Genomic DNA, 285,611 nt, shown 5'->3' on the forward strand with positions numbered 1-285,611 from the left:
CGTTTTTAACAACGGAACGTCCGTTGTCGACTATATGATTGCCTCGTCAGAGTTGTTTAAAAATGTATGTAACGTCAGTGTATTTGATCGAACTGAATCGGACCATTTTCCATTGCATTGTTGTTAAAATTATATGGTTTTAAATGATAGTAAAAGTAATACAAAAGTTGTATTATAGGAACTAAAAATGTACAAATGGCGGGATCACCATTTAGACAATTTCCGTGAGCAAATGAATGCTCTACTTTTATAGAATGACCATCGAATTACAAGTCTTGTAAATGTTGATATTGACCGAGCTATCGAAACTATTCAGTCATTTTATCCTAATGCTGGACGTTATATGTTTGGCTTCTAATTCATCAAGCAGGTTACAACCATATTTGGCGGGATGAACGTTATGAAATGCTTAAAACACAGAAATACTCGTTTCTTAAGACGGTTCGAACATTCAAACCTTCCATCAAATTTAAGAATTTATTTAAACAAAGGAAGAAAATTTAAAAAAATTTTCCGTAAAGCGAATAAGCTTTATTCAAGTACCCATTCTCCCCAAATATCGGGACAAAAAATTTCATTTAATAATTAAAAACGATCCATATGCTATTTATGTTGGGAAACGACCCTTGAACAAACGTAAAAGCAAAAAACAATTTTATTGATTCAAGTTCGAAGCAGCATGATTTGTATACTATTTTTCCGTAGTTTATAATTGTTTTTATAATGCTATATCAACTTTTTTATGACGATGATTTGATGAACGTCATTCGTTGATAGTAAAATGGATATATCAAACTTAAAAACGGAACCATTTATTTAACGGGAGTCGAGTTTAGCTATTTCGGAAAGTGAGGCAAACGGCAAATGCTTGCGGTTGATGGAATACCGTCTAAGTTTCATTTAAGAATAGGGTTTAAACAAATATTGGCACCTTATTAAGTATTAGTTTTAATTTGAATTATTGAAACGGTGAATTCCCTCAATCTTGGGTTTAGGCATAATGAAAATATGTTTGACGAATCTTAGGAGGTTTAAGGGCTGGGGTATTCTTTCAAAGCTTATGGTGCAAAAATATCCCTTTCCATAAAAGGGGGTAGATTTTAACTGCTTTGCACATTGATTTCCGTAAGACGTTTGATTTAAAATTAACCATTCAGGATACTTTTTCCCAAGCTTTACAAAAAAAAAAAAGGGAATGGGTGAACGGAAATAATTTTTTTGTTTTTATTTAAAAAATGAATAATTTTCTTCTTATTCATGTGTAAAGGTTCGAATACTTTTCTGTTTGTTGATTTGAATGCCGAAATAGTTCTAGAAATAGGCCTATGATAACTGAGTATGTCAAATTTTAACATAAGAAACCCGACAGGGGGACGAAATCCAGTTCGGACAATTTTTTGCTCCCCTATATTGAATGGAATTTAGACATATGCTTCGCGTAAATGGTTTAACTCTGGGATTTTTTTTACACAGAAATTCAGGATTATTGGGTTTGCCTCTTGGGTTTGCTTGTTGTTTATGCCCAAGTTTGCTTAAAAAATTAAAACAAAAATTAAATGTTGTTTTTAATTTTTAAAAAATTTACTGGGATTAAGGAAATTAAATAAAACTGAAATTTATGGTTTTTAGAAATGGGGGCCGCTCCGACAATATGTCAATTGGGCATTTTCGAACATAATACTATCAAGGTTACTAGCGTAACTTCCAATTCTTTCGATTTTTGTAAACATTTTTCAAGTTATTTGGAGGTACATCCACAAAAACTCCGCAGTACAAAACAGATTGGTTGATAGTGGTAACACTACAAGTTTCCAGGCAACGCACGATAACTTTATAGACTCTTCTTCATTGGTATCCAATTCATATTGTCGGGAACAACCGGGAAGCCCATTTTAGGGCAGTAATATAGAGACGGATTATACTTTCTAATCAGACCCTATCGCAAATGTTTTGTACAATTAATTTTGGTGATGCCTACAACAGGGATACCTCTTCTTATTAAGACTTATTTAATCTTCAAACATTTCAAACTTAGCGGGTACAATATAAACTTTCTGTGGTAACGGAAGCTATCCATGAAGTTTAAAGGGGGGTTACATTCTGTATATCTTAGGTAAAATAACCTTTTAAATTAATAAAAATCAAAAACACATTTATTTCATTCACCCAATTTCAATTTTTCAACCGCCCTTTTTTTTTATTTTTTTGTTTTCAGTGAGGTATTTTGGAACCAAGGTTAAACCAATAGATCAGATTTCATGGGCCTTTGGCTGTTTAGTTTTGTAAGGAGGCCTTTATTGCAACCGTGTAAAACACGTTTGTTGTCAAAGAAATCTGTAGACCATTGGTCTAGTGATTTACCCAAAGGGCATCATAAGATTGGGGCCATCTGATTTATTGTTAAAAATCACCAGGGGATAAAAATCAGTTACTGGGCAGTAGAACAAAATGTTATTGTCCCCGCCTTTTCGATATGTTAAAAAGTGGGGGGGGATATGTAAAAGGCCTCCGTCCGTTCGTCCGTCTGTTCGTCACACTTTCGTGTCCGGTCCATAACTTTGTCATTTATCAAAGGAATCTGAAATAACTTGGCACAAATGTTTGTTATGATAAGAAGATGTGTCATGCGCAACAACCATGCCTCTACCACCAGGGTCAAGGTCGCACTTGCTCATTCAAGGTCAACATTGCCTACTAGTATTTGATGGTATATGTCGTGTCCGGTCCATAACTTTCTTATCTTTGAAGGGATTTTGTAAATACTTGCCACTATTGTTCACAATAATGAGACGATGTGTCATGCGCAACAACCGGTCACCTACCTCCAAGGTCCAGGTCACACTTGGAGGTCAAAGACTAACATAGTCTGTTACAGGGTATATTTTGTGTCCGGTCCATAATTTTTTCATAGATCAAAGGATTTTGTAAATACTTGCCACAAATAGTCACTATAAAAAGACAATGTGTCATGCGCAACACCTCATCCCTACCTCCAAGTTCAAAGTCACACTTAAAGGTCAAAAGTTAACTTAGTCTGTATTAGGTGTATGATCTAGAACTTCTTCGGTTTTTGAAATTACTAAGCACAAATAGTCACAATAATAAGACAATTTGTCAGGTACAACACCTGCACCCCTACCTCCATGGCCAAGATCACACTTAGAGGTTAAAGGTTAACAGAGTCTGTTATATGATATTTTTTGTGTCCCGTCCATAACTTCTTCATATATCAAGGGATTTTGAAAATACTTGGCACAAATAGTCACAATGATAAGATGATATGTCATGCGTAACACATGTGTCCCTACCTCCAAGGGCAAGGTCACACATAGAGGTCAAAGATTTATATAGTCTTTTATAGGGTATATTTTGTGTTCAGTCCAATACCTTTTCATAGATCAAGGGATTTAAAAAAAAACTTTACACAGATAATCACAATAATAAGATGATATGTCAGGCGCAACACATCGGTCCCTACCTCCAAGGTCACACTTAGAGGTCAAGGATTGACATAGTTTGTTATAGGGTATATTTCGTGTCCGATCTATAACTTTTTCATAATTCAGGGGATTTTGAAAATACTTGGCACAAATAGGAATATTAATAAGACGATATTTCATGCACAACACCTGCACCCCTACCTCCAAGGTCAAGGTCACACTTAGAAGTCAAAGGTTAACATGATAGATTTTTAAATTCCGTGTTTCATTTTACTAGTATTTCTTTGATAAATTTATTGTTGCATTTGCAGATCTAGCATTGATCATTATTTGGGACTGAAAGTCCTGGGATCCATACCTCAAAGTTATGGACAATTGCACAAATGATATGAGTGATGATATACATCATATATTTGAAGTTTTAAGTAAATATCTAATGAAATAAAGACTTAATTGTAAAAATACCATTTTTAAGGATTTTAAGTTAAATTAAAATTGAATATAGAGCTGACATTGCGATACATGACTATGCTTTATTTGATCTTTTATTTATTTATTCATTTTTAATAGTTGTCTGTTTCTAGAAATATTTTAATTATTGATATCTGGATTGTTGAATTTTGTAAATTGAAAACAAATTTTATGGTTACAGTTATATTTGACTACATGTTCATGTTATATCTAGTTGTTTTAAAGACCATGTAACGCATTTTTATGGTTTTATATAAGAAATCTGATGCTCATTTATCAATATAGTAAGTTTCAAAATTCATTCCTTGTAAAGATATTACCGAATTCTACATTTCATGTAAATATAAGGCAGGTTATTAGAATCATTTCCGATAAAGTCGCAGCCAGTTTTTTTTTCTCAGCCAGTTTTTTTTTTTTTGCTTTTTTTTCCAATAAATAATGAATGCAAAAATGAATTGATTTGAACGTTTAATAATGCATATAAACATTTGCTGAACATATTTAACATACTCTTAGTCGTTTGGATATTGTTTTAGAAGAATCATTATACACATATATAAAACTTCATCTGTAACTATTGGTTACCTCAATAGGTAGAGCGTTGGGCAGTGAATAGGGCGAACTGGATTCGATTCTCGGACGGTGCAGGTCACTTTCGTTGTAATTGATCATGAAATCCTTCCTACGTTCATTCGCACTGTATCTCTGCTCTAGCACGTACAGAGTTATAGTTCCTTGCTAAAGTGAAGGCAACAAGTACTGGTAAACTGCTTGACAGCCTGCCCAGGAACGATGCTGTGGCTGAACCGTGCTCTGGTAAATTCGATGTGGCTTACTGTCGTAATCCGGAGTGAAAAATACCAATACCACCACCACTATATAACATCCTGTATTACAAAATACAGAATCTTTAACTGTTACGTTAATTTCATATGTTTGTATTTATGTTTTTTGTATACATTGAAGGTAATAAAGTATCTATTTGCATGTATCTGTAAAACAATTTTATCTTTATGATATATAAACCAATGTTACATGTTTTATTTGTATTGCTGCAACAAGACAATAGCATGCATAAGTATTTTAACAAAAATATTGAAACGTCACAAGGTTCTAATGAGCATTTGGCAGAACGTGTCATAAATTTACAAATGCTTGGCGGTTCCATACATGTTCACTTTTTTATTGTAGATGGACCGAATGATTGTGAAATAAGTGTCAAGTCGCCTGTCACAGTTAAAGTAGGAAGTATTTTACCATTAATCAAGTGCAAATCTGATTGTTCTCCCTCTTGTACGTATAAATGGACGAATGCATCTTCTGGTAGCATTATTTCAGCAAATGGAGACTTTGAGATAGATTCAATTACTAGATACCATACTGGTAATTACACATATGAGTGCGGAAATTCAGCGACTGAAATAAGAGCAACGCATACGGAAAGCTTACAAATAATCGTTTGGTGTAAGTTTATTTGTCTTTCACTGTATTATGCTCGAAACAAAATTTAACTTTTACGAAACAGGTATTGAAATAAGTGCAAATTATTTTTGTACGTAACAAACAGCTTAACAACGCTGACTACGAGACTACAGCAGGTTTGACAAGACTCTTCTTAGTAATTATATCAATTTATTTTTATGCTTTTCAGTGGATAACTGATTTATCCTTGAAAATATATTTGATAATTTCACAGTGAAAATTATCAAAATATAATTTTACACTTTTCAATGACGAAACTACTTTTTAAAGTTTTTCCCAATGTGGTACCTCAATTTTATTTTGCTGACAATTCTGACATTGCCAGGACTGTTAAGAGAAACATTAGGCTGTTTAGAGAAACGCAAAGCTAAACTTGATAAATAACTTGAATTTCAAAGTAATAAAAAGAAGAAAACTACGTTCAATTCATTCAAGTTACCAATCACCTAATATCGTCTCTAAATGTTTTGTTTCATTTAACAGTCTGAAAAATACAATTCATTCCATATGCAAAAATGCTCTTGATGACATTTGGGCATATTTAAGTATCCTTCGAGCAATAACTGCCTTATGCAATATGAAAACTTGAAAAGCAATGACAGCCATCAGCCCGAAGAATAAGTAATCAACCCAGCGTTCGTAAGGCAGCCTTTCAACAATTCCATGTTTTCAAATTTCCTAGCCGCTTTTTTAATACATCTGCCAACACTTATTTATTGTCTGTAACAATCCTAAAATAAATTTTCTTTCTTCATATAAAAAATGTATGACTAACAAATCCTATCCAAATGGTATCCCTCTGAATCAAACAATTATTTTCGTCCCGTGAAATATACAACTTTTAAAAATGGTGGCCGCTTACATTTCACAAAGCCAGGCCTAATATGAATTCGCAGTAAGTAACGGAAATAAGGTCGGATGGTGTGACTCTTTTGTCTTCTAGAATTGTTTGTTTTTATTATTAAAACAAGCGAATATTCATATCTTTTTATAAAATGAAAATCTCATTTAATGTTGATTGTCGAACTTATTTTTGAGCCCAAGACTTTTTGTATTTTATGACTAATAGAGGCTACCAGTGGGGAAAACAAATTTAAATATCAAAGTTAATATTAAAGAAATTTCGTTTTAACATGTTTTTAAGCATAAAATAAAAAGAAACTTCATTTTTTTGTTGTGTAAAATGTAATTTTATTTCATCTCGTGAGAATACTGTTTTTAAAGCCCACTCGATGAAATTAAATTTCATCTTGCACACAAGCAAACAAATATCCTCTACAGTATGTTTACAAGCCTCGGTATTTCATTTTTACAATTTTTGTTTCTCTGCATGGATTTATGCATCGTTATTTACGTTTTGTTGTACTTAAACGCTAGAGAAAATCATTTGAATAATTGAAAAGGTATTATTCGGATTGATAATGAAAACAAGCAAGTTTAGCTTAGTCTTTAGTAGCATTTTTGAGGATCAAGAAATTGGTTTTGATTAAAAACTTCTTGTACTATCAATGTATTTAGCTTAGCTTTTTATTGCAGTTCATACGATAACTTTCATGTACGACAATACAGCCTTTAACTTAAAAATAAAACAATAGGCATTACCTGTTTATGATTAGATTCACTTCTCTTACACTATTGTAAAGTTATATGATAAGTTGTCACGCTTTATTCTTTTTCTGTAATATTTTCATTTTTATGCGCCGAAAAGTATTTCAAGTGTATAATGTGTTCCCCTATAAATATCGCGCCCACTTTGTATAAATTTGAACTGAAGAAAAGAAAATTAAAATTACTTCTTGAATAAGCGAGCGATATGTAGAGAGCTTGTGTAAGCTTCCCCGGATGGATAGAAGTCTAAAATAGAAAAATACAGAATCCCTAAATACAGCCCAACACGACAAAATTGAAAATTTTGCAGGCTCTGTTTAATTGACCCTGTTTATGGACGGTATTTGAAAGTGCAAGTTACTGTCCACGCCCCATAGCACTGGCTTAAGCAGAATTCAACATTTAAACACGAAAGCTGGTGAAATTTTGAATTTAGAGACATTAGCAGATGTGTTCATACGGCGATTATCATGGAACTTTCAATGTGACACAGTAGTGCCATTCCATGAAAAGCGGCGTCTGGTCCCCAAGTAAAAGAATGTGTGTGCCCTAAACGAAAAAACAATGGGCGGAACTAAATTAAATGTATTTTTGAAAGGGGATCTGAGGTTATGAAGCCCGCGTGTCACAGATAAGACGTCAAAAGACTAATTTAAAAAGCAGGCAACATATCCTAAGGGTGATTATACAGTATTCAAGTAGGAATTCTGGAACCACCCACGTTGAAAAAAGGCCAAATGGAAGAAACTAAAAGTACCACTTAGTCACACTTAGTTATTCAAAATGCATCAAAGTGAAAATCCTTTTTAATAACTGTGTTTTGCTACATCTGACAATATATATCAAAAAATTAGAGAAAGTGTATAATACGAACCTTTTTCATTCTTATTGGATGCTTTGTTAGTTTACCAGCAATGTTGTTTTTCAATGGTACATATTTGTTTGTAATGCTATTTCAATATTTACAATATTCCAGATACAGAGTTCCGTATTAAGGGATATGCTAACACAACGGATGTAACTGTGAGTGAAGACGACACAAATATACGATTTATTTGTAAATTGATAAATTACAAAAGCCCATCAATACAGATTATGTTCAACAATTTTAGTCTAAACGAGCAGCACAATTCTAGCGTTCTAAACTTTACACGTAAGAGTGTAACATGTTTCGACGCTGATGTATGTACACACGTGCAAAGACAACAGTAAACAAGAAGCCTGGCTAGGATCATCAATTCGTTTATTTGTCAAATGTAAGTACCTATTTTTGCATATTCTCAACTTGGTCACAATTTCCATGGTCAGTTAATATGTCATATAACTAAATGGACCTATATCTACTCGGAATTATGAGTGAGAAACGCAATCTGATCATAGGGACCGGTAATTACGCTATTATCAGTTCCTTTGCAATTTTTAAAAAAAATAATATTTGTCTCAGGGTTGGTCAATTTTTTAAGCTAACGGATGTCGGGTTAGAACACCTTGCTGAAGGATGTAAAGCCTGGTAAGATAACGGATGTCTGGTTGAGATTATCTTACAGAAAGATGTCAAGACTGAAAAGAGAATACTTTAACGACAGTACAAGATTGATTCTGCATTAATTGATTTTGAATTGATTTTCACTATGCAAAAGATAGCAAATACATATTCACATCAAATGTAATGTTTTCAATTTTAGCTAATGCAGTTATAAACTATAAATGATAAACATTTAAATGAGGAGAATAACTCAATTAATACTCAGATTGCCTTTCATGATAGGTGGTTTCCTTGAATTTTAATTGATAACTGAAATACCAGATGTAAAAAGGACAAACCTGTTCCCATGTCTCGAGTTCTTTTAAAGTATTATACATATATTAACATTTCAAAGTGTTTCTGTAAATTCATGATGCATCTATGATTTTATAGGTGCACCTCGTCCTCTGCAGAAGGTAACAAGTCCAATGTATGTTCCCGTAACACTTAGCTTCACAACACTAGCGTACCCTGAACCTGGTCCTAAAGGATTCCTGTGGTACAAGGAAAATGGGACCGATTGGATACCTTTGTTAAGTAATTCAGATGTTCAGATATCTTCTTCAGGCCTTCAGTCAAACATTACTATATTTAACGTGTCGCTGTCGGATTATGGAACATATCGATTAACTGTTACAAATGAAGTTGGAATTAACAAGCAAATGATACGCCTTGTTAAGAAAGGTAAGTTGATGTCACATAAAAAAAATATTTTAATTTTTAATGTTTGGTGCTATAAATACGACAGTAAATATATCCGAAACTGTTCTTTTTCGTTTTGGTCTTAATCACACCAACTCAAACTTAATATTCTTCATGTATTTATAATATTAACCTGTGAAATAGTGAAAAACACATTAACAAGTATTTCTTATTTTCATAAAATGAAATGTCAGTGATTTACAATCTATATAATCTTAATAATTTATGAAGAAATATAAATTGTATGTGGCCATCTCCTCCGAATCGAGATTTAAAATGACGACACATACCACATGGTTTTGGCCACAATGGTTTATGTAGCTACTTAACGTGTCTGTAGAATAATCAAACTTGTAGGTTGCCCTTTGATCATGCCCATCTAATCCGTTTATTTAATGTTATATCTACCTTTACTATATTCTCTGAAGCCAATACATGACATAAACATGTATAATTGACAAAACCATTAGTCCAATGATAGATATATAACATAAATTCTCATTCATCAAAATATTTTAATCGTTTAAGACTCTACACAGAAAGAACTTAGAGAAAGTGGTACCGAAGGTGATGCATACAGCAGCTGGATGATAGTTGGTATTGTTTGGGTTTTCCTCACTATAGCCATCGGATTCTACGCAACCGTATAACCTTTTTGTGGAGAAAAGCTGTATCGAAAGGTATAATCGCTATGTTTTTGGCTTGCAGCCACGGCTGCAAGCCATTTATTTTGGATAAGTTGTTCCGGTTAGGTGGTTGCCTGCTTACATTTGTTAGTGCATGAATAAACGGGAAACCAGCTGCAATCGTGCCAATTATAACTTTTCGGCCCTTTCCGTCACTCTTCGGATTAATGATAAAAGCCGAGGTAGTTCCGATTGCAATCGTGACAATTCGGGCGATTCCGTCATACTGCGGAATCAGGCGGAAATCTAAGCTATTTTAGTTACTTCGGTAATCCCAGCTTGTTTATATAAATAGGATTTCTTTTTTTACTTGATTCCGTTTCAATTCTTTTTCAAGACGCAAAAGTTAGTTTCTTTTATACATTGTAATTGGTTTTTGTCTTTATTAGTTTTAAACAATAGAGAATGGTTACTGTAGTAGTATTCCGTCTCCAAAGGGCGGTCCTGCTTACCAAAAGATCGTGACCGGATCACGCAGAATATTAGTGCATGATCAAGTTATATTTAGATCTACTGACAGAGTTTTAACGTCTTAGTGAGGTAATCTACAAAAAGCCCATGCATATCATTAACCTTACCACGTGCTGATCTCCTGTGTTGTCGGTATATCTGTGATCGGAGTAACATAGTTGATACATGCTTAAAAATTGGTACCACGTAACGAAGTCTTTTAGTGCATTTACTTGTCTCTAAAGCTGCTATATAAATGAAATTAGCAACTGCCAAAACGAAGGACTCCCTCTGCGAAAAAAGTGGAAATGACATGTGCATACTTGTTTCCCCTCAGTATGATCTCCACGTGAGAGCCAATGTTAGTATTTTTACGATTGATTATTTTCTTTATTAGTTTTATACAAAAGAGAATAGATTTCGAAACGTTTTTGACAAAAAAACATTCGTTTTTACAAAAAAAATTGCTACTGTTATCGTCAACATGTTCCCGTTCAGTTACAATCAGTGGACTTCTGGTCCCTATTTGGTCCAAATTTGCACGCATAACACTGGTTCTCAAACAAATGGGCACAGGTGCTCGTCCAGTCTTGGGCTTACCCTACCTATCCCTTTAAAAGTGAGTTCTTTTTTTTTTTTCGAGAAAAAAAACAAACTAAATTAACCCTTTATGATATACAAATACTGTAATTCCAAAAAATTGTGATAATAAATTGAAACAAAAAAAATGTAAAGGGAAGGGATGATGGCACAACTGAGCATGCCTTTCCTTTTAAAAGGAAACTTTATTTAGTTTGATGACAGAAATCATTTCATAACAAAAGCTTCATAATAAATTTATTTTTATTTATTTTATTTATTAAAGCAAAGAAGAGAAAATAAACTACAAGTTTATTAAAGTATATTAGTTTATATAAGTTCACTTCTTTATAAAGGTGCGAGGGAGCCAACGGGAGAATCAACAGCACAAACGTAAGTATACATAATTTCGTTTTAAGTTGTTTTATTCATATACATGTATACATATGAAATATCAAAAGTTTATCATACCTGTTTTTCATGTATTGAAGTGTCCAAATATTACAGTTCTTCAGTGACGATGGAAGCTTTAATATTGTAAAAATGTGTTTTCCTGTAAATTACTAATTTCCTAGTGCTGAAGGCTTATCCTACTAACATCTATTTTTTGTGTCGCCTTGAAAAGGTGACATATAGGGGTTACTTTTGTCGGCGGCGTCGGCGGCGTCTGTGTCGGCGTCGTTGTCGGCGTCGGCGTCCCCTAAAGCTTGTCCGGAGCATAACTCACTCACTATAAGTCTGATTGACTTCAATCTTGGTATGCATGCTTCTTTTAACCACCCGAAGTGCAGTGCACAAGGACCGGTACTCTGCAGTTCTTATATTTTTGAGTTATTGCCCTTTGTTAATTTTCATACTTTAATTCTGTCCAGGCCATTTTTCTTCAACTAAAATAGTTATGGACTTGAAACTTCATAGGATGATAAATCTCATTAAGAGAAAGTGCAGTGCACAAGAACCGGTACTCTGCACTTCCTATTTTTTGAGTAATGGCCCTTTGTTAATTTTCATACTTTATTTTTGTCCGGGCCATTTCTCCTAATGTATAAAAGCCATGGACTTGAAACTTCATAGGATGATAGGTCTCATTAAGAAGAAGTGCAGTGCACAAGCACATGTACTCTGCATTTCTTATTTTTTGAGTTATTGCCCTTTGTTTATTTTCATACTTTAATTTTGTTCGGGCCATTTCTCCTTAAGTATAACAGCTATGGACTTGAAACTTCATAGGATGATAGGTCTCATTAAGAAAAAGTGCAGTGTACAAGAATCGGTACTCTGCATTTCTTAATTTTTGAGTTATGGCCCTTTGATAATTTTCATACTTAATTTTTGTCCAGGCCATTTCTCCGAGTATTAAAGTTATGGACTTGAAACTTCATAGGATGATAGATCTCATTAAGAAAAAGTGCAGTGCATAAGAACTGATACTCTGCATTTCTTATTTTTTGAGTTATTGCCCTTTTTTGATTTTCTTACTTTATTTTTGTCCTGGTCATTTCTCCTCAAGTATAAAAGCTATGGACTTGAAACATCATAGAATGTTAGTTCTTATTGATAAGAAGTGCAGTGCACATAAACTGCTGCTCTGCACTTATTATTTTTTTAGTTATTGCCCTTTGTTATTTTTCATATTTCATTTTTGTTCTGGCCATTTCTCCTAAACTACATTGTTCACAAGGCGACACATCCGACTCGCAGACTTCTAGTCATTTCATATAAATGGAATACGATGTATAATACATCGCCTATATAACTTTTTCAGCACGTTCAATAAACAAAACACTTATAACTATGTATTTGTTTCAGAACGTATGTGAACACAGATGTTGCCGCAGCGCATGTAGAGGTTGACAGCACACATGATCAACACATCACTAAAGCTGAGTCTGTAAATCTATCCACAGACCTAGCTCATTATTCTAAGGATGATAAATCGACATATGAAGTCCTTAAAGGAAACTGATAGAACAGCTAATAACAAACTCGTGATCTGAATTGTACAAAATTCAAGATAATATATTTGTTATAAACAATACTTTTGAGAATGAAAATGTGTTGGGACAATGGTCCTTTATTAGATTGACTGGTGAAATTTTAGGCTATTTTCATAGAAATCAGAACAGGTAGACCCCATGTGGTCTCTTAAGACAGATCGGACTGTACTATTAACTGTAAAGCAAATTCTAATTTTAATTGTAATTTACTGTTTGTGTATCATTTCCAGCATTTCCGGACTGATATAGTGGCAAAGTCCACATTAAGTAAAATGTAGGGATGTCATTCGGAGTCCGGATATCTGAACGTTCGGATCAGGATTTGGTGTCCGGAGCCGATTTTCGGATCCGGATGTTCGTTTTAAATATTTCAGAATATTGAGAAAATGTGATAAATGCATGCGTTAAGATAATCGACCTGGACATGGTGTTGACACCATATTGTATATTGTACTAAAATGCATCAAGCACAAGAAAAAAATTTGTATGTGTCCTTTAACCCTAAAGCTTGTGAAATGGGCCATTGCGTTTGCTTATCTTGGAATTTCAAACATTCCACTCAAAGTTTAACAAGATATATCAAAAGTGCGCAGCCAACATTATAAAACCTCGTCGCTCTTTTTTTTTTTTTCTTTTTTTGTTTTTTTTTTTTTTTTTTTTTTTTTTTTTTTTTTTTTTTTTTTTTTTTTGCTTGCTTTTCATACTATGCATAAATAGTTGTTTGTTTGTTCAATTGGGTTTTAAGTGCAGCTCTATATCTATTTATTGATGTTGCTTTAACATTTAGCTTTATTTCATTCTGTAAATCCGGTATTTTTCGCGATGTTTTAATTTTCGCTATTATTCGCGAATCGACCGCGTCGCGAATTCATGATGCCGCGTAAATTTTATAACGAAACATACATTATAAAAATTTAATCTGATCACAATTCAATTTTTTTTAATTGTTATTAAGTTTTATAATGAATATAATAACTGAATGTTAATAGTTAATATGTGCAATGTTTTATTAACATCATAACAAAGATATGAAGGTTGAAGATTTTCCCCATTCCTTTTTCATCATGAATACCTGACGTGAAACATAAAAAGAGACAAATTTTGAACTTTACAGTACAGACAAATGTCAAAATCTGGAAACAAAGTGATCCCTCGGAAGCATTAATCACAACAAAATAACATAAGAATTGCAGACTCGGTTTGATTGAGTCTGTACATGAAGGATAATGAATAAGTGCAACATCCCTCACGCCCCCTAGCACCGGCTTGAGCGGTACTCAATTCTCAACACTTAATAATGCTTGCATCCCGAAGGACCAGAAAAAATATAACAACACTGAAGTGAAGTACGGGGCAACATTTTACGGCTGCCACACAACACTTGACACTTCTGTTGTGAAGTATAAAAATCTGGAAACAAAGTGATCCCTCGGAAGCATTAATCAAAACAAAATTAAATAAGAATTGCAAACTCGGTTTGATTGAGTCTGTACATGAAGGATAATGAATTAGTGCAAAATCCCTCATATCCCCTAGCATATATTGTTTATTACGGTAAAACAGTGATCAACGGACAATTTTCTTACGGTAGATGAAGTATTATAAACAAGTATATAACACCTTCTTACAAACATTTAACGATATGTCAAACACGCTATTTAAAAACAAAAACAAAAAATTTGACAAATGATTAGAAAAACCGTTCATAATAAGTCAATTGCATATGCAGTATGTAGGTACATTTTGTATATAAAATAAATAAATAAAAACCGTCTCTTATTAACACCAGTAACATTTACCTTGCAAAGGAGCGACACAGTATAGGAACTAACTTCAACGTACCCTGTTATATTGCTGAAATAAAATTCAAATAATCGCGAATATAAATTGCTGACCCTTCCATCGCGAATTCATGAATACGCGAAATAATCCGGGGGTAGGGTTTTCGCGAAATAAAGATCACGCGAATATAAAGTGATTTACAGTAGTAAAGTAAGTGCAGCGTTATATCTATTTATTGATGTTGTTTTAACATTTGTCTTTATATCATTTTGTTAGTAAAGTAAGTGCATTTTTATATATATTTATAGATGCTGCTTTAACATTTGTCTTTAAATGATTTTGTTAGAAAAGTAAGTACAGCTTTACATCTATTTAATGATGTTGCTTTAACCTTTGTCTTTGTACCCTTTTGTTAGTTGGGTAAGTACTGCTTTATATCCATTTATTGATGTTGTTTTAATATTTGTCTTTATAGCATTTTGTTAGCTGAGTAAGTGCAGCTTTATATCTTTTTAATGATGTTGCTTTAACATTCGTCTTCATATAATTTTGTTAGTTGAGTAAGTGAAGCTTGATATCTATTTGTTGATGTTGCTTTAAAATCTGTATTTATGTCATTTTAATAGTAATGTAAGTGCAGCTTGACATCTATTTAATGATGTTGCTTTAATATTTGCCTTTATTTTTGTAAAGTAATTGCAGCTTTATATCTATTTATTATACCCCCAACACAAAATGTGTGTGTGTGTGTGTGGGAGGGGGGGCTATAATGGATTCGTTTTGTCGCGTCGATCAGTCCGTCCGTCTCCATTTTCGTGTCCGCTCAATAGATCCTATACCAATTGAAGGATTTTCTTCAAACTTGGCTCAAATGTTCACCTCAACAAGGAAATGTGCAGAACTCATGTTGCCCATGTGTCAGCTCAAGGTCAATGTCACAATTGAAGGTCAAATATCAAACAATCAAATATTAGACAGTATATCGTGTCCGCTCTGTAAGTCCTTCATTATATGAAAGATTTTTTTTAAACATGGCTCAAATGCTCACCACAATAAAGGGATGTGCAGAACCCATGTTGCCCATTTGTCAGCTCAAGGCAAGGTCACAATTGAAGGTCAAATATCAACAAATCAAATATTAGACAATATGTCGTGTCCGCTCTGTAAGTCCTACAATAATTGAAGGGTTTTCTTCAAACTTTGCTCAAATGTTCACCTCAACAAGGGGATGTGCAGAACCCATGTTGCCAATGTGTCAGCTCAAGGTCAAGGTCACAATTGAAGGTAAAATATCAAACAAACAAATATAAGACAGTATGTCGTGTCCTCTCTGTAAGTCCTACAATAATTGAAGGGTTTTCGTCAAACTTTGCTCAAATGTTCACCTCAACAAGGGGATGTACAGAACCAATGTTGCCCATGTGTCAGCTCAAGGTCGATCACAATTGAAGGTCAAATATCAAACAATCAAATATTACACAGTATGTCTTGTCCGCTCTTTAATTAAGTCCTTCACTAATTGAAAGATTTTCTTCAAACTTGGCTCAAATGTTCACCTCAACAAGGGGACGTGCAGAACCCATGTTGCCAATGTGTCAGCTCAAGGTTAAGGTCACAATTAAAGGTCAAATATTTAAAAAATCATGCCCATGTGTCAGCTCAAGGTCAAGGTCACAATTGAAGGTCAAATATCAAACAATCAAATATTAGACATTATGTCTTGTCCGCTTTGTAAATCCTACACTAATTAAAAGTTTTTCTTCAATCTTGGCTCAAATTCTCACCTCAACAAGGGGATGTGCAGAACCCATGTCACCCATTTGCCGGATTAAGGTCATGGTCACACTTGAAGGTCAAAAATTGACTTAGAAAATATTCTTAAATTTTAACTGGTATTTGAATATTTCTGAAACTAGAAAAGGTATTTGCTTGAAACTTAAAATATGTATGTAGTGTCACAATTTAGATATGCTGGTCAAATTTCAAAACTCTGTATTGCATTTTAATAAAATTATGCCCCTTTTTAAGTCTTCAAATTTACATACAATCAAATATTAGACAATATGTCGTGTCCGCTCTATAAATCCTATAATAATGGAAGAATTTTCTTCAAACTTTACTCAAATGTTCACCCCTACAGGGCAATGTGCAGAACCCATCTTACCCTTGTGCCAGCTTAAATTATTTTGTTGAATGTAACATTATGTCAGAATATATCTGAACTTTTAAATGGTTGATATGTAAATTATTATGTTTAAATAAAACATTATGTGTATAGAGCATTGAAATTTTCAAAATATGAACATATTTTTATTTAAAGAGTTTTTTTAATGTTTTTAGCCCGTAGCGAGTGTTCAATTTTGTATAATTGTGTAACGATGTGCCTTTGTTTTACAATTTTTGCTCATTACAATGAATGTTCCATTTTTGCAAGAGAAATAATGTGTTTTAAATATTTAAAAAATTGTAATAGATCTGTATATTTAAGTTTTTCATATTTTGTACAAAGGTTTGCATGAATCTGTTGAAGCAGACGACATTTTTCTAGGATAGCTTATAATTACAGGTGTACGAGTATTTTAAACTTTCATATTTAAGTTTGATTAATATCAGAAATTTACAGGTGGTACTTTCTAATAGATGAAATATAGAAATAGGGAGATGAACGAAACCTACATACGTTCAGTTAGATGAAAGAATTATGTATCTTTATACTTTATCATTCTTTGAAAACCAATATAAGCAAAACAAACTTTCAGATGTCATATTTTGATCCTATGTACAAAAAATTGCACTTCCAATCCACGTAAATCGCCAAAAAGAGGTCAAAAATAGCCCTAAATGCTTTAATCACGCAGTAGAAATATGGTGATGAATAGTGCAAAAACAGACATAATATTCACATGACATATGAATAATTACTTGAATTTCTTAAAATCTTAGTATGTTTCCCCAAGTTTGATTTTATCAAAATAGTTTGGCATGAAGCTCTAAAACTAGAATATGCAATCACTTCACGTGTCGTAGGTCTTTGACAAAGGTTTAGATGTCAATGGTATTGAAATACATGTCATACCTCCATCCTCACAGTTAAATTAAATGACCCGATGTCAGTGAATCGATGAGAAAATTCGGTACCGTAACTATATTCCCTCATTGAACCATCTGGCTATCTACGATACTAAACATTTTTTTCGTTTGTTATTTTGAGAACTTTTTCGGGAAAATATTTGAATATCGACCCGATGGCTTTTAGTATGGGTTCAATGTTGGGATGCTGGATGGTATTCCAGTTTTCCACAATAGATAAAGTTATAATATTAGGACATATAATTTTGCGAATTTCACATGTAGATCATACCTTTTGTCATATATTATGAATAATGGCCAAACTCATGAGTAGCAAATAGGTGTTCAGTATTTTAGGTACACAGGTGATCAGTATTTTTGGTAATGCTACATTAATTCTGTTAATCTGAAAATATTTACACACATTGTTAAAATTGAGTTTGTTTTCTTTTTGATTAACCTTAGTGTAACAAGTAAACCGTGTGGCGACATAACCGAATGGTTAACACGTCGGACTAGTAATCTAATGATCGCTAACCGCATGGGTTCAAACCCCGTCAAGAGCAAGTCGTTGTTTCCTTGAGTAAGAAACCTTACACTCATTGCTTAGTACTGGTTGGTCCCAGCAACGGATTTGAAAGTGTGTCTATAAGCTTATATCTTCATACACAATCGAACTAAATAAATTATGTTTAAACCAAACCGTTCTTAGTTTTAAAAGTGACTCAAAATATTTGTTTCTGAGATAACTGGATGGAAAACAAAAATCCCGATGACGGGTGGTGAAAGTGACACCACTATTGCAGACAAGTTTGCTGACTATTTTACGGATAGAATAAGTAAAATACAAGATTCGCTTAAATCATGTGACAACCAAACAAAAAATGTAGAATCATTTGAATTTAACTGACGATGAAATACGAAAGCTGATCAATTAAATGGAATCAAAATCATGTGGGAACCAATATCTTGAAAATGTTCCTGAATGAACTTTGACATTCTTCAAAACAATATCTTGAATATGTTCCCAAATGAACTATGACATTCTTCCAACCAATATCTTGAAAATGTTCCTGAATGAATTATTACCTTTAATAACCAAGCTTGTTAATCTTTCATTCACTCAGTCAGGGCATCTTCCCTGATAAATGTTCGATATTTAAGAAGTTTGCATGGTCTTGAATTAATATACTTGAACTATCGACCAGTTTGCAATCTCTCTTTTCTCTCCCAAGTAATCGAAAAAGCTGTGATTGAATTCCCATGTCAGAGACTATAGCTTGTTACTAAAACAAAAACAAACAAGCAAACAGACAAAGTCCTAACAAAAGTTTTCGCTCATGCTAATCTGCGCTTTTGCGTCTGGTAAATGCCATACTTGGTGGCATGGAAAGACAGGAAGTCAAAGTCTAAATAGCGATTGATCTGAATGCGGCTTTTGATACAGTCGATCACAACTTCTAACGAAGATACTGAACAAAAGTATGGAATCTGTTCTACAGAGCTAACTCCAGACTGGTTCGACTCCTAGTTGCGTTCTCGAAGTTGTAGAGTTAACGTCAATGCAGACTATTACATGTCACGTGCACTTAAATGTATTGTCCCACACGGAAGCTGTGTCGGTCCTTGGCTGTATCTTGCATATGCTGGGACAATATTTGACGTCATACCGGCATCTATCACAGTGCATGGTTTTGCAGATGATCATACTGCCGATAAACAATTCTGCCCGAGCGATCTTGGCACCGAAGAGAATGCTAAACACGAACTAGAAACAGAACAAAAAAAATGATCGCTTCTAAAAACAGAGTTTATGTATCAAGTTTGGTAGTCAACCTCAACTAAATGAATGTGAAACAAACTCAATCAGAGTTGTTGGTGATAGCATAAAAGCAGAAAACTGTGTGAGATACCTTTAGCGGCGTTTCTTGACGAAACATTGAAACTCAAAGAACACGTGAAAACATTATATGTTATTTTGGTTTTGGAGTGATATATGTGGATACAGTCAACTATCGTTATCTCGACATCGCTTTTCTCGATATTTCGTTATCTCGATGAAATTTTGAAAGTCCCGATTTTCTTCCCTATTTATCTATATTGGAAATATTTGTTTATCTAGATATTTCTATTTCGATATTTTCAGTATCTCGATATAAAATTTCAGCCCCAACAGTTATTTTCACACTATCATCCTTTGTTTATCTCGACTAATAGTTTTCTTTTGTCTGTTCCCGTCAGACGTGTGAAAAACACAATCTAGACGACAATTGATCAATTAACAGCGCGTGTCATAATGCCGATTATGTTTGTAACAAGTTTAGCTGTTTTTATAAAAGTTAATCTATATAGCGTGTTGATTGACTTATGTCCAAAATGAGTGTATTTTACATTCTTTTTAAATATTCGAACACTGTATCAATTCATTAATGAACTTTAATGTAAATGAAAAAGTAAAAGTATAGAAACGCTATCGTTGCAATATTTTTTCACAACATCACCACCAAATCAATCAGCGGTCGAACAATCTGCGAGAAAGACCCGATAAATAACCCGGGAGGATATCCGAATCAACCATATCCGATATCCGATTCACTATATTGGTGTATTACTGAGTAAACCTCACTATGTGTTTTTATCACAGACACCCGTTTTTCCGCTGGTAAACATCCGCTAATGTTACTTTGTCAAATATTGACTAGTGCTATGAAAACAAGACATAGGGATATTATAGTTTATTTGACATAAGGTATGCACATGTCTTTTGTAAAAATTAGTTTCGCTTTATTCTAACCCTAATATGTTTATCTCGACATTTCGTTATCTCGATATTTTTTGGACGGTCCCAATGACTTCGAGATAACGAGAGTCGACTGTATATTACCTGCTAAGATTTTATAATAATAATAATAATAATAATAATAATAATAATAATAATACTATCTTTATTTAAAGAAGGTTACACATTAAGAACATACAATAACAATCATATATATCTTATTTCCAATGTGGCCTTCTGAAATAGAAAACAACAACAACAACAGGACATACATAGGTAGAAAAATGAATGTATAATATGTAATTTTTAGAATAATACAACTCATATACTTTCGACAGACACTCAACAATTTGTTTAAACATATACGTATATTGCATCATTCGTTCGTTCGTTCATTCGTTCGTTCATATATTTATTCATTCATTCATTCACTCACACATTCATTCATATGAACATCAAGATATGCTTTGTATTTTTCTTTAAAACATTTAAGGTTATTAACATTACGAATATTTAAAGGTATATTGTTCCAAATGTTCATGCCATAATAAGAAAATGTGTCTTTAATATAATTTGTTTTAGGTCTTGTCCATAATACAATATCTTTTCGTGACCTAGATCTTAAGTTATATATTTTGTTGTCGGATAAAGTCATCAGTTCTGTCATATAAGTCGGTGCCATGTTATTTAAAGTTTTAAAAACAAGCACCGCCGTGTGGTATTTACATGTTTCGAATAGATTTATTGACGGAGATCTTTGAGGATGCTGTAAAATGATTTTAGCAATTCGTTTTGTAACTTACAAACATTATTTATGTAGTTTGTGTTTCCTTTATCCCATATAATACAACAATAGTCCATAATGGGCAATATATATGCATTGTAAAACAATAATTTCATATCAAAGTGCAAAAAATACGATTTTTTTTTTCAATAAGGCAATTTTTCCATTAAGTTTTTTACAAACATTGTCAATTTGCAAGTGCCATTTTAAGTTGTTATCTATGCAAATACCCAACACTTTTTGATCAGTTACATTTTCAAGAGCTATTTAATTTATCTTAAGAATTAATTTTCTCATAATATTTACTTTTTGTCTTGTTCCTATTACCATACATTTTGATTTATTTGGATTTAAGGCCATATTATTTATTTTGCACCATTTGTCAATGTTATTTAAATGATCTTGAAGTTTTATTTCTACTTTTGATATATTTTCTTCGGACTCATAAAGAGTAGAATCGTCTGCGTATGAATCAATTTTTATATCATTACCAATGACAGGCGAGGGTGATATTTTATCTTGGCAGGTAATATATCCACATATATCACTCCAAAACCAAAATAATAATTTTATTACCCTTCCCCTGCCACTTACGAGCTTTCGCTATACGTATATGCAGTATTTCGATAGAGCGGAAGTCAGTGCGCGAGCATGCGCTTTGTCATATCTCGTTCAGTTACCGCTCACGTTTTAAACTCGGTTTCTATGAAGCGATACTAAGTGTACATGGCTTTTACAACTAAAATATCAGACAAACACATTAAAACAATACACATAAACTACACAAAGTTGTTTTCCATATTAGTATTTTGCATTTGAAACTGAAGATAGTCAAACAAATATCTCAATATTCTTACTAATTTAATGTATTGTTTACATGTGATTGACAGCAACGCTGTGTGTTAGATTACTTTCGGTTCAGAAAATTCATTTGTTTACCATCAAAACTCATATGTTTACCAAAGGAACCATATATAGATAGAAAGCAAATTAAACAAAGATAAAGAAAAAATTGTCCGTTTCTGAACAAAAAATCGAATAAATAAATACAAAGTCTTTTTAAAAGGTCCCTTCTTTGAATTCATTTGAAAGGGGAATAATTTGGTGGAATTATAGACAGGGAAACAGGGAGTTATCTTTCATGGCTAGGAAATATGGCCGACTGAAATCATGCAAGCAAGTTTGTAAGTGCCTGCCGAGTTTAGACGATTTTTTAAAAAATCATTGCTGTTTCAAATGAAACGTCGAAATAAGATTCCCTTTAGGGTACCTCTTCATCACAACATGACGTCACATAATTACATGACGTATTTTTCCCGTACCTAACGAATGTAAACAAAAGAAAAGGAGTAGTCTATTGAAAGCACTTTTTTGTAATTAATATCAAGCTTTCACAAGGTCATTTTTGTTTTCAATACTGATGGGAATTTGTATCATTACTCTACTTTGGTAAATATTTATCATTTGACAGTTAAAAAGTGCTTGTAAATCGGAATTTACACCGCGTAAAATCGAACCGTACGCGCATCACCTCAGCGCATGTTTTTTACAACGTTGGGTACCCAACGGGGAAATTTAATGTGTATATTACCCGTCTGGCTCGGTTATATCAATATCTTTCGGGTGATCAATATCCAATCAAAAAGGCGGAAAAAATCTGGATTATAATACAGAGGGATAAGAAGCTCCGAAAATAGACAATATAGCTCTGGTGAAAAAACGCCGCACTGCTATTTTGCAATACACGAGAATAATGAGCATTATATAGTATTTGACGCAAGAAGCAACAGAAATTCTGGTGTTATCCCTAGTCATGTTCCACCTTCACTATTGTAACGTTATTCTCTGTGGGATTACCCAGTGCGACATACAAAAAGTGCTGCGAATACAAAATATCTGCGCAAAACTCGTCAGAACTCACTCTTTATACGATGGTTCCAAAACATTCATACGATCTTGACTGGTCAAAGCTAGTATCACGTTCAAAATTTTAACTTTCATGTACAGCTGTTCAGTTAGAAACGCTCCGAACTTCTTGAAGAAGAACAACTACCAAAACGCGATCTACACTCAACACATACTTAAGAAGGGTGTTTTAAAATACATTATAATAAAACAAAAATTTTGCCGAAAGAATTTTTAGTATCGTTTGTCCGAAACTCTGGAAGGAGCTTCAGGAACTCTATATATTCAGACAGTTGTAAGAACTTGACTACTCATTACTTCAGGGACTACCATTTATGCATTGTTCTAAATAAACAGTGTATTGGTAAACGAAATGTTATAATTCAAATCATTTTCTGCTGTTGTTTATTTATGCAACATTCATGTCAATGCTATTTACAGTTTTTTTGTAATCCCTTTATAAGTATTTTAACGAAATAATTCTAAGATAATCCTAAAACACATTACTCGCAGAGTGGTATACGACGCTTTTGGGAATTGCTCTCCAAGAGGAAATGATACTTGAAATTCTCCGGAGGGTCTATGAATTTTCAAGATGCACTATTCCATATTGTTTTCAGCAGTGTAAATTTGTGTATTCCTACAATTTCTTTTTGTGGTAGGGAGGACACCAAGTATTTTATCTTGAGTTAGCGACACCAATCTTCTAGATTTTTATGTTTGATAGTAGCAATTAAACAAATTATTTTCACTTTCACATAATTGCATTTTATTTGTTAAATATGGCAGAATTATATATGTCTTAAGAATATATCGTTTCTTTTATGGAATTCAAATGCTGTTAATTTTATATTACAATGCGTACTTTCTATTACTGTGTACAACGTCATTGAGTATATCTTGAGAATTAGGCGTTTAACCAAATACTCAAATAAACAAGTTTCAAGTTGTAAGTAAAACTGTCGAAAACTTATTCTATTTTGTTCCAAAGACTTAAAGTCACAAAAATCGTTGAACTTACAGTAAAAAATAAATATGAAAAACAAGATCAACAAGGAAGGGCGACGTTCAATGAACGAAACCCCCACAAGACCCAGCAACGCTGGACCAATGGCAAGAAACCAAGCAGGACCACAAACAAAAAAGGACAGGGTACAAGGTAAAGCACGGACGGGATAATTGATTTCATGGTACATAATAGGAAATAATAGCAACAGGCAAGGAAATTAAGAAAGACAATATAATGGTTGACCAAAAGGCCTTTAAGGCAAAGGCGCGCAGGGGAAGGGGACTCGTGGGTCGGAGAGGGGGTGCAAAGTAAAAAAGATAGGAGCACAAGGGCAGATACTTACGGTAGGTGAAAACATTAAGAAGGGACACAAAAGTGTCACCATAATAGTATAAAACAATAAACAAGACATACTGAGGAACAAAGAGGGGCGCCGCCTTGGAACGGTCAGCAGCCTCAGCACTGCTGTGGAATTTTAACCGGTAAATGGTGCACCAAACCTCACTCTTAGCCTCCACACGTTCCTTTTACACGAAACGAGACAATGTTAATTTGTTAATGAAATTCTAACAGTTGTTATTGTTACAAAATGTTAAATAATTAAAACACAAATATGATTATGCATATACATTTAAAAGATAACCCAATGGCCATAACAAAAGTACTCTTAAAGGAAGCAAGAGCAGCAAGAAAATCACCTACAAGGATCCGACGAAACAAGGCAGAAGACGAAAATTAAGACATTTCAGTCCCAAAGGGCTTTAAAAACTGTCCATCAAAGGGTCTGCCACTTGGTCCATCAGATGTAATAAAAAGAGGAAAGTGTAGTGTCCAACTGAAAAAGGGTTGAACACTAAGCATACGGTAAGTTTCGAAAAGAAATACCAAGAGCTTCGTGCACTTCATTTGTTTTGTTACATATATATCCGTTGTCATTTGATGTAAACGTTTATGAAACAGGAATGTCATTCAAGGAGTCTCTTTTACGTCACATCAGTAAATTTCAATGTTTACAATTTTGTTCTAATTAATAAGCAGACGCTTAACACAAAACCGTTTTATTACATAGAAAACAATGGAAGACCTGTAATGAACAAACAAGTAAGATTGCTGTATCCCGTTACTCAATGGGAGGTAACTCATTACCAAAATAAATATACTTTATCAAGAGTTTTATCCCTTATACACTTTGTAAACTTAAGCGCGCATTTTTTAAATAAGGAAAGACAAGAAAATATTCAAGAGATCATAATAATTAGATTATTCTATAATTTGATTATTCTATATGTATGAATAGTGTACATTTGAAAATATCAATTTATATAAGGGAAAGTTTTGCGTTATACATATTTTAATATAGGCCCAAAAGCAACAGTTCAGTATGAATATATTTGGAATTCAGCAACAGGGCAACATTTTTTTTTGTTCTTTTAGAAAATACAGGTATACGAACGGGATATGTAAAGCGGGAGAATGTCTAAAAAATCGGCGGTAGCGTTTCAAATGTTTTTCAGGGTGTAATTTGTATCGAATCTGGAATCAGAAATGTCATTATGTACAGCATGTCTTTTTCGTTGCTATAGTTCCATGAATAAGAATGTTTCCCAATTTCATCAACTCGTTCGCTGAGGTTAGAGGCCTCAAACAATTCGTTTCTATTCCTTAGTGGAACGTAACACGAAAACATTTGTCAGAATAGGCGCTTGTTTAGTTGATCGATTTTTTTTTTTCGGTTTTATAATAGCAATTCTGTTTTCCTAGTTTTATTTTCTCCTGTAACTTGAATTCACATTGTTTCATTCTCTTTCGTAGGCGGTTTTCCGACTAATATTTTCCGTCTTTATCTATATTTTTACGTACTGTATTCTTGTCTTTCGTACGCAGTTTCTTGACTGGGGATTTAAAATAACAATGTCAATGATAAATAGAATTAAAATCTATAAAAACATATTTTGAAGCAGTTTTGTAAACACAAAATGTAATAATTTTTTACAGTTAATAAAAGCCGGGCTACTGACCTTTGATTTATTCAACTACCTAAAGTTATGGACACCTGTAAAATATGATAGGTGTAAATCTATTTATAGCAACGGTCATATCTAGACCACGTGGTTTATGCTATTTGGAGTACACTAAATTTTGTCACATACTATAAGTTTAATCCGTGACATAATAAATATCGGCAATGCTTGGATTTATATAAAGTGTTTTTTATCATGTACTAGTGTATTTTTTCGCTGGGAATTATCATTATTAAGGTTGGAATTATATAATAGAAATGATATAAAATGCGATTGGAGTAAATTAAAATATCGTCTGCAAACATGGTGAATTTGTTTTGGAAGTTTATATTCGCAAGTGGATTTTTATGTCACCTGGGGAAAATAGTACATTGTGAAGGTAAGAAACAAAATAGTCCAAGTTAAGTTAATTATATAAGGTTTTTAAATAATATTATTTAAGCACGTATATATAATATAGTTTATTAATTTTAACGCGCAAAATTGCGTATAAAATACCCCCCTATTCTGTGCCCCTTTTATCTATAGAAATAGAGTGACATTTTGACTTTTTTTGCGTCTTAGGTAATCTGAAGTAAATGATATGCATGGATGTCCAAGGTCGTTTAAAGTAATATAAACGCCGGATTAGATAGCTCAAATTTAATATATTTTTCCAGAAAGATCTTTGAATGTCAATAGTTGGTAAAATTGATATAAAAATTCTAAAGATTTAATAGCTCTTAATATATCTTACATTATTACCTTCAATAATGTAAGAGTACAAATGATTTTATGTTTATATTATTCTCAAACTAGATTAATTACAATATTCTATTATTCATGACCTTATTAAGCGTCTGTCTGTCTGTCTGTCTGTCTTGAATATATTATTGCCAATTGTGTGAAACAATTGTTTTGTAAATGCTAAAGTTTGGACTTAAAATATCAATATTTTAAGTTCCAGGCCAAAGATATAAGAATATGATGTTATAATTGTGTTGTATAAAAACTATATCTAATGCAAAAATATACACGCTATATTTCTATGTTTTAAATTTTTGAAACATGTGATTCAGTTAGTTAAATATTGAATTGAATTGAACAGATCAGAGACACTATATGTATATGAACAGATGAAGGGATACTTATAATTAATTCTTCAATCACTCAGTTGATTTTTTGATTCCTAATATAATATCAATGATGAACATCTGTGAATATTTTATATAGACCTCATACAAATTCTTTTAACAGACCTTGTCAATCTTTCATGATTTAAAAAAAAAATGTAACTAATTTCAATTGCTGTTTTATATGATTATTTTGATAATTCCAAAAATATATTATTATTTATGATTTTAATGATAATTTTATAAGTTGTTATACGATTCAATATAAAAAATTGAAGTCCTAGTTTAATTAAATGATTTTATGTTGTTTTAATAAGATCTGTAATTGTTTCAGCAATGTTATGTCAGGTCCCATTGGCAAGCCAGCATGTCAATTAAGGGTTTTCATATTATATATAAAGCAAAATTCCTTGTTTATGTACCATAAAGTTATCATTGAGATATTTGCAAGGTTGTTTTTTTTTCAATATGTTATCATTACATTCAGTGCAAGTTTTAACATATTTATATCATTTATTTACTTAGCTATCACTTTAATTCTTTAGATATCAATGGGAACATAACAAAAAAAATAAGACTTATAAAACTGCATGGGGTTTGAAATGTGATTCACAAATGTGCGTACACAAAGTTTATTAAATCGATATACTTCGTAGATATTGTTCTCGTAAAAAGCGATAAGAAATTTGAAGTGACCGTTTCAATGAAGATGTTCGTCTGACATTGAATGAAAAGTTTAAAACATGTTTAAACGAATATATTGTAAAAACAACAACATTAAACATTATGACTTTAATTCAGTTTATATACGATCTATGTAAAACACTCCACATATAGCTTGTATACACCTGTATTTCACCTGTTTACACACTGTTATGCGGAATACTTTAAAAGGATGATTACAATCTTAAGATACAAGAGGTCTCCAAAGGGAATTTGTTACTACACTAAGTTATATAAACATTTTTTTTCTTCTCCATTTTAATGTTTTTTTTCTTCTCCATTTTAATTTTTTTTTTTTAATTCAGCAAGGTGATTCAGTGAGGGGGTGGGGATAGAGATTTATGGCATGACAATGCCACATATGTATGTATTTTATGAATTCATTTAGAGCTTTTTAAATTGACTTTAAAAATGAAATTCCAAAGATATTATGTTACAGTTCTAACTGCATTTAAATTCCAATTCTACAATAACTCAGTGTAATTTTACTACAGACCTGTTGTGTTTGATTTTTTTCAATTATGTTTTAATGCCTTAAAGTCTTAACCTTTTTAGCTATGTAAGTAACAACTGGATAAAAATAGACTACAAAACAGCTTTTTTGATATTAAAATGACGATTTACTGATAATTTAAGCCGGTACTGAATTAAATACCTATTATAATAAAGCTATAATATACCTGAATATAATATTGCAGAATCCTCTCAAAATTATTAAAGCAGACGCTGCTTAGTTCATTGTAAATTAACCTGATATATTTGCTGTTGTCATTAAAAAAAAACAAAAAAACTATATATAATTAATAAACAAAGATCTTGAGCAGCTGACACTGGATTTTTCTTACAGGGCTTATTAGTCCCCTACCGGTTTACCGGAGGGGACTTTAGGTTTACCCTCCGTCCGTCTGTCCGTCTGTCCGTCCGTCTGTCCGTCCGTCTGTCTGTCAGTCCGTCAGTCCGTCCGTCCACAAAACTGGATCCCGCGATAACTTGAAAAGTACTGAAAATATTTTTATGAAACTTGGTATGTGGATAGATGGCAGTATGGAGATTATGCACGTCATTTTCTTTTCTTCCTATGTTGAAAATTCTGGTTGCTATGGCAACAAATAGGCTGAAAATATGGCAAATTTTTACACATAAACTGGATCCAGTGATAACACAAAAAGTGCTGGAAATATTTTTTTATGAAAACTTGACATATGGGTAGATGGCAGTCTTGAGATTATGCACGTCTTTTTCTTTTCTTCCTATGTTGAGAATTCTGGTTGCTATGGCAACAAATAGGCTGAAAATATGGCAAATTTTACACATAAACTGGATCCAGTGATAACGCAAAAAGTACTGGAAATATTTTTATGAAACTTGACATATGGGTAGATGGCAGTCTTGGAATTATGCACGTCTTTTTCTTTCTTCCTCTGTTGAAAATTCTGGTTGCTATGGCAACAAATAGGCTGAAAATATGGCAAATTTTACACATAAACTGGATCCAGTGATAAAGCAAAAAGTACTGGAAATATTTTTATGAAACTTGACATATGGGTAGATGGCAGTCTTGAGATTATGCACGTCTTTTTCTTTTCTTCCTATATTGAAAATTCTGGTTGCCATGGCTACAAATAGACTGAAAATATGGCAAATTTTACACATAAACTGAATCCAGTGATAACTCAAAAAGTACTATAAATATTTTTTTCGAAACTTGACATATGGGTAGATGGCAGTCTAGAGTTTATGCACGTTTTTTTTCTTCCTTTTTTGAAAAAAATTGGTTGCCATGTCAACAAATAGGCTTAAAACATGGCAAATATAACAATATTTGTGATAAGTCAAAAAGAGCTGAATTTTTTTATGAAATTGCATCTTTATTTCAAGAGTTATCTCCTCTTTAAGAATTTTGCTTTTTAAAATGTTATATTTTGGTAACAGGGATGTTTCAAATATTAACTTTAGAGTGTCCTTCAGTCCGTCTGTTCATAAAAACTGTTTCCTGTGATCACTTTTAAAGAACTTTTCCAACTTTACTTAAAATAGAGAAAAATTGAAACATTAGTGAATGACCAATGGCCCTTCAGAATGTTGATGGGGTTCTAACCGGTAGGGGACTTATGGATTGCTTGCAATACTATGATAATTGCTTGTTTTAGTTGTTTTTTTTTGTTTTTTTCGCAAAAAATTACATGTGGGAAGATCTAATTAAACACAAGCTTTTAGTACATTTGTTTAATTTTCCAATACAATGAAAATTCATTATCTAAACTTTTATCATATTATCTGTTAAGTAACTAACATGAAGATGGCTTAACAAAACTATCAAGGTAATTATTTTATTGGTGCAAAAAAAATAAAAAAAGCCGACTAGACATATAGAATATTGAGTTTTAGTACAGAATTTAGATTATTTTGCTGAGTGGTTAGTTTAGTTTATACAAATTTATTTTAGTGTACTTGTGTTGGTGGAAGCTATAAGCTTATTGAAACACTCTCGAAATCTGTTCATTGATCCAAGCATGCAGTACTAAGCAACAAGTGTAGAGTTTCCTACTGAAGGAGAAAATGGCTTGCCCCTGACGGGGTTTGAACCCATGCAGCCAGCAATCCTTAGATCGATAGTCAGACCTGTTCACCAATTGGCCACTCTGCCACACACACTGTGGGTTTGAATCCCACCAGGGACTTTGGATTTTTTTATGTGAGGAAGCTATCCAGCTAACTTATGCTCTGTCAGTGGTTCTACTTAGGTGCTGTTTGTGCCTTAAATAATGCACAAAGGGGCACCTGAGGTCTTCCTCAACCAGTAAAGCTGGAACACCGCCATATGACCTATACTGTGTTGGTCCCACATAAAATATATTTATATATTGATCTTAAATTATAAATGGACTCAGCCTGGACGAGAAACACTGAAAGTTTTTGGCCTTATAAACAAATAAAGTTATATGAATATCAATTATTAAACTTACACAATTTAATGCATTTTAACAATTACTGATATTCAAAATAATCTAAAGATGAAACTATAACCAACTTTTTGTGACTTAAAATTGAAGTTGTTTTATTGTATACCTTTATAAAAAAGTTTACTTAATTTGAAATAATTTATAATTCTAATCTATCATTTCCTAAATCATTTAAAACCTTGTCAATGACTGTTTGTGCAGTCTAAACTTATTCATGTTTTTTTTTTCAAAGGAAAAAATATGAGGCCAAACAATTTGTTTCATTATTTGTCCAAAAATACTATTTATGATATTTAATTGACTTTCCAAAGCAAAAAAAAAAAAAAAAAAAAAATAATCCCAAACTGGTTTTAACTGCAGTGCAAATGTCAATCATTAAAGAAGCTGAAAATTTGCCTAATATTTATAGAGAATTAAGGTTTAGAATACTTAAGATTTATCTAAAACAGAATTTAGAATTTTTTTTATAAGCCCATATATGCTTGTGCAGTTATGCAGTTATTATTTGGTTTTCAATGCTGTGAATGTTTAGTTGACATTTTGATTGTTAATAAAATTTCAAAACCGTTTTAAAAATGCACCAGACAGGAACATGGCATAAGCTATTATATAAATACGTTTTATTTTTTAAAAATATATATTCATGAAAATTCTTTCCACTACAGTGCATTTTATGTGTTCATGTTAAACAAGAGCACCAAATTGCTTTTGAAAGACTTTTAATTTGAATTTGAAAACAGTATACCACTGAGGATAAAAGGATGTCCTTTTGGTCTATTTACATGCTGTATATTACATATAAGCATGCTGTTATTGTAATCAAAATTAAACTAAGTCAGATTGAGCTTCCTTTCATAAAATTGAAAGATGTTCCTCCTACATCCATGATTGTAAGCTCCCCTTTGTGGCAGAGGTGTTGCCCTTTAAGGGATAAGGCATTTTCGTTTATCCCTGTGTAATCATAAGAGGAGTCTAAATGGGTTTGAGTTACTGGAGTCTATATGCATCTTTTAGCTCGAGCAGGTGAAGTGGTTTTGACCCCTGGTATTGCTTTAAGTTTACTTTAAACGCCCAAAGTTAACCAAAATCATCTTTCCTGTTTTGACGACATATGACCAAAATTGTGTTGGTGTGTCGTAAAACCAAACCATTAACAAAAATATCCTCCTAAGCTGAATAGTGTAATCTGAATATGATTTCTTCTAAAGATGTTGATAGGGGCATTATAAATAAATATGGCTGAATAGTTATAATGTTTGCAACTTTAAATAATTTGCCTATCACCACTGTGGGTTTGAATCCTGCCAGGGACTTTGAATTCTTTTATGTGAGCTAGGGAAGTCTTACTTAGCTTACTAGCCTACTGAATCTAAGTGGTCCTACTTGGGTGCGCACTCATCATGCGCCTGAAATAATGCACGAAGGGGCAACATGAGATCTTCTTCCACCAGTAATGATTGAAAGTCACCATTTCCATGATTTCATCATCATCATCTTCAGTAAATCGCCTCACTCTTCATAGAGCATAATCGTGATAAAATTTTTACAACAAACAAGCAACAGACAATAAATTACTGATTTAGTGTTTAAGGAATTTTTTTTTCCCTTGAAATGAATATAGTTATATAGCTGGAAGTTTTTGTTTTTATTTCTGTATAGACATTTTAGATCAATACCTGATTCTGAGACTGTATTCTGGGTGTTCTATTTTGATTTCGAATTATCACGAGACATTGAACCAAGCATTTCATTTCATTGGTCTGGAATGAAATATTGTGCAATACATTAGTACTATCCTTTAACCATGGGTGACAATTGCGTAACATTTCATCACTTGATGCGATACAGATCTTTTTGTTGTTATTGACAGTTACAGATCAAAGGGTCTTATGATAATAATATTGGAAAACCCTGAGGGTGTTGGTCAATAGTTAGATAATACATTGTGCAGCATGTCTTGCACCTACTGTAGTGCCATTGTAACAATTTAATTGGAATATTAAGCTTCCATTAGGTATCCATTAACTACCTGGGAGCAGTGTGGAGATGAGAAAAAAATTATTTTGATACATAATCTTCTTTTTTCTTCTATTTTTAACTTGGATAAAATGTTTAAGTATTAAGTAAGGGCCAAACATTTAATATCTTCTTTGTTTTTGTCATCAGCTTTCTTCTAATGAATAAGAATCAGGCTTTTTTTTACCCCTTATACAGTAACTACCTGAAAAGTTTAAACAATGCCATATTGTATGTCCCCCCCCAACCCAATTAAGAAGCAAACAAATTCCAAGTCATCAGGGTTGATTTTCTTTAAAAAGTATTTTTATTTAAAAGGGAAACCTTTGAATTAAATAATGAACATAAAGACTATTCTTTTATAATTTTTATTCATCATGTGTCCAGATGGTTCTATTAGTAAGTGTAAAATTCCTAATAAAAACTTTTTCAGGACTATTTTTTCATTCCCAGAATGTTGAAAACATGTTCAAATAAGAGTAACCTTAGTATGCCATAGTGTATCAAAATGTAAAGGTATTTAGATAGTTTAACAGTACATTTGGTCTGTTAAATGGATGGCGACCTCACTTAGTCAGCCACGTATATTGCCGTAAATTGACTAGAGACGGCCCTAAATGGACAGGTTTCAAGCCGAGGGCACTTGACCTTGTTAAGACTACAGTACTGAACACAGTACATATGTCACTTAAATTTGTCGCCTTCTTATTTATGTTGTCCAAAATTTGCTGAACTTTAAAGAAAATGGTTGTAAAAGGTCAACAAAAACAAATTTCACATTGAAATAGTGACTGCTGCCCATGAATGTATACTTTACATTTAAAATGAAATTGAGAGCATTTTCCCAACAAACAGACAAATAAATTTAAAGTGACATTTCTAGCTTAAATGACCTACCGCAATTCACCTAATTTATGTATGTTTGATATTAATGTATAGTACTTTTAAGCTACTAAAAAATAATGTGAAAGTTTGTTTTTTGCTTATTCAGAACAGTTTGATAAAGACTTTGTTAAATTAAAGGTTAATTTAAGCAAAATAACTTAAAAGAATGCAAAATGAATTTGTAATTTGAAATACATGTTATTAATACTTATATCAATATACATACATTAATGATATAGAGCAGTTTGTGTTAAGTGTGTTGGGGGAGGTGGCTTTTGGGGTGGGGCAGGACCTTGAAAGGGCCATTGTTCTTATAATATAGATGTTTAATAGGGGAAAATTAAAATTGTGTTGAAAAATACCTTGACCTTTGTAAACAATGTGTGATCATAGTTCGATTTATCTGTTTATGTATCATGTTTTAAGTCATTGACAATATAGTCAGCAGGGCTCACACTGGCTCAAATAAAATAATAGCCAATAATTTCAACTTAAAAAAATAATAGCCAAAAGTTCAGCGGACTATTCACGAATTAGCGATTAACAACATAAGCAGTTGATTAAATAAACATTACATTTATATCTTTCAGTTTTATAAGGATTCTCAAATAAACTGGTACATTTGTGTATATGGATAACTACCTTTTTTTAAATAGAACCACAACTTTAATTGTTATTATAGAACAGAATAAAAATGTTGTAAATAGTATAATTACTGTATAACAATAATATTAAAAATTCATCATTACTTTACATAATGCTGTTATCAGACAATTTTTTTAGTTTGTTCTAATAAAATTTTGTCAGCTATAACCACTGTCAATTTCCACATTTCACACAGAACTAGAGTAGATCTAGGTCATATTAGCCTATAGAAATAACACAAGTTTGCAAACTCATTCACAGAATGCAGCCTTTTTTCTGAATAATTTACTGAAAAATATCATCATCACCAATGTAATACAAATTTTCTGCCATAGTAGTAAAGATTTTTAAACAGAACATAGCTTATTTCACCTTTAAATAAATATCAAAATTATCGGTGTCGCGAAAATATGTGACAATCGGATTTTTCCTGTTTTCTGAAGAAATATTCACAATTTTGGTTGTTGTGCAAATATTTGTTTGGAATTTAATACTTTTTAAATATTTTACCATTGTTTTCCACTGGCAATTTAGTCAAGTAGCTTAAAACAAAAAAAAATAGAAATTTGCAATTACTGGAATTCACGGTAAATTTTGGGTAAGTCAATATCCAGTTTATCAATTTTAAAACGATTGTTGTGGCTAATTGACGGATATTTGATGGCTAATATAAATGCTGGACAATATCTTTAAAGTACTTATACAGTTATACACCTCGCATGTATTTTATCACCTCGGGCAATATAGTTAGCAGCACGTGACCAGTAAAAAGTTGACACTCAATTAAATGCACCCCGCTGGTGTTAATTGGGTCTACTGCATTCATTATCGATTTTTACACCTTATATAAACACTGTTGGAAGTAAAAAATAATCGCCAGATTTTGTAGCCAAAATGCAAAAATAATCGCCAATCTTATAAAATAATCGCAAATGGCGACAATGGCGACCGACAGCGTGAGCCCTGAGTCAGTAATTAAAATTTAATGATTGTTAATTTTCATTGAAAAATTATGAAAAAAAAGGTATGTTTTTTGGATTTGTCACATGACAGTGAAGTCACTATAATGTGGGTGGTATAAGTTTATAATGAGATTGTGATTGTAAAATTTATATTTGTATTTGATTTTATAATATAAATTATATTGTAGTGATATAATGAAATAATTTTTTATACACGATCACTCAGGCAAAAATAATACAGTAGATATTACCTGTGACTTTCTTAACTACTGATGATACAGGATAAACTGTCAGAACAATTTGAGGATGCTTTAAAGTGAATTGGTCCGTAATGTAAGGTCTGTAATACAATAAATAATTATGTTGATAATATTTAGTAACAATTAGTGTTGGGTATCGAACTCAAAAATTACTATCGATAATCGGACCACCCAAATCGATTGTGTGCCGATAGTATTATAGCATTTTTTTATGGTCCTTTTTTTCTTTTAAGGTACCAATCCTTGTATGTATTTTTTATACCATAGTGACCATATTTTGAGAATAAACTCTTGTCTCCAAGATTAAAGTAAGATTAACTCTTTGAATTAAATACAAACAACACAAATACCTAATACAACTTTGTGACAGGCAATTTTTGTATATTAAACAATGTACCACTTTATGGCAGTCAATATTAGTACTCTGACTCAACATGTCAAAATATTGTAGATCAGTAATTTAACTACAGTAGATATGTATTATATCATTATTATTATTTATAATATTATGTTATTACACACTATAATTTTCTAAAGTACATGTAGTATTAACAATATAGTATAGGCTATTCAGCAGTGGTAGAACACTGAAAATAATCGATTTTTAAAAAGGACTATCGATTGTGGCCGATTTTGGGTTGGTCTGATTACTTATCGATTTTCAGAGACAATCGGGAGAACACTAGTAACAATAAACCATTTATTTATTAAGATTTATTATACATGTAATGCATTGATAAGTGTGAGATACATGACCCAATATATTACTTAATTAACATTATGTAGTAGATAATATTATACAGTCATTCATATGTGTTTTGGGAACAGTCAGACTGTTGGCCCGAGGTGGACGGGATAGGTTTTTGAACTGTTGCCCAAGGCCAAAACACTATCCCCAACACTAAGGGTGTAACGGTTTACCGGTATACCGATATATTGCAATATGAAAAAATAAATTTCGTACCGCGGTACGATTTTTGGAAAACCGATATTTTATAAAAATGATAATTTTCAATTAATTGCCTTATAATTTTGTACAAATTTCACATAAAATCTTTAATTGGCGAATTTTTTTGACGCCAACGTAAGATAAAAGTATCCGACAACTAGTACACTTAAAAGTCAGTAAGCGGCCGCATAATTTACATAAGCGGCCCAGATGTAAAAGGTCACACGCGACTAGTTTTGTTTATCAAATTGTGTGACACTTAACTTTCTATTTATTCCTTACATTGTTATTAAGTTTCTACTAAAAAAATATATATTTAATAATGATATATAAATGTTACTCCATCTTTACATCAAAACTTATACACGACAATACGTATTGCAATATATTGCAATACGCTTCAGCAAAATGGCAATATATTGCAATACGGTTTTTGCTGTATTGTTACACCCCTACCCAACACCGAGGGACAACTGTTTGACTGTTCCCAAATCACAGATGAAATAACTGTTTTATTACCTGATTAATCACTGTGTTAGAAGAAAAAAGGGACTAGAAAATATTTTTGCAAATATGTTAATAAAACTTTCCCAATTAACAATCTTTTAACTATGTCACGGCACGTCTGGTTTATGATCTGTTAATATCAAAATTTACCCATAACATTCAATTTATAGAAAGTGTGTGACAGTCCCTCTTTATATTTTATGCTGCTTTAAATCTTATCCTAAACATTTCCAATATCAACTGTTGGTCATTCACCATTATATATCAGTCAATATTTTGAAATTATATAGTCATTTCAGCTTAAATTCATGGCAATGAAAAAACGAGCATATTGTAATTTCATTATATACCAATATTAGCAATATATAGATGGCCATTTTAAAAACAACCAAAAGTTACCTTAAGCACATTTTTATATTTAGTATGGCATACTAAATGGCATACTATGGCAGAGTCTTGTTTTTAATTTCATTCCACTGACACTTTATCCTGGATGGTATGTAGAACAATTGTACTGATCACATAAAGATTTCATGTTATGATTAAAGATTTTATGATATTCTCATAACACAATATTGACAGCTTTGATATAGGTATTGTTAGGACCTGAAGGCAAATATTGAAATATTTAAGTATCCATAATTTAAATAAAGTTAGTATATGATTATTTAAAAGGGCAACTAAACATGAGAATATGATAATATTATCTTGACAGAATGTCAATGTCATTTAATATTGCCAAGTAAGTTATTTCATGGAGAATTTTAAGTCTGGCTGTCAAATTTATCATCCCAATCATTATGCAGACTGGGAGTTGGAATCCTTCAGTTCTTTTTGGGACTTGAGTAAATGACTCTCAGTGCCATGTCAGAAAGCTATCCAATTGTCCAGGGCACTTGAGGTATAACATTTTTCTGCAAATAAAACTGAGTTTTTTTTAACACCACAGGACTGGATTGGATATTGGTCTAGATATGCAAAATTTCAGATTATTGGCTTCTCCATATTTCCAAAACAATTATTCTTAAATACTGTGAAAAATGACACAAAATTGAAATCTATATAAGAAAATTGAAATATAAATAAGAATTTTTTTTTTATTTATTTAATAGATACTCTACATATATATATATATATATTATATATACAGAGAAAAATCACAACATTCTTCGAATTTAAGTGATTATTCATCCTTATTTCAGTTTTATGAATTACAACTATGGCTAATGAACAACGCGCTAATTAAATACAATGAATACATGCAACTGAGAGTGGGGGAAATAAAATCTTTTACTTACTTAAGTATGTGGTTTAATAAAATATAAGGAAGATTTATGCTAATGATTTATGATTCATGTTTCTATTGTTTTAATTAAGGACATTTATAATGATTATGATTTCCTATAATTAAGATTTATCACACACTCGTGCCGATTTTGCGACTCCGTAAATATGGTATGGCACGGCCGTGCATATATTTTGACGTGACGTCATTAGCGTTATGCTAACATAGTGAAAAGACGCGCTAAATGTTAGCGTTATACTATAGGCGCGTCAATGAAAAATGACTCTTATTTCACTTTAAACGGTCTCTATTTTGGGTATGTGATAAATAGAATATTAAATTCGTGTAAGTTCATTACTGAATTTATTGCACTCGTTGAATAAATTAATATTATGCTCGCCAGAGGCTCGCATAATATAATTTTATTCAACTCGTGCAATAAATTCAGTATTGAACTTACACTTATTCAATATCCTCTATATATTATGCTGCATGGTTTCCCCCTTATTTTTTTTTCAAACATAAAACAAAACTTAAGTAATACAGTATGACTGTTTAGTATTTTTGAAACTGTTATAAATGCCAAAATTTATAATGTATTGATTGTTTCATAATGAGTTAATTAGGCCAATTAAGCTGTTAGCTATAAAAGATATATTTATTATTATAATATTTGTCTTTAATCAGGATCAAAGTACTGAAGTTACAATCAAGTTTATTGAATTTACCAGTTTTCAGCCCACAATGATGCCCAGTTACTGGTTTTCCGTGGGTTGTTCTGGTCAAAATAATTATTTTTAATTCCCAATCCCATCTGAGCATGAAAATCTAAAACTAAAATTATATTTAAGGAGATGCATTTTGTGTTATTGTACAATAACATATATATTTGACAATCACTTACACAGTATTGCTATCCTATTGTCAATCTTTAAATGCTGACTTAAATATTTAGAGATATATTTTAATAAATATTCAGCTTTTCCCAAAAATTTTCACAGTACATTGTACCTTTTTTTTTTTTGGTGGGGGGGGGGGGGTGGGAATAGTAATGCATCACAAGAGAGAGAGACTTTGAGAGAATACAAATAAAGATTGGTCACTCCAAGGTCATTAGGGTCCTAAGTATTTCTTAATTTTAAAAGATATTTTTATATAAGCTATATTATAATAATCAGATGATAAATTCAGACCAGACATCTTGAATTAACGTTTCAATAGGGATGGGGTATTAATGTATTGGACAGTTTTTTTAATAAAAATATTCTAATGATGAGAAAATACATTTTTATATAAAAATTTTCATTGCCTGTTTTATTATGGATGCTTTAATGGATGTTGACCACTGGATTATGAATGATTGACTTTGCAGTGGACAGTAACAATTATGTATTGACAGGCAAATATCTGACCGCTGGTCAGTCGAGATCAAGGTGACATTTTGTTCCTGGCAGATATTGATTATAATTATTTAGTAATCATTTGGATCTACATTTGTTTTGTTACATTGTTTACATTGGATTGATATTGACTAAGTGAATCATACTATATTATTATCATAGTTTAATTAAAGCCTGAATGTAAAAGGGTATTCCTCATAGATTTGTCAGCTAAGTTACATGTATGTTATCATAATTATATTTGTATATAATTTTATCAGAAAATGAAAACAAGTTGTAGTTGCAGATCTATGTAAAAAGTGTAGTCAAACTTGTTTATATTGTACATTATATTGTCTGAGTCTGTCAAACACAATTTATGGTGAAGAATGATGCTGTTGTTATTATTTACGATTTATTTAAGGATTATTTACGATCGCCAATCAAATGAATACTATAATAATAAAGAACATCAAATTTTGCAATATTCTTAATTTATCCAATTTTATAAGAAAATTAGTGGATACAAGCAAAAATCGAAGAGATTGTTATGAGAAGCAAATTCCTGTTAGGCAATAAAAACTATCAAAAGTTAAATATGAATTATGAAAATTGCATTTATTCGAATGGAAACATCTGTAGGGCATCAGGCAAGCCCTTGTTGTAATAAAAGTTTTTCTTATTCTATTAATTTAAGTCATTGTTTATGCACAGATAGACATTTTCATGTACAGGTACATGAAACTGCAACTGGACAGTTTCATGTTCTTAACCTGACTAAGGTGCATTGAATCTTAGTTAATGTCAGAAATGTACGCAAATAAAACAGAGAAAAATCTGGGGGTGTCATCGATTCAACCGATATCGTGTATCAACGATCTTTGTTATCTGATTCGATATCGATTCCCTTTTTTAAATATCAGATATCGAATGCACATATATTTCTAGTTAAAGAGACTTCAGCTTACAGGTTTTATAGAACTGATAGACCTGTTTACTGTCGCAAAACGTCAAAAAAAAAAAGCGACATATAAAGTTATGGAAGCCAGAAACATTTTTTTTTCTAAAATAAAAATGGAAATCAATGCCAAAGTTACCTCCCAGTGTCTCTAACGAATGCTGCCTAGTTTCGTTGTAATCTCACATGTCTGCTAAGTGGATGTCAAGACCCCTCAATTCAGATTTTAAAAAGGGAAAATGCCAAGAAAAATTTGTCAGTGTTTCTTTGTAAAAATTATGATTACAAAATGTTAAACTTTAATAATTTTTCAGGTTCTAAACACTCTAATTTGCCAATTAAACCCTGCTTAATTGGAACGGCAAGGACTGATCAGTAACTGCGTAATAGCAACAACAACAACTAAAGTAAAATTGAAAAGGCTTTAAACTTTATAGTTACTAGTCATTAGTTTTCATTTATAGCTATATGAAAAAATAAGAAACAAATTGTTCAGTTTTCATAGTTTATCTTTTTTGCATTTATCTAAATATAACTGCTTTGTCAGTGTCCTTAGGAAACATTTAAAAAGACTTGAAAGCTAAAATTTAGCCTGGCAATCGATATATCGCTGTATCGCCGATAATTCATTACCGATACAAAAATCCTTATCGATGACACCTCTAGAAAAATCTTTGGTATTTGAATTATATATAATTATATATGTTTTAATATTTGACATACATGAAGAACAAATTAATAATTCATCAAATTTAGAATGAAAATGAATTTTCTTGTACCTCTAAGATATTTTGCTTATATCAGCTGATTTTCTTATGAAATTGGGTAAATTCAGTGTCTCAGCCACAGCACTTAGTGTGCCATAAGAACTCTGTCAGACTATGTAGCTAGTATCTATAATGATAAAATGATGCAATGATCTCTAAAGATGTATGTTTGATAAAAACAGAACTTAATTATTTTACCATACATTGTATGCTTGCATATTCTTTCATTCCAGTTTGATAAATGCATTCTTTCTATATGTAAGAAAACTTTAAAGGTTATTTGAAAGCCACCTGCTGATGTATTTATAATGTTATCTGCATTCCATCTAGGCCAAACAATATTAAACTGGATGCTAATTGATAGATACAATGTTTAGTGACATTTTTGTGAATGTGTAGTACAGTACAGTCAAACATGTGTTAAAGACAACCACATGCTCCACCAGAAAAAGACTCAAAGTTTCAAGGTGTGACATTAAAGCCAGCAAATTCAATTAATTAATCATATTCATATAAAAGTGGATGCTTATAGATAGGCAAACTTCCTCAGTTTGTCTATCTATAAGCATCCACTTTTATATGAATATGATAATAGATTAATTTATTGAGAATTAAGAATATTTGGGGTTTTCCCAGCTAATCCATATTCACAAACAAACACACAGTTACAGCTTCAAAAATAAGTGCAACAGGTTGACTTGTCTATTGTGACAGGTAGAGAACCATGAAGCTATAATGTATACAGTCAAACCTGTGACAACCCTTACTAAAGACCACCCTGTGAATAAATGCCACTTGTCAACAACCATTCATTGAAAAAATAGAACAGAGTAACCTCCAAATAAAGACCACAATTGTCTATAAATGCCATGTTTGGTCTTGCTTTTGGATGTGGCCTTCAATTACATGTTTGACTGTATTTTTATCATTGATTATCACAGCATGCAGGATGATTATGTTGAATGATGATGGTAATTGTTAAATATTCTAATCTTTCTAGTGCTATTACCACTCACCATTTTTTTTCAAATGCTCTCAGGGACTTTGGATTTTAATTTGTTTGAGCTTTAGGTTGCAATGCAGCTAGAGGTTGTAGCTTCCCTTCACTCACTTATCCCATACTGCTGTGGGATTTGGATGTTGTCAGGGACTTTTTTCATGTCAGGAAGCTTTCCAGCTAGCTTATGGAGGGTCTGTGGTTGAAGACGACTCAGGCCTTAAATAATGCATGGAGGGGAACCTGAGGTAGTCTTCCACCAGTTAAGCTGCAGTGTAGACACTATTTAGACCTTTACTTGTTGGTTTGACTTAAAATCTAATGAAACAAACAAACAATTAGTATCCCTTTTATTTCTATCATAATCATCATCCCTATCATCATTATCATCATCATTGTCAACATCATCACCATCATCATCATCACTGTCAACATCATCATCATCATCATCACTGTCAACATCATCATCATCATCATCATCACTGTCAACGTCATCACCATCATAATCATCACCATCATCATCATCACTGTCAACATCATTGCCATCATCATCATCACTGTCAACATCATTGCCATCATCATCATCATCATCACTGTCAGCATCATCATCATCATCACTTTCAATGTCATAACCATCATCATCATCATCATCACCATCATCATCATCATCATCACATTCAACATCATCACCATCATCATCACTGTCAATGGTATCACCAACATCATCATCATCATTCATTAACAAAAGCAACACTGTCTGTGTAAATATAGCTAATTATCCTATTAGTATCATCTTAAGTACAAATTGTATTTAACAGTCTTGTTTTAAATGATTGACAAAAGTATGTGTAACATGGGGTAATGTTTATGATATGGCTTTTGAATTTGATTCAATTTAAAAGTGTTTATATAAATATTGTTGAAATATTGGCATTAAACTAATGACTAAAGTTTCAAAGAATAAAAATGTAAAAATTCCCCCAATGTGACAGGTCAAAGTGCCTCTGGGATAATTTGTGCATGCAATTCTTTCATCTTAACTTATCAACTTTATCTTGACCTGTGAGTGGTTTTTCTTGATTTATCTACAAGAATTTACCATTTTTTCAGCACTACCCCATTGTTGGAATCTGTGTTGGAGATAAGGTGTGACAGAAGTAATTGGTTTCTTATAGAAGAATTGAGGAGATTACCTTCTTAAGGCCAAGCAAAATAAATATTACGTTGAACAAGTAATTCTTGGGCAGTGCAGCTAATCAAATTCTGTAGGAAATAAAATCTTAGGAGGCCTAATAATGCTGCTACAAGGTTTTCTAGTATGCTTAATTGTTTTCTGCGTTCTGCTCAATTTTGATCCCAGGACTGGCGAGAAAAGAAAGACACTAAAAAACATTACCATTTTTATTTTTCATTTTTCCATTAATATTTAGTATATGTATATGTTAATTTTTGTAAAAGCTCAAATCAGTATTAAAGAAGGACTTTTTCTGTTCAAGATTCCCAGTAACAATCTCCACAGGTTTTAAATAACAACTTAATTGATTTGAGTTGCTGAAAATTATGTTTTGATATAGGGACCTCTTAAAAACTACAATAGATTATCCCCAAATCTCAGGATTCATGGTGGGGTCCAATAGACCACCCCCTTTCTAAAATTCCTAGGGAAAACTATATTATTGCTTCCAAAGGATTTTTAGGTAATAGGTTATATAAGTAAAAGAGATATATATATCAAAATTCTAGAAAAATTGGAGTAACTTTTTAAGAAATATTGTGAGATTTGTTGATATATTTTGGAAACATTTGAATGAGAATCGTTAACCGAGTTTAAGCTGGAATGCTTAGTACACAAAATGGTTCTGTATCTCTGCATTGAATCATAAAATAGTGTTTCAATTTATTCTAAAATGAAAAGTTGATTTCTATAACGGTGGCTAACACTGTTAATTCATTAACCAAAAAATGATTTCATTTATAATTGAATTCCACCCAATGTGAATGATGAAATAATTATACCTGGAATAAAACATTAAATAAATCGCTGAATTTGCTTATTTCACTATAATATTGAAGGCAATGAAGGTTATAATTAAGACACATTTTCATGAGTATCCTTCATAACTTAGGTAGTTTTAATTTAAGGGTAGATTTTTAGATTCAAAATTTTTAATTTTATGGGGCCCATAACTCAAAAATTTTTGTATTTTAAAATTACTTTCTGAGAAAGAATTTGAACAATTCTGGAACTATTCTTTCTATTATTTGTTTATAAGTTTTATAATTTTAATATTTTTTTTATAATTTTGTTAATTTTGTTTTTCAGAATCAAGCTGAATGTAAAATTTTTATTGATTTTTTTTTCAGGTTACTATTTTTGTTCTGTGGTTGAAGCTCCTTAAAATGTTGATGCTAGTTTAATCAAATGATCATTTAATTAGGCTTTTTCTTATTAGATTTGGGATTTGTGATTTCTCTAAAGAAGATGCTTAATTAGGTTACCATATATTACATGATGTTAATATCCTCAAAAAGGTCAAAATGTTAACAAAAGGTCATCTATATATTGTTCATGAGAAAACAATTTTATGTTTCAGTATAAGCATAGCTAAATCACATTTCTTGAAGAGTTCTTGAACATTGTTCTTAATTGAATAGTTCATCAACTATTCTGACAAGAAAAAGAGAACTATTCAAGAAATACTGTACTTAAACTGTTCAAGAACAGTTTTTAAAAACTCTTGAAGAATTATTGAAGAGTTCTTGAACATTTTAAGAGAAATTCTTGAACAATGTTCTTGAGCAGTGCAAGAACTTTTCCTGAACACTCTTGTTATTTTCATTGGGGCCTGAGAATACTGCACTGTAACCTGTTTGGTGAAAAAGACATGACCATTCAAGTGACCAGCTCTGCTCCCATTTAGCCAATTAAAAGTTGCCAAATAAGTCCATCACCACAATCAGGTAAAACTGGCGTCACTTTATAAGTACATGTACAGCAATAATACTGTGTAATGTCAATGTATCACATTGCTAAGAATCAATGTCATGTTAGTGAAGGCAAGGCCAAGTGGCTAAAGAATCAGACTAGTAATCAAATGATTGCTAGCTGCATGGGTTTAAACCCCATCAGGGGTAAGTCGTTGTTTCCTTGAGTAAGAAACTTTACATTTATAATTCATTGCTCAGACAGGTTGGTTGCAGCAGCGGTTTCATAAATGTGTCTGTAAGCTTATAAAACTTCCTATACACAGTCAAACTAATATAAATTCTGTATAAACCAGGAAAAAAATTCATGCCATTGAAAGGGTTAATATTAAACATTTTATTCACATTTATCTCTAGAAAACCTTCACATACGAACCCAATAAATACTAATGTACCAGTATAATTATCAGAGTGGTAAAAATCATATAAACATTTTCCCTGTTGAAATATAAGTATATAATCATAAACATGTACATACATTTGCATTTTGAAAATGTATTTCAAAAACAATTTCTAGAACAATTGCTGAATAAAAAAGATTTATAATCGTAATGGCATTTGGGTCTCAGAAAATGAATTATCTTTTTGCATGTGACAAATAATTTAATTTTTGTTTAAAAAACACTAGATAATTGTCAAAATGTACTTTCTCATCAAATTCTGAAATTATTTTGAAACACTATTGGCTTTCTATGTTATAAATTTGCCCAGATTTTCCATTTGCTACTCTGAAAGTTTTATTTTGTATGAATTGTAAGATGAAACTTCCACTGATCAAGAAGAGAATGGTGTTCTATATTAGAGAGATAATTTAGCTCAAACTATTTTAATATTGGCGGAAAACATACTTAATTGAATTTTTTCTAACAAACATATGAATATTTTTCCGTTATTTTCCTCTGGAAAAGGAATAATGTTTGTTTTTTCTTTTCTCACTCTTGTTACAATAAACTTCTAACTTCTAACTTGTAATTAACTATACATAAGGGTTTCTGGTTTGAATGTGTAATCTCCTTTTTTTGTTATTTCCTTAAATACCACCCTCAGACTGTCTCACATTTAAATGTCATCTTTGGAATTTGTCACACTTTAATACAACCCTCGGACTGTGTCACACTTAAATACCACCCTCGGACTGTGTCACACTTCAATACCATCTTTAGACTGTGTCACACTTAAATACCATCTTTAGACTGTGTCACACTTAAATACCATCTTTGGACTGTGTCACACTTAAATACCATCTTTAGACTGTGTCACACTTAAATACCATCTTTGGACTGTGTCACACTTAATACCACTCTTGGACTGTGTCACACTTAAATACCACTCTTGGATTGTGTCACACTTAAATTCGATCTTTGGACTGTGTCACACTTAATACCACTCTTGGATTGTGTCACACTTAAATACCATCTTTGGACTGTGTCACACTTAAATACCATCTTTAGACTGTGTCACACATAAATACCACCCTTGGATTGTGTCACACTTAAATGCCATCTTGAGACTGTGTCACACTTAAATACCACCCTCAGACTGTGTCACACTTAAATACCATCTTTAGACTGTGTCACACTTAAATATTGACCACCCTCAGACTGTGTCACACTTAAAGTAACCACCCTCGGATTGTGTCACACTTCAATACCATCTTTAGACTGTGTCACACTTAAAAACCACCCTCAGACTGTGTCACACTTAATACCACTCTTGGATTGTGTCACACTTAAAACCACTGTCAGACACTGTCACAGATTTAGTTTCTTATACTATACAGCTTGTAAGCAATGCTTTTATTGTGTCAGTTGCCTGGCCACACAACAATGTTCTTTTCTTCTGAGACTTATCTCACCAATATTCTTGGCCTGTACAAGTCTTAAATATTAATTGGGCTTTCTATGTTGCAACATCATGTTTTGAACTAATCTTAATATCTTTTCTTTTCAGGGTCATAATCTGGCCAATCGCCTTTAATTTTCTCTGGCTAAAAGTTGATGGATTTTAGCAAAAAGGGTTAAGCTAAATCAAATTTTGTATATATAAATAGGAAAATTTAATAGTTCATTGTTTTCTTTTCATTTGAATGTTACAATTCTTTAAGTGTCTGATCGAGTTTGTAATCATATTTTAGAGGGTTAATCAGTGCTGGGGAAAATGAACATTTTTTTTTCCTGAGCTTAAACATCTGCAGAAGCACAAGGTAGCATTTAAAGTGTGAGCCACAGGGAGAGGGTCCATTCCCTTGACTGCAGATGTTGATACACGAAAGTTTTATGTATCAAACTTTATATAATTACTTGTTGGAATGCAAATTTCAAATATTTTATCAAAATGATAAGACCTAGATTAATGAATCATTGAATTAAAAACACTTGAAGACTCAATTAATATAAAATATTATTTTTTATCTGAAAAAAAAAAATCATAATGAGAATTAAAACAGATTGTTACCCAAACCATGTGATAATTGGTAGAATTTTTGTGTTTTTATGGCACATCTGACACAATTTAGATCATATGGCACCGAAACAGGAAAGATGTTACAAAATTAAAGCAAAACCAGGGGTCAAAACCACTTCACCAACTGGAGCTAAGAGATACAATTTTTAAGGCTCCAGTAAATTTTTGACTTGACTTAACTTGAATAAAAACCCATTTAGTCACCTCTTACGATCAAGCAGAGCTGTAATTCTGAAACCCTAAATAACGGCAGCATCTCAGCCACAAGGGGGAGAATTTCATGTAATCAATTGTTTTTTTAATAAACATCATTTGTTTCACTCAAGGCAACAATAATTCCCTATATCATCAAGATCAGCCTCCATTTAAACAATAACAAAAAAATTAAATTAATTTAAAGGATTCCAGATAAAATTTATCATTGATTTGGGAAATTTTCTTGATCTGAGATAATAATTTTCCTGAAATTCCAATAAATGTTTTTTTTCTTTCCATAACAATAATGATAAAAGATTTTTGTATTATCAGAAATTTTTCTGCTGGGGGTTTAATTTATGTCGCACCTACAGAGTAAAGGTCATATGGTGACTGTGGGGTGCCCCCAGGTCAGTGTGCATTATTTTAGCAGGTTTAGAGTTATTGAAAGTTATTTCTTTCTTATGGGAGAATAATGTTGATCTATTTAGTTTGAATTTATTTTATTTTGATTGTGTTGGGAGCTATTAATCTTATTGAAACACTCTTAGGAACCAACCAGTACTAATTAAGCAATGAATGAAAAGTTTCTTGCTCATATTATACCGGGGGGGGGGGGGGGGGGTGGGGGGGGGTTGCAAGTGTAACAACTGCTTGCCCCTTTAAACAGGGTTTCAACCCATACAGACATACAGACAGCAATCCTTATGCATTAACCACTCGGCCACGCCGCCACTCTTATTCATTTCTATGATCGGATTTGCAAGATTCAGAAGTTTAGGTAAATTGCATTTTCTGCTTAACTGTTGAAAACAGGTGTTTATTATATCTATTCGCCAAAACCTATATACATGTATATTAAAAAATTTAACCAAAAAAATATCATGTTGGATCAAACTGTATTAATTGAAGGTTTTGTTGCTCATTGAACATTTAAGTAAATTCTTTCTATCACAGGAACATCAATGTTGGTTTGGGAGTTTTCCGCCAATTTGCACTCGGTTCTTTTTTTTGTCAGACAAGGTTTGTTTCTAAATGATAATTCATCTGATTGCGTGTATCAAATTAAACTTGAAAGAATGTGTTCAGTTTGATTGGGATTATAGAGATTTTTACCCCCCCCCCCCTGTTTGTATTTGTATTGATGAATCTAAAGTTAAGCATGAAAATGTTTCATGGCCTTTATTTAGGTGTGCAAGTCTGTAAATTATAAAGAAAAAATGTACATGTATATTAAATGATTAATTACTTACAACAACATGCACTTGTTTAGGAGAAGAACTGCATAATACACTTAAGTCTGCTATTCAAGTAAATTTTATAATTGTATAAACATGTTTGTTTGATTAGGTTTTACGTCACACCGACACACTATAGGTCATATGGCGACGCTCCAGCTTTACTGGAGGAGCCCTTCTGTGCATTATTTCGGGCACAAACGGGCACCTGAGTAGAACCACCGACGTTCCGTAAGCTAGCTTGATAGCTTCTTCACATGAAAAAATCCAAAGTTCCTGTCGGGATTCGAACCCAAGGCGATGAGGGTCAAGTGGTTTGAAGTCAATGACCGTAACCACTCGGCCACCACATCCGCCCCGTATAATCAAGTATATTAAAACTGGATATAATTTCTAGAAAGATAATATATATTGTATTTTTGAGGGAAAGGAAAATGAAGAAAATAAATCTTAAATGTGAAAAGTTTACTGTTGTATTAAGCGTGACTCAAGTCATGGTGAACAGGTGTCGTAAAATTGTATAAAAATAAAAGTAAACTGATTAAAATCATTTTGAAGTTTTGCTGAATGAAGTATAGACATTGAAACCAGTGTTTTACTAATTGATTTCTTAATTGACTTTGTTTGAATGCAATGCATTATGAATGGCTAGGCTGTATGCTGGTGACTTTAATTAAAGCAGCATGCCTCCAGATTCGTGCGAATTATTCAAGAAAATTTTTCAAAATGTATTTAAAAGAAAAATATTTGTCAATTGAATAAAGAAAATAATTAACATATTGCAAACAGCACTTAAAATCTGTGAATTTTACCAAAAAGTTCAGAATATGCAAAAACAGCTCTTACTGCAGTAATTCATGCAGTAGAAATATGGTGATAAATACTGCAAAATCAGTCATTTTACAACATTGTTATATCATTTCTTTAATTATGAGTATTTTTACTTTTTTCAAAATTTCATTACATTTTTCTCAAGATTGATTTTCTTGAAATATTTTGGCTCATCTGGAGGCATGCAGCTTTAAATCTTAAGTAAATCATAATATACAATGTATTATAAATATAGATCTGTGTACTCATGAACTTTTTATTCCTGAACTTTTTTATTCACAAACTGCTTATGAACTGAATATTCATGAACTGGTTATTCATGAACTTATTCCTGACATGTTCATTCATGAACTGTTAATTCATGAACTACTTATTCATGAATTATTTATTTATTAACTGCTTATTCATTAACTGTTTATTCACAAATTGTGTATTCATGACATGTTGTTATGCACAACATACTGCCAGGTAGGTGACTCATGAACTTTTATGTTGTTTTTATGAAAAATTTAACATTCATGGACGTTGAATGTAAGTTTCTTAGAGCTGTCATTGATTCAGCCAAAGGCATATCGTCGATATATCGATATCGGATTACAAATATCGACGATTCACCGATGTATCAATATATCATTTATCTGTATTTCATTTTCATACATATCTGTATGTTTTTAGTAAATAACACCTTATGTACATGAACTTATATTGTGTTTTGTTTATAAATGTTTTTCTCTGATCACATTTTGCATATAAGTGCTATGAAATATGTAAATTATCAAATAAATACAAAACTGTGTATAAAATGTGGTTATTTATTTACTGGCCGCTATAATCCACATACACCATTACACCAAGCAAAACTCTTCAGTGACTAAAGTTACAATATGCATTATGCAATCACTAGTTCACTTGACTAAACTGAGTTCAAACTTAACTGAATATTAATAAGAATGACTAGTTCACTTGACTAGAGTAGAAAAAAAACACATAAATTTTACAGAAATAACATCAAACTGGTTCATGCATGAGTTTTGTTTACAGTCAAGATGGGCTCTCAGATTTGTTGTATTGCCGCTAAATGGCATTGTCATACGGCAAATCTTACATGCGACTAGTTTTGGGTTTACCACCCCTTTGTCTTCAACGAATCCAAAATGTTCCCATACGGGACTTTACTTGGCATTTTTTGCTTTCTTTTTGTCTACAATTTTTATGTTGTCGGCCATTTTTACCGGTTGCTAAGATATGGGCACAGACTAGATTCTAGACATTCATGAATGATGACCTTCAAATCAAAGGACAGTTGATTTAGTACTATCGGGTTTTTATTTTAAAATATAATATAAAAATTTTGATTGTCTTGTTTATATAAATTATAATGATTTCATTTTTAACACAAACAAATTTGTTTGATTCCGAAGTTCGAGTACAGCCACCATATAGTAGTTGTCCATTAATTTGGGCATTGAATTAGCGACGGCATAGTTATAGACATGTCCTTTTGACAGGGCACCTGTTTCTGTTTATGTTTCGAGTAAATTTTCGTGATTCCTAGACCTTTTAATACTTAATGAAAGTATCGATTTTTTAAATTTTAAATCGATAATCGATCGACAAAAAAATATCAATGATACATCGATATCGCTTCTATCGATGACAGCTCTAAAGTTTCTGCTTTGCTTGTTATTTATAAATCAATTAAACAATTACATTTCTTTGATACAATGATATCTGCAAAATTGTCCATCTGTGGCATTAATGCATGCATTTTTCAAAGGAATGTTTGAAGATTGATGATTGATGACCTATGTGTTAATTGATATACATTTGTACTAGTGAAATTAATATAGCGAAAATGCAGTGATATTTGATGTTCATGGGCGTTTTTAAAAAACTCTCAAAGGTTGTAGGTCAAGGTCATGAAAGGGACTCTTATGGCATCAATTCTAGTTTATTTGATGCATAAAACCAGTAAGTCTTGTATTTTGTATAACTGCATTATCTGCATTAATAGAATACTTAATATTGTAAATGCAATTTGTAATTGAATTTCTATTGGAGACAAATTTATGTAATTGTTATTGCTTACGTTAAAGTCTTAAGTCTGAAGCCAGGTGTATCTTAAGACATCAAAAAGATGAGTGACAGGGGGCCTCCATGGCTGAAAGGTTTAGGTTACTATCTTAAGAACCACTGATCCTTCACTGCTTTGGGTTCAAACCCTGCGGGGGACTGCTAGGTTCACAGCTGTCATATGTGAGGAAACTATCCAGCTTCCTTTTATACATGGAAGGTTGGTGATCTGCTTGAAATATGGAACAATGGGGGCACCTGTCACCTGTGTCCCTCCACCAGTCATGCTAGAAAGTCTGAGTGACAATTTGGCACCATAGTGCAGTAACAAGTTAACTCCTATTAAATTATATAAGGAGTTTATCTGTTGCACTAATATGACCCATTGTTACCCTTACAGTGTTGATTTATCACTTAAAATATTTATAACTTTAAATACAAGGAAATGGGGAAAAAAATGATAATATTCTTCTGAAATTGTAAATTTCAGTATTGTTTGTTAATTGATAATTAAAACAAGATTTTGGAATGAAAACATGAGTGCAACTTCTTGATTCAGGTAAATTTATAATATTATAGCAGAGGTGATTTTTTTTTAGACTTTAATTAATTTGTGAAATTATTATTATGGGTCATCATTGAGAACTTTTTTTATAACTGGTTAAAATATATTAATCTATTACTAACCAGGGACCCCCTGTGTCAATATATGTGTTTTTTGACAAGGGGAAATTTTTTGACAAATGATACAATTTTAAATTTGTTGTATGGACATAATATTATGTAAATAAAAAGGAAGTATCTGTTGCAAAATTTGTTAATTGTGCAGGATGTCATGTTACCTAGAGTGGTTTTATTTGACAGGTGATCTGTAATTAAATATGAAATATGACCAAAATTAAAATTCTTGAAATGAAAATGTCGAAAAAAAATTATGAGTCATACGGTGTCAGAAATTGTATAATTATAATCATGATTAACTGAAATAATAAATTTGTCTTTAGTTGTTTGTTATTTCCTGAAACATATTGTTATAAATATAAATATATAGATTTTCTGACTTTGATATTGTCCTTCCTGGCATGCAGAAGAAATAAAAGTTAAATTTTAAATTGCCTCCAGAAAAACTTGTTTTAAAAATTTTGTAATTTTAATATTATGTTGCTGTTGTGTAATTGTTTAAATTTGTATGAATATTTCATATTAGTTGACATTTAATTGCCTGCAATTATTATCTTATTTTCTTTATTTTGTGTCACATTTTGATTTCAGTTTAATTTTGATACATTTTGTTATTTTTACTTAGATGTTATTGCATATATGTATTATTTGACAATGTTTGAATTAGTAATATGTGACTATATTGATTTTAATCTTTGGCAAATAAATTTTAAGCAATGATATATGAAATTGTTTTAAAGATGAAACAGTAATGACTTTTTAAGATATAAAGCAGGATTGCGAAATATGTTCCTGCAAATGATAGTAATATTTTTTAAGTCCGCCTTCTGGAACTATAACCTGAGTACCAATGTCATACCAGCAAACATTGTTTTAACCTAAAAGCAAAATCTGCATGAAACGCACAATTTCTAGTTCAAGAGGCAGGAGCCGTTGTCAACCACCATGCCACAGTGTGTCCCCCTTCATTATAATCCATATTTAGCCTTCAAAGATGTCCCATCAATTCTATTGTGATGTCCCCAAATATCTAATTGACCTTTCTGAATGAATTATGTCCCTAGCATTTTGACCCACATGAATTATTTGTAGCCGAGGATCAGCAATAATCTGTTGGGATTGCGGGACCATCTGGGCACCGAAAAAGAAGACAATCGGGCAATTTTGGCAGCTAATTATTGGCTTTATTTCCTAGATTACAGGCAAGATTTATGCTAATGAAGTTTGTTTGTGGATGATTTGTCCGGATATGTCAAGAAATATAAAAATAATCAGTGATTTATAGTAACTATTAAGCCAAGAAAATAGGGAAGAAACCTCTTTTTCAGAAATTTGTTTTAGAAGTCAAACAAATAACTGTCAATGTCAGGGGAAAAGAATTTGCTTTACATCCGTTCATGACGTTGTAGTATAGTAGTGTGTAATGTTGACAAATAACTTTAAAAAGTGAAAATATTAATGATATAATATTAGCATTACTTCAATCAGACACCTCCTAGACACATTTTAGAACTAATAACATAAATGTAGCAAATATGAGTCTGATGACATAAATCTATAAAATATATGTCTGATAATATATCTAGCAAACATGAGTCTGATGATATAAATGTAGCAAATATAAGTCTGATGACATAAATGTAGCAAACATAAGTCTGATGACATAAATCTAGCAAATATAAGTCTGATGGCATAAATGTAGCAAACATGAGTCTGATGTCATAAATCTAGCAAATATAAGTCTGATGACATAAATGTAGCAAACATAAATATAGTGACATAAAACTAGCAAACATGAGTCTGATATATTAAATCTAGTAAACTTAAGTCTAATAACATAAATCTAGCAAATATAAGTCTAATGACATAAATCTAGCAAACATAAGTCTGATGTCATAAATCTAGTAAACGTGAGTCTGATGACATAAATATTGTAGCAAACATGAATTATAAAGATATAATTTTTAAAAGGAAACTTTTTCATGTGTACTGCATTTCACTGTTTCATATCATGATCAAGTTTTGTTTACTCTGTGTAACATGATCTATTATTTACAGTAAGTAAGACATTTAGAAAAGACTGATGTCAGTTTATTTGGATAGTTCGCTTACAAGTCAAACAACTTCTTGACTTTTGAAAAAGAAACCCCCTGTCTCTTTTAAACTAACAATGTTTAAGGACTTTAAAGTTGACAGACCCCAGGACAAAACTTGATATCTATAAAGACTGAAGGTTTTATCTTTTTATATGTGTTATTTTAGGGGGGAGAGGGGGTCATTAACCCAGTGACAGATGAGTAAATCTACCCATGATGTGAAAATGTTGTATCTTTATACCAAAGTGATTTCAATAGGTCACAATTTTTGTATAGGTAGATAAGTACATGATGGATAATGCTGTCACAGTCAACTGAGATATTTTTTGTAAAAAAAAGATTTTTGAAAAAGTGGCACAGAAATGATACGAGTATAATAATTGGCATAACTGAGGTAGAAAATAATATAGAATATTAGTAGAACTCATTTTTAAGTAAATATGGTGACTTGAGTGAAAGAGTCATCATACTCTTGAGTGTTTTGAACTTTTCACATGACATCAAGTGCCATTAATACAGCAGTTGCCATGAGTTTCATAGGGAAGGGTAACCCTGTTTTTTAGTTCGATCCTCGGGAGAAGCTTTGGTAGTTTAGCGCGGAGGAAGGTAGTCTAGTACTGGTGTAACTCTCCAGGAACGATAGTTAGGAAATTACCCGCCTATATGACTGAAATACTGTTGGGAAAAGGGCGTAAAATGAAACAAACAAACAAACAAACAGGTTTAATATGGAACTCCAGTATTTAATATTCATTATGGTTGTTTTATTTATTTTCAGAATAAATAATTTATTCACATTTTGTGTTTGGGATATACTAGAATAAATATTGTTGAAAATGTTTTGGGTTTTGACTCTGTCTCAACCTGTGAACCTACTTGTAACTAAATTCCTGTGTATACTATAATGATAAAGACTGCAGTTTTAAACTAAATATATAACTTTTAATGAGGAAATTATCAGTCTTCAATTTATTATAACAATTTTTTTTGTTTTAATAAAATTTGATTTTTGATAATTTATGAATCAATGAATTAAATAACAATTAAATGACTGTCCTGTATGATGACGTTAAACAGTTCTGTCTTAAAGGAACTCCACTGAGGTCCAAAAGCTTGAAAACATAAAATTTAAATTTCTTACAAAGCTAGATCAATTGGGGCACTTCAAACTGAAAGATCTGCAAAAGATAGAAATATACTCAGAATAGATTGAAAATCATATTTTTGTGCTATTTAAACCTGATTTGAGTGAAGAGGGTTGCAACGCTTTTCAATTTGAATCATTTTCACAATTAGAATAATCTGGAAAAGGGAGTGAGCAATTGATCTGAAATTTTGCATGCAAGCTACATACTAAAGAATAATATTAAATCTTGAAAAATTATTTCCATGGCAGTCCTGTGATGTCTAAAAATCCTCAGTGGAGTCCCTTTAAAAAACCCAATTTATTTACAACTATGAAGTATCATTAAGTGTATTAAAATTGCCTCCCTTTAAATCAATATTTGCAAATTTTTGAAGTAAGAAGAAAATGAGAAGAAATTTTTCAAGTGCTTTGTTATTATAAAAATGTTATGCAAAATCTTGAGCGTGTAAAAATATTTATATAATGTAACGTGAACACCCATAAAACATAATTGTATATGATTTGGATACATCATTGTAATTTATGCATTATCACGGCTCACCGAATGTTAGTGCATAATATTTCGCATTTTACGGGTTTTATACAAGGTATTTATACTGCTGAATACAATTTTTATCACCCAAGACTTGATCCAGGTACGAAATGATACTTGCAATGTAAAAACAGAATAATTTAAAGAAATTTGAGAAATTGAGATCGTCATGATTCGTAATGTTTTATTATTTTATAATCAGCATAAAAAAATAGCATAAATTTTAGAAAGGAAGTATATATAAAACATAATAATTGAGCCGAGTCATGACAAAACCAACATAGTGCATTTGCGACCAGCATGGATCCAGACCAGCCTATGCGGATGTGCAGGCTAGTCTGGATCCATGCTGGTCGCAAACCCATTACGTTGGATTTGTCATGACGCGGCTCATATCTTGATATGATTGCTCGTTCCAGTGGTCATGGACAAATATTATGTAAAGCATTATATTTTCATGTTTTTGACCTACTTTATTTAAAAGTTTTCATAAATAAACAGTGCTATGATATAAGTCTTTGAGAGGCTGTCTCAAAACCACTTGCCCCTCACCCCTGTGGGTTCAAATCCTGACAGGTACATTGGATTCTTTAATGTGAGGAAGCTATCCAAGCTAGCTTATCAGGAACGTTGGTACTTCTACTCAACTGAAATATTGCAGGGAAGGGCATCTGAGGTCTTCCTCCAACAGAAAAGCTGACAAGTCGCCATATGACCTATACTGTGTTGGTGTGATGTAAGACCCAATCAAACAAAATTCTCAAAATTTTTTTGGTATTGATTTTGTTAAATTAATAGTTTCCAAAAATAATACGCCATTTGCCGAGTAGGTCCATGCAGTCTGACCAGCCTTATTACTGTTTAAGTTGCTCGAAATCCTTTAAACCTTGAATTGACTGTTACAAATTCAAAGCAGGGTTCAATTCCATTAAAGGTATACTCAGCAGATTAATGATTTAGGCTCAAGACCGTTTTTCCTATGTCAGTTTGACTTTATACAAAACTATGATGATTACATTCCTTAAATAAGTTTAAATATAGCACATTTTTTGTGACGAAAGACTTACTCCGGAATTAAAGATATTTTGGGTTTTCCCAAGCTAATCCATAGCTGCTAACAAACTTTTACAGTTACAGGTTCGAAAATAAGCGCAACAGGTTGACTTATCTGTTGTGATGGGTAGTCCACCGTAAAAAACTACGGATTTAAGCTGAGGAAGTTAACCACATTTCTGGAGTTTGGGATAACATCTTTTCTTTTAAAATAACTTTGTATTAAGATGCAGTATCATGTAGGTAAGCTCTTGGTGAATGAAATAATCTGCAGGAATGTGCATTTGCCATTCTTATTTTCTCTTTATCAATGGTAGTATTACCCAACCCATGGGAACTTAGGTCTGATTGTAATGTAGGAGACTGGTTATCTTGTTAAATGAGTAATAGTGAGACAATTAATCTGTAAATGGTGTCACAGTCTATTGTTTTTGACTGGTTATCTTGTCAAATGTGAAATAGCTAGACAATTAATTACAGAATGGTGTCACAGTCTGTTGTTTTTACATCATTAAAGCAGGTGTAACAGTAAACAGTAATGAGCCAGTATAATTATGTAATATGTCTTTAAATGCGTCAATTCTTTGAATTCCGATAAGTAAAGAGTGGAACTCAGAGTCCTGGGAAGAATGCTCAATAAAATTGATATCTGTGGGAGTTTAAACAGGTACATCACTGTGTGTAAATTTGCTCCTCCAGCTCAATATTATAACAGTGCAAAAAGAGTAATTACAACTACCTGATTTCAGAGGATTTTAATGTATGCAACAGAGATAATTTTTTATAAGTTATCACTTATCAAAGAGTGTATAATGATTGTTACTCAGAGAAATAACTTTAATATGAGATACAATTAATGTAAATATAATTATATATTATAGATAATGATAAAGAAATTGACCTTTATTTATGATAACTGCATGATAAATCACTAAATACTGTATATATCCAACAAAATCATAACTCTGAAGGTTTTTTTTCACTGGTTATGAAAGCGTTTTTTTGTTTTTTTTTTTTTAAAGATTCTTTACCAATGGATACATGAAACCTTACACCATACTTCAGTTGACTTCCTACCTAATGCACCATAAAATTTACTGTAACAATACTGACAGTAACAGTGGGACAGTATGAACCCAATAATCTTTGACATAAACATTGTTTTTTATTGTTTCAAGGCCCTATTACTTTAATGTTGGTTATTTTGCTAAAATAATTTTATCAACTGTTCCTTTGCACTTCCATTTTCTGGAAATGTTGAATCTTTGTGTTAATTTACTTATAATAAAATTTGCATGAAAGTTACATTGTCCTATAGTTTACAAAATCAAATTTTTGTAATCTTGGAACAGATTTTTTTTCTAATTTTTTTATCATGACCGATTTTTTTGTCTTTGTATTTCTAAGATTATATCTTAAGCACATTACAGAGTGATTTAGTTGCACCAAAATTACAGCCCTTTAGCTCCTGAGTTACAGCCCTTTAGCACCAGAGTAACAGCCCTTTAGCATCAGAGTAACAGCCCTTTAGCACCAGAGTTACAGCTCTTTAGCACCAAAGTTACAGCTCTTTAGCACCAGAGTAACAGCCCTTTAGCACCAGAGTAACAGCTCTTTAGCACCAGAGTTACAGCTCTTCAGCACCAGAGTTACAGCTCTTTAGCACTAGAGTAACAGCTCTTTAGCAACAAAGTTACAGCTCTAGAGCACCAGAGTTACAGCTCTTTAGCACCATAGTTACAACCCTTTAGCACCAGAATAACAGCCCTTTAGTGCCAGAGTAACAGCCCTTTAGCACCAGAGCTACAGCTCTTTAGCACGATAGTTACAGCCCTTTAGCACCAGAGTTACAGCCCTTTAGCACCAGAGTTACAGCCTTTTAGCACCAGAGTTACAGCCCTTTAGCACCAGAGTTACAGCTCTTTAGCACCAGAGTTTCAGCTCTTTAGCACCAGAGTTACAGCTCTTTAGCACCATAGTTACAGCTCTTTAGCACCATAGTTACAGCCCTTAAGCACCATAGTTACAGCCCTTTAGTACCATAGTTACAGCCCTTAAGCACCAGAGTTACAGCTCTTTAGCACTATAGTTACAGCTCTTTAGCACATAGTTACAGCTTTTTAGCACCAGAGTTACAGCTCTTTAGCACCATAGTTACAACCCTTTAGCACCAGAGTAACAGCCCTTTAGTGCCAGAGTTACAGCCCTTTAGCACCAGAGCTACAGCTCTTTAGCACAAGAGTTACAGCCCTTTAGCACAAGAGTTACAGCCCTTAAGCACCATAGTAACAGCCCTTTAGCACCAGAGTTACAGCCCTTTAGCACCAGAGTTACAGCTCTTTAGCACCAGAGTTACAGCTCTTTAGCAACAGAGTTACAGCCCTTTAGCATCAGAGTTACAGCCCTTTAGCACCAGAGTTAAAACACTACCACTAGAGTTACAACACTTTAGCACCAGAGTTACAGCTTTTTAGCACCAGAGTTACAGCCCTTTAGCACCAGAGTTACAGCTCTTTAGCACCAGAGTTACAGCTCTTAAGCATCAGAGTTAAAGCCTTTTAGCACCAGAGTTACAGCTCTTTAGTGTAATATTGAAAATGTTGAGAAAAAAATGGGTTATTATTTAATTTTACCCATGAAATATGGTGCTATATCAGTCAAATATATTTCATATTTTTTAAAAATAAATATGAAATATAAATATGAAAGAGGGCGGAGTCAAAACTCCGTACTGGCTCGTGAAAATATGTGGCATTTTATCATGTTTCGTGAAAATATATTCCATATTTCACGCAAACGAAAAAATATCCTCTTATTATTCTTCTTACCCTGAATGTGTTAAATTTGTGTAATGGATTATGCCCTGCATTGAATTAAGAATAATTCATTCAATGTTTCATGGATTTCAACATAAAATTTTTAATTTTTTTTTAAAAATTGAGCTTCCAACATAAATTTTAAAAGTACAGAGCCTCAGAAGACTCAAATATCAGTTAAAACAGTTAAACTTCATTATCTTCAACAATAAAAGTACATAATTTTAAATGACTCAAGTTTCTCCTTAGCTAAGTTGAGTACCATGCAAACAAAATCATATGGATCATCGGTCAGGTTCTACTCAGGTGCGTTTGTGCCTGACATAATGCATGTAAGGGCACCTAAGGTCTTCCTCCACTAGTAAAGCTGGAACGTTGCCATATGATTTATACTGTGTCGGATTGACGTAAAACCCAATCAAACAATCAAACAATTATATTGAGTACCATGCAAATATATACAAGAAACAAAACAAAAATTTTGTTGGCCTGATATAACCTTTACAAGGTGTATCCATTCTTTAAATAGATATCCTTTTACGGCTTTTGTTATGTAATTGATTTGGGAGGATATAAATCAAGGGGAATAATAAAGATACTTGTGTAAACGTCAACTTTCATTAATTTTACATGTCAAAGTAGAAAATACAAAACTTGATTTATAGGAATTACTACAGTGTTTTGATTTGATCAGGCATGAGTCGGGAAATGAAAATTATTTTTTAACAGGCTTTATAATTGAAAGATTTTGGTGCAGTTTTTTTTTTAAAAGTTTTTATTTGTATTCATACAATAGGCACCCCCTCCCTCTCTCTATATATACTTTATATACCCTCGTCCCCCCTCAATTTAAGATTTCAAATGTTGACTTTGTTACTTTTTGTCCTTGAATTTATTTTCAGCTTTTAAATAGTTTTGGCTTATATATAAACTATCATATCTGTGTATCTTGCAGAGTTGGATTATTTATCATATTATAATTATAAATTCAATTTTTATATACACCATTGTTTTTTTATTTCAATTTTAAGATTAATCATTTAATTATCAAGAATACACACTATTATAACACACCCTGTTATATATTGTTTTGAAGGACAAATTTAAAACACTCATTTTGTTGTCAACAATTCTGTTTATAGGGGGGGAATTAGGCAGCATGTAAAAAAAAAGCATGTGAAATTTATGTTGACATGTAAAAAAGTTTAATGAATGTAACATTCAATATGAAATAATAAAATATATAATACATTGAAATATTTTTGGTTGACATTTAAAGTAAGTCTGTCTGAGTAATTGTGATTTCTAATATTTTTTTTACAAATATATATGCCTACTGCAACAGGTTAAAATTCAGGCCAACATGAAGTTTGAATAGATGTTATCCAGAATTCAGCTAATATGGTTTTTTTCCTTATCTGTGCAGCCTTTAAGCCGTGTCAAACCACTGGGCCTTTGCACCTCTCATACTTGTGGCAAGGCTGGCTTAAATACTGGTCATTAAATGCTCAAAAATGTATTACTGTAATCACAGACAAACAAGTGCTGGTAGAAAATCCCATAAAAAACACCAAGTTATTATCTGACACCTCATTAAGATTGTACCATTAATGATACATTCCACAATATTGTACAGTGATAACTAGAGGTTAGCCACATCTTATATGTTTTTATTACATTCATGTGGTTTATAGGTATACCAAATACTTTTTCAAGTATAGGTTATAATTTTTTATGCTATCAAAGAGAACTGATTGCATGGTATCATGGTTGGGTTACCTTTTGCTGTGTGAATTCACATAATAATAAGAATTGTGATAAATAAAATTTGTTCAGTTCTGTTTTCAACAAGTGCAATAAAGAAATTAACAAAGAAATGTAAAAAAATTATGAAAAAAAAAAATTGTAATATATCAGTTTGTATGAAATTGTTGTTGTAAAAAGGCAGTTTCTTTACGGATGACCCCACTGCGTCGAGGTTATACTATACAGTCATGTGTATCAGGTGTTGTTATTTAGTTGTGTTTAGTCCTGTTATTTGGTTGATTTTAGATTTTTTCATATTGCATGATGTTGAGCGACAAAAAATGGCAGTTTAAAATTCAAAGTGCGGAAAGTGGTAGCTGCGAATTTGTTACACAATTTCTATTGGGTAAAATCTTAACTTCAGGAAATTTTTTTTATGTGATTTCTTAGTTAAAATCATACAAGTGGAAGGAGTCTCACCAATTGTGTTTCATTAATATTAAAAAAGACAGAGAAAAAATGTTATGCTTAAAATATCGTCCTGAAATAGTAATGTAACATTTCACAACATTTTTTTCTTTGAATTATTCTCTTTTAAATTTTAACATCTTTGTATTTTTTTCGCATTTATTTTGCATGACAAGACAAATGGTATTTGATCAGGCAAAGTCCTCAATGTAATCGGATAGTCTTGAAATTTAAGGATTGTTAGTGATCCTGGCTCCCTGTGCATGCTATAGTCATATGCTGATGATATTTAGTCCTCTGATAAAAAAGGTAATAAATACAGGTAATAAACATGATATAGCCATGTTAAATGCATGATTAGATTATCATTGTGAAGTTCTGTCATTGTTGGGTGTTTTTTTTTCTGGTAATCTAAAACCATGTGACAGGTTGCACACACAAATTACTGTCATTCACACAAATTTTGTTTACAAAACTTTTTTCATAATGGGGGATAATAGGCCAAACAATTTTTACATTGTTAAACTTTAGAATTGCTAGACTAAGTATAAATGATTGCGTTTTGGCAGTAAATTATGTTTCATTATGTGTTTTTGAATAAATTTTGCATAACCTGATAATATCTCATCTATGTAAATCTTTAACCACCCAAAAAACAACAAAAACATCATTATGGTTGATTACCAACTGTTTGTCAGTTGTCTGTCACAAGTTTAATCTTTTAGAATGGCTGTGTACTTTTATAATTGTATTCATATTTTAATATTATAATATTGTATGTTATAATAATACAGGACAAAAATGATGATATTCACTAATCAATCTGCAAAACCATTCTTTATTTTTAGGGAAAATTTCAATGTATTTTTTTTGTACTGACTGAATATCAAACAGTGCAGACCATGTTGAGACAAGATCAGAGCAGTAACCTCGATCTGGACTGGTTCCATGCTTCCAGTAGTTTAAGGCAGGGCTGGCAAAATCTGATTTTTAATTACCGGTACTTGTCCATTTTACCTGAAGCATTTCTTTACTTGTCCATATGATATTTAAAGAGATGATTCTGAAAAAAAACAACACTTGTCCGTACAGACTATGGGACAACCTGGGCAAGACGGACAATTGATTTTGCCGCCCCTTTAAGGGTTTTAACTTGTGCTGATCTGATCATGGTCTGCAGTGTTCACTATTTTGTCAGCACATTTTTTTGAAATTTTCCTCTCATGGTTTGATTAAATCCAAAGATGGACAAGTCCTTATAAGAACGTATGTGTGAAAGGGTTAAAGAATAAAAGTCAAAATAGCAACGTGATACCTTCTTAACCAGTCAAGAACTTAACATTACTAGGTAACCTTTTGCCTGCTGTGGCTACAACTGATTCTACCCATTTAACCAGTACCGACCTAGCATCAGCATATCTATGGTCGCAGCACTCGGTTCGCTATCAATACAGCTTGTACTAATTTTGAAGTGGCTCCTTTAAAATGGCGAATGGTTTTGTTAAGAATAAAAGATACATGAGTCTTGAAATTAAAGATATTTAGCGTGTGAAGGGTTACACTATTATCATTATTGGAAGCAGATTGCAATCAGCTATTACATCATCGTTGCATGCTATAAAGCATAAAATGATATTTTATTGTTGCGATATCGTCATGTTATTTCCTAAGATTAAGAATCGGCAATTGTTCCGGTAAATGGAAATTGTATTGAATTAAGAATACAAATTAATAGAGTTGATGTTGGTGAAAGTTTTTTTTAATGATTTTAGCTTATATTCAGAGGTTAAGTACACTACATTGTACAGGACGAGTAAAATGTTTAAGAATTGATTTATCTATATACTATCTGATTGTGCCACAGGTTAACACATGGGAACAAGCCCTACCCCCGCAGGCCCATCCCCCAGGACCCTCTATCCTTCCCAAATATCCTTCAACCCATTTAAAATATATGTCAATACAAAATCAAACAATTCTAAGAAAAAATATATCACTGGGATCCTATAATTAACTATGAAGCTTGGTTTTGTATTGATAGGTTGAATTGTATAGAGGATCCTGGGTGGTAGGCATCTATGCTTCAGTGCCATCTTCAGATATTTACTCTATGACCTTGACCTGAGTGGGACTAGAGATACATACACCCCTGAGGTGGCCTTCTTTGATACGGAACAGTTTATCTGCCACTAAATTTTCTTCCTTTTTTTTGTAGATTATGCATGACTGGTAATTTAAGTTTGTTTCTGATACAAATTTATTTAAGGAAGTTTTCTCATGAAATAATTTCCGATATTTAAGTTGATTGTCATGATATCATGATCATCATTAGCATAGGTTAGTGTTTATTTATTCCAGTAAAATTATCTGACTCAACAGATTTAATGGAAATAATGCAGACTTAACAAACAAGAATGTACTTGGTGATTGATATTTTGAATCATTTACACCATGTGGGCATGATGCATTGTATATGCAAATAAGTAATTTAACATAATAGTATACTGTATTTTAAATGACATGTTGGTTCTAAATGTACCAAATAATTTGAAAAATGGAACATTTCATTGGACAAAATTTAATTTGGAAGGGTAACAAAAAATTGGTATCAATGAGACGTGTAAAATGATTTGCATGTTTAGAGAGTCAATATTCAGCCAGCAATTACCCACGTAGGGCAACAAATGTCACAGGGTGAGAAAAATGTGCTGCCTAACCCAAGACCCTTTGAATACTGTACTGTGGCTCTACCAACTGAGCCATCCGGCCGCTTACCACATCCTCGACTCCCCTAAATAGTGAACAGTTCAGAACGGTGGCCGGATTGACTAAAACAATGAGAGCTTTTGTGACATTACCCATGCTAGACTTGTAAGTTCATAACTAAATGTATTGAACTTGTTGAATTAAATAATATTATGCACACCAGAGGCTCGCATAATACATTTTTATTCAACTCATTCAATAAATTCAGTATTAAACTTACTCTCATTCAATATCCTCAATGGATGCCATGGAAGGTTACGAATGATCAGATGATATTATGTTACAGAAAATTACTCGCTCCTTTAGTTTTGATGTAAAAGGCTATTTAGTTCAGGTAGGACCAACTTCAGTATGAAAAGTTAAAGAGAGAGTAAACATTGTTATGGATTTTAATGATCGTAGTCTCCGATAAAGTAATGGAGACAATTTGACGAGATCTAATATTGATGGAAAGATAGACTGCTACTTGAACTGTATTGTAGTAATTTGTATCGAGGACAGATTGGTCGTCTGTTTTTATCAGATTACAAACAAAAAGAAAATATTGACAGGTGCTCTTTTGTAAATAAAGAATTTATGATAAAATGTGATAAATTTGCAAGAGAATTGAAGGGGTTTAGATTAGAAGTGTTATTGTTAGTGGCTACTTTGTTGTAACATAAGAATTCATTGAACTTTTGAAGTGGAAATAAGTCTGAAATATTTTTAAAAAAAAATCATATTAAAGGGACTCCACTGAGGTTTTTTGACATGACAGGACTAGAAATGACCTAGTCTACAGTCCTTTAATACAATGTACATCAAAATGAATGTTCTGTATATAATACAGCAGAATGATGAATGCTCCATTTTAGTAAACTCATAGCCACAAAATAATTGTATAATACTGTTGATCAAATAATTTTATTTTAAGTCATGGTTGATACAGTTATTGAAATTTCTAACTATAGCACTTTGGTAATATATATACACTGATAAATAATGAATTATGGGATTGTGAAGTTAATATAATTGAACATATTCATGGTAGTTCAGCTTAACACTACGGCATAAAAATTTGGGTCTGTGAATTGAAAGATAAGTTTTAATGACCATTGATATACAGGTTTTTCAGAACTTTTCAGAACTTAGCATACTGCTTACAATAAACTTTGCATAACTTACAATAGTTGAGACTGCTTCATTTCACAGAAGTTATGTTGTCACATAAACATTAAAGGATGTCAATGTAATTCTTTGACACAGTTACTAACAGAGTTAAAAGTCTGTGATTGCTATCTGTAACTAAATGATTTGCTGCATAATCAGACTTTTAGGTATAGAAGTCACAGCACACAGCAGATTGTGTATGGTTATAAAATGATTTCGTCCAGAGGGTGCTTATTTAAATCTTGAAGACTTCCCTATTAAGACCAGAAAAATCCTCTTCAAATTACACACAGTAGCCAATTTGCTAATTCTGTGCCGAAGAAATGTGAGGCGACTTCCATTTTCTTGATAATGGCTATAATTTGGTTTCTAAGGTTACCGTAATGTCCAGTAGCATTGGTTGTTAAGATAAAATTTAATGGCCAACCTTTCTCAGGGGACATTAACATGCAATTACTTTTGTCAGTATTATCTTCAGAGCTTATTATTTTCCTAGTGATATATGGGAGAAAATCTGATAATAATATCTATTGAATTGCCAATTAAGTATTGTTTATTTAATTGACCATTAGAGGTTTTTTTTTGTAAAGACTTACATTTGATAAATAAACAATGAACTGTATTTAGAACAAATCAGCTTTGTAGAATTGGATCAATGATAAATAGAATAAATTAAATAAGAATTAACTTTACAATAAGATGATTATGTTCTTGTTGTTTTTCTTTTCTATTTGTATACAGTGCTTAAATTCACATTGAAATTGAAATTCTGTATTGATTCAAAAGTCAAAAATAAATTAACTTGTTTTTTTTCTCAGTTAAAAAGCATGTCTGGAATTGCATCAGTTATGAAGGAATTTGAATGTTTCCTCAATTTATGTAAATTGTTTTATATAATCAAAATTTAGAAATTTATTGTTTCTGCATATTATCAAACATGATTTTTTTCTACTGTATTTTCTCTAAAAAAATCCCCTCCCCTTATATCCCCTCCTATATAAAAAGAAAATAAAGATACCGGTAGATCTACCAACTAAGGCAGTTTATTAGAAATCCAACTAAGGGAATTTAAACACAAATTTTAATGCTGCTGATACTTTTTGTATATATAATTTAGCAATAAAAAGTTTCTACATTTTTTTTTCAAAATAAACATTCATTTATTTTATTGATATTCCAGGGGCGTTTATTAGAAAATATGCGGTTTCTTATAAATATTTATGAATTTATTTTGAACATAAGTAACATATACTACATTAAGAATAATAGGAATATGTATTGTATCATGAATGATAAATTTGTCCAAACTTGACAGAAACTATAAATTATCATGCAATGGAAGGAAAAGGATGAATTTGGAAAATTGAAGAAAAATTGAAATTGGATCTCCGAGAATTGAGATTTATCTGTCTGAATTGTTGTTATAAATATTGTTGTTCTGAAAGGAAAATTAGAGCCAGATCCATATTCTACCATGCACTTTAGTATTCCAATAATAATAGTGCAATATGGTACACTGAAGTGTTTTGTTTTGTAAAATCAAACACTACAATTAAATTAACTAGGACTTTTTTTTTCACAATTAATAAAAAAAAAAAAACAAAAAAAAACTGTCAAAGACATACATTTATACTGAACATCATTTCACATGATGACGGGTATGCCATGTTAATAATTATGTTAATTAATTATAATACTAATGTATATTAGTATACAATGTTAATACAGGTAAATATCATTTTCCTATTTGATGTTTTTATGGTCATTAATAACCCACAGTGGTTAGGTGCAAGTAGCAAGAAGTGGTTTAAACTCATTGACCGGGGCGTGATCACTCGGCCACGGACAATTGTATAATGAGAACAGAACAGAACATATACTTTATTTCTGACTTGAGCTCAACACATACATATGCGTGTATATTTATTATCAACATTATAAAAATTTTAAACATGGCCCCAATATTGAGATTTTTTTTTTCTTGGGAATAAATATGTGTTGTTATTTTTTTTTATTTTGAGAAACAAATATTTTCTCCAAGGCAACTAATTTATCTTTGTTCTACTTTATCATGTGAATATATTTGTAATGATACCTCAGTAGACTATATGTCCAGACTAATCCACTTGGATAGATGCTATTATTTCAGCAATGATGGATTGTCTCCCTATAAACACAATTCTGTATATCAATTCTGCATCAATATAAGCCTATTATTAATCCTTCCTGCAAGATAATCTATCACTTTCCCATGATGCTTTGTAATATTAGCACTGTATCAATTCTTATATAAATTTGACATTTACATACTCATTTTGAAGGCACATTATGCCTCAGAAATGTAAAAAAAAAAACATATGTTTTTTAAAGGCACATTATGCCTCTGGCTCAGAAATGAAAAAAAAAACCTTTTTCGTAAGAAAGGGCAAACTTTTAGTTTTTGAACATTTAGATATTATGATTTTAGGGCCTGTTAGATGCTTGATCAGCATCAGTCTCAGGAAAGTAGCACTGAATGTAGAATTTCTTGTCATAAAAGAAACAAAATGAAAATGTAAACATTATAGAATTCTGACTTTCATACAAAATAAACTTTAAATCACTATAAAGGCAACAAAAGCAAATGATAAATCAGGTAATTGGCCAATGAGTAGCTTTTTAAAGACTTCAACAGGATACCAAAAATAAGAAGCTTTTGAGAAACAAAAATAAAGGCATTTCTGCGGCATAATGGGCCTTTAAGTATAAAAAAGCAAGTGTTATCAGGACTCTTTTCCCTGAATTCATGATCAGGGTTGCCAGCGGACTTGAAAAGTCAGGGAAATTGGGTATTTTTTCAAGGTCAGGGAATTGTCAGGGAATTTTGAAATTTGGTCAGTGAAAAATGAAAATCCTGAAAAGTCAGTGAAAAGTCAGGGAAAAATTATTTCAAAGGTCGAAAAATATGCGCATTGAAGGTCTTTCTTGGCTATGGCAGTCTTTAGGCATTTAATATTTGACTTTATCACTCTCACAGTTAGCATTAAATTCAAATAACAGTAAACTATGATATTAAGAAGCATTATATGTCAACTTAGTGATTATAATACCCATTATTTACCTTAGAACATCATTCAGCCTAAAGACTGAAAGGCTTTGCAACCCTTGTCTCCAGAGCTGACTAATACGTAATTTCTGTTGCATAATTTAACCAGTTTCCATCATGTTTGCAAGACAAATATTCTTGTACAATTTCTTAGTGTCAAAGCAAAAATCAAAGCAGGTTATATGCCAATATGGTAGTTTGGTATACATGTACTGACTAGATTTTGTTAGTAATTAAAAGCCCTTCTTTGCTTTTTGCTTTGACACTAAGAAATTGTACAAGAGGATTTGTCTTGCAAACATGATGAAACTGGTTAAATTATGCAATGCTATGTTTTTCACTCTAACTTTTTTTCAAACTAACTTACTTCACTCATTCAAAGTCTTTAATTTTATACTGATTATTTCATGATATGCCAAAATGAGCCCTATGTTCTTGTTTTCACAATCAGTGGAGTTTATCATGATGCCTTATACAAGTAACTGTGTTAAATGTTTATTGTTCTTATAGTTTAGAGATGTTTGAATTTTAAGTTTTGTCATACAAGTATTACTCTTATAGTCTTGGTGTTTTATGTGTTACTACTGGGAAGGAAAGAGTGACTTATGTGATTTCTAATACAGATGCTTATATTATGATTCTTCTGATTTTCATGTCATATGTTTCACTGACCAACAGTCACACTGTATTTGAATAGAAATAGTTAAGAATAGTAGAACACAATGTTTGAATCATTACTTTGATGTAAATGTTTTATATTTTGGAAAATAAATACAAGTTTACATGCAAAAATATAATGGGAGGATTGGACGGCTAAAAGGGGAGGTCAGGAGGACGTTTATGTGTTTGACGATTTTGGTCAGTGAAAAACATGAATTGGTCAGTGAAAAGTCAGGGAAAAGTCAGGGAATTTTATTTCACCAAAGTGCTGGCAACCCTGATTATTGATTATTTTCAGAAAGTCAATTTAAAAGCTTTATTTTTTTCAGTACATTAAAACAATAAAAGGACTACTGATTAACAAAAAAAGATTTTTTGTAGTTCTTGACTTTCGAACATTTACACAATGTAATGGAGTGAAATCTTTGAAAAGAATTCTCAGTTGAACTCAGTTGAATTGAATCATGTTTTTTTTCATGAAAAATAACATTAACTTGCATCAGCTGGTCACAGGCCATGATAAACCTTGTTTTGTTTAAATGACCACTTACATGGTCAGATTCCATGGTCTGCCAATGTGGTATTGACCATATTAGTCAGCCTTAAAATAGCAGTATCAGAATGTTTGGTCTAATTGATTTTAGCACCATAATATTTAAGAAGTTAAAAAAAGTTATAAAAGAAATAAATAAATAAACATTTTGCAGAATGAATTTGCAATAACTAGCTGTCTCAAGAAAAAACAAATATTCAACTGAAATTATTCCTTTAGTTGAAGCTATTTTGTCCCTGTGACTTTATTTTTGTGATGTGATAATTCCCCCAGTCAAATAAGAGTATTGATAGAGTATATGGCTTCTTCAATAAATGTGAAATCCTTTTTTTTTCGTAAACTATATTCTTCAGCAAACTCCTGAATTTGCCGGCTGGCAAAATCTACCAAATGCAACCAGTGCAGACCAAGATCAGCTGGCACATCTAGCTGTGCCATCTGATAATAAATTGTCTGCACTGTTCACTTTTCTGTCAGTACATATTCTAAAATTATAAATATTTTTTGCTAAAATTGAAGGATAGAGATTTTTAGTCCATATGAAATATATTTTTTTTGTGGTATAATGGTTAATTAATTTTGACTAAGTGTACATAATTTTTGACATGTTACTAGGACCATATTGAAAAGATCATAAGATCATGTTACTAGGACCATATTGAAAAGATCATAAGATCATAAGATTATAAGATTATAAGAATATTGCATATATAATAATATTCACCAGTTTGCTGAAGAATAGTTTAAGAACCATATTTGGAAGGAGACTCTCTTTAAAATTTCTGTAAATGTTCAAGACCTGTTCTAAAACCATGTTCTTATACAGAATGTTCTTGAACAGTCATTGAACTGTTTTTGATGATACTGAAACATTACATGAACTGTTCAGTTGTTCCTGAACATAAGATATAATTCAATTGAGAGTTTGACACTAACCAGTCAAGATCTGGCTCTGTATAAACTAATGTCATTTTGATAATCACATTTTGAATTGATCGATGAAATGGTTTCACTAAACCTAAGTGTGATAATCAGAAAATGTAGTCTAGCAAACCAGCTAGTCCATTTATATAATATAAATACCTTTTACAACCAACTCCAGTCCTGAATATCATGTCATATTAACAATAAGATAGACTGGTTTGTTATATATATCAATAACATTAAATTTGTAATTTTCAATACAATACAGTGGTCTTCAGGAAAAAAAGAGCACTTTAGAAACTGAAATTACATTGGCACTGCAAGATTATCATTCATTGTCTTGTGTTCTTGAAATATAGCAGCTAATATGATGCCTATCAACACAGGAAGTCAACTTTTCACAAATTTTCCTCCCTCCATTTTGAAGAGGGGCATTTAGAGGTCATGAACATTTTGCCAAAGATGTTCCTGAGGATTTCTTCAGCCAATGATCTTGACAATCCATCTCCTGTCAACTCAAGTGGTAATGAATGATTGAGTAAGGGCCAATGATTTGTTCCCTTGTCAATGACACGCTTCCCATTCTGTGTCCTTCCCTGACCAATTATTTCTATCCATAAACTGTACAATTTTAGAAAGACACTCATTGTTATTGAAATTTCTCAAGACTTCCTCATCTGCTTTCTTATTCTCATAACAGTTTGTCAAAATTCTATTTCAGAAAAGATTTTGAGTTTTATATAATAGGGGTGATGTAAAGTGTGCTAGAAAAGTGTCCACAAGATATAGAAGCCGACACACACGCTGACTGTTCTAAATGTTGTCAGGACATGGACAAAAATCTATATATTCCCCAACCCCCAGCTGCCTCTTTTGTAGAAGCAAAAAAATAATAAAAAAGCTAAATGCTTGAACCTGTTTTTCAGATACCTAAATTATAACATACATTTTCAACATATTGCTTTATTTACACCATTACTAACTGACAATGTGCTGACAGTGTATTGTCAGTGAATTTTCCCTTGCCATTCCAGTTACTGACCAGCATGTTTCCAGTTCTGACACTCACTAATTCAAATCACTTTTATGCCAGTGAGGCAAAAGTGTTAAATGTGTTTAACTATAATTTTTACCCTTCATATTGAAAGCTATTCAGGATTAATAAGAATGATGTGCCTATAGTAATAGCAACAAATGAATCTTAGTTTTATGGAGGACACAGAATTTATTCTGTTATAATTGTGTTAATTGTATTAGGTTTTAAGTGTTCTGTTTTTTCTTTAGAAGACCAAAAAATTGTTTCTGTCACGACAGAACCACATATATCTGAAAATAGGTCAAAACAGAGTCGGATTTCCAATGTTTCAAAGAACTGTCATGCATAGCTATGTTACAACCCGTTTTGTAATAAAGTTGCAAATTGTAATAATTATTACAAAACGGGTTGAAAAGTTTATTACAATTTGAAATTTTCCGCACAACCTGTTTTGTAATAAAGTTGCAAATTGTAATAAACAATCAATAGAAGACAAAAAACAATTTTCCCCAATTTTAAGTAACTTATACAGTAACCTACTTTATTGCAAAAGTTACTATCATTAATATTTCATGAAAATAAGCATCATTTCATTAAATAATGACAAACATATCATTTCTAAGGCAAATTGTAACATTTATTACAAAATGGGTTTGAAAGCTTATTACAATTTGAAATTTTCCGCAAAACCCATTTTGTAATAAAGTTGCAAATTCAATGTAATAAACTATCAAGAAAAGTCAAAAGTCATTTTACCCACAAATATAAGTTCATCTTCAGAAATATCATTCAATTTTAAGTAACTTATAAATGTGACCTACTTTATTGCAAAAGTTACTATCATTAATATTTCATGAAAATAAGCATCATTTCATTATATAATGACAAACATATCATTTCTGATGCAAATTGAAACATTTATTACAAAACGGGTTGAAAAATTTATTACAATTTGAAGTTTTCCGCACAACCTGTTTTGTAATAAAATTGCAAATTGTAATAAACTATCAATTGAAGTCAAAAGTCAATTTTTCCCACTTAATAATAAATAATATATAAGTTCATCTTTAGAAATAGCATTCAATTTTAAGTAACTTATAAAGGTGACTTACTTTATTTCCAAAAGTGACCATCATTAATATTTCATGAAAATACTGAGCATCATTTCATTAAATAATAACAAAAATATCATTTCTAAGCCAAATTGTAACATTTATTACAAAACGGGTTGAAAAGTTTTTTACAATTTAAAATTTTCCACACAACCCGTTTTGTAATAAAGTTGCAAATTGTAATAAACTATCAATAAAAGTCAAAAGTCAATTTTTCCCACTAATATAAGATCATCTTCAGAAATATCATTCAAATTTAAGTAACTTATAAATAAATAATCGATAACTTAAGACAAAACCAAATGATATTAAGTCCTGTAGCACCGCCATCTCATTCAGGCCCAATCGAATGAAATAGTCCTTTAGCACCGCTTCTTTTACAAATGGTAACTTATGGAGATATTATAACGAAAAAAACGGGGGGGGGGGGGGGGGGGAATTATGGGTAAAAATGAGGGTATGGGGGTAAATATGGGAATAATATTTTGGTTAAAAATTTAAACATCAAAATGCAAAATGTTGGTTGGAATGGCGAAAGGGAGTTTTTAGAAAGCAGTGCATAAAGAATGAATTATCATATAATTTATACAGAACCCCTAAAGTCAGCCCTAAGCGGCGAAATTGAAAATGTTGTAGGCTATTTTTGATTGAGCCATGGGCGGCAGTGGAATTTGCAAGCTTCTATCTACATCCACTAATACCGGCTTAAGCAGAATTCAACATTTTAACATGATGATTGTGAAGATTGTATTATTGAACAGTTATCAATGCCCATCTTTGCCCCACTCTTGTCCTTTCATTTGTTTTGTGCCCTCCTAGGTGTTTTTTCAACGGTATTTTCCGGGTTTTAATTAGAAGCTTAAGATGTTTGCAAGTAAACAGAAATATCTTCATACTAAACGACCCCAGTGGAACAGGAGATTGCCAATTTATTTCAGTTTCAACCAACTGAAAAAGGTTGGAATCCAAAGAAGTGGACATCATAATTGATGACCCCAGGGAATTAGGAGATTGCCAATTTATATCGGTTTCATACCAACTGAAAAACGTTAGAATCCAAAGGAGTGGACATCATACTTGACAACCCTAAGGGCAATAGGAGATTGCCAATTTATTTCAGTTTCAAACCAACTGAGAAAGGTTGGAATCCAAAGGAATGGACTACTTGCTTGCAAACATACAGCAAAACATTTGTATTTAGACTTACTTAAGAAAATGTCTCAAAGAACACTGATTGTATTTGCAAAAGATTTTAGTTTTTTAGTTCTTTGTCATCAGCTCGTAGGGTGCATTATACAACCGAGTGATTTCAATCAAGGGTGATTTTGACCCTGAAATGAAAGGTTTTACCATGAGACACATTGTGCTGTAAATATAAACACTTAAATCTAATATTCAAATTAAAAAAACATCGTGCAAAGAAAAATGATTTTCATTTTTGTATTCTATTGATGGATTATTACAGTTTGCAACATTATTACAAAACGGGTCGTGCGGAAAATTTCAATTTGTGATAGACCTTAAACAACCCGTTTTATGATAAATTTTACAATTTGCCTATGATATGCTTGTCATTATATACACTGATATATTTATGAAATGATGCTTATTTTGATGAAATATTAATAATAGTAACTTTTGCAATAAAATAGGTCACTTGTATAAGTTACTTAAAATTGAATGATATTTCTGAAGGTGGGAAAATTTATTTATGACTTCTATTGATACTTTATTACAGTTTGTAACTTTATTACAAAACGGGTTGTGCGGAAAATTTCAAATTGTAATAAATTTTTCAACCCGTTTTGTAATAAATGTTACAATTTGCATCAGAAATGATATGTTTGTCATTATTTAATGAAATAATGCTTATTTTTTATGAAATAAATGATAGTAACTTTTGCAATAAAGTAGGTCATATGTATAAGTTACTTAAAATTGAATATTTCTGAAGGTGACTTACATACATGTATTAGTGGGTAAAATGACTTGTGACTTCTATTGAAAGTTTATTACAAAACGGGTTGTGTGGAAAATTTCAAATTGTAATAAACTTTTCAACCCGTTTTGTAATAAATGTTACATTTTGCGTTTGTTATTATTTAATGAAATAATGCTTATTTTCATGAAATATTAATGATAGTAACTTTTGCAATAAAGTAGGTCACATGTATAAGTTACTTAAAATTGAATGATATTTCTGAAGATACACTTATATTAGTGGGAAAATTTGACTTTTGACTTCTATTGATAGTTTATTACAATTTGCAACTTTATTACAAAACGGATTGTGCGGAAAATATCAAATTTTAATAAACTTTTCAACCCGTTTTGTAAGTTTAATTTTCCAGAGCTTAGGCACTTTTCAATTTGTTTGAAATTAACATCAGGAGTGGTTTGATGTTCATATATGGCATCTTAATGTTTAAAAAAATAAATACAAAAAAACAAGATGTGCATGTACAGATTTTATTGCTGATTTTGTAGGGAAAATTTCTCGATTTTATTACGGAAATCATTTCGAAACGTCTCTCCTGAAGTAAATCACCATTTTATGTATATCGTGCAGACGATTTTTGTGCCGTAATTTAGGCATCGGAATGATATCTAGTGTTTCATTCAGGACTAATGTTTTTCCTTATAATGATCGAGAATAGTCGAAATCGTTGCTCTTGTATTTCATTAGATCATTTAATAACAGATGACAGACACTGATCATGGCGTCCAGTCAGACTACTTTGGAATGCTTCGAAATGTATTGATTTGTCTCCGGACTGCAACGTATCAATGAAACCAAAGTGTCCGAACTTTATCCAGATTTTTTTTCCCCTAGCTGTAACATAAAATTTTTTATATATGGTAGTTCTATACAATATTAATAAAGTGGAGCAAACAAATCAACCCAGGTCAAGTTTAATGGTTTCTTTATTGATGTTAACCAATGGTTCTGATTTCCTGATTCCTCAAGACTATATCAGGGCATGAAATACCCAAATCTGGTTAACAAAAAGTTAGTATGTATATATATAGTCAGGGGAAAAAGTATTGTTTTTTTTTTCATATTATCCAAAATGAATAAATTATCTAATTTATTATTATTTGTTTTTTAGGTGTTACAAATAAAAAAGTTGCACATTTTTTTAACAATTAGGAGGTGATCTTGAAGAATTGAAGAATTGAATCATGTCACCTGTTTTGTATTAAAATTAAATCAAGTTAAGAATTTAAAAATCTTAAAACTTGTGAAATGGAAATTCTAAATTAGAAAATTCTAAAATATAACATGAATTTCACACAAAAATAATAAAATACCATAATTATAAAGCATAAAAGTTTGTCTTACTTAAAATCGTATATCACCAGAATTTTGAGTGATTCATAAGCAGGACAAATTATCAGCTTATTAGATTTTTCTTGACATTTGAAGTGTTGCATGAACATCAGGGACCTGAAAATCTAAGGATTTGTTCTCTGATTTTGAATTCAAACCCTGGAGACTTTTGCTATAAAATTGTCTCCTTAAATTAAATGAAATAAAACTTGACACAAAACATGATGTGTTTCTCTTATAAAACTCAAATTGTGTCTCTCTAACACTGATTAAGTATTATCGATTGTCACAGATCTTGTTAAACATGCTCAGTGTTTTATATAAAACTGCCATACAGCTACATTTGGCTATAGCATGGCAATGTTAAATTTAGATTTTCATTTTATTAGGAAGTTCAAACCGAAAAGAGCTTCAATATGCCTGGCTCCATTATAAGTATGCAAGTGCAACATTAAGATTGATTAAATTATATAGAAAGTTGTCAGTATTTGAAATATTATGCAAATTTCTGTCCAAAGATGAAGACACTTATCTGAGTTGCACAAAAGCTTTATCATTTATCTTGGTGAAACATGATTTCTTTGTGCAGATGAAATTTTACTCTTTTTAAAACTTTTTTTTAAAATTTCTAAATCTCATTTTTGTGTCGCCTTGAAAAGGTGACATATAGGGGTTACTTTTGTCGGCGGTGTCGGCGGCGGCGGCGTCTGTGTCGGCGTCGTTGTCGTTGTCGGCGTCCGCTAAAGCTTGTCCGGAGCATAACTCAGTCACTATAAGTCTGATTGACTTCAAACTTGGTATGCATGCTTCTTTCAATAACCCGAAGTGCAGTGCACAAGGACCGGTACTCTGCAGTTCTTATTTTTTGAGTTATTGCCCTTTGTTAATTTTCATACTTTAATTTTGTCTGGGCTATTTCTCTTCAACTAAAAAAGCTATAGACTTGAAAACTTCATAGGATGATAGATCTCATTAAGAAGAAATGCAGTGCACAAGAACCAGTACTCTGCACTTCCTAATTTTTGAGTTATTGCCCTTTGTTAATTTTCATACTTTATTTTTGTCCGGGCCATTTCTCCTAATGTATAAAAGCCATGGACTTGAAACTTCATAGGATGATAGGTCTCATTAAGAAGAAGTGCAGTGCACAAGAACTGTACTCTGCATTTCTTATTTTTTGAAATTATTGCCCTTTTTAATTTTCATACTTTATTTTTGTCCGGGCCATTTCTCCTAATGTATAAAAGCCATGGACTTGAAACTTCATAGGATGATAGGTCTCATTAAGAAGAAGTGCAGTGCACAAGAACTGGTACTCTGCATTTCTTATTTTTTGAGTTATTGCCCTTTGTTTATTTTCATTTTTTAATTTTGTCCGGGCCATTTCTCCTTAAGTATAAAAGCTATGGACTTGAAACTTCATAGGATGATAGATCTCATTATTAAGAAGTGCAGTGCACAAGAATCGGTACTTTGTATTTCTTAATTTTTGAGTTATGGCCCTTTGGTAATTTTCATACTTAATTTTTGTCCAGGCCATTTCTCCGAAAGTATAAAAGTTATGGCCTTGAAACTTCATAGGATGATAGATCTCATTAAAAAGAAGTGCAGTGCATAAAAACTGATACTCTGCATTTCTTATTTTTGAGTAATTGCCCTTTGTTGATTTTCTTACTTTATTTTTGTCCTGGTCATTTCTCCTCAAGTATGAAAGCTATGGACTTGAAACATTATAGAATGATAGATCTTATTGATAAGAAGTGCAGTATACAGAAATGCTGCTCTGCACATATTATTTTTTTAGTTATTGCCCTTTGTTATTTTTCATATTTCATTTTTGTCCTGGCCATTTCCCCTAAACTACATTGTTCACAAGGCGACACATCCGACTCGCGGAGTTCTAGTATTTTGTATTAATTTATAACACTTGGCTTTTTTGGGGCGTCTGTCAGGCCAAATGGTTGAGGTTGTTGATTTCAAAACACTTGCCCTGCACCACTGTGGGTGCAAATCCCACCTGGGACTTTGGCGTCTTTTATGTGTGGAAGTTTAATTACTCCAGTTGAGGCTTACAGAGCATCAGTTGGTTTACTTCTGTCTGTCTGTCTGTCTGTCTGTCTGTCTGTCTGTCGATCATGCCTGAAATAATTATAATGGAGGGGCACCTGAGAACTTTTCCTCTGCCAGTAAAGCTGAAAAGTCATAATATGATGTTTACAGTGGTGGTACAACATATCTCTTTAACAAAAGAGAGATCTTGATTTTACTTTTAAATAATATTATATAATTATTACAACTTTGCATGGTTCAGTAGCACTGTGATTCCTCCAGAAAATGAAATTATTAGTAGTCTCATCTGGTATGAGTTGCCTGTACGAGGTTCCAGTCACGACTATTACATTATACAGTGACCATCCTTAAATTACATATGCTTAATGTATTACATAATTGTCATATCTGTATACATCAATATATTAAGGTGTTAACATATTCCTAAATAGACAAAGCTGATGATTTTGACCGAAGACGCTCATACATTCGTCTGGTCTGGTCTTAAAAATAATACCCATTGATTTTGTCTGAGGAATTGTTATTGTTTGTTTGTGGGACTTATATTCTATAGCCAGTTTGATTGTTTTTTGGTCACTTTTTACAGGCAATTATTATACATGTAGTTATATTAGTTTGTTGCTTAACATAATATGTTACTTGTGCATGTATACTGTGATTGTCCCTGAAATCCCTGTTCTCGGATCTTTCATATTCACGACTATATTTAACATGGTGCCGAGATTTTAAATTGTAAAAAGCAAATGAAAAAGCAACTGAATTCAGATAAACCAAATGAAATACAGGAAGAAAAATTACATACATATTGTTATGAATTTATATATTTGACTTGACTTATATTTGATGCAAGTTGTTGCCTGAGCCAGCTTTGTGACAAATATTTTTTTCATACAATTTTATGAAATCATGATTGGGATAGGGATATCTAAGATGGTGATTCAGTTATCCGAGTTAATCGGAATTCCATTTAGGACACATTGTATTGGAAAACTGCTCTGGCATTTCATTAGGTCATTTAATAAGAGATGACAGACGATGATCTTTGTCCAGTGACTTGTCAAGAAACTTGAAGTAGTATTGATTGCATGTGCTGGTACAATTTCAACAATACCACATGGTCACAATAGTTAAAAGAATTCATTTTGCTGGACAATGGTCAGCTGGACAATTAATGTTGTGAGGATATTCTTGTTTCGTCTTTGATTATAAATAGATGGTTGCTGAAAGTGTTGCTCAGGCCATAAAAAGCTGAAGTTCTGAAGTACTTTGAAGTCCTCCCTCGCCATGACTTTTTTATTATACACAAGTACAGCAATTACTTCTTTAGGTCATCATTATGCCTATTTTATATTTCAAGTCTCGAAAAAATATTTCCAGTCCTCAGAGTGTCAAGTTAAAAAAATTCAGACAAGTCCCTTTAAATGTTACTCCTAGACTTAGCACTACACTTCTTTAAAAATGTCCTGAATGTAAAATGGGAAATAATTGTGTTATGCTGTTTATTTGATACTTGACAGATTCCATAAAGCAGGGGTGCTCTATTATTAAGATCCAATAAATGTAAGACAAGGATTCCATTATTTGAATTGTATGCAAATTTCTTTAGAACTGACAGTGAACAGACACTTCTATTTGATCAGATTGTCCATAAAACAAGCATCAAGTTCCTTAAAACTTTCAAGGCCTCTCACTTGAATAAAAAATCCACATGCCCCTTCCCCTACCCATATTCCCTCTCTAATTTCCACTCACATTATTAAAAAAAACACACACCCCTACCCCTATTCCCCCCTCTCTAATTTCCACTCACAATAATAAAAAATCCACATCCCCCTACCCCTATTCCCCCCTCTCAAATTTCCACTCACAATAATAAAAAATCCACATCCCCCTACCCCTATTCCCCCTGTCTAATTTTGATCACTTTTAAAATGTCAGTGTACATTGCATTGGTATAAAAAAGTTTTTGAATCTGAATATTGGGGGCTATTTTTTTGGTGCCAAAAGAGAGGGTGGGGGGTGAACAAAACTAGGTAAATGTCTATTTTCATGATTCATAATTTGATTTCAGACAAGAGAAACTGAGCTTTTCTTATCTTTTATCAGAAAAAAATCATTTACATGTCTAAATATGCTATGAATATTAATTACATCATTTCTTTTTCCTACCAATATTTATTCTTTGACATTATTTTAAGTATTCCAGGAGTGTAGGACAATATTTTTGGCAATAGCATTTCTGGCATTTGTTTTAATGGTATTAAATTAAAGATGACAAACTTGATCTTTGTCCAGCCAACTGTCAAGAAACTTCTAAATGTATTGATTTGTCTTTGCTAAGATTTAACAATAGCAAATGCCACACCAATAAAAAAGAAATCATTTCGGAGCCGTGTGCCAAGTTATTTTTTCTCTCAATCTCGACACAGCAATAAAAGAATGGCTGAAAGAATTGTCATAAAAAGGTTGAGATTAAAGGAATTCTTTGAGAACTTCTTTTAAGGATATTGTTTGAAGTGATTCTTGACCAATTTCTTTAAAGTCTTTTATACAGAAATTTTGTTCTTTAATGTGTTTATATCTAAATCCTTATTTTGTATATTGCAGTCTGATATATATACTGCAAGGTTTTCATTATCAACAGATTTGCCATCCAGTATAATCATCGGTTGAAATTCTGTAAAAACCGGTTGTATTTTCAGCTTGTATAGATTAAAATATGATCCTATGACCCTTGCTCAGATAAATATGAAAACGCAGATACTATGTATTATATAATACTGCATGTTTGTAACATTGCTTATTATTTGGTTATTGTTATGTTAATATACAATTCATGAAGAAATCTCAAATTTTCCTCTAAAAAAGGAAGTTTTCTGTTGTATACTGAGTTTGTATATTCCTGACAGGTTATAGGGCCATATATGAATGGTTGTTTACAATATAACCCGAGCCACTATATTTCTTACACAACCATTTATATAGGGGCCATATAACCTGTCAAAAAATCTTCATCACTAATAATGTTATGATGATGATACACACCATAATTCTATTATTACTAAAATCTTATCTGATACAAGGCGAAGCAATTGGTCTCATCTGTTAAATTGAAAACTGAGATGGTTTGACTTTCATTTTTAACAACGCACACACATAACAAAATAACCAAGACATTCTATTCTAAATTCCAATATTGAAAATAAGGCAGGAATATATTGTAAAGTATTAAGTTTACAAGATATTGGCTCCATAAATTATGCATTTGCTCCCTTTAGATCAATGTAGGAGATAAAAGAATGTTTCACATTTTGAAAATTTATGTAAATTTCTGTCTGAAGGATAAAGACGTGAATCAGCACTGCTCAGTCTGTAAAAGGTAAAAGGTTTCGTTTTGAGTATTAGAGGCCCATTTAAAGCCCCAGAAATGCTTTTATCATATTTCTCAAAAATCTATTTAATTTATATTTTATGTCCTGTTATAGTTTCCAGAAAGTTACTAATTTATTATGTGAACTGTCTTTTACTTCAGTTGCCTTTTGGTAATTTGTACAATTATAGTGATTTAGTATGGAAGTTAAAATTCTTTGTTTACATTTTGCTACTTTTGTGACAAATAATTTCACGCTTAGCACTCCTTTCTTCGGGTGAAAAACAACTAACATACTATTAAATAATTCTTTAAAAGTAATAAAACTCATATTTGCCCTTTCTAAAAAGGAAAGAAATATCCATTTCTGAGAAATAATGCGTATTTAAATGCAATACTTGAAGACGTTATTGTTAAACTGTCATTGAAATTGGAAAATGTCCAATACTGAATATTTAATTGGATTATTTGTCCTCAGTGGTTATAATTGAATTTAAACATATTCCACTTCTTGATATTGTTGAGTTATTTTATTGCAGACTCACTCAGACTCTGTATTGAACAATTTCAGGTTTTCTTGACTAAGGGATGTCAAACTTATCTTATTGTCTTTTTTGGGTTTTAAACTCTTTCCACTATCAAGTACTATATATAGATAGCCATCTTTTAATCTGGACCGTAACCCATTTAAAATTCTAAGGAAAAATTTCAAATTATAATTAATTTTTTGTGTCAAGATATGGACCCCCGTCTTATAAGAGGTCCGTCATATAGGCGAGTAAATTCGACAGTCATTGTACTAACTGAATAGCAGACAGTACAGACCATGATGTTTCCTAGTGATGACCTTGATCTTTGTCTGTACTGATCACTATAACTTTTACCTTTATTCTTACATAACAAAATAACAGCTTGCAGATATACAATGAATGTTTTCATTTTCCATGAAAAACAAAAAATCCTACAAAACAACAGTATTTCTGAATTTCCAAGTGTTTATCACAACACAGCTTGAAGTCTCGGGAGAGTTTAATTAAAGCAAAGTCTCACATTATACATTGACCCAGCCTATAATGATATCCTTGTGAGGAATTTCTTCTTGCCATAGATTGTAACCCTGTACTTATATAATTGCTTTTAAAGGCACATATGTTTTTAGATTTTTTTTTTCACTCTCTATGAAGGGCTTAAGTCATCAGAGTTTATTTCATTGAAATTGTGAATTTAAAGCATTATACTTGTTTACTTCTTTCAAAACAGACAAAACCATGGATCCCAATTTGGGAAAATTTCAAAAAAATATTCTGACTGAATTAGGGAACTGTAAATGCAGACTATGATAGGACCACACGGATGCTGGGGCTCAGATCTTGGTCTGCACTCAGGTCCCGTGGGTAGAATCTGATGCTGCCAGCAGGCTAAGATTTAAGCGGTAAAAATGGTAATTCTCAGAGAGCTTTATTTAACAGCCTTTAATTTTTAGTTCTTTGAGTTTTCAGAGAAAAAGGTATAAAAATTGGAAGAGGAAAATTGCAATAAAATTGTGTGACAAGAATAAAAAACACTTTACTGGAGCAAAAAACAAACAAAATAAATCATAAAAAACACTATCATGAGCATCTCCTCATGTTTGCTAGCTTTGACAGGAAATTGCAAAGTTTGCATTATTCTTGATGAGAATAAATAATACACTCACATCACTAGAGAAATGCAATATTTTATATGGTTATATCAAACACTCCATATGACACGCTGCTGACACCCTGTCAAATGCCATCACTAGTTCTAAAAGTTAATTTACAAAATAGGATAGGAGATATAAATCCAGAAGAATTATTTTTTGAAGGATTGGTTTTCATGGTCTTTTGTACAATTTTTGTAGTTTTAGCATTTTTTGCGTTGCCTTAGTGTGATACAGAGTAGGGGCGGGTTATATGAATCACTTCTCCGTTGTCTGTTCGTCAGTCTGTTCATCCGTCTGTGCTACAGAGTAGGGACAAGTTAAAGGGATCACTTCTCCATTGTCTGTCCGTCAGTCTGTTCATCCGTCGGACTTCTCCTCAATGTCGGTCCTTCTGTTCCTCCTTCAAAAACTACTGGTCCAATTTCATCCAAGCATTACAGGAACCATCAGTTATTCTTCTAGTACTTGAGCATATTTAACAGGTTTTCTGGTTGAATGATTTTTGGCTGAGTTATGGCCCTTGAATAAAAAAGTGTATAGGCCTTCATTCAAAATTCTGAAGCATACTGTGCCTTTCTATATATTTAAAAGCAAAATCTTCTATAATGAGCTAACTGTGAAATGATTTCAATGTAGTATTATTTTGTCAATTAATTGAAACCTGACCAAATAGATATTTAATGCCAAAGTTACAAACTTTCTGTAGCCTGTTTTTATAATTCCCTGACTGAAACAAATAAAACAAGAAGTAAATTGTTCCTGCAAATAATACAAATCCATTTAAAGAGACTATTTTGATTTGATGAAGAAATTGCTTCTTCGTAATCCCAGCCTTTCCCCGGTTATTGTCATTTTAATGCGCTTGAAAATTGTTTATATGCATTGTTTAGTTTTAAATCACATAGAATTAATGATCAACTTTCAGTAACGTGAGCTTAGGAAATACCATAAGCAGCTTATGTTATAGACAAATTATTTTTCTCTGGCAAATACTGACACTGTTTATATTGTTCATTTGATACAAAAGTATGTTATATGTTTTAACTGTACAACAACCATAATTCTGAAAGCTATAATTTTGGAATAATGCCTCTTTTTGAAATAGATTTTTTTTCAAAATTTGTTGTTGATAGTTGTTGCCCCTAACAGACGTGCGTTAACACCACATATGGTGCTCTTGTTATTTATAGCATATGACTCGAAATTCATTATTTTATCACATTTCAATCCTGACTAGTCTGTAAAGAAGGAATTATGGGTTATTTCTGTATATATTTTGACACTTTGTTCATAATTCTGAAAGCAATATAGTTTTGGAGTTATGGCCCTTTTTAACTTAAAATTTTTAACAGACCCGTACTGACATCATATGCGGTACTCTTGTACAGTACATGTATGGAAAGCTGAATGATATATGTAAATTCAATTAATAGAGTATAATTTGATACCTCCAGATAATTTCCAATTATTTACAAGACAATATGTTGTGTTATTCAAGACAAAAGGGCAGACTTTTTACAGAGAGTTGCTGGGTATTGATTTCCAATCTACATTCTATTGTTTTATGATTGCATTGCCCCCTCTTTCAGTGTATAATTCGGTGTTAAATTAAGTTTTATGAAATACAGTAAATATAATGATAAAGGATAGTCATGTTTCACACTGGTAGACCGGTAATCATCAGTTGCGGATAGGTCACTTAATGATCAACTGTACCGGAAGTTTGATGAATTTTGGTGAAAAGACTTTATATCACATAATTATTTAAAGTTGTATAAGATTTTATTTTGTGCACAATAAGGCGCTCTTTTGTTTACAGTCCTAATTTGATAAAACTATTATGTGATAACAGCTCCCTTATCATTCCAAAGCATCTTTTTTACATCTGCAATACAATGTATGAATATACTAGACAATGAAGTATTCAGAGTACCTGTCTACAAGGGTGGATGTCATTTGCACTAAAAGCTTGTGTCTTTAATGGAGAAAACTTATGCTAAATTAAGTACTGTTTCTGTAAATTAAGAGAAATGTGTGTTTTTAAGGCAATAAAACAGGCAGGGGTTTTATTGGTTTGGCTGTAAGATTACACACATCAGTTGTATATTTGCTGTTAAAGCTTTTAAAATTGATGTTTTATCTGTAAATAGGCATTCAACGTTGACATTTTGTTTATTGGTTATTTTACATAAATGAAATTAAACTGTTTACTTTGAGACTGTTTTAAGGTTGTTTTTCAAGAAAACTTGTCTAATATTTAGGAGCTTAGAAGTAATAGAGGTATTAAAATGTGTCGATACATTAGTTTTATTGAGGTGCGTTTCTGAAATGTTTTTGGCTAAAAAGATGAATGTGATGTTTTATAGCGTTGTTATTGACATGTTTTCTGTATAATTGAGCCGCGTCATGACAAAACCAACATAATGGGTTTGCGACCAGCATGGATTCAGACCAGCCTGCGCATCTGCGCAGTCTGATCAGGATCCATGCTGTTTGCTATCTGAGTTTCTTTACTTGTTATAGGGTCTGTAAGGGAACAGCATGGATCCTGATCAGACTGGGCGGATGCCCAGGCTGGTCTTGATCCATGCTGGTCACAAACGCATTACGTTGGTTTTGTCATGGCACGGCTCATATATATCCATCCCACCAAATTTAATATAACAACAAAATTAATAATCATTCATAAAGAAAGCAAAAAGTTGTTTTTAGGTTTTAATCTGTAGAATTTGACTAGGTGTACATTTGTAAATTCTAAATGATATTGCATCACACTTAAAACAATAGAAATATTTGCCAAAAAAAAAAAGAAAGCAGAAAACCAATTTATGAAATTGCAGTGAAAAATAATTTTTTCCAGTGAAAATATGGAAAATGAAAATATTCTTTTTATTTCATCAATATTTTTCAATTTTTCATTTATAAGTATACTGTATAATATAAAGCATCATTTGGGATATTATATCATGTTGTTTTACATCTTCCAAACTGAATGAAATTCAAATTAATATAAGTGTATTTAATAAATTTAGAAACAAAAATGTGAATTGTTCAAGTTAAATGAGGTAGATATTTCTACAACTTTAAGAATTTAATCTTGATATACAATTGATATATAAGAAACTGTTTTTGAAAAAAATAAAAAATAATAATGTACGTTACTGTACTGTTTTTGAAAAGAATTTTATTTTTATTTACGCGTACAATATCTATTTATGGTATTATTTTTTAAAAGAATTTAAATTTAATGAAAAATTGATGTACAAGGTATTATATTGAAAACAAATTGTTTATAATAATATATCATTTTGATTTATATCTGGTAAACACATTACAAGTTATTTTTAGGCATTAACTTTCCAAAAAAATGTGAACAAATTGTTGTAGTAACATTTCATTGACAATTACTTGAATGTTGAACGCACCTTTATCCTTTGATAGAAGCACCTGTTAACAAAGTTGTGAAGGAAAAAAAATGAAATGAACTTGGCAGCTAATAAACCACCAAGAGCATTGCTGATGAATGATAATTGATAAAAGTGCAGTATCTTCTTGTAAGAGTTCTTTCCCTTGTTCAGTTAGATCGCCCAAGACCCGAAGAGTGACCTCCCTTGATATTACTTTTTATATGGAAAATTGAAAGTTCTAAACTTAGTTGACGTACATTTTCATGTCATTATGTGTACATAAATGTTAATTTTTTGTCAAAATTTTTGAAATGAGAAAAAAGTGGAATGTTAGTTTTCATTTGTTCAAGAAAGTGAAAAACTTTAAGAATCATAAATATGAGTGTTGTCAACCTCTTTAACAATGTCTTAGAACACTTGACTGCACAGTATGTTATATTTTAGAATGTATTTGAGTAAGATTATTTGTATCAGTTTTTGTGACAATTTTAGTGTATATGTATTAACCTTTGGTACCAATAGAATTATAGCTGCTATCAAATTAATACCTTGTAGAACTGCCATCGATAGAAACAATATGGATGTTTTGTCAATATTTTTCTGTCAATCAATAATTGATACACATTTGAAAAAAAAGAGATAATTTTGGCAAATTAATTAAGTGTCTAGAAATTATGAAAATTCACCCAAAATATATTACAAAAAGCCGGTGCCCAAAGCACTGTCCCAAACATATATTTATCACATATCCAAAATTAGAGCTATTTACAGTAAAAAAGAATTACTTTTTTGATTGATGCGAGCATATAGTGAAATGTTTTCGTTTAAGCCTCGGTCTCACTTACTCCCGGCAGAGCCCAGGACCATCCCGGTAAGTTACCGGGATGATCCGGGATGAAATTATTGTTGCGGTCACACTTACCCCGGCAGCACTACGGTAGTTCCCTACTAACCACCCAGGATGCGCTCCGGATCATCCAGGCAGAGCCCAGGTGAAGCTACGGTTCATGCCGGTGCTTCCCCGGTCGTTCCCGGATGACGCCGGAAGAGCCCCGGTTGACCCAGGCAGAGCCCCGGCAGAGCCCAGGACGATCCAGGCAGAGCCCCGGTAGAACCCCGGTGGATTGAAAACGCCCGAAAATGATAACTTTGATACATAATTTTTATTTAATATAATATCTATTGTTCCAGAATAGTAATTCATGATGATTTTCTGAAAAATCCTTATGCCATACTGGATAGAAGGGAAATGGGAAGGCTTTTAATACAAACAAGTTCAATCATCACAAATTGTCCTTATTTTTTTTTTATTAAATGATACCGGGTTTTTGCCGGGGCCTCTACCGGGGCTCTACCGGGATCAACCGTAGCTCTACCTTTATCCTCCGGGGCTCTGCCTGTAGTTACCGGGCTCTGCCGGCATATACCGGGCTCTACCGTAGCTCTACCGTAGCTGTACCGGCTATATCATACCCCGGATCATCCCCGGTTTGTGCCGGCAGAGCTACGGTGCTTTCCCGGTATCACCCCGGTCATTCCCGGCAGAGCTAAGGATGATGCCGGCAAAGCTATACCTTCCCGGATCATCCCGGACCACCCCGGTGATATTAAATATTTTATTCCATCCGGGGTCGAATGCCGGATGTTCCCGGATCATCCCGGATCATCCAGGACGTTGCCGGCAGAGTTACGGATGTACCCCGGTTGTTCCCGGTCGTACCCCGGTCGTTCCCGGATCACCCCGGACGTCTACCGGGGCTCTGCCGGGGCTCTGCCGGGATGTAAGTGAGACTGAAGCTTTACTGCGACTTTATACACTATGCTGTATAACATCATTTTTTTACATCAAAATATATTCATAGTTACGCAATTACGTTTTTATGGGTGTGATAAATCCGTTTAATCCTATATTGATATATTATTGTCAAAATGCTTTGCACCGAATTTTGACGGCTCTAATCCCTATTATTTTTTCTATTCTGCAGATATAATCATTGCACCTGAACAAGTAGATGATCGTTACAAATGTCCAATAAAATATGACTTTAATTATGCATGTCCAAGTACCAAACAGCCTGGGCGTAAATTAGTTTGTATACACGAGTCGTGGTTGTGTGACCAGGATCTGGACTGTCCCGAAGGTGAAGATGAAGGGACGGGAGAAGGCATGCCATGCCATAACAGAAATGGTAAGTAGTTAAACATAATAACTCAGTCTATTACAAATTTCATATTGAAACAACAAGTCTTTGATGCCCAAAACCTTCCACAGCTCAATGCCATAACAGAAATTGTAAGTGGTTATACATATAACCCAGTCTATAACAAATTTCTCATTTAACCAACAAATCTATGATGCCCAAAATCTTCCACAGCTCAATAGGGTTTAAAACATTAGAATTAGAATCAAAGGGCCACTGGTTCAATCCTCGGGAAAGGCAAAATATGTCATTTAAACAACAAATCTATGATCCACAAGTCCTTCCACATAGCTCAATAGGGTTTGAAGCATCAAATTTAGTATCAGAGGGTTGCTCAGGTTCAATCCTTGGGTTAGGCAGAATTTCTATGTGACAATTGATGTCGGCTCTTTGAAAATCAATCTTAGACATACAGTCTTATAGTTGTTATATATCTGTCACTGCTGATTCAAAAATCAAGTGTGATTAGTAGTCGGTCACTTGCGGAGAATTTGTCAATTACTGGTTACAGTTTATTCAAGAAAGCCTGTTTGGTTGAAGTCCACTGGCATGACCAAAAACTGTGTTAAAATCTGTGGTATAAGAATTGAAACAAACAAAATAGATATGATATTAGCCAAACATTCTATAAAGCCGTACATCATTGATGATAATATCTAATAAGAGGCTAGTAGACAAGATATATAATATAGTATTAATCAATTACGAAACAAGATCTTGTAAAGGATATTGTCAAGATAAATATATATGTCTGAGGTTAATTGATAGTTTTTGTTACATCTGAATTAATTGTATGCCTCTCTTCATCTGACCTGTCACAAGGAGAGAGAAAAAAAGTAGTACTCTAGGTCAATGACCTCTAAAAATATATTTAGGGTCATGTATTACTTTGAGATATACCCCATGATTTGCATATATAATTAGATGATCAGATAAATGATAAATGAGGTACTGTTAATAAAAGGTCAAGTGCTATTTGATATAACATTTACAAGTGGTATTTCGTCTGAAAATTGATGAAATTAAAATGATATAAATTAAAATGAGCAAAAGTATAATAAAAATTGAGACCAATTTAAAAATTAGCTGAAGTCCATTAAATGTGAAATGAATCTCAATGCTATATGATAATTAGATTTGGCAAGAGGGTCATTTGTGGCTGAGTGGTTATAATAAGGTCTTTGGCTTCTAACCACTTGCCCGTCATTGCTGTAGGTTTGAATCCCATCAAAGACTATGGATTCTTTCATGTTAGGAAGCTATCCAGCTAGCTTACAGAATGTTAGTGGTTCTACTTTGGTGCCTGCTTGGGCCTGAAATAATGCATGTTGAGGCACCAGAGGTCTTCCTCCACCAGAAAAGCTGGAAAGTCGCCATTATGAACTCTTCTTTGTTTGTGCAATGTGAAAACCATCTAAAAAAAGGGTGAAAACAACAGATTTGGCAAAATTTAAAGGTCAAAATCTATCAAATGCTTAGTGTTGAGGAATCTGGTGTTAGGGAATGTTGGTCTATACTTGTGGTGTAATAGGCAATTATTTATAGATTTTGTTGAGTCTTTAAGTCATGGCATCATTTTTAAGATAATAATTAAGGTAACTTCACTGGTTGAGAAATACTTCAGATACACCTTTGTGTATTTTTTTCAGTTACAAGAGGTCACCTTTAACCTTTTAGTAGAACATCTGGCCTTTTAGTACCTCTGGCCTTCGGTTATCTGCCTGGATAGCTTCCTCACATGAAAGAATTCTTACTGTACTTAGTAGTGTTTGAATCGGCATAATGACTCAGATGATCATCTTTGAATGTATGACTACTGTGCAGTGGTCTTGATTTCTGCTTATAATTTGACCTCATATTAATTTGATGTATCATTTATATAAAGAACTGTTTGAGATATTATATTGCTGATTTCTTTATTATCAAATATTTTCAGCTGATTTCTGTATGAAAGACGCACAATTCCAGTGTGGAGATGACGCTACTCTTTGCATTCCAAAGAACTGGATGTGTGACGGGGACCTTGATTGTGACGATGGTTCTGATGAGGCGAGGCCTAATTGTAAGTAGAAAAGGAATACTGATACATCCCTTCTACTTAATGAACTAGTCAGCTAGTCATTTGTAACTCCAACACCCCAAAGCCCCAGTGGTAATTTAGAGATTGTTGTGGGGGAAGGTATGAAATGAGCTGTTACCCCCTGTATGGCATGGTGAATACATTGTCTCAGCCTTGGGACAATGTCAAATTTACTGTAGTGTGGGGCTGGGGGAATAATTAAGATCAGATTTTATATCATATGACTGTCTTCACATCCAGGGATTTAAGAAAATTCAATAGCTCTTCACAAGGGCTGGGAGTGGGGCTGGGAGTAGTTGGGAGGCTGTGGTTGCAACTTACTAGTTTTATTTATGATAGAAAAGCTGACTGGGGCACTTAAGCTGAAAGGGAAACTACTCTCTATCTCATATTTATGTGGGTTTAAATTTAGATTTAAATTGTACCTGCTTTTTTTTGAGATATTTAACTTTGCTAGCAAGATGTTTCAAGGTTGAGCAAGGTGCAGTATTTTTGTAAAGTTTTACAGAATGATTTCCAGAGATTGGGCCAGTTTCACGTACATCAAAATTTCGTTCTACAGAATTTTTGTTACTGCTAACTAATAATTGGTCATATCACAATGTTGCAGTGCTATTAATTCACTAAGACTTCAGTATCAAGACCTTGGTATAAAAGAAGTAAAACTGATATTGTAGTTTTATAAAGTATAGAGAAGAATTGAGATTTTTATATATCAGTTTGTATTAATCATATTTATATTTTAACAGTTTGTTACTGAGTTTAGGCTTTAGTAATAATAATTTTGTGTTTATTCTCTTGAGTAAATGATTTTATTCTTTTGCTGTTTTGTATGTGCTTTCATATATAACTTAAGTATTGCTTGAATATCTTTAATGAAAGCAATGTGTAATTATTCACAGCAATGTATATATACAATTATTCACAATTTACTTTATTTTTTTAAAGGTTTAAAAATGGGAATAGAACGAAAAGGTTAGATACGAAGCACGTCTTGTCTCTGTGTTTTTCTCGTGCATTTTTGACACATGATCGTTTAACATTGTAAGAGTGGACATTTCATACTGCCTGACTTAATTCATTGCTTTTTTTCTGCTCTTGTCATGAGCACAAAGTGCTTAAGGCAAGCTGTTGTGATACCCCATTGTTCGTCATCCATTACCATTTTTACTTTAACAACATCTCCCATACTTCTAGACCAATAGTGATTAAATTATACACCACTTGGTAGATTTTGATGAAACTGCGCAACAATGATCAGTCGAAAGTTCTCAAAAAAATTTCTCAAGTTGTTCCAGTATGCTGATCATGGAAAACCCTCTTAATGAAATCTTTTCCCTGCAGACCATATTCTCCGGTGAGCGATTAGGGCCAGCATGGCTCTCTTGTTTAATTAACTGTAAAAGATACTGGAAATGGGTTACAAATACATAATGCTTTGAATGACTTTGTAACATGAACATGTGTCTGGATTATTATCTAACTTTGGTATATTTTACTCTAGGATTTTCTTCATTCAACTTTATTTTCTTTCTAATGAATGGCCTTGTACTCGTAAAGGGATTACTAGAATTAAAAAAGAATTTTTTTTTATCTGTCTCTCAAAAAATTGGTCATCAACAAACCAAGTGTGTAGGTTACATCTTTAGATATTCACCATTCAAGATTTTATTTATTAAAACAATTACCCTAAGTAATGAGATGAATTTTTAAAAATCACAATCTCAGATCCACTTTCAAGATGGTAAAAGCTCAAGGGCACTGAAAGGTCACAGTTTTAGATGACCTCTTATTGATGAAATAAAGAAAAATCTTTGATTATTTTCATGTGTACCATTATTGTTGAATGTTCATTGTTGGAATGCTTCTCAAGCACCTTCATTCTGATGAGCCTATTAGGGTATTTATGACCTTCTTGCCCACTGAAGAGAAATCTGATCATTCAAAATTGTCCTAGATATCATTTGCATAAATTTGTAAATGAAAAGTAAAATTAGTTACATATTAATAATTTTTGTAATGCTGAATTGTCTGTTTATTTTCTTAAAGGGACTCCACTGAAGTGATTTGACATGACGTGACTGGAAATATTTTTTTGACATAAAATTCCATTTCCATCTAGACCAGTGACTAATGTGCAAATTTCATATTGTTCACTCACTCTGTTTTTCCATAATAATTATTCAAATTGTGAAAAATGACCAAAAATGAAAAAGCGTTGCAACAATTTTCACTCAAATCTGACTTAAAGAATAGCACAAAAAATATATGATTTTCATCATATTTCTGAGTATATTTCTTACACATTTATCTGTTTTAAGTGCCCAAACTGATCTTGGTAAGAAATTAGAATTTTTATGTTTTGGGCTTTTGGACCTCAGTGGAGTTCCTTTAATATTTTCATAACATTGTATGAAAGGTTATTTGATTTTCATTTAAAGAGTTAATATAGCATAATTGATTGATGCTATGATGAATGTATAATACTGTAAATTCATTTGTTTTCGTGGGTGTAAAGTTTTGTGGGTTTTTTTTACAAAAGACATTTTGTGGCTTCTTAAATTTGTGGATTGTCTTTTTTTCCCAACAGAAATGCAAATAATGTAATGATTTTATAGCAAATGATATGAAATTTGTAAGATATGAAATTCGTGGGTTGACTTACCCATGAAATCCACAAAAATTAGTACCCCATGAATAATAATGATTTTACAGTAACTTTACCTGTTTAACATGATATTTTATGTCTGAATATTTGTCATGCATCAAACAAATCGAACAAATATAACACAAGTCTTTTTCTTCTTCAAATCCCACAGCACTTAAATGCATGCTTTATTTAACTAAGTGTAGCTTAAAAGATGACTGTTAACATTACTTTAACGTTTGGCTGGAACCAAAACACTGTGAAAGCCATGCATGTCAGTGTAGAGCCAGGCCAGCCTATACACCAGTGCTTACTCACAGAGCCTGTCTGACTTCCTAATATTACTTCCTAAGTTTTACTTCCTTAACTACTAAATGGACAGTATCAAAATCGGGACATTGGATAAAAATTGGACAAGTCCATTTGAGAAATTCAGTAGTTTACTGGTTAAATTGAATTCAGTTGAATTTTAATTTGTTTTCATTGAGATGCAATTTTGCCATTATAATCCCTTCCACCACAATCACCATTATAAAAGTGCTCTCTGCAGCATTGCATACAGCATTGTCACAAATATTATAATCATCATCATCACACAGTCTCAGTTACTACCATATGTAGTCATTTTCACTCTCATCAGTCTTCATCATCATCATCATAATCAATAACAACATCAGCAGCAGCATCATCATCATCATACTAGACTCATCATCATCATCATCATCATCATACTAGACTCATCATCATCGTCATCATCATCATCATCATCATCATCGTCATCATCATCATCATACTAGACTCATCATCATCATCATCATCATCATCATCATCATCGTCATCATCATCCTCATACTAGACTCATCATCATCATCATCATCATCATCATACTAGACTCATCATCATCATCATCATCGTCATCACCATCATCATCATCATTATCATTATCACTAGAATCATTATCATCATATTTGATCACTGATCATGAGTTCAAGTTTAATCATTCATTGTCATCACCATTCATATCATATCATTATACTAGACTCGATCATTATCATCATCACTAGAATCATTTTCACCATATTTATCATTATGATGATCAAGTTTAAATCTTCATTGTCATCACCATCATCATTATCATCATCAGGTCATCATCATCATCATCATCATCAGGTCATCATCATTATCATCACTTCACCATCATTATCATCATCCGTGTCATCATCATCATCATTTTCTAACATTACTTTATTTTAACTCACCAACATTAGAAGCATCTAAATTATTTTTAATTGATATAAAGAATACAAACTATAGGTTTATATATAGTATGATATATATATCAGCATTTATGTTATAGCATCAGATATGTATGTTATAGGTATTGTTTAACATAGTCAATGATAAAATTGATAAGGGGATGCTAATGTTATAGTCTTGTTAAGCTATTTGATATTTCTCACGGTTTTCTTAAGTGTCACTAATGCTTTTTGATATTTCCATATTTGGCATGAATTACAGTTATGAAGAAATGTAAGGGTATTTTATATTGATATTGACAACAACTTTTTCCCTTGAGAAACACAATATTATACAATTATTCCATTTCCTAGCACAGTCCTTAGGTCCATGATGCAATATTTAGAAAAAGGATGTTAAAAGATCAAAAGTAATTAAACTTACAAAAAGTCAATGTCACGGCATTTTAAAGCATGATAAAAGTGGTGTGACACAGAAATAGATCATTTCTTCCCTTTGAAATACTTTATTTATGGTATTTGCCTATGGATATTATGGCAAAAGAAATCTATTTTGACTGCACTGTAAGGTTATTATGATATCTAAATATATTCAAATGATAGTAATTGGCTCAAAGACAAAGGAATTTAAAAGTCATAGAATTGAAAATGTTATATTTTGACTGACGTATTTCTACACATTGTTTATGTGTATTGTTTTGTATTTGGACAACTTTTAAAGTTTTTAAACAATATTTTAAGTAAAAATGATGCTAAAAATACATTTTGACTGAAGTATTTCCATACATACAGTTTTTGTTATTTGGCCAAATATTTAAGTTCTCGAATGATATTTTAAGTAAAAATGATGCAGTAATTATCATGGAGGAAGTGACTGAAAAAAAACAATAACAAAAAAACTTGGGTTAAGCTTTAATTACAATTGTGTAAAACATTCAGGATGCAACACATCAATAGGACATATCACTTGCTAATAATATGAAATTTTAAAAAAAAATAAAAATGCAAATGGCAATATTTTATCAAAGGGAAGCAACTTTGATGATTTAAGCTGCACTATCACAATACCTCATTACTCTGCATCCTATATGTATAATCATAATCTTTCCAAAGAGCATAATCTGCCCAATTAAGCACCAAGCACAGTATGTAATATCATGATTATTACCCCCTGTAATAACGTCAAATAAATATTACAATTTTGTTAATTGTTAAATTAAAAAGAAAAATAGATAAAAATAAATTGAGTGTAAAATTTTTAGTGACAAAAAATGGTGAATTTCTATATTTTTGTTTTAAGACCTACATATACATGTACATACTTTTGTTGCTATCAGTATTAATTTATAGAATTTTAAATTCAATGTAAAAATAATAAGCTTGTGTAGAAAAACAAATGAAGTTTTAAGACTTGTTGCATAAGTTTATGAATAAGTTTACCTTTATTACATATGATATATACAACCATAGTTTTTTGTATAACATACTGTATAAATATCTATTTTAAAATTCCAATTAAAGATTCAAAGAATACTAGAAAGGCATTGGTTCTTGGTAAGTCTGATTTTTATAATCTGCAGGTCAAGATGGTAAAGAAATTTTTTATGACAGTTGATTATTATTTTCAAATAGACAAAGAAAATAATGCATAGTTAAAATAGCTTTAACGAAGACAATCTTTATATTACAGGTCCCCATGTTAAAAATTTAATTCCATGTACACCAAATCAACTACAATGCGGTGGATCTCATAAATGCATTCCATTGAGCAAAGCCTGTGATAATATATATGACTGTGATTCAGGGGAGGATGAGTTTGGCTGTTCTAATGATAAATGTAAGTAATTTTTGTATTGGGGAGGATGAGTTTGGCTGCTCTAATGATAAATGTAAGTAATTTTTGTATTGGGGAGGATGAGTTTGGCTGTTCTAATGATAAATGTAAGTAATTTTTGTATTGGGGAGGATGAGTTTGGCTGTTCTAATGATAAATGTAAGTTATTCTTGTACTGGGGAGGATGAGTTTGGCTGTTCTAATGATAAATGTAAGTTATAGTAGTATGGGTATATCAACAACAATCATTTGTGTATTACGATGTTTTGTGATACCAGTCAACCCTGGATAATGATATTTAAAAACTGACAAACATGATTTATTGTGATATATGTCAATTCATAATGCAACACAGAGATAGTTTTTGTGGGTGTATTTGAGTTTTTTTATACTCACCACCTGTTGCCCATATGGGCGAGTCCTCCAGGACAGTATTGGTCATTTAAAATTTTTTGAGGATTACAGAAAAATGTCCCAGTTCCAGAAGCTTCTTCTGGTTCTTTAGCGTGTCAAGTGTTTAAGCACTCATACACAGGACCTCAATTTAAAGTCTCATAGGAAAGACTGATCAGTTATTGAAGTTCGCCAGCCCGGGAATCAAACCCATCTTGTCAAGATTACAAGTTCTCGCTTTTACCAACTGAGCTATGCTGGCTGGTGAGATTGTTTTGAATAACAAGCAACAATATAAAGCCACTGTTCATGTCCGCGGCATAGTGGTTAAGGTCGTTGACTTTATTTTCACACATTGCAGTTCTTGAAATAGTCAAATTATTTATTGTTTGATAACGGTCTAATATTAAAGAAAATATTATGGCACATCATGAGTCTGTACCTTTAGTGAATACCTCTATACAAATATATTGCCGCACGGTTGATTAAGAATAAACATTCAATACCCGTGACTTACTTCCACGTATCATTATGCATATAAAAACAAAAAACATGTTATTATTTTATGTTAATGTTTTAATCATAAACAAATATATTTGTTTACCTATGTAAACTTGCCCCTTTACCTTGGAATACAAAAAATATGTTTGTTTTTTGCAAATCAGCATGTTTATATACCATTATTATATTAGCCTAATATGGTCAATGTTAGTTTCATTAGGCAATTAAAATAAAATCAGGCCTTGAGGTTATAAAACTTATTTCTGAGTTCGGTCTCAAATCTTCATTGGTCAGTGTACATTTTGTGATAGTTCCTAACGAATCAAATACCTGAGAAGTGAGTTAGAGCTTGGAGGATTTCTTTAAAACCTTAGGGTCAGGATCATTTGATCCTAATGCGGATAATTGAGCCACGTCATGACAAAACCAACATAATGAGTTTGCGACCACCATGGATCCAGACCAGCCTGCGCATCCGTGCCATGCTGTTCGCTTACAAACCCTGTAACAAGTAGAGAAACTGATAGCGCACACATGGATCCTGATCAGACTGCGCGGATGCGCAGGCTGGTCTGGATCCATGCTAGTCGCAAATGCACTACGTTGGTATTGTCATGACGCGGCTCATATTTTCTTTGCAAACATGGGGCCAAGACTTGAACTCAGGACCTGTATGTATTCCTTTATGAACTATTTGGGCTGGCAGTATTGACTTAGCATATTCTTTGTGATTTATTTTTGTATTATCATAGGTCAAAATGAAGAGTGTGAGAAGTGTGCGGAGGTGCCGGTTGAAGGGGCCAAATGTTACTGTGACGACGGGTTTTATTGGAACACAACACTTCAAAATTGTACAGGTTTGTAGTGACTACAAATTTAAGTAGCATGTTTCAATTATAAGTCAAAGCTTGATTCAGGGTAATAACCTTCAGATTTCAAATTTATATGACAAAAAAATTTTTTTGTTAAGACATAGTTATGCATCTTAAATGGTAACGAGACTTTTTCTGTATTAGAACTGGCAACCTAGAAAAAAAAACGGTGTGTCCAGCTTAAATTTATGATTCAAAATTTTATTTTAGAAGATTTATATGGCAATATATTTCCTTGAATTTTCTTGTTAAATTTTTGTGTCAACTTTCAGATCTGAATGAGTGTGAATATGAACAATTTTGTGACCAACCAAGTCAATGCATCAATTCTAACGGAAGTTATACGTGTGGTTGTGTGAGCGGGTATGAAATAGAGGATGGTTCAACATGTACAGCTGTGAATAGTGAGTTTTCCACTTTATTGTCGCAAATGAAAAGCATATTTTTAACAAGTCAAGCAATCTCTTTAGGAAAATGACATCTTAAAGATTACTGGATCGGTGGTTCTACTCAGGTGCCTGTTAGTGCCTGAAATAATGCACAGAAGGGCTCCGGAGGTCTTCTTCCATCAGTTAAGCTAGAACATTGCAGTATGACCTTTACTGTGTTGGTGTGATGTAAAAATCCAATCAAACATACAATCAAACTTGGATCCATTAATGTATAAAACCACATGTTTTACTATTTATACAGTCCCTGTGGAAGGGAATCTTAACTGTTACCAAGCTAGCATTGACTGGATCTACCCAAGTGATTGAGTGCAGACCAAGATCATTATGGTCCAAACTATCTGCTATTCATTCATTACATATTCTCAAATTTTCCCTAAAAGTGATGAATGGTTTTGTCCAGATTGAAAGATGGACAAGTTCATTTTAAGATCTTTAGTGACAGGTATGGGTTAAAGTACAGTACTAGAAAGTTCTAACTGTGATGAAATGACCCTTGGTGTATGATGTGCTGTCTTCTGTCTGGCACAAGAGTGTCTGCCTCTAAACACAGGGAACATGGATTCAAGCCATACTAGGTTCATGACTCTCATCATATGACATCAGTACTGATTAGTCTGAGGAGGCGGACAAGAGTGGGCCATATAAGCTTAAAGCCTTTCTCACAATGGAACATAAATGAACAATGTTTAAACTAAGTGAAATGTTATTCAAACAAAAAAAAAGAATAACTTCATATTTTTCTTTTCTATTGACTAGCATTGATTTAAATCATTTTCAAATCTTATAATACTGACGTATACTGCCCTTACAGGACTGGTACTCTTTCCGTCTGGAATAAGGGAAGCAACGAAGGATAAACATTCAAATTTTTGGGACCCAGTCTGTCATATTATACATATACATGAGTGTAATCTTTACTGTATACACATGCAATATTATGATTTAATCTCATTTTAGAGCCAGACAGAGCAGTAAACCCAACTATACTGGTATCAAACCAATGGGATGTACGGCAACTGACGATACTGGGAAAGAACTTGTTATCTCCTTTTGTAAGGGTTGGACAAAGGGTGACAACTCTTGCGTTTGACCATAAGAAGCAGCAAGTTTGTTGGGTATGTAGAAATGAGCCGCGTCACAACAAAACCAACATAGTGCGTTTGCGACCAGCATGGATCCAGACCAGCCTGCGCATCCTCTCAGTCTGATCAGGATCCATACCTCGCATAATATGATTTTATTCAACTGGTTCAATAAATTTAGTATTAATTCTACACTCATTCAATATCCTCTATATATTTATTGATACATGTATATAAAAAGAACTCCATTGAGGCCTAAAAGCCTAAGCACTTAGAATTTGAATATCTAAAATCTACTTGCTGTACTTAAAATGGAAAATATATAACTTGTAATTTAATTGAAAATCTTATTTTTGTGCCATTTGAGTTTTAATTGCTTAAAGTGTTTAAATGCTTTACATATTTGGGTCATTTTTCAGAATTAAAATATTTTTTTCTTCGAAACAACTGAGCAAGCAAATGATTTAAAGCTTTGCACACTCCCTATTGGGTTCAGACCTATATATTGAAAAAAAAAATTTTTAGTCATGACAAAAACCGTGAGGAAAGTACCTGTTTAACACATAATTTATTACTATATAAATTTTGTATATTTTTTTGTTTCTTCAGATAACCTATGCTGGTAATGAGGGGAAATCTTCATTGATGTGTTCATCTGTTATATCACCCACAGAACAACTTCATCTGATTCCTGTGCAGAACCATTTAACCAGTAAGTGTCCAGTTGATCTGGTTAATTAACCGGTTGATCTGGTTAATTAACCGTAATAGTTCAGAGTGGCGACATGGCCGAGTGGTTAACACATCAGACTATAGTAATCTAAGGATAACAATGTATTATAATGTATAAATCAAGTTGAAAAGCATTTCCACCGGAAAAGAAAGATGTCATGTATAAATTTTGATTTTTTTTTATCATGCTTTTTCTTAAGAGACAGTTTTTCTTAAGCGACTGTTTTGAGTGTTTCCCTTGCATGGTCGCTTGATACATGTTTGACTGTAATTTATTGTATTTTTTTTGTATTTTTTCAAATCTCAAGTAAAAGTATCATCTTTATTTTTTCAGATGTAGAAAGTTTTGCCAAAGACTGGATTCGTGGAAATTGGTATTTTGTTGACCCAGTTTTGTTACGTGTCTCAGTATGTTCGGAAAACGGGCTGTTTTGCCAAGTTCTTGCCAATAAAGACAGTCAGATTGTCGGACCACGGAGCTTAGTGCTTGATCCTTTAGATGGGTAGGTTAATTTATTTAATGGAGATTTTAAAGGAACTCAACCGTGGTCAAATAGCTTAAAACATTAAATTTGAAGTTATTACATCAGGTGAAGAACTTAAAAAAGGGAAAAATCTGCAAAGGATAATATGGAAATAAACTCGGATTTTAATTGAATTTTGATATTGAGTGCGATTTTTAGCCCAATTTGGGTGAAAAGCATTTCAACACTTTTCATTTTTGAATCATTTTGCACGAAAAAAAAGATGGTTCTGGAAAAAGTGGAGAGGAAATGATCAGAAAATGTGCACACAAGTTATTAGTTGTAAGTATTATTGAGGAATTCATATATTGAGAGGTTTGTATGTGCCAGATGCATTAAATTGAAATTATCCTTGGTCGAGGGGCTAGAGTTGATGACTTCTAATCCAGTTACCTCTCTGGTGTGGGTTTGATCCCCGGGGTTGCTTTGGTAATTTAGTGCGGAGGAAGGTAGTCTAGTACTGGTGTAACTCTCCAGGAACGATGGTTAGGAAACTACCCGCCTTTATGACTGAAATATTGTTGGAAAAAGGCTTAAAATGAAACAAACAAACATGAATCTGTTCTGCTTTGCTTTTCAGAACATGAATGATTAATTATGATAACACTTTTGAGCCGCGTCATGACAAAACCAACATAGTGGGCTTGAGACCAGCCTGGATCGAGACCAGCCTGCGCATCTGCGCAGTCTGATCAGGATCCATGCTGTTCGCTATCAGTTTCTCTACTTGTAATAGGGTTTGTAAGCGAACAGCATGGATCCTGATCAGACTGTGCGGATGCGCAGGCTGGTCTGGATCCATGCTGGTCGCAAAGGCATTACGTTGGTTTTGTCATGACGCGGCTCATTTATGAATGATGTACCTGATTGTTCCTTTTGAATTGTTATTAAGTATATGCTAGGTCATTTTATCAAGGTAATGCAATATCACAGCCTTAAGAATAAATATCATTAAAAAAGCATTATACTATACATATTTGAGCTGCGTCACGACAAAACCAACATAATGCACTTGCGACCAGCATGGATCCAGACCAGCCTGTGCAGTCTGATCAGGATCCATGCTGTTAGCTATCAGTTTCTCACCTTGTTAAAGAGTTGGTAAGCGAACAGTATGGATCCTGATCAGCCTGCGCGGATTGTCTGGATCCATGCTGGTCGTAAACGCATTACGTTGGTTTTGTCATGACCCGGCTCATTTCATTTTTAGAATCATGACATATATAAGTTTACAGCTATAAGTACATATTACAAGTGGGTTTCTTTTTAATTTAATACATAAAAATTTAATTTTCAGATTTCTGTACTGTGCCGACTGGGATGAAAACAACCAAACAATATACAAGATGAGCCTCCGAGGTCACGGACTAACCCGTTTTGTAACAGACAAACTAATCAAGCCAATTGGTCTGAATATTGACTACGCAAACAAGCATCTTTACTGGGCAGACATGGACCTCAATGTCATCGAGAGGATTGATTTGACTGGCGATCCAAGTTCCCGTAGAGTTATAGCAGTTGGTTCTAAGGTTAGTTATCTTAAGTTATTTTGCGAGGGAGTTTAACAGCTTTCATAATGGCAAAAAGAAATTTTTAAAAAAAACTCTAGGGAAGAACGTTATGAAACCTCTGTTTAGTGATTGTGTTAACAGTAATTGAACATTTCAAAAAGTGTGCTATTTGCTTGTTTATGCTACATTATTTGTATATATTTTATCTATGCATACATTTACTTATTTTAAAGTAAACATTTTGTCCATGGTTCTATGCTAAATCTATAGATATCTGCATTTATATCTTAAGATGCTCGTGTAAATAATTGGAACATTTTACATCACAGAGAAATTGAAATGTATATACCTAACTGTTTAAAAAAAATTTTAAAAGTTGAAATAATTTAATTTTGTTTCTAAGGTTAAGTACATCCACAGTATATGAGCCGCGTCACGCACAGATCAGACTGCGAGGATGCGCAAGCTGGTCTGGATCCATGCTGGTCGGCAAACGCACTATGTTGGTTTTGTCAAGATGTGGCTCATATGTTATTATACTAAACAGCTTAAAAAAAACCTCTTAAGAATCCTAAAAATTAAAATCGTTCAATTTTGTTTCCAAGGTCGAGTATATCCACAGTATAGCAGTGTTTGAGAACTACCTGTATCTTAGTGACCGTCATGAGAACCAGCTGATTCGTATGCATCGCTACAAGTACGGGGAACCGTTAGTGACGCTCAACGGCAACATGTCACGTCCAGGACAGATTCACGTCTACCACAGTCAGACACAACCAGATGGTGAGTTTTTTCTGTTTTTTTTTTTAAAATTTACAAACTACCAAATGTGATCCATTAAAGAAAAAATTTTTGCAAACCAAATAATGATTACAGTGCATACTTTTGAGGCAGAGTAACTGACATTGAACCAGCTAAATATTTTAAATGGACTTGACAATTTTTTATTTTATACAAAACAATTTATTTATAATTTTTATCAAATAAGTTGAAAATGTATAATTACAGAAAAGCTAACTGTGCAGACTATGGGCAGACAGCACAGATGTTGTGAATCAAACTTGGTCTGCACTGGTCCCATATATAAGTTAAAGCAGTTGCTACCAGTAACATAACAAAGGTGTATAAATAATGGCAAGTCTGGTAGAAATAAACACCACACATGACAAGTTTTGTAAAATTAAACATCACACATGACAAGCTTTGTGAAATCAAACACCACACATGACAAGCTTTGTAAAATTAAACATCACTTATGACAAGCTTTGTAAAATTAAACACCACACATGACATGTTTTTGTAAAATTAAACACCATACATGACAAGTTGTGTAAAAATTAAACACCACACATGACAAGTTTTGTAAAATAAAAACACCACACATGGCAAGTTTTGTAAATTTAAACATCACACATGACAAGTTTTGTAAAATTAAACACCACACATGACAACTTTTGTAAAATTAAACTACACACATGACAAGTTTGGTAAAATTAAACATCACACATGACAAGTTTTGTAAAATTAAACACCACACATGACAAGTTTTGTTAAATTAAACACCACACATGACAAGTTTTGTAAAATTAAACATCACACATGACAAGCTTTGTGAAATCAAACACCACACATGACAAGCTTTGTAAAATTAAACATCACATATGACAAGCTTTGTAAAATTAAACACCACACATGACATGTTTTTGTAAAATTAAACACCATACATGGCAATATTTTGTAAAATTTAACACCACACATGACAAGTTTTGTAAAATTAAACATCACACATGACAAGCTTTGTAAAATTAAACACCACACCACACATTACAAGTTTTGTTAAATTAAACAACACCACACATGACAAGTTTTGTAAAATTAAACACCACACATGACAAGGTTTGTAAAATCAAACACCACACATGACAAGTTTTGTTTGTTGTATAATTGTAGCATTAGAAGAGGACCCATGTGCTTCAGCTGGCTGTGACCAGATATGTACTGTATATAGAGAAGGTGGCATGCTTTTACACGAGTGTCTCTGTGCTGCTGGATTCAGAAAAGAAAACAACAAATGTATTGGTAAGTTACTACAAAAACTGTAAAATATTTTCATTTATATGATATTGTTATCTATACTTGAATTTTACACGAGTGTCTCTGTGCTGCTGTGTCCAATAAAGTTAACAACAAATGTATTGGTAAGTTGCTACAAAAACTGTAAAATATTTTTATTTGTATGATATAGGTATTTATACTTAAATTCACACGAGTGCCTCTATGCTGCTGGGTTCAGAAAAGTTAACAACAAATGTATTAGTAAGTTACTACAAAAACTGTAAAATATTTTTCATTTATATGATATTGGTATCTATACTTGAATTTTACACGAGTGTCTCTATGCTGCTGGGTTCAGAAAAGATAACAACAAATGTATTAGTAAGTTACTACAAAAACTGTAAAATATTTTTCATTTATATGATATTGGTATCTATACTTGAATTTTACAAGAGTGTCTCTATGCTGCTGGGTTCAGAAAAGTTAACAACAAATGTATTAGTAAGTTACTACAAAAACTGTAAAAATATTTTTCATTTATATGATATTGGTATTTATATATGAATTGACAAGAGTGCCTTTGTGCTGCTGGGTTCAGAAAAGTTAACAACAAATGTGTTAGTAAGTTGCAGACAAAATCTGTGTAATAGTTTCATATTAATAGTTATACTAAAAATCTTTTACACTTATAGCTGACTCTGGTTTGACTCATATTTAGTATGCTTGATAAATTATGGTCTAACACAATTTTGTTACAAGACCCCTGAATGGTTAAAATAAAACCCCTGGTGTACCCACAAAGTTAGTTTACTTTTGTATGTTTTAAATTGTACTGTTACATACAATGTTCATGGATTTTTTTGCGGAACCAGTACCAACCAGTGTTCACCATACATGTACACATGTCAATATATCCTAATAACAAGTGGTGGAGAATTGACTACAAACATTTTTATCAGAGTGTAAAAATAGATGAAAAACTTTTCACTATCATTGGCATGATAATGATTTTTAAGATTGTAATTATAATGATATAATAATGAATTTGTATTTAATTAGAATGATATAATAATGTATTTATTTTACAGCTAAAGAAGGGTGTGATGATATTTGTGAGGGAGCTGTATGTAATAAACCAGTCGAGTCTCATTACCCAGAAACCTGTTCTTTACGTAAGTCTTTCCATTTTATAGGATTAGAAAAAAACAAAAAGTTCCTGACGCCCATTTTACTAACATTTCATAATTGTGTTTCGTAGGTAAAACGAAACTTTATGCTTGTGTTGAAACTTACGTAAGTTGTAAGTGTGATTCACAAAATGTTCCTAAGTTATGTACAGGAAGCTACATTTCATATAAAGTTAATATATTAACCTTTAGCATACTAGAGGCAAATGATTTACCCATGCGACCAGTGCAGACCTTGATCGGCTGGCGCATCCATGACATCTTCATGGTTTACACTGTTTGCTATTCAGTCTGTACATATTTTAAAATTTCCCCCTAACAACGATAAATGAATTTTTTAAGGTTGAAATATGTACAAGTGCATTTAAGATTATATACATGTACAATGTAATTTGGTATGAGTTAGAAACAGATCTAGAAATGTGTTGAAAAGCTGGCATGTGACATCATCTGTGGGAGGAGTTTAATGTAAATCCATAAATTAATTAGATATGAAATGACAAGAAAGGTAAGATTCTTTTTATCATGATTATTGATATCATAAAGCCAAAAAAAATGTTAAGAGACCACAAAGTTATCATGTGGCATGCCAGTTTCATTCACTTAATTTTCATTAAATTAACATGTAGAATCATGGTTGTGATTTGGTACAGGTCAAACCCACAAACTATTGGTTGAGAGCAGATGCCTTAACCACAAGACTACTGCCCCCCTCCCATTGTTTTGGTTTAAACAGGCAGTTTCAATTTCAACTTTTCTTAACCAAGAGATATTTTAGTTGTTGGGTTGATTTCCAGGTCTTTGTCCACAAAAGATGTCTTACTGTTCAGCATTGGAGAAATGTATACCACAACAATGGTGGTGTGACGGTAAAGTCGACTGCCCGAACGGAGATGACGAGGGTCTATATTGTAAATATCAGGATTGCCTGCCGACAGAGTTTCAGTGTGCGTCAGGAAAGTGTATAGACATGGCATATAAGTGTGACAGAAACGATGACTGTGGACCAAATGATAATAGTGATGAGGTGGGCTGTAACATGACGTGTGATGCGGAGAACTTGTTTCAGTGTGATAATAAGGAATGTATTATGCAAGTGTTTGTATGTGATGGACATGAGGATTGTAGTGGGGGAAACGATGAGGACCCTAAAATATGTGGTATGCCTTTCTCCGCAAATGTTTTGAAGATTTAGTGTGAAATTTGTCGATGTCCATATTTTTTATTTATCATTAAAGGGACTTCCTTACTGTTTTTTGACGTGACAGGATTGGAAAGGATTTATTCATGATTTATGTTCCATTTGATGCAGATCTAGACCAAAAACTTGTGTGCAAAATTTCAAATTTTTCGTTTACTCTGTTTTTCCAGAATTATTATATTTTTTGTGAAAAGCGACCCAAAATTGATATTTACACAATTTTCTCGCCAGAGGCTTGAGTAATATAATCTTATTCACTTGTTCAAAAAATTCAGTTTTGAACCTACACTTATTAAATTTCCTCTATTTAATTTCTCCCTTAACTTACAGATGAGAGACCATTGCAGTTTGAATGTAACAAGGAAATAGAGTTTCAATGTCGTAACGGAGAATGCATAGCGTTGTCATGGAAATGTGACAGTGACCCAGATTGTGGTGACGGCTCTGATGAAATTGATTGCACTGGTATGTGAAAATAAATAGCAACTACTAAGTTTGCCCTCAATGGTCCATTTATTTATCTAAAATGGTTTTTGAAATAATTCTCCCTTACTGTTATGGGTGCACATGTTGCAAAAAGATTATTGATTCTTCAAATTAATATTTGTATCAAGCTAATCTTCAGAATTTTCAGTCATTTATTCTAAACATAAGTCTTTGTGCCGCTTTAAAACTATTATATGGCATACACACATTAATGTTGTTTAAATTAAAAAGACACACAAAATTTTTGGAATTTTTTCCATTTTATCTTTAATAAAATGGGATTAAAAGATGGGTAAATTACTACTATGCTTGTGAACTAATACATGAACTAATACATGTTTGAACTATAAATAATTACAAAACCTTTGCTTCCAGTCTAAGACCTGTGAGGCCGCCCTGCATATAATTGTAACCTATCCAGACTCTTTGTTATGCTGCTATGGTAGCTCAATTCATACTGAAATTAGAACTTTGATGACTGCTCTTAATTTAAATTGCACAAATTCAGCTTGTTAAACATTAAAGTTTTAAAATTTATAGTATGTCATTATGTTATGATTGTTTTAGAAGGAAAGGTGTGTAAGGATTTAGAGAAGGCGTGCGACTCTGGTGACCGGTGTATACCTCAACGATGGTTCTGTGACGGGGAACCAGACTGTATAGACCTATCTGACGAGTCCGATGATAATTGTCCAAGTGAGATTTTACGTTGTTTTTTTTTCTTAACAGTTTGAATAGTTTACAAAATAAATGCATATTAGAGATTGGTAAAGGTTTTTATTCTATTGAAAGTTGAGAGGGAAAATGAGAATTTTTCAAAGCTGTTAATTGTATTTTTCCTTCCAATTTAGAAATGAAAACCTTGTTACTGATTCTTGTTTTTAGCTTGTCTGTTTTGAAGAAAAACTTGCTGCCTCGTCATTTTCATCATCATGCAAAAATGTATGCATTCTTTTTAACTTAGAATTTTTTGTCAAAATTAACAGATATTATGATTGTTTGACATATTACAGTTATAGTTTAGTTAACTTGTAATAAAAAGATGTTTGTCACTTTTTGTAAAAATTGATATTAGATACAGACTCAGGAATCTTTGGATGTTATATGTTTTCATCAGAAACATGTTAAATTGATATCACATTACACTTTAATTTTGTTAGCAAAATCATCTTTCCTGTTTTGGCGCCATAAATTACCTATATTGTGTTGGTGAGTCATGAAACCGAACAAACAATTGAATAAATACTGTCTTGTTGAATAGTTGCAAATCTTATTTAAAAGCTCATGTTTCACTAAGAAAGAGTAAAAGTCACTATTCCCTACTATTAAAAGTGTAAAAAAACAGAAAAAAAATAAAATAAAAATACCATATAAATTTGATTGTGTCAGCGCCATGATTTTATCTCTAATATCAAATAAGTTTTAACATAAATTATTGTTTGACATGTTACAGATGCCAATTACACATGTCTACATCCAAGGAGGAAATGTGAAAAGAATGGTACACATGTGTGTCTCAAACCAGAACAACTGTGTAATGGAGTGAATGACTGTGACGATGAACACTTGGACGAAGGTGGAAGATGTGGTGGTAAGCATTAAAACATCCTTTTTCTTTCTTGATAATATGTATCAGTTGTCAGTGCTGAGAGTTTTTATTTTGATTGTCTAAGAAATTAAATGTTTTAGAAAATCAAGAACCCTTTCCATGCTGATACTGAAAGTGAGCAGCCCAAGCCTTGCCAACAGGAAAGGGCCAGACTAGCATGCACTTACATACATTTTGACAAGGCTTTTTACTGTCGGTCAAGCTCAATTTTTAGCTAGTTTAATTATACGAAGAATAGGGAGAGCTTCTGTACTCACTTTGATGTAGGTGTCACACTTTGGTTAAATTTTGCTTGCAAGTTGGTATCTCCAAAACTACTGAACAGTTTACGTTTTAAAAAAGTCTTTTTTCATTGACATGCCTATAGTGTAATGCTAACAATTGTTTGCTTTGACGCTATGATTGTATGTAACACAAATGATGTCACATTATTAAAATGTTACTACACTACTGTAATATCTTTTTTGTCGTGCTGTGATTTATGTGATAAACAAATATAGCAGTTTGAAGGTTAATATTCCCTGTTGTTTTTTTTTTCATTGTAGCGGAGATGTGTCAGCTAGATACTGATGATATATGTGAAGATATATGCTACAACACACCAGACGATCCAGGCTATATGTGTCACTGTAAGACCGGGGAGAAGCTCGACTCCGACAACAAGACCTGTATCGCAGCCGTAGCTGCCGATAAACTGTGCCACCAGTGGGGAATCTGCGGTCAGGATTGTGAACTTGACATGACGGCACCACATGGATACAGGTGTACATGTTTCGATGGATTTTTCTTGGAGCCAGATGATTTTACCTGCAAGCCTTTAGGTGAGTTGGATTTTATTTATAGAAGTTTCAAGCCACATTTCTCTTTTTTGTATAGAAATGGATGTGAAAGCAGTTTTATATTGAAACTAGGTTGATATATATGTGATGAGTATTGGAGAAAGGTTTGTTTGTGTGCAAAATGTAGTTCAGCCATCTTATTTGTCACTGAAAAAATACTACAGTCCTTCCTAAAAACAATATGAAAAGTCTAGGTTATGCTGATAGTAATGGATTTTGGAGTTTACCATCTGCACCACAGCAGTAAGCCACTTCGAATTCACACGAGCACATTTCAGCCACGGCATTGAATCGAGCACATTTCAGCCACCGCATTGCATCGTTTCTTGACAGGCTGTCAAGCAGTTTACCAGTATTACATATCTTGTCTCTTGCAAGGAACTGCTAGTTACTAATCTGCACATACCAGAGCAGAGGTTCAGTGCAAATCACCATAGAAAGGATTACACAATCACAATAAAAGTGTCCTGCATCATCTGGGAATCTGACCCAGGTCCCCTGATTTACAGTCCAACCCTCCAAAAAATGAGCTAACTGGGCAGTATTAGATTCTACTGATACTCATTATTGATCTATATAGGATAAATTATAGAACAAGTTTTCGGTATATTAGTATTGTTGTAATAAAGCACTTAGTCCATTTTATGTTCTATTTTTTAAATTTTTTTAACAGACTGGTTTCAATATATATTTTTGAATGATTATCAGAACTGATATTCTCATTTTCAGAAAGTGACCCAGTCTATGTGGTGTTCTCCAATCGTCATGAGCTGCGAAGAGTTGATGTGGCTACCAGTAATGCTGTGTCATTGATCTCCGGCTTGAGGAACACTATTGCCTTGGATTTCTACTACAAGGATGGGGTACCAGTCTTGTTTTGGACTGATGTCATGGAGGATAAAATATACAGGGGAATAATGGCGGGAAATGGTGAGTTATTTACCTCTGTGGTATATATTTGTGTTAATTTTTTTGAATTCTTATTATTTCAGCTGCTTTCATAGAAAATCTATGTATCAATTAATTGATATTGTTATGATGTTGTGTACCTTGATTAAATGACAAAAAGTTTATTTGAACTTTTGAAAACTTTTTGATGTACCCAGAGGTTTGATATTCAAACACTCATGATACAGTAAGAGTCAAAGATATTTTATTGAAGTTATTACCAAATAATACTCATATTAATAACCAGGTCATTTCTTAATCTTTGTTTTTGATAATAAGATGAAATAATAGTTTGCCTTTAGAATTTTAATTTTTATGACACTAATTTACTTGCAATTGTTGTGATTTAAAGACTTAGCCCTTAATTATTTAGAAAATATAAGAAATTAATGAATTAGATTTAATTTTGATATTTGATGTTTGTTTCAAATTTAACTTCAACTGTAGGTGTAAAATTTGTTGCATCAAACTGCTTTTTGTTACAGGTTTGAAGAATGTTGAAGCTATTATCAAGTCAGGTTTAGCTACAACAGAAGGTGTGGCTATAGACTGGGTGGGAGAAAACATATACTGGGTGGAGAGCAGTCTTGACCAGATTGAAGTGGCAAAGCTTGACGGTTCCAACAGGACTACACTGATAGCTGGGGAAATGACCAGTCCTAGAGCCATTGTTGTTGATCCTAGAGAAGGGTATGTTGCCATTCTTCTTACCTTGAATGATAATACAGATATGATATAAGAACATGTCACTGAATTCTAGTTGCAATAGACTTACTTTGGAATTAAGAATATTTGGCTTTTTCCCTGCTAATAACGTAGGTATAAACAAACTTTTACAGTAACAGCTTTGAAAATAAGTGAAACAGGTTGACTTATCTATTGTGACAGGTAGTGTACCGTGAAGCTATAATAGTGAAAGTTAGTTTGTACTTACAGATTAGCTGGGTTAAGCCACATTGCCAAATTCCGGATAATGTCTTTTATTACAGGCTTAGGTGACTTAAATATAGAGCAATGTCAAGCTATAATGCCTGTAACCTGACCCCAGGCATTATACTGTCAAATTTCTATGCAGTGTGAACAGGCTCTATACTGACAAATTTAGCTCTTTTATTATAGAACCCCTATATTTACAAATGGATGGTTCCAAATTTAAAATGGGACAAATTCATATACAAAAAAATTGTATTATTAAGCTTAAGCTAGATATTCACAGATGGACTCATTTTGTTTTTATAATTTTAACATAACCTGTTTGTCCAAGAAAATACATTTAGTTTAAACAATATTTTATTTATAATCCATACATTTATATAATGAAGTACATAAAATAAAATTTACAGATTGAGTAGGAAGCTTGTAAAGCTTTTTTGAAACTCTCTATACATTTGTATTCTGATTACTTATAGATGTCTTAAAGATAAGACCCTGCTTTTTATAACTGTGAAGCCACAATAATATAATAATCAGGGTAAAGAAGTAATATTATGTAAGACATGTTACTCAAGCAGGAATTTTATTGAATTATTCCCCTTCGTTCACTTAAAGATTTTTTTGTTGTTTTTAAGTTTTTGCTTGGAAGTTATATACAAAGCGTCAAATAGTATTCTTTTGAGACTTAACATTAACCATGAAGCTTTTAAGTTAACCATAATTCAATACAAAGATACCTGCCAATGTGATTTATGTTGTTTTTTTTATTATGTACAGGGCTTTATTCTGGACAGATTGGGATGGACATGACCCTCGTATAGAGAAATGTTCGATGAGTGGGGAAGGTCGGTCAGTCATACACAATATAAGTCCTTCTGAGGGCGGAGGCTGGCCTAATGGTCTGACAGTGGATTTTGACTTTAAACAGTTATATTGGATAGATGCTAGGTACTTGCTTCATTTTATTATTAGCTCCAAAGAAAAAAAAGTGGTGCTATTGTCATGACCATCCTCCTTTTGTTGACCTTTTTCATTAAGTTCTATTTTCTCAGAAACTATGAAAGCTTTTCACTTCTATCTTGGTATACATGTTTATTATGATAAAAGGATGCCATTTCAAAAGGGCAGATTATCTTAACATTACTTTTTGCAAAGTTATGCCCCCTTTTTAATGTTGCTTAAGGGCAGATAATCTTAAAATATGTTTTTGGCAAGTTATTCCCCCTTTCCAGTGTTCCTTTTATTTAACTATCTTTTGAGTGAGTGAGCACTGAGAAAAAGGAGTGTGATGTCCGGACAGATCTGTTGTTGTTTTCTTTTCTTTTTTTTTAAAAGAATTAAACACTTTACATCATAATTTTGAGCATAATGGATTATTATATTTTTTAAATGTTTATTATTCATAATATAATTGTTTTAAATCTTTATTAGACCATTTGCCCCTTACCGCTGTGGGATTGAATCCCGACAGGGACTTTGGATTCTTTCATGTGAGGAAGCTTTCCAGCTAGCTTACGGAACATCGGTGGTTCTACTCAGGTGCCCGTTTGTGCCTGAAATAATGCACGGAAGGGCACCTGAGGTCTTCCTCCACCAGTAAAGCTGGAACGTCGCGATATGACCTATACTGTGTAGATGTGATGTAAAACCTAAACAAACAAACAAATCTTTATTATAATATAATTGTTTTCCATTCAGATCCGAGTCTATTCATACAGTGGACTATTTCGGCAACAATCATCGTCTCATTCTGAAAGGTCACAAGGACATGACCCATCCATTTGCCATGTCATTATTTGGTAACCATGTTTATTGGACAGACTGGAGTACTAATTCTGTTGTCAGGGTAAGTAATGAACAGCTTTTAGTTCCTAATACATTTCCCCTTGCAGCAGCTGAGGGGTTGTCTTTGAGGGTTGAAGCATCAGAATTACAGCAACTGTTTATCCCTGTGTAGTCATACTAAGTGACTAAATGAGTTCAAATAACTGAAGTCTATGCAACCCATAGCTCCATCAGGCGAGCTGGTTTTGACCCCTGGTGTTGCTTTAAGTTTGTAACACCTGAGGTTAGCCAAAATCATCTTTTATTTGACCTGAATTGTGTTTGTCACCATAAAACCAAACAAAAATCCTGATAAGTTTACTTGGTTGCCATTTATAAAAGAATCTGTAACTGGCAATAAAAATGAAAAAAAAAATCCCAAACAATTTGAGTGCTAGAAGGGAATTACAAACTTGTCACAAGTGCATTGACAGAAAAACTTGTAATTATGTGTATGTACCATCTGACTTGACTTTATATTATAGAAAGCTTAATTCTAAAATTTTACAATCAAAACTACTTGGATCTATGACATACAGTTCCAGGTTCAAAGAAGACAAGTGACGGACACAAATAATTAATGTATTGAACTGTAAAATGGCATGTCCGTTGAGTTTGTTTATATACGTAGCTTTGATTAAATTTATGGGATTACTCTGCAAATACATTGTATATATACATAATTATAGTCTTTTGACGATTTTAGGCAAATAAATTCAATGGCTCGAACGTGCACGTTGTTCAGAAGACCATCACCCAGCCATTTGACCTACAAGTGATCCATCCCAAACGACAACCGGCCATGCCGAACCCATGTGCTGAAAACAATGGCGGTTGCTCAGACCTGTGCCTCCTCAACTATAACCAAACTGTTGGATGTCGTTGTCCACACAGAAAACGTCTTGATAAAGATAACAGAACATGTGTTGGTAAGTATAAAATGAGCCGCGTCACGACAAAACCAACATAATGGGTTTGCGACCAGCATGGATCCAGACCAGCCTGCCCATCCGCGCAGTCTGATCAGGATCCATGCTGTTCGCTTACAGACCCTATAACAAGTAAAGAATCTTATAGCGAACAGCACGGATCCTGAACAGACTGTGCGGATGCACAGGCTGGTCTGGATCCATGCTGGTCGCAAACCCATTATGTTTGGTTTGGTCGTAACGCGGCTCAAATGTATATACATTGTACTGAATATTCATATTTCTCAAAAATATTCTCAAAGTTTGTAATTTCTGTCCACACGTTTCTCAGGTTCAAAAGGATAGTGCAGTAATAGAAGGGAATATTTTATTTTGGCATGTAGTGGCTATTTTAGTAGTTATTTATCCATCTGATCATTATTATTATCAGACTTTATCAGTTGGCGATGAAAGAAAGTCAAAGTCTTCTGTTCCTTGGATGGAAGCTTTGAGAGGGAGGAAGTGATAAGCAAAGTAAATCATAAGGGTGAATAATGACTCATAAAGCTTTTGTTTCCAAAAAGTGAATTTGAAATGTTATAAGCAGCAAATAAGAGCCCTGTTTAAGTTATCCATATTAAATTTTAGATATTTTACATGAACACACTTGTTTTTTCAGATGATATTAAGTTCCTACTATTTGTGAAGAACCACGAGATCCGAGGTGTAGACATTAAAAGGGCGCACTTCAACGTGTTGCCCGTTATAACCATCCCACACGTAGACACGCCCACCGCCATTGACTACGATATCAACTCGGACACACTGTACTGGGCAGATAAAGGTTTAAACGTCATCAAGAAAGCTAGCTTAAATGCTGAGGTGGAAACACTTATAGACAAAGGTAAACTTTTCCTTGTTTTTTAAAATTTTTGTGATTTAAATTTTTTTCAAAATTTCTTTGATTTAAATTTTCAAAATTTCTTTGATTTAAATTTTCAAATTTTCAGTGATCACGATTTGATAAATTTAAACATTATGCTTCAGGGCCATGTGTTACTTTTATTCTTTAGCCAGCTGATGGTGGCTGAATCTACTCATGCGACCAGTGCAGACCTAGATCAGCTAGTTCATCTGTACCATCTAATACATGGTCTGCACTGTTCCCTATTCAGTCACAAAATATTTTGAAATTTTACCTAAAAATTAGGAATGGTTAAGTCCAGTTTGAAAAATGGACAAACCCATTTATAGTGAGACTAAAAATAGGATCTGAGCACCACACTAAATACCGTCCTCTGGTATATACGGGACAAGGTGCTTGAATGATTAAATGCTTAAATCTTGTCTTTTCACACAATGGAATGAACTTTAAAACATCTAATTCATCTTTTCACGCCAATTTATATATGATAATGAATGAAAAGTGTCAAAGTGGGCGAAAAAAAAAAGGATATGTGTTTATTTTATGATCAAGATTTCTGCAAGCGTTTTTACTACTCAAACACTGTGTTGAGTTAAATTATAATTATTTTTTTCATACAACTTGACTGGTTTTCTGAATTTTCAGGGCTGAACAACCCGGAAGGTTTTGCTATAGACTGGTTATCTAGAAACATGTATTTCTCATCATATGATCTGACTGCCCAGACTGCTTCCATCTCCGTGGCAACGTTGACTGGTTCTTTTAGAACAGAGCTGATCAGTCAGAATATAGTGCAGCCTAAATCTATAGCACTTCATCCATTACTGGGGTTTGTACTTTGTTTTTGAATTTTAGTTTTTTCAAAGCTGATTGGTTTGGATAAGTAAATAATGAATTTAGTTAAGGCCATTTAGCTGCTCTTAGTTTAGATTGCAAACATTAAATTTGTTAATAATATATTTAAAAATTGGAATGCGAGTATTTACCATTTAGTCTTCATAAATTGAGCGATTTCACAATGTAAATGTTCAATTTTATTGGAATGAGCATTTGTGATTGGCATATTATCTGATAATGGCACTCTTGGTTTAGAGTGACATTCTTCACACATCATTATGTTGTCATTTTAGATAAAGCTTATCATCTAATTGTGTTTTTATTTAAGGGTCATGTTCTTCACTTAATTGTGTTAATATTATAGAGTTATGTTCTTCACTTAATTGTGTTGATATTTCAGAGTTATGTTCTTCACTTAATTGTGTTGATATTTCAGAGTTATGTTCTTCACTTAATTGTGTTGATATTTTCAGATTTATGTTCTTCACTTAATTGTGTTGATATTTCAGAATTATGTTCTTCACTTAATTGTGTTGATATTTCAGAGTTATGTTCTTCACTTAATTGTGTTGTTATTATTATAGAATTATGTTCTTCACTGATGTTAATGGTGCAGATGGTTCACACAAGATATACAAAGCTAAAATGGATGGCAGTGAGTTTGGAGAATTTATGAACGGTCTTACCAACCCAACAAGTATGTGTAGCTGCTTTTGATTGTAACAAGTGCTAAATCTGACAACTTGAAATATCTTACAATGGGACATGTAGTTAATGCCCTTCAAAATTTGTTTTAAAAAATGATTCTTCTGATTGTTCACAAGAAAGATGCAAGAGCCTAATGAAATGTAAAGATGGACTGACTTCTAGCTTTATTAAGGGCCATCTCTTGACCAATATTACTCAGTGCCAATTGTTAAAACAGATCTGAGATACTATGTAAACGAAAACAAATGTGAGAAAAACAAAAAAACTGTTACCGCATTTAATTCTTTTACTTATATTATTTATTATGTTGTCTTTTTTTGTGTTTTTAAAACTTAAAATCTAACCTGTATGTGATATATAATCAGTTTCAATGATTGGTTCCAGGTCTTGCCATTGATTTTCAAGATAATCAGGTATTCTTTATCAACTCTGGGAACCAGACCATCATATCATGTGACCTTGATGGGAAGAACGTTAAACACATTGTCAACAAGAACATAAAAACACCGGAAGCCTTGACCGTGTACAAGGGTTTACTTTACGTGTCTACAGAAGAAATGATCGTGTCTATTAACAAAGATGGTAGTGGTTATCTGGAGCTAAGAGATGCAACACCAAATGTGAATGCCCTATTGTTGTTTGATAAAGCAGCAAGACAGCATGGTTAGTTTGTTATTTATTATACACTTATGATAAGTAAATGAAATATTGATGAAATAGAATATTTTCATTTTCAGTATTTCCACTGTAAAAAAATATTTTTCACTGCAGTGAAACATATTTTCTGTTATGATTTTCACCACCAGTCATTAATTATTTATTTTTAAATCACTTGATGAAAATAAATCACATACTTATACTTACACATAGGAAAAGAAACATGTGAACTGTAAAAACATTAAGAATAACCTGTGCAAATTTGTTCAAGAGATCAGAATTTGAAGCCAACCAAGGTTGAACAATTATCATGTATTATATCATATTTTACGTAGGACATGCATAGACCTGAAGGTTTTCTAGCTAACATCGGTTGAATGATAAATACGTCAAGGGAGGTATTTGAGCAATCTGAGTTGGAGCAAACGTAGTTCACTGTGTAGATCTTCATATGTGTATATTCTAATGGTTTCTCATATTTATCGTTTGGATTCCTAACTATGACCCTGTCCTAAAGACAAAGCCATTTCTAATGAAATCCTAAACTCTTAAGACAATTCTAACTATCCTCTAGTAGTTTAATATAAATAACATTTAAGGCAGTTTTAGTGCACAAAATTTTGAATCAGCATAAACATATTAAAAAAAGACAATGTCAATAAAAAAAAGTATACCAAATTTAAAAATATCATCACAGTCTGTCCGTCTCCTATATAAAATGTACTAGGATACCATGTGCTTGAAAGTTGAAAAACCAAGATAAAACAAATAATAATTAACTAAGTGTCAGGGTTATCTGTGTGTTTGAGTTATCTTTCCAACCAGAATATTGGGATTATTAATTTCTGACCTGTACCTTTACATGCAATATTCAAAATTTGAGCAAAAAAGGGCCATATATATCTTTAATTGCCATATAAGAAATTAATTTTACAGCAATATAAGAAACTTAGCTAGCTCTAAGAAATTTTTCCAACCAAATAGTTACTTTCCATTTAAATTAACCTATTTCCTATTTTGCCAGTGATTTATAATTAAGAAACAATGGATTTTTTTTATGTTCTGAAGAAATGTTTGCCTGCTTTCAGCTTGCAAGGCTTGTTGGTCAACAAGCTATGTGATCACTTTGTGGTCGACAAAATGGGCTATGTAGTTGATAAAATATGCATTTTCTAAAACCTTTTTTTTTCAGTTGGTACCAATCCTAATGACTGTCACCTACCAAAGACAAGATGCTCCCAGCTGTGTCTCCCCTCAGATGCTCTCTTATCACATTGTAAATGTACTGCAGGATTTGACCTTGACTCGGACAATGCTTCATGTGTTGGTAGGACATCTTTTCATTAGCTGTTGATTGAACTTTTTACTTAAAGACAAGCATGTTTCTCAATTTGAAGAATTTATGTGTAGAATTTGTGAAATAACATATTTTGAGTGACTACTTGAAAAAAAAAATCATTTTTCTCAGTCCCCAGAACTGCTGATTGTAAATATACCATTGTATTTAACTGTGTACAGTTTACTTTATGTTAGCATTTTTTTTTATTTGCTTTACAGGTATCAAGTCATTCTTGTTATATGCTAAGGAGAATGAGATACGTGGACAAAAGTTTGAACCCCTCTCCACCCAGGAGGCACTACCTCCAATATCACAAATACAGTCAGCCTCAGCTGTGGACTTTCTCGCCTGTAAGTTTATAAATGAATACATTGTGTTGTATCACAAACATAGTGTTAAGTCACAAGAAAAAGAGAAAAAAATGTTACCTTAGAAAATTTGTAAAAAATTATTTGTTCAAAATATTCTTCAGAACAAAATATTACGATTTGTGTTGAAAACTGTCCATTAAACATGTAGATGCACATATTTCATAAAAATATTCAGCCAATAAAATTAAGTCAATGAATTATGCCCTATTTTAAGAAAATGACAATGGTTTTTGAAAACCTGAAATGATATTATTATGTAAATGAAAATAAATAATCCTTTACAAAAAGAACTAACTGTCTGTATGCTAAATATTGTACAAAAGTTTGATTTCTTTTTACTGATCAGTTTCAGCTATTTAATAGTGAAACCTCAAAAATGACAGTTCTAAATTCAAAAACAGTGCAAGTACATTATAAATGTACAGAACTGTAAAAACATTAATGAATTTGAGCAGTTGTAAAATCTTACAATAAGTTGATAACATAGGTAAAGAACATAAGTAAATGTAAGCTATGTACATGTATTGTTTACTTAGTGCAGTAATAGGTTAAGTCAGTCTAAATGCAGTAATGAGTTAAGTCTGTCTAAATTTAATAGCAGTTAACCAGTTATTGTACTAAGGTGACAGTATGCATCTTTTTACTGAGACCTATATATTTTATTATTTGTTCAGCTGAGGATACTATATTTTGGGTGGACACGAAGGCCAACACCATATCACGAATCAAGCGTGACTTGACAGGTAGAGAAGTGATCATTCAAGATGGTATAAACAGTGTAGAGGGATTGGCTGTGGACTGGATTGCTAGTATGTATCTTTTTCTCTCTATTGTACAACCTCCCTCTGCATAGCAACACCCCTTAGGGGAGACCAAAGATTTTGCGTGTTGCTCCAGAGAGGTGAAATGTATAATTGTGAATGGTAACTTTCGGCCATAATGTTACCATTGTTTAATATTATTATGTATTAGCTTGTCTGTTTTGAAGAAAAAGTTTAGCTAGTATGATATTTGTGCTGTTGTTGCAACCGTGCAAAAATTTTAATGTAGCCCATTTTACAAAAATTGTAAAAGTTATCAACATGAAACTCAGAATACTTGTTTATCAGGTGCATTTGTTTTACAAGGGGTATAATTCTGAAAGCTATAATTTTTGGATTTATGTCCCTTTTTAGTGTAGAATTTTTGTCAAAATTGGTTATTGATAGTTATTGCCCTTAACAGATGGAGTGGTGCTCTTGTTAAAGAGGTAGGACCACTCTGCAGGTGTTATACTAATTTTTAGCTTTAAACAACAACATGGCAGATCTGTGTCATTCATATAGTGCAAGGTCAGCCAGAACTATCCACGTTGTCTGACAAAAACTCTTTAATCTTGAAATTCTCAAAATTATTTGAACTAACAATAGAAATATAAATCAAATAATTATAAAAAATTCATTACCAAAAAATCAGCAGTGTTGTTATGTTTGTTTTCTTGCCTCTTACTGTTGTGTGGTCATATCAATTAAAGGACACAAACATTTCTGCTAGCTAGGCTATGAAAGGTTGGTGGTTCTAATAAGGTACTTGCTCACTCCTGGAAAAAGAGTGTATTTTCCTTTATCAGTAAAGCTTTTATATTCCCTGGAAAAAGACAGTGGAGTGTTTTTGCTCAGTTTTGAGAAATGAATTGCCAAGGTATTTGAATCTTAAATGCAAGCAAGGAATAAATGAAATTTTATATATCAAAACAAGAATGTAGTTGCTTAACATGGGAAGTAAAGATGTTTTCTTCATTTTCAGAGAACATTTACTGGACAGATGCCGGTCATAGCACTATTGAGGTGGCAAAGATTGATGGCTCTAGCCGTTATGTTATAACCAGTGGAGATATGGAGAAACCTAGATCTATTGTAGTTAATCCTGTATTAGGGTAGGTGCATGATTGTATTGTACAGTCAAACCTGTGTATAACAGCAATGATTTTTATTGGAAATAGCTTGATATCATTCATACTCATTTCTTGTGATGAAAAAGCGGGTGAGAAACATGTGCTGCCTGACTGGGACTCGAACTTGAGACCTCGGAATATATTGTATCACGGTTCTAACAACTGAGCTGTCTAGTCGCTTACACACTTTTTCCTCTAATTAGTGAACAGTTCAATACCTTGACATGTGCTATGAGCTGCAAAATAAAATTGTCAAACCTCTCATCCCCCCATCACACCCCACAAACATGATATTTGAGCAACTTATCATTAAACTTTTAGTTCCAAGTGCATAGTAGTATGGAGACACTGCTTAAACCTAAATGGCCTTTGTACTAGAATAAATTGCATTACATATCAAAATGATAACAATTTTGGACTTAAGAAAATTGGGAAAAATATACTTTGTGATGGCCATCTTGAATGCCATCTTGGATTTCTCAGCTGGAACCTCACCAAAAGGAAACTGCTGGTATTTTCCGTTACTACAGACCTTGGCAAGAATTTAAGTGTTCTAATGCAAAATCCTTAATTTCCACAATTAAGGTACTTTTGAGCACATTGTCAATTAACTATAATATCATATGTCTGTGTATACTTTCACTTAATATGCTTTATTTATTTATTTATTTATTTGTTGTTTCAGATATTTATACTGGAGTGACTGGGGACTAGAAGCACGTATAGAGAGAGCCAAGTTGGACGGTTCGGAGCGAGTACATTACGTATACAACAATATAACCACACCATGGGGTCTGACGATCGATTATGAGACACACAATTTATATTGGTGCGATACTGCTAATGATATGCAGGTATGTGTTTTTGTGATGTGTTTCCTGTAAAAAAAATTTAAAAATTTCCCTATTAATTTTAATTTAATTTTTTTTGAAATTTTGAGGGAAGGGTAATTTAAATAATTTATTACATAATATAATAACTTTGCATGAAGTAAGATACCTCAAGTCTCAGAATTAAACAATAATGTAGATATATCATCCTTTCATTATCTAATTAAATGAGCCGTGTCTTGACAAAACCAACATAATGGGTTTGTGACCAGCATGGATCCCGACCAGCCGCGCAGTCTGATCAGGAACCATGCTGTTTGTTTATCAACTCTATTACAAGTGGAGAAACTGACAGCGAACAGCATGGATCCTGATCAGACTGCGCGAATGGGCAGGCTGGTCTGGATCCATGCTGGTTGCAAACCCACTATGTTGGTTTTGTCATGACGCGGCTCAAATGCATGTACATGATATTTATCTTAATTTAACCTTTAATGTTGAGTCAGACAAAATAAAAAATCCACCGGGTACAGTAATTTGGTATATTTTCATTGATGTAATTTGTATTGTAAGCTTCATGAACTTTTCTGTTACCTTTTCTGAATGCCAAAGGTGAGTTAATTATGGTATGAAATAACTTGAAGAGTTTTTATGTGAAAGTCTAGTAATTATTGTTATGCCCCCACAATGTGGGAGCATATAGCGTTGCACTTGTCCGTCAGTCCGTATGTCCCGAAATTTTGTGAACGCAACTCCTCTTAAACCGGATGGCAGATTTTGCTTAAACTTACAGGGATGAACAACCTTAATGTGTAGATGGTAGTAAAGGAAGGAATTTTTGCTGCGGCCAAATTTAACAGAATTATGGCCCTTTGTTGATTTTTTCACTATATACTATGTAGAAATTTTGTGAACGCAACTCCTCTTAAACCGGATGGCAGATTTTGCTTAAATTCCAGGGATGAACAACCTTAATATGTAGATGGTAGTTAAGGAAGGAATTTTTTGCTGCGACCAAATTTAACAGAATTATGGCCCTTTGTTGATTTTTAGTTTTCAACTTGAGGCACATGTAGTCCAAAAAATATTTGACCAAGACTCATAAGATTAACAGAACAGTGGCGTGTGGGAGCATCCGTGTCCTATGGACACATTTCTTGTTTTTTTATGTCATATATTTAACACTTTATTATAATAAGATTTATGGAGCAGACATTATTTTTGTTATAATTTCAGACGATAGCAGCCATAGATTTATTGACCAATCAGAGACATGTGCTGCTCAGACAAACTGATGATTTCAAGATGAAACCTATATCACTGACCATATATAAAGATAAAATTTTCTGGATTGATGGGTAAGAGTTACTTCCCTTTAATATTTTAATTTTGGGATCATTATTCTTTAACCTGCAGAAGTTTTGTAATGGATCTGACCTGCTTAGACTGTGGAACAGTTCATTTGAAGTTTAAGGGGTTTCAGTATCAATATACAAAATGTACAAGAATGCATTGAGCCCCCAACAGTTATTTGATAGAGTCTGGTGATATGGCATGCAAGTACAGATTGGCCTGGCTCTATATTGGTAGCAGAAGCTTACCACTGAGTTGCAACAGGTTTAGAGATTTTTTAAAGGTTTTTGCATTTTTGCTTAAAATTTGTAGCTAGCATGGATTTTTGCTGAATTTATATTCCGTTCCTTCCTCCGTGGTTGAGGGGCTACAGTTGATGACTTCTAATCCAGTTACCTCTCTGGCGTGGGTTCGATCCCCAGGAGATGCTTTGGTAGTTTAGCCCGGAGGAAGGTAGTCTAGTACTGGTGTAACTCACCAGGAACAATGGTTAGGAAACTACCCGTGGAACATCAGTGGTTCTGCTCAGGTGCTGTTTTTGCCTGAAATAATGTACAGAGGGGCATCTGAGGTCTTTCTCCACCATTTAAGCTGGAAAGATGCCATATGATCTATACTGTGCTTGTGTGAAGTGTCTCTTAATAGAATTAATCATTACTGGAGTTTAATGAGGAGGTTGTGAGCTTAATTGGGCTTGAACCCAAGCTCGAAGGGTCAGGAAGAAGAGCCCTTGTCTAATAGGCTACCACTACAAAAGTTAATAAAAAGATAAAAGAAAGTGTTTATAACTATTTATCAATTGGTTTTTAATTGATTTAATTATAATTTTGTATATTATAGAAATTTGAATGGTCCATCTATTTCATCCATTTACTCTGCCTCGAGGGTGGACGGTAGTAATCCAACTTTAATACGGGCTGACCTTGGAGATAAGTTGAAGGACATTAAAGCTTATGACAGAAGTAGACAGATAGGTATGATTGTTATATATTACAAATGTCATAATAATGTAAATGATAAAATTATAGTCAAATCTTGTGTTTCTAATCTTTATTTAAAGTTGTCTGTAATAGATGATCTGTAATACCATAAGTATGTAAAGGGACACCATTTCAAAAGGGCAAATAATTTTAAATTTACTTTTAGCAAAGTTATCCCCCTTTTTTCTATGATTTTTTTATTTAACTACATGTATCTAGCACTGAGAAAAAAGAACTGTGCCGTCCTGGGACGGGTTTTGTTATATTTTGCTCCTTTTTTTAGTGTCACCTGCTACAGAGCAGTGGCAACATACAGGGATCACTTCCCCATCGTCTGTCTGTCCGTCTGTCTGCTCAACCAAAAAGGGCTGTATTTTTGGCCCTTGAACAAAAAAAAGCATTTCAGTCTGTTAATGATTTTTGTGTCTCCTGCTACACAGTAGCTGCAACATGCATTTGACTATCATCATGCGACACATGTGATCACTGATTGCTCTTGTTTTTGTTTTTTTTACATACTAATTATGATGTTTAATGATACAGATAGTAACTTGTGTGCAGAAGATAATGGAGGCTGTAAGGAGCTGTGTTTATATGTTGGTAGTAACAAGGTGAATTGTGCTTGCTCCTACAGCAAGCTTGCAGCAGACGGCAAAAGTTGTGAAGGTATAAAACCACTTATGTTTTCAAGATATATTATGCGAAAACTTGGCATTTGAAAAAATATTGATAATTATTGTACAGTCTCTTTTTAAATGTAAAAAAACCCATCTTTTGAATAAACACTGAGAATAATTTATAATTTTATGCTTTTTAACCATACACAATATAGGTAAACACAATATGAATATATCATTAAAAAACATTCTTTTTTTTTAAGAAAGATCTAAATTGACCTATATAGGCATGAGTAAAACAGTTGACAGTATATTAATATAGCAAAAAGCAGGGAGAAGCATTAAAATTGCATTATATTAATATATATTTGTTATGTTTTCCGTACATTTTTCAGATCACAACGGTTTCCTCATGTTCTCGAAGGTCACACAGATGTCAAGTATTCATCTCGATGATGAGAACGACAAAAATCCTCCGCTCAATCCAATAACTAACGACACGTTTTTACGTAACGTTATCGGCCTGTCGTTCGACTACGCCAACAACATGATTTTCTACAGTGATATACAACGTGGCGATATTCAGGCAGTGTACTTTAATGGATCCAATATAAGAGTGGTTGTCGAAGGTAAGGTTTGATCCTTCAAGTACATGTAGTAATTAAGAACAGTTTATATTGTATATCTAGAAATTATTCCACGCTTTTTAAGTTAGCACTTTTCCGCGGTGGGGACATTTCTGCGAATGTTTATTTCTGCAAAAAAATTGCATGGGACAAATGAGTGAACATTTAAAGCTTTAACCATATAGACTACCATTATGATGTACCACCGTAAAAGCGCCGTCCTTATTAAAAATGTGAAATATTGCTTTCGTGAAAGTTTCTAGGAGTACATTATCAAACATTATTTGATTCCTTGAAAGAATTATGCAAGACTTATTTGTAGATAAAATACAAAGTATGAACTCTTTGAAATCTGTGTAATGTGCAAAATGCGACATATGCACTGCCAAAATATGTTAATATTTAAAGATTTACAAGTGTAGCAGAATCAAAATTATCTATTGCAAATCTTGTATGCTTACACATTTGATTAAGATACCTGTATTATTAGCCTTAAATTAAATACATCCAAAAACCTTGTTTAAATATCCAATAATTTGAAGAAAACAATTGGGGACTAAAAGATCATCTTTGAAACCTTGGATTGTTGTTGTTATTATAAATTTGTAGTTTGCTTTTGTTTATTTGAAGTTTGTTATTGTTAATTTGAAGTTTGTTCATTGTAGGCATAGGATCTGCAGAGGGATTGGCATATGAAAAATTTAATGGTGACATCTACTGGACAAGTTATACAAACTCGTGTATCAGCAAGATCAACGTGAATGACGCGTTAAATAATAAAACTCGTAAACCGGAAGTTGTTATACAGATGTCAAAACTAGATCATCCGAGGGCCATTGTTGTAGACAGTTGTTGGGAGTAAGTTTTGTATATTGATAGAATATCGGCATGCTTGATAAGTGCAGGAGAAATGAATTTTAAGCCCCTTGTGGCTGAGGGGTTGCCTTTAATGGTTGAGGCATAAGAATTGCAGCCATTGTTTATTGCTGCATGACTAAATGGGTTTTTTTCATAACTGGAGTCTATGCAACTCTTAGCTTCAGTAGGTAAGATGGTTTTGACCCCTGGTGTTGCTTTGAAATATGTAACAGCTGCTATCAGTTTCTCTACTTGTAATAGGATTTGTAAGCGAACAGCATGGATCCTGATCAGACAGCGCGGATGCGCAGGCTGGTCTGGATCCATGCTGGTCGCAAACCCATTATGTCGGTTTTGTCATAACACGGCTCATATATGCAAAATTTCAGATCGTTCACTCACACCATTTTCTAAGAATGATTATCATAATTTTAAAGTGTTGCAATGCCTTTCACTTAAACTGAGGTGAGAATAGCATTAAAATATGATTTCTAATCTATTTCTAGTTTATTTCTTAATTATCTTCTGCATATCTTTTTGTTTTAACTGCCTCACTTGATTTATCTTAGAAATTCAAATTCTAAATTTGTTACGCTTTTGGACCAAGATTGAGTTCCTTTAATGATGTATTGTTATTCTTTAGGTTGATTTACTGGACAAATTGGAACAATGAGAAGCCTAGGATTCAACGTTCAAACCTGACTGGTGAACACCCGGAGGACGTTATCATCAAGGATATTCTCACACCAAATGGTCTTACGATTGACCATAAAGCCAAGAAGTTGTACTGGTCCGATGCCAGGTTAGACAAGATAGAGAGATGTGATATGGATGGTTCAAACAGATATGTAAGTTTCGCAGGTTAAAAATTATTTAATACAAATTCATGTAAATTATTGAATACAAATTCACGTAAATTTCTCTGGTTATAAATTATTGAATACAAATTCATGTAAATTTCTCTGGTTATAAATTATTGAATACAAATTCATGTAATTTTCTCAGGTTATAGATTATTGAATACAAATTAACGTAAGTTTCTTGGGTTATAAATTATTGAATACAAATTCATGTAATTTTCTCAGGTTATAAATTATTGAATACAAATTCATGTAATTTTCTTAGGTTGTAGATTATTGAATACAAATTAACATAAGTTTCTTGGGTTATAAATTGTTGAATACAAATTCACGTAATTATACCCCCGCACAACAAAGTTGTAAGGGGGGTATACTGGAATCAGCTTGTCCGTCTGTCCGGCTGTCCGTCCGGCCGTCCGGCTGTCGGTTTTTTCTTGTCCGCCCAATAACTTAAGATTCCTTTGACCCTTAGTCTTCATATATGGCATGGAGGTTAGTCATGATTAGTAGATGACCCCTATTGATTTTGAGGTCACTAGGTCAAAGGTCAAGGTCACAGGGGCCTTGACTTCAAAAAGCTTGTCCGCCCAATAACTTAAGATTCCTTTGACCCTTAGTCTTCATATTTGGCATGGAGGTTAGTCATGATTAGTAGATGACCCCTATTGATCTTGAGGTCACTAGGTCAAAGGTCAAGGTCACAGGGGCCTTGACTTCAAAAAGCTTGTCCGCCCAATAACTTAAGATTCCTTTGACCCTTAGTCTTCATATTTGGCATGGAGGTTAGTCATGATTAGTAGATGACCCCTATTGATTTTGAGGTCACTAGGTCAAAGGTCAAGGTCACAGGGCCTTGACTTCAAAAAAGCTTGTCCGCCCAATAACTTAAGATTCCTTTGACCCTTAGTCTTCATATTTGGCATGGATGTTAGTCATGATTAGTAGATGACCCCTATTGATTTTGAGGTCAAAGGTCAAGGTCACAGGGGCCTTGACTTCAAAAAGCTTGTCCGCCCAATAACTTAAGATTCCTTTGACCCTTAGACTTCATATTTGGCATGGATGTTAGTCATGATTAGTAGATGACCCCTATTGATTTTGAGGTCACTAGGTCAAAGGTCAAGGTCACAGGGGCCTTGACTTCAAAAAGCTTGTCCGCCCAATAACTTAAGATTCCTTTGACCCTTAGTCTTCATATTTGGCATGGAGGTTAGTCATGATTAGTAGATGACCCCTATTGATTTTGAGGTCACCAGGTCAAAGGTCAAGGTCACAGGGGCCTTGACTTCAAAAAGCTTGTCCGCCAAATAACTTAAGATTCCTTTGACCTACAGTTGTCATATTTGGCATGGAGGTTAGTCATGATTAGTAGATGACCCCTATTGATTTTGAGGTCAAAGGTCAAGGTCACAGGGACTTTGACTTCAAAAACTTTGTCTGCCCAATAACTTTAGATTCCTTTGACCCACAGTCTTCATATTTGACATGGATGTTGATCATGATTAGTAGATGACCCCTTTTGATTTTGAGGTCACTGGGATCAAAGGTCAAGGTCATAGGGACTTTGACTTCAAAAAGTTTGTCCACCCATTAACTTAAGATTCCTTTGACCCACAGTCTTCATATTTGGTATGGATGTTGATCATGACTATAGGGTGACCCCTATTGATTTTGAGGTCACTGGGTCAAAGGTCAAGGTCACAGGGAGCTTGACAAACAAAAGCTTTTCTTCTCAATTGCTAAAGAATGTCCTGTCCGCAATGTATTGATTTTGACATTTTCACATTTGAAGCATGTAGAATACATAACTTAGCAATGCACTGGGTTAGTAACCTCAGATTTGGCAGGGAGGTTGTCCTTGAGCTCTAAATGGCCACTGTTGATTCTGACAAAGTGGTATGCGGGGGTATTCACGCCATGATAGTGGCAGTTCTAGTTTTCTCAGGTTATAAATTATTGAATACAAATTCATGTAATTTTCTCAGGTTATAGATTATTGAATACAAATTAACATAAGTTTCTTGGTTATAAATTGTTGAATACAAATTCACGTAAGTTGCTCAGTTTATAAATTATTAGATATAAATTCTACTGATTAGATATTTAAATGTTCCATGTGAAGATGATGACAATATAAGAAAATATCTCAGCAATAGGTAATACTGAAGCCAGTATCATATTGTCTCTTGAATAAATAAAGATACTTTCAAACAATTTAACTGCCGGTAGCAACAGGTTCTCATCATGCAATCAGGGCATACCAAGATCAGTCTGCAGATCCTGACTGAGCTTGGTCTGCTCTATCAGTACATATTTTGAAATTTTACCTAAAATTTATAAATGGTCCGACCCAGATTGAAAGATGGATTTGTCCATTTAAGATATTTAGGGTTAATTTTTGTGTGTTTTATCTGTATTATTTAGGTAATCATCACATCTATACCTCAACATTCCTTCGGTCTCGCTGTTTACGATAACTATCTATTCTGGACAGACTGGATGCTACGCGCTGTCATACGTGCTAACAAATACGATGGCACTGGTATCGTTTGGCTACGTAAAAATCTGGAACGTCAACCAATGGGTATCATCGCAGTAGCGGAAGATAGTGAAAATTGTGAGATAAATAAATGTCATGGAGATAATTATGGTTGCCAAGATAAATGTTACACTGATGTAACGGGCCAGGCATTCTGTCAATGTACCTATGGCAGATTGAAAGCTGACGGCAAAAGTTGTGCATGTAAGTTCATTTACTTTTTCTCTGCTTCCCTTTTTATAAGATAGGTTATAGTGGTCACCGCATCTCCTTGGTTGCTGTGGAAGTCCAAACATGTGCTAATTTGCATACATCATGCCATCTACAAACTAGACTAGATATAACTGTCATTATATTGTTGACTCAAGCTTTGATAGCCATGTGTACAATGTAATGTACTGAAAAGTAAAGATGAAACAATTGATTAATACCAGTAAAAAAAAGTCATGAAAGTAAGTCGCAATTACGAAATGCCAGAAAATGGAATACCACATACTCAGACGGACTATCTGGTCACGCTTGAAAAACTGATTACTACAGGAAAAGATGTTTAAGCGGCAGGATAGCTCAGTCGGTAGAGCCACATAATGGTATTCCCAGGGTTCCAGGTTTGAATCCCAGTCAGACTGCACTTTTATCTCACCCTGTGACAATCCTCTGTATTATTTATAGATGTTGATTTGTTGACCTTGAACTAACCAATTTTTAAATGAAGTGTTTGCCCACCCATATGGTTCATTCAAGTTGTGAGGGTTAAAAAAAACATACATACATTTTTGATCTGTCTGTCACTGAACCATATTGTTTCCTTGGAGTATGATCATAGCAAGTCATGTTATTCTTATGTCTCATATTTTTGCATTCTTCCAAAATTTTGTGAGAAATGTATACTTACCATATAAACAATAATACATTATATACCTATAATATAAAGTATAATACATCTTGAAGGCAATATGACTAAATATTCTAAATTGCTTCTTGAAAATAACGGAGAAGACAAATCAAAATTTGCATAAAATTAAGCTCCCCCCCCACCCCCCTGAAGATGGGTTTTTTGTATTTCTAAATTATTGTCAACTTGATGTGCAGCTATCTTTTAATGGCACACTCATTTAAAGGAACTCCAGTGAAGTGTTTTGACATGACAGGACGGGAAATAATGTTTCGAGATTAATGTCCCATTTAATGGTGGTCTAACTTGTGTGCAAAATTTCAGATAATTTGCTTCCAGAATGATAATAAATGAATAATCTAAAACTGAAAAGCTTGCAACGTTCTTCACTTAAATCAGGCTTAAATAGCATAAAAATACAATTTTTAATTTCTATTTGGAGTATATTTCTTAAATACCTTTTGCATATCTTTCTGTTTTATGTGTGCAAGTTGATCTGTGTAAAGAATTCAAATTTTATGATTTTAGGCTTTTGGGCCGGAGACATTTGAGTTCCTATAAATGGTTTTTTTCTCTCGAATAACAATTTCTGATCAATACAAATTTTAAAAGAAATTGGTGTCTCATAAAATCTTAGCTGCTAAGCTTGATTTTAATTGTTATTATTTTCATATGATGAGTTGAATATAGTTAAATTATCATCACACCAATGTTTAGAATGATACAAAACAATTTCTTACCCGAAGCCAGTAGTTATAATTAATATGTAAACCAACCAATGTTCCCCCTCCAAATCTTTTAAAACAATTTTTTGTTTGTTTTAGTTTTAGATTGAAATAATGTTTGTACAAAATTAATGCATGTTTCTTGAGAACTTCATGCATCTGCTTAATAAGAAGTTTTCAAGAAACATGCATTAATTTTGTGTTCCCTTACCAAACATTTATTTATTTCTGTTAAAATTTGAAATCCGAAGAAATTACCGAATTTCACAAAGGATAAACTTTGGTCTGCATCTAATACTCAAAGAGTTAAATAAAGTTAGAATTTGTAACTTTATAGCAGTCAGTGTAAAAGAAAATTGTTTCATGATTACAACATTTAATTTCTTCTCTTAAGAAAGTTTACGAGCTTCTGTATCATAAAAAAATATGTCTGTGGACAGTTTAATTGTCAAGGAAACATTGCTAAATATTGTTCTGTAAACAGTTCTGTGCAAAATGAGAAAGCTAAAATGAGATGATGAATAACAGCTTAAAAGCTTGCCTGCAAAGTTTCTACATCAAGAATTCCTGGCAGACTGTAAGCCTTGTTATGAATATAAATGAAACATATAATTACCATTTCTATGATACAATATCGTATATGTAAAAAGGTGATCAATTTACAGTGAAGACTGAGAGAAATGACATTAGGGGGAAATGAAATGTTTGAATAAGATAAGACACTAGAGGGTAGGCCTCAATGACTGATTGATTAATATAGCTGGCCGACCTCAAATCATTTACTCTTATAACATTGTGGGGTGAATTTCCCACTAGAGACATTTAGATCTTCCATCTGGACAAGATGATCAAATAGTTCAGAAGCGTTAATGGTTCTACCATTTAACCTTCTGTTCCCCTGGAGTGGGGATGTTGAGGGGGTGGGGGCAAGACGGAGACTCTTTTGCTCAGTGCTGCTGAGTTCAAATCCCCTCTTAGACTTTGGATTTTTTTCATGTGAGGAAGCTTAAGCCAACTAGCTTATGGAACATCGGCAGTTCTACTTAGGTACCCATCTGTGCCTAAAATAATGCACAGAGGGGCACCCGAGATCTTCCCCCACCAGTAAAGCTAACCTTAAAGTAAAACTAAACCCAACCAATAGAACAGAAAAAAAACCAACCCTGAATGATCACAATAAAAAAGTACATTGTTATGGAACAGAATTAGTGCATTTATTCCACCTTGCTTAATGATATCGGAACTTACATTATGCTCTCACTATACTTCTTTATGACAATGAAAACCTGCGTTTTGCTGAATTCAATCATGCCTTATGATTACTGAATGCACTTTCATGTAATTGCAACCTTATGTGTTCCCTACTAAACCATCAAACTCACATATTTTAACATGCTATATGTTTAATTGCATCTTTTATAAAGGTCAACGTATTATGTTTGGTGTTTAAGATAACATTCTTTGCTTGTTCTTGATATTACTATATGTAACATGGTAAGTTTATGTCAGTACCTTTAATTTGCTTTAAATCTGCCACTTATATTGTCGACATTATGTCACAATAAATTATTAATTTTGATCAATAATTGGCGAATTTGATGTGTCTTAGCATTCATATGCTTCAATATATTCACTAATTACAAATATAATGCAATACATGATCACTGCGCAACGACAACGAAGATGACAACGATAGCGATATTATAGTCGCATGTGACAGTACGCACTAAGCAGTTGGCAGTAAGCATAATGCGAGTTGCGATAATTTGTGTTCATATTATGACAGCAGGTGTCGCTTTGTCGGTACATCCCGTTATTTTCCGGATGATCCCGTATTTTGGCACGTGGAGTAAACAAAGTTACGTCCCCTTTATACAGTGGCATATACAGAACAGTGTTAGTTGGAGCCTGACATGTAAAGGGAAAATTTACTGAAAAACAAGAGAACACGATGCGACAGACGAAAAGTGCGTGTTTTTGAAGATTCCGCCAGTATGTGGAAAAAAATGTTATAGATTTCTCTAATAACTCACCCTACAAGTGGCAACTCACCTCTTATACAATTGTTTACACTTCTTTTTGAGCGTGTGTGATAGTCGTATGAGCAATAGTGAGATATACTATGCTCAAACTTACGGTGGCACAAAGGTGACATGTGTGTGTTTTTATTTATCTCGTGCGCACGAGATACTGTGTCGTGGCCACGAGTTACTAAGTCGTGGCCACGAGATAGTTAAGTCGTGGGAACGAGATACTATGTTGTGGCCACGAGTTACTAAGTCATGGCCACGAGATAATTAAGTCGTTGGAACAAGTTACTATGTCGTGGCCACGATAAAGTTTAGTCGTGGCCACGATAAAGTTTAGTCGTGGCTACGAGAAAGTTAAGTCGTGCGAACGAGTTAATAACCAATCAAATTACACTATTTATATGAATTTTCCTAACAAGGATGCCCCCACTTTTCCTGTCCGTAAAAGTGCCATTTATACAAGTTATTGAATGGTCCAAGATTTAGCGTCATTGTGACCCTGATTTCTGACCAAATTGCCTAAAAATATTAGGTGTCATCTACTGATCTTTTTCTAAATCATTCATCAGACAAGGATTTTACATGAAGTATCAAGTTTATCTGACCCGTGACCTCAAACATCCTTATAGGATATCTACTGTCCATAGGCAATGTCCCTACCCAATAAAACAAACCAGGACTAAGTCCCTCTCAAGTTAAGGTATAAACAATGTTAACAGGCCGTTGTACGTACAAAATGACCAATTCTATCATATAATTGTCCCAACAAAGGGCTATAACTTAGTCAAAATTTATGTCTGATTTATGGGCCTCAAGTTCAAAGTGAACACTTCAGTATTTTCAAAGATTAATGTTGCACGTAAATCTTTAAACAGAAATTTTCTAAGTTAATGATGGTGTAATCTGATTTAATTATCTCGTCTGCAAGACATAGTTATCTCGTTCCCACAACTTAAACGACTTAGTAACTCGTGGCCACGACTTAGTACAGTACAAACTTGATTTTTTTTTCTGTAAAATAAAATAAATATAATTTGGCTTCACACAAATATTGTGCTTTAAATCCTTTACACGGTAAGTGGGCAATATGAATATACATGTATAGTATTATTACAAAAAATACATGTATATGGAAGTTTCTTTTGAAGACAGACACAACTTTACTTGACCCGTAATAAGGAAAGCAGATTCCTATACATTATGTGTATGTGTTTTTATTTAAATAAAACATATTTAGTAAGAATTTTATAGATTTCAATAAATTTCTGTGATAAAAATATGTTACTGAAAGATGTGCATAGTATATCATTAAGCACAAATGTATGTTAATGTGGTGGTTTGTGCGAGATGTCTGATCTATAATCAGACACACATATGCCCAACATTTGAGCCGCGTCACGACAAAGCAAACATAATGGGTTTGCGACCAGCATCGATCCAGACCAGCCTGCGCGTCCACACAGTCTGATCAGGATCCATGCTGTTCGCTTCAAGTAGAGAAACCGATAGCGAACAGTATGGATCCTGATCAGACTGCGCGGACGCGCAGGCTGGTTGGATCCATGCTGGTCGCAAACCCATTATGTTGGTTTTGTCGTGACGCGGCTCATTTGTAATTGACTATGCACATATTACAAAAATAAACAACTTCCTTCTTTCCTCATTATACATGTATGTCTTAATGTGTTACATACCTATTCGCCACTATTAGTGACTCTGAGACATTTATTAAGTTAAAAGGCCAATAACTTTTGCTTTTAAATGTCCAAGTCATTCGATTAAGACCTTCGCTGTACCTAGGCAGGTGCTTAACAACTGGATGACAGCATAATATGTTTTGGTAAGGGAGTACACTAAGAAAGACTATTGCATGAAACTGACACGTATATATTCCATCCCAGCTCATGAACGTATATTTGGGGGTAGGTGCAGCCCTTATGCCAGGGCCTGAATGCGCCATTTAAAGTGTAACTGCCCCATTGAATAACTGTTTACGAGCATATTTTTTCTATAAGACTGTATACATATATAAAATTGTATTGCATAATTATACTACTTGTATTTATATTCTTTCAACTGCAATTTACATGTATTAAGCGCTTAGTACGTATTTATATATACATGTACGCAGTATCTATACGGAAAATTCCGATGATAGGCGAATCGTGGAAAAATTCCGTTGATATCGATAACAGAGATCTCGCCCCTTAACAGTTCACAAATCGCTAGACATAGTTTAAATTGTTTATCATAATGTAAGATGATCAAACATAATCCACAAAACATCTGACACCGAGCTTTATTAAGCATAAACACTGAATAATGGATATAAGAGAAAGCAAATTGTAATCACGCAATGCGAGCTATAAATCAAATAAGTCAAATTTTAACATTAAATCTATCAGGGAACTTTAAATGACTTCTACATAAAAGTAATACAAAAAAACTAAACCGTAAATGGTTTGTATAGAGCATGAAGAAAGGTAGCTTATACATAAAGGTATATGACGTTAACATTTTAGTATTCCAAATGGCTTGTTCCAGTTTAATAGTTATCACTCAATGAAAGAATTGGTCACTACGAAATGTTTGAATGAAATAATGAAAAATGGAATCAAGCATAATGCAAAGTTTAAATATCATAAAGCAAGATGTAATCAAGCATAATGCAAGTTCTAATGTCATGTAGCAAGATAGAATTAAGCATAATGCAAGTTCCAATGTCATCAAGCAAGATGGAATCAAGCATTATGCAAGTTCCAATGTCATCAAGCAAGATGGAATTAAGCATAATGCAAGTTCCAATGTCATCAAGCAAGATAGAATAAATGCATTAATTCTGTTCCATACATTGTCAAGCCTCATTTGCCTTAAATTAAAATGTTGTGACTCATTTTAAATGCTGTTTAAGAATTCCCATATATAAACATCCAGTATAAATTTGTTTTTCATTCAAATCTGTTTATTTTTGAAAGACCCAGTTTATTTTAACAAGAATTATCAGTTAAGTTCATCATTAAATATGAGAAAATTGATACTGTAAATTGACATATTTTTAAGTCAGGTGACAGATTTTATATTGACCAGGTATCAGGTTGTGCTATCGGTCATGAATTGCTTGTTTTCTTTGTTATTTTTTCATTCACTGTCCATGATTTTGTGTTAGTTTAATAAAATTAACCACAACACTCAAAAAAACATGCGACAGATTTTAACCAGCTTTTTCACTTTTAATTATTTATGGGCTACTGCTCACTGAAGAGGAAATTGATATTGCTCAGTTGAAATAAACAGAAATTTTGCTCTGTGCCTTGTGATATGAAAATCAATATTTTGAAATTATTCAAAGATTCAGCAGCTGGTGTGGGATGAAGGGAGACAATTCATATCAACTTATTTTTTTAACTTTTCCTTTATGTTGTAAGCGACATGATTTTTCATCCTTTAATTTGAAGTCATTATTTAGAAATTTATGTGAGAAATGCATCGTGAATTTGATTTTATATTTATAAAGACAATTTTGATAATGGTAATGGATAATTTGTTTATGTATTTAAAATTAAAACCAATTTTGTATTTTTTAGTTTTTTTTTCAATGATTTAAGCGACATTGCTAAATTTAGCATGACAGTTTTGTAGTTCACATGTGGGATTTTGTTGACAAAATGCATTCAAAGTAAAAGCGGCATGGACTTTAAATCAAGTTGGACAGTTGTTGGAAAAATTGTATGAATTATTAACACATACTCTAAATTTGTTAAACTTTGTTTTTATATTTGTTATCTGTTATATTCATATGGAATTTAATTGAAAACAAATTCGCAATTATGATCGGATATTTATTCCTAATATCTTTCCTTACCTTGATGGTAAGGTCATCTCTGGCAGACTCGAAAAATGAAACAGAATCAGACACCTCAAACCTAGGTAATATCTCGATTTTTTGTAGTAGAAAATTCATAATCTACATTCTTTCAGTTTGTTACAGAACAATATTTTATAACTCATTTTTTTGTAAAGATTATTATATTTAAAGATGCACTAAAACAAAGAAAGATGCTGTATTGCAAAGGCACTCTCCTGGATTAGACTCCTATGTATTTTTCAGGAGTAAAACTTGTATATTACACTAAAGAAAACAGTATGAACCTAATAATATATACTCCTGGTTTAGACCCCTGGGTCTAATCAATTGAATCTGGTAAGAGCTATAGTATACATGTACCTTGGTATTAATTCTGATTGGTACAAGACAAGAATGTTCCAGAATGAAGAAAGAATTTTTTTTAACCTTTAATGTTTAAAATGTATATAAGAATTTTAAACAATGGTTTAGACCCTGGGACTATTCCAGGATATATAGCCAAAGAGGCGAGAGTACTCCATTTCAAAGTTCTAACTGTTCCAGCAGGACCATCACTATATTAATAGTAATTTGATTTCAGATATTTTAATAAATAATTCAGCATAAATTGTTTTAATGCTGTGCTTATATTTGTGATGCAGTTTTAAATTTTCTGGCGTCTGTGTTGCTTCTGATGGCAATCTGGAATAGACCATTATGTTTTTTAGTTTGATATTTAACCAATATGGTATAAGGCTATTGTAATTATATACTACTGGCTTAGAACATGGGTTCTTATCCAGGATTAGACACAATATTATGGTGTGCCAAAGCAAAATTCTGAAATATTTTTATTCTGAGTTAGAATCTTGCTTCTTAAGAGGGGTGATTTAGGTGGCCAATTATGAAAAGCTCAGTTGATTAGACCTCTGACTGTCACTCCTGAGGTCCCAGTTTCAATCCTGGGTAGGTCCAGGGTTCGATCCAGTAATACAATGAATAAATTTAGGATAAATCATCATATCAGAAAGTTCTCTGAAAAAAAACAACAAAAACAACAAAAACAAAAAAACATTTATTTTCGGGATGGAGAAGTGTGATCACATTTTCTCAACATGTTCTTTCTTAGGTTTAAGATATTGAATACATATTGTATACAAGAAATATACCTATGAATTGATTTTAGGAAATTCCAAGTTGAATTTTTTTTAATTATTTTATTTGCAATTTTTCTTTGACATATGATCATGAGGATTACCCAATTGACCTAACCCACTACAAGAATTTGTAATATAAATGTCAGTAATAACCCTTTCCCTGCTGAAACCTTTGTCACCAACAGTCTAGCTCTATACTGGTGACCAGCACTAAACATCTACATGTACAAAGCCAGTATCAAAAGAGTTTTTTTTTGTATTTTATATATACATGTACTAGTATTAAAAAAATGGTAAATATTCCTTGTGCAGTGACAGCAGTGTTGAAATTGATAAAATAATACTGTTTGAAAAATAACAAACTCCATATTTTCACTATTTTCGGTAACCCTTAAAAATGCTTTGTTAACATAGCTGAAATTACTAGTATTACATGTACTAGTAAATATAATGGCTTCACTTTAAATGGTACATGTAACATATAATGTACATTAGCAAAATGTGACAAGAAGCAGATAACGAAATAAATGAATAGCCCAAAACATTATGACAATTTTCACGCATACACATTTCAAATCATATTATTGATACTAGAAATATTTTAAGATATCCTGTTTCACTTAACACTGTTAATTATCATGTAAGCATTTTGTAAGTGTTTTTCTAGTGGCAATGGCCCATCCAATAACATTTATAGTTTCCTCATAATTATTGAAATGTGATCTATATGTCTTTTTTATAACTGAAAATAAAAGTTGAAAAAATTTTGACCAACTATACTATATACTAAAGCATGGAGATATTCTTTATGAAAAGAAAGCTGTGCTTAAATTTTTTAACTGTAATAGCATTTAAAGATGGATTCGTGTTTTTTATAACTAACTTGCTTCCTGTTGGTTATTTACAATTTCAAACTTGTTAAAATCAGATGAAAAATGGTAAATTTGTAGTATTTTCTGATGACTTAAGGTGACAACGGAGTCAATTATCACTGAAAATACCTAAAATGAGATTTTTTGCTAAGAAGATTTATCAACCTTTTCTGAACACATTCGTGATTTAATTTTGGAAGCAGTTAGTCCAAAAAATGTGTTTTTAAACGTTTTAAAACGGTACCTATACTATTTGTATCTGCTATTCGCCTAACCTGTCGATTATCGATAACGCTCCGCCCCCTGTTGAGGCATCAATGAGGGAAATCGGTAGTTCCATATATCCGTGAATTACAGGTCCATACTGGTCCATACTTCTCGTAATACATGTATTGTACAACTACCGTACATCTTTTATGAATATCTAAACATTTAGCCTTTTTTATAAATTAAGAAAGTGTCGGCCAATGTACGTAACATAATGTATTGAACTTAAATAATTAAGCATAGCGGCAAATCGCACGACCGCGGGGTCGATTAAAAATGTAGTTGCTAAAATATCCATAATGTGTGAAAATAATTTGCCTGTCCCATTAATCTGATATATATTACATTGAGCTGATAGACTTTTGTACAGATTCAAGGGCTTACTTTACATTCAACCTCGTTTTCTAACAATGTGAAGTAAAACAACAACAAAAACAGACAACATTTTTTATGTGAACGCCTATATATGACTTGTGGTAAGGTGTCCAAATTTCTTAACCATTTTAAATTGTCTAAGGATGATTATTTCTCTATAAAAAAAGATGTTAAAGTATATTCTCAGTGAAAATAAATTGTTCGCCAGTAAATCGGACACAGTACTAATAAATCTGGGACAAAGTATGAAATTTATTGTCTATCCCGGTAGAAACTGGATCTCTATGCCGTGCATAGATGATATTCAAAATAGAAGTCAAGAAGGCCAGATCATAATGATCGAGTAATACCTTTTATTTCTATTAAAATATGTGAAGCATCATCAATTTGGTGCAAAAAATATATAATATCCCGTTCTTATTTGTACATTTACCATGGACTTTTTTAGACTGTCAGAAGCTCAGTTTTTTGTTATTTTATTTTATATTTTAACAGAATTTCATACACGAATACACAGGCAGAGTGACACTGGTATAATACAATAATAATGCTGATGATAATAATAATAAACTTCAAAAAGGAAACAATTTAATTAATACCCCCCTAGCGGTGCGCAAATGCGTTCCATTTCCCCCCACTGAGTGCCTCAAATTTTACCGATAGTCACGTGACATGTGCGACAGATACCAGACGGATCGTAAATCACGTTAAGAATTGAAGAAATTTCGGCTATAAACTGATATTAATCAGCAGCTTTTTAATTGGTCAGATGTCACTGGTCATAAAATGTTGTTAAAGTATGTTACCACAACTTGTGACCCTCTCTGGTGCGATATTTTGTGTATTATGCAATTATTTAGCGTGAAACGTAGGGGTCCGAGAGAGAACAGCCGATTTATGACACTTCGTTTGATGCGGGTCGGACTAACTTTGAATCGGCATAACTTTTTTAATAATCAAGCAATTAACATGCGGTTTAAAGCACATGAAAGGAAATTCATTTACGGAGGGAACCGTGTCAGGGATTTTTGTTTGCTTAATCAGCGACTTAATTATCTTTAATTACGTAATATGTATGGTGAAAAAAGCCGCATAAAATGTTTGACCTTACGTAATATTTTTTTGAGAAAAGATAGAAAAAATTTGAGACACGGTTCCCCAGATAATATAAGTATGGTTATTTTCCAAAAGTTTGATGACAAAAAAATAAAAAATGACTTTGATATGACGTTTTAAAATTTTAGGATTTTTATTCAAAATCAATCATTTACAAAGGCATTTTTTTCAAATATGTTATTTTTTATGATGATCAACGACATTTAATGCACAAAGATTAAATAGATAACAATTATTACTAAAATAACTTGGTTTAAATGACATATTTGTGAGTACCACGGAAAGTGTCTGTTGTCACCTTAATCAAAGTTTGTCAGATTAAAACAAGATGCAAGGTGGAAATAGAACAGCTCCCAGAGGATGGTCATTTATAGGAAACTGTTTAATTTCTAGAACTTCTTATCTTCCTATAATGTAATATTAATGTTTTCCATGTAGCATTTAAGGAAATTTTACATTTTATAGAAACTTAAAATGTGAAAATTTCCTTTCCACAAAATACTTGAAAAGAGCATAAAGTAAGGGAATTTGTATAATTCACTTTATTTTTCTAGACATCCAATTTTAAATGATTCTCCCTCAGTAATGATCTTAAACTGATGAACATCTTAGATTAAGTGGGTTTAATGGCCTCAACTGTGGTCAATTGATGGTTACCAGGGAGACCAATAAGCATGTGATGTAAACACTGTCTCCAAGGAGACCAATAAAATGAAATCCTTTGAAAAAACACAATTCAATTAGTTTTCCAACATTTCCAGGCTGGCTGTGTCTGGATGTGATCATGTCTCAGACTGTTTTAGTAGTTTTGTGGAGTGCATTCAGACACTTTAAACGAGCCATTTCCTGTCTCATATAATAGAAGATTACCTGATATAAACATGGAATTAGATACAGGGGTATTCCTTTATTTCCTATCACCATCATGATCAGGCCAATTTCTTTTTAACATTTGTTGGATTTTTAGTTACCAACATGACCAGGCCCCTTTTTTAAAACATTTTTGGAATGCATAGTTAATATAGTGTATTGAATGTATTTGATTGGAGAAAATATTGTCAAAGGTGACATTTTTTCTATAGCAGAAAATTTGTCTTGGGTCATTAACCCTAAGCCTCCTGACTGCAATTGATTCTTCATAAGTGACCAGTTCAGACACATTTAATTATGGTCTGCACTGCTCACTATTCTGTCAGTATATCCTTAAAATGATAAATGGTTTTGTCAAGATTAAAAGATGGACAAGTCCATTTAAGATATTAAGCATGATAAGTGTTAATGTAATTTTTAAGGGTTGAAAAAGCAATGTACATGACATTGTGGCATTCATAGTATTTCTTCCAGATGTAATATTGTGTTATGTATTTTTGTTATTCATGCACAAATTGCTGCATAGTAATGAAACTTAGCTACCATGTACATTATGTTACTATAAATAATATGACCAAAGAGAATATAAATTAGCATCTTTAAAGCAGCACGCCTCCAGATTCTCGTTAATTTTCATGAAAATTTTGAAAATGTTTTTGAATGAATAACATTGTGAATTAACCAACAGGAAGCAATTTACATATTATCAATGACACTTATAACCAACGTAAATGACCAAAAAGTAGTCAAAATATGCATAAATAACCCTTACTGCGTTAGTAACGCAGTAGAAATAAAGTTATAAATATTAAAAAATCAGTCATTAACCGTACATAACATGTAAAATATTACTTGAATCTTGAATCATTTTACTTTTCTTAAATTCGTAGTACATATTTCTTAAGCTTGATTTAATTGAAATATTTTGACTCATCTGGAGGCATGCAGCTTTAAGGCTTATAGTTATAAATGTATTTTTTCATAGAAAAAAATGGTTAAGCGATCTCCTTCCAAATGCCATAGTCCATACCATACCATTTAATGCTTCCAAGATAACAAAAGGGATTTATAATACTGATATGGGAATAGAATGGTCAATAAAATCACTGAGCCTTTTATCATGTAGAGATTTAACTTTCCTTTTGATTAAATAACTAGCAACAGCTGCACTCTCTATCAGTTCTTTATTCTCTAACATGGAAAATGCAAATTTATATACATGTATTAATTCCTCAGTAAATTTCTGAATCATAGATTTCAATTTTTCATTTATAAAGATTTTTTTTTCCCAGTTGAATCAACCCCCTCCCCCCGCCCCCCCCCCCCCTGCCTAAAAACTCAAAATACAAAAACAAATCAAACAAACAAAAAACTTTGGTCAATCAATGATAATATTCTGCAGAATTTTTCCATTGCATGACTGTTCTTAAATGATAAAGTGGTTATTCAAATGAGAATTCAAGTACAATATATTGGTTTTTGAATTAAATGGCATTGCTTTGCACGCAAAACAGTAAAATTGCATTACCAAGTTTTAAGGATCATCAAAAAATTGTTGAAAGATTTTTTTTACAAGATTGGAAAAAATAGATTGTCTGCAGATGCCAGAGATAAAGGAAACAAAAGTAATTTTACAAGAAACTTTTTATAAACTTTTGAAAAAAAAAACAGTCAGAAATTTAGAAGAACCACTGTGTAAATTATGATATTTAATTGGAACCTCACTGTGCCGGTTACGAAACCTGGAATGATGCCACATGATGTCTGTTAACTGTGTCAGTACATACTACATGGCACTAGGAACAGTCTGAATTATTAATTAATACCAAACCTAAATCTAGCAAAAAGAAAATCAACATCTCCTTTAGATTGTCCGATTGTTTGTCTGGGTTTAACAGCACATAGACGCATAATTGGCCATACCCAGCAAAAAATAGACACATTACTGGCCATACCCAGCATATAGACACATGGCTGGTCATACCCGTAGAACAATATGATTGTTAGCATAAGATTATTAAAACCTAAAACAAGGGTTAGTACAAAGAAGGTTATAAAATGAGTTAGTTAAATCTTAGAATACAGGTTTATTTCTTTTAGGTAGTTGATCAATGTTTTAGAAGGAACCGAATCTCCTTTAGATCAAGTGTTGTTCCTAGGACTGTATATATAACCATAAGGCAAATGAAGTCATGGCACTTTTCGATATTAATTATTCATCAGTGAAATTATTTACATAAAGCATAGTTAATGTAATACTTTCCTAATTAAATTTTCTGACTCTTTGTTGTTTTGGCATATTGGAACATTGGTCTGATGTAAGGCTGTAAGAAAATTATTCTTGTATTTCTATATGCTAGAGGGTAGGTTTATTTATAGATACATAACAGGGCTTTTTTTCATACTAAAACAGGGGCCGATATAAGGCCCCTTCACAATTCAAAATTGCAAAAAAATTTTCACAAAGTGGTGGAAAAAGATCACAATTTCAAAAGAAATTTCACAAAATATTGGGACTTTGTCTTTGAAATAAATTGTTTACCTTCCAGTAAAAGGTGATTTACACCAATTTCAAGAACACAGAAATAGTTCTGATCAAGTTAAATGGTTTTAGCACATGTTAAGCAGGTTAAAGTACCTACTTGAAGCAGATTTTCAAGTTTCATAATGTCGCTAAATGCCAAATAATATGTAATTTTTTTCACAATTTTATAAAAATCACGCTTTTTTTTCACAAAATGAACAGGTCCAGGCCCCTTCACAATTTGGACAAAAAATGCCCTGCATAATTATATTATAAGTTGTAGCATCAATAATTTTGATAATAGAGACACCTTTTTCCTGTTACTGGCTTCTTTCCCCAAAACCCAAGGGATAATTTAATTGGGAAATTTTTATATAGATCAGAAATTGCCTGTGTTATAATGTCATCGAAAAACAATCTGAGATCTTACATAGTAATTAGTTAGCATCCGTTGATTCCTCAAGGGGCTGTCTGTGCGATACCAGAATAATATTATTGCAATTTTCAGCTACATCAAAATAGATTACAATTACATGTATATATAAGTATGTTGATTAAACCCATATATACCTTGCAAAATTTGTACAAAAGATTCATTTGGCATCCAAAAGTAGAGATACATGAAACTTCTGGAGCTGAGATGGAATGCTTTTGGAATGTTGGTGGTTCTACTCATGTACCCACTTGTGCCGAAAACTATGAATGGAGGGGCACCTCCGTCTCTGCAGGGGGCAGCAGATTCAACCCATGAATCCAAAACAGACAGTCTGCTCATGGTCTGCACTCTTAGCTATTCAGTTAACAAACAGTGAATGATTCTATCCAGATTGAAAGATGGATGTGTGTGTGTTGGGGGGAGGGGGAAGAGAGGACAAGTCTATTAAACATATAACAAATCTTAGTGTCAGGCACGATGACATGTTGCCAATCCTCTTTTAATATACTGAAAGTGCAAAATGTACATGCTTAAGGACAATATAAAATAGATTATACTTTTTTCAACTAAGAGCACTTTTACATCTTGAACTTCCACTTTGACATAAAAACATTGCCTGTATAGGATCAAGTTTTGTTTTAAAACATCAGTGTCACATATCAATTGATTTAGGAAGTGTGTCATTTAGAATAACTTAAAACACTATCATTCAAGTGACTTTTTGATTAAATTGATGTACTGCTGAAGCTTTAACATAAAGCTTGTTTTTTTATTGGCTGATATTTTATAATCATTTATAGGATCATCCTTATGATTTTTCCATGATTATCTACTTCATTCAAGTTTCCTTGTTTACTTTGGTAAAACTTATAAAATACAGTGTAACCTGTGCAGAGAGGCTCCCTCTAGAACAAGTACCTCTTTGCAAAAAGATTTCAATTCTTCTGAAAGTAACCATCCACAATATATTAAATTTCATCCACAGCAACACACTGCTCTCAGCATCAACTAAAATGTTACCTGTATACAATAACAGTATAAATTATCCCAAAAGAAACAGTTCACAATGAATTAAATATCTCTGGAGAAACACCTCTCCTCAACAACAACCAAAATCTTTATTTCTCCCGATGGCTGTTCCTTTGCAGGGGTTGTACTATATAAGTATAATATTATACATGCAATGCTTAGACCAATTACTCAAGAGCCTTAATCATTATAGAAATAGCAAGTCTGTACATTTTCAAACATGTTGCCAGCTAGCCCAACAAATCATGCACTTTAGGGCTTTTTTATTATCTAGATTATGGACACCAGTTTGTAAAGTCGGTTGGTATTGCATAGACTAGTTGCCAGCCTGAGTTAGCTTTCAAAATTTTCCTTACGATCTCCCAAGAAAAATTATAAAATGTCCTGTTGTTAAAAGGGAAATTGAAATGAACAAGGTAATTAATAACAAGAAGAAGGTTAAAGGATACAAAAGTCAAATATTTAAAATTTTCATGAAAATTACCATTTTTGTTCCAAAGGCATGCAGCTATTAAAAGGATCAAAGGGTTTGAAATAACAAACGTGATTGGTTGAGGATGTTTTAATGTGTATAAAAAAGAGAGATAAGAAGAACCGGGGTTTCTTTGCTAAACTTCAATTTTAGGAAACATTGTTGGCGAAAAAAAAAATGCAGAGTGCATGCAAAACATTTTCAAGATAAGAATTCTATTTTGGTTACCACTATACTTCCATTTGAACTTTATAGAAGTAAATTTGTGTCTATTTTAAGAACAGTTGCATGCTTCACAATTGAATTTGAAATTTCATTATTTAACAATAGATTTTTGAAGTAAGACTATAGAAAATGTCTTTTGTACAGGGTTGCAAGTTGAACTTTTGAATTTTAAGTGATGATTTATTTGTGTAATTGTCAATCAAGATTGAAATATGTAAAGTATAGACTAAAAGATCTATATGCAAGGATGAAAAATTAGAAGCGTTTTGATTCCTCTTTTGAGTTGTTGGTAGAAGTATGTCTGCAAAGAATTTGCTGTTTTATCTTTATTAATGAAATGACGTACATGTATGTTATTGACCAAAAAGGGGCCGTTTTGAAGGAAAAGTAATTGTTGCTGACTTTTACCATTAAATTATTATTTAAAATTTCATTTTAATAAATTTACTTTCATGTGAAAAAGCGACATAGTTTCGAACTCAAGAAAAAGCTTGAAAATAGCCATGATGATCATTGCAATGTCATGTTTTTATTTTATCATTTATAATGACCAGAAATACATTGATGTGCAGTTAACACTTTAAAGCCTTTACCTGCTCTGCGTGGAGCTGAAAGTGATTAGCCTTGGCCACTTGTATAGATCCAGGCCAGCCTGCATGTCAGATTTCTTATAAAGGGGTTGCTGGTTAGATCCTCCGGCGAGGTGAAATGTCTCTGTGACAATTGATCTTGCACATAGACTGTCTTATGGTCATTTGTCTCTCACTGCTGATCATGTGGCATTAAAAGTCTATCACTTGCGGATAAATTGGTAATTACTGGTTAAGTTATCCAGGAAAAACCTAGTGTGATGTGGAACAGCTGCCAAGACATGACCAAATTGAGTAAAAAAGGGAATAAAATGAACCATCCGAACAAACAAAGGAAACCTCTTGAACCCGAGTCTTGCATAACAATGGCTGGATAGATTTCAATAATCCATGTTCATCTATATTAATTTCATGAAAATAGCGATATAAAATGTGTTGTTAAATATTCACCATGATGAAAGTTTCCCTGGAAATAATCTCATGTTGTAGCATTTCTTTTGGCTGCAGGGATGATGTATCAATAATTCCATTGGAAATAATTGGATTGAAATTGACTTTTATCGTCTGTTTTGAACGTATTGCCCGTCAATAATTTGATTTAGTTGAGTCAATGTTGGTTTTAGAATTAACTTATTCTTTTACCAGAAACACTTCAATGTTAAATCTTTGACAAAATACATTATTGATATTTTCTTTTTCCCTTTTTTCTTGTGAATTTAGATTTTATAATGTTATTTTTGTCTTGCTTTGAATTCTTTAATAGTCTTTTGTGTCTTAAGATCTTAGCTTAAGGCCTTAATTTACAGAATGATTATTAGTGTATCTGAAATCTGTTGAACTTCTTAAAGGCATATTATGCCTAAGAAACAAGTAGTTTTTCTTTCTGTAAAGTAAACAATACTTAAAATATACATGTTTATATGTTTGGTTTAAACATATTTATTAAAGCTCGATTGGGAAACAAGTTCTTGCAACTTACATTAATCTCTTTAAAGTCTGCTTCCAGGAACCAACCAGTACTGGTGTCATATATAGAGAAACATGGTCTGAAATAATTTATTTTTGCTGACATTTCAAAATTTGTTTTAGTAAAATATCAATAAAATGATGATTTAAATGACTCGTGGTTAAATCATATGACAACAGTTGAGATGTTATACTTTGATGGGCTAATTCATGGTGCACATGCATATGACTCTACTTTATAATATAATGATATGAGTGCAAACAAGTATGTTTAAACTTCGTCTTCATATACAACAAAAACTTCATATACAAAAAAAAAATCCCATAAACTTAAGTGATGTGTGTATCACATGTCAATGTGTATTCTTTTGCACTCACATTTAGTGTAAAATAGAAAGCTGCGCAACTATGACAATCTGGTTAAAGTTTTGTGGGTTCAAATCACTTACTCCTAACTTGATATGATTTCATATCTTTTTTCATCTTTTCTTTAAGGCTATTTGTACTATATTACAGCTTGAAGGTCAATTGCAAGGTTCAACATGTAGGGGAAATTCTAAGTAAATCTTCCGTCTTCTTTTAACATGAAAACCTACATCATAACAAATTGTATGAGGTTCACATATAACACATATTATACAAGAACTTGGAGCAGAATAGTTGTAACTCCTTCCTTATGTTAAACCAGTTACTACTGTTTCACACCAATCATTGATGTGCTTCAGTATGACTTAAAAACAAGCAAAACAAGCAAGCAAATAGTATGAACACAGGTAATATTATTAGCTTTTAAAAAAAGCAATAGAATTTTAAGATAAATAAAAAGACTTCCCATGGTTATTTCTTCCTGAGTTTTGTCGACTAATAAGCCACATCACGGAATGAACAAGTGTGTTTGTACTTTAATGAAAGAAATATAAATATTTGTCTCTTAACGGTATAGTTTGGCCAAACTTAATATTAAAATTGTAATGCTGTAGGCATTTTATATATTGTGTAAGTTGGACAGCAATTCACTTTTCTGTTATATTTTTTTAGACGATTAACATTCTTATTTTTCTGATATACCATTCATTATCTAACAAGATACCATTCATTATCTAACAAGATCTTATTGAAAACCTGATAAAGATTTTTTCCACATTTATAGTAGTAATGGTAAGGGGACAAGGCAAAGCATAACATTTTGTTGACAACTCTCAGTTAAATATAATTATAAAACAAACAAAAAAGGGGCTGTGGTTGTATTGTTAGGGTCACTTACTTAGTATCTCTGCGGGTATGTGTAAATATCATGTATATCCCTACACAGATTTTGGATTCTTTCATGAAGCATTATCTAATTATCTATATTACAGTTTTAAGTTTAATGCTGACTGAAAATAATAATGCACAAGGAAGTACCAGAGGCCTTTCTCCTCCTGGAAAGTGACCAGTGTCAGTCAATGAACACCTCCACCCCCTATCCCCCCCCCCCTGAAAAAAAAAATAAAATTTCAAAATTTATTGAGGTTTAATGTACATATCAAACAACTTAAGACTGCACTTACTTCTACACTTAATTTATTGTTCATTAAGATTATAGGAGATTGGTGAACCATTTTTGATGGGTTTTTGAATGCATGTGTCACATGAGTGACCTTTATACAAAATGTATTTTTTGATGATAATGATATTTAATGGAAGGATGAGAATATTTACACTTAATGTAGCCATGGTGATGATGTAGAAATAGTTTTATTTTCTTGTAATTTTGCAAACATATTATTTGTCATAGCTCTACAATGATAATTTGTAGGATAATTTTTTTCTGTATCATTTTGCCTCCAGATTCATGTTTTTTAATGCATTTTAGAAGAAAAAAATTTTTTGTATGAATTTTGAAAATAAAAATCTTTTGAACAATATAAAGTTCCATTTAAAAATGCCTACGGTAGTAAAGATATCTTGTTTTATGTGTAACTCTTAACCTGAGTTGGTGGTGTGCAACCATTGAAGACCTGAAGCTCAACCAGCATGTCAGTCTGTGCAATGTTTGCTGTACAATCAGTGTATATCTAATAATATTAAATGAATGATTTTGTGCAGATTGAAAGATAAAAAAAGTGTTCATTTAAATCTGTCCATAATTGTTAAAGTGATTGGTAGTTTGTTTAGGTTTTTGGCTAAGAGCTTGCACAAAACTACATAATGTGTATACAGTAAAAAAAAAACTTCGAGACATCGGCACTTCGACTCAATTTAATGACAACATTTCGGACAGTTGAATTGACTTACAAAAGGCATTACAAAAGGTGTGAAATTCCAGATTGAAGGTGTCAAATTAATCGAAGAACTTTGACTTATTTAAAATGTTCTCAAATTATCATGAAAACTTCGACTTGTTGAAAAAATTGTCACAGAAATTTGACTCATATATAGGTTTTAATAAAGAATATCATGTCGGATACAAGCTTAAAGCTTATGTTTTGTACTATTAACCATAACCGACTATAAATAAAGTTTGTCTTACCGTCTAATATAAGGGGGTGGGGGGACACATCAAGAAAATTTAAACTAATTAAAGTTTGACACATAACAGTTGTTCTGTAATTTAAATTGCTCTTTATATCCTGAACTTAGACGTAAGCCTTACTGATTGTCATTTTGTCAAAGTTTTTTTCAGTGAAAATTTCACTGTTCCTTTGGGTATGCATTTTCCTAGAATTCATGCTTAATTTCATTTTAGTTCCTTTAGGCTGATTATTGGTTTCCTTTGGGTTGATTAAGATGTTTTTGTATCATGTTTTTGTTATTTTAGTCCTATTTTATCCTGAGTTTAGAACTTGTAAGGTTTCAACTGACAAACAAATGAAGTTGGCTGCAAACTTGATAGGCTTTCCTGTCATTCCTCAGACACCTGCTGAGTGCTATTTTAAGAACTTCACTTCTAGTTTCTGTCAAGTTTGAATATTCCAAATGATTATCTAGGGATTTCTATGTTCCTGTACCTACTTTAAATGGCTAACAGTCTGACTATTTGATGCATATTTGTTGATATTTTCGTTGGTTTGAAACTATTTATTTAAAGCATGATTGCTACAACTCAGATTACACAGTTTCAAGTCCTCCAGGAACTAACCCAGTACTGATGCCCATTATAAGGAAACATTGCTTGGTACTCGTGTAAGGCTTGGACCCACACAATCCACAGTTGAAAAGCAGACACCTTGAGCAAAAATCCCTCCCCTGAAATTCTATTTTAGTTTACTCCATGGCAAAGTAATTAGAGTGGGATAAAATGCCTATTTTTGAGTTTGAATCTTGCAGAAGGGTTTGACATTATATCTGAAATTGATGTCACTGGTAGATTTTCTACGTGTAGGCTTCTGTTTTCATAATGATGCAAAGAAAATGATTGGAGAGGAATTTATTTCAAATTGACTACCTAGAAAAAAAATTCACACTAAACTTTTTGACTTTCTTTACATCAACAAGCACTCCTTGACTTGTTTTAATAATGAAAGACAAATTCATCATTTGAGATGGCACTCAAAAAGATTTGGCAATGAATGTTCTGTTTTGCCAATGTTGATACTATATGCTGTTATGTTAGTATTTTCTCCCAGGTATAACAACAATGCATGTTTTCTTAGATTGTTGGCAGAGAATTATTACCTGGACTACCTAATTATATAATATGCATACAGGGAAAGATAGGAGAGAATTTACTTTCCTAGAACAGGTGTGCTGTGTAAAATATAGGTTATAAAACTGTTTACTGTAAATACACCAATGTTTATAGTGATTTGAGATATAATTCAGTATTGTAACTCTTTTTTTTTAGCTCACCAAATCAAAAATAATTATGATCATATTGTATTTAGTAAGGTTACGGGTTTTTACTGGTATTTCAATTTAAATTTTGTAGCGGTACATGTATTAAGCAAATGGTCCTTTTTCATTCAATCTCCATAAGTTCTAACATGGTCAAGTTGATTTTATTTTATGAGTAGAGTTGAGTAGAGCGATATAGAGCTAGAATGGCCCTCTTTTTTTGTTCTGTCTACAGCAAATTGTTTCCATCAAACTATGTAAATAGACCACAATAATTGCATTGTCTGTAATGAAGATTGGCCTAAATAGTTGATTTACTTGAGGCCATGTATGTAAGACAACATAGGCAGGGTAAAAACTAATTACCTTAAATTACCTTATATTCAACTAGGGACAGGGACCAAGGGTAGTTGGCATTTAAAGAAAATGTAAAACTTTGATTCCTGATTAACTGTGACTTTTACTGTTGCAGTGTCCAATGTCCAATCACCCAAAAAGGTCTGTCCCGTCCTGAGAGGAGTGTCCAGTGTCCATTTCCTAAATTTAAGGTCCCATCCTTATAGGTAAAGTTCCTGCTTAAAGCCCCTGCTCTCTGATTGGACATGCATTGTATCCCAAACTTCTTTGATGACTTAAAATAAAACCATTCCCTTGACCATTATTTTTTTGGTATTATATGATTTTAACCATGGGGTAGAAATACACAAATGTATATAAAAAAAGTATCTTTTTGTCATAATGACCTTGCAGGAAAAAAATAATCTTTTTTTTCTATCTATTTACAGCAAACTTCAATTGTATTGGTCTGGGATATGAAGCTTTTGCTTGCCTGAATGGTTTCTGCCTACCATACCAGAAGAGTTGTGATGGGGTCACAGACTGTGTGGATGGATCAGATGAGCTTAATGTGGTCTGCAGTAAGTATATTTCTCATAATTTAAAGCTTGAAGAAGCGTACATGCATTTACTCCAAAGTTTGTGCAAGGATAACATTTTGGTAGAGCTTACGTCTGAGTTAGGATAACATTGTAAATAACATCTTGGTATGGCTTACCTCTGTTAACATTTTGGTACAGCTTACATCTGTGTTAGGATAACATTTTGGTATATCTTAAGTCTGTGTAAGGATAACATTTTGGTACAGCTTACATGTATGTCTGTGTTAGGATAACATTTTGGTACAGTTTACGTCTGTTTAAGAACATCTGGTACAGCTTACATCTGTTTTAGGATAACATTTTAGTACTGCTTACATCTGTTTAAGGATAACATTTAGGTACAGCTTATTACTGTGTATGGATATTATTTGGTACAGCTTATTCTGTGTTAGGATCACATTTTGGTACAGCTTACGTCTGTGTTTGGATAACATTTTGGTACAATTTACGTCTGTGTTAGGATAACATTTGGTGCATGTTATGTCTGTTTTAGGATAACATTTTAATATATCTTACATCTGTGTTATTACATTTGGTACAGGTTTTGTGTACACCTGCATATCTCATTAATCAGTGAAGATATTTACATTTATTTTTTTACACATTTTTTAAGTGTTATTAAAATTATTGTTGTAAATTCCTATTGCCCAAGACTCATTTCTGTAGCATAGATATTTACTGATTTATTCCCACTTACATTCTTAAAACAATCTTGAAAAAGGTTTTACTTGTAAGTTGTGAATAGGTAAAAAATAGATTTTCTCTATTTTGTTTTCAAAGTGTTTGAAAATTTTACTCTATTCTGAATTCATAAAAATGATTATTTACTCTTTTCTGAATTCATAAAAATGATTAATGATTTTATCTATATAAAATTATGATTTGATTTGCAGATGCTAAAAGAAATTCCACTAAAATAATGATGATGATTGAAACATGTAGGAAATGTATAGATAACTGTGTATGGATATAAGATAGATTTGACTATAGGGAAATATGTAGAAATTATAATCATAATAAATGTAATAGAAATGTCATTATATAAACATACGGATTAATCAATGAGAAATAACAATGTAACATATGTAAGAGAATGCAGCTATAAACATGTTAAAAATGTAGCAGTATAGACAGGATGCAGTTAAGAAGATAATACATGTTAGTTCTTTTACACAGTCGAATGTAGTCATGAATGCACCATTTTTTGTGGATTTTTGTAATGTATGATTGTATAGAATAGGAGGTCTGAGCTGGCTTAGCTCAATAGGGATATAGGTAGAGCTTTGTCAGTGCTATACACTGGGCATGTAAAAGAACTAAGGGGTCTATTCAGTAAGAGCCAGGGACTGGTTACCCGGATTCTCTTGTACCTCATAACTGTCTCTGGAGTCTGCTGTGGTAAAGACCCTACTAGATATAAGTGCTTGCACTTTTGTAGGATATCCTTGACCGCCTGGCCTAAAGAAAGTCAGTTCAATTCAGAGCAATCCACTGGATTAGTAATCCATGAGTGGCAGTGATTTTTCTCAAATAATTGAATTGGAAAGTGGCCTTAGCCACTTGATTTTTGGAAGAATTATTGTTAAATTGCTAATTTGGGAAGTAAAGAAGCTGTTGTAAGTTAAGATTTTTTTGGAAAAGTGTATGATTTAAAAAGAATTTCCATTGGGAAGAGGCCTTTAATGGTTCTCTGTTATATAAGGTGAAAAAATCACAGGATGGATGGTTCGATCATTGATCCCACCAGGCAAATTTCTGTGGGACACTTGATCTCGGATAGACTAAGTCTAATGGTTATTTGTTCCTCACTGCTGATTCAGAAATCATGTGCAAGTATTAGACATAATTCAAGGGTTGATTGCAAAACTGTTGTAACTTATATGAAATAAAGAAGGACTTACAATACAACAGTTTTGCTACCACCCCTTCAATATTTAGAATTACTAGTAAGGAAAGGCTGTTATGTGGATTGACTGCTGAGATTTGACCAAATGTGTTTGAATTGGCATAAAAGCAGAAAGACAAACAAATGTAATTAGTATAATACAGGCAAATTTTCTGAAATTGATACTGATCAGAAAATCTCTTTAAATTCAAAAAATTTTGTGATCTGGAATATTGCTATTTGTTTATAATATTTCCGGCCACAGAAAACTCTCATTTCTTTAAACTGCATTAATCTGTGAAGTAATTTTGATATTGGATGAACACTTTTTTTCTGGTTTTAACAAATTTGTGGAAGCAAGATTTCCACTGTCATGCATTTCCTAGATTAATTTTGGTTTAATTTCCAGTGTTCATGCAACCAATGATAAAAAGTATTGATGACTTTAAGAGATATTTGAGCCATCAGGTTTCTTGTCTGAGATAAATTTTTTCTGGTGGTTCATTGTAAAATATTATGGATATCATTGCTTAGTTATTGACAAAGAGTCATGTTAAAATAACTCAATGGGACTGCGAAAAAATATTTACTTGTTTATAATCCCCCCCTTCCCCCCCCCCCCCCCCAAAAAAAAATAAAAAAATGTGCCTGTTTGAAAAAGTGACCTCTGTTTAAGGATCCAATTTTAAGCAGCCTCCAGATTCCTGGTAATTTTGAAACTGTATTAAATAGTAAAATACACAGTAGAAATATGGTGAGAAATACTGCAATCACACATAACATGGAAAATATTACTTTTATCTTGAATCTGTGTACTTTTCTTAAAAGCAGTGTACATTTTTCTTAAGTTTGATTTTCTTTAAATATTTTGGCTCATCTGGAGGCATCCAGCTTTAACGTATGATGATATTTAACTAATTACAGACAAGCGATTATGTCCAGTCTCCATGTTCACATGCACAAACCGAACACAAGGCCAGTGTATTGCTCTGTCAAAGAAGTGTGACGGAGTAGTCGACTGCCGGGACGGTTCAGACGAGGCCCTCAGTTTGTGTGGATGTCGAACGGATCAGTTCCGATGTAAAAGTGGCGTGTGTATTCCAAAAGAATATAGATGTGATGGCAATGGTGATTGTCTTGACAACAGTGATGAAGCTTCTTGTGGTAGGTGCTTGTTGTTGATGATGATGATGATGTTGTTATTGATGATGATGTTCATACTGATAATGATAATGATGATTTTGCAGCTGATGATGATGTTGTTATTGATGATAATGATGTTAATGATGATGATGTTAATGATGATGATGATATTGCTGATGATGATGTTAATACTGATGATGTTATTGATGATGTAATTGATAATGATGATGATAATGATGATGATGTTCTGGTGATCTCTTTCAAAGCAGTAATTTGTATTTATGTCATTGATTTATGCTTAACTTTAGGATGAGGCCAAAACAATCTGCTTTACATATTTAATGGACCTAAATTTTCAATTAGATGCTGAAGTTTTTCTTTTACTTAATAAGTTGTGAAAATGATACCGTGATATTTCTGTATCAAGAATGTCCTCATAAAGTGTGTGTGTATTAATTAAAATGTCTTGGTAAGATTCAGCATAATAAAACATGTAACATTATACATGTATAGTCACATGAAATAGCATGAGCAGAAAATGAGAACTTTTCTTGGCATAATTTTCTGGTACAACATTAATGAAATAATTTAATTTAAAAAAAATCTGATTGTGGTGCTGATATTTGTTTTTATGTTACGATGCTTAATCATACAAAAGTTGAATTTGGTTTTGTAATTATTTCAAAGTAACTGATTGAGTCCCTGTATTTCACAGTATAAGTGAATTTATAAGTATAATTTTCAGATGCTACTGTATGCCAAGAAGGGCACTGGAAATGTAAAACCGGCAAGACTTGTATACCAGAAAACCGGAAGTGTGACAGCCATTTTGATTGTGGTGACAAGAGTGATGAAGCAAATTGTACCCAAAGTATGTTCTTTTTTTCTCCAAATTCTTGAAATACATATAATTCTTGTGATGTGATGTGTCACACATGAATATCTGGAAAAAAGTGATCCCTCAGAAGCACTAAAAACAACAAAATAACATGAAAATTGCAGACTCTGTTTGATTGAGTCTGTACATGAGGGATAATGATTAAGTGCAACACCCCGCACGCCCCCAAGCATCGGCTTTAGGGATACTCGATTTTCAACACTTGTAAGTGCTGGACTCAACTTTCCATTGTAGCTCTTGCTCTTTTCATATTATGCTTGCAGAAAATTTTCTGTACAGCTATCTTTTGATGAAAATATGTAGTTACATTGTGTCATAATTTGTGCAAGCATATCAGGAAAAAGTTCAATAGCTACAATGGAAAAATATGATGAAAGATATATTGAAAAATTAGCAAATATGGTCTAGTGGTTAAGGTGCCAGCCTCATAACTCAGGGTTGATGGGTTCGAGCCCTACTCGGGTCACAACCATGTCTCTACATATGGCACCAGTACTGGTTAGTTTCAGGAAATGGACTCAAAAATGATTAATATAAGTTGCAAAATCTTGTTTCGCTTAGATAACTATGCTTAAACTAAAGGTCATGGTAACTTGTACCTGTAATAAGAATAAGGTTGTTATAATAATAATTATAATTGAAAAGGTGACATATAAAGAGTACATAATAAACATACAACTTTATTCCAATATGGCCTTCTGTCTGTAAATATTTACATATATAAGGTGGTAACAGAAGAAACAACAAATGGTAATAAATTTACAACAAACACTCCTACAAAAATACATAGAATTTTCACAGAAAAGTATTAATTTATATAAATTTGTTTTGTATAGTTAAAGTTCCTCAGAACTATCCTAACTATTTACTTGTTATGTTATTGTACTTGTTCATTTTTAAAAATGTGACACCATATCACTTAACAGTTATATTTTGCAAATTTATGCCCATACTATACTAAGATATTTTCTTTGATGAATCATTTTGTTAAGGTTAATTTTAAATTAAAATGTCAAAAGATATTCACTGTAAATTTAGGTAACCTGCTCACTATAGAAAAATGCTTTTGTAAAGGGAAGGCATTTTTCCTGAATTATTTGCCTGATTTTCTCAAAAACAATAACAGATATTCATTTCAAACTTTAAAGCTACATGCCTCCAGATGAGTCAAAATATTTCAATAAAATCAAACTTGAGAAAAATGTACTAAGATGTAAGGAAAAGTAAAAAGTTTCAAGATTCAAGTAATATTTTACATTATTTGTGTGGTTAATGATTGATTTTTCGGTATTTACAACTATATTCTAATGCGTTACTAACGCAGTAAAGGCTATTTATGCATATTTTGACCATTTTCGGGTAATTTACGTTGTTTGTAAGTGCCGTTGATAATTTGTAAACTGCTTTCTATTTGTTAATTAGCAATATTACACATTCAAATACATTTTCAAAATTTTCATGAAATTAAGCATGAATCTGGAGGCGTGCTGCTTTAAATACTTGTTTACTATCAAAGGAAGGTTAGGTAATTCTGCATAGCAGTTTTGCAGAGTTATGTCATGTTTTCTGGTTTGCTCTATTGAACATAGAAAAGTTGCTTCTCGGACAGTTTTTGTTTATTCTATATTGTTTTATTTCTTGTCAGTCACGTGTGGTACAAACATGTACAAATGTCAGAGTGGAGAGTGTATATATGAGAACTGGAAATGTGACAGAGACTTTGACTGCGATGACCATTCAGATGAAGTCGGTGACAAGGCCAACTGCAGTAAGTTACCATAGCAACAAGATTATATTTTGTCTGAAAATTTGTTGAATCATAACAATTAACTTTGTGATGGTGTCTTAACTGTGCAATTTTGAAGAAAATTAATCACCTAGTAGAAAAAGTTAGTCTGTTATTTTGGAATAAAATATTGAATAAATATATTGTATTAAAATCCAGTTATATTGGTTGCTGGGTTATATTGGGTTATATTGGAGATAAAAGGATGACTTGAATGGCACTGTTTTGTTTTTATGTAAAAGTACTTTTTAAATTTTTAAATATCATAAGAAAAATTGAGGCCCATAAGAGAAATGATATTTTACAGATTTTATATACATTGTATATATAAACTTAAAAAGCCTGTCAGATATTGAATATTTGAGATATGTATTAGCTTAATAGGGGGGGGGGGAATAGAAAAGCAACAACATTTATCGAAATTTTATTTTCAGCGTATCATTGTTCCAAAGAACAATTTATGTGTAAGAATGACTCGTCTTGTATCTCGATGTCATGGGTATGTGATGGTAATAATGATTGTCAAGATAAGAGCGACGAACAGCAGTGCCGTAAGTTATTATTGTATATGCTCGTATAGAGTGTAGGACAAAAGCCCTCCCATCAAAAAGTGACAAGGCGGACAAAAGCCCTCCCGTGAGATATATGTAACAATTTTAATATGTTGAGTGCATTAAAAAACAAGAAAATTTGTGTAGAACTACTTTGCGTTGTTCGGTACCCATTCTTCTATTACAATCCCGCAAATTGTGATAGAACTGTATTCACTGCTAACGCAGCGAATACAAAAACCACAGGTATTTAGCATACATATTTATTTTTGTTACGGGAGGGCTTTTGTCCGCCTTGTTAATTTCACGGGAGGGCTTTTGTCCGCCCAGTCATTTTCATGGGAGAGCTTTTGTCCGCCTTGTCATTTTTTGACGGGAGGGCTATTGTCCGGGAGGGCTTTTGTCCGTTTCCCGCTCATATATTGACTTGAGATTAGTATATAGTTAATAAGATGTTGCAGTAATATTTTGTTTTACAAATATATTACAGTTTGTTAGTTAGAAATAATAACTTTTCAATAGTTTAATTGCTGTCAAGTCGTTAACATAGGTAAGGTTTGAGGTTTTTTGAACCGTTTTTGATCGGAACTTTACAGTTGCTTTGTTCTAAATTGACCAATTAAAATTTTAATTTTTTTTTCCATAATTATAATGCTGTTATTAGGATCTTACGTTTAATGATGTTTAGGCAGATGCTGTTTGTCTTGAATTACGCACCTGTTTAATTGTTGTTATAACAAGAAAAGGTTGACTTTTCTGTTCATTTCTTGGTGTAGTCATAACATTTTGACAAGAAAGTTTGAATTCAAATGGATTGTGTGACTTGTCTTGGCTTTATACAGTTTTAGTGACTGTTTAGAAATTCATATGGCATGCATTTGGATAAAAATTTATATCTTCATGAAATATCATTGCATTATTCAATCATTGTGTTAAGTCGCTCAAAATGCAAGTGTTATCATTTAAGCCCATTTGTTATAAAAATAAATGTTTTATTTTTACTCTAAACTTTTCTTGTTGTAGATATGTGAAAAATTATGCATAATATAATATTTGTTATAGTTTATGAAATTCATCAACCACATCGAATAAATTGATATTATGTTGGCCTCATACTTAAGTAAAAATGATTTAGTTCAACTTGATCAATAAATTCCGTATCATGGAATCTAAACCCATTGGATATCCTGTATTTATAAGTTAAAGAAACATATATTTTGCCTGTATCATTATTATAATATTGCATGACAAGATATTACAAAATGTAAATGTGAAAAAGTTGTATATATTAAAGGTAGACCAGATGTACAATGAGGATGCTGATTACATTATGTAGTCTAGGTTATTTGGAAGCTTGCAATGACTCATTCATAATGCTATATGTAAATTTCCTGTCCAGGCACTTATATTATGATATAGATACCGGTATACATATTTTATGTATTATATACTTGTCTTGGAAATCTAAGGTTGTTCTCCCCTTGAAAGAAAAACAAACTAAAAAATATTCAATATTGAAGAAAGTGAAAAAATGATGTTAAATTCAGTGTAAAAAAACAACCCAACAAAACAACAAAAATAATCAGCAGACAAACAATTTCAAACATACAGTGAAACCTGTCAACTTAAGTTTTGAAATTGTAACAGCGATCTTCTTTGAAAAAAATTTAACAGTAGTAACATTTTGTCAGGTAGAAAATCTTAAAAAATTCTGATGAATTTAGTTAGTTACATATTTTATTCGGAATTGTGGTCTTAAACCGAGGTTTGACTGTACTTGAATTTCATCAATTGCGTACAAATATTCATTAGTCTGCTGATTCATATATGGTGCCTGCTTAGGTCAGAAATAATGCACAATGGTATTCTGCAGCCAGTAAAGCTGGAAAGTCTTCTATGACATGTATTCAATATAGTTGTGTAGTTGTGATAAAACATCATCCTCCCCATATCCCAGAGAGAAAAAAAAGAGAGAAATAAACAAAGATATGGAATGAGTAGTGTGAGGTGGGGAGGGGGGTGGGGTGAGTACATGTTTTTATGATGATTTATTTCTATTTAAAGAATGACCGAGGTATTACCCATTCATTAGCATATTTATAAACTAATCTGGGCTTAATGTGTATTATTTAAAGGTTGTAAAGTAACAAAAACAAAGTTATGCCATCAAGGACACTCGCAAGCACCATATGGTCGACTCTGATAAAGCATTATATGTATGAAAAGGACATGTTACAGTTATTTCACCATCTGTATGTTTACCATTAAATGAACAGTGTAAAATTCAATAACCTACCTTTATAAGATCGGAACATATTTAATATTTGATTGACCAGCATCCATGATTTACCTAGTTCAGCTTCTTGTTTAATATTTAGTATTATTTTAAAATAGAGAAAAACAGAATCCCTAAAGAAAGCCCAACATGGCAAAATTGAAAATGTTGCAAGCTCAATTTGATTGAGCCTGTTCATGGATGGTAGTGGTAATTGCAAGCTCCCTCGATGCCCTCTAGAATCGGCTTAAGCAGAATTCAACATTTAACATGAACTTGTAAAATTTTGAATTTTGAAATGTTCACAGATGTGTTCATATGGTGGTTCATTTGTATGTATTTAAACAGTTTAATGAATGCAAAGTATAAAAAGAATTGATAATTTTAGATTTTGTACAGTTAAGATTGGGACATTCCTGTTCAAAGTTTAAGGGATTTTAATATCAAATCAAAAAAGAGGTACATATAGTATAGAGTCTGGTCAGACAGCATGGATGTGCAGGCTGGCCTGGCTTTATACTGGTAGCAAAGGCTAATCACTTTCAGTTTCGGCATGGTGAGGGTTAACCCTTTCACCGCCATAGGGACGGCTTAGGCCGTCCCTGTTATTTTCGGCGTATTTGCCATATGGACGGCTTTAGCCGTTTCTATAATAATAATAGTAATAATAATAAATTAATAATGATAATAATAAAAATAATAATAAATATAAAGAAAATTATGCCATCGTCAATAGTTATTATTATACTAACAGATTTGGAAACATATATAATTATTATAATACTAATAACAAATAATAATAATTATATTAATTAATAATATAGTTATTTCTTAGAAAATCCTCTGGCAAATAGGTGAACAATAAAACAATAACCCTTTGGCAGCGAAAGGGTTAAATCATTTACAATTTATGGTACTTCTGACCTTCCGCTTTGGGACCTGCTGACGACCTGCTTTTGGACTTGAAAAAAAAGTCAGTATGCTGAGCTTTGTCAAGAGAAGCTTATAAAATAATTCATCCATCAATTTTCCTTGAAAATCATTCTCTTTGGTTAACAGACACGTTGTAAAAAAATATCTTTAATGGCTGACATCTCAGTGTGATGTATTTCATATTTATTGACTTCCAAGTAAATATAGATTGTCAGTCATCTATATTTTGTTTGGGAAATGGGGAAGTTTTTCTCACAGTCTCTTTCTTATATAGAATATGATTCATTCTTAACCATCCCTAAATAAAAGGGAAAAAATCATACTGTTGACTTGTTATGCCTGTTGATGGCTGATATTGCTGACAGTTTTGTCTGATAAGCTAGAACATTAATCATGGTTTCAGATATCAAATATGGACAGAACAGACAATATATGAGCCGCGTCATGACAAAACCAACATAGTGCGTTTGCGACCAGCATGGATTCAGACCAGCCTGCGCATCCACGCAGTCTGATCAGGATCCATGCTGTTCGCTTACAGACCCTATAACAAGTAGAGAAACTGATAGCGAACAGCATGGATCCTGATCAGACTGCGGGGATGCGCAGGCTGGTCTGGATCCATGCTGGTCGCCAACCCATTATGTTGGTTTTGTCATGACGCGGCTCATATATAAATATAAGAAACCTTCTAAAATAACATGTGTCTAGGGAGCCAGAGACTTATCTATATGCATAATGCATATGAAACTGTCTCTAAAGGCAAGAGACTGTCTTTTTTGGAGTATCTCCATAAAAGAAAAGAAATATTTACTTTACTGTAGACGCAATATGCTGATGGTTTCACCACTGCTAATTTGACTTTTAGTGTAGACATAAAATTTAGAATTTAAGAGGCTCTTTGAAATGTCTTATCTTTTAGAGTTTGTTTTTTTTGTCAGAGAAAAGATTGGTCTGCAAAATATTTTAAGAGAATATTTGTAAATGTATTCTAAAATGGCTGTATTACAGAAATTAAACCAAATTTAGAATTTACGATTTCAAATGATGCTGTTTTTTTTCTCTCTTGATGTTTTTTGCAATAATAAGCTTAAGTCAAGAATATTAGCTTTGGTAAAACAAGATACTTTTGGCTTTGTGAATAGGGCAAGATTTTATCTCCCTAAGTAAGTGCAATAAGAATGAGTTTTACATTTAACATGATTTTAATTTCTTTGTCAGATTAAGCCTCGGTCTCACTTACTCCCGGCAGAGCCCAGGACCATCCCGGTAAGTTACCGGGATGATCCGGGACGATCCGGGATGAAATTATTGTTGCGGTCACACTTACCCCGGCAGCACTACGGTAGTTCCCTACTAACCACCCAGGATGCGCTCAGGATCATCCAGGCAGAGCCCAGGTGAAGCTACGGTTCATGCCGGTGCTTCCCCGGTCGTTCCCGGATGACGCCGGAAGAGCCCCGGTTGACCCAGGCAGAGCCCCGGTCGATCCAGGCAGAGCCCCGGCAGAGCCCAGGACGATCCAGGCAGAGCCCCGGTAGAACCCCGGTGGATTGAAAACGCCCGAAAATAATAACTTTGATACATAATTTTTATTTAATATAATATCTATTGTTCCAGAATAGTAATTCATGGTGATTTTCTGAAAAATCCTTATGCCATACTGGATAGAAGGGAAATGGGAAGGCTTTTAATACAAACAAGTTCAATCATCGCAAATTGTCCTTATTCTTTTGAAATGATCCGGGCTTTGCCGGGGCTTTACCGGGGCTCTACCGGGATCAACCGTAGCTCTACTTTTATCCTCCGGGGCTCTGCCTGTAGTTACCGGGGCTCTGCCGGCATATACCGGGGCTCTACCGTAGCTCTACCGTAGCTCTACCGGCTATATCATACCCCGGATCATCCCCGGTTTGTGCCGGCAGACCTACGGTATAACCCCGGTCGTTCCCGGCAGAGCTAAGGATGAAGCCGGCAAAGCTATACCTTCCCGGATCATCCCGGACCACCCCGGTGATATTAAATATTTTATTCCATCCGGGGTCGAATGCCGGATGTTCCCGGATCATCCCGGATCATCCAGGACGTTGCCGGCAGAGTTACGGATGTACCCCGGTTGTTCCCGGTCGTACCCCGGTCGTTCCCGGATCACCCCGGACGTGTACCGGGGCTCTGACGGGGCTCTGCCGGGGCTCTGCCGGGATGTAAGTGAGACTGTAGCTTAAAGTAAAACTTTTGGTAAAATATTTGTGATGTTTCTTCCAAGATATTAACTGTTATAAGTTTTTTTTAGATCAGTGGGTAGAAGAAAATTATTTCACAATTCAGTTCCATTCTATGAATTTTAATTGAATTGAATACTGCATCATAATTTACTTTTAATTTGAGAAATAGGAGAAAATATTTGAGAACAGCAGAACGTTTATTGAAACTTGTATGTTGTTATATTACTGATATTTGAAAAGTCACAAAAGAAGTTAAAGTTTTAGTCTGCTGGTGGCGATTGAATAAACATATGCACCCAGTGATGACCCAGATAGGCTCACCTCAGTGCAATAACTGACCTGTTAAATTTAGAACAACTTACTCTGTTACTATGCCATCTGATCATGGTCTGCACTGTTTGCTTTCCAGTCAGTCACCTATGTTGAAATTTTCCCTAAAAATAATGAATGGTTTTGTCCGGAATGAAAGATGGACAAGTCCATTTAAGATATTTAGCATGGTAAAGGGTAAATAAAACATATATATATTTATTTATTGCTTGATATATATACATGTATATTTATTGTTGACAGTTATTTTGTGTTACTGAATTGAGCATACAAATACAATATATAGCTATAAATGATGGAGGTATACACACATTTTATTTTCAGAGGAATGGATCAAGAAAGAAGGAAATTTTAGTATGTAAATTATCGTACAATTGAAGAAGAACTGTTTCTTTTTTTGATCCACAGTGCTTTCATGCCTTGTATAAAACATTCCAAATGTTGCCCATCTTACCTTTCAGTATTATACTCAATGTACAAGTTTATCTTCTCTTGTTTAGTTTTCTGTTTATTTCAAACTAGTTTTACAGTTAAACTGCTTGTGTGGTACTCCTCACCTTGGAGGACATAGACATAATGTTTTAATTTAGTCAAGCTGAGATAGACCTCTAGGATGTCTCAAAAATCTTATCTATGTCTTGATTTAAACCTTTATCTTAGGGTCCACCCCTTAGTGCTCTACCCAACATCAATCACAATTGTTTTACCATAAAGAACAGCATTTTTCAATAAAGAACAGAATTTTTTCACAATTTAAGGACAATTTTATTTTCATTAAGAAATTAAGGTCAATGCAACATTATGGTAGGCTGTGTATTTCCTAGTGGAAGAGCTTGAGCCATGTTGTGTGGTAGGCCATTTGTTTTGATACTGTGCAGGGTCGGGTTCAAAAATAGATGTATTTATATTATATATAGAAATTGTATTTATATGTATATATATATATAGAAATTGGTACTTGGAGTTCAGGGATTGTTTATAGGAAGTATTTAACTTGATCTGGGATTCTGTCAACGTATTTAGTCCATGTACTTAATGCTATAGATACTGAGGTCTGTGCAACTGAAAGAGAATTAAGGGAGAAGAAAACTTAAATGAATTGCTATTTTATAATAGTAATAGTAAAGGTCCGAATAGAGGAAGTGGAAAAAACTTTTTTAATCTTGTGAACTGTTGGATGCACTTTGTTTTGCTCTGAGTCATATACATCATAATCTTTAAATTTTAGAATGCATTGAATAATCATTTAAAAATTTTAGTATGAAAGTTAAGAGAGGTTGAATAAGAAGCTTTAATGGAACGATTCTGTCCTGTTTTGTCTTGTATAAAATGTTTTGTCAGTGCAAAGTGTGTGTAGATGTATAAGGTACTTTTGGTTTGGTATACTCTATTATTTAGATACACATTAGTAAGTAATAGGCCCTTCCTGGCCGAATCACGTGTCACCACTGAATCACCTGTCGCTTACCACCGTGGGCTCGATTCCCACAAGAGCATTATGTTTTTTTATGCCACCACAGCATCTGCTTTTCACAATTCATGTTACAAAACAATGTAGCTAAAAACATCAATGTCCCAGGTTCCAAGTAAAGGAGATGATAGGACTTCCACAAAGAGTGCATGGAGGGCCAATTTTATAAATTATTCAAATTTGAAACAGACAAGTTGTCAAAAACTACAGAATAAAAACAACAAACTTGGCTATTAAGATGTTTTAGGATGTATAAATGAATTTTGATATTACAGATTCATAAAACCAGTTTAGGTGAAGGAAGAGTGTAAAGACTGAACGGAATCAATAACTGAAATATTTTAGTGTATGATTTTCTTGTATCAATTTTGCTGGAATGACAACTATCTTAGTAAATTCCTAAACACTGAGTATACATGTAGATTGAAAATTGGTTACCCTATAGTTTCTATCAAATGGGAGGTATACTTTTCACAACTTTTTTTCCTCCAATTTTACCTGTGTAAAACATCATTCACTTGATATAACTTTTTCCACTTTGCAAGCCAATATCTCACAGCTTTAAATATCCCTTTCATACATTATAATACCTTGAAGTTTTACTTACCATTATATGTGCGGAAAAAGGGAATCAAGCAGCAAACCATTTAAAATAAGAAATCTAATAATTAAATAAGAAATCTGATAAAATTGTTGCTTTTGAAACAGAATATTATCACAATTAAACATATAAGTGAACTTCATACGGATATAACATAAAAAGCATCTTCTATGATGACATATAAGATGTGAACATCAATCAGTGCATTACAAATGAGAACTTTGAATTTTTTTACCCAACAATTGGCTTTATTTCAATAACTGCCAAGTTTCTTTCGTTATATGACACCAGTAGTGGGTAATAATCAGGAAGCAGATTTGAGAGTGGTTGAAATAAACTTGGAGCTTTCATTGTAGTTGAGCTATAGTATAAATTATAAAAGATATGTTTAGCCTTAAGCAGGTATTGCAAAAAATTTGTCACTTGTCTTGCAGAACGAGTAGCTTCTAAATCCAATGTACAGGCAACATTTTTTCTCCTCGTCCTGCATTGAGTTCTCTTTAAATTCTACTTGTAATTAGGAGCAGACGAGTAGAAATTTCAATCTCTGCTTAAGTTGCTTAAAAAAATTTTTTTTCTTCAGTAGATATGGGGATATACAAAGTTGGTTAATGGAATGCTGTAAATGTACATTTAATATGCTTATATGACAACTTATCGGATAATTTATTAACAAATCACAGTTGTTGTTTGTTTTTTAAAAGACCCAGGTGCTTAATAAGTTTTTTTATATTCTTAGTTACAAAATTTTATTTGGCAAGTTATATGACCCACTTTGAATGGTTGTGAGTTTATTTAACCAACAAAAGCTACCAGATGATTACAGGGTTATATTGAAACAACAATTAAACATGGTCATATAAAATGTTAAAGAAATCAATATAACAAATTTATTTATACTGCACATTTCTTTTCTATGAGTAAAATAGAAAGCTGTTTGTAAATTTGCAGAAGTCATGTATGTTTGAATTATTTATAAATGAGATTCACATCGCAATTATCAAATTAAAATCGATTTCTCAAAATGTGCAATATTACAAAACAACGGTATTTGTGTTTTATATTCATCTATATTTCATGATATAACATATTTCAGGCATGACATGTACATGTATATCACAGTCATGCACAATTTATTTTCCAATTTATTTGCTTAATACTTATTTTTTTTCTTGTAGCCAATTAGAAGTAACTATTCTTTTGTTTTGATTTTTGTAGCATATCTGACTACTAATCATAGTTTTGTGGCTAAATCACAGTTAGTAATTGATTTCTAATAAGAAAAAATTGTATATTAAAATTTTTATTTTGTTTTTCTACAGCTGCTAAAAATTGCACAGACCAACAGTTCCGGTGCTCAAATGATCGATGTATAGAAGAAGAATGGAAATGTGACGGGGAACCAGACTGTGTTGACGGGCTAGACGAAAGTTCAACTGCCGGTTGTGGTATGTTTATTATACGCTGGTTTGAAAAACGGGACGTATTATGGGAACCCCCCTGGCGGGCGGGTGGCGTCCAATTTTGTCCGGAGCATATCTCCTACATGTATGGATGGATTTTAATGAAACTTCATAGAAATGTTCACCACTATGAGGAGCAGTGTCGCACACATGAACTAGGTCTCTAGGTCAAAGGTCAAGGTCACACTTAGAGCTCATTGAAAAATGCTTGTCCGGAGCAAAACTTCCACATGTATAGAGGGATTCAAATATTACTTGGCACAAATGTTCACCATTGTGAGGCTGAGTGTCGCGCGCAAGATTCAGGTCCTTGCGGCCAAGGTCAAGGTCACACATAGAGGTCAAAGTTCAGATAAAAATATGAAGATGTGTATATGGACCATTTAGTCATCATTTATTGAAGGATTGTAACACAAATGGTCATTATCAAGACTATGGCTGTGATACATATAATTTAGGTCAATATATACAAGGTCAAGGTCACTAAAGATAATGAAATATCCAGATATTGTCCGGAGCATATCTCCTACACGCATGGAGGGATTTTAATGAAATTTCATAGAAATGTTCACCATTATGAGAAGCTATGTCACGCACATGAACTAGGTCAAAGGTCAAGGTCACACTTAGAGCTCATTGAAAAACGCTTGTCCGGAGCAAAACTTCCACATGCATAGAGGGATTTCAATATAACTTGGCACAAATGTTCACCATTGTGAGGCGGAGTGTCGCGCACAAAATTCAGGTCCCTGCAGCCAAGGTCAAGGTCACACATAGAGGTCAAAGTTTAGATAAAAATATGAAGATGTGTATAGGGACGATTTAATCATCATTTATTGAGGGGTTGTAACACAAATGGTCATTATCATGACTACGGCTGTGACACATGTACTTTAGGTCAATATATGCAAGGTCAAGGTCACTAAAGATGGTGAAATATCCAGATTTTGTCTGGAGCATATCTCCTACATGTATGGAAGAATTTTTATAATACTTTATGGAAATGTTCACCACCATGATATGTATTGCTCCATGCATGATCCAGGTCAAAGGTCAAGGTCACACTTAGAGCTCATTGAAAAACGCTTGTCCGGAGCAAAACTTCTACATTCATAGGGGGATTTCAATATAACTTGGCACAAATGTTCACCATTGTGAGGCTGAGTGTCGCACACAAAATTAAGATCCCTGCGACCAAAGTCAAGGTTACACATAGAGGTCAAAGTTCAGATAAAAATTTGAAGATGTGTATAGGGACCATTTAGTCATCATTTATTGATGGATTGTAGCACAAATGGTAACTATCATGACTACAGGTGTGACACATTTAATTTAGGTTAACATTTGCAAGGTCAAGGTCACTGGAGATGATTATATATCCAGATGTTCTCCGGAGCATATTTTCTACATGCATGGAGGAATTTTAATGTTACTTTATAGAATTGTTCACCACCTTGAGACGTAGTGCCCTGCACATGAACCAAGTCTCTAGGTCAAAGGTGAAGGTTACAGTTAGAGCTCATAGAAAAACGCTTGTCTGGAGCAAAACTTCTACATGCATAGAGGGATTTCAATATAATTTGGCACAAATGTTCATCATTGTGAGGCTGAGTGCCGTGCATAAAATTCAGGTCCCTGCCACCAAGGTCAAGGTCACACATCCTGTGCATATCTTCCCTACTGTTTTGTTTTAAGGTTCATTTAACAACACAGTGCCAAGAGTAAAAACTTGCTTGCTAGATAACACTTATCCATAATGCCCCCATCTCCATCTAAAGCTTTCGTAAACGGGCGTATTTTGTGACTATGGCACCCTTGTTAAACTTTTGAAACAGTCTTTCTAATGTTAAACTAATATTGTAATGATTATAGACCCTAATGAGCATGTTCGTAGGCAGCCATATAGGTATTATTAATATTTCAAATGATTATTTCATAGTGGAATACAGTCTCTCACATGACAAAAATTTGCTAAAAATAGCTATAGTACAAACCTGAGAGCAAAAATATTTTTTGGAAACAAAGAATTTGTTGTTCTTGAGAGATATTGTTATGGAGGGATAAATTTTATTAATGAGGGGCGTCGGTGGCCGATTGGTTAAGGTCGTTGACTTCAAACCACTTGCCCCTCACCGCTGTGGGTTTGAATCCCTACAGGGACTTCAGATTCTTTCATGTGAGGAAGCTATCCAGCTAGCTTATGGAACTTCAGTGGTCCTACTCAGGTGCAAGTTCGTGCCTGAAATAATGCACAGAGGGGCACCTGAGGTCTTTGTCCACCAGTAAAGCTGGAACGTCGCCAAATGACCTATACTGTGTCGGTGTGATGTAAAACCCAATCAAAACAAACAAACAAAATTTATTGATGAAGTGTTACCTTGGTGTTAGAATTGATACTGGAACTGTAAAAGAGGTTATTGGTCTACAGAGGGCCACTGTGTAGTGGTTACACTGTATTACAAAAACTGTCCAATGTGGGCTAGAGCAGTTTCAGTTTATAACTATTATAACTATTATTACCTTAGTTGATCTTTACAAATTCATTAAGGTTTGTAATCTCTAACTTGCATGAAAAGTTGCATTATCATATTAAATTTGAATTGTGATTAATTTTTCCTACATTTAGTATAAAATATATTTTGATTTACTTGGAAAATGGTGGCCAAGGGAGGTAATTCATGATTCATGAAAAGCATCTATTGCTTAATAATGTCGAAATTATTGAGACTCTTATAATACCTCACTCCTGCAGTTTTTTAAACATGCTGACAAGCTTTTGGAGATTTGCATTATATTGTATGAATTAGTATGTATGTATATTTGTTACAGAGCCAGTGGATTGTGAAGAGAACGAGTTTAAATGTCTGAACTATCGTTGTATAGAAAAAGAGTTTTTCTGTGACAAAGATGATGATTGTGGGGATGGTAGTGATGAGCCTGATACCTGTGTCGGTATGTGTAATTTCTCACTAATAAAGCTGGAACTCTGGAAAACAAATTTTTGTTTGCCTGTTCAGACCAAATTCTTTGTTAGGGTTGGGTGGTAGTTAAAGGGTTCGTATTTTATCTGTCAGATACGTACATATGCAACAGTGGTGTTTCTCGCTTGATTTGGGAAGAGCCCTTGGCCTTTTGTTTTTGGGAAGAATTATCACTAAAATTGATGATTTGGGAAAGTAAAAATTTAGTGTAGATTTGGATTTTTGGGGAAAATTGTATGATTTTTGAGGACATTTTTATTGGGAAGGCTTCAGTTGTAGGAAGATGAAAAACCCTTGCACATGTACATTACGTGATGTAACTTCAAATACTACAATTATAATGAAAGTGACAATAAAAAATGAACAAGTTTAATATTGAGGTATTGATTACCCTGGTGACTTTTATTATGAATTATAAATTTGAAACAAATAGGATAAAATGTTAAGTTATTTTTTATCTACCTGAACTTATGCCATTTGCAGTCATTATTAAACATTAATTTGCAGTTAGTGCAAAAAATGGATTGTAACCAAATACATGTATAGATCACATTATTGGAAATTTGGACATTTAAATTTAGATTCACTGATAAGCTATTTATAATATTATTGTAGTATTTATGCATAACCTAAATATGTTCTTTCTTTTTTTCAGAAATGTCATTTACTTGTTCAGATTATGAAATTGAGTGCGATGACGGCTATTGTATTGATAAGACCAAACGTTGTGATGGTACGTTTGACTGCGCTGATAATTCTGACGAGAAACAATGTCCAATAAATGCATGTAAAAACTCAACACAGAGCTTCCAGTGTGCAAACTTGGCCTGTATTGCGATGAATCTGGTGTGTAATGGAGTGAACGACTGCGGTGATGAAAGTGACGAGTCACCAGAATGCAGTATGTTAACTTTCATCCTTGTTTTATCTATTTTGAAATTGAGTGTTTAAAGATTAATGACCTTGTGTTCTGGACGACATATTGAAATCTTATCAAATTATGACGTCACAGGGGAAAACATCCTCTCACATGACCAAAAATATAATAAATATAGGTATCTGAAAAGTGTTTAAAGAAAGCGAGAGCGGGCTCATGCGGGTTATCATGATATTAACCGACGTAAGCTGATGTAAAACAATCCAATAGGGTTCGATATCTTTAAGTTTGCTGCGTAATTAATATATCTGTTGCCCCTAACTTTACTGGTTCCCTTACTTCAGTGGATTTTAATTCTGCCAGAGACTTTGAATTCTGGTGGTGATTTTTAGCTCTACTATTTGAAGAAAAGGGCGAGCTATTGTCCTCACCCAGGTGCGGACATCAGACTTTTGTTAAAGCTGGAAAATTGTCATATGACCTTTATAGTGTCTGTATAAACACACACCACTTGAAAGAGAATAAGCTCTGTGCCCATATATACTAAAGAAATAATAAGTAAACCTTTTCCTAATCCCTGAAAATGTAATGAATTTTAGCTAACAAAAAAATATCTGTGTTTACAAGGCATTAAAGTTTTTCTTTTTCAAATACAGACATTAATAAAAGGTATATTATCTGAATGGATGTTTTGAAAGTCATGTAAAGGTAGGGGACTTTAATGGAGAATGAATTTTTTCAGACATTGATGAGTGTAAGGAAAGACAACCCTGCAGTCAGATCTGTAATAAGAAGATTATTGGTTTTGAATGCAGCTGTCATCCTGGGTATAAACTAAGGGCAGATAAGCGGACATGTGAAGGTACGTTTCTATAAATAGATTAATATTTTGGCTTATTGTATTACCCTTAACATTCCAAAATTTGTGTAATGGATTTGCCCTGCTTTGAATTTGGGACAGTCCATTTGAATTTTAAGGGATTTTAGTATTGGAATACAAAAACTGAGTTACCAACAGTATAGAGCCTGGTCAGGCTGTACTAAAGAGTAGGCTTGCCTGGCTCCATACTTGTGGTAAAGGCTTATTGCTTTTCATTCCACCAGTTTAGAAGGATTTTTATCCATGGAGAATTCAAATGATTGACTTCATTAGATGTGAAATTAGCAGTAATTGCTTATCTCCTTTAATTAGAAATTGATGAATGTAATGCAAACTATGAATGTTACATTCATAATGTTGTTCAATTTGAAGAAATTGATGAGTGCAAAGTGAATATAGATTTATATGAGCATTTTTAGAAATTTTACAGTTTGAAAAGTGCTTGCTTAATGTTTATGTTCACAATTTTAGTTATATGTTTAGAAATCTAGCAGTGCAAAAATAAATCTAATAGTGCAAAAAACAATGTTTAAATCTAATGGTGCAAATAACAATGTTTAAATGATAAGTTCGCAATTTTTATTCTATTTTTAGAAATTGATGAATGTAAGACCACATATCCGTGTTCACATTTCTGCTTCAACACTGTCGGCTCATTTTACTGTGAATGTGCGGAGCATTATAAACTAAAGGGTGACAAGAGACACTGTAGTCTAACAAACGAAGGTTTGAATCTCATTTTAACATGCTCTTAATACTGTCTTGATTTGTTAATGTTTTTATTGAGACCAAACAAAGACTGTACTGGTAGTTGAAGTAGACCTGTTTTAATTATTTAACAGTTCAAATTGTGCTTTATTCAGTGGTGGAATGACATGTACAAATACAAATTGACAATAACCAAAATCTATATATTTTACATGTATATGCATAATCCTCCAGTAAAGCTAAAAAGTTGATCATATTACCTTGACTTAGAACTCGACAACAACCAAAAAAAACACCCCCACTCCCCTCTTAACTGATTTATCCCCAACTCCTCTCTTAACTGATTTACAATAGTTTGCAGATTATTTTGAAGATTTTAATAGAATTAACATGATATCCAGTATGAACATAGCAGACTAGGAGAAAAGGATTTTTGTCATTGCCAAAAATGTTGTTTAAGTGAAGTTTATGTGAACTCTTCATTATTGGAGAAGAAGTGCTCCTGATATAAGGAGATTATTGTTGTTAAACAGAAGGTCATTCTGTAGATGATGCCTGTTATATTGTGTTTTGATTGAAGTAAACATAAAATTGTATTACTTTTATCATTATAATTATATTCGAGAATAAGTACTGCTGATAAATTGATTGGTAATTCTATTGTATTACAGAGGGGCAGCCATATTTGCTCGTATCCAACCGTTACTACATCAAGAAAGTCGACTTTAAGAGATCTATCGAGATCATCGTTCACAACCTCACTCATTCCGTAGCCATCGACTTCGATTATAAAGAACAGAAACTGTACTGGACGGACATACATAGTCAGAGTAGTACTATAAATAGAATATCTCTAAATCGTTCCAAAGACCGGCCGGAATCGGAGGATATTGAGGTTAATAACACATTTATCTCCCCTATATTTAATATAGGCAATATTTTAATTTATACAAACTTATTTTAGTTTTATTGTGTTGGAAGCTATAAAGTTTTTGAAACACTCATGAATCCATTCCTGGAACCAACCAGTACTAAGCAATGAGTGTAAAGTTTCTTTACTCAAGGAAACAGGGGCTTGCCTCTGACAGGGTTTGAACCCACGCGGTCAGCAATCCTTAGAGTACTAGTCAGACGCGTTTACCACTCAGCCACGCCACCAGGCAATAGTCGGGCAATATTTTGATCATTCTTGTAACTTTTGATAAGTGCATTTTGATTTTATCATATCGGATAAATGAGCGGCGTCACGACAAAACCAACTTAATGGGTTTGCGACCAGCATACCCAAGACCAGTCTGCGCATCTGCGCAGTCTGATCAGGATTCATGCTGTTGGCTTAACAACTCTATTACAAGTAGAGAAACTGATAGCGAATCTACATCTCTGTTTTCGCAAGTAGTGCAAGTTGAAATATAAAGGCTCCAAAGAAAAGAAAAGTAAATTTATTGGAAGAAGCAGAGCTTGTAATTGTAAGACAAGGTACACATTGAATTGTGCTGGTTTGCAAAACATTATTTAGTGATTTCAGTTATCCACAGCTCTTGCTTATTTTTTGCTAAAAGATATTGATAAAATAACACTAAAAAATGTTAAAAATAGGATTATTCTATCCCTGTTATAGATCGGTATGAGAAGGTTATTAAATAATCAATTAGTATGACAAACACAAATTTATCATTATTTTTGATATATTTATATGCCATTAATAGGAGGCTAAATGATCTATTTCTTGTTCAGGTATTGCACAGTTCATCTGTTCTAAACCCAGATGGGATGGCGGTGGATTGGATTGGTCGCAACTTGTACTGGTGCGATCGTAATACAGACACTGTAGAGGTATCCAAATTGGACGGAAAGTATCGAAAAATTCTGATCAAAGATAAATCATTCTTACGTGAACCTAGAGCTCTGCAGCTGTTCCCGAAGTACGGTTACTTATTCTTGTCCGACTGGGGTGATAAACCACACATTAGCCGTATATCGATGGACGGAAAAACTAAAAAGCACATTATTACTGAAGAAATTGCTTGGCCTAATGCATTGACTATAGATTATGTGACTGAGAAACTGTTCTGGGCTGACGCAAATTACGACTACATCGCTATGTCTGATTTAGACGGCGAGAATCGTCACGTCGTGATAAGCGAAAACTTACCTCACACGTTCGCCCTCACAACGTTCATGGACCATATATATTGGACGGACTGGGAAACAAATGGCGTGTTCACGGCTGAGAAATTTTCTGGAGAGAAGAGGGATAGGATGGTTACCATGTTACACAGACCGATGGATCTGGTTGTTTACCATGCAATGAGACAACCTGACAGTAAGTCGATCTTCTCTTGTAATAAGTTTTGATAAGTTGATTATTTAAATTCCATATGGCCACATGGCCCATGAGAATATATAATACAAAATATATAATAAGTAAAACACAAAAGTTGTCTATAACAGGTGCAGTCTAAAGATTAGTTGTTGTATTGTATATGTCACTTTGTTTCTCTGCGGGCAACTTTTATAATGATTGCAAGATCTTCATTCTGCAAGCTAGAGCATGCATAGATCCCTACATGACCCAAACCTGTCTTATTCAAACTATAAGATTTGTTGTTTTCAATGAGAATTTCACAATAACAAAAAAGCACATGTCAATGATTATGGTTAAAATTATTGTTATTCAAATAATAGGACAGAGTATCAATTATTAAGACTCAACATACTTCTGGAGAAGAGGTTCACTACTTTTCATATGTATTGATATATGCCATTTACAACTTAGTGACAACTAGCCTTATATGATTTTGACCTATAAGGCAAATTTTTCAAAATCTGGGACATTCCACCAAAATAACTACTTCATAATAAATTCTTTATAAAATGTTTTGTTCAAATCAATTATAACCATATATATATGTATATATAAAGGAGTTCAAACTGTTTTTCTAGCCCGCCATATTTTGTGTTTTATGAACATGTTCAGCATGTTTTTTGTTGGAAAATTGTAGACAACAAGGGTGAAAATTCTTTATCACAGATAATTTATTCACTTATATCAATTGAGTTTTCAAGTAGTAGCTCTGTTTTTGCAAAATATTATCACCTAGAACCTTAATAATACTTAGAACCTGACCTCTCTTATACTTTTTTTTTCAGTGAAAACAAATCCATGCGAGGCATTGAACTGTAGTCATCTGTGTCTGTTACGACCAGAAGATGGACCGGACGGAAGGAGGCGTGATGCGAGCGCTGTATGTGCATGCCCAGAGAATCACGACTTGAATCCTGACAAAACGACTTGTAAAGCTGCCTGTGACGCGTAATTTATTTTATTATATTATTAATTATATTTTCATTTTTTAAATGAAATTTTGATGAAATAACAGCACTTTTTTCAGCTTATTTTTTAGCTAATATTCGATCATATTCCAAATTGAAAGAAGTATATAATTCATTTTTCCAATCCAACGAAAACAATTATAAAATCTTTGAAAATAAGGGCTTCTTTACTGTTCTGGTGCTTAAGTGTACAGTGATTGTTTGCATTCATTTAATCACTGCAAAAAATAAAGTCATGCATTTTTCCCAATTTCATGGATGTGGGTCATATTCCCATAATCCTTGGGGGAATAAAAACTGAGTAAAATGCGCACTTTCATTTTAGATCTTTTCACTGTAAAAATTTATTTTTTACTGCAGTTAAACATATTTTCTGTACTTTTCACTAGTGTCTTGCCGGACTACTTTTTTAATTCAGCCAATGCACAAAAAATAAGGGGAAGTCTTTCAAATTGTAATGTCAAAAAAGAGAAGTATGTATGTTATCAACAGAAAATTCAAGTTATGATTTTAGGGTTTGTTGAGGCTCACAGGGAAGACTGGGCTTGCTCAACTGTGTTGCCTCATTAAATAAAGTTGTTACTTACTTACTTACTTACTTACTTAACCATGACAATCGATCTTGGACATTGACTCTGATACTGTAGTCACTTTTCTGTCACAGCTGGTATAAAATAATGTGGGATTAGTAGTTAGTCACTTGTGGAGCTATTGGTAATTATTGGTTAGAAATCCAAGACAGCATAGCATGTGAGGTAGATCTGCTGTTGAGATATGACTGAAAATGTGTAAAAATAAAAACAAAGAAAAAAAAACTTTTCTTTTTCACTTGTTAGTGTACTGCCTGGAACCTAAGGTAACAATTTTTTAAGGTTAAATATACAATGTTGGAATCCTAAGCAAGGACTTGAATAATACTAGTAAAGACATTAAGTTTTCTTTCATCAACAATGATTATCATATTTACAGGTCACAGATGCTGTGTGTGAGTAGTTCCCAGTGTATACCTCAATGGTGGAAATGTGACAATCACACCGACTGTGAGGACGGGTCCGACGAGCCACCCGAATGTAAAGATAGTAAGTTGAAATTTGTACATTAATTTGAGCCGTGTCACGACAAAACCAACATAATGCGTTTGCGACCAGCATGGATCCAGACCAGACTGGGCATCCGCGCAGTCTGATCAGGATCCATGCTGTTTGCTTAGAGATCCTATTACAAGTAGAGAAACTGATAGCGAACAGCATGGATCCTGATCAGACTGTGCGGATGCGCAGGCTGATCTGCATCCATGCTGGTCGCAAACCCATTATGTTGGTTTTGTCGTGACGTGGCTCAAATTCATGTACATGATATTTATGATACACATCTTACAGAAATTCGAACAGTGTGATTATTTGCTGTTATTTTGTTTACTTTTAGAGCCGTATTACTGTCGACAGCCAGGTTTATACCAGTGTCTAAGTGCAACAAATGAGACACAGTGTATACCTCCTATAGGGATCTGTGACGGTGTAGCCCAGTGTGAGGACAGATCTGACGAGACTCAGTGGAACAACTGCAGTAAGTCACTTGATATTTTATAACACACTGCATGTTTGTATTGCCCTATTACAGTACAAGTTTGTGATGTATTATTTCAATCAATAGTAAGTGTGAAATAGAGATAAAAAGCTTTATCAGTTATTAAATTTTCTGATCGAAATGGTCGTTTTTAAGTGAATAGGTACATACCATACAACAAATTAAGGTTTACAATTGCACTAAAATTATTACAAATCATCAAGTGGCTGTTGACAGTCTATTAAATGATTATAAATTGTCAAAATATTTCTGTTGTTGAAAATATTGTAACAAAAGGTAGGTTAAATAAAATCACATACCTTAATTTTCCTCTGTTACTTTTCAGCGGACTATCCCTGTATAATGCACCAGTTCAAGTGTGAAGCTGACCATAAATGCATTAGTGACATTAGAAAATGTGATGGAAAGGAAGATTGTACTGATGGGGAAGACGAGAAAGACTGCGGTAAGTCTAATGATCACTTAATATCTGCCGCAGAAAAAGTTTACTGAGAAATATATTTGTGGTAATGATTGTCACTCTATCTTTACTCTTTCTTGGTGTTCTGACTTGATATAGTCACATATAAATCTATCTAGCTTTTTAGGCCCCCCACTAAGCCGAGAGCGATGATTTTCACCGGTTCATATAGTCATGTGGTATATTTCAAGCTAGCTTTTTTATGCCCCCACTAAAGATGGAGGTGGGGCTTACAGATATGTAGATTTCCCTTGTCCATTTGTTTACTGTCCATTTATACACTGTTAAAACAGCAGAATGTTTGGGTGACTGTACTGTGGCCTATGCATACATTTCAAGTTTTGTGAAATATGAAAAAAAAAATTTCCTCCTTAGTTCTTTGGGATTTTTTTTTTAAACATATTTGTTTAAAGCTAAATTGAGGAACAAGTTGTTGTAACTTAAATTAATTACTTTCAAGTCTGTTTTGTTGAACTTTTCTTAGAGAACATTAGTGGTAACAGGACTCAAACCCGTTATCCCTGATAGAAACTTTTCTCCTTGTTACATCTAGATAGAGATACCAATTCATAAGATGATAGCTTTTTAAAAACATGAAGATTTTTTATCTATTCTCTTAAGGTTCCTTAAGATCAAGGTTAAAATTGTAATGTGTAAAGTTTGATGTTTTGTGTGCTATGACTTCCTTCATCTATCAAATTTTCAGTTATTGCTTTATTCTACTCAAGATGATTTCTCATTTTGTTGGTGTGTCAATATTAAAAGAGTAAAATAAGTATACCTAACATTTATGACTTGTTCATATTAATATTTGCTTATTCACTGAAGGTAATTTTATAATTTTTTTTGTAATGAAAAAGTGTTTTAAAATTTTGGGAAAATTGTGATCCTGGAAAGCATTAATCATAACAAAATGAAAATTGTGGACTTGGTAACTTCATTACTTAGTTTCATTGTAGCGAAACAAGAATGTCTGGACACACAGTTCCGGTGCAACACGACGGGTAATTGTATACCGTACCTGTGGCAGTGTGACGGTGATAATGACTGCGGAGACTGGTTCGACGAGAAATCCTGCTCGAACCGCACCTGTAAAGATGATTATATCAAGTGTGAAAAAACAAGTAAGTAAAACTTTTGAGACAGTATTATTAAAGTCAGATTAAAGTTATTTTCATCGACTTTCAAGTTCTTTGGCCTGTGGCAAAGTGGTTAAAGTTGTTGACTTGAAACCACTTGCCTCTCACGGTTGTGGGTTCGAATCTCAACAGGGACTGTGGATCGTTGTGGTGATTTTGTTTCGGTGTCAAAAAAAACTATGATATGTATTCTTTGCAGTGCAGTGGTCTTTAACAAAGATTCTGCTTTTTTACTTTTTCTCACAGTGATGCCTTCATTAAGGTCTTGATAATACAAGTCATTCCTTGTTTATGCTTTGAGTGTGGGGTCGTGGCTCTGATACAATTGACAGATGCATAATATGTTATATATAGGTACATAGAGAAATTTACTGTAAAACCTGTCTTAAAGGCCACATCTGAATAAAATCACATTGTAAATGAAGGACACTATTCATCAACCCTTCAATGATAAAATATAACAGAGTCACCTCCAAATAAAGACCACTTGCTTATTAAGACCATACTCTGTTCTTTTTTCTTTGCATGGCCTTTCTCCACAGGTTTGACTGTGTACTGAAAGTCTTGCCACTATAGGTAAAAGTCTATAGGTCTTGCCACTATAGGTAAAAGTTTGTTTTAAATATGACTTTCTGTTTGTTTTATCTTCAGAGAAATGCATACCGAAGGCGTGGGAATGTGACGGGGAATACGACTGTGGCAGTGGTGACGAGTCGGACGAGAATTCTACAGTTTGCTGTAAGTTGTAACAACGTTTGTTATTATTTGAGCCACGTCATGACAAAACCAACATAATGGGTTTGTGACCAGCAAGGATCCAGACCAGCCTGCGCATCCGCGCAGTCTGATCAGGATCCATACTGTTCGCTTACAAACTCTATTACATGTAGAAAAACGGATAGCGAACAGCATTGATCCTGATCAGACTGCGTGGATGCGCAGGCTGGTCTGGATCCATGCTGGTCGCAAATCCATTATGTTGGTTTTGTCATGACTCGGCTCATTTATACAATATCATAGATTGTCCTCACTTAAGTAGTTATCATTGCCCAATAAAAATGACTGGATATGTTACAAGTGAATATTTTGGTTGAGTTTACTGCTGGAGATAGACCTCATGTGCCCTGATACAAATAAGCAAGACAGACCTTCCATATGCTAGCTGGGTATGGTTCTCCTTTGTTGGATCTAACTTAATGCCTTGATGGTAATAGGTAGTTAGTTGCCAGAAATTTAAACCATATTGTCATGGAGAGTTCTGTTTGTCACATGAAATAGTCTGCTCATATCAAATTTAATTATGCTTATGCATACATGCCATAATTTTTAGACTCATTTCCGGGACACTTTTTCGTTTGGATCAGCAAACGTATTTTTTTTAAATTTACATAGTGGCATACAACCTATATTACCGGTATTTACAACTTGCAAATTTAATGATACTATAAACAAGACAAAATGTTTATAATTATGAACAGTTTTTCTATCTTTTTTAAAGTGTTTAGGCATCGTAAATTCAATCATTAGCATAATAGAATAAAGCTATGTTAAGTGAGAACCATTAGCCGTGTCGTTTACCTGAAACATTCACTGAATCCTGTAGATTTCATCACCTCATATTTAGCAGTAATTTTCACGGTGTTTGACCACTAATATCTGCCTGCAGGCGGATTAAATTTCTGCTGGCCAGTTGTCTAATTACAGTTTATGACACCTTCGTTCAGGAAGCCACAGGGGGACTAAATAATCAATCTTTTAATTTGATCAAAATTATTTCCGATAATTGTTTGTTGAAAGGGGCACATATAGATATACCAATCAAAGGATTAATGTCACCATTGTAATGCTGTAAGGGATAATCGTACGTAATTAGCATTCTAGAATAGTTTATAAAAACTTGACAATAAGATATAAAAATGTAAAATTTCTGGCTACAAAGTAGATTATTTTAGATTTTTTTACCGGGACATAAATCATCTCCGGGACAGAAACCTTATATCCGGGACTTTCCCGGGCATCCAGGATGTTATGGCCTGTATGGCTTATGTTAATTGGCCCTTTACTCAAACAAGTTCAATCACTCTTGTTTTTATATGTATTCCTTTTTCAGCTGATAGAACATGTGATGCAACATATTTCAAGTGTAGTAATGCTCACTGTATTCCGGGTAGATGGCGTTGCGATGACGACCAAGATTGTAGCGACGGCTCCGATGAAAGGGATTGTGGTAAGCTTAATTATAGTATGAATGGTCAAAATGTTATATTATAGTGGCGGCATGGCGGAGTGGTTAACGAGTCAGACTAGTGATCTAATGATTGTTAGCGGCATGGGTTTAAACCCCGTGCCGTTGTCCCCTTGAGCAAGAAACTTTACACACATTGTTATGTACATGTTGCTTTCAGGAACAGATTTGAAAGTCTGTCTATAATCTTCCTTCACAATCGAACTAAAATTAATTCGGTATTAACCAAAATGTTATATTCACGGAAAAATGGAAAATTGAGAAAATATACCTTATGAATTGAGAAAAATTACAAGAATAAGATAGCTTAGGTTGATTTATGTTTAGATTCATGTATTTTCTGATTGATTTAGTTTTGTCAATGAATTATGTGCACATTTTTGTTTCAATATTATATCAGATTAAAACTAAATAGTTGAAATTTTAGAACTTTTGCATAGGAACATTTTACACTTTCTTTGTTAACATAGATATTATATTTTAAAGTTTCATATCCCAATTTTTTTTATATGATCTGTTTTATTTATTTATCTTTTTTTTTTAATTCAGAAAAGAGAAATTGCACAGTATTGGAGTTTAAATGTAAGGAGGGTAACAAATGTATTCCACTGTCTTCTGTATGTGATGGCAGACATGATTGTAAAGATCATTCGGATGAACTAACTGAAGATTGTCAGTCTTGTAAGTTAACCTTTTCTACCATTGTTAACCTTTAAAGATACTCCAGTTTAGCACGGAGGAAGGTAGTCTAGTACTGGTGTAACTCTCCAGGAACGATGGTTAGGCAACTACCCGCCTATATGACTGAAATACTGTTGGGAAAAGGGCGTAAAATGAAACAAACAAACAAACTCCACTAAGGTCCAGAGGCCCAAAAAACATTAAAATTTGAATTTCTTACGTAGATCATCTGGAGCACTTAAAACAGAAAGGTTTGCAAAAGATATTTAAGAAAATGGAAATTTTGTATTTTGTTCTATATATAAGACAATTTTGGATCATTGGAAAAATGGAGTGAGCGAATTTGAAATGTTGTTTACAAGTTGTTGGTAAAGACTTATATCAAATGGAACATTAATCTCAAAAAGTTATTGCTAGTCCCATTATGTCAAAAAATTGTCAGTGAAGTCCCTTTAAACCTTCTGTCTTTGTATAATGGATATGCCTGGCTTTTAGCCATTAGCAACCCTGTAACCCATAAAACCCTGTTTGAGCCATTATGAACTACATGTATGCAGGGCCGGCAAAATCTGATTTTGACTTGTCCGTTTTTATGTGAAGCATTTTTTAACCTGTCCGTATGATATTTTGTCCGTACAGGCTGTGGGACAACCTGGGCAATACGGACACTTGATATGCTGGCCCTGTGTATGTAAAGCAAAACTGATAGAATTTCATACAACATAAAATTCATAGTCTTAGAAAGATAATTAAGTTGTGATAGGTTGAGATTTTATAAAATTATGAACCTCTGGAAAATCTACATTTTCTTAGGGTTATAAGATGACAAACCTGTATCAAGTCTAGATTTTGTTAGCTTAATATGATAGCAAACATGTGGAAATTTTAGATTTTGTTAGCTTAGTAAGATACTAAACCTATGGAAATTTTAGATTTTTTACTTTTATAAGATAATAAACTTGTGGAAAGTCTAGATTTTGTGAGTTTATAAACCTCTGTAAAAACTAGATTTTGTAAGATAACAACCTTCTTGGAAGTGATAACAAACCAGTAGAAAGTCTAGATTTTATATGACAATTACCTATTTATGTAATATCTTGTATATTTATCTTTGTAACTTAAATTTATCTTTACCTACAGCTATTAAATGTTCAGCAACAGAGTTCCAGTGTAAAAGTGGCTCGACGTGTATTCCTGGGTCGTGGAAATGTGACGGGGAGGACGACTGCCTTGACGGCTCCGACGAGGAAAACTGCCATTCCAACTGTAAACATAGTCAGTTCCGATGTAACAACGGTAAATGCGTGTCATTTCTGTGGAGATGTGACGGGGAAGATGACTGCGGGGATATGTCGGACGAAAAAGATTGTAGTACCGTCGCGTGCCCAATAGGTCGGTTCAGATGTGGCGATAGTACTTGTATACCCCTACATAAGAAATGTAATGGACAGAATGACTGTAAAGATGGCTTAGACGAGAGTATATGCAGTATGTATCAAGCAAATCCTGGAATTACTGTATTTAAATGCTTAGATAATTATTATGTTTATTACAGCAGACACATTGCTTAAGAGATCATTGTAATATGTAGAAATTATTTTCAGCTATGAATTACTTTACTAGATTATGTCATTGTGTGTGATAACCATAATTCAAAATTAGAAAAAGAAGAAAAGTTATGTTATAATATACTGAAAAATATTGTTTGTACGGGCATATTAGATAAGTAATTAAGTTGGTTCCCTGTACTGTTCACGCTTGTATTTCTCTGAAACAACGTAACGGGCTAAAATTCAAAACAGCGAAATTATCAAAATGATAATTTTACTGTTTAAAACAGTGAAATTATCAGTTTTATATCACTGATATATTTCTATAAACCACCGAAAAGCATGTAATAAAGTGTATTGCTTATTTCAGAAATTTCAGAATGTCCATATGGTATGTACAAGTGTAAGGATAACAGTACGTGCCTGAACCCACATGAGCTGTGTGACGGTAACTCGGACTGCGCCGATGGTGATGATGAGGCAGATGATGCAGGCGCTATCTGTGCTAAAGGTAAGAGTCCAGTCTCCTACACAGTGATCTCCCTTCATCAGTACAGAGATCTCTGCCACCACAAACATTTTTATCCATATTTTGATATTTTATAATGTAACAGTAAATTCTCTTTGATCCTATTCATTCCGTTTAACTTGTGTGTCTTTTTTAGCTCGATTTTTTTTTTTAAGTGAAGGCAGTGATTTCGGTTCTGCCAAGATAGGTTATCACTGTAAGGAGTTTGAGCTTTTGCTAGTTGAAATTCTGTTAAAGACAAGATTTTTTTTAAAAAAAATAAACAAAGTTGACCCTTATTAACACCTGACCTGGTTTTATTTAATATTTCTTCATACAGTTCTATATTATTTTAGGTATTTATAAATTGGGAATTTAATAATTATCAATAATTACAATCGGCATAAAAAACAAACAGACAAACAGATAATGATCACTATTATATACAATGTTTATTTTATGTGGTAAATTTATTACAGAGAACATTCAGTCATGTGGTGCATTAAAAGGAGGCTGCAGCCATCATATATGTAAATATCTCAGTAAAGTACATATGACCAAGTGTTCATGTAACCCAGGTTACACTATTGACAAGGAAAACCAACGTATTTGCATTGGTGAGTTTTTTTGTTGTTTTTTTTTTCTAATGTTTAAAGTTTAAGCATCCAGGGATATTTCATATGAATTTGAATGTTATCCCTCCTTTTTTTGTGTGAAAATAGACATTTCCTGCTATGAAATAGATAATATCCATTATGATATTGGTATATAACCTGCATTGAATTGGGAACTATCTTATCATGCTTTTGGTTGGAATTTTCCTAATGTATTTTGTTTGTCTTGCTTTTGAATTTGGAACGAAATTGGTGCATTCCATGCAATGTTCAAGGGAATCCATTATCAAAAATATCAAAATTGAGCTACCAACAATGTCGATTTTGATCAGACTGCACATAAGTGCATTTATACTACATGTAGTGGCAAAAAGTTATCTTGCTTTGTTCCAGCAGGTAAGGTGGTTGGTCTATGTTATAAATTGGGTAAACAAGATCGTTGGTTGCTTTAGGAAGTTACTTCTTTCTGATCCAGTTTTATTGTGCTTTTCAAAATCCATTATTGTTTTGCTCATCAAGGTATGATATGTACTTACTTCATACAGAATTTATTTTAGTTTGTGTAGGAAGTTACAAGTACATAGACAATCTCTAGAATCTGTTCCTTGAACTAACCAGTTCTAAGCAAGGAGTGTAAAGTTTCTTTCTCAAGGAAGCAGTGGCTTTGCCCTTTGAAGGGGTTTCAACCCATCCGTAGATTACAAGTCTGACACCTTTACCTATGTTCCACACCACCCACTATTTACCTATGTAACCTAAATAAACATTGTTTACATTAACAGAGGCAGATCCGTGCTCGGAGTTTGGTTTATGCTCGCAGAGATGTATATACTGGCAGAAAAATCATACAACACATTGTGAATGTGACATCTCGTACAAGAAGAAGATTGATGAAAACAACAATACTGTCTGTTTACCTGAAGGTGAATAAAATGAGCGACGTCACGACAAAACCAACATAGTGCGTTTGCGACCAGCATGAATCCAGACCAGCTGCGCATCCGCGCAGTCTGATCAGGATCCATGCTGTTCGCTTACCAACTCTATTACAAGTAGAGAAACTGATAGCCAACAGCATGGATCCTGATCAGACTGCGCTGATGCGCAGGCTGGTCTGGATCCATGCTGGTCGCAAGCGCACTATGTTGGTTTTGTTGTGACGCGGCTCAAATTAAATGAACTTCTTACTTATTTACCAAGGACTGGTCCACATTTTATTTAAACTCTGTTATGTTGTAACATTGAACATAAAAGGTAAAAAAGTTACAGTTTTGTTTGGAGTATTTTAGATATTTTTTTTGGCATGTTTTTTTTTATGGCATATCTGTGTATTTAGAGGTTTATCCATCAATAAAATTGGGACGAGATCTTTGATATAGAAGAAACTCCAGATTTACATGTGAAATGTAATTAAGGAAAATATGCTTGTTAATATACAATTAGAGGTGTACATTTAGGAAATAGGTATCAGTTTTGAGTGTATTGTTGTAGAATAATGCACGGTTCAAGTTCAAATGTGTAGGGGTACAATCATGAAGGCCCATAGGCCTGAGTGATAAATTACAAAGCATTTGAATGATTTAAACCGTGCATAATTATACTATAATGCAAGAAAAAATGATATCTATTTCCATTCTAACCTGCTAAATAAATGGAGAATTGATAACAATATGCTGAGATCCCTCAAGATCAATGAAAAAAAAAAAGAAGAAAAAGTTGAAAACCACAGAATTAGTTTTGATCTTAGGAGATAATATGAAGTGCAAAAACATACAGATTTACTATGTTCTATATTTTGTACAGGTAACACAGCCGTACTGGTATTTGCTGATGAAGATGAAATCTATGAACAGAAAGTAACAGATATCTATGTTGAAAATTCTACTGGTAGATTTGTAAGTGAAATATAAAAAAAGTTTTTATATACTGGTAGCTATAACACAGTTTTGATGCTGTTTTTGTTTGTGAAAAAAAAATGTGAATTGGGCAGCCCAGGTCGGATTCCTATTATGATTGACCATGAAATTCTTATGACAGTCATTTGCACTGGCATGAACAGAAGTTATCAGTTCCTTGTGAAAAGTGAAGGCAACTAGTACTGGTAATCTGCTTGACAGCATGCCCAGGAACTGATGCAGTGGCTGAGTTGTGCTCTGGTGAATTCAAAGTGGCTTACTGCCATTATGTGGAGGATAAACTACTAACACCATGACTGATATTGATATTTCAAATAAAATCAAAAGTGTTCTGAAAAGCAGTCTATAAATAATGGCATGTTTGGTAAAACTGCAAATAACCTTTTATACATGACCATCATTTTAGCTTGACTAATTGAATAATATGGAGAGCTAATGTACTCACCCAGGTGTCAGCATTTTTGTCACTGGTTAAGTTTCTATGTGCAAGTTGGTATTTCCAAAACTTCTTAAAAGAATGGATGAGATCTGATGAATATCAGAATAAGTTTTTGAATTTAAATTTTGCAAATTTTAAATCTGTGACTTTATTTATAGGTAAACGAAAATGCAAGCAAGATTATTTCTGTAGATGTTGATATTTCCTCACTGCATCCAGGAGACTGGAAAATGTTTCTCTTGAAAAGCACCCAGTTACGTAAATCTATCATACTACGAACATTTAAACATATAGACTCAAAGATGACAAATGACAAGAAAGATAGCAATAATAGTGGAAGGAGAAAAAGGGAAACAACTGTCGCTTCTAAAGAAGAAACTTTGGTAAATATCTTTGTTGTTTTTTTGGGGGTTTTTTGTTGTTTTTTTAATAAAAACTTTTAAAAGTCATAAAAAACAGACAGTGTTTTATAATGTGGATTATGGACTATTTTGAGAGTTATGCACAGCTTTGATAACAAAAAAATAAATAAGAATACCATTGTATGTTACAGATAACTGGCTTAAATGATCCACAAGGCATTGCTGTTGATTGGATAGGAAAGAATTTGTACTGGACGGACGCCTCCACGTTAAAGATAGAAATGTGTCACTATAACGGTACAACATGTACACGCAGAAAAACCATCGTAAAAGGAGATCTTGATGAACCCTTCGATATTGTTGTTGATCCAAATTACGGGTAAGAAATGCAATTTTCATTGTGTAATTTTTGAAAGAGATAATATTTGTATTTGTGTATGAAAATCTTGCTTTGAATGTTCATGTTTTTAACTTTGTGTTCTTGCGTTGAAGTCCCATTTTGTTAATGAGAATTGTTCTATATATGCAATCTTTCTACATATATCTGTACCCGTAATATGAGTAAGTTTGTTTTGTCAGCCGTTTACTAATAAATGTATAAAATGTCACTAATAGATGATATTTAATTAAATGAGTGTACGTTTAACGTCAACGAAAGCCATTCTTATTTTAGATATGTGATAAATAGAAATATAATATTCGTGCAGATTTAATACAAAATTTATTGAGCCAATTGAATAAAATCATATTGTACAAGCCTCTGCCCAGCATAATATAATTGTTATATTCCCCCGAGTTCAATAAATTTAGTATTGAATCTGCACAAACATAATATTCTATTTATCACATATCTAAAATGAAAATGGCTTACAGTTAAAAAGAGTAATTTTTCGTTGACGCACCTATAGTGTAACACTAACATTAGCACACTTTAACTCTATTTTTGTATATAGCTCAAATAACGTCACATCAAAGTGTTATTACACTAGTGTAACATCGTTCCTTTTTTTTTATTAAATGGGTTTATTTCACTCCTGTGCCGTGGTTTTATGTGCTAAAATAAATTATCTTTTCTTTTCTTTCAGTAAAATATTTTGGACAGACCGCGGATACCCACCAAAGATTGAGTCAGCCAACCTGGATGGCTCAGGAAGAGCTACCCTTGTCAAAGACTTCATCATTTGGCCAAATGGTATCGCATTAGATTATACCAATGACAGGCTTTATTGGGCAGATACAAAAAGTCACACCATAGAGTCTGTGAGGTTAGACGGGACCGACAAGAAAATCATCAGAACTTTTGATGGTAAGTTATCTGTAAATAATTTAATGCTCTATCTATTTATTTGAATAACAATCAATTTAACCACAAACATTTGAGCCGCATCACAACAAAACCAACATAATGGGTTTGCGACCAGCATGGATCCAGACCAGCCTGCGCATCCATGCAGTCTGATCAGGATCCATGCTGTTCGCTATCAGTTTCTCTACTTGTTATAGAGTTTGTAAGTGAACAGCATGGATCCTGATGCGCAGGCTGGTCTGGATCCATGCTGGTCGCAAATCCATTATGTTGGTTTTGTAATGACATGGCTCAAATATGTTGTAGTGAAATTCTTATTGCAGTCCACTAATCTGATAATTCGAATTGGACAGGTCATGGTTAATTAAGGATCTATGGATAGTTAGCCTCCTTCCTAAAAGAAGCGGCCATGTTTAGATTCAATACACAATTTTTTAATTTTTTAATTCATTATTGCGATGTGTGTATTAAAGGGACTCCACTGAGGTTTAAAAGCCTAAAAACATAACATTTGAATTTCTTACATAAATGAGCTGGGACACTTTAAACAGAAGTATATGCAAATATAGTAAGAAATATACTTTGAAATGATTTGAAATCGTATTCTTATGCTTTTCTTAGCCCGATTTGAGTGAAAAGCATTTAAACGCTTTTCATTTGGGTCATTTTTTTTACAATTTGAATAATTATTCTGGAAAAACAAAAGTGCGCGAATGATGTGAAATTTTGCACAAAGATTAGTGGTCTAAAAAAAAATTCAGTCCCATCATCTCAGAAAACCTTAGTGGAGTCCCTTTAAAGGAACTACACTGAGGTTTATAAGCCTAAAACATAAAATTTTAATTTTTGACAAAGATAAACATGAGCACTTGAAGCAGAATATTAATACAATATAACCATGAAATATAGAAGAAATACATTGAAAATCATATATTTGTGCTTTTCTCAGTCCAAATTAAGTGAAAAGCGTTTAAACGGTTTTCAATTTTGGGTCATATTTCACTATTATAAAAATTATTCTAGAAAAACGGAGCAAGCTAATGATCTGAAATTTTGCACATAAGTTATTAGTATAGATCTACATCAAATGGAGTAATAATCTCAAAAAATTATTTCCAGTCCCGTCATGTCAAAAAACCTCAGTGGAGTCCCTTTAATTATACATGTATATATGGCTGCTGTCAATTTATGAAGTAACTTCTGTAATAAAGGAATTTTGCTGCATTATAATTTATTGACGGGTCAAAAATCTTTATAATTAAAGATATAACTGAGAAAAATATAGTAAAATATCACAAAACATAAATCAAGTTTTCTGTTCAATTTCAGTGAAAGATCCACCATACCAGGTGGAAGTGTTTGGCGATGATCTGTACGTAACAACATTTAAAAAACGAGCAGTGCTTAAATTCCCGAAGTTTTATAATAAGTCGGCTGATGAAGAGACGGTTACGTTGACCAAGTCCATCATGCACATCGAAGATATTGTTATCATTCAAGAGAGTAAGCAGATGGTCAAGGAGCCCGCATCAGGTATGTTATTTAAGAAAAAATATATACCAAACACTGATTTTATCACTGAATTAAATCATTGTTTGGAGTTTGGATGCGAGTAATTATATCACGAGGGCATAGCACGAGTGATATAATGATGCACATCCAAACAACAAACAGTGATTTTATCAAGTGATAAAATCCCCGATTTGGATATATTATTTCGGACTACAGACTAGCTTTGCCATCTTTTGTTGGCATCCAATATTCACAGCTGATTAATCAATAAGAGTAGTGTTTAAAATCATGTATTTATGCTTTTATTACAAAACTTTATATTGATAAATTTTCATTAAACCATTATAATAACTAGTGAAATGCAAAAGGACTGTTAATATAATTTTTACGCTGTTTGGCTAATGTTTCTCTTAAGTGACATTATGCCCATCCAAATGTATACAGTGAGTGAACAGGTAAAAGTCAAAAACAGGTTTACATTTTGCTATAATTGCGTTCAATTTAATAATTTACTTTGCATAAACGATTAATAACTCATGTGGTCTAAGAAAATGTCTGTAAATATCCACTGGAATTCAACTGTCACGTTCAGTTTATAAAAAGAATGGGGCAGTTTTTATATATTTTATGCAGATTTATATTTTGTCATTTTTTTCCAATATCAACTGTTGGTCAATCACCATTTGAATAGTCAATCTTTCAAATATGTAGTCAATTAAACTCAACTTGACAATGAAATATTGAGCATAATGTCACTATGTAAACCCTGTTTACTTCAGACAAATAATATCCTTATACAATAAAAATGAATGTATGATTAGTTAATGAACGTTTGATTATATTTCTAGTAACCAATGCCTGCAGCTTACACCCGTGTCCTTCACCAACACAGCTGTGTATAAATAATCCACAAGGACATGTGAGTAAATTTACCTGCGTGTGTGCCGATGGTGCGATATTTAATCCAACAACCAAGAAATGCGACTTCATTGAATGTCCGCAGAACTACTGTAACGGGAAGGGTAACTGTACGGCCACACAAAATAACGACTTTAAATGCAGGTAAGTAATAATGTTACTTTGATATGATTATTCTTTTATGTCAGTTTTCTTTCCATGGAAAATAAAAAATGTTCAGACAATTTGGATGAAAATTGCCTAAGAATTTAGAATGAAACATAGATACGGGGTTTTCATTGATAATAGATTGGTAGAAATGCTGTTAAAAAGAAGTTGTATTATCAGCTTGTAGATAAATTATCCCCCTTGGCCAGATCTGTTGGTTTTGTTGGCCTGTTTGTTGCCTCAGAAAAAAATGAAAACCCTGAGATACATGTATCCCTATTAACAAAAATTGTTTCAATTTGTAACTTCTATATAATATTATGTATGTTTTATAGTTGTGAAATAGGATATGGCGGGAAGAGATGTGAGGTTGATGTGTGCTTACACTATTGCGGAGGAGGCGGTACATGTTTAGTTCATTCGGAAAAACCTGCAGTTCCAGTCTGCCGGTAAGTTATTCTTCATAATCATATGTTACGTAAAAAAGTTTGTGATTTATCCTTAACCAACGGAGAACCTTTGTGGCTCTTGTGAACTTGGTCATTTCAAACTTATATTGCATCCATTTGTCAAGTTCAAATCTCTATAATTGTTTTTTTGCTGAGTAAGTATTTTACAAATAGTGTGAAAATTGCTAGAGTACATTGTTATATACTGTTTAATTTTAGAACTGAAATGAGGTTGATGGATCTTTAATGTTTCTTTTGTCAGAATATATAAATGCACTTATGCACTTAAATAAAAAAATCTTTTACAAAAAATAAGGATTCTATACCTTAAAACAGTATACATGAATATCTCAAATCCAGAGTTCAGACCAACTCAATATTAAGAACAGTAATAATAAAGGTCCAGTAGTGCTCTACATAGAGAGATTGTACTGTATTTATTAGCTGCATAAAATGTGTCATTGAAATTGCAATTTTTTATGAAATGATAAGCTGATGAACCATTGCTTGATGATAACTTGATGACTATAATGGTTTGATGACTATTTGTACTTGTTATATTGAATAGGAAGATACATTTGGTCTTCTATAGAAAATCAAGCTAGTCAGACTTGACTTGCTTATAAATCTTTAGCTCAATAGGAAGAGCTTTGGATTAGTAATCCAGTGGTTGCTGGTTTGATCCTTGGGGTAGCGTAATGTCTATGTGACAATTGATCCTGGACATTGTATCTTACGGTCATTTGTCTCTCACCGCTGATTCAGAAATGATGTGGGATAAGTAGTCGGTCACTTACAGAGAAATTGGTGTAACTAGTGCTTAGTTTGTGAAGGACAATTGGGTAGGTGAATCGGCCACTGAGATATAACCAAAACATATGTTCAAATCAGCATTTAAATTAAATTAAAAAAACAATGAACAAACTTAATTGAATTTTTTTTTCTCATTTTTAACAGTTGTGCGATGGGATATTACGGGGAGAGATGCCAACATTTCCGTTGTAATGATTTCTGTTTAAACAGAGGAACGTGCGTTTATTTCCAAGAATTTGATGAGATATTGTGCAGGTGAGTAAATATAGAATTCATTTCGTTAAATAACAACAATTTCGGTAATTAATATGACATGTAAGCCACGCATGCTTAGTCAGTGTGCTTCGCGTTCCAACTAGTTGGTGTTTTTTAGTGAAAATTTTTTCCAATAATTCTGACTTTGGTATAAATAGTGGACGATGTTCACTAAAAATGATTTTGTTTAGTATTCATCATGATTCATTTTAACCCCTCATGGTCTTATATTTAACTCATGGAATTATAATAGAACTTCACCTTTCTGCTAAGGCTCTTTTAATTGTTCATTTTTTTATTACACTGGATAAAACTTGATTAATGCGATTAGGCTTGCAACTGTATTGTGTTTCTTATATGGAAAAAATTATTCTGACGTCAGATTTGTTTTTGTCATTAAAGCCAGGGCCTTTGTAATTTGATTTTAAGTTTGCTTTGTTTTTTCTTACTTGGAAATTGAAAAACAGATTTTTGCAGAATTATTTACGAAAGACGACAGTATTAATGTTCTTATCCAAAAGTTTTTTTGTTTTACAAAATTATTTTTGAAAATAAGCAAAATGTTCATCTGTCACATGTATTCTAGCTGTCCGCGGGAGTTTACGGGAAAACATTGCGAGACTAAAACAGAGGAGTCATCGTGTCAAGGTTACTGTCTGAATGGTGGGACGTGCCAGAGTGATGATAAAACAGGTTCCCTCACCTGCACGTGTAAAGAGAATTACACAGGTATCTGTAACATACTTATATTTCTTATATCTAACATGCTGACTTTTTTTGTAATGATTTTGTCTGTCTTTCAGTTTACAATAATTTCATTTAAATTTCCGATTATTCATTTTAATTTTTAGGGATTTTAGTATCAAAATAACAAACTTGAACTTCATTTGTAAAGATGTCTGGCCTAGCTCTATACTTGTGGCAAGGGCATTGAAAAATTCTTAAGGATTGACGTCCATACAGTAAAAGAACTAATTATTTAGGGAACTTTATTTCTGCTAGGCCTGTGAAAGGTGAAACTGCAGATTTAAAACCTGTAGAAAATTATAAATAAGTTAAATGATAAAGTTTTTTTCATTTCTTCTTTTTTTTCTGTGAAAAATAGGCAAACGTTGCGGGAAATGTGGTCTACAGGATTCTACGGTATTCTGTGAAAATGGAGGAACAGTCCTATGTGACAAGAATATGGACAAATCTGCCCCAAGATGCAAGTGTTTACCTGGATTCGATCCCAAAACTAATTGTGGCAATCGTTCCTGTGACGGTTATTGTGAGAATGGAGGGTCTTGTATGTTACGGGATAACGCATTTTCGTGTAAATGTCCCGCGGGATATCTAGGAGCACGTTGTGAAAATGTCGCCCAAAACTGTTCCAGTGTAAATTGCTTAAATGGAGGTACGTTTGTCTGTTTTATACCCAGTTATAACCAGTAATAAGATTGATACATGTTTTATACAATCAGAGAAACTTATACATGTATCTGTTTGAATTCTTGTAAATTTTAAAAAAAATACCTTGAAGGTGGAGTGATTAAAAAAAATCATAAATATGATAAGAAATAGAAAAATATCATCTTATGTAAAGTTAAGCGAGGAATGAATATCAGCATAGTTATTGATATTAAAAATAATCTTTAAATTATACTTTGCGGTCACGTTATGGTAATTTGTATTATGTATAGGCAAAGTGTTTTGCTGAAATTTTGTTTAGAAAGAAATTTAAATATTATAATCAGGATTATAAGAAAATAATCATGAGGTTTGCTTTAACAGAATTCGTGATGGTACACTTTTTGTTCAAAATGATAAAAAAAACCTGCTTGCTGTATAGGTGATGGTGGTTACTTTGCACTTGTTACTATTTATAGTAGCATAGACTTGTTACTATTTATGTGCATTTGAGTTTATTTATACTCGCCACGGGTTGCCCATATAGGCAAGTCCTCCAGAACAGTATTAGTCATTTTAGATTTTTGGAGGATACTGCAAATTACAGATACAGAAAGATGTCCCAATTCTGGTTCTTTAACATGTTAAGTATTTAAGCACTCATACATGGGACCTCTATTTAAAGTCTCTCATCCAAAAGACTGATAAGTAATTTTAGTTGGCCAGCCTGGGAATTGAACCTAAAATGTTGAGATTACAAGTCTAGTGCTCAAACCAATTGAGCTATGCGGGCTGGCTTAAGTTACTATTTATAGAAACATACTTTGACATTGATTTACGGATTTCATTATCTGTTATCTTTGATAGGAACATGTAGGCTAGCCAATCAGATAAGTGGACAAGGGTCACAAGTGCATTGTGAGTGTACTCCAAGATTTACGGGATCTTTGTGTGAAGTATACATTGGCTGCAGTGGCTTCTGTAAAAATGGAGGCAACTGTACTATAGGTGGTAAGTTTTTTAATCTATAATTTGTCAAATAAATTAAAAAATTTATATTTAAGAAGATCAAAATTGTGACCACAAAAATAGTCTCTTGTTATCCCCACACTTTGGAAGTATTTTTAGTCATGTAAAAGTGCGCCTTGAAAGTGTTTTTGGCCATGTGAAAACATGCTTTAAAAGTATTTTAGCCATGTGATAGTGCACCTTGAAAGTGTTTTTGGCCATGTGAAAACATGCCTTAAAAGTATTTTAGCCATGTGAAAGTGCACCTTGAAAGTGTTTTTGGCCATGTGAAAACATGCCTTAAAAGTATTTTAGCCTTGTGAAAGTGCACCTTGGAAGTATTTTTGGCCATGTAAAAGTACACCTTGAAAGTATTTTAGCCATGTAAAAGTGCACCTTGAAAGTATTTTAGCCATGTAAAAGTGCACCTTGAAAGTATTTTAGCCATGTAAAAGTGCACCTTGAAAGTACCCGTGCAGAAAATATTTCCTGTTCTCAGGAAGTCCCAGGAAATCCCAGGATTATCCCAGGATTTGTTTGCTACCTCTTAACAAAAGTCCTGTTTATAGGATATCTCAAGACTTTTGAACATACTGAACAGGACAAAACAGGAATTGTCAGGACTTTAATCTTACCAACAGGAAAAAAACAGGAAATCTCAGGACTTTTATTTTCAAATATGTCCTGAGGACAGGAATTATCAGGACTTCATTCATAGTGAAGTCCATTAGTCAAAGACAAGAAAGATATTTTCTTAGAAGGCCTTTCTGTAAAGTGAAAAGTAAGAAGTCTTGTTAATTCCTGTTCTTTAGACAGAGGAATAAATGAAATAACTTTTGTGAGACTTTTTATTACTGAGCAAAGCTGAAAAAAATGCTAAGTATAAAAAATGAGAAAAAATGATAAAATATATTGAAGTCGGTTTGTAATAGTTTTCTTTAACACAATGGGTATCAAAATACTCAGAATTTAAAATTCTATAATCTTAGACCTTAATCACAAACAATTAAGAAAAAATTGCTAATTGATTTTTGAACATAGCAAGGAAATTATTTTTTTTCATTCAATAAGATATTGTAATAGGGAAAATCAAATATACATGATTGTATATAACCTGCAGATAATTTTGGCACAGATTCTGAGCGGAATAGGGACAGAATTGGCATGGAATCAGTGATTTCTGTGTGGACCATGGAAAGAAATGAAATTCTGTCATTCCATTTCAAAACAAAAACATAAAAGTTTCCCAAAGCATTATTCTACTCTAGTTTTTTTTTTTGCATTTACAAAAATTGAAATGTATATGTTTTCAACCTATTGTACTTCTTACAGTACTTTTTTTTACTCAAGCTCATGCAACTGTCATTTTTATCTATTTCAAATCATTGGGAACCAATATGCCTGATAATTGCATACACTTAGGACACCCACTTAGATATAACACCATGCAGATCAAAGATCTGATAAAACTGGCCACCTTTGTTCTCCCACCATAATGTGCATGACTAATTTACTCCCTGGTCATTCCTACAAATCAGACTGTTCCATGTGATTATTTTGGGGAGAGGTAACATTACAAAGTTGAATGATATGCAGAATATGTCTAGGACATTGCAATTTTTCTTCTTTATTAAATTCATGATTTTTTAAATCTACTTATCTATTAGCTATTTGATGTGGTTTTTTACATTCAATGAATGTCATGTAAAATGATAACTGCTTTGATTTTTGGATTAACCCTGTTTTACCTAATGATGTACCTGTCCAGTTTGAATGGTCAGCTAGAAGCTTGGAAATAGTGTAAATTACAGAGGAGACTACTTCCTGTTTAAGCAATTTTGGAGATATAGTTTTGTTTAAGATGTTAAGGTGTTTAAGTTTAATAAGTGTAGTTATGGTTAATAAGAATGACAAGAATCAGAATCACCTGGGACAAGGAGATATACAACAGAATGAGGTAATTAAACCTTTAGTTACATTTATACAGAAACAGGTTATATATGTATATCAAACAATCAAGGTAGCAAACTAAAATTTGTAACCACTTCATACATTGATTTACTAACAATTGATTTAAATCTAGATTTGATTGTCACATTAATTTGTAACATATATAATATACAAAATAGCATATAAATAGATAGATTGTCTTTTTTATTTCTGCAAGTTAAAATAATGTGAAACAAATTAAAATTATGAGGACTAAATGGTACAGTTTTATACACACCTGTCAGTAAGTTTTGTGGAGCTGAATAAGACAGGGTTATCATAATTATTTATCATTTTATGTGTTGTTTTCAATGGAAAAATCTGATATTAGATTTCAAACAAATTGCAGGCTTTAAAGTGGGGCCAGTTCTGAGTCTGACTCTGAGATGCTAGGTGAATAATGATGTGCAGTATTGAGCCCCAAAAGGTATGCTTTATTTTTTTAAATAACTATATTTGACTATTCTTAATCTTTCCCAGAAGAAAAAAATAGTTCATTGCACAATTATTTGAAACCATTTGTTACCTTTCTTTTAAAATTCTTATTTTAATGAAAGTTGCATTTAAGTTCTTACCTTGGTTGAATTTTACATCCAACTTATAAGCAACAAATTATTCTGCAACCAAATAGTACTAAGCATCATAAGTGTAAAGTTTCTTTCTCAAGGAAACAATGGCTTGCTGACAGGGTTAAAACAAATATGGCAAGCCATCCTTCGATTACTGGTCTGATTTGTTAACCTGCATTTGGCCATGCCACCACTTGTGTTTATATTGCATGTAAAGTTTCATGACATCACTGCTTATTTGATATTACAAAACTTTAATTTCAACAAAACTTTTTCTTCTCCATTACAATGAACAAATCTTATTTTTGAAATAAAAGACAATTAAAAATCAGAAGACATTTCTTCTTTAAATTGATTTTTTAAAGAAAGAAGTCAGTCTTGATGTAGGCAGGTTAAATGCAGGGTGAATATGTCATTTCTTAAATAATCACTTGAACAAGGCTTCATATGTATTAGGGACCTTTTTCTTCTCATGCTAATTATATGCACATTTTTGTTAAATTTGATAATGCTAAGGGGGCTAGAATTTGGTTTATTTATACAAACACATTATGATAAATAATTGTTACACTGCTTAAAAGAATAGAACTGTACTTGACAGTCACTCAGTATTGCTGAACATGTCTTTTTTTCCAGAAATAATGAAGGAGTCAGGGTGTCAATCAGAGTGCCAACTGTTCAAGACTGGAAGATAGTAAGCTGGGAGCCTGAGAGCAAAATGATGTAAATGCCATGCAGGGAAAGTTTGTTAACTTGTTAATCAAAGCTAGCTTCTAGATGCCATCACAGTCAAACTTTTCAGTGTATTTTTTCTCAAATCTATAAACTTTCCTGGATCTTAAGTTCTAATTTGCTGACATTGGAAATAGTGTGTGATTTTTTTCATAATAAATTTTTCTGTTCTAATCCCTTCAATTATATGTAATAATTGTATACATATAAAATGTAAAATATGATGAAATATTAAAATAAATATTTTTAACTAACTAAATTTGTGCTTTAAATTAGTATTTCAAAGCAGCATTTATTAAAATATCAGCTTTTACTGTTTTCTACATTTCTACATGTCTGTCCTGGGGACAGGACATTTATTAGATAATGAGACTGTCCTGGGAACAGGACTTTCCAGGGATTACAGGACCGTCCTGGGAACAGGACATTCCTGGGATTATGGGATTGTCCTGGGAACAGGACATTCCTGGGATTACAGGACTGTCCTGGGAACAGGACTAAATTCCTGGGATTATAAGACTGTCCTGAGAACAAGACATTCCTGGGATAGCAGAGCAATATTTTTTCCTGTTTTTTCCTGTCTTCAAGAAATTCCTGGGATTGTCCAGTCCCATTTAACGGCGTGAAAAAAGTCTCAGGATTATCTCAGGAAATCCTGGGATTTTTCCAGGACAAATTCCTGAGACTTCTCAGGAATTCCTGGGATAGTCCCAGGACTTCTTGTTCATTTTCTGCACGGGTATTTTTGGCCATGTGAAAACACGCCTTGAAAGTATTTTAGCCATTTAAAAGCCACCATAAAGGATCATATCCAAAGGTTTCACAGAGATTCTTGTTCACATTTGTTTGAACAGATTATTTTTAACTGTTTAACATTTTTTTTCCTTCAGTAAATGGATTACCAATATGTACATGCCCAGTTCACTATAGCGGCACACTGTGTGAGAAATGTGCATGTGGTAAAAATGGAAAATGTAGCACTAGAATGAAGGGCAAGATTCAAGAAACATTTTGCGAGTAAGTTTTTTTTTCCTAGACATTTTTAGCTCACCAGAGCCGAAGGCTCAGGGTGAGCTATTAGTATCAAAGGGGGATACTCCGGCGTCCGTCGTCATGCGTCAACAATCATCTTCTTCTCTGAAACCACTGGACAGATTTACTTCAAATTTGGTCTGTAGCATCCTTGTGACAGTCACACTTGAATTTGCTCATGTCATATCAATTGGCCCCTTTTAGGGGTCAACAGAGCTAAAAATAGAAAAAACCTTTAAACATCTTCTGCTACAGAACTAATTGATGGATGATCACCAAACTTTGTCTGTTAGCATTCTTAGGTAGTCTTTTATCAAGGTTGCTCATAATAATTTGATTGGCCCCTTTTAGGGGTCAATAGGGCTAAAAATAGAAAAAGCATTTAGACATCTCCTTCTACATAACTAGTGGATGGATGATCACCAAACTTTGTCTCTATCATTCTTGGGTAGTCTTTTATCAAGTTTGCTCATATTCATTTGATTGGCCCCTTTTAGGGGCTGCTAAAGCTAAAAATAGAAATTACTTTAAACATCTATATCCAGAGAACTAATTGATGGATGATCACCAAACTCTGTCTGTAGCATTCTTGGGTAGTTTTTTTTATCAAATTTGCTTATATTAATTTGATTGGCCCCTTTTAGGGGTCTCTAGACCTAAAAATAGAAAATCCTTTAGACATCTTCTACAGAACCAATTGATGGATGATCACCAAACTTTGTCTGTAGCATTCTTAGGTAGTCTTTTATCAAATTTGCTCATATTAATTTGATAGGTCCCTTTTAGGGGTCAAGGGAGCTAAAAATAATATAAACCTTTAGACAGCTTTTTCTACAGAACTTATTGATGGATGATCACCAAACTTTGTTATTAGCATTCTTATAGTAATCTTTTATAAAAATTGCTCATGTTTATTTGATTGGTCCTTTTTAGGGACTGCTAAAGCTAAGATACCACAGACCATGGCATTTCTTCAAATTATAGTTTAATGAAAGGGAAACAACTCATGTTGGAATTTCTTTCATACATGTGAATGACCTGCTGTTTGCTGATGAAATTATTTAAGGTCATGACCTCTTATGAAATAACTTGGATATATATCAAGCTTTATTTGGTTACATTCATATTCACTTAATTACATCACTACATGCAGTGTTTTCTCTAGAAAGCTTTTTCTGCGTTTTTGACGCAGTACTTATGCATTTGACGCGGATATATCATAGCCGTGCCTTTTCCGTGAAGCATATTTTTGCGAGTGTCGTATATATTTTTTTCTATAAATAGCATGAATTTCATCAGCTGATTGTTCACATGATTTATCTTAGACGCTTTAGTGAATATTACACGTTAAAAGGGCTCAGACGCTTCAGATTCTGACGTCATTATCCGGGTAAATTCACAATAAAAAAAAAAAATGCAGTGAAGATTGACTTCATTCTTCAATAAAGACAATGTTAACGTTTATGGGCCGACAGAATCTACCGTAAACAACTCTGCACCTATACCAAATGAGGTTTCCCAACCAAATCAATCGGCGAATGCTGAAACAACTGAGAAATCCAAGCAAAATGATAAATTATGCTCCGAACAAGTTTTTCTGAAAGCAATTTTTGGTTGCTGTATGATGGTAATAAAATGACTTGCACAGTTTGTATAACTGAAAATAAAGACAATCCATTCACATCGGGATGCACAAACTTTAGAGTTTTGTAGTACCGTATGGTACTGGTTATGGGAGTTGAGGGAAGTTCGGAACTAGTGTGTTAGGCTTGACAGTTGGGCGCAATGTTAGTGTAATTTATAACTAGAAGAAGTAGGCAATTCCAAGCTTGGCTATGATCCAGACATGGAAGGTAACTCGATTGTTTGTATTGTCTACCAAAGCTCCATAATTTTGCCGATTGGGCACGAATTTGCCCTCAAATAAAAAGTTTTTTGTCCCATACTGTAAAAACCTTACATATTTTGCATGTGACATTTTGTGTATTCATTCACAAAAGTTATGAAGAAAAAATGTTCCATCAAAATTAACCCTGATGTAATGGTCATTTATCAGGTCTAGGATTTCATATTTATGGACTGTCCATAAATTTATGGATAGTCTAGAAATTTAAAGATTTTTCAATCCATAAATTTACAAATCTATATTCAATGTGAAATTTGCTGTTTTTAGTTTTACACTAAAATCCGCAGCTTCTGACTAGTTTTTTTATTGATTGTTTATATTTACAAACATAATGTGGTGAGTTTCATCTTTGTATGATGATTTTGAAATATTTAATAAAAGTGAAAATTGAAAGTCATCATATTGTTTTGAATCTTACCATACTGTTATATTTAATCATATAGTATGTAACCTTATTAATTTTAACCTGTGGTTTTGAATTTTAATGCAACTTCTACTATTTTCTTACTTAATGTCTGTAAATTTACAGATACAAAAATCTGTAAAATTATGGCTCGTCCAAAAATTTACAGACTGTCCATAAATATCATAAAATCCTAGACCTGTTTATTCTGCATTATTTATTCTACATAATCTCATGGGAACACACTTGCAACATAGATATTTTTAATAAAGCCTCCAAAATATTAGAGCAAAATATTTCAATAATAAGAAGGGCAAGTAAAAGTTGAGCTGGACTGGTCTTTCATCAAATTCTTTGAAAAATAACACTGAAAAACAGTTGCTTCTGGTGAGCGACTCAGGGCCATCATGGCCCTCTTGTATTTCTTGTAAGTTATGGTTCATTTGATTTCCCCCGAAAAAAATCCTTGCTTAACTCAATAGAAACATCACGTATTTGTTTTCCATGGGTTACTGGATCAATCTTTGATTGATGTAAAATATATCTGTGACAATTTATCTCAGACATAGAGACTGATGGTCATTTGTCTGGCCCCGCTGATTCAGAAATTATGTGGGTTTTGTAGTCAGTCACTTAGCGAAGAAATTTGTAATTACTGGTTATAGAACCAGAAATGCTTGAGATAATATGACCTTAAATAAAATGTAGAAGAAAAAAATGAGAAGAAAGCAATTATGCATTATGTAGCATTATGTATGTTTGTTATTTCCAGCTGTACAGATAAGCATTATGTATGTTTGTTATTTCCAGTTGTACAGATAAGCATTATATATGTTTGTTATTTCCAGCTGTACAGATAAGCATTATGTATGTTTGTTATTTCCAGCTGTACAGATAAGCATTATATATGTTTGTTATTTCCAGCTGTACAGATAAGCATTATGTATGTTTGTTATTTCCAGTTGTACAGATAAGCATTATGTATGTTTGTTATTTCCAGCTGTACAGATAAGCATTATGAAGGCTTGTTATGTAACAGATCTATTTGTCATGACTGGTGTTACAATGACGGAGAGTGTAGAAATTGTCAAATTAAAGAACATGGTATAGGACAGTGTGAAGAGTGTGTGTAAGTATATCGTACATAGTTAAATTTCATGAATTAAATGAAGAATATTGAAGTATATGGTATATGTTTAGGTGAAGAATTAAAAAACCAATATCAAGGGGACTTTGTAAGTTTATTATTCTGGAATGGTTTACAGAAACTCAAAGGTTTAATGGTGATGGTTGCTGTCTTCCAAACATTGGTCCCTCACCACTGTGGGATCAAATCATGCCAGGGACTCGCATGAGAGGAAGCCTATGAAAGATTGATGTTTTTTTCTGTGTTATTTGTACATGAAATAATGCATGCAGTGCCTTAAAGTGTCTTACTTCAGCAAAAGAGCTGGAAAATTGCCAAGTGACCTTTCAATTATAGGTGTGCATACAATTCCAACTTCACTTCAAAGCCGCACATACCCATGGCATGAAACTATTTATAGCAAGGTCTTATATGTTTGTTTTTACCCTTGAGGCTGAGGGTTGCCTTTAAGGGCTGAGGCATCAGAATTGCTGCCACCATTTATCCCTGTGTGATCGTAAAAGGTGTCTAAATGGGTTTAAAATTTATCTTAGCTGCAGCATGCAGCAGGTGAGGTGGTTTTGACTCCTTGCTTTAAGTTTGTAACACCCGAGGTTAGTCAAAATTATATTTCCTGTTTCAGCACCATATGACCTAAAATGTGTCAGTGCACCATAAAACCAAAAAAAAGAAAAAAAAAGTATATATGAGCCACATCACGACAAAACCAACATAGTGTGTTTACTTACCAACTCTATTACAAGTAGAGGAACTGATAGCGAACAGCATGGATCCTGATCAGACTGCGCGGATTCGCAGGCTGGTCTGGATCCATGCTGGCCGCAAACCCATTATGTTGGTTTTGTCATGACGCGGCTCAATTATATGGTAAATTTTTGGATATTTTCAGATGTAAGCCTGACACTAGTGGACCAAGATGTCATCTTTACCATCCGAGAAAACAGGCGGCAAAACCATCCCAGGCATCCATTACACCTGTAATTATAGCAGTGGTTGTTGTCATGTGTATTCTGGTGGCTATTCTTCTCTTTATAGTCATAAGGAAAAGGAGGTAAGTGTGCTTAAAGATTGTTAAAATTTTTTTAAAAATATTAAAGTCATGTTCAGAGTCTTTGATAATTGCTTAAAGATTGTTGAAATTTTGAAAATATGTTTTACCTCATGTTCAGAGGCTTTAATTTAGCACATGCCTTCATATTCATGCTAATTTTAATGAAAATTTTGAAAATGTATTTAAAAGTAAAATAATGGGAAGTAAGCAAAGAAAGTAAGTAACACATTGTAAATTGCACTTGCAATCCAGGTAAATGACAAGGTCAAACTGTGCATAGTTAGTCCTTACCTGTGTTTTTAAGGCAGTTGAAATGTTGCTATAAATATTGCAAAATTATTCATTAATATGCAACTTACATGAAGATTTTTACTTGAATCCTTTTACTTTTCTTAAAATCTTTTAGTACATTTTTCTCAAGTTTGATTTTATTGAAATATTTCGGTACATCTGGAGGCATGCAGCTTTAAACTAAGTTAGATGGCTTAAATTGCCAAGATTTAAACCTGTTTTGCATTGTCAGGGTGAAATTTGAATTATTTCTTTACTCATGGAAAACCCGACTAATGGGTCTATGCCACATGATCTTTTTATTAAGAGATAAATTATTCTCTACTCTTAAATGTATCTAAAGAATTTCTATGTGTAACTAAGAGACTTTGTGAAGATTAATACTTTCTTATTCATAATAATAAATTTATATCTTATTTATAACATGACCTGTAAATTTATATACATTTCATTAAATTTTGTCACCTTAGTGCAATAAATGATTAATTGCTATTAAATTTAGAAAGACTTATTCTGTTTTTGCACTAAGGCAACAATTTGTATCATGTCCTGCAAATTTATGTATTTCATAATATAGATGCTTTGTTTATACAGAATTTATTTCAGTACGATTTTGAAGGAACCTGTAAGCTTATATACACACTCCATTCCTGGAACCAACCAGTTCTAAATAATTTGGGTAAAGCTTAAGAAAACATCTTACCCCAGAGCTTGCCCTAGACAGGGTTTGAACTTGTGTTGCTAGAAATTCTGTCATTTCTATTCTGAACCAACAGGCAGTTGGCCATTACACCACAAATACGAAAGCTGTTTAGTGTGATGTCCTATAGCAATGAAACATACCCAAAAAAAAAATTTGAGCTGCGACACAACAAAACCAACATAGTGCGTTTGCGACCCGCATGGATCCAGACCAGCCTGCACACCCGCACAGTCTGATCAGGATCCATGCTGTTCGCTATCAGTTTCTTTACTTGTTATAGGGTCTGTAAGCGAACAGCATGGATCCTGATCAGACTGCGCGGATGCACAGGCTGGTCTGGATCCATGCTGGTCGCAAACACATTATGTTGGTTTTGTCGTGGCATGGCTCAAATCTGTATTTTTTTTTTGTTTTCTAGGAACGGCCAGTTTAGACATAGTAGATTAAAAGACCATCCCAATATGCAGGTGTCGAACCCAATCTATATGCCGCAAACCACAGAGGATCTGGATGAGGAGGACGACCCCTCTCATCAACCTTTAGATCAACCGTTTGATTTTGACCCTGAAAAAGTGAGAAATTTTCCTTTTAATGTAGATCTACTAACAGTATTTTCACACATTGTATCTAACAGTGAATTTCTAATATTAATTTCATTCATTTACATAATTTTATGTGACTTATTTATTTGATAGTAATAGTTTCATTTTTTTTTTTTTTTTTTTTTTTTTTTTTTTTTTTTTTGAGAATTAGTTTTCATCAGGCGCTTTATAAATTTTTGCCTGGATCTGCTATTAACTGAAGAGAGTGATGGGGTTACTGACATTTAAGGTCAGAGGTCATTTCCATGATACTGTATCTGTTCTTTCCTTAGTGCAATATCAATTGTGGGGTAATATTCTATTATGCCATTCACTCACTCCATCATTTCTGTATTAATTAAAGTATTTATGCAGAGAATTTACTGGAATAAACCGGTTAGTACTGGCTGGAGGATCCAGGAACTCGTGCTGAACACTCGCTGAACACTTGCAACATCCCAACTTAAGGACACCTCTACTAGGTTGATAGGAATACTGTAAATCCAGTTAAAATGAATGAAACTACGAAGAGAATGTTTGAAATAGGGCTTAACCCAGCTAAAATTAAGATGACAAAATGAAATTAATGAGAAAATAGCAGAAATATTGTTAAATGGGGCTAAAATCAGCTAAAGTTAATGAAATTCCTTCTTGAATGATAAAAGTACTAATAGAACTGGCTCAACTGGGGGCTAAACTCAGATAAATTTTAAGTAAATCCCTGCAAGAATGATGGAAATACAGTTAGATTAGGGGCTATACCCTGCTTAATTTAAATTAAATTCCCTGCAAGAATGATAGAATATTGTTTTGTTAGATCAGATGCTTAACCCTGCTTAACTTTACAGAATTATTGCTTTAATGATAGAACTTCTGTTTAGAACTAATGCTTAGCTCAACTTTTTCTTAGCAAACTTCTGCCTAGTATGATTTAATTATGTGCTACAGTTTTATTTGAAGAGCATACAAAATCTTATTTTTGACCCTAGATGCCATTTTTATGTCTTCTATAAATGATTCAGGGAAAAAGATATTGTTAATAAAAACCAAAAGCATTTTTTTAAATTAGGATGATGAACTGAAAGAGACCAATGATTTAGTTAGTATCTCTGTGTATTTTTTGTTTTTTGTTTTTTTTTTGTTGTTGCTTTGCTTGTTTGTCATATGATTGTATTTTATGTTTGTGATGCTTTTTAAGAAAACCGCCACAATTTTTATGTTTATTCATAAGTGATAACTAAACAAATGATTTTGCCATTTCAAATAAATTTTAATCAAAATATTGTTAAAATGAAAGTAATGATTTCAAGAATATTGAATTATTTATGTGATTATTCTGTGATTTAAGTATTTTAAAAGACTTTCAAAAAAGCATAGCAGTTCAGTTTTTTTATGCCCCCGCCATGTTATGGCCGGGGCATATAGTGTTACCCTGTTCCGTCATTCTGTCATTCCGTCATCATCAGTTTCCGTTCATTATCAAAAGAACGGTTGCACACATTCAACTCAAATTTGACATATGGATATGTCATGAGACAATACAGGTCAAGTTTGAATTTGGTCATGGTTCGATGATTTTGGCAGAGTTATGCCCCTTTTACTTTGAAAATAATATGAAATTTTCAGTTTCTGTTCATTATCTCCCCAACGGTACAACAGATTCAACTCAAATTTGACATATGGATATGTTTTTGGAATGCCCAGGCCAAGTTCGAATTTGGTCATGATTCAATGATTTTTGGCAGAGTAATGCCCCTTCACTTTGAAAATAATATGAAATTTACAGTTTCTGTTCATTATCTACCCAACAGTGTTACATATTCAACTCAAATTTGACATATGGATATGTCAAAGGAATGGGCAGGTCAAATTGGAATTTGGTCATGGTTTGATGATTTTTTGGCAGAGTTATGTCCCTTTCACTTTGAAAATGATATAGATACATCTTAGGAATAAGCAGTTTAAGTTTGAATTTGGTCGTGGTTCAATGATTTTAGACAAACTTATCTTTCTTGAATATTGGAAAAATTTTAAACTTTCAGTTACAGCACTCATACTTTTGTGGAAATGTATGTAGCCATTATTTTGGCTACAAATATGCAATATGCTATTTTTAAAAGGTTAAGACTGAATAATTTCAGTGCCTTGAACATTGTATGAAAATGGTTTGTGTTAACATTGAAAAGTTTTAAGGGCTTTGAACTTAAAATGAAAAAAATAATTTGTGCAAACAAATTTGGAACTAAATATTATAACATCTGAAATTTTGGCTGCATGCGGGGGCATCCGTGGCATGATGACACATTTCTAGTTTTATCATGCATTTAATGTACATTATGGATTTTGAAATGATTATGCTAGTTATTAGGCTTGTTATTTTTTTGTTTATTCTTCTTTTTTTTCATAGCTGTTTTTGAAATTGATTACAGTTTTTATACACCCTTTGGCTAGCAAAGTTTTTGAAACGCTATTTACATTAAATACAGTTGTGAATTGCTGAAAACACTTTTGCCAGAAATTAGCATTAAAAAAAGCATGTCTGTTTGATAATGGTTTAAGTTAGCTATGATAGCTAACTTCCTTAAATTATGATTAAAAATTGCATCATTATGGGGGGTTTTAAGCATGAAAATGATTTTCTGCATGTTTAAAAAATGGAAAAAAATTAAATTATTTTCACCAAAATGTTAAATTGAATGGTGTCAAGTTAAGCTGTAGATTAGATTTCTCTATGTCAAAGCCTATGCCTTGTAATACCTTTACACATGTGTTACCTCCATCAAATTTTTTTTTCATTTATTTGTTTGTCTCGTACAAAAGTCTCGACATCTGTTGATAAATCTGCATGTATATTTTTGTAGTAAATGTTTATTGTGATTTTGCTCGTAGGAAACCTTGATGGAAAGTGATGACAGTGATATTTTGGAATGAAGGTCTTCATCTGAATATTATACCCTACCCAATTATACATTACCTTTATGCAATAAGCTTACTTGTTACTTCGGAATTATGAATATTTGACATAAAATCTAGCACATGTATTTTGATTTACACAAATATGCTTAATATCCTTTTGCCCAAGTTTATTCTCCAGTATCCTGAAATTATCCACAAAGCTTCTGGTGATTAACCTATTGAAGATGTTAATCACTTATTAATGTGTCCAGTTCTGCAGATTGTTCATTTCTTTTCATCTTGAATCAAAAATCTCTTTGCTTTATTTTTGCACCAAGACCTTCGTAAAGCCATTTACCATGTAAAGTATATTTGAATTAAGCTTTGAAGTATTTTTCCTTCATGATTTTTTTTCTTACAGTTGATGTATTTTGTTTTGCTCACATTTTAGCTAAATATTTATAAAAGTTTTTATTATTTTAATTTTTAGTGTTCTTCTCTTAACCCTTAATCTGCTTAAACTGAAAGTGACTAGCATTTGCCACCAGTAAAATAACTTCTGTGCAGTCAGGCCTGGCTCTTTTAAAGTGACATTATTCTCGTATTTTCCTTGTCAAGTTGAGTTGAATTGACTATTGATTTCAAAAGATTGACTATTATAATTGCAATTGGCATACAGTTGATTTTGGAAAATGTTTTGAATAAAATATAAATCTGAAAAAAATATAAAAAGACTGCTCGTATCTTTTTTTATTAAACACAACAGTTATATACCAATGAATATTTACAGAAATTTCCTTGTTCCACTTGAGCTTTTTATTGTTCATGCGATGTATATTATAATATTGAAAGGAATTATGTCAAAATGTTAACTTATTTTGACTTTCACCTGTTCACTTACTATAGTCCATTTGATGAGCAGAATGTCACTTTAAAACTGTTTGGTGCTTAATTTCTATGCCCAGAAGAATTTAAATGGACTGTTAAAAATTGAAAACAGGGCAAAGGTTAAGGGTTAATATTAATGCCAACTTTAAGTCTGGTACAATGTATTGTAATTAGTAGTTTGATATGTAAAATATTTATAATCAAATTAGATAGGAGAAAGCAGTTGAAAGGCATCATCATAATATCAATTACTAGCAGATAATGTTTATAGAAAATCTTTTTATGTGAAAACATTTATTTTAAGTAACATTTCTTTTATGTTTTGCATTTTCAGTCAACAAATTTTGCCAATCCAGTCTATGAACAATTTTACGCAGACAGTAGACAAACTTTACTTCCAAAATCAGAGGATTCAGACGATGAAACTCCGCCCCCAAAGAAAAATGGGAGTGTCTAGTATCAGCTCAAAGTTTGTATATAGTGACAATGTAAATAATTTACAGAAACACTTCCGCAGTGTGTTGCTTATATGGATATAATCCAATTACTGGTGAAGACAGTAACATGTGAAAATTGTGAAACATGTGCTTATTCTATTTATAGAAGTACCAGTTTCTATTTATAGAAATTTTATAAAATGTTTCTATTAATAGGAAATCTACTGATTTTTAACCACATGCAAAATACATGTAACTACAAACTGCTATGAAAAAAGAGTGAAACTTGTGCTTAATCTATTTATAGAAACCAATTCTATTTATAGAAACAAATATTCATGGATTTTGCATGGGAGATAAATAAAGGATTTTGTGTTATATACACTATAGTTACTACAGACCATGGAACATCCGTAGATAGAATGGGGGAAATGGTTTTGCTGTTCGGATAACTGATTATAGATGTCTTGTTCATAAAGGACACTAATGTTGTAATTCATAAAACCATTCCAATAAAAATGTTTACGCTAGAAAAAATCATAGATTTTAATTTTGAATTTATTTAGATTGTGAAATTTATCATTTATCGTACAAGTATTGTAACTAAAGACATAATTATATATGTGGGCATTTTATTAACTAACATGTAAGATTAATGTTCATCTCATCTTGTCAAAGCTGTTTTATGTTTATGAAGAATGTATACCAAGTTAAAAAATCAAATAGGATTTTATTGAGAATTGTTCAAATATACTGCAATCAAAATTCTTTAAAAATGAAATAATTTTTAAACCACAGAAAAAAAATAAATGTCTAACTTTGAAAATGATTTGTTATATCTTTATTAAAAAGTGCTGGTAACTGTGTATTTATGTAATAAATAAATGAATTTATATACATGGAAATTTGACTGCTTGCACACTTTGCCTTTTATATTTTCAGTCAGAAAAGGAATTGTTTTATTAAATAAAATTGCATGCTTAAATGTTTCTTTGAAACTGAAAAAGTGAAAAGTTGTTTATATTGTTATATCTAAGGGTATTGAATTTTACTTATTAAATGAAAAATTTTAAACAATAAAACATTTTTGTTTCATAAAGTGTATTTTTGTATTTAGAATAGAAACTGTAAATCAGCATTCATCCATTTTGAGGCTTCCTAGATAATGGTGCTCAACCCTTCAAACCAAATGGGAGTGTCCTGTTTATAATGGGTGTGTCCAATTAAAAAGGGGAGTGTCCAATTTATAATGGGAGTGTCAAATTTTATATCCAGTCTAAAATGGGAGTGACTAGTTAAAATGGGAGTGTCCAATTTAATTTGATTGGATAATTTTCAATTTTTATTGGGAGTGTCCAATTTAATCTGGCAGTTTTCAAAATATTATGAGAATTTCTTAATCAAAATAGGAAAGCATATTTCAGATTGGTTTGAAGGGTTGGATTTTTTTTGTACACTGTTTTAAAGATGTTTTTAAATTGCAGGTTTAAATTTGTACCAGTTGATGGTTTTATTAAATTTTGGTAAAAAATGTTCTTTATGAGCATTTGCCAACAATAAGTAGTCCTTGAGTATTGCGAATATCTAGAAAGATATGGCCAGTTTTCATTGTTATTATTGACCAGTTTTTAACAAGAAAATACCATAGATATAGTAGTGTTGTTTTTTTTTCTTGTCAATATTTTTTTTAAAGAAAAATTGTGTTCATCAAAATATCTGAAAGAAAGATTTTATAGTTAGACCCCATATTATTCTGATACATAATCATACATCTTAATCACAAAAAAAGTATCATTAATAAGTGTACCAAGGTATTGAGTTATTCTTGGTATTTTTTTATTTTCTGTTGTAAAAGAAATACAACTCAGTGGATCTGAATAAAAAGTTGATTCTCACTTAATATTGTCAAACAGGTTTGACATTTCAGTATATGACGGTTTATATGTACTGTACCACCTATATAGAACAATCTCCTTTTGGAGACAAAAGATTTTGGAAGAAGTTGCTGAATACAAGCTAAATTTATTGTGAAGCATTTTGACAAAGATTTTTTTTGGGGAAAAAAAGGTTAAATTTATTGTTGAGAAGTTGTTGGAACTGTTTTTCTAAAAAGGCTATTGCTTTTCCAGGGGTGTCTTTTTATTTAAAGAGTCTTCACTGTACATATATAATTTCATTGCAGAGAGAGAGAGAGAGGAATTGTTTTGAATTATAGTAATTGTACAAAATAAAATACCTTTTTTTCTTTTTATTTCTACATAAAACATTTTGCTACAAGATAATTTTATCACAATTGTATTGTTTGGAATTAGCTGTACGATTTATTAAAATTTGTATTGTATAGATTTTATTTTTTGTCACAAATTTTATATGTGTACCACTTGCGTCATTGTATTTTTAGCTGATTTGATCTGTATCGTAACTTTGTATAGGATTCCATGTTTGTTTGTCTACAATATTTTGTAAGAATTTTTTTTCTACATATTGAGAATTGATCTACAAGAGAATGGAGATGTAGGGAGGTATTAATATACGTAGTTGGGTGTTATCATAATATATTATTTTATAATAATGATGTATGAAAATCAACCAGTTTAATTGGTGGGAACTGACATAAAGTAAGTTTTAATTTATAGTAGACTTACTCCGATATAAAGAATTTTTTTTTGGGGAGGGAGGGAGTTCCCAGCTAATCTGCAGGCACACACTTTTACAGTTACAACTTCGAAAATAAGCGCAACAGGTTAACTAATCTATGAAGACCGGCAGTGCACTGTGAAGGTATAACGGTAAGAGTTTGTTTGTACCAGAGGGGCTTTGAAAAAAACAATATTTGCTGAGTTCCGGATAACATCTATTGAGCCAAGATGGCCGCTGTTGAGCGACATTTTGTATTGTTGACTTTATTTGAAGCAGTTTGATACTGAATTGAAACTTTACAATCTGTGCTTTGTACTGAATTTGTTCTGGGTACGGATTCGAGACTGTGTCTTTTAGCTTACAGCTTCTTTTAAAATCTATGTATTTAGTTTTATAAATAACGTCTCAAGGTTTCTTGGGTTTTAGAACCTGTTAGGGAAAAAAATAGTGTGTTTTTTTTCTTTATTATCTTTTAATTTTAATATAATTTTAAATTTTCTCCAGATATTGAATGGAAATATCCTTTTAACATGGTCCTACTATTAAATGAAATAGGTTTTTACAGGCAGTAAAGAAAACAGATTTCACATTTTTCAGAGGTTTTTTTGCTCCGTGTGATACCTGTTTTACGGTTGTGTAGAAAATATCTTCTCTAATGTATGTTACATCTATGTTTTATGTTTTTATCTCTGCATTTTTGTTTAAGTGTTTATTTTAGTTTATGTTAAGTATTTTTTGTAGGTTTATGTTGCCTGTTATTTAGTTTGTTTGAAGATTTTAGACATTTGATTTATGTGTTGATTTTATGCAGTTTTTTAAAAAGGCGCGAGGTAATATCATACAAATTTTAAGTTTATGTGGTATTTATGAGCAAAGGGGGGATATGTTAATATTGTCTTTATAGAGGATATTTTGTCAGACCAAGAATTCAGTTGCCCTCTACATGTAAAAAGAAAAACAATCACTTAATGCTTGCTTTTATGACCCAGTTTTAATGTTTATAGTTGTGCGATTTTTGAAACCGGAACACGTCACAGTTTGATACGGTCAATTTCAAAAGATGGTTAAATTCTGGGATTTTAAGTGCCATTTATCATGTGTAAATTTCTTTTCTTTGTTCACCTCACAATATTTTACTTTTAAATAACAAATAGCATGAATCTGGAGGCATGTTCCTTTAATTTTTAAGTTATGAAATGACAGTAATTGTTAGGTCATACATTATACATGGTTAAGAATTTTAGTAATATTTCTTGCAATTCTATAAATTTGAAGGAAAGAAAAGAAAAAAATTGATACAAAACTGTGTAGCCTTGGAAAAAATATTAAAGTATTTTTTTGTCCCAGTTGTAATTGTAATTGTAGTAATAAATAACTTTCAAAATGATCCCGGGAAACTGCCATTTTATTTGTTTGGCCTTGTGTTGTTTTGTACGATTTGTTGTGCTTCACTTAAATATTCTGTGTAACAAAAAAAAATTGTATTTTTGTAATTTCATTTAATGCAACCATCCAGTTTATGAATTTTATGAATAAAAGCTGAAGAAATTCAAGTGTTTTTTATGTTTTCACAGTTTTGTATTGTTTGGTTTGTAGGTACGTACATCTATGATGTTTTATATGCAAATTCCCGCTGATTGATGGAATGTTAGTTGTTCTAATTGTATGCCTACCTTAGTTTACTTTTGCATGGAGGAAAAGCGCAGGTCTCGCACTAAAAGAACAGATTAAAAGTGGATATTATGGTGGCTGATTTGTACTTTTTCTGCACTTGGCAACAGGTGGAAACACAAAAATATGACAAAGTAGTGGAAATTTTGTGGCATTTTCGGGTTTTCACTTTGTGTCCCGCAGAGCAAAAGTACAACAAAATGTTGCATCTTCGCATTGCAGAGCAAAACAAGAGCACCGCTAGGCGGAGCATTATATGCCCGAAAGTGTTTTTTTTTTAGTAAGTATGAAGCATTTGTAAGACATGGAATTCGCTGTTCATCCTATAAAATTTTAAAGCTGTAGGTTGATTAATACTTAAGTTATTAATAATGATCTTAACCTTTGACCTTGTGACCCCAAAATCAATAGGGGTCTTCTACCTTATATGGTCAATCATCCTAAGAAGTTTGAATATTGTGGGCCAATTGGAAATTTAATTATGCTCTAGAAACTGTTTTCAGTATTAAGGTAAAAGTGACTTTGACCTTGTGACCCCAAAATCAATAGGGGTCTTCTACCCAATATGGATAATCATCCTATGAAGTTTGAATATTGTGGGCCAAATGGAACTTGTGTTATGCTCCGGAAACTGTTTTTGGTTTTAAGGTAATTGTGACCTTGACCTTTGACCTTGTGACCCAAAAATCAATAGGGGTCTTTTACCCAATATGGACAATCATCCTATGAAGTTTGAACATTGTGGGTCGAATGGAACTTAAGTTATGCTCCGGAAACTGTTTTAGTTTTAAGGTAATAGTGACTTTGACCTTTTGACCCCAAAATCAATAGGGGTCTTCTACCTAATATGGACAATCATCCTATGAAGTTTGAACATTGTGGGTCGAATGGAACTTAAAGTTATGCTCCGGAAACTGTTTTCAGTTTTAAGGTCATAGTGACTTTGACCTTGTGACCCCAAAATCAATAGGGGTCTTCTACCTGATATGGACAATCATCCTATGAAGTTTGAACATTGTGGGTCAATTGGAAGTTAAGTTATGCTCCGGAAACTGTTTTCAGTTTTAAGGTCATAGTGACTTTGACCTTTTGACCCCAAAATCAATAGGGGTCTTCTACCCAATATGGGCAATAATCCTATGAAGTTTGAACATTGTGGGCCAAATGGAACTTAAGTTATGCTCCGGAAACCAAATTGCTAACGGACGGATGTACGGACGGATGGACAGACAAACGGACGCCAGGGGGTATAACATAATATGCCCTTTCGGGCATATAAAAATGGAGTGGAAATAAGACAAGGCACAAATCAGCCACCATACGAAAAGTATATAGACAGTCAGTTTCACAAAAGACATGAAAGGCCTTTATGACAAATTATTTCACATGCAGCGTTGCTTACTTCCTTTGATAAGCTTCTAATGTTTTCAATCCATAATTTAAATATTAAATATGTATTTGCCCTTTCTCAAAAAATAAGAAATGAGCCGCGTCACGACAAAACCAACATAATGGGTTTGCGACCAGCATGGATCCAGACCAGCCTGCGCATCCGCGCAGTCTGATCAGGATCCATGCTGTTCGCTATCAGTTTCTTTACTTGTTATATGGTCTTTAAGGGAACAGCATGGATCCTGATCAGCCTGCGCAGATGGGCAGGCTGGTGTGGATCCATGCTGGTCGCAAATCCATTGTTTGTTTTGTAGTGACGCAGCTCAAATATTCTTTCCAGTTCTATCCAATTAATGTTAAGTCTTTGAAATTTAAACTGTCAGTCATGGCACAATGTGTCTTTAAACAAATAACAAAATAAAGATTGACAAAACACCTTTATTTCATAAAGATTCAAAAAACTTTCCAAATAAAAAAAACAAAAGGCATGACTGAAACCTTTTATAATACATAAAATAATACTGTGTCAGTTGGACAAAGAATAAAAAACATGGGAGTTTAATTCTTCCACAAAATACTTGAAATTTAATAAACTTAACAAGATTATTGTCCAAGCAGGGCAATATACACCTAAATCAAATTTGGTTAGATAAATCAACTGCATTTTATTCAATTATCCTTATAAAACTAAATGGTAAACAGACGTTCGCCCCCTAGACAGTTGCCCGGCAGACATTTTCCCCCTCATATCTTTGGAAATGGCCAACATTTGCCTCCCCTAAATTTTTTGAAGGGCAGACATTTGCCACAGGGTGGTAGCATTTCTGACTCTAGGTGCATGATTCATATAATATCTCTATTAGTAGTATCTCTTCTACGCAATGTTGCTTCCCAAATACATAAGAGCCGGCTGTGCAGTTTTCCACAAAAAGATTACTGTTAGGTGTGTTTTCCTATACATTTGTCTGCATAAAGCAAGTGACACCCTGGGCAAGGCCAATTTTTTCATTATAAAAGTACAATGTAGTTTTAATTTCATTCTATTGGTTCTAAGATACAGAAATGACACAAAATTTTAGAATCATAAATAGTGACTAACTTTGACCCGAGAAAAGTCAAACCAGCGCTATCATACATGTGAACTTTTTTTTGATGATCAAGTGGGAGATTCTTCTTCAAAAAGAGGGAGATTTTAGAATTTGCAATAAACAAAGAAGGAAATTCTGACATCAAAAATAGGGAGATTTCTTTAATTTGTGAAAATACCCCTTATTTTAAGAAAAATCTTTGAAAATACGGCTGGAGAAAGTGGGAGTCTCCCGCTAAAAGTGGGAGAGTTCACATGTATGCACTATGCACATCATCTCATAATTGTTTAACGTTAGCATTTCAGTTGCAATATTCTTCATCTGTTGAAAAGATACAGAACAAACAAGAAAATGCAGACGGACAAATGGACAACCAGGTGCATAACAACATACACCAAAATTTTTTCTGGTATATAAAAATCAAACGGTATATACAAGGCTAAAAAATTTCATCTAGAAATATAATTATCAAACTTCGATTAAAATTAAATCCCTGAACACACGGATATAAAAAATCAATTTTAATTAAAAATATATAACTGAATTTAAAACACAAGCTGCCTGTTTAAATATATACACAAAGTATTTGAACTAAGATTTTTACAAATACAGTCTCTATAAACTTCATAAAATTATAAACAGCACCAAATATAAAGCAATAATGTGAATCTGTAGTAGCCCCATTAAAACAGAAAAAATAAAATCTTAAGCACATAAATCTTGAAAGAAAGCAAAAGTTAGTTGTTTATTGCATGTACAAAATAATGAAAATCTGTAGTAGCCCCATTAAAACAGAAAATAAAAAAAAATCGAAGTAAATGTACATAAATCTTGAAAGAAAGCAAAAGTTAGTTGTTTATTGCATGTACAAAGCATAACACATTTTATTCTTATTTGATAATACAACAAAAATAATGGACTTTCTCTGCAAGAAAATCGAATCTAGCACTATAATTGTCATCATGCAGTTACAAAAAAGGACGGCATGAAGAAAAAAAAATTGTAAAATTTGTTTTGTAAAAACACAACAAAGTTACTTCAGCTATGATCCCTACACGCAAAGTTCTGGTTTGTATATATAACTCAATGTTGTATTTAGCCTCTATTTGAATAAAATCCCTGGAATAAGCTTTTAACTTCAATAGGTTCACTCAACTGTATTTGGAACATATCATTTCCATAGGCAGATACTAATCCGACCTTTGACCTTTTCTGCTTCACTTTTCCGTAGAATTCCAACTCTAGGATGTTCAGTAAGTTTTCACCGCTTAATTTTGATTGGCCGTCATTTGCATAGGATATAGTTATATGAGCGCTGCACCCATGGTTGAACAGGGAATGTTTTTTCTCGCTGTCTTGGGAATGTAAATGGACATCACTGTATTTGTCACGCAACTTTTCTTCTTCTGTCTTCATGTAAAGTTTAGCGACAATATTTGTGTCATTTATTCCATTACCTTCAGCACCAAGAGTTCGGGATTTAGCCGCCAAATAACCAGCTTTTAAAGTATTGCAAGTGCTTTCTACAATGTCCACCCTGGCGCTGATTGCTTGCTTGCTGTAAACGAACCCCGAGATACGCAGACTAAATGCTTTACCCAGAGATTCGAGCACATATTCTTCAGTGTGGTAGGCATCCTTCGACCTCCTGGCTAGGTAGGCAGCTGTACAGTGAAGCATTGGGACTGGATCCGTGTAACAAATAACCACATTGTTCAAAATTTCTGAAATAATATTTAAACCATCAGAATGATATTAACGAGCTATCCAAATTTAAAAGACAGTGCACTTGAATATTTTCAGTGCTTGACAGTAGGAAAAGGTGCATAACTTTGTTTAAAATGTTAACTCAGAGTTATGGGACCTGTGTCCATCATGCTAGATAATCACACAGAACAAATGTGCGACATTTCAACCGGGACTTCAACCCATTTCCTTCTGTAGTTTTGGAGATACCTTTTTGCATGCAAAAACTTAACCAAAGTGTGACAGCAACATCAATGTTGGGTTAATACAATAATTCTCCCTATTCTTGAAATAGCCAAGCTAAAAATACACTTGTGCCGATCATCAGCCAATCATGGATAAGTAAATCAATTAAAACATTAAACAGACTCTTTAATCAATCTTACTTTTTTTTTACCTTTTATTAGGATAATACACAAATTGGTTTACTGTATGTTTATATGAGTATTATTTCAGATTGGGTCAGAATCAAACCTCTCTTAATTCTCGTAGCTCATAATTAATGTATTTTCCTCAAGCAAAAAAAATTTAAGACAAATCTAAAACCTTTGTCAAGACTACATCATAAAATATAACTGTGACTGTTACCCTAGAATTGCTCAATGATGAAGGTTAAATGAACCAGCACACACACACATAATTATGCACATGGCATGTGTAAATATCAAAAACTCACATAAAATCATGAATCAGTAGCAATGGTAAATAAACAAAACTACACGGGTACAATACCTTCTAAAGCTCTAAAACTGTCGGAAACATCCTCCGCACCGAGATCGGGCCATAATATTTCATCAAGGCACTGCTTTAACACTTCTCTAGATTTCTTCACCAGCAAACTGGAGTCTGTCTTGCAAACAAACCATCTGTAAAATATAAAAAAATAATTTGTTTTTCGGTTGTAGATTTTTTTTTAAACAACTTTTTTAGTTATATATCCTAGTGGTTGATAAACCTAACTGGCTTTCCTTTATAACTTATCAGTAATTACTTATTTCTCTACAATGACCAAATATTTAAAAGGGGCTTTGGCCCCATGTTAACATATTTAAAATATTATCAAGATTGCCAGACAGGGTTTTAACCCCCTTACCATAAACTATGCCATTTAATAGAAGTAGGGGGCCATTTAACTGTAAACAGAACAATAGAGTTCATTGTTACGGAAATTATTTCCGTAACAATAGAATAAGGGGCCATGGCCCTCTATTAAACAAAAGAAAATAACAAAAGAAATGGCCCCTTAGTCCATTTAATTGGTATGTCTGTGCAGGCCAAGATCAGCCGGCATATCTATCCCATCTGATCATGGTCTGCACTATTGGCTATTCAGTCAGTACTAACCTTGAAATTTTCCTCAAAACTGATCAATGGTTTTATTCAGACTGAAAAATGGCAAGTCCATTTAAGATATACTAATTCTATGGATGACAGCAAGCTACCTAGTTTGGAATGGGCTAAAAATCCTGATATCCAGTATAAAGCAATTTTGTTAATTCTTTTATACATAAATATATATTTTTTGGCTTATTTTATAGCAGATATTCGGTCATATTCCAAATTGAAAATAGTATATTATTTTCCCAATCCAAAAGAAAAAATTCCCAATTGAAAGTTATAAAATAAAAATATTGATTAATTAAAATTCTAAAATCTTTGAAAATAAAGGCTTCTTCACTGTTATGGTGCTTAAATGCCTGAAGATACCATCCTAGACAGTGATTCTTTGCATTCATTTAATCACTGCAAAATTTAAGTCATGCAATTTTTACCCAATTTTTAACAAAACATCACTGAAATTCCCAATGCCATGGGTATGTGTTATGTTCCCAAAATCCCGGGGAAAAAACCCTGATTTTACAGTCAAAACTACATGAAATTACAAATAATCCTAAAAGCTTTAATTCATTAAGAAAAAATTAAATAAGCTATAATGAATACCTACCCATAGTACAGTGGCCTGTACACATTATCTGTTAAACTCTTCAATTTCTTTGATATCAAATCTCTGTCTACATTGTGTATATTTCTCGCAGCAAGCTCGTCGGGGTCGTATCGCCATGGCGTCCTGGGTTCTACGATGACAACATGATAGTGACAACTGTTCTGTGCAAGTTTCACGTAGAAAGACATTGACCAGCGTTGTATATTTGTGTTATCAATTATCACTACAGGTTTGCCTTTATCACAGTGATAACTCGCTTTATCTTGACAAAACTTGTGCGCCTCAGACAGCCTGCCAGCGTCAAAACTGAAAATATACAACAATAGGTTTAGGGTAGGACTGTGGATGCTTTAAATTTTACACTGTGAAACACACTGTGGCGGTGACACAATATGACAGTGAAGCACATGCTGTTGCATTAATAAGCTTAGATCAACATGCAGGTAAAATTCAAGTGCCCTGTCAAATTGTTAATCTGATTGCAGAAAATCAAGCACCCCGGCACTGGAGCACTAAATCAGACTGGGGAAGGCCCTGCACACACATATTTCAAATAATACCCTTACACCCATTAATTAAAATCTCACTCAAATCTTTGGTGATTTTTTCTGAATTATCATATATTCCCCAAAGTCCTTATTATTTGTCACAAAGGGAAAATGCTGTTGAACTTTTAATTTCTATATTCAACTATACATTGTATATCATTTCTTAGTCGACTTCAAACCACTTGCCCCTCACAGCTTCATATCCCGTCTGGGTCTTTTGATTCCTTCATGTGAGGAAGCTATCCAGTTAGCTTACGGAAAGTTGGTGTTTCTACACAGGATACATGACTACTTCAATTCATTACTTATTCAGTGAGGCTGAGACTCTCAGGTTCTGGCGCAAGGCAGGCCCACCTATTTGTGCCTAAAATAATGCACAGCGGGGCAACTGAGATCTTCCTCCACCAGTAAAGCTGGAAGTTTGCCATATTGTCTTCTTTTGTATTGTTGCCCAAAATACAATTTTCAACTTACTTGTATGTGCCATCATTGTCATAAAAGAAGTCATCAGCCGAGCAGACTATGCCTTTATAAACTTCCTGTAGGCACTTTACTAATGTTGATTTACCACTACCAGGAAGGCCTCGCATAATAAACATCGTATGTGAGTGTTTTATAAAGTCGACAGTAGCTGCATCACTAAGATACGGCATCTGATGGTAGCCATACACTTTTGTTACCTAAAATAAAAGTATGTACATATTAAACGGCCAGGGATTTTTTTTTGGCTTATTTTATAGCCGATTTTCCCAGTCATATTCCCAAATGAAAATTGTAAATTATTTTTCCAGTCCACAGGAAAAAAATCCAAAATTAAAATCATAAAAAAACTCTGATCTCAGAGTGAATTATTGTTGTCTCTGTTACATGGCTACATGAGTGAATAAAAATATACAGTGGTTTTTCTCACATAATTGTGAAGAGACCTTAGCCTATTGAATTTGGGGAAAAAACATCAATTAAAATTGCTAATTTGAAAAGTAAAATGGCGTGTAAGTTCAGATATTTTAGGAAAACTGCATGATTTTAAAGAAAATTTCCATTGGGAAGAGGCCTTTTTATAGGAATCTGTTATAATAGGGTGAAAAAAATCTCTGATAAAGATTAACTTACATCAAACGATTTCTGTACAATCTGTTCTGCAATAGCAGATGACAACTTCATGCCTTTCATTGGAACAATCACTTCCTTAACTTCAGTATCCTCTCTTTCAGGCTTTGTCGGTTTCCTATATCTGAGATCTTCATCAGGTCGTTTTTTAATTGCTCGTTTCGCTGGAGTTACTCCCCCGGATAATCGGGCCGCTTTTACTCGGACAACTTTATCAGCATTACTACAATCTGCCATCCCTCCGTTTTTTGTTTGAGCAACTTCAGCTTTTTGACTAGAAAATATCTCCTCAACAACTGGGACAACTTTCCCTCCTTTACTTGAATTATTTTTGTCAAATTTTGATTCTACATCTATATGACACGCATCTTTTAGGTTTTCATTTTTTGCTATGAATAGATGCTTTTCAACTTCTGCATTTCTATCAACAAAGATATGTGTCTCTTGTTTACCTTCCGTACCCTTTACATCCCTGAGAAAATGTTTCTCATTTTGAAGGTCAGCATATTCCTTGTCAAGGTCATTTTGAAGGTCAGCATATTCCTTGTCAAGGTCATTTTGTATCTCGTCATCAGGATTGTCATCACGTAAGACCCAATCTATCAATGTTCTTATAGCCTGCAAATGTATCATACAGAATATGAGAGAACATCTAATTGACTTAAATCATGACAGAAAATTTTTAATATAGCAATAAATCTAGGCCACACGACACAATACAAATATAGGACCAGACAAAAAAAGGAACTTTTATTTTTCATTGTTAGAAAACAATCATTCAGCAAGCAAAAATGCGTTGTTATTAAGTTGCATTTAAGCTCTAAAATATTTCAGTAATACCAAAACCTCTTGTCAATATGTTAAGCACAATGGTTGCTTTTGGTTTGAAATACAAAACTAAAATAATATCTTATTCTTATATATTAAAGGCACTTAAAAACATTTAGAGCAAAACTTTTTCAACATGTATATTCACTGACTTTTTCGTTCTTTGATCAGAATTGGTCAACACATAGATTCCAATTAGTAAATTTCTTTTTTACTTAATGGTGGGAAAAGTTCCTTATGACTGACAGTTTCTCCCTGTTGTCATGAAATTTTGCTAATTTCACAACTCACAGGGTTGTCATTAACATTTTTTGCAGAAGGTTTGTTTTGAACTTGGAGGCGGTCATTTCTGTCTTTATCATGCATAACAAAGAGTGTTTTCTTAATTTAAAAGAATTAATGACAACCCTGAACTCAATAATTCTCATTTGGACAATACCTAAACAATCTTTCAAAAATAATAAGTAAAGCAGGTAAGGAAACTTTCAAAAAGTTGGGAGCCTGTGGCTGAGTGGTAAAGGTTGTTGATTTCAAAACCACTTGTCCCTCGACACTGTGGGTTTGAAAACCTGCCAGGGACTTAAGATTTTTTTGCATGTGAGGAAGCAATCCAGCTACATTTGCAGCTTATGGAACATCAGTGATCCTACTGAGATCTTCCTCCACCAGTAAAGCTAAACATTGCCATATGATCTGGTGGGGTAGTAAACCCTGAGTGAAGCCCCCAAAAATAAAATAAATTAAAATAAAAGATACAAAAAAGAAACACATTGACTTCACTACCTGATTACTGTCAACAATCAACATATATAAGGGAAATAATAATAGAGGAGTGTACATGTAGGTTCCATACTGAATATGAGTTAAATATATTGAGCAAGCCCTAAGCGAGCATATTCTTTTGTTCAATGAATTCTATAAATCTAGAAATGACAATGCACTGATGACAGGGATTTTTTTTTTTGGATTATTTTATAGCCGATATTCGGTTAAATTCCCAATTGAAAATAGTATATTATTTTCCCAATCCACAGGAAAAAATTCCCCATTGTAAAATACAAAATAAAAATATTGAATAACAACTTCTAAAATCTTAAAAAAATAAGGGCTTCTTCACTGTTTCGATGCTTAAATGTTTGAAGATGCCATGCTAGACAGTGATTCTTTGCATTCATTTAATCACTGCAAAATTTAAGTCATGGATGATGCATTTTTCCCCAGATTTTAACAAAACATCGCTGAAATTCCCAATGCCGTGGGTATGGGTCATGTTCCCAAAATCATGGGGAAAAAAAACCGTGGATGAATCTGAAGATAATTGTATTAATTACACATGTCAAATATAATGAATATTAATAGGATGTGTTAATTGTGAACCTGGTCCCTAAAGCATTGGGGATACTGTAGAAAAGAACAAGGTTTTTTTTTATACTTTCTAACATTGCTGATTTGATGCACTTTGTGGGTTGCATTGTCCATAGCGACAACATATATCATTATTGCCTTTCGTATTGTTGCTAGCGAAGCACGCCATACACGTTGTCACACTGTCGTTTTGTTGATCTGTCACTAGCAAAGCACAGTGAACGGTGCGTTGTCGCGATATCGCTTATATATGCTAGAATACAAATAGCCAATCCTTAGATTTGAGCCAAGCGACATGTGACATTGTGACAACAACAGCTCCGTTTAGTGTTCTTCGTTAGCAACAGAACGACAACAGTGCGACAACATGCTTTTTGGCGTTTGTCATGCTGGTGTTACAAATAAGCCACCATAACTTTCAGTTTGTCCCTGTATTGTTTTCTAGTCAACCTGGGACATAAGATTTTATCTTATGTCCCAGAGTCAACAGGTAAATAATCAATAGGTTGTCAGGATTACAGAACAAAAACAATAGGACAGGGTTATTTAGCTTAACAGTAAGTTACTAACAGTACTCTGATGGACAGACAGTTTTGTTTTCACTTACAAAATGTATTCCAAAAAATAAAGTGAACATCATGGACCATCGAGTGTGAGGTTTCCCTATAGATTACAAAAATTTAGTAAACTGACAGGTTGTTGTGAAATGTGAAACTGAAAGTAGAACTGACGAATACTAAAGATATCGTTGTGGGCCATCGATCATATTAACGTATTTTATTAAGCAATGTTCAGTTAAATCATACGTGTATGTTAAAATTTTGAAATCAATATAAATTTTACAATAAGTACAAATATTTCATTCTCAAAACTGATTTATCATGGTCCATGATATGGAAAAAAATTGTTTTTAATAATTATACGACAACGATATTAAGCAAATTCATTCGTCTGATTCACATGGTAAGACTAATATGCGCAACGGGAATATAAGGCTAAAGTGCGCAACGATGTGCCAAATTGGAATATGCAAAAAATTATGTTTGTCAAAATCAGTACTGTAACCTTTCTTTAAAATCTACATGCATAATACTAACGAACTGTGCATAATTTTTATAGGGGTCTTATTTTTTTTATTAAAGTCAACATTTGGACAATAATAGCTCTACTGTATTGCATTAAAAAAATGTAACGTGACAAAATTGAAACTAAGTTTTACCACAAACACATGTTTTTGAAAAGGTTCGTGTCTTTGACTGTTATATTTTTCGACAAGTTTTGATATTCTGAGTGAAACATGCAGACATCTATGCAGAGTGTTTTTGTTGTTTTATTTTGTTTTAAACAATCCGCGCATACATTACCATGACACCATGTGCATGACGTAATTTCCTGCAATCACGTGCTCTATCAATCGCATCTTCTTGGCCATTTCCGTCGATCACAGTACAACCATAGGTGATCGGCGCGTTAATTGGTCACTACCGCCCCCTCACCCATACCTCTCAAAACACCATGTAAACTGAAGTATTTTTTCATTTGAAACATATTTTAATATTTAGTATATGCTTTATAAATATTCCTTTCATTTTCCACAAAAAAATTATAAAAAAAACATACAGATCTATACTGTATATTTAGTAAAAGCATGCAACTCGCCGCTCATTTTTCAAAATGTTCGGCCTTTTTACAGAGCCACGGAGTGACGTCCCTGGCGTACACAATGTACAAAAAAAATATGATATAAATAATTTCTTTGGAAATTTCTCTTTTTGCAGATTGAGTTATCAAAATAATCAATGTTATAATGCTAATTAACCTCACCAAAACCCAAATAATGATAAGAAAATGTCCAATTTATTACAATAATCTTTCCTGCAGAATCAAAATCAGTGAAAACTGAACATCTATTTCATTTTTTACATTTACAATGTATATGCAAAATTAAATCTTGCCTGCAAATTGTCATTTGTAGCACAATGGAAAGGAGTTGACCATATGGAATTCCTTTTTATATTTTACCTTGTAGTTATAAGTCGATATATTGTTTCTTAGTTAGTAACAATCATGCATCTTATATTCATTCAAATTGTGTAGATTAATTTGGGCCCTATAAATCAGATCTTTGTGCAGCGAACCATTGCCCACATCCATGACATCTATCGTCACAAACCATACACACAACTTTTGTTTATTTGACCGTAAAAATAGAATAATATAGAAAGTTATTTCTACTACTATAGAAATAAATTTCAACCTACATATATTCTTTTATATACGTAGTCTCATCTATATACATATAAAACATAGATAAATATACAATAACAACAATGTATACCTATATAACAGATAATATATAAGACACGTCACGTCCCGATTCTTTTATTTTCACCGACGTCTGATGGCGAGTCTTATACGTACCAACATGCCTTTATGTGCGTTAGGCATTTAACTATGTAAACATTTTCGAATGAAAATTGAAATAAAAAGGGTTGAGAAAAAAAAACTGGTAAAAGATAAAAAAAAATGTTTTCTTCAACATTGACATAATGCGCATTAAGAAATATTTTTAAAGGACCTAAATGATCAAGCGATACTACATTTTAGATGTGAACAGGAAATCTTATCGTTACATTAAAACATTTAAGCTGTTGTGTTTGTATTATCGTCATACACATTTCCTTGATTACATCTCATGTTATGAAACAAAAGAAACATAACAAGGAAAAAAACTTCTTAGAAAAGGAAATAAAACGCACCTTGATAACAAAAGAGACACCTGGCTATGTTTATTTTTTCTGATACACGGTAGTTAATAATTTTTCAGTCATACACGCTAGACTGTGCTATTTCTTTTACATTCAATGCATGTACTTGATGTTACTTTCATAACTATAGATAAAGACAATTATTTAAGTTGAACAATCCCTGGTAATAGCACAGAGTTATATTCAGTCTCGACTAGGCGTATACTCAAAATAAGACAAGGTACGCCCCAGGCAATAATGACGCTGTTCTGAAGTTTAAAGATATGGGTAGATACTATAAGTACATGACTCATTTATAAATCGAATTGCGCTGATAAACTCTTCGGGTAACCTAGCTTGAACCCCAAACACTCACTCGATACTAGATCTACCATAAGAAAGAAAATTTGAAGGAAAATTATGAGTTGACAAATCTAATTTTATCTATTCAAACGACACTTGTTATATTGACCTTGCAACAATGAAAATTTTCAGAGCTTAAAAATACTTACTTAAAATAATTAAACAGTAATTCCATTTCTATTCTTCAGTAACAATACATGTATGTTTTCCAAGCATTTCTCTTTATCTATTGTTACATTTCGCGGCTGATATAATTTTATAAATTTGAATAAACATTTGAGCTGCGTCACGAAAAAAACAACATAATGGGTTTGCGACCAGCATGGATCCAGAACAGCTAGCGCATCCGCGCAGTCTGATCAGGATCCATGTTGTTCGCTATCAGTTTCTCTACTTGTTAGAGTTGTAAGTGATCCATGATCTGGATCCATGCTGGTTGCAAACCCATTATGTTGGTTTTGCCGTGACGCGGCTCATTTTAATGTAAATAGAATACGGAAGCTATCACATCACGTGAATATCATTGTTTAATATAACGGACACTCAGAATTAGAGTATATAATTAAAACACAATTGCTCTGTGTATAGTGGATGCGTGCATAAGGCCCTTGAAGTTGTTGAAATCCCGTCCTGCTTTATATAAAAAGATTTTTTTTAAAGGAATATTTTGTCTTGTTTTTAGCTCGACTATTCGAAGAATATGAGAGCTATTGTAGTCGCCCCGGCGTCGGCGTCAGCGTCGGCGTCCGCGTCGGCGTCTGCGTTGGTTAAAGTTTTTTGTAAATTCAAATATCTCAATTATTGCTTGAGATATTCAATTGAAACTTACAATACTTATTTATAGTAACAATGTACATCAGATTGACAAGTTGGATAACTCTACCTACAATATTGACAGAATTATGCCCCTTTTTAACTTAGAAATTTTGGTGAAAGTTTTTTGTAAAGTCAAATATCTCAATTATTGCTTGAGATATTCAATTGAAACTTGCAATACTTATTTATAGTAACAATGTTCATCAGATTGACAAGTTGGATAACTCTGCCTACAATATTGACAGAATTATGCCCCTTTTTAACTTAGAAATTTTGGTTAAAGTTTTTTGTAAATTCAAATATCTCAATTATTGCTTGAGATATTCAATTGAAACTTGCAATACTTATTTATAGTAACAATGTACATCAGATTGACAAGTTGGATAACTCTACCTACAATATTGACATAATTATGCCCCTTTTTAACTTTAGAAATTTTGGTTAAAGTTTTTTGTAAATTCAAATATCTCAATTATTGCTTGAGATTTTCAATTTAACCTTACAATACTTATTTATAGTAACAATGTATATCAGTTTGCAAAATCGCATAACTGTGCCTGAAATTTTATGCACTTCTTTGAGAGCATAATAGGACTCTCCCAAAGACCTTAAGCCGTAACATGGATTTAAAGAAAAATTTGGCCATTTTGTTAATTTAGAAAATGTTACATTATCAAGGCTCTTTTAATATCAAACACTTAGAATAGTCGAGCATGCTGTCCTACCGACAGCTCTTGTTTTTAATTGCTGTTAAATTCGTTTATTGAAAATGGCAGCTTTGGTTACATATGTGACTAGATATATGACATCTTAAGTTGTTGAAAGAAGCGGGGGAAATAGATGATAATCAGGACAATACCGACATATACATGTATAATATTGAGAGAAAGAAATCATAAAATGGGCGATACCATAATTTCCTTGAAATTACATCATTCAAAGCATAATGTAATGAAATCGTTAAAGCAGCTTCCCTAAAGATTAATGATTATTTTCATAAAAAAATGGAAAATGTATTTAAAACTTAAATATTGTGAAATGAAGTGAACAAATTTTAAAGGAAGTTCATGTTCTAGTAATTACTAATTAACATATTGCAAACGAAATTACCCCCCAAAAAGAGGTCAAAATATGCAAAAATAGCATTAGTCACGCAGTAGAAATATGGTGATTTCTTTTTATATTGTTAGTTTTGAGATATACTCTGTCAGTCGTTGTAATAATTTATATTAATAAGTGAAAGTCTGAAGTTTAATTTGGTGAGATAAAATCCATATCACTCGTAGCATTGTTAAGGTCTGGCGTCATTTTCTTGACGCATTGCCATAATGAAAATACTAAGTATATGTTAGTGTTTATTAAGTGAAATTTTAACAATTTAGACCCTAAAAGGAAGCGACCGTAGGGAGCGACCGTAGGTTCTGAATTGTTAAAATGTTCACTTAATAAACACTAACATACTTAGTGTTTAACCTCATTGGACCCCGCTCGGACGCCTCCAGCCTCTAGCTGTGACTGAACTGTGTCTGGTAAATTCAATGTAGCTTACTCTGCCGTGATCCGGAGTGAAAACGACCAATACCACTAGTCCTATAACATAAGACGTTTCCGTTAGTACTACGTACACTCCAACGTACGTAGTACTAACGGAAACGTCTTATGTTATAGGACTACCAATACCACCACCACTGCTGAGAAGGTGCACATTTATTTACGGTACCGCTTATAATTACTTCAATGTTGCAATTTTCTGAAAAATATTTGGACGTGACTGATTTTTGTGAAATCAGCCTTAGCCCTTCTCTTTGTAAATTTCTCGCCACTTCCATATGAAGTGAAATATATTGAAAGAACCCATTAAACAACGTGTGGGAGGAGTGAAACTTTACCCTTCATGTGCTTAAATGCAATAAATAATAAGGCAATCATCATCAATTTGTGATTTATACATAGCAAAAAATGTTTGGGTTTTTCTATGTTTTCTCCAGTAAAATGTTTTAGAATCGAAACATCTACGTTAAAAAATCGTTACATTTCTACAATTGTATACAAACCTCTCAAAAGATTTTATTCCGAAACCAAGTGCTATTTAAAAAGCGGTAGTGAAAAAACCAAAACGTTGACCTAGTTCTCGCTTAGAATTTTACCAATAAATATATAAGGCTTCAGTTTACAAATGCGCACTTCGTTCCAAACACTATTATCAAGTGTTCGAAAAAAACAATGATTTTATTATTATCATTTTTTTTTTAAATTGGAGCGATTTCATTGGTCGGCAAATTGACATTGAACACTAATAATGCTTAAATGAGATTTTATTTTTCGTGAATATGCTATATATGAACATATAATGACATGATAAAACATCAATATGTTTCCTATATCTCTGTTATCTACATCTCTATGTTATCTACATCTCTGTTTTCTATATCTATGTTTTCTATATCTCTATGTTATCTACATCTCTGTTTTCTACATATCTGTTTTCTACATCTATGTTTTCTACAAGTCTGTTTTTTACATTTTTGTTTTCTACATCTCTGTTTTAACATCTCTGTTATCTACTTCTATGTCTTCTACATCTATGTTATCTACATCTCTTTTATCTACATCTTTGTTTCTACATCTCTTTTTCTACATCTCTGTTATCTACATCTATGTTATCTACATCACTTTTATCTACATCTTTGATTCTACATCTCTTTTTCTACATCTCTGTTATCTACATCTCTGTTATCCTACATCTCTGTTATTTACATCTATGTTTTCTACATGTCTGTTTTCTACATGTCTGTTTTCTACATCTCTGTTTCTACATCTTTGTTTTCTACATATCTGTTATCTACATCTCTGTTATCTGCATCTCTGTTATTAACATGTCTGTTATCTACATATATGTTATTTACATGTCTGTTTTCAACATGTCCGTTTTCTTTATCTCTGTTTTTTACATGTCTGTTTTTCTACATCTCTGTTTTCTTCATCTCTCTACATCTTTGTTAACTTCATCTTTGTTTTCTACATCTATGTTATATACAACTCTGTTATCTACATCTCTGTTATTATCATGTCTGTTTCCTACATCTCTGTTTTCTACATCTCTTTTTTCTAAAACTCTGTTTTCTACATCTCTGTTTTCTACACCTCTCTACATCGTTGTTATCTTCATCGCTGTTTGCTAAATCTCTGTTTTCTACATCTCTGTTATCTACATGTCTGTTTTCTACATCTCTGTTATCTACATATATGATATATACATCTCCGTTTTCTACATCTCTGTTATCTACTTGTTTGTTTTCTATATCTCTGTTTTCTACATGTCTGTTTTCTAAATCTCTGTTACCTACATCTATATTACCTACATCTTTGTTGTCTACATGTCTGTTTTCTACATCTCTGTTATCTACATCTCTGTTTTCTATATCTCTGTTATCTATATCTCTATTATCTACATCTCTGTTTTGTACATCTCTGTTATCTACATCTCTGTTATCTACACTTTTGTTTTCTACATCTCTGTTATCTATATCTCTGTTTTCAACATGTCTGTTATATACATCTCTGTTTTGTACATCTCTGTTATCTATATCTCTGTTTTATACACATTTGTTTTCTATATCTTTGTTATCTATATCTCTGTTTTCAACATGTCTGTTATATACATCTCTGTTATCTACATCTCTGTTATCTACACCTTTGTTATCTACATCTCTGTTATCTACACCTTTGTTTTCTTCGTCTCTGTAATATACGTGTCTGTTTTCTAAATCTCTGTTATCTACGCCTTTGTTTTCTACATTTCTGTTTCTACATCCCTGTTATCTACATCTCTGCTTTCACATTCTCTGTTATTTACATCTCTGTTTTCCACATCTCTGTTATCTACACCTTTGTTATCTACATCTCTGTTATCTACACCTTTGTTTTCTTCGTCTTTGTAATATACGTGTCTGTTTTCTAAATCTCTGTTATCTACACCTTTGTTTTCTACATTTCTGTTTCTACATCCCTGTTATCTACATCTCTGCTTTCACATTCTCTGTTATTTACATCTCTGTTTTCCACATCTCTGTTATCTACACCTTTGTTTTCTTCATCTCTGTTATCTACGTGTCTGTTTTCTATATCTTTGTTATCTACACCATTGTTTTCTACATATCTGTTATCTACATCTCTGTTTTCTACATATCTGTTATCTACGTGTCTGTTTTCTACATCTCTGTTATCGACATCTCTGTTTTCTTTATCTGTGTCATCTTCATCTCTGTTATCTACATCTCTGTTTACTACATCTCTGTTTACTACATCTCTGTTTACTACATCTCTATTTTCTACATCTCTGTTTTCTACATCTCTGTTATCCACATCTCTGTCATCTACATCTCTATTTTCTACATCTCTGTTTTCTACATCTCTGTTATCCACATCTCTGTCATCTACATCTCTGTTTTCTACATCTCTGTTATCTACATCTCTGTTATCTATATCTCTGTTATCGACATCTCTGTTTCCTACATCTCTGTGTTGTACATCTCTGTTATCTACACCTTTGTTTTCTACATTTCTGTTTCTACATCCCTGTTATCTACATCTCTGCTTTCACATTCTCTGTTATTTACATCTCTGTTTTCCACATCTCTGTTATCTACACCTTTGTTTTCTACATCTCTGTTATCTACGTGTCTGTTTTCTAAATCTTTTTTATCTACACGATTGTTTTCTACATATCTGTTATCTACATCTCTGTTTTCTACATATCTGTTATCTATGTGTCTGTTTTCTACATATCTGTTATCGACATCTCTGTTTTCTTTATCTGTATCATCTTCATCTCTGTTATCTACATCTCTGTTTACTACATCTCTGCTTACTACATCTCTGTAATCTACATCTCTATTTTCTACATCTCTGTTTTCTACATCTCTGTTATCCACATCTCTGTCATCTACATCTCTGTTTTCTACATCTCTGTTTTCTACATCTCTGTTTACTACATCTCTGTTTCCTATGTCTCTGTTAACTATTTCTCTGTTTTCTAAACTCTGTTTTCTATATCTCTGTTTTCTACATCTCTGTTATCTACATCTCTGTTATTTACATCTCTGTTATTTACATCTCTGTTTACTACACCTCTGTTTACTATATCTCTGTTTTCTATAACTCTGTTATCTATATCTCTGTTTTCTACATCTCTGTTATCTACATCTCTGTTTTCTACATCTCTGTTATTTACATCTCTGTTTACTACATCTCTGTTTTCTATAAATCTGTTATCGCCATCTCTGTTTCCTACATCTCTGTTTTCTATATCTCTGTTATCTACATCTCTGTTTTCTACATCTCTGTTATCTACATCTCTGTTTTCTACATCTCTGTTATCTACATCTCTGTTTCCTACATCTCTGTTTTCTACATCTCTGTTATCTACATCTCTGTTTCCTACATCTCTGTTTTATACATCTCTGTTATCTACATCTCTGTTTTCTACATCTCTTTCATCCACATATCTAGTTTTTCCATCTCTGTTTTCTACATCTATGTTTTCTACATCTCTGTTATCTACATCTCTGTTATCTACATCTCTGTTTTCTACATCTCTGTTATTTACATCTCTGTTTACTACATCGCTGTTTACTATATCTCTGTTTTCTATTACTCTGTTATCTATATCTCAGTTTTCTACATCTCTGTTATCTACATCTCTGTTTTCTACATCTCTGTTATTTACATCTCTGTTTACTACATCTCTGTTTACTATATCTCTGTTTTCTATAACTCTGTTTTCTATATCTCTGTTTTCTACATCTCTGTTATCTATATCTCTGTTAACTATTTCTCTGTTATCTATATCTCTGTTTTCTACATCTCTGTTATCTACATCTCTGTCATCTACATCTCTGTTTTCTACATCTCTGTTCAGATAAGTACAATGACGCATATCGTAATAATCATTTGTTGAATATTGATTATTTCGTGGTTCACATATTAAAGAAATGCTGTCGTAGTTATTTAATGGTCCACACAGTATTTAAATTTTATGTGCATATATGTCTTGGAAACAAGCAGTGTTTCTCGTAATATGATTTGCATGCACGTACATATCAAGAATTATCTTAATAAAAAATCGTTGATGGTGATCCATTTCCGTCTACTTTCGTTTTCCAATTTTATATATTCTTGTATTTTTGAAGTGTTTTAGGCACATTTCAACATCTTTTCGGCAAAATTCGACGTTACACTCTTTTCTATCAAATGTACATTCTATAAATTGCCGTTCGACCATTTGTCCGTTCTTTTCATTGTGGTATTCTATCAAATCGACGTAATGTCGTGCATCACTTTGAATCACAGTTGCCGGCAAAATCGCTTTTTAGCTCTGAAAACGATGATGATCTCGACGACTCTAGTCCTTGTCATGCAGTATAATTTAATTAAGAATTCAACAAATGAAGAAAATAAATTTAACAAAAAAGTAAACGTACACTACATGTACTTACATTTTTTATATCCAACATAAAAATATTACTTTACTCCGACATAAATTGGTGGGTCTGTTAAAACAATAACTAACTGATACCACGATATACCACTTATTTTAGAATTGTCAGTTCGTTGTTTTTTAAACCTATAACTATTTTCATGTTTACAAGTCCTCGTTCGCCTGATTATTACCTAGCGAGGCCTTAGATCGTATCAAACAAAACTAAACTCAATCATTCTAGAATAAATCGATTCGAAAATACATTCTGAATCGCGTACATTTGTTTTTTTTATTATTATTATTAAGTCTTAATTTTATTTGCATTTCGGCAGAATTGACAATACAAACATATATATACATATGGCAAACATGCACACAATTATAGATATAACAAAAGCAAACGCTTATTAATGACCAAGGAACAAAGGAATCATTCTTCGGATAATGACTTGATTGGGTTACAAACTAAATAAATGACAAATCTAATTGCCCCCTTTAAGGAAGTAAATAGTTTAATTTTGTGACATGCTCATTTCGTATACATATATTACAAAACAAATAGGAGCTAGTTGGTATCTTTGAGTGGTTGTGGAATGTTTTCTTAAACATGAGAAAGTACCGCACGGGGAATAGGTCTTGTAATTTATTAGCTCATTTAATCAGGCGTTATTTTAAAACTCTCTTGTTTTTTCATGGGATTTCATTATGTAAAACTCAGATATACATACATATTAAGCTCCAGTCTATTAAGACAAGTGATGTAAATGGGACCGACTCAAAGTTGTCTTAATAGTGAACTGGTCTTAAAAGTGACTTAGCCACTGTTAGAACTTATATATAGTCGAACTAAACTGAATGCTTATGTACTCATGTCTCAGAACATCATTTAGGGTTGTTTTTTTTTTAAAAATATTTTATGCTTTCAAACTTTTAAGTAAATTAAAAAAGATATATAATAAGATCAATTAAAATCAGTACAAAAATTAGTTAATTTAGTTTACAATTCTAAATAACGGCTTACGGATATTACCAGCATGTCGACCAAAAATATTCAGTTAATACAGACTGGACTCCAATCTTAGCATCGTTAACAAAAGAAATTAGTGTTAAAATGACTTGTACCATGAATACATAACGGACCGTCTTTAAGGTATGACCATTCTAATGCGTTATCTCCGCATTGAAGCGTATTCAAATAGGCTAGTACATTAAAACTTAGGGCGGTGGATTCAATCCCCAGAAGGGTCTTTTTTTCTTTTCATATTTCAACATAATTCATGTTTCTCTCATATCCCTTTTGGGAAGAAAAAGGTGTTTATTTATGATTATTTAATCAATATACATGTAGGTATTTATTGGCTGAATAATGCCAAATTTAATGACAAATACATGTGTGTACCTGTTTTTTTTCCAAAGTGCAATGAAATCAAAACTAGACGGTAAAAGTATTAAATATTTTACAAGAGCAACCAGTACACTTTTGAGAAAATTTAGGGAACTTTGAAAACTGGCACTCATTTAAGTAAATTTTAATAATTTTTAACTAGGCTCTCTGAGCAGGAAATTGGTCAAACAAGTGTTAAAAAGGTGCGGTAGAGTAATATTTTTATACATATTTTATAAATTTTGAGTAGAAACAATCAATTTTGCTTTGTGGATTGTTAGATGAATGTTACATTGTGTTTCTTTCCAAATATTAATGGGAAAACATATTTCATACAAAAGATAAAAACAAAATTATGATTTAACTCTTATATACTGTACAAATTCTTCTTATAAGGATACGAAGATGGCCGAGTTCTTGATGGTAAGAAACTGAGACTGACTTCTTGGTTCAGAATAAATTTATAATGTCTTCATTGAAGTTCTTTCTTCTTCCAATGTACTGGCCACCTTCAACTAACTGAAGTTTACTGCCAGGTTAATGTGCAAGACGGAAAGAAAGAGTAAAAATAGTGAGAAATATATACAGTGCGGGTTAAAAACGGACACGAGTGTGGTTTAGATATAGAGTTGGGACAGATGAGTACGGAATGACTCAACTGTACCGGCTAACGTAGCATCTGGAGGTAGGCTGTTCCAGTCTTTGATGGTGCGTGGGAAGAAGGATTGTTGACGGTATTGTGTACGGCAGTAGGGAATCTTGTAGGATAGGTTGTGTGAATTTCGTGTAGATGTGGAGTTGGAGGGTATGAGTTGTGAGTTGTCTAGAGCGACCTTGTTGTTGATGACTTTGTAGAACATGATCAGTCTGGCCTCCTTGCGACGCTCTTGTAGTGATTTCCATTCAAGGTCTGCAGGCATGTCTGTGACGCTGGACCTGTTGTGGTACTTGTATTTAACATACCGTGCATATATGTTTTTCATGTTAAAGATATTAGGAATAATCGTTCTAAAGTGAAATTAATTATTTTTTTCCTTTTTTACTTCTTGTCGTTTCTTGTTGGTGCCTGAAGGTTATTGTCGGTAAATAGGGAGACCTTCCGTTATGCATATTAGTCATTCCCGTAGAATACTCTTCAAATGGCGGCGCCCATGAATATAACAGAAATAGAAAAGAAAATACTTTTTCAACGAGAAAAGTGCCGAAGTCTTGAAAAGTTTGAAACGGTTAAAGAAATAAAATACACAGAATTTTTTAAGCAATACTTATTTCCTAATATACCATGTATATTTACTCCAAATATCACAAGGCATTGGAAGAGTCGACAAGATTGGGTGCTTGAAGATAAAACACCAAACTTTTCTCTTTTAAGATCTAAATTTGGTAAGTTTTGAATGTACCAATTTCATTAAATAAAATTGTAAATCGTTTATAGATGTCACATGGTGAAAAAAGTACAGCCTTACAGTCATGACAAATTTACTGGATATAATTGAAATTCGTCCCTGAATTTTGAATATATATATATGAAATGGTCTCGGGACTTTATATCATCTCGGTCGGTGGGGGAAAAATCCCTGGATTCGGGATCGTATTAAACATATAGTAATTTTGACCACCTACTCTCGGTGTATTATTATTATTGTTGTTATCATCATCATTTGAATGTTTTGTAGAGATTTCTGAATAAATTTGATTTGTAGTAGTTATAAAAAATCTTTAAAAATAATGTATGTTTTTCACGATTTTCTGGATCGTATTAAAAAATATAGGGATCCGGAAATTCAGATAAGCCGGGCAGACCTGGGGTAATCACTAATCGTAATCATCAATTTTTTAATTGATTACATGATTACACTGTAATCATCATGTAATTGATTACCTTGCTCAAAATTGATTACATTAATTGTAATTAATCAATTACAGCTTAAATTCAGTCTGTAATTATGATTACAATTTGATTGATGTTGATTACTTTCAGATTTTATATGAAACTATTGAAATTCAAATGATTTATTTCACATGTTACAGTTTAACTAAGGTATTAAACTATCAAGTGAGACATTTTAAGACATCACTCACAATGAAGAAATAAGTTTTAATCCAAACAGTTAACCAAATTCTAACTAAAAGATAGACATTATTGTTTGGCTGGTATTCTAACCAAACTGTCAAATCATTGGATTTATGATGTCTTTGAATTTCCTAAAGAAACATCTTGAAATGTGACAGCACAGTGCAAATTGTGCCCTAGGAAGATAAATGGATACACTAAGTCACATTCAAATTTCATTACCCATATAAAGGTATGTTAAATTTGATAACTTCTTTACTTTGTATATTCTAGAGTTTATGTCGGATGCATATTACCATATTTTAATTATATGCAACAGTTATTTTGTAAGGTGATAGACAATGTGTTTATATTATAATGGATACTGTTGTACCATTGAAGTGTTTGTACAAAAATTGATAATTTCTTTGTAAAGTCTATTGTCTCTTTGAATTCCCATACAAAAATTTATTGTTTTCACACCTGTTTTAACACCTATATACAGCATACTGTACAAGTGACACTTTTCAAAATTTCTGTTGCAGAGAGTTCATTATGAAACCTACACCAAGAAGACTGAGGACCATTCTTGCATCATCGGCCCCTGTAGAGCGTTTGTTTAGTATTGCGGGTAAAATTTTCCGTCCTGATAGATGCAGTCTGACTGACAGATGGTTTCATGAACTTATGATGCTAAAGTGCAATGCTAAAATATGATAAAGTGATGTGACAGTAACTAAAAGTGTGTTAAATTGATGACGGTTGTTGACCTGGAAATCCTTTGTGTATATAATGTATATATTAAATAGCATGAAGAAACTTTTGTTTATTGTTATACATTGGATGTAATCAATTATCAATCAATTACTTCCTTAAAGTAATTGTAATTTAATTGATTACAGAGGCAAGTCTGAGTAATCAATTGTAATCAATTACAATAAAATCTGAAAGTAATTGTAATTAAATCAATTACTGATCAATGTAATCATCCCCAGGTCTGAAGCCGGGATCGTATTAAAACATATAGGGATCCCGGTAATTGACCAGTTCAAGAATATAGTCTTTAATTTTTCCAATTAATTTGGCATATAATTATAAGTATTGTGATTTCGGCATTTTAAGTTTGTTAATAAATAGCTCTAAATATATTTATATCCTAAGTTAAATTAATTTAACATTCATAAAATACAATAAAAAAATAAAAACTTAACGTTTAATCGCCTTTCATTACGACAATAATCAACGCAAATATAGTTTATTAGTTTTCCCTCTATATCTAATATGATCCCGGATCCCGGGATTTTCCCCCACCATCTCGGTCCCCTGTTGGGTGCCAAATGTGCATGGTGAAAAAAATGTGCAGCCCGACTCAGTGACTGGGACTTGAACCTGGGACCCCCAGAATACTGTAATGTGGCTCTGCTGACTGAGCTATCCGTCTGCTTACGCACTATCTTGGATTCTCCCCTAAATAGTGAACAGTGACATAGGTCACCTTAATTATTTGTTATATTTCCATCTTATGAAGAGATATCCTTGAGGCATCTTAAGTTTGAATGTCATGACTGTTGGGTTGTTTTTCTATGCCTATGGCACAAACCATAATTATTTTTATTGCACCCCTTGAGTGCCTCAACACCCAAACAAATGTACCATATATATATACTGAAATTTCTAGGTAAGTACAAAAGCTGTACTAAAAATATGGTTAAGATTGATAAGTATACCTGAGACTAACAAGTAAGATGACATAAGTAACATTAGCTTTTGATGTTGTGAATATTTTACAAGCATTCTGAGGATGGAGCTTTATTTATACATGTATTCTGTTATAAAAGTCTCTAGCATCTTAAAGAGTGTCATACTTACAACGATAGATATTTTAATTCCAAATAAGGTCTTGTCACTCTTTAAATGCCAAAAAATAAATAATTAATGAGAGAAAGTTCAAAATTTGGTCCTGTCTGGTAGAGTGTCTTAATTCAGTTGAAATCTTTTACATGCTTTGTTATGTTGATTTCTTTTTACAAGGTGAAGCTATTGTACCTGTCGCAAATTGTGGGCAAGAACAGTTCAGTTCTCATCCCAAAAAAGACATGCTGTTGTCAGAGTACTTAGACTATTGGGAAAATTATAGATCTGAAGGTTATCCTGGGAATCAGCCATGTCTTTATCTTAAAGATTGGCATTTTACAAAGTATGTACAAAGGATTTATATCATATTAATATGACATTTGCCTTGTAAATCATAACAGTAATAAATTGATTTTCAATTTTATTATGATATCAGTATATTTCTTTATTGTCTTTTAAATAGAATATTCTTTCATTTTAAGTGCTTGAGTTTACATGTATCTGTATAAAATTTTCAAATTTTATGTTTTCAAGCTTTAGGACCTCAGTGTATCCCCTTTAAATTTAAACTTTTAGTGTCATACAACCTTAATGTACACATACATATCTTTGATGTGAATGAATAAAAGAATAAGATTGTCAACTACTTTATGATTGAAATGTTTCCTTGATATTTACAGAGCCTACCCAGGTTATGAGGCGTATATTACTCCAGTATACTTCCAATCAGACTGGCTCAATGAATTCTGGGACACACTTCCATTAGATGATTATAGATTTGTGTATATGGGTCCTAAAGGAACATGGTTTGTGTGATATGGTATTTAACTTAACTTAAGACTTTTCAGTACAGTCTTATCAATGTGGAAATTTATGGTAGGATGGAACTTTGAGTTTGATGTCAGGTTTCATTATGATTTTAGATGTGTTCTTGGTGACTGTTATTCTCATACATGATAATAGTTTTGAATTTTCATAGACTAGTAAGGAACTTCCTTGCTATCTTTAAGAATTGGGATTGAAAGAGGCGACTAAATGGGATTGAATAACTGGAGTCTATGCATCTCTTAACTCCAACAGGTGGGGTGGCTTTCACTCCTGGTGTTGATTTGAAGATTGTAACACCCGAGGTTAGCAAAAATCATCTTTCCTGTTTCACTGCCATATGACCTAAACTGTGTTTGTGCACTGTAAAACCAACCAACCAAACAAAAGACAAACAGCAAAGTAACTATAGTAAGCATATTTATTACAACCATGACAGCAATGGTTCTCTTACCCCCTATGCAATGTATGAAATAAATATTTTCAGGACACCTTTCCATGCAGATGTTTATAGATCTTTTAGCTGGTCAGCAAATATTTGTGGCAAAAAGAAATGGATATTTTATCCCCCAGGTGATTATGCGTTAAGGTATTAGGACCCTAATGGGCACTATCAGGAACTAAAGAATTGACATCATAGGTCAGATGTATACCTTAAAGTACACCTGTATGCAAAATTTAAACAAAGTTTACCGTACGGAAATCAAGTTATGGCCACTTTTCTGAACTCAAGCTAGGATGTTATGAGGGCCCTTTTTAGAAATGAGGAACCTTTAAATAATCTGCAATAACATTCTAATGAAAAATGTTTTCCCATCAATTTTTGGTAAGAAACAAACAGTACCATTCAGCTAACAATCCACATAAGCAAAATTATGGTTTCTACTTAAAATTTATGAAATCTGTATAAAAATGTTACCCTACCCCACCCATTTTTACCACATGTCTGACTATTTTCCTACTTAGGGAGCCTAATTAAAAGAATCCCTAAAGTTTTCCCAAATGTGTGCCTGTTTTCAAAGTTTTCCTAAATTTTCTCAAAAGTGTATTGGTTAATCTTGTAAAATATTTAATACTTTTAACCGTCTAGTTTTGATTATATTACACTTTGAAAATATTAGGTACCATATTTATTACTAGATTTAGCATAATTTAGCCAATAAATACCTATATAAATTAAAAATTCAAAATTAAACACTTTTTTCTTTCCATATGGGACATGAGAGATACATAAATAATGTTAAAAGAAAAAAAGAAAGAAAAAAAAAGTTGACCCTTCTGGGGATTGAACCCATGGCCCTCATTTTCAATGTAGTTAACAGTAATTCTAGCCTATTTGAATACTCTTCAAAGCGGAGGTAATGCATTAGGGTGCTAATACCTTAAGGATTATTTTGTATATCAAGTGATTATATTTATTACATGAATTGATTATTTATCACCAATGGTTAAACTGACTATATAAATTGATAATTTATCACTCTGATGATTTATGTAGTCAGTTAAATCATTGGAGTGATAACTTCACAAATTATGTAGTATAAATCTATGTAAATAATATTATTATCAGTATAATCATAACAGTGATAATTATCAATTTATGCAGTTATCATTATCATTTTGAGTTTATGTAGTCAGTATTATCATTTGGTGGATCAATTATTGTAGTCAGTATAATCATTAGAGTGATAAATTATCAATTTATGTCACCAGTATTATCATTACAGGGATGGTAGTTAATCACTCTGGTGATTGTGCTTGTACATTAAATGATAATTTATCACTCTTGTGATAATGCTACTACATAAAATGATAATTTATCTCTCTGGTGATCATGCTACACATATAATGAATTGCTATCCGAACAAGAAAATCTTGAAATGTACATAGAAATATTTTCTTAAAATCTGTTTTACCAATTTCATGTTTTCGTAAGTCCTTTCATTGTGTATGGTCTCTTTTACTCAATGTAGAAAACATATAAGCCGCGTTACGACAAAACCAACATAATGGGCTTGGGACCAGCATGGATGCAGACCAGCCTGCGCCGCACAGTGTGATCAGGATCCATGCTGTTCGCTAACAATAAGTAGAGAAACTGATAGCGAACAGCATTGATCCTGATCAGACTGCGTGGATGCGCAGGCTGGTCTGGATCCATGCTGGTTGCAAACCCACTATGTTGGATGTTGGTTTTGTCATGACGCGGCTCAAATACTTTGTGTTTCAGGATGTGAGGATATGTTAAAAGATAACCTGGGGAACCTTGTTTATGATGTCATGTCTCCAGATCTTGATGACCAAAAGAAATTTCCAAATGCTCACAAGGTCAAAGGTCAAATGCTAGAAGTCATACAGGGTGAAGGTCAAATTATATTTGTACCTAGTGGTTGGCATCATCAAGTGTATAATTTGGTATGTATATGTCAATATTAATTATTAACCTTATTCAAAATTTACTAGGTTTAAAGGCACATTATGCCCCAGAAATGAATAATTTTTTTCTTCTATAGAAAAAAATGTGAGTTCTGTAACATTTAAATATCAGTTTAGATGCTTATTACTCGAAGAAAGTAGAACTGGAAGTGAAGTTATTGTAATAATAGTAGTTATTTGTATACAAAGTAGTATTTTGACTTCCATACATATACTAAATCAGTATAATTGTAATAATTGCCAGAAAACAGCAAAAGCAAAAGATGGCTCAGGTAATTGGCCAATGAGTAATTATAAGAAACTGCAACAAAAATTAAAATAATACCCTATCTGAGGCATAATGGACCTTTAATAGGCCCTAATGACCTAATGACAAAAAATGACTATTTTCTCATTGTCCTCAAAAATATTGCATTTGGACAAAAAATAAAGGTTATCCCTTCAGTGTTAGAATTTTTCAGACTCTGATAACCTAGGAACAGACATGTTGTTCTTTCCTCTAATTATTGCATAATTTCATGCTATTTTGAGTAACATTTTAGCCGCATCGCGACAAAACCAACGTTTTGTGTTTGCGACCAGCATGGATCCAGACCAACCAGCGCATCCGCTATCAGTTTCTCTACTTGTAATAGGGTTTGTAAGCGAACAGCATGGATCCGGATCAGACTGCGCGGATGCGCAGGCTGGTCTTGATCCATGCTGGTCACAAACGCACTATGTTGGTTTTGTCGTGACACCGCTCATTTTATCCTAAGATTCCAACTTCAGAGTGTTTTGTTTTCAATTGCACCACAGAATTTAAAAAAAAAAAATTAAAGAAAATTTAAATTTAAAGAATTTAAAAATATGGTTATGATTTTGAACTGTTTAGATATTGAAGATAGATTATAAGCATTTTTTTCAAAAATGTGGGTACACTTGCTTTGAATATTATAAATAAAATGCACTGCTTCTGTGATTCTGTTCTTTGACTCAGTTGTCTAAGACTGTAATTAACTTCTTTAAGCAGGTGACTGCATGGATTGATTGGTAGCTCAAGTAATTGCGCATATTACATTGGTTTTATGGTTGAATGTTTTTTGGATGAGCTATGGCCCTTGAATTAAAAACACTTTTGCCCTGTTAATGATTTTGTGTCTCCCAGCAACATGCAATTTACTATCATGAGGCAACACATGTGATCATTGATCACTCTTGTTAAGCTTTTTATGCTCCCCAAAAATTTCGGGGGAGCATATAGTCATCTGGTTGTCCGTCCATCCGTCCCCACTCACAGGACAGTAATTATGTGGCTAGAGGGACAATAGGTAACTGTTTTCTCTCTTTGATTTCATTCATTCCAAAATGCTTTTATGTGGCTATTTTATTTTGTTTGACTAAAAAGAACAATAGAGAGAACAATAGAGTAGCCACATTATTACTCTCCCGAATTCATGTCCGGCTCATAACTTCATTATTTGAAGTTGGATTTTACAACTTTTTCCCAGAAATGATCACCATATTGAGACGATGTGTCGCATGCAACATTTTTGTCACTACCTTGAAGGTCAAGGACACAGCATGACCTTGCAGCAAAATCGTGTCTAGCCCATAACTTTGTTATTTGAAGTCGGATTTTACAACTTTTTCGCAGAAAAGATCACCATATTGAGACGACATTTCCGGCGCATCATTTGGGTGGCTACCTTGAAGGTCAAGGTCACAGAATGACCTTGCGGCAAAATCGTGTCTTGCCCATAACTTTGTTATTTGAAGTCGGATTTTACAATTATTTTACAGTAATTAACACCATATTGCGACGATGTGTCAGGCGCAAATTTTGGTTGCTACCTTGAAGGTCAAGGTCACAGCATGACCTTGCAGCAAAATTGTGTCCGGCCTATAACTTTGTTATTTGATGTCAGATTTTATAATTATTCCACAGAAATGATCACAATATTGAGACGATGTGTCGTGCGCAACATTTGGGTTGTTTTTACACTTTGAACTTTGTCTGTGACATAACTGACACTACAAGAGGTATACCTTTCTGTGTCCAAAACCTATTCGGGGAGCATAACCCGGTTCAACCGGCTCTTGTTGACCTTAGTGGAGATCCTTTAAGATATTGACCTTAATTCTGTTTACACTTTCAATGCAGTTAACAAAATATCATAAAGGAAAGAAAATGTTTCCAAACTTTAACTAGAAGACCTAATATTCTACTAAGTTAGAACTATTCTCAACTTGTACAGAGCTTGAGTTCATATGAACTGAAATTTTGCACAAAAGTTATTAGTCAAGACTTATATCAAATGGGACATAAATATTGAAACATTATTTCCTTTCCTGTCATTTCAAAAATCCTCAATGGGATGAAAGTGACTCCACCGAGGTATTTTGACATGACGGGACGGGACATAATTTTGATAAATCTTCCATTTTATGTTGGTCTAGACCAATAAACTTCTGTGCTTAGTTTCAGACCTTTCGCTTACTCCATTTTCCGGAAATAGATATTTGAATAGTGAAAAATGACCTAAATTGAAAAGTGTTGCAATGCTGTTCACTTATGCCAGGATTAGCATAGCTCAAAAATATGATTTTTGGCCATGTTGCAAAAGTGCAAATGCGGGTTATAGTATGGTGAATATTGGAAAATTTTCGTAACAGATTTTTCAGCAAACCACAGCCTCTTGATATTTAATATACAGTATTAAAACGTGGTCCCATACTGTGGGATTCAATTTCAGGTCTGTTGCTCATCTACTTCCTGTTTACCGACTTAGTTAAATTTTAGATATTAATGGTTATTGAAAGAAAATTTTCGTAACATCAAAGCCTTATGATATTTGGTATAATAGATAGATAATGGCAACCTAGCCATTTCTGTCTTTGACCCTTTTTCAGTTTATTTCTATAGACTAAGTACATTTCTCAAAAATCTTCTACATATACAATGTATTTTTGTTTTAAGTGCCCCAAGTGATCTATGTTAGAAATTCAAATTTTATATTTTTAGGCTTTTTGACCTCAGTGGAGTTCCTCTAACATGTAAATAGTACACTGTATTTCTCTTGTAGGAAGACACTATATCTATCAATCACAACTGGTTAAACGGATGTAACATTGACATATTTTGGAAACATTTACAAGATGGTCTTCAAGATGTGAAGATGGAGATTGGGCATTGTCAGGACATGGATGGATGGAATGCCCAATGTCAGGTAGATAAATAGTTGTTTTGTACGCAGTTTATTCCTTACCCATCAGATTTTCAGAACATAGTTGTATTTCTTTGAATTTAGTGCTAAGGGTCAGTTATGTGAAATAAAAGTTTATTATCAGATGCAATATTTTCATGAGTGGCTTAGTCATCTAGTATTTTCATGAGTGGCTTAACTATCTTATATTTCATGAGTGGCTTAACTATCTTATATTTCATGGGTGGCTTGACTATCTAGTATTTCATGAGTGGTTAACTATCTTATATTTCATGAGTGGCTTAACTTTCTAGTATTTCAATCTTGAGTGGCTTAGTCATCTTATGTTTCATGAGTGGCTTAACTATCTTAAATTTCATGAGTGGCTTAGTCATCTAGTATTTTCATGAGTGGCTTAGTCATCTAGTATGTAAATGAGTGGCTTAACTATCTTAAATTTCATGAGTGGCTTAGTCATCTAGTATTTTCATGAGTGGCATAACTATCTTATATTTCATGAGTGGCTTTAGTCATCTAGTATTTTCATGAGTGGCTTAACTATCTTAAATTTCATGAGTGGCTTAGTCATCTAGTATTTTCATGAGTGGCTTAACTATTTTAAATTTCATGAGTGGCTTAGTCATCTAGTATTTTCATGAGTGGCTTAACTATCTTAAATTTCATGAGTGGCTTAGTCATCTAGTATTTTCATGAGTGGCATAACCATCTTATATTTCATGAGTGGCTTAGTCATCTAGTATTTTCATGAGTGGCTTAGTCATCTAGTATTTTCATGAGTGGCTTAACTATCTTAAATTTCATGAGTGGCTTAGTCATCTAGTATTTTCATGAGTGGCATAACCATCTTATATTTCATGAGTGGCTTCATCATCTTATATTTCTTGAGTGGCTTAACCATCTTATATTTTATGAGTGGGTTAACCATCTAGTATTTCATGAGTGGCTAAACCATCTTGAATTTCAAGAGTGGCTTATCTATCTGTATTTTATGAGTGGCTTAACTTTCTGTATTTTATGAGTGGCTTAACTTTCTAGTAATTTCATGAGTGGCTTTACTATCTAGTATAAAATCATAATTTTTTTGTGCGGGATTGAGTTTTGCTAATTTTTATAATTGAAGATTGTCAGGAAAATAAATGTTGTTCTCTAAATTCATTTGAACGTAACAAAACTAAAAACAGAATTTAACCGCGCCAGTAAGTGTGAAATGTTAATTTCGACAATATGTTTATATGTAATCTTTTCATTTACATAATAAAGTAAATAAAATAAATTTTATGGACTGAGTATGAAGCTTAAAAACCTTTTTTGGAAATTATCTCTGTTTAATCATTTGCTAATAATTTTTATTTTCAGCTTATACTAAAAGCCTGTGCAGGTATCGACTATTCACAGTTTATCAAAATGCTCCGTGTAATAGCTGAGCACAGAATTAAACAGTTAAAAGAAATTAGAAAAATATCGCACACAGCTACAGTGTTACAAACAGATAACATAGAAGTTCATAATGATGGACAGATAATAGATAGTGCATGTAAACAAACAAGTAATGTGGAAATTCATAATGAAGGACAGATAATAGATAGTACATGTAAACAAACAAGTAATGTGGAAATTCATAATGAAGGACAGATAATAGATGGTGCATGTAAACAAACAAGTAACCTGGAAGTTAATAATGAAGGAAGGATAATAGATAGTGCATTTAAAACCTGTTGTAATATAGGTACAGATTTCAGTCTGACGGAGATGTATCGTGCTTTAACAGAAACTGTCGACAGTGATGAAGGACAGGGTGCGAGTTGTATAGAGCATTGTGAACAGAATTGTGATATTTACGTAGACAAGACAAATAACAGTAAGAACGTTCCTGAAAATATTGAAAGCGACTTGAATAAATGTGACCCATCAGAAAATGATCATCAGAGGAAGGGAACCTGTGAAATATGTGAACATAATCGAACAAAAAAGACACTTTCTGAAAATGGTGGAATTGGGAAATGTGAACATTTTGTTAACTGTGTTGACTCGTCAGAGTGGTGTGAAAGTGACTATTTATTATTTGATTTGTACCGTATTAGACAGGTCCTGCAGATTATTATATCGGATGATGATTATCGGAAATTAGAATTGGAATGTTCTGATTCTGCTGAATATATCTTAAATGAAATAAAACTTTATCTTTCTTAATGAAATAAAACTGTATCTTTCGTAATGAAATAAAACTTTGTCTTTTCTTTTGACAAAAATCTTTGCCTTTCATAATGAAATACAACTTTGTCTTTCGTAATGAAATAAAACTTTGTCTCGTAATGAAATAAAACTTTGTCTCGTAATGAAATAAAACTGATCTTTTGTAATGAAATAAAACTTTGTCTCGTAATGAAAAAAACTTTGTCTCGTAATGAAATAAAACTTTGTCTCGTAATGAAATAAAACTGATCTTTTGTAATGAAATAAAACTTTGTCTTGTAATGAAATAAAACTGATCTTTCGTAATGAAATAATACTTTGTCTTTTGTAATAAAATAAAACTTTTGTCTTTCGTAATGAAAGAAAACTTTGTCTTCATAATGAAATAAAAAAACTGTATCTTTCCTAATTACATAAAAGTTTGCCTTTCGTAATGAAATAAAACTTCGTCTTTTGTAATGAAACAGAACTTTGTCTTTCATAAGATATTTTTAAATTATGATAAATTGTGCTGTTCTTTATGTGTTTAACTTTATGTTACTCTACGCTACCTTGCGAAAGAGAAGTGAAGTGGCAGTTAGGATATGACTTTAATGTGATTGTTCTTCTTCATGATCTAGATGAAATTAAATATTTACCATCTTTATGTAACAGTGTCATACTTGATATGAGTTAAAACTTAACCCATACTTTATATGGATTTGTTTTAGTTTATTTTTATCAGAAGCTATATGCTTTTAACCCTTTCGCTGCCAGAGGGTTATTGTTTTATTGATCACCTTTTTGCCAGAGGGTTTTCTAAGAAATTACTATATTATTAATTAATATAATTATAATTATTTGTTATTAGTATTATAATAATTATATATGTTTCCAAATCTGTGAGAATAATAATAATTATTGTTGATGGTATAATTTTCTTTATATTTATTATTATTTTTATTATTATTATTAATTTATTATTATTACCATTATTATTATAGAAATGGCTAAAGCCGTCCATATGGCAAATACGCCGAAAATAACAGGGACGGCATAAGCCGTCCCTATGGCAGTGAGAGGGTTAAAAACCCTTATACATGTACTTCTTTGCCTAGAGCCAACCAGTGATAAGCAATGAGACTAATAATATCTGTCATATGTTGCAGTTTAGATCAGAATATCAGTCCATAATGGACCGGGCAGTAACGAAGCTTGCAGAGTTACCGCCCATGGGGTTTCCGAAGGACTGATATTCCTATCCGAACCGCAAACATATGTTAGATATTTTTTCTTGCATATTCTACCATATTCTATCATATTTTAAATTCTTTAACTTAATAAAACAATTTTCCATGGAAATTTATGTCATTACAGCGTTAAAAGTGTAAAGGTGAAGTAACGTCATTCTTAGCATGCCTTTTTGCCTGGTGAAATGGGTAAAACTAACAGAAACACCAGTCTGCTATGCTAGACTAAAGTTTCTTGCTCTGGGAGATAATGGCTTACGGGGTTTGAATCCAGTCCTTAGATTACTAGTATCTTCAAAACAACAGATTGGAATGGTTTGAAACTTCACATACTTATTTTAGAGCATGGATTTTGTCAGAATAATGGCCCTTTTTGTACTTAAAAATTCTAAAATATCCAGGTAGAGTTTTCACTGATAATTAAGGATCAGGATCAAATTTAAAAACTAACATGTTCTCCATAAAATTGGACTTGACACAGAATTTTTATACCATTTTAGAATAAATTAATTGTTAATTTACAAGATATGGGCATTTTACATTTGTTGATCCTTATTTTGATATGATTATTTTTGTGTTTGTTTTGTTATTTGTCAGTTTTATCCCGTAAAGAGTTGTTTCTTTGCAAATCAGCATTTCTTACAATTTGCTTATGTACCATATAATTCCAGCAAAATATGACTTATTATAGTTTTATAAAGCAATGGAAATAAAATCAGTATCATTTGAACTTAACCCTGATCTTTGCTTAGTGAACACGTGGCCAGTCTTATGTTACTGGCTCACCTGAGCACAAAGCACCAAAAGTCAAGCAAGACTTTCCTACTGACAGCTCTTGTTTTAACATTATCCTCTTAAAATACTTGGTCGATTTTTACCAAACTTCACTTGAAAAATCTTAAGGTGACTGTCTACATATGTTGTATAAATGGTTCAGTCCTCTGGCGAACTTACTCCCTGATAATTGACTAACTCCGTAATAAAGAATTTTTGAGCCGTGTCATGACAAAACCAACAAAGTGGCTTTGCGACCAGCATGGATCCAGACCAGCCGTCGCATCCGCGCAGTCTGATCAGGATCAATGCTGTTCGCTTACAAACTCTATAACAAGTAGAGAAACTGATAGCGAACAGCATGGATCCTGATCAGACTGTGCGGATGTGCAGGCTGGTCTGAATCCATGCTGGTCCCAAAGCCACTATGTTGGTTTTGTCGTGACTCGGCTCATTTGTTTTATTTCCCAGCTAATCATAAAAAAAATTTACAGCTTCGAAAATAAATGACAAATCTTTTGTGACTGGAAGTGCACCATGAATATATAACAGTAAAAGTAAATTTGTACCTACGGATTAACTGGGGAAAACCCACATTTGCTGAGTTTAGGATAACGCCTATTGATCTCGAACATTGAGTTTTACAGTCATGTGTCTCTCACTGCTGATGAATAAGAATTAGTAGTCAGTTACTTGCTTTCTTAGATCAGAATTGCCCCCCCCCTCGGGGGTCAATTGATTGATATAAATGTGCATTAAACACATTTAAGCCTAAAAGTCTGAAACTGTAATGCATTGCCTTAGATATTGGGCAGGAAACATTGCATTGTGGGCTTCTACAAAATTGTTGTTGTTTTTTTTAAATAAATATTTGGCTTTCCATTTGGTCACTTACTCACCACTTCGACCTATGTAATAAGAAAAACAATAATAATGATAATCAAAGTCATCATCATCATCTTCACCACCACAACCACCACCTTTATTATAGTAATGATAATTATCATCACCACCACCACCTTTATTATAATAATGATAATCATCACCAACACCACCACCTTTATTATAGTAATGATAATTATCATCACCACCACCACCTTTATTATGATAATGATAATTATCAACACCACTACCACCACCTATATTATAATAATGATAATTATCAACACCACCACCTTTATTATGATAATGATAATTATCATCACCTACCACCACCTTATATTATGATAATGATAATGTATATCATCATCACCCGAACCACCCACCTTTATTATGAATAATGATAATTATCAACACACCTACCCCACACCTATATTATAATAATGATAATCATCACCAACACCACCACCCTTTATTATAGTAATGATAATTATCATCATCCACCACCACCTTTTTATAAGTATAATAATGATAATAATTATCAACACACCTACCACCACTATTATTATAATAATGATAATTATCATCACCACCACCACCTTTATTATAGTAATGATAATTATCATCACCACCACAGCCTTTATTATGATAATGATAATTATCAACATCACCACCTTTATTATAATAATGATAATCATCATCATCACCACCACCTATATTATAATAATGATAATTATTATCACCACCACCTATATTATAATAATGATAATTATCAACACCACCACCTTTATTATAATAATGATAATCATCATCATCACCACCACCTATATTATAATAATGATAATTATCATCACCACCACCTATATTATAATAATAATAATTATCAACATCACCACCACCACTTTTATTATAATAATGATACTCATCATCATCACCACCACCTAAAGTATAATAATGATAATTATCAACACCAACACCACTTTATTATAATAATGATAATTATCATCACCAACACCACCTTTATTATAATAATGATAATCATCATCATCACCACCACCTATATTATTATAATGATAATTATCATCACCACCACCTATATTATAATAATGATAAACATCACCACCACCACTTTTATTATAATAATGATACTCATCATCATCACCACCACCTAAAGTATAATGATGATAATTATCATCACCAACACCACCACCTTTATTATAATAATGATAATTACCACCCCCACCACCCCCAGGACACTGTTAATTGACCAGGTACATGTAGGGGTACTTCGAAGTCAAGTGTCAAGTTATCATAATGACATTAATTGATATCGACGTAGCTTTGGACAGTTTACCGTTTATATATGAGTATGTGTATATACAAAATATTAACATCACAGTTCACTTAATTTTACTGCTGTTCACATACAAGTATTTTAATACAAAAAGTTAAAAATATTAAGATATCATGACGTGTGACACAGTTCAATCGGAACCAAATCGAACAAAATTGTTTTCGTTTCCAAAACGAACGACCGCGATATGTTTTTGGAAATTCACATAAAATTAGACTCGGATCAATTGATAATTAAGCTTTAGCCATTGTGAACACAATCTGCGTGCTACTGTTCTTGACTGTAATATTTTTTTTCAATTGTTTAATGATATATAATTATGAGATGAAAAAGAAAGAATATAACAACATCAATTAATGTTTATTTTTCATTTGTCAAATATTAATTATAATTCATAATTCATATTTTATGCACAACTGTCCGTCCGTTATGCAATCGGAAGTCAACATTTAACTCTTTATACTGACATGCCAAAATAATTTGTACTAGCGGCAGATTGTAAACTGTGCCAAATACATGGGAAAACGCTCCTGGGAGAATGAAAAAAAATTAAAAAATACGGGGGTGCATGCCCCCCTACTTTACCAATTTCGCCACACGAATCACAAAATCGTGACGACGGGCCTGCAGGGGTCAAATATACTTGGAAATATCATGGGCAATGAGTATTGAAATAATGGAATCTTGTTTAAGTGGATTTTTATGGTAAAAATAGGAGAAAAATATCATAGAAAATTAAAGAGTATCCTTGAAAAGCATGATGATGCATTAAAAGATTAAAAACAATTTATTATTAAATCTAAAAGCATATACAAACATGTTTTAGGACATCTATGAACAGATATTTTCTTTTTAAGTTGAATATACTTAAGACAAAACACATTGGTTTTTCTACTATCACTATCACATCATTTTAAAATATGTTTACCATCAAATATTTGGACGTCCGTGGCCGAGTGGTTAAGGTCGTTGTCTTCAAACCACTTGCCCCTCACCGCTGTGGGTTCGAATTCTTTCATCCAGCTAGCTTACGGAATGTCGGTGGTTCTACTCAGGTGTCCGTTCGTGCCTGAAATCCCGCTTTAGCAGAAATGAACCTAAATGGGGCACAAATAGTCAGCACAAGAACTCGCTAGAACCACTGGTCTGACAATTAATTGTAAATTTAGCCCTTTGCAATGTGTTATTTTTATTGACTTATATGATACGGTAGAAAATGTAGTAATGTTGCATATGAAATCCTCTTTTCAGTAGTTTCCTTTACAGAAAAGCAACAAAAACATGTGCCTCGTTATTGTTTTTAGCCAGTTGAGAAAAGAAAAATCAAACGAGCATGTGAAATCTATTAGCACAACGTCTATAATAGTAATAACCAAACTCCTCACAGTGATTACCTCCCTTGGCAGATTGTAATCCTTACCTTCACAGACGTCACATAATGATGGAACTCACATTACGTAACGTCGAAATTCAAATGTAAATATTGACCGATACATAGAAAATCTAACGTCATTTTTCTCTTTCTGTTTTATTTTTCGTAGATCTACCTACGTTCGATATACTTTATCAAAAAATTATCAAAATTATACAAAATAACGAAAAATAAATTCAAAAGCTAAACAACATAAAATATCAAAATATTGTCTCGTCATAATTTTTAAAGTTATTTCTAAATATTTATTCATAAACATTGTTTTATCAGTGAGGAAAAACATTTATTTATTCATAAACATTGTTTTATTAGTGAGGAAAAACTTTAATGATAGATTAAAGCAGTAGATATACAATTTAAAAAAAAATAGTATATCAGAAATTCTGATATATCGGACCGTGGTGGCAAAGAATTAAGGGGAGATCACTGCGTGAAGATTGAGTAATTTGCTGCCAATGAAGATTCTCGAAGCTCTATATAACCTGGAACATGTTATTCTGAAATCATGAAAACATCACTGAAAAGTCATGGAATTTGGTTTCAGCAGTTATTTTGAGCCCTGGTTGCAGAAAATTGGTTACAGAAAATGCTTTATGTAAACATTTACAAGACCTTAATTAGTAATCATTACATATTAATTATAATATTTACATTGTTTCAATGACAATTCGGCATACGAGTGTTTTTTCACAATTGTATTGCAATAATATATTTAGCTTTATAAAGGATAAATAGTCGTTGTCAATGCGTACGAATTCAACAAACTATATTATGATTTACAAACACGTGTCAATAATTCAAAATTTATACATCCCGGCCATCTTTTGTAAACCGGATGTAGTTATTTATGTGTAAGAATAATTATGATTGTATGACAATTTATCTTAAACGCTTACATAAAACTGACGAGACGCTTTGTAAATATGTTTAGGCATTATGAACGCATGAATACCTTCCTTTGAACAAAAATGTTCAAACAATACAACGGAAATGCCATTGTCAGAGCCTTTCTTTTTGGCATATTAAATACAAGTCGAAAGAACAATGGAATTTCTATAAGTAAGCATTCAATCTAACAAGTAAAATTATATGCTTTGTATCATAATGTTTTGTATCATAATGTATTTGTGAATGTATTATTTATGTCATAGCTCTTGGAAAAAATGCCTATGTAACGAATTATTGATTTATCAAAGGGCTTTTAACTTATATGTTTTATCTAAACGTCTAAATAGCTTTGATTATATTCATTCACTATGAAAATGAATTATCAGAAGTAATTTTGCTTTTTGCTTTATATAGCAACACAATATTTCGATTGTGCATGAAACTCTAAGCTTATAGACACACTTTCGAGTCCGTTCCTGATACCAAACAGAACAAGCAAGTTTGTCGCTCAATGACCCAGGCCCTGCCCCTGACGGGATTTGAACTCATGCGGCTAGCGATCATTAGGTTACTAGTCCAATGCGTTAACCATTCGACTATACCGCTAGTTAAAGATATCTTTTAATTAGTTATTATAAGAAACAATAATCATGCAACGACAACTAAAACATGACAAAGCTTTAAGTACGAAATAGATATAAAATTAGGAATATTCTAAGAACTAACGATTATGAATTTTAAAACAAATAAAAGTATTTTAAATGAGTAATTTCACGTAAAATATGGCTGGTAAACCCTCAGTTAAAACTGTTATAATACGATATTACATACAAATTTGAGCAAACCTAGGAATATTTGCTTTAAATACGCGACGCCCTTATGGAATGAAATCAGATTTTGTGAAAGGGCGATCGCAACATCTCGGGCCTTTTCGTCGGCCATAATAGCCGAACATTTCGAATGGTATGAGAGTGTTTGGTTATCAAAAATGAAATGTCGTGATATGTACAATGAATAGTGAACTGGATAATTTCGCAATGTTAACATATGCAAATGAAATTATCTTATCCGTCAGTTAATCGCGCTCTTCGGTATTTTTATTAATCATTTTGCAGTACACAGTGGGTTATCATGTGCATTATTGCATTTTAGAATGATGACCTTAACATTGTGTGAAAGTCCGAAAATCTATTTATAGAAGTAGTTTTGGTTTACCGAAACGGTCATTCGCTATGGTAATAAATAACGAAATGGAGAATTTTGCAGGAAATGAAATGCAAACATATTGAAACAATCAATTGCATTCTTTAAGTAGGCAATTTTTACGGATTACTATATCATGGTATTATCATTTTTCGTCTGCATTTTTAACATGAGTTGTTATGGGTTTATTGAAAGGAATGTAAACACACTGATGGGTCAGACGAGGTTTTTGAAGTAATTTATGAAAATAGTAGATTGACCTCCAAAATAAATCTATTAACAGACTTTGTTCGTTTTGACTATTATTTTGTATGTTCCAAAGAAAATACCACATGAACTTGAAATACTATCAAATAACCAATATTAATGATAATATCCAAAAATACCTCACCTCATACTCAGTATATAGTATAAATAAAGTTATACCATATGGAGGTATATTTTGGATATAATAGACCTGTATAATTTGGATATTATCGTTAATATTGATAGAATTAAAGTTCCTATGAAAAAAAAATTAGATCTCTAGCATGCCTACCAAAGTTCATGATGAACGATGTCTTTCTGCCGCCCATTCATAAATAATATACAATAATAGATAAAAACCAATTAACCATTGAAAAGTTTATAAGAATATCTGGTCATCAGATGTGTACTAGTTCATCTTCACTTGCTGCATTTCTTGCTTGGACGCCCTTTGATGCTTTGCCTCAATGCTTTTCTTGTAATGATACATGTTTTTATGGCAACACTGAATTATCTTATACAACGGTTTTGAGGTGGATATATATATTAAAAATGGACACGAGTCAAACATGAAGTAAAAGATGCAAGTAGGTCTGGTAGAAAACGCACCATAGTTACTTTAAATTAATAAAATAGAGAAAACGGAATCCATTGAGAACGCCAAAAACGACAAAATTGAAATTGTTGCAGGCTCGGTTTGATTGGGCCTGTTCATGGACGGTACTGAAAAGTACAAGTTACCGTCCACGCCCCCTAGCATGGCAAGTCAAGCTTATCATTGACAAATTTGCAAGACTTTCACTTAACCAGATACAATCTCCTACGCAGTGATCCCCCTTAACAGTATATAGATCTCTGCCACCACAAACATTTTTATTAATATTTTGATATTTTGAAGGATTTTAATTTATTTTTCATTATTTTGTACAATTTTGATAATTTTTTGATAAACTATAACGAACGTATAATGTAGGTACGAAAAAATAAAAATAAATCAGAAAGAGGAAAATGACGTTAGATGTTTATGTAACTGTCGATATTTACATTTGAATTTCGACGTTACGTCATGTGACTGTCACCATCATGTGACGTCTGCGAAGGCAAAGGTTGCAATCTGCAAAGGGAGGTAATCACTGTGAGGAGTTTGAACATTTTAATTGACGTCATATACGATGTAATTTGACGTATAAGTATTCATTATATGAACCGCGTCGTGACAAAACCAACAAAGTGCGTTTGTGACCATCAGGGATCCAGACAAGCCTGTGCTATCAGTTTCTCTTCTTGTAATATGGTTGGTAAGTGAAAGCATGGATCCTGATAAGACTGCGTGGATGCGCAGGCTGATCTAGATCCTTGTTGGTGTTGGTCGCAAACGCACTATGTTGGTTTTGTCATGCCGCGGGCTCATATGTGTTGTGCATATATCTTGTAATATAGCACTGATTGCATTATCTGATTGATTTTGGAATAGTGTGAAATATATTATAATATATCACTTTGAAAATTTGCAAATTTGAAAATTAAGTGAAAATGTCGAAATTTTCTCACTGAGATTTTTTAACTTTATGTCTTATTAGTATATTAAGAGCAATAGTTAACTTTTATCACATAGTGTGGGTTTTTTACAAAAGAAAAAAGAAAAAAGAAAAAGACCAAAAAAAAAAAAAAAAAAAAAAAAAAAAAAAAAAAAAAAAAAAAAAAAAAAAAAAAAAAAAAAAAAAAAAAAAAAAAAAAAAAAAAAAAAAAAAAACAAGTTAATAAGGTGACACAAGTAATTCATGTTTGAAGTCATTATTGGAGAGTTGCAATTTAAGGGAGATCATTTAAATGAAAAATCTAAAAAATCTAGAACAAACTGCAACAATTAAATGTCATTTTATTTTACAAATTCACGGAATCATAAATATTAAAACGTACGCAAGAACTGATAGCTTAGTATAGCTATATCGACCACATTATGATTAACTTACTGGATATGGATTTTATCACTTGGTTAAAACCGACTCATTGTTAAGCATACAATAAATCAGTCTAAATAGCTATTATAAATATCAGATAAGGTATTTTAAAGTAATTTTGAATTTCACATGCTCCGATTCCGAAAAGAATTGCATTGATAAAGCCTAGGTGTGTCATTTGTTTTTAAACAACACGACAAAATCCATTGCCCTCAGTCTAGCCGTTTTGAATAAGAATACACAATTTTTAAACTTTTAGAAAATTAAACTTGGTGTTTCACATTTTTAAAAAAATTATCTTAAAATTTAGTTTTTCATTCAAAAAAATCATCAAGGTATCGTATATGCTGCTTTCAGTTGTAGCTTTGTCACACGAAATTTTTATTGGTCTTTGGTTTATAACTTTGCCTAGTTGTGACTTGCTTTCAAACACAATTAATTGATTTTGTTTTAAAAGTTTTATTTTCAGTCCCTTTTCATTCATCCAGATTATTTATTTATTCATTTATGACATATTATTTCCTGCCGTCTGTTCGGAATCAATATAGCCAGTAGACTGCGATCGATACAAAATACTGAAAATTTCCGATTGAATTACGTCAAACAATGTCCTGACACAGTTATCATTTGAAACGTTGCAAATGCAGGTTTCACACACTCCCTAGTGTCGGTGAAGTACCCTAAGTTTTGCAGAAATCATGATCACAAAGTAACTGTAAATTGTTTGTCATTTAAAGCTGCACGCCTCCAGATGAGCCAAAATATCTCAAGAAATTCAAAATTGAGAAAAATGTACTACTATTTTAAGAAAAGTAAAAACATTCAAGATTCAAGTTATGTTTGACATGTTATGTGCTGTTTAAGACTGATTGTGCAGTACATGTATTTTATCACCATATTTCTGCTGCGTTACTAACGCAGTGGCTGTTTTTGCATATGTTGACCACGTTTTGGGTAATTTTCTTGGATTGTAATATGTATATTGCTTTATTTGTTCATCTTAAAATATTTTACTATTAAATTCATTTCCAAAGTATTCATGAAAATTAACATGAATCTGAAGACGTGCTGCTGTAATAGGGCCGACATATATTTAGATAAAATCAAACTCTTTATTTCTAATGTGTTCCACATACCTTAAGATATGTTAATATGTTTAGAACTTTAGATTTGTTAATATCTTAAGAAAAAAGTAGTTCTCTTTTTTCGCCGATTCTTACATTTTCCATTCATTATCATACATAAATCGGTGTGAAGAGATGAATAAGACGTTTTAAACTTCATTCTGTTGGGTTAAACCGCGATATTTTGGCATTTAATCACTCAAGCGCCTTGTCCGGTATATACCGGAATACGGTTTTTAGTGTGGTACTCCAATCTCTTTTTTTAGTCTCTGAGTTTGTGTACAAAATATCATAAATTTCAAATATCTTATAAGGTGGAATGCTTTGGTCAACAGTCTTCATATTTGGTATTGAGGCTGATTATGACTAGTAGATGATCCTTATTGATTTTGAGGTCACTAGGTAAAAGGTCAACGTAAAAAGGGCATTGACTAAAAAAAATTTGCGCCCAAAATCTTAAGAATCCTTTGACCTACAGACTCTTATTTGGCATGGATTCTAGATCATGACCATTAAGTGAGCCCTATTAATTTTTTAGTCACTGGGTCAAAGGTCAAGGTCACAGGTGCCTTTAGTTCAGAAAGCTGGTCTGCTAAATTGCTTAAGAATGCTTTAGTTATGACTAGTAGATGACCCCTTTTGATTTTTAGATGACTGTGTCAAAGGTCAAGGTCACAGGGGCTTTAACTACAATAAGCTTGTCTGCTCAAATACTTAAGAATGCTTGTCTTCAGTGTATTGACTGACATTTCACACTTGAAGCATAATTATGTAATCTCATATATTCATCATAAAACACTCCCCAGACAAAGCTGCATGAATGTGTGGATTCAAGTCCTGCAGTGGCAGTTTCAGTTTTGTAGTCAGTAGGTCAAAGGTCAAGGACACTTTGATCTTTTCCACTAAGACATGTAGAATATATAAATTAGAAATGCACTGGCTTACCACCATCATATTTGGCAGGGAGGTTCTCGTTGAGCTCTAAATCACCACTGTTGATTATGACAAAGTGGGATACGGGGGTATTTACGCCATGACAGTGGCAGTTCTAGTTTCATGCAGTACTCCGATATTCATAAGACCTGTATTGTGATATATCTAGAGTATTAAGATATACCTATCTTTCTAAGTGAGTAATGTGTAGTCAGTGATATCAAATAATTCATTGGTAACAAACAACAACGACAACAACATTGACGAAAATAACAAAAACAAGAACAGAAGCAACTGAGCAGAAACAACAAATAAATAAATAAATAAATAATAATAATAATGATAACACAATTACTATGATTAAAGGAATAATATTAACAACAACAACAACAACAACAACAACAACAAATACGACAAGAACATCAGAAGCAACAACAGAGGTAGTAAAGATAGTTACAATAATAACTATGATTACCGTGCATATCCAGTAACGCACGAATGTGCAAATAACGTAAAAGTAACGCCGAATCTGTGCAACGATATTGCCGAAAAGAATAACACAGTAAGTAAAAGAACCACATATCTTATTCTTGATAAAATTTACAGGAATGAATTAGCGCATACGGCTGCTACAACATTATACTTTAACCACCATTACATTTTTTTCAGTAATATGTTTACTTCTTTAGATCATTCCTGAGAAAGTCAACCTGATGACCGTTTTGAAGGTGGCTGTGTTTCGTCAAATAGATATTTATATTTAACACATTTAAAACAGTATTTTTTATATTCTGTATAGTGACTACCCAAGACATTTGTCAAAATACAAGTGCCGTAAAACAATAGATGGAAGCTGGTAAAATAGGTTTTAGCTACTTTTAAAGCAGCACGCCTCCAGATTTATGTTAATTTTCATGAAATTTTTTAAAATATGTTTAAACGTATAATAATGTATAGTGACCAAAAGAAAGCAATTTACACCTAATAAATTGCATTTACAACTCACTTAAAGCAGTACGCCTCCAGATTCATGTTAATTTTCATAAAAAATTGAAAAAGTATCTAATAATGCAATTTAGCGTTATCAATGGCACTTACAGCCCATGTTAACTAACATAAAGAGGTCAAAATATGCAAAAATAGCCCTTACTGCGTTAGTAACGCAGTAGAAATATAGTTATATAGTTAAATACTGGAAAATTGGTAATTAATCGCAAATAACGTGTAAATTAATACTAGAATTTTGAATCTTTATACACTTCCAAAAATCTAATTACCTTATTCTCTGGTTTGATTTTATCGAAATATTTTTGCTCATCTGGAGGCGTGCAGCTTTAAATCACTAAAATGTGCAAAAAAGCCCTTACTGGGTAAGTAACGCAGTAGAAATATAGTCATAATATTGAAAACAATCTGTCATTAACAACATATAACAATTCAATAATTACTTGAATCTTTAATATATTTACATTCCTGAAGTCTAAGTTATATTTTTTTCAAGTTTGATTTTATTGAAATATTTGGCATATCTCGAGGCATATCTGGAGGCATGTAACTTTAATGCGAAAACCGCCGTTGCTTCAGTACTTCACACACGAACTCTGCGTAACCTCGTAAAAATGGTCTTAATTACGTGTTATCTGCTAAATCAAGTGTAATATGACCCGAGTAGATTGGAAAATGTCTCAGGTACACCGATTACAAAAAACACATAAAGAAATGTGTACGTTATTGTATTTAAAGATATCGAGAAACTAAAAATCGCCATCAATACGCTAATCAGGTAGACATTTGCATGAATGATCTTAAAAAAACATTTTCATGGAGATATTTTGGATGAGGTCTAAACGCTAATTGTTTTATCCAAATTTGGTGTACAATGAAAAATACTGGTCCATTTAAATATCGCGGTGCTCGTTTTAGCCACTAAATTGTACACTTCTGCGTTACGTTTGCACAATTCCTGCGTTATTTGCACATTCCTGTGTTAAACCCCATTCAGACTGTCTCGGTAATTGTCACGGTATCACTACGTTGTTTTAAACCGATGAACCAGGATGTTCCGTGGTGTTTTTCTGAAAAATCAAATTGTGTTTACACATCCCCGACAGAGGCAAGGTGTATTCTCGGTTCAGTACCTGATATAGCACCGGATATATACGGTAAGTGCCGATACGAACCCGATAAATACCCAGTGGAAACCCGACTAGACACGGTTTCATCACGGTCCATCACGACCATCGCCGATTTCGCCACGGTTTAGCTACCGGTACTGTCCCGGTAATGCGCCGAAGCTTCCCGGTTCAAGTTTATGAGAATAAAACTGCTTCACCTTGTTGACATCGGTCATTTGGTAAAGATGAGATGCTACCCAAAGGAAACGGAAACACAGTTGGGAAAAATTCGCTTACAACGCCTACAAAGGTTGAGGTACCTTTGGAAACGACACAGGGAAGGACAGTAAGGAAAGCTCGCCTCAGATCAAATAGCAGTGACCTTCTTCGTCTTCACTTAGAAAAAAATATCCAAAGTAGCAATTCATGTGTACATATACCTGTTCTTTAAATCACCTGTTATCGGCATGAGATCGTGACGCCACCGTCTATCACCGCTGTATAACCGGGGCTTACCGGCAGTATCCAGGACATTACCGGATCCAACCGGAGCGTTGTCGCCAATAATTGGAATGTAGCCTTGCTCTACCGTAGCTCTGTCTGTCTTACCGTGGCGACATTGTCATTACCGGTCCCTGCCGTGTTTGACATTGGTTAACACGCATCCCGGTTTCTACGATTTGTCACGATATGGTTGTGGTACAGATACGGTGGTTCCCCGGCAAGCCGATAGAACACTGTCCTGGACTTCCTTCCCGGTGAGTGGCGGTGAGCCCCGGTTGTACTAAACATTTTGATACAACCGTGACGATCTCTTTAGGTTCGTGCCGGTTAACCAAGGTTTGTTCCGGTACTTCACGGAATCGCTACGGCCTTACACCGGTTTACCACGATTGATCCCGTTGGACTTAACCGTAAAAAAATCGGGACGCCAAACTGGGACTGTGTAAATGGGGCTTTACTGGATATACACGGTGATGATTAAAGAACAAGTAAATAATAATTGTTACAACAGAAATGATGATAATGGAAATAACCATAAAATAATTACGAAAGTAAAAATATGCAAGTGCTAAGTATGAGAAAGAACATTGAAACAAGAGTCCATCTGATAAATCAGATTGCCAAGTGTTTTGATGTTCTTTTTCTTTTGTATCAAAGTCAAACATAAAAACATGTTCCCTGTTGTCACAATATGAAACCCCAGAAAAAAGTAATTAATGTATGAGCATATGAATATGATATTTCTATCGCTTTCCCTTTCTCTGCCATCACAATAAGTAAACCCCAGCAAAAATGAGCCAATCAGAGGGCATGCTCTGGAGTGCGCACTGTGCATGTATATGTATACCATTTAAATCTGACACTTTTTCAACAGAAAGGTCCCCAAATTATGATACAATAATGTTTTTGTCATGGTATTTCACTGGCTTGTTTCCAGAGTGGTTTCTAACAATTTTACAAAATCGGTTATTCAATATTTATGTATTTGTAAAAGGCATGTCTATTTTTTTAACATGACATGATGATATTGATGAATATCTAACCAATTGTTCAGCATGGCTTGTTTTCTTTCGTGCGTGTGTGTTTCTGAATGAAATTTGTTTAAAACACAGCACTGGTAATGAATAATAGATATGTTTTTCCTATTTCGCTTACTCGTATTATTAACGTTTTTGAATTTTTTATCTGAAAAACAAACAATTAAACATACAGCGTTTATACGGGGATTATTTAAATCCATATTGGGGTTGCGCATGTGCCGGAAAAACAAAAGCAAAAGTTGAATAAACAGACAATGGGTGGATAAAATGTCAGTTTATGTATGACTTATTCCTTCACACTTAATGTCAATGTTATAAAAAGAACGAATAGTCACAGTAGTTTCAGTAAAGCAACGCAGGTTACAAGCAAAAAGTCTATAGTACTTTTCAAAAGATTTGATAGTAGTACATGAGTAACTTTGATGTGTGCCATCATGAAAAGAGCTGATCTTACCATTTTTTTTATTCATTTGATATTTTTTAGTCGGCAGTTTGGCTTTGCTTATGCATTTCTCAAATTTTCCAAAGACGTCGAATTGAGCGGGTATACTTGTCCGTCTGAGCACGTCGTTTTCCGTAATGGGAACGGAATAAGCTTATCACAATGTTTTTTTTTGTGTGTAGAAAGTGGCAATTGTTACGGATTTTTTCATCAAGACGCTGGACAATGTATCGGCTGTGGAGATATGTTTCCGAAGAGCTCCAGCTATCCAACATCCTCTGACACGCTTTTCTATAGAGCTCCTTGGGAAGATATTATTTCAAGTAAGTCTTTATTATTAGATTAAAAACATTATAACCGCCTCCATGGTCGAGGTGTTAGAGTCGATGTCCTGTTACCTCTCTGTGGGTTCGATCCCCAGGAGATGCTTTGGTAGTTTAACGCAGAGGAAGGTAGTCTAGTAATGGTGTTACTCTCCAGGAACGATGGTTAGGAAACTACCCGCCTATATGACTGAAATACTGTTGGGAAAAGGTGTAAAATAAAAAAAAACAAAAAAACAAACAAAACATTATATTATGCAATGGTTTTACCTTTCAAGATAGAGAAACGTCTACTAACCATTCAATAGTTACAATTTTAGATCAATTTGTTACAGTAACGTCAGCGTTGCACGGGGAAGTTAACAGATAACAGTCTGGAGAGAACCATATTATTCTAAGTTTCTATATATTTTGTACACGGTAAACCTGTTGTTTAACACTGATGTAAATAATCATGGAGCTTCATATTTATAAGCATGTATATCTATAAAGAATAACGTTATATAAGGAATTTTCGACCAATCGGGAACTATTTTTTCTTCATCGAGAAGGCTTGAAAATTAATGCGCCTGTCATTTGACAATCTTTACGCTGTGATCTCCCTTTAAATTTTTCGGCGTTAGTTAGCATATAAAGGGAAATATTCACTTCGAGGAGTTTGGACTACTTTCGGTATTTGCACATAAGCACATCAGGGTCTGAAAAACTACCATTATTTGTTTGGTCTGACGACCGAAACAAATTAAAATTACGTTAAAAGGACAACACACATTTGTTTAATCTATTTGAGACGTTGTTTATGCGACGTCATCACAGCAATCGTTTTCTGTCAGGTACGTGACGTTGCTTCAAAAATTTGAAATAGGGGAGATCCTCCAAAAGCAATAAGATGTAAAAGTTCAACATCTTTTACGTCCGTCAGCACTGGCTAAAGCGGTAGTCAATCTTCAACAGAAAATGTGCTTGAATTAATGATCAAGAAGGACCAGAGAAATGTAATAATACTGAATTGAAGAACAGATGAGAGTAATGAATGTTTAAGAAATCATTATCATTCAAAAAAATTAAACATTGGTTTTAGTTTTGTTATTACGTAATAATTACATCATAAAAAGATAGGGTTTTTATCTATGTATTGATTAAGCTGAAATGAGTTTTTAGTATATATTAACAAAAATGAGAGTTGAAAATTAGTTTTTCCATGAAGCTATACCATACCCATGATTGCTATTTGGTAGAAAACGTTTATTCTTTTCCCCAACATCATTAAGTTATTTGTTTATTGCACATCTTTTGAGTTCTGCTTTTACTCTTTCAGAATATGTCTACGTACCAGAAGGAATGACATGGCATCAGGCACAGGTATTTATGATAAAAACATAGAAAACAGTAGAAAGTAGAAAATTCTAATTCCAGATTTTAAAAGCATGTGAATTTAAGATAAAAATGACATGAATTAATGTGACAGGCAGACCATGCGAGCAACAGGAGATTACTTTATTTTTTTTTTTTGGGTAAACACTCATGGAGATACAGGCCAATATTTTTATTTTCAATCCTTTTTTTTTTTTTGTTTTTCATTTATTATCTGTAAATGTCCTCAAATGAAATAAACTAGGCAGTCATAGGAACCAAAACTTTTCACCCTTAAATAAATAAATGGTGGTTTCCTAAATAGACCCACGTGGATCAGGTTAGAGCGTTAAGATTTCACAAATAGGTGTCACAGTGAACTCTGAAAAACGTTTAGGAACATGTCAAATGAATACAATCATCACAATATCCACAATATATTTTATTGTAACATCAAGAGTTTGTTAAAGTCGCTTTGTTTTTAACCTACTCAGTGATTCTGTCGGTATCTAAATTTTGTTCAGCATGGATATTTTAATGCTTCAAATTCAAATTATACTTTAATTTATGCCGAAAGGCATGCTAGGACTTAAAAATGTTGTTTTAGCATGATAAGGAGTACACAAGATCAATTTAAATATTTTTTGTCATTTATTTTCCTGAGTATCTTGTTTTTCTTTGATACGACTAACAAGACAAATATTTAGATAGCTAAATTTAGCATTGACGTACAGTGCAGTAAAAACTAATATGCATTCTAATGATTAAATGCTGTCTTTGGAACTCAGTTATTTAATTGTCTGATATCAAAAGTATTTCTTAGAAGCAGACTGGATTTGCTAATGTTTGAAGCGTTGCCGTCTGTTTTAGATGGTTTGCGATATTTAAATGTTGCCGACAATGCCGATATTCTGGTCTTTAACATAGCGCAAAACTGAATTATCCTAATCTACGTGCGATTCGTTTTGACAGTTTGCATTGAAACAAGAATATAGTTAATCGATGCCGTTGGATTTCTGGATTTCCATTAATTATCCTAGCACGTCTGTCGATATGAAAACATTTTTTTTTTCATTATGATTATGATTGAAACAACTTTTATTATTGTTTCTGTCTATTTGACGCTGTTTCGTTAAAGCCAATAACGCTTTCTGTAACGAAATATTATCTAAGAGTGGTCATTCGTAAATGCTTAAATGAATTATGTCGTTTCCATACTCTTATGATCAATTCTCAAAAGAACTGAAACATAAAATGTCTCTGTTATATATCAAAACATGAAAACTGTACTTAAACAGAATGAAATGTTCAAGAACAATATTCATACATTTAAATTTTGACCATTTTATATATATACGTCTTACATATACGATTTATAGTCTTGAAAATGTATAATAAAGCTATTAATCTGCTGCATATAGTTTTCAAAACTATTGTTTGAAAAAAATGTAAATAAAAGAAATGTGTAAAACTTTCTATATTTCGTATATAATATAATTTTGATAAGAAATATTTGTTTAATGAAATCACAGGACAATTGCAAAGCTAAAGGAGGATCGTTGGTGAAGTTTGGTTCAAATTTAGAAAGGGAGCTTGTGGAAACTAACATCTTACAGGGTTTGTCTATATTGTTTCTCAGGTAAAAGGCGGATTAAGGTTAAATAGTTGTTTGAAAAGATTAATGAATACAAAATAAGGATGTATACATATAACTTTTTTTACGATGTTTTAATTAACCAAGTTAATAAAAATTTCTGTTACACTTGAAATTGTGAACTTGCGTTTGCTTCTATCTAAGATGCTGAAAATTTTTAAATCATGTTCAATTTCAATCTGCTTAGTTTTCTCTTGGTCGACACCGATGTCTGCTAGTTCCATTGTTATATATTATGTTTTTTTCTTCAGGTTTTGGTCATGGTGCAGGGGTATGGATAGGTGCATATGATGACAATATGGACGAGATTTTTCTCTGGTCTGACGGTACCGTTGTCAATGACATTTTCATAAAATGGGGACCTACTGATCCAGACCTTCACGATCATACTGAACATTGTGTAGCATTTTTAAACACAAATGGTATCTGGGCTTCGCATGATTCTTTGTGTAGTAATATTGGCGCAAGCGTTTGCCAACTGGACTAATAAACTAGTTGACATTAAGGACATTTATTTATTTTTAACTTGCATGACATTATTGTTGATGTAAAAAAATAACAATTGTGTGTCAGAGTGATACCATCTCCTTCAATGCTGTAGATTGAACCTCTGGATAGAAAAATTCATAGAACATTGATAGATTTGTCTAGAATCGGAGCAGAGTAAGGCATAGACAACATTTAATTCAACATTTAATGGTTGTACAGCGCTATGAAAGCTTATACATATCATCTCTGTTTCCAGAAATTTAAAGCGGCACGCCTCCAGATGCATGCTAATTTTCATGAAAATTTTGAAAATGTGTTTAAAAGTATTATTCAGTGAAATAACCAAAAAGGAAGCAATTTACACAATATCAATGCCACTTACAATCCACGTAAATTTCTAAAAAGAGGACAAAATATGCAAAAATAGCCCTTACTGCGTTAGTAACGCAGGAGAAATATAGTTAGAAATACTGAAAAATCGGTCATTACTCGCACAAAACAAGTAAATTATTACTAGAACTTTGAATCTTTACACTTTTCCTAAAATCTTAGTACATTTTTCTCAGGTTTGATTTTATTGAAATATTTTCGCTAATCTGGAGGCGTGCAGCTTTAATGAATATTGACAAGTCGTGGTAATTTATTAGCTAAGTAGTATTACAGTCAACAAAAGATTAACATATTATAAATGAAAATACAGAAATAGATAAAAATGCATGGTTTGAATTTTGTTGTAGATATTGTCTTACATTTTTTCAGCATCCAACACTTTTTGAACTCCTTAAACATGTTTCCGTAGTTTTATATTGATGGTGAATTTTCGTTTAATAATGCTCTAATTCATGTGCACTGGCTTGCATCAATTTGTACAACACCAATAAATACCCTTCTCTCTGCATTGGCTACACTATATTTTGTTTGCATTATTTTTTCTTTACCCAATGTAATTTGATAAATATATTAATGTTCACCATGCAATCAATTACCTTATTATCAAGAAGAAATGAACGAATTCAGCAGGTGTCACATTACAATGATTTGTTTTCATGAAATGTCACTGTGTGAGAAACCCTGGACCCTCGGAATACTGTTCCGCGGCTCAACCGACTGAGCTATCCTACCGCTTACACATTATCTCCCCTAAATAGTGAGCGGTATAAATATAACTGACGACCCCTCGTACAAATCAGATAGCCTCGTGTTTCGATGTTCTTTCTCTTTTGTATCATAGTCCAACATAGAAACACGTTCCCTGTTGTCACAATATGAAACCTAGAAAAAGGTAACCAATGAACGAGCATCTGAATATGATATTTCTATCGCTTTCCCTTTCTCTGCATTCACAATAAGTAAACCCCAGTAAAAATGTGTCAATCAATTGGCATTCTCTGGAGTACTTATACCTGATCATCAGTTAATGCACTGTGCATGTACAGGTATACGATTTCCCTATGTCACATGTTCAACAGAAAGGTCCCAAAACCATTATACAAATATAACTTACTAGGCATTAACATTCCTTTGCTTTTTACCTGCAGGTTTATCATTCAAATGAATTCAATGTATATATATGTCAAAGACATGAAGAACATTTTAAGTATGAACAATTTTGCAATTAAAACAAATTCATTACGCATTGTCTTAGATGTATTTTGAAGTTGCATTTTGATAGTGATTAAGAAGATTTACAAAAATTGTTGTAAATTGCCTTGGCAGTAAATAAAAGTTTTTGAATTCTATTTATAATTCTGACACTTTCGGGATTTACCGATGACCACAATAAGGTCACAAAATATAATAAGGGATCTAAATAATAAATACGCTTACACATTATTTGAATTAATTTTAAAAGTTAAACTAGTCAAATGGTTATGCAACTATTAAGTGTGACAAAAATGCGGATCGCTTGTCAAAAACAAACAAACCAAAAAAAAAAAAAAAAAAAAAAAAAAAAAAAAGAAAGAAAAATCAAAACTATTTCTCTACTATTCTAGTATTGACAATGAAAATGATATAAAAACACTTACTGCATAAATATATTATATTTAAAAAAATAAAGATGAAATAATTATACAGATATAAATATGTGAACAAAAATTCATGATAGCCCTTCTTTTTGTCATTGCTTATCAATGCACAAGTTCTAATACATAAGTGCATGAATATCTAATTAAATCGTATATACACATTTAATATAATGTATTTATCTCCCTAATTGAAGAATGATTTTATCTAGCCTGGTTCATGCAAATTTGTGAACAATCAAAGATAGAAAGATTGTAAGTTAAATGGTCAAAAGACACTACCCTTAACTCTGTATCGAGTATAAGCATAGGATCAAAAATGTCACCGTACGCGTGATACTGATGCCATAATAACAGGAACGACTATTTTTAAAAACTCCGATACATTTAATGACGATTCAGAGTAAGTGCATTTAGTTTAAACATATTTATTTCAATATTTTACATATAGTACATTTTATATATATATATATAATTGTTACATAAATTGGAAGGGATTAGAACGAAAGAAAACATATATAGTTCCTCTCCCTAAGTGCATTTGTTACAATTATTTTCAATTTTTTAAACACTTAATGAATTCTATAAACAGCAAATGTTATATTATTCAAGAACAATTCAATTAGTTTAGGCTCATGTTATCGGTTAAATACTTTTTGCATTATAAATAAGTAATAAGAACCAACACTGGAATAGTGAATGGTTGTAACCGTTTAGCAATGGTATTAATGGTATCTTACATGCGCCATTCTCTTTTTAGGCAATTTACTATCATATTTCTTGTATATAGGCATTTGCAAGTATTTGAAACTGAAACAATAATCTTTATTGCAGATATATAGCTTAGTACAGTGTTAAACCCTATTTTATCGAAATTAGCATGTATAGACTGATAAGAAAACTTTATAAGATATATTAGTCTATATTTGTAAAGTGGGTATGCTTTATATATTTGGAATTTCAAAGCTTCCTCTACTTATGTCTACTTATGTTTAACAAATAATTCGGATGTGAAGAAATCATTAATAAGTCAATTTTCTGATTAAAATCTAATTTAAAGATTATTATTGATTGTTCAAAATTGCATTCGGTGTATATTGCCTCGTCTTTGCAAACTGGTTGTTGTGGAGGGGCAAATTACAATCCTAAGGGTATTTTTCTAAAAAAAAATGTAGTGAAACAACATGCACAATATCTATGGAATGGGAGAATATTTCTATAATATTGTTGCTATGCAAGTCTAAGACATTTGGCCATATGGACATAACTTATTTATTTTTGGTTAAGTTAAGATAGACTAGGCAATAATACATTCAAATAGCTAAGTATAAAACATTTAAAGTCTATATTAATTTGATGTCTCAAAGAGTGACGTTGATCTTAATCTGAAGAAGACTAAATCTGTGTTCTGCAGACAGGGTCCAATACTCTTTATTTCATTTGATTGGTTAAAAAGATACAGAGCGGAGACAAAATTGATTACAAACGGACATATTTTAAATACATAAATTCTAAGATATAGGTATTATATAATTTACTTTGCCATGAAGTTATTGCAGAATATTTTAACCTCAACTGTAGTCAGAGAATATCATCCCATCAAATTATCTTGTTGTTTTTCCCCTTAAAATATAAGTAGACATATACATGTACATTTGTATTTATAAACAAAATGCAGTAAAAACACAAATAGTTTTGCTTCGTGTATATTAACATTTCACAAATAAGAAAAACAGAAAGAAAATCTTATTTGAAATCGGTGGTATCCACTTGTGTCTTACTACAAAGAACCTAAACTGAAATAAAAGACGGACATGAAATAAAAGAAAATATGAAAAAGGATAAATAAATTCAGATATTGTATTCATTAACTTACATACTTTCATTCGGTATGTTTCAAAAGTACACTTCTACCGTTTTTTTAAAATATGATATTTAAAACTGAAATATTACTTTCCGGATTTAAATAATGCACAAAAAGAACTTTCAGAGACGAGAATTCTAGGATTGTTTCCAGAAGGTGCGAGTCTGATCTACTAAAATATGTTGTATTGAAAAGGAAATAAATAAAATTTATTTAAAAGCATATGATAATGTTTTAAATACCAATCAACACTGTTGTGTGTTACACGGATACCAATCAGCAAACGGAAATATTTGCATAGAATCTCCCGTGCAATCGCTCTCACGCCCCGTACTACATTTTCTTATCCAATCACGTGTTCCAGATCCGCTTGTCACAGAACACGAACCATAAAACCATTCTGACCAGCTTGGTGTTACTTTTAACAAGAAAAAGGCATGATAATTAAAAAAAAAACACGTATATGTATCGCATATATTAGGGAGCTGGAGTTCCTGAAACCATATAATTTTAAATTCTTGCAGAAATCTGGTCAAACACTTATACTGATCATGTATTGTCATATTAAACATACACGTACTTGTTTAAAAAAGTGAACTAATACGATACATTAATATGAATTTGTTTTCTAGGTATCTTTTTACCTCGGGTTATTGAAACTCGTGTAATTCTACGAGATATATTTTTGACATTTCTGTATGTTTCAATTTCAGTTAAGTGTATAAACTAACATAATTATATATTTTGAAAAAAATATTGTCTGAATGTTAAAAAAATGATTTTTACGAAATGCTGATATGAATTTAATATGGCATGGAAAGCAAAATCATTGTAAAATCAATGTAAAATAACAGAGACATCCTCTATTACATCTCTTCCAAGGATTTGTCATACGATTATGGAACCAATATAAGTTTAAGATTGGCCCTTACAAATGTGACATTTGAATAGGCATTTTTTCTGAAACATGGGTTTCATCACTTCGATCCAGAATTAAAAAACCAGAGCATGCAGTGGAAGCACCCGGCTCATCCCTCCAAAGAAATTCAACAGGGTGCCATCAACAGGGAAGATGATGGCTTAAATATTTGGGATAGTCAGGGGATCATCATAATTGACTATCTTCAGCAGGTCGTTCCATAAACGTTACGTAATATGCAATCGAATTTAGACATCTGCGTAAAAAATATCGCGCGTAAAAATAAGGACAAACTGACTCAAGGCGTTCTGCTCTTGCACGACAATGCGATGACTGCTGCCACTGACTGAGGCTTAGAAATTCATCATCCCCATGTTCTCCGGACTTTGCTTCCTCTGACTTCTGCCTGTTTACGACTGAAAACCAAGTTTCATGGTAGACGTTTTGGAAGAATGCAGGTGTCATGGAGGCGGCCAAAATATAAGTTCTATTTTGAAGGGTTTAACAAGTTGGGCACAGGTGGCAAAGTGCATTGATGTAGAGGGCGATTATATTGAAAGTAAGACCATAAGTTCGGTTCTCTTCCTACCGGAAGTACATCGGGCCAAGAACGTTATTTATACAGTATAAATCCATATTTAAGTCAACTCATTTCTTTTATGAAGATCTATTGTCTCGCCTTCTTTATATTTCGAATTTTCCGAGATAGCTATTTTTATCAATGTAATAAACCGGTATTTACATAGGCATTAGAAGAAGTTTCAGAATACCGTTATCCGTAGAAGTTATACAAATTGATGAGTTTTGTAAGTGGTCAATTTTTAATGGGCAAGATTGTTTTGACAGTTTACCTGTCGGCTATATAGACAACAGAAAGGTTTGTTCTCGTAATCGTGAAAATTAACAACTAAGTATTGGTTATCCCAGAATTTAACTTAAAAACCACATCGCTTTCAAAATCACGAAAGCCCGCCGATGATTGGCTGTGAGATGGGTCACCAAAATGATTTTCTTTTTGGACACGGTCAGATCTAAAAGAAGAGCGTTATTTAAATCTGGTTTTAATAAGATAGTGCTCTTCGCATGATATCTAGATAAAAACAAGGTAACATTTAGTGCTAATTTAAAATTGCTTGTTCGGAGCAAAACATATACATTCATAGAGGAATTTTGATAAAAAAGTAACTTGGGACAAATGTTCACCATTGTAAGGCGGAGTTCCGGGCGCGAAATTCGGTCTTAACAATCAAAGTCAAGGTCACACATAGAAGTCAAACGTCAGATAGAAATATGAAAAATGTGTATTGGGACCATTTTGTCAACATTCATTAATGGCTTGTAACGCAAATGACAAACATCATGGCAACGGCTTTGACACATGTAATTAAGGTTAAAATTTGCAAAGTGAAGATCATACGAGATGATTATATTGCCAGATATTGTGCAGAGCATATCTTCTACATACAAAGATAATCGTGAAAATTAACAACGATTACATACAAAGAGGAATTTTATTGTTATTTAACGGACTTGTTGACCGCTACTAGACGTAGTGTCTTGCTTACGAACAGGTCTCTAGGTCAAAAGTCAAGGTCACACTAAGATTTATTTTGTAATAAAACGCTTGTCCCGAGCAAGCCTTCTACAAGAATTAAGGATTTTATATTAACTTGGCAAATGCAGAACGGTTCACACTCTCCCTAGTATCAGTGAAGTAACATAAGTTTTTGCAGAAATCATGATCACAAAGTAACTGTAAATTTTTTGTCATTTAAAGCTGCACCCCTCCAAATGAGCCATAAAATTCAAGAAATTCAAAATTGCGAAAAATTTACTATTATTTTAAGAAAGGTAAAAACATTCAAGATTCAAGTTATATTTTATATGTTATGTGCGGCTAAGACTGATTTTCCAGTATTTAATCACCATATTTCTACTGCGTTACTATTGCAGTGGCTGTTCTTGCATATGTTGATCACTTTGAGGAAAATTTTTGGATTGTAAGTGCCGATTGCAATATATAAATTGCTTTATTTGTTCTTCGAAATATTTTACTATTAAATTCATTTCCAAAATATTCATGAAAATTTACATGAGTCTGAAGGCGTGTTGCTTTTAATGGATCTGACATATACTGTGATAACATCAAATTCTTTATTTCTTATGTGTTCCACATACCTTAAGATATGTTAATTTGTTTAGAACTTTAAATGTGTTAAAAGTAGAAAAATCACTCTTTTTTCGCCGAGTCTTACATTTGCCATTCATTATTATACATAATTCGGTGTGTTGGGATGAATAAGACTTTTTAAATTCATTTTGTTTGGTTAAATGGCGACATTTTGGCATTTAATCACTTAAGCGCCTTTTCCGGTTTATACCGGAATACGGTTTTTAGTGTAATACTCCAATCCCTATTTAGTCTCATGTGCAGACGAGTAATATGTGTTGACATTTACAAGTTAGCGGAACTAAAGAATTTGCAAAACAACATTTTTCTTCTTAATATGTTCAATATATACTTAGATAAAATTAGACTCTTTATTTCTTAATGTGTTCAAAATACCTTCAGATAAAATTAAACTTCTATTTTTTAATCTGTTTAACATAAGTATAGATAAGATTAAACTCTTTATTTCTTAATGGGTTCACATTTCTTTAGATAAATTAAGTTCTTTATTTCTAAATGTGTTTAACATTCCTTGAAATAAAATTTAACACTTGAGTTCTTAATGCGTTCAACATACATTAAGATAAAATTAAACTTTTAATATCTTAATGTGTTAAACATAACTAAACATAAGATTAAACTCTTTATTTCTTCATGTGTTTAACATACCTTTAGATGAAATTAAAGTCTTTATTTCTTAATGTGTTTAACATACCTTTAGATAAAATTAAACTCTTTATTTCTTAATGACTGTGTTTAACTTACCGATTAATAAAATTAAACACTTTTTTTGTTAATGTGTTCAATATAACTTCAGATTAAATAAAGTTCTTTAAATTTTAATGCGTTTAACATGTATTGAAAGTTAATTAAACTCCTTCTTAATGTTTCTACATATATTTAGATGAAATTAACTTTTTTTGAAGATAACCGGCAATGAAATACAAAAATGCTTTGATTGTTTTTCACACGGCAATATATAAATAAATGTTAGTTCGAGGTTGTGTACACAATATCATGAATTTCAAATATCGTATAACAAGAGGCGGCACTCGAAAAACTGTATATTTTAACTTACTTTTACAATCTTAAATCTACTTAGATATTTCATCCTAATAAGTCTTGAATTCTTAAACGAAAATTAGTCACGCTTGGATCGACAGCTTAAAACGGATCCTATCTGTAACAAATGTAACTTAAATGCGAACCGATCCAAAAATGAATTCCATTTCTGAATTTCTTGATTGTTTAAATACAAATTGACAAATACTGCAAACGTAAAGAAACGTTTGGTGTTCGGCCATTGAATTTCAACGTATTTGAAAAGTGCATTTGAAATGTTGAATACTGTTTAAACCGGTACTTGGGGCGTGGAACGATAACTTACACTTTCCAGTACCGTCTATGAACAGGCTCACTCCAACCGAGCCTATAACCTTTTCAACTTTGTCGTTTTAGACGTTGTTAAGGGATTTAAATCCTCTTTATTTTATGACCCTGCTAATGCGGCAGACGGTTTTGAGACAAATGAATGAGAAAGCATTATAAAACGACAAAAATATTTTATGCCATCAGCAAAGAACGACGGACGCAGCTTTTTGTGCTCAGGTGAGCTAAAAATAAAGTACAATTTAAATCAACACAAGAGTCATGATGGCTCTAATATCGCTCACCGGAAATTAATACTTTCGATGGCTAGAAACAAGTAATGTAATATAGTGATTAATAAATGAAAGAATATAAAAAATCTAAATCTTAAACTGATATTACATTGTTCATATTTCTATCTGAAATAGTGCACATGAAAGAAAGACATCATAACTGGTTGCTGTTGCTAATAAAATACAGTTTTATATGATGTCACCGGTTGCTATACGAAATAATGGTTTCATTTGAAGTCTGTGCCTGCTTTGAGATTCAATGGTGTTCACGCAACATAACTCTACCTTGCTTATTTTTCATTATATCCAATAAGTAAAAAGTGTTTATATGGAGTGTTGCTTTCAAGCTGTTACTGATATCTCATTGAAATTACACACATTTATACAGACTAAAATTTGTCAAAGTGTGCTTAGTTTTTAAATTATCTCATTTCATAATATATGTACTAAATAATGCTTGTCCGCAGAATAATTTGAAAACATATTACTGAAAAAATGTAATGGTGGTTACAGTATAATGTTGTAGCAGCCGTATGCGCTAATTTCTTTAAATTTTATTAAGAATAAAATATTTTGGTTCGTTTACTTACTGTTGGATTAGTTTTGGCAATATCGTTGCACAGATTCGGCGTTACTTTCACGTTATTTTGCATATTCCTGCGTTACTGGATATGCACGGTGATCATATTTATTATTGTAATCATCTTTACTACGTCTGTTGTTGCTGTTGCTGATGTTCTTGTCGTATTTGTTGTTGTTGTTGGTATTATTCCTTTAATCATAGTCGATTGATGACAATGCTATAAAAGTCTTATTAACAGAATTTATCATTTTAAGCCAATTCAAGTCTTGCACGTTTTACAAGAACGATTGAACATATCCTCTTTAATCCTTCAAAATACAAGTTCTGTATAAATTCAGAATACAATCTGGGCATTTCAAGACGGCACCAAGACATACTGGTAATACAAGTTCTATACAAGTATGGATCAAATCACATCAACAAACAATTGCTACCATAGTAACAAGGCGAATTATGCTGAAAATGGCCGCCCTAGGAGCAACATCTATGTAATGCATAGCAGGATTTTAAAGGAAAAATGAACTTGTTAGTCACACATTTTTAATTTGCTAAAATTAATTTTTATGTCAACCGAGTATTTTTTTTCGAAAATGTAAACTTTCATCAAAATCATTGATTAGTTATATCTTGCAAAATATAAACTAAATGACCCCAATTAAGAATTCTTTGGAACAAGTTTTTACCCAAGGGGCATGACTTGTATAATTTTGTAAAATGTCAACAGCGCATAAATTCGCCTTTCCTTTTGTTAGTTTGTGTTCAAAAGCCTTTTTTTAAAACAGAGTAAAGATGATAAATAATAAATGAGCATACCTTAGATTCCACGGAAATGTTAACAAACTGCTACCGTGCCCAAAGTATACACGTCTTTTGAAAATTGCACATGCTCAAACACTTTTAATTAGAATTTAAAGGATCAATAGTCGTTGTCTAGGGGTACGTATTCAACAAACTATATTATGATTTACAATGTCATTGTTGAACAAACACGTGTCAATAATTCAAAATTTATACATCCCGGCCATCTTTTGTAAACCGGATGTAGTTATTTATGTGTAAGAATAATTATAATTGTATGACAATTAATCTTAAACGCTTACATAAAACTGACGAGACGCTTTGTAAATATGTTTCGGCATTATTAACGCATGAATACCTTCCTTTGAACAAAAATGTTCAAACAGTACAACGGAAATGCCATTGTCAGAGCCTTTCTTTTTGGCATATTAAATACAAGTCGAAAGAACAATGGAATTTCTATAAGTAAGCATTCAATCTAACAAGTAAAATTATATGCTTTGTATCATAATGTTTTGTATCATAATGTATTTGTGAATGTATTATTTATGTCATAGCTCTTGTAAAAAATGCTTATGTAACGAATTATTGATTTATCAAAGGGCTTTTAACTAATATGTTTTATCCAAACGTCTAAATAGCTTTTATTATATTCATTCACTATGAAAATGAATTATCAGAAGTAATTTTGCTTTTTGCTTTATATAGCAACACAATATTTCGAATGTGCATGAAACTATAAGCTTATAGACACACACTTTCGAGTCCGTTCCTGGAACCAAACAGTACTAAGCAAGTTTGTTGCTCAATGACACAAGACCTGCCCCTGACGGGATTTGAACTCATGCGGCTAGCGATCATAAGGTTACTAGGCCTATGCGTTAACCACTCGACCATGCCGCCAGTTAATGATATCTTTTAATTATTTTTTTAGGAAAAATAATCATGCAACGGCAACTAATACATGACAAAGCTTTAAGTACGAAATAAACATAAAAATTAGGAATATTTTAAGAACTAACAATTTTGAATTTATACCATATGGAGGTATATTTTGGATATAATAGACCTGTATAATTTGGATATTATCGTTTATATTGATAGAATTAAAGTTCCTATGAAAAAAAAATAGTATTTCCCCAGATCTCTAGCATGCCTACAAAAGTTCATGATGAAAAGATGTTCTTTCTGCCGCCCATTCATAAATAATATACAATAATAGATAAAAACCAATTAAACATTGAAAAGTTTAAAAGAATATCTGGTCATCAGATTGTGTACTAGTTCATCTTCACTTGCTGCATTTCTTGCTTGGAAACGCCCTTTGATGCTTTGCCTCAATGCTTTTCTTGTAATGATACATGTTTTTATGGCAACACTGAATTATCTTATACAACGGTTTTGAGGTGGATATATATATTAAAAAATGGACACGAGTCAAAAACATGAAGTAAAAGATGCAAGTAGGTCTGGTAGAAAACGCACCCATAGTTACTTTAAATTAATAAAATAGAGAGAAAACGGAATCCATTGAGAACGCCAAAAACGACAAAATTGAAATTGTACGTATGTTGCAGGCTCGGTTTGATTGGGCCTGTTCATGGACGGTACTGAAAAGTACAAGTTACCGTCCACGCCCCCTAGCATGGCAAGTCAAGCTTATCATTGACAAATTTGCAAGACTTTCACTTAACCAGATACAATCTCCTACGCAGTGACCCCCTTAACAGTATATAGATCTCTGCCACCACAAACATTTTTATTAATATTTTGATATTTTGAAGGATTTTAATTTATTTTTCATTATTTTGTACAATTTTGATAATTTTTTTGATAAACTATAACGAACGTATAATGTAGGTACGATCATGTGACGTCTGCGAAGGCAAAGGTTGCAATCTGCAAAGGGAGGTAATCACTGTGAGGAGTTTGAACCAGTATTTTAATTGACGTCATATACGATGTAATTTGACGTATAAGTATTCATTATATGAACCGCGTCATGACAAAACCAACAAAGTGCCTTTGTGACCATCAGGGATCCAGACAAGCCTGTGCTATCAGTTTCTCTTCTTGTAATATGGTTGGTAAGTGAAAGCATGGATCCTGATAAAGACTGCGTGGATGCGCAGGCTGATCTAGATCCTTGTTGGTGTTGGTCGCAAACGCACTATGTTGATTTTTGTCATGCCCGCGGGGCTCATATGTGTTGTGCATATATCTTGTAATATAGCACTGATTGCATTATCTGATTGATTTTGGAATAGTGTTGAAATATGTTATAATATATCACTTTGAAAATTTGCAAATTTGAAAATTTAGTGAAAATGTCGATATTTTCTCACTGAAGATTTTTTAAACTTTATGTCTTATAAGTATATTAAAGAGCAATAGTTAACTTTTATCACATAGTGTGGGTTTTTTACAAAAGAAAAAAGAAAAAAGAAAAAGACCAAAAAAAAAAACCAAAAAAAAAAAAAAACAACACAAAAAAACAAAGAAAACAAAAAAAAAAAAAAACAAAAAAACAAAACAAAAAACAAAAACAAAAAAACAAGTTAATAAGGTGACACAAGTAATTCATGTTTGAAGTCATTATATGGAGAGTTGCCAATTTAAGGGAGATCATTTAAATGAAAAATCTAAAAAATCTAGAACAAACTGCAACAATTAAATGTCATTTTATTTTACAAATTCACGGAATCATAAATATTAAAACGTACGCAAAAAATGATAGCTTAGCTATATCGACCACTTTTATGATTAACTTACTGGATATGGATTTTATCACTTGGTTAAAACCGACTCATTGTTAAGCATACAATAAATCAGTCTAAATAGCTATTATAAAATTCAGATAAGGTATTTTAAAGTAATTTTGAATTTCACATGCTCCGATTTCGAAAAGAATTGCATTGATAAAGCCTAGGTGTGTCATTTGTTTTTAAACAACACGACAAAATCCATTGCCCTCAGTCTAGCCGTTTTGAATAAGAATACACAATTTTTAAACTTTTAGAAAATTAAACTTGGTGTTTCACATTTTTAAAAAAATTATCTTAAAATTTAGTTTTTCATTCAAAAAAATCATCAAGGTATCGTATGCTGCTTTCAGTTGTAGCTTTTGTCACACGAAATTGTTATTGGTCTTTGGTGTATAAAAATTTGCTTAGTTGTGACTGGCTTCCAAACATAATTAATTGATTCTGTTTTAAAAGTTTCTATTTTCAGTCCATTTTTATTCATCCAGATTATTTATTTATTCATTTATGACATATCATTTCCTGCCGTCTGTTCGGAATCAATATAGCCAGTAGACTGCGATCGATACCAAAGACTGAATTTTCCGATTGAATTACGTCAAACAATGTCCTGACACATTTATCATGTGAAACGTTGCAAATGCAGAAGGTTTCACACACTCCCTAGTGTCGGTGAAGTACCCTAAGTTTTGCAGAAATCATGATCACAAAGTAACTGTAAATTGTTTGTCATTTAAAGCTGCACGCCTCCAGATGAGCCAAAATATCTCAAGAAATTCAAAATTGAGAAAAATGTACTACTATTTTAAGAAAAGTAAAAACATTCAAGATTCAAGTTATGTTTGACATGTTATGTGCTGTTTAAGACTGATTGTGCAGTACATGTATTTTATCACCATATTTCTGCTGCGTTACTAACGCAGTGGCTGTTTTTGCATATGTTGAACCACGTTTTGGGTAATTTTCTTGGATTGTAATATGTATATTGCTTTATTTGTTCATCTTTAAAATATTTTACTATTAAATTCATTTCCAAAGTATTCATGAAAATTAAAATGAATCTGAAGACGTGTTGCTGTTATAGGGCCGATATATATTTAGATAAAATC

The 285,611-nt window shown here is 32.7% G+C and overlaps 6 protein-coding genes across 15 annotated transcripts; 4 read left to right on the top strand and 2 right to left on the bottom strand.

Moving 5' to 3' along the window:
- Positions 1–7,969: 7,969 nt before the first annotated feature.
- Positions 7,970–13,525, top strand: LOC132745450 (uncharacterized). The gene is made up of 5 exons (XM_060734381.1): positions 7,970–8,257; positions 8,920–9,210; positions 9,757–9,908; positions 11,300–11,336; positions 12,753–13,525. Exons 1-3 carry the CDS (start codon positions 8,182–8,184, stop codon positions 9,876–9,878), a joined length of 489 nt encoding a protein of 162 aa, XP_060590364.1. The 5' UTR covers positions 7,970–8,181; the 3' UTR covers positions 9,879–9,908; positions 11,300–11,336; positions 12,753–13,525.
- A 12,959-nt stretch (positions 13,526–26,484) lies between these two features.
- LOC132745464 (prolow-density lipoprotein receptor-related protein 1-like) lies at positions 26,485–217,281 on the top strand. 9 transcript variants are annotated; one of them, XM_060734397.1, is made up of 82 exons: positions 26,485–26,668; positions 90,154–90,357; positions 92,306–92,431; positions 93,398–93,424; positions 98,043–98,189; positions 99,833–99,937; positions 100,225–100,356; positions 101,362–101,519; positions 102,096–102,198; positions 102,553–102,721; positions 104,040–104,271; positions 104,859–105,036; positions 106,204–106,332; positions 107,397–107,480; positions 108,293–108,655; positions 109,027–109,161; positions 109,750–109,878; positions 110,636–110,773; positions 111,337–111,612; positions 112,360–112,560; positions 113,064–113,268; positions 114,289–114,459; positions 115,210–115,357; positions 116,042–116,264; positions 116,923–117,147; positions 117,814–117,997; positions 118,590–118,702; positions 119,098–119,376; positions 120,563–120,697; positions 120,928–121,059; positions 121,755–121,889; positions 122,866–122,995; positions 123,699–123,867; positions 125,080–125,201; positions 126,037–126,170; positions 126,720–126,842; positions 127,189–127,422; positions 128,085–128,277; positions 128,921–129,125; positions 131,562–131,880; positions 154,671–154,802; positions 157,633–157,872; positions 158,597–158,722; positions 160,395–160,517; positions 160,970–161,086; positions 167,174–167,203; positions 170,244–170,369; positions 173,214–173,336; positions 174,021–174,266; positions 174,985–175,104; positions 175,717–175,848; positions 176,502–176,725; positions 177,568–178,156; positions 178,984–179,146; positions 180,136–180,245; positions 180,592–180,732; positions 181,079–181,198; positions 182,173–182,337; positions 183,004–183,090; positions 184,463–184,579; positions 185,147–185,278; positions 186,419–186,766; positions 187,199–187,339; positions 187,816–187,953; positions 188,733–188,873; positions 189,754–189,845; positions 190,464–190,688; positions 190,859–191,046; positions 191,753–191,973; positions 193,303–193,506; positions 194,334–194,547; positions 194,886–194,999; positions 195,957–196,067; positions 196,654–196,796; positions 197,173–197,463; positions 198,324–198,467; positions 202,645–202,771; positions 206,096–206,224; positions 207,132–207,293; positions 208,706–208,859; positions 209,938–209,967; positions 212,986–217,281. In XM_060734397.1, the coding sequence occupies exons 1-82, from the start codon at positions 26,593–26,595 to the stop codon at positions 213,106–213,108; spliced, it is 13,494 nt and encodes a 4,497-aa protein (XP_060590380.1). In that variant the 5' UTR covers positions 26,485–26,592; the 3' UTR covers positions 213,109–217,281. The 9 variants fall into 9 exon arrangements, with proteins under 9 accessions (XP_060590380.1, XP_060590381.1, XP_060590386.1 ...); XM_060734398.1 differs by having other exon boundaries at positions 109,753–109,878; XM_060734403.1 differs by lacking the exon at positions 209,938–209,967 and adding an exon at positions 211,758–211,801 and having other exon boundaries at positions 212,986–213,121.
- A 3,364-nt stretch (positions 217,282–220,645) lies between these two features.
- Positions 220,646–228,921, bottom strand: LOC132745465 (2',3'-cyclic-nucleotide 3'-phosphodiesterase-like). Of its 2 annotated transcripts, none has more exons than XM_060734408.1 (6): positions 228,786–228,921; positions 225,232–225,846; positions 224,593–224,798; positions 223,571–223,876; positions 222,358–222,491; positions 220,646–221,603 (listed from the first exon to the last, which is right to left on the bottom strand). In XM_060734408.1, the coding sequence occupies exons 1-6, from the start codon at positions 228,786–228,788 to the stop codon at positions 220,975–220,977; spliced, it is 1,893 nt and encodes a 630-aa protein (XP_060590391.1). In that variant the 5' UTR covers positions 228,789–228,921; the 3' UTR covers positions 220,646–220,974. The 2 variants fall into 2 exon arrangements, with proteins under 2 accessions (XP_060590391.1, XP_060590390.1); XM_060734407.1 differs by lacking the exon at positions 228,786–228,921 and adding an exon at positions 228,029–228,184.
- Positions 228,922–234,412: 5,491 nt separating this feature from the next.
- LOC132745462 (protein PFC0760c-like) lies at positions 234,413–236,867 on the bottom strand. Its single transcript, XM_060734396.1, has 6 exons — positions 236,836–236,867; positions 236,461–236,794; positions 235,908–236,419; positions 235,398–235,866; positions 235,145–235,356; positions 234,413–234,758 (listed from the first exon to the last, which is right to left on the bottom strand). Exons 1-6 carry the CDS (start codon positions 236,865–236,867, stop codon positions 234,413–234,415), a joined length of 1,905 nt encoding a protein of 634 aa, XP_060590379.1.
- A 3,453-nt stretch (positions 236,868–240,320) lies between these two features.
- On the top strand, positions 240,321–253,734 carry LOC132745466 (2-oxoglutarate and iron-dependent oxygenase JMJD4-like). Its single transcript, XM_060734409.1, has 7 exons — positions 240,321–240,595; positions 243,297–243,462; positions 243,800–243,925; positions 244,432–244,517; positions 246,175–246,359; positions 249,446–249,589; positions 250,943–253,734. Exons 1-7 carry the CDS (start codon positions 240,352–240,354, stop codon positions 251,774–251,776), a joined length of 1,785 nt encoding a protein of 594 aa, XP_060590392.1. The 5' UTR covers positions 240,321–240,351; the 3' UTR covers positions 251,777–253,734.
- Positions 253,735–267,699: 13,965 nt separating this feature from the next.
- Positions 267,700–271,774, top strand: LOC132745451 (uncharacterized). The gene is made up of 4 exons (XM_060734382.1): positions 267,700–268,225; positions 269,544–269,587; positions 271,111–271,195; positions 271,484–271,774. Exons 1-4 carry the CDS (start codon positions 267,883–267,885, stop codon positions 271,717–271,719), a joined length of 708 nt encoding a protein of 235 aa, XP_060590365.1. The 5' UTR covers positions 267,700–267,882; the 3' UTR covers positions 271,720–271,774.
- Positions 271,775–285,611: the final 13,837 nt, after the last annotated feature.

The sequence above is a fragment of the Ruditapes philippinarum genome, unplaced genomic scaffold (assembly GCF_026571515.1).
Source record: "Ruditapes philippinarum isolate M1 unplaced genomic scaffold, ASM2657151v2 ctg228_1_1_1_1, whole genome shotgun sequence".
Taxonomy (NCBI): domain Eukaryota; kingdom Metazoa; phylum Mollusca; class Bivalvia; order Venerida; family Veneridae; genus Ruditapes; species Ruditapes philippinarum.

What these genes read in the sequence shown, in the direction of transcription:
- LOC132745450 (XM_060734381.1), top strand. Translation starts at nt 8,182, where the DNA reads ATGTATGTACACACGTGCAAAGACAACAGTAAACAAGAAGCCTGGCTA. An exon ending in AATTCGTTTATTTGTCAAAT is followed by an intron (nt 8,258 to 8,919) that starts GTAAGTACCTAT and finishes ATGATTTTATAG; the next exon opens with GTGCACCTCGTCCTCTGCAG. An exon ending in GATACGCCTTGTTAAGAAAG is followed by an intron (nt 9,211 to 9,756) that starts GTAAGTTGATGT and finishes TAATCGTTTAAG; the next exon opens with ACTCTACACAGAAAGAACTT.
- LOC132745464 (XM_060734397.1), top strand. Translation starts at nt 26,593, where the DNA reads ATGGTGAATTTGTTTTGGAAGTTTATATTCGCAAGTGGATTTTTATGT. An exon ending in TAAAGCAGCAAGACAGCATG is followed by an intron (nt 119,377 to 120,562) that starts GTTAGTTTGTTA and finishes TTTTTTTTTCAG; the next exon opens with TTGGTACCAATCCTAATGAC. An exon ending in TTTGATGAGATATTGTGCAG is followed by an intron (nt 196,068 to 196,653) that starts GTGAGTAAATAT and finishes CATGTATTCTAG; the next exon opens with CTGTCCGCGGGAGTTTACGG.
- LOC132745465 (XM_060734407.1), bottom strand. Translation starts at nt 228,061, where the DNA reads ATGATGTTCACTTTATTTTTTGGAATACATTTT. An exon ending in TATTTTTTGGAATACATTTT is followed by an intron (nt 225,847 to 228,028) that starts GTAAGTGAAAAC and finishes ATACATTTGCAG; the next exon opens with GCTATAAGAACATTGATAGA. An exon ending in GACAATGATGGCACATACAA is followed by an intron (nt 223,877 to 224,592) that starts GTAAGTTGAAAA and finishes GTATATTTTCAG; the next exon opens with TTTTGACGCTGGCAGGCTGT.
- LOC132745462 (XM_060734396.1), bottom strand. Translation starts at nt 236,867, where the DNA reads ATGGAAAAACTAGATATGTGGATGAAAGAGAT. An exon ending in GATATGTGGATGAAAGAGAT is followed by an intron (nt 236,795 to 236,835) that starts GTAGAAAACAGA and finishes TGTATAAAACAG; the next exon opens with AGATGTAGGAAACAGAGATG. An exon ending in AGGGATGTAGAAACAGAAAT is followed by an intron (nt 235,867 to 235,907) that starts GTAGAAAACAAA and finishes TGTACAACACAG; the next exon opens with AGATGTAGGAAACAGAGATG.
- LOC132745466 (XM_060734409.1), top strand. Translation starts at nt 240,352, where the DNA reads ATGGCGGCGCCCATGAATATAACAGAAATAGAAAAGAAAATACTTTTT. An exon ending in ATGGGTCCTAAAGGAACATG is followed by an intron (nt 243,926 to 244,431) that starts GTTTGTGTGATA and finishes AAATATTTTCAG; the next exon opens with GACACCTTTCCATGCAGATG. An exon ending in GATGGAATGCCCAATGTCAG is followed by an intron (nt 249,590 to 250,942) that starts GTAGATAAATAG and finishes TTTTATTTTCAG; the next exon opens with CTTATACTAAAAGCCTGTGC.
- LOC132745451 (XM_060734382.1), top strand. Translation starts at nt 267,883, where the DNA reads ATGTGTGCCATCATGAAAAGAGCTGATCTTACCATTTTTTTTATTCAT. An exon ending in TGACATGGCATCAGGCACAG is followed by an intron (nt 269,588 to 271,110) that starts GTATTTATGATA and finishes ATGAAATCACAG; the next exon opens with GACAATTGCAAAGCTAAAGG. An exon ending in GGAAACTAACATCTTACAGG is followed by an intron (nt 271,196 to 271,483) that starts GTTTGTCTATAT and finishes TTTTTTCTTCAG; the next exon opens with GTTTTGGTCATGGTGCAGGG.